The sequence below is a fragment of the Mytilus edulis genome, chromosome 5, assembly GCF_963676685.1.
Source record: "Mytilus edulis chromosome 5, xbMytEdul2.2, whole genome shotgun sequence".
NCBI classification, from domain to species: Eukaryota; Metazoa; Mollusca; class Bivalvia; order Mytilida; family Mytilidae; genus Mytilus; species Mytilus edulis.
Genome location: NC_092348.1, coordinates 51,079,578 through 51,351,589, shown reverse-complemented (window position 1 = coordinate 51,351,589; position 272,012 = coordinate 51,079,578). Strand labels below are relative to the sequence as shown.

The 272,012-nt window shown below is 33.1% G+C and overlaps 1 protein-coding gene across 2 annotated transcripts; it reads right to left on the bottom strand.

Moving 5' to 3' along the window:
* Positions 1 to 41,711: 41,711 nt before the first annotated feature.
* On the bottom strand, positions 41,712 to 267,217 carry LOC139525461 (fibroblast growth factor receptor 4-like). 2 transcript variants are annotated; one of them, XM_071320811.1, is made up of 20 exons: positions 266,972 to 267,217; positions 249,741 to 249,922; positions 234,944 to 235,184; positions 222,955 to 223,105; positions 208,135 to 208,295; positions 203,420 to 203,571; positions 200,225 to 200,456; positions 195,756 to 195,900; positions 191,553 to 191,698; positions 188,428 to 188,550; positions 183,546 to 183,671; positions 172,354 to 172,520; positions 151,671 to 151,751; positions 150,291 to 150,465; positions 142,061 to 142,171; positions 141,273 to 141,451; positions 119,200 to 119,322; positions 101,067 to 101,178; positions 83,405 to 83,501; positions 41,712 to 42,813 (listed from the first exon to the last, which is right to left on the bottom strand). In XM_071320811.1, the coding sequence occupies exons 1-20, from the start codon at positions 266,982 to 266,984 to the stop codon at positions 42,639 to 42,641; spliced, it is 2,892 nt and encodes a 963-aa protein (XP_071176912.1). In that variant the 5' UTR covers positions 266,985 to 267,217; the 3' UTR covers positions 41,712 to 42,638. The 2 variants fall into 2 exon arrangements, 1 of the variants encoding a protein (XP_071176912.1); XR_011664899.1 differs by lacking the exons at positions 41,712 to 42,813; positions 83,405 to 83,501 and adding an exon at positions 99,123 to 99,664 and having other exon boundaries at positions 100,003 to 101,178; positions 266,972 to 267,196.
* Between the last annotated feature and the right edge of the window lie 4,795 nt (positions 267,218 to 272,012).

The window sequence follows — 272,012 nt, the reverse complement described above, 5'->3', positions numbered from 1 at the left end:
TTTATACGACCGCAGAGGTCGAACCCTGAACAGTTGGGGCAAGTATGGACACAACATTTAAGCTTGATAAAGCTCTGAATTTGGATTGTGATTAAATAGTTGACACAACATAGGTTGCTGTCACAGATCTAAATACATGGTTAGATTCAGCATATCATAGAACCCCAAGAATTCAATTTTTGATGAAATCAAATATTGTTCAATTTTAGACCCTTTAGACCTCAATGTGGACCAATTTGATAACCAGGCCCAAATATTAAAAATCTAAATACATGGTTAGATTGAGCATATTGAAGAACCCCATATATTCGATTTTTGTTGAAATCAAACAAAGTTTAATTTTTGACCCATTGGGGGGGTCTTAATGTAGACCAAATTGAAAACGAGACAAATTCACAATACTGCGCAATTGAATATTTCCTGCTATTGGGCAAAACTGTGCAATTGAAAATTTCTTGCTATTGCACAATTTTGTGCAATTAGATATTTCTTGCTATTGCGCAATACTGTGCATTGAAGATTTCTTGCTATTGCTGAATACTGTCATGACTGTGCAATTGAAAATTTCTTGCAATTGCACAATACTTAATATAATAATATGGACCCCGATTTGGACCAACTCTAAAACTGGGCCCATAATCAAAAATCAAAGTACATGTTTAGATTCAGCAGATCAAAGAACCCCAAGAATTCAATTTTTGTTAAAATCAAGCTAAGTTTAATTTTGGACCCTTTAGACCTTAATGTAGACCAATTTGAAAACAGGACAAAAAATTAAGAATCTGAATACACGGTTAGATTTGGCATATCAAAGAACCCCAATAAACAAAGTTTAATTTTGGACCCTTTTGGCCCCCAATTGGTTGGGACCAAAACTCCCAAAATCAATCCAAACCTTCCTTTTGTGGTCATAAACCTTGTGTTAAAATTTCATAGATTTCTATTAACTTATACTAAAGTTATTGTGCAACCAGGTGCTCCACAGGGCACAGAATTATACGACCCCAGTGGTCGAACCATGAACAGTTGGGGCAAATTTGGTCACAATATTCAAGCTTGATACCGTCTGAATTTTGATTGTGATCAAATTTTTGACATAATATAGGTTTTTGCCACAAAATTAATGTGGTTCAAGATCTAACACATCTATTGCACAATACTGTGCAATTGAATATTTCTTATTGAAACTTTTCAAAATTTGAAATTTGAATAATGTTGGAAAAAAAAAACCTTACAAAAAATGGTAAACTGAGATCCCCCCCTCAATTTATTGAACCCTCCCCCCCCTTTGGAGCAATAACCCTTAAACTCAATCCCATGCTTTCCTTTGTAATATTGAACCTTGTAGTATGATTTCAGAGAGATCCATACACTTATAAACACAAGTTATTGTCATGATTGTTTGGAAACTAGAAACATGCTTCTTTTTGGCCCTTAATTCCTACATATTTTGGGCAATTAACCCAAAACTTAATCCCAGCCTCCCCTTTGTTATATGGTACATTGTGGTACAATTTCAGAGCGATCCATGCAATTACACACAAGGTATTGTCTGGAAACTAGAAAAATGCTTGTTTTGGCCCCTTTTTGGCCCTTAATTCCTAAACTTTGGCCCCATAACCCCTTAAATGAATCCAAACCTTCTACTTGTGATTTTAAACATTGCAGTATACTTTCAGAGCAATGGAAATATTGGTAAACAAGTTAATATCCTGAAACTAGAAAAATGCTTGTTTTGGCCTTTTTTGGGCCCCTAGTTCCTAAACGGTTCAGCCCATCATCCCCAAAATTAATCCAAACCTTCCTTTTGTGGTATTGAACTTTCTGAAAAAATTTCATTAAGATCTATTCACTTAAACTAAAGTTATTATCCGGAAACCAAAGTGTCTTCGGACGACGACGACGCAGACGACGCAGACAACGACATCATACCATTATACGAACCCAAAATGTTTTTGGGGTCGTATAAAAATGTTTTGCATTGACTTTGTAATTTTCATTGGTTCATTTTTACAATTGATATTGCATCATTTTTGGCACTTTCCTAAGTGGGGTCATTTGGTATATCAAAAAAAATATGAATTCTTCCCAAAGATAAAAATTTTAAACTCTTTTTATTTCCCAGTGGAAAATGAAATCATTTAGTGCAAAAAGTTATCCCAGATAGTTAGGTTGTTGCATATCAAATGAAATCCCATAAAGCCTACATTTCACATATCATATTGATGTCCTCAAAAAATTATTTGAATGGGATTATCAAGTGTAAAAATTAAACTTTCAAGAAGATAGTGTTGTCACATGTATCAAATGAAAGGTCTGACATCAAGTTTAAATTACCAATTTCATACTTCAAATCTTGAAAATTTAGATGGACAGGGTCAAATTGAAGGGGGAAAAGTTAAATATTCACAAGGTATGCTTGTCCCATATCAAATGACATACTAGTGTCTAAATGGGTGACATCCCGTTTGTTTCGACAGCCCACTATTCTGACAGCCCATTATTCCAATAGCCCATTACTCCAATAGCCCATTATTTCACCAGCTCATTATTCCAACAATTCATCTGTCTTAAGTGTATGGGTAAATTTTCTCTAAAAAGAATTCTCTGTTCTCTACAATATTTGTGGTTGTCCGTTTTGATTCCGATTATTCTTCTCATGTGGGATATTTGTCTCTGTACATAGGAGTTGATACACATATATACTAATTGCAACTGCTTAGTCACAACCCTTGTTTTACAGGTCTGGGTATTTTATTTGTCTTTATATTTCGGTGTGTCTATTGTATGTCAGTCTGTGCTGTTGTAGTTTGCTGTTTTTTTGTCTTTATCTACATGTATCTTCTTTTCAATAAATCTTCAGTTTTCCGCTTTCGCATATCAGGGGAGTGAAGTTTCACCACTATTTACAATGATTAACTACATAAATAAATATATCAGAGTTGGATAACACTACTCTCCCTCTTTGGTCGCAACACTTTCTACGCCTTGTATCACTCATCTGATTTATATTTGAATTAATTTTGTCGAGGAAATTAACAACTAATATCATGAATGTAGAATCGATTAAAATGAGAAAAAAAAAGAGACAAATTATACAAACCCAGGTGTTTATGCAAAACCGTTGCTAAAACATTTTTGAACCATTTAAAGTCATGTATGTTGAAAATTATATTTTAAGACAATTTTCCTGTAAGCACTTGCATCCCCAAGAATCCATCACTTGTTAGATTTTTGTTTTATTTAACAATACCCACCATAAATAAGGTTGTTAGTTTTCCTTGTTTAAATTGTTTTACATTGTCATATCGGGCCTTTTATAGCTGTCTGTGTGGTATGGGGTTTGCTCATTGTTGAAGGCTGTACAATTACCTATACATGTAGTTGTTCATTTCTGTGTCAAATGGTCTCTTGTGGAGTGTTGTCTCATCATGCTCATTGGCAATCATACCATATCTTCTTTTTTTATATTCGGAATATAGAAAATGAAGTGACCCCGCCTATCCAAGTATTTGAGTCTCCCCATATAGGGTTTTTGATTTTTGATTACTTGGCATTACAGATTACACGTTGCAGGGGACATGGAAATATCAGGCTTCAGTCTGTTCGGTCTTGTTAGCACTCTCATGTGTTCCAATTCTTACCAGACTTTTATGAAACTATGAGTTATATCATCAGCAATGTCTTTGACAATTTTAAAATAAATCCTAATCAAATATTTTAACCAGTTATGACCCTTTGTAATATAAAATATAATGGAAATCCAATTGCATTTGCTCTGAAGTTGTTATAAATTCTCTTAAGATATCAAAAATAAAATTGTAAAGAGAGGGAAAAAGTGATTTTTTAGTTATTTCCCTTGTTCATGTTGTTCCTTGAATCATGTTGCATAGATAAAATATTTGCAATGTAGGGGACAATGGAACTTTGCTTTTATATTGAAAAAAAAATCAACATATTTGTACCTAGGTAGAAATGGGAATGATCACACTCTATTACAATTTTTTTTTTTTATCACGTTGTCTATCATGTCACAAGAAATGATATCAGGATAGTCAGAGGATATGGTGGTTTAGTTGTAACATTGCTAGTCAAATGTAGAAAACAGGTTCAATTTCAGATGAAACATGTTGGGGGTCTGCATGTCATCATCAACTGTGCTTAACGTTGTCGACGTAGACTTTTTACAAAAAAAGGCAAGAAAACTTTTCTGTGATTTATCCATCTTGTTAACATGTACATAAAATAAATTGACTGTGCATACTGCTTGGATAATGATTGGATATTATCCTCATAACGTTATTAAATTTTGATACCTCTGAGTTAAACTTCTACGAACATGATGAAACACATATATCTATTATTTTGGTCAAAATGATACAAGGATGCTTGACAACTGTGCATACATGAAAGATATGCCATGCCTATATTTTACCCCTCATTAAAGGAATAGTCATCACATAGAGATGTTACCCCTCATTTGAGGTGTTGTTCCCTACCTGATAAGTTAATTGTGGTATAGTCCATCAATAACCAAATATTTGGATATTTCCTTACATTTCAGACAGTTCAATGATGTCATTTATGCCTTTAGTTTTCTCAAAATCGGTGCAACTCATTATATATAACATTGTATAAGGGACATATATATCTATACGTTAAACAAGTCTAAATTGAAAACTACTTTCAAACCTATGAATATGATTGCGTTGGATAAAAACCACAATTTTTATATGTGTGCGTGTAAAACAAATTTCTTGTAGAAGGGTCTAAATACAGCACAAACATTTTCCAAAAGACCAAACAAGTGAAAAAGTATATATATTTAAAATAAAAAGCATTTGACTAACAACTGACATGACTGATGTTCTTTAACCCTGCTGACTGCCATTGGCGATTGCCAAATAAAATTGATCACAAGATGTAACAAAAAGGATCTTAATGTGAATTTAATACTAAACAGAAAACAATAAACTTGTGGCCAAGATGTTATGCCACAAACATAAGGTGTATTTTCTACCACTTTATTGAGTGTGATACGATATTTATCCATTCAGTTAAATTTTCAAATTTAAAAGGCAAGGCTTGCCTAGTGATTTAACTCTCTTACTGCCATTTGTTTTTCAAGGTTGTATTTTGTGTGCAAGAAAATACAACTGCTCGACGTCTGTGACATCAGATACATGTACAAAAATGATGTCATGCCATGATCATGATGACCGTTACATTTGGGACCCAATGAAGAAAAATATGACCCTGATTTATCTTGGTCTTTTATTTTAAAAAGATACAGCAATAAGGAAAAGCTTGCACAAATTAAAACAGGGACATATTTATTATGAGTACAGAATAAAATGAAAACTCGAACAGTGTTGAAATAATTGGGTTGGTACTTATGCAAGATGAAAATATAATTACTATGTAAAACTTGAACTTAATAAAAAAAAAAGTTGTTGTTTAATGACTCTTTTATGTGTATTGGGACATTTGCTGTTTGTCAACATAAAAATAAAATGCGTATGTTAGTCAACTTTTTAAATTCAAAATACGGTCATAAATCTAACAAGTTTGTGCTTGTGTTTCAATATCTTTAATCCAGTCATGTTTTCTGTATCAATGGTTTCCACGAATCTTGCGCTTTGGATATCATTCACGGTTTAAATTTCCTGACACAAAGCCATTGCATAAATAAAAAAATCCGCAGTTTTCTAATCACAGAAATTTGTGCGTGCATTGCGGTCTTGGAAACAGAGTGTTTCTCGTAACATGAATATTTCATGTCATTCTCGTAATCAATCTTTACTCTCGGAAGATGATGTTGTCATCATAGAGCAGCAGAATATGTCGACTTAATCATTTTGGTTAGATTTACTCGAGGTACAAAACCGAAATTTAAAACAGGTAGCTTTGAATGAAACGAAATTTTACCGGTAACGGAAATGTACAAACTCCGGAAATCGTAAATTTTATGAAACAAAAAAATTCGGGGCAGGCCGATTTCATTGAGGCGGGCGGGGATGAAAATCTATCAATTAATTTTAATTGGCCTTACTTGAAAAATTGTAATCAATTACAGCTGATAAACGATTACAATTACAATTACCCCGTCTGGTTTGGGACCCATTCACCAACCTAAATAACATACAGAAATTAGAAAGTGTGCAAAGAAGATCAGCTCGGTTTGTATTGAACAGCTACCAACAAACCAGCAGTGTAACATCAATGCTAAAAACTCTACAGTGGCAACCACTAGCCGAGAGGAGGGCCAACTGCAAAGCAGTAATAATGTACAGTCAGGATAGTATATGGCCTCGTAGCAATACCAAAGCTAGAGCTACACACTACATCATCAGTAGCAAGAGGACACACAACACGATTTCTCGTACTGTATGCCAGAACTTCAACTTACAGGCCAACACGATTTCTCGTACCGTATGCCAGAACTTCAACTTACAGGCATTCCTTCTTCCCAGACAGCATAAGGATATGGAACAGCCTCCCACAACCTTTGGTGGACAGTACCTCACTAGATGCTTTCATGCATGGGGTACTGAGCTGCAGTATCCCCTAATCGTACCATCAGACCGGTCTCACTAACATAGATGCCAACCCCCTTTAGACACAATCAGTAACAAACTATCAAATTTTCCGTATTTTTGGAAAGTTTTCAGTAATCATTCATAAACGTGCATTTACCAATAAAAATTAAGGACGAGTGGTTGCAAAGTGATGTACACTAAAATTTGTCATTTAACATGTTGTCTGTAGTATGTATTCCATTCATTAATTGTTCAGATGTTCTCGACTCAAACATTTTTGTTTTGTCAAGGAGAAGTAGAGAAAGCGGGAAAGCTACTTAATAAAATGCAAGTTTGCCTCTTCGGAAGTCAGTTAGTTACCCAACAATAGGTTGATAACTCACGAGAAACCGGAAGCATTACATTGGCGTTTCCTAAATACTGGACCAGGACGGAAAAGTAATGATAAAAATCCGCGTTTTACAAAATTGAACGTCGATGATTGGGAATCCGTAACTATTCGACTTTGACCGTAATAGCGTAGTTTTTATCGCAAAATCGGAAAAACTACGGAAAAATCGTAATGGTTGGCATCTATGCACTAATTAGCGACAACAAGAATTTTAGCGACAACAAGCGTCAACAAGCGACAAGAAGCGACAACAAGAATTATTTTAGCGACAACAAGCGACAAGAAACTATTTAGCGACAAGAAAACATATTTTTTTAATTAAAATTAATTATTGCAATAAATATTAAAAGAATATGCAAAAGAAAATAATTTTAGCGACAAGAAAGTTATAATTGATAGAAAAAAATGAAACATTATTTACATAATATTTTTAATTTTATCATCTATTATGTATAACAGCCAGTATTACGTTTAATTATTATGTTATGAGATTACTTTTCCTTGTGTTTTAGAACATATTATTTATCTTATAATTTGTTTTTTTAAACTCTTTTCGTGCAATATATATATTAAGCTCGCAAAATGAATTATTTGTGCATCATTGTCCTGAAAATATTGACACAAATTGTGAAATACAAAGAACTGAAATCAAACAAGAGGAAAAGAAAATTGAAATGTGAATGTTTTCATCTTTTTATATTTGCTTATTGTCTCATTTAAACGATATTTACCATGTTTATGCATATTGATTGAAGATGAAAGGAAATTAATGACAATCTTGAGTTTTCAACAGGTGTTCACTATTTCTTCCTCACAAATGTTTCCTTTCTTCGTCTATCTATGTAATAACACATTTTAATTAGACATATCTGCTCGTATATTTAAAAAAAAAAAACCATTTAATACAAATTTCTTTATATCTAATAAAAAAAAATGTTTTCTTGTCGCTAAATAGTCTTCTTGTCGCTTGTTGTCGCTAAAATAATTCTTGTTGTCGCTTGTTGTCGCTTGTTGACGCTTGTTGTCGCTTCTTGACGCTTGTTGTCGCTAATTAGTGAGACCCCATCAGACTGTTAAACTTGCACCTGTAAATATTTTCTAGTACCTTTATTTTCACACCCAGCATAGGCAATAGTGCGATAATACTCAATTAGAGAACTTCACTGTTTTCGAAGAAGAAGAGTGACGACATGGGTCATAGCTAGCTTCGCTATGTCGTAAATGTAGATGAAAGATGTGTCATTATGTGTGAATTGGATGGTGTGAAGTCATCAGGCTGTTATTTAGACGAATTATATATATATATATATATGAGTCTGAAAGATTGTGTAACAATACCGATAAATAGATGGAAAACAAAACACTAAAAAGTGTTGAATATCATTGCACAAAGATGTGCAATGATATTCAACACTTTTTAGTGTTTTGTTTTCCATCTATTTATCGGTATTGTTACACAATCTTTCAGACTCATATAATTTTTCCTGTTTGTGTAGTATTGTCAATTTTGATGATCCAATACCTATTAAGTTTACTGGTTGGTAGATTCGTATAGACTCTATATATATATATATATATATATATATACAATATATGTTTTTTTAGGTTACCTTTTACAAACTTTTTATCAGGATGATCAGATGATGGTCAATCTCTGTGAGCTGTAAAGGGAGTATATGTAATGGGGAAAGAAAGTGATTGTTTAATGCTGTAAAGTTCTCAATCGAGTTTCTCAGAGTCTTTCAATATTTGAGGACAACATTCTAGAGAGTCTCGAACAAGGGTTACACTAAAGACCTGAAAGGGGACCTGGAAAGACCTGAAAATATACGACTAAAATGATTCAAATTGCAATAACTTTTTTATTATTAGATGGAATTTCTTCAAGTTGGAATTTTATTAATTTTAAATATCCATTTTCATCAAAATATAAATGTTTTAAATTAAAAACAAATGTTTGATGCCAATTAAAAGTTCGACCTGAAGGGAGAAATAAAAAGACCTGAAGGGACCTGAAAATCTGTGGTCGGACTAATTCAAACTTCAATAACTATTTTAATATTCAGTGGATATCTTTCAACTTTTAATTTTTTTGAAACAAAAGTCAATGTAATGATAATATAAAAAAAAAGGTACGTACTGAAACCCGGACCGGACCGGACTGCGGACCCGGACTTTGGTATGAAACCCGGACCCGGACTGGGTAAAAATTATGAATTTTCTTAGAATCACCTTTTCTTTTTTTAATCAGGAGAAGGAAGATAATTTTTTGAGAACTGTAACACAGTACATTATAATAATGATAAGATAATCAAATTTTGCTCTTACTCTTGTATAGTCTAGAAGAGAAGACAAGCATGCAAGTTAGCCTTGTAATGATTCTGTATCTTCAATTTACAGTTGTGCAATTACTTTTAAAAAAAAATCATACATACAGTATGAATGTTTACAAATAACTTTAAAAAACATGGAAATATTTTTTTATAAATTATAGGGAGAAAGTGGATTTTCTTAGAATTATTTTTTCCGTTTTTTATTAAAATTATTCGGAAGGAAGTTAATTTTGACAGAAATAAACAAGATGCATTACTTATAGATTATTACATGGCATTTTCCATATGGCCCAGGTATCAGCCCTAGACTCCCATATCAAGCCAGAGGGCTTTAGCCCGAGGGCTTGATATGGGTCGTGGGCTGATACCATGGATCATATGAAAAATGACATGTAATAATCTATTTATCACATATTTTTAAGCAAGAGAAAACAAATAGCTTACACCAAATTATGTTTGATATTTCTTCAAAAATCAAAAAGATATTTAACGAAAAAAAATGTATAACTGTGAGTTAAAAAAAAGTTCGTATCACAGTAGGTTAACAACGTTTTGTGAAAAGTTTCAGAAATAATTAACAATAAATATATTAATTCTAAGAATTGCAAATATTAAACAACTTTAAAGTGTTACATTACAAATGTTAAAAAGTGCTTATTAATAAGAAGAATCCTATATCGCTACTCATTCCAGTGTGGCTTCATATATTTTCTAAATTCTTTATGAAGTCAAAATTTTACGAACACTTTTGTGATTTTCACTGTTGATTTCTACTTTTTTCTTCTACAGCAGATTCGTAACATTCTCAATTTCTTTTCATTGTGTTCAACTTGTTTACAAATAGTCTTCGATTGACAGGTTACCGGAAGTTAAACTCGGGGGCTTGATATGGATTTCGAGGGCTGATATCGATATCGGCCCCGAGGGCTGATAACCAACCTTGACTTCAGGCTATTATTGGCCATGCAAAAACGTACACATCAGTACAAAATATGTGATAAATATGTATAATAATTATGAAAATTAATCAGACCTGTATAACCGGCCCCATATACTGATATACACCGTGACAGTAGTTTATATGAGCAGCAGTGACGCGATGCATGAACACGCATTACGTAATTGTGTACTATATGTGTTTTAAAGTCCGACAGGAAATCACTAGAATACCTGGTCATGTCACCTCACAATAACTCTGGCAATAATTCCGTTAGTCATACTGATAATCAAATTAGGGAAGGACCGAATCATAAACAAATGTATTACATAAAAGTGTTATGAACAAAATGATATTTTGAAAACTGTTGAACTATGAAATGATTTAAAAAAATAATCTTATTTATAATCCCATACATGTATTTGCATCATAAACTTAGAGAAAAAAAAACAGTTTAAAAACGACTGACTATAGTTGGCAGTAGTCCTTTTGTGACAGTTAATGTTTTTCAAGGGTATCATTTGCGCCATTTTTTCTTTCAAATATATCAATTGCGCCAATATTCGGAAATTATTTGCACCAGTTTACTTGTGACACATTTGTATCATACATAATAACGATAGACAAATATTTGATGATAGTGCGTTGATTTCACCATCCGTAAGTGCTAAAATCCCATCTACCGAAAGACGTACAACTAATGGAGCAGAGGCATTCTACAATAATTACAATGAACTGTTTATGGATCCCATCCGTCAATATTTGTGTTTTTTTGACAAAATAGGCAAGCGACAAGCTACTACATATATTGCGAAATACGTCAAAACTATCTCCCCATTACGCCAGGTTATTTTCACAATCGTAGAAATTTAAGTCATTGTAGGGATGACGCGCTACCAATTTTGCTCTTGGAAACCGATAAATTTATCCACATTGCACCATTACGATCCTTATATATGTCAGTTGTATTTTAAAAGACAAATGTATCAACTAGGCAGCTAATGAGCATTAGTTAATGATCTAGTCTGCATTGGTTCAACTTAAAACTATTGTCTGATCGGTTGTCAGGTGGAATTTTCGAAAATTCATAAACATTTAAAAAAAATTCTAATTTAATATTTCGTGAAAGGGCAGACTAGATTTTTTTAGTGGTTGAAGACTATAAACCCTAGTTATCACACACAAACAATTCGAATTTTTCGAAGATATGCATTTTCATCATCCAACTTGAAAGACTGTCGTCAAGTACTTTCAGTAAAAAATAGCTATTCGAACACACCTACTCTGTTTTTGTGATTATCACTTGACCCATATATTTCATCTTTTAGTACTGTGATTTTTTTTATGTTATAAAGTCAACCTGTAGCTTTGATATATAAAAATGATAGAATCTGAAGCGAGACGATGTATGAAATATTCTTGCTATGTACGATATCAAGACAAAATATTTAACTCAAACACGCCCTAACATAAAAGGGTGCACTCGATTTTCTCTTTTCGATACACTTGTTACCCATTTTTTTTTTTTTTTTCTTGAATCACACAATGGAAGGGCAGACACGAAAATTACTGAACTAATAGATTGATATGTTTTCCGTCCGTGTTAATTTTATTTTAAAAATCGAAGATTATGCATTTTCTACATCCAACTTGAAAGATACCCATGTCGTCGACTTGATATCTAATTGTTTTGCTCAACTATGTACTAAATAAATTGAAAACTTATGCAAATGGTGTTTTTAAAATAAAACACTTCGTAATTGAGAAGAAAATTGTAATTTTGTTTGTTTCTATTAACTTTTAAAAAAATTGTCACTATAGTAAACATTACAGTAAACATTTCTCGCCTTCTCTAACAAAGAGCTTCGATTCGTTTGTTCTATTTCAACCGGGTTTCCGACTGAGTAAGAAGTAAACATGTTTCAGAGTAAATGGGGAATGTGTCCATGGGACACAGACGATGCACCCGCTTGCATATCATATATCATTTTCATTATTCATTTGTAACGGAGTATAACAACTCCGGGATCCAGAACGGTTTCAGTGACGCTACCAAAATTCGAACTTATCTCTGTGTTGTGGTACTAAGCATAGTGTATAAGTTTCCTAACATTTGGTAAAGTCAAACCTTCATGTACGTAAGAGAACTGAAACGAAAATTTCAGCATTTTCCCCATTTGTAAAAGAACATAACTCTAGAATGGTTTAAATGACACCTACAAAATTTAAACTTGATCTGTGTTTTGTGGTCACAAGCATTGTGTATACACAGTGTGGGAACGAAACTGCACGGTTTTCTCATTAGTTTAAACATATTTTATTGTCTAGATATACAATAGTATTGGATTCCAGTTATAACAAAAGATAATCCTCTCCAAATAAGTACAATCTACAAAGTTTCAAGATGACAGCAATTATATATTTCAGTCTAGTTTGAAAAATATATACAATAAATATATTATGTTTACACAATAACAGCTGGATACGAGTACACTTTACAATACAGTAATATTAATCAAAGCATCTTTTTGTATGGCGAATATAACTATGTACATTTCTGAAAAGGATTGTGTTTTGTTCAACAGTAATTTCGTCTGTTCAAAATAAAATATGATTTATGGATATAACATCTAAGTGCTGACAGTTTTCTAATTTTTTTGTCATTTGGGAGACTGTCAAGCATAGCTCCGACATTTGAAAAATAAGTTGCTTGATGGAAACTTTGATGAACTCTAATATTACTTAATGACGTTTCTGCTTCAAATTTTGGTATCTAAATCATTTTCTGTGTAAATATGAACCAATTAGATAATACAAAAAAGATATTTTCATCCAAACGTTTTATTTAGAATGGTGGAGCTCCGAGTAAAACGATTGAAACTGTCTCACAACAGCGATCAAAAATGTCAAATAAACATCGAAAAAACAATCGTTTCTACCAGACTTTTCACGTGTACCTTTTCTGATATATAGTCTCATCTGTCTGAAAGTTTCAAAGCCATTGTCCCCGAAGAATTCCAAATATATTCCTTTTCTCTATGTCAGATATGTTTATTGACTGTACAATCGCTTGCACATCTACTGTACAATCACTTGGAGCTTTCATACACAATCGATTGACCCTAGTTTTATTAAAAACATAGAATATGCATGTCATTGGTTGTTCCTTGTCTGTCCTATAATATTCATCTATGGTGTTTGAAATGAAAATTAATTTATTACACACAGGTATAGAAAACTTCAAGCTAGTGTGGGGTCATGTCAGGTCACAGGCCGGACTCACCTGTTCAAGCTTTAAGATTGTGTATTGCATGGTTGATTGCTGCTTTAGTGTCTTTTATTGATCATTCCGATCATAGTCAAATAACTACAGAAATAGAGAAATAAAGGAAAAAAAAAGAAAAAGGAAAAATGGAAATACAATCTTTAAGTTAAACACTTAATACAGTATATGTAAATATAACTCGTATACTCCTAGTCCGGGGTTATTTCAGGTCACGGTCGGGACTCGCCTAGTATTATTTCGTTGCTTCTCGGATAAAAGTCTTTTGTTAATTTTTTCGATGACAATTTTGATAAGGAAAAAGTTGAATGAATAAAAATGAAAAAGTTCGTCTCATCAAATAATGTGTGAAGTTTTATATCTCTATCGATGTCTATAGTTTGCGAATACACCTAGTCCGGGGTTACTTCAGGTCACCATCCGGACTCGCCTATTACATTTCATTTTTTCGTTAAATGTCGGATAAATATCTTATAACTTTCTTATGTATTACATGCTTGATCAAATGTCCCGTCAATATACTTTACGACAATAAACAGTTTACATACAGTTAGTCGTCGTAATGCAATACTCGCAGGTATAGTAAACTTCAAGCTAGTCCGGGGTCATGTCAGGTCACAGTCCGGACTCACCTGTTCAAGAATGTGTATTACATTGTTGAACGCCGCTTAAGTCGTTTATTGATTTTTCCATTGACAATCGAATAACTAAAGAAATAGAGAAATGAATAAAGGAAAAGTAAAAAGCAAAAAGGGAAAACAAATCTTTCAATTAAACAAATAATTTAGTATATTCAAATACAATCCGTATACTCCTGGTCCGGGGTTATATCAGGTCACAGTCCGGACTCGCCTAATATTAATTTGTTGATTCTAAGGTAAACGTCTTTTATTAATGTTTCCGACGACAATACAATAAGGAAAAAGTTGAATGAATAAAAATGAATAAGTTCGTGTCATCAAATAATGTGTGAAGTTTTATATCTCTATCGATGTCTATAGTTTGCGAATACACCTAGTCCGGGGTTACTTCAGGTCACCATCCGGACTCGCCTATTACATTTCATTTTTTCGTTAAATGTCGGATAAATATCTTATAACTTTCTTATGTATTACATGCTTGATCAAATGTCCCGTCAATATACTTTACGACAATAAACAGTTTACATACAGTTAGTCGTCGTAATGCAATACACGCAGGTATAGTAAACTTCAAGCTAGTCCGGGGTCATGTCAGGTCACAGTCCGGACTCACCTGTTCAAGAATGTGTATTACATGCATGATCTATAGCCGCTTAAATTTTATTGGAGCAACTCCTACTTTGTATCATCCAATCAGGAGCCGCAGAAGATTTTATTCAGAGTACCATCTTGGGGTAAAAAATATCCGGCCTTGTAAACTTTTGCCACTCATTATATATAACACAAGATTATTACTGTATATCTTACCAAAGGAATACTACTGATACGGAGATTACGAGTGAATAATTCATAAGCGATGTATCTTAGTTTATTTTGACAATGGCTGCTGAAATAAAATTATTTCACTATATTCATTGAACATTTTTATTTATTATTTCATTATATCACGGCCGACACTCGGCTAACCGAGAGATTGGTCGGTTAATCTATATTGAGTATGCGGCTATATCGGCAGTGGGTCTGTTAATCGGGTTGGCTATACGTCTGTTAAGAGTAAAACGCACAATTTAATGTTAAACTCGATCAAATATACAGATTTTTGGCATATTATAAGGATTTAATCAAAAAAAGAAAAGTGTCTGACAAAATGATATCTATCAAAGAACATTTTTCACCGTTAAAAACATTTCATAGTCTGCGCAGTTTTCAGTAAAAGTAAAAGGCGTCGCGCAAGTATGTAGTATTTATGATTACACGCATAGCAATTTAAAAAAAAAAAGGCGAAACAAACAATTTTAGATATCATTTAAAAGACACAAAATACTACTTTGGTTCTTAAATATAAATTGACATTAGTAAATATTTCATAATTGTAATATAACGTGAGTAATACCACGTTTTAGTGAAAATTATGTGAATAAAGTCTGTTAATGGGTTGGACAATTGAAATTGTGTCAGTTAAGAGTTATTTAGCCACGAAAATAGTTGTGCTACCTTTATATTTTCCCATTGAAAATGTTAAAAATGAGATGTTCTTGAGTAAAAAAAATTATGTAAGGGTTCCGCGGAACCCAGTGTCTCGCCTACTTTTGCTGTAAATCGCAGGCTCAACAAAAATGAGGAAAAAAATCAATAAAAATATTCCTCTTGATACTATCTTATGATTGTAAGAAGCTTCTGTCCAAGTTTAGTAAAAATTTAGGATAGTGAATGAATCTAATAAATGTTTTGAAAACTTTAACTGCAGACTGTATGTAATGTTAACTGGAAGAAAATCTAAGTCCATTTAAAAGTAAAATACAGAATAAATGGAGTTATCTTTTTACAATATTTACTTCTGGATACTATCTTATGATCATAAATAAGCTTCTGTACAAGTTTGGTACAAACCCAGGATAGTTGAAGAAAGTTATTAAATTTTTAAAAACTTTAACCACAGAGTGAATGTAATGTTTCCCCGCAGAAAAACTAAGTCCATTCAAAAGTAAAATACGGAAAAAAATGGATTTACTTAATTACAAAATTTACTTCTCGATACTATCTTATGATCATAAACAAACTTCTGTCCATGTTTGGTACAAACTAAGGATATTTTAAGAAAGTTATTAAAACTTAAAAACTTTAACCACAGAGTGAATGTAATGTTTCCCCGCAGAACAAACTAAGTCCATGATTTATAAGTAAAATACGGAAAAAATGGAATTTTATTTTTACAAAATTTACTTCTGGATACTATCTTAATATGATCATAAACAAGCTTCTGTCCAAGGTTGTTAGAAATCCAGTATAGTTCAAGAAAGTTATTAAAATTTCAAAAACTTTAACCACAGAGTGAATATTTGTGGACGCCGACGACGACGACGAAATGTAGGATCGCTTAGTCTCGCTTTTTCGACTAAAGTCGAAGGCTCGACAAAAAATAATAATACGATGCAACACTATCCTTCCAGTAAAAGCATTTTTATTTTGACTTTCTTTGCATTTTACTCAAGAGTGTGTCACTTCAATATAGCGTGATCTGGGTTGGTCGCTGGAATATGCATGAATTTATTATTAACGATTTCAATCAGCCTTAATTTTTGTGTCTGCTCAAAGTAGCATGTTCTCAAATCCGATTGAACGTGTCTTTCTAATACAACACAGGGTACATATATAACGTGTTGTCGTTTTCATATGCACATGACATTTGTCACTGGACGTTTAGGTGGTACCCAACACTACAGGGAGATAACTCTGTAAAGTCAGTGATACGTTTTAATTACGTTGTGTTGTAAAGGGAATAATAAAATTTTCGAAGATCAAAATTGGTGTTTGTCAAACTGCTATATAACCAGTTAATTTTTCTGACAAAACGGTTGGTTCAAATTTTTTGAAATTTTTATATTTCTGTTAAAGGTTCAAATTAAATACTTTGTCAAAATTTTATCCAAATTAAACGAACCACATGGATTTTAGTGAAAGGGTTCTGTATCATCCAATTGTTTTTTTTCTTGTATTACTTAATCATCTGTTGTTTACAAATCATTCTAAAGAAGTAAATGGAAAGGAGCGAATGCAGCTACATTTGGTTGTATTAAAATTTAATTCATTTTATTCCGTTTAGTTCCTTTTCTACATATGTGCAGAGGAGAACTGCAGGTGTCCACATGTAAACGTCAAGCACTTGTCACCAATATGAGTACATCGCAATCCGTTACTGTTTCAACACCCAGGGGGGTTTCATGTCTTTATTCTTAAACAATTTGTTTTCTTCTCTTTTTTAGCAATGCATCACTCTCTACTGTCCTTATGTTTTATTTTGTATTCTGTATCTCCATCCAGATTATCGTGTATACCATGAGGGTACGGATTGGGGGGTGTTGTTTATTTCTGTATTCTTTAAATGGTTATGTTACTTTTGAACTTAATACTTTATTTTCTTTAAAAGGACGGTAAATAACTATTCTAAAATTAGCAAGTTGTCATACAGTTGAAAACAAGTTGCCATACAGTAAATTTGTCAACACTAGCAAGTTGCCGTACCCTGGACTTTATTTTTTATGGTCTATATTCTTTAAAATACATCTTTTTGACAACAAATTTCAGTAAATATGATGTCACACTATAATAATCTAAAAACGTGTCTGGAAATATAATGAAAAATAGTTAAATGTCTTGAGAATGGGGCGACAGAAGACGATCGACCTCGAAATTCCCGGTACTAAGTGGCAAGTTTTGGAGTATTACACAAAATCTTGTATTAATTTTGTACTTATCGGCCTAATAATTTAAAGAATTATATATCAGAAAATCATTTTTTAAGCGGCACCCTCGTCAAATGAGTGGAAATGCTTTAAATTGAATGAATTCTTAACTTGTTTACTATTTTTTCTATTTCTCTCCGCTTCGTTAGTACCCAATTTCCGGTGGCGATGATACACAGTGGAAAATCGATGCCAAAAATGACTCTATCATGACATAGTATATAAGCTAGCGTTATATGGCACTTAGCTGTTATAGAAAGCTGACTATTTTATTTAAAAGGTAATTAAGCTTTTTAAAACTGAGTACGGACTATAAAGTGGCACTTTGCTAAAGTTCTTCAGTAGGAAATGAACTCGAGGAATATATCATACAAATGATCCTTCGATATTTCATTAAATAAACTTTTTATTATTCAACTTACATTTTGCCATTCGCATTTCTTACGACGAACAGAACTAGTTCTTAGTTCATCTTTTCCTTACTTATTTCAATTAGTTTTAAATATTGTATACTGCATTAATGATTACATGACTTTAATTGTTAGCTGGGCATTACCAATTATGGATACGGTAATTTCCGCTACAAAAAACGAATGATCTCATCATACATCAACTTCATCATACATCAAACATCATCATCATTCACCATCACCGATCATCACCTTCATCAACAAAAAACGTATAATGTTGTGAACACTTTATATAATGTTTTGACCACTTCATATAATGTTGTGACCACTGCATATAATGTTTGTACCACTGCGTATAATGTTGTGAGCACTTAATATAATGTTGTGAGCACTTGATATAATGTTGTGAGCACTGCATATAATGATGTGAGCATTGCATATAATGGTGTAAGCACTTGATATAATGTTGTGAGCACTGCATATAATGCTGATCATTAACATAAAGCAGTCATGGCGTTCCATATGAATGGATGACAAATGCGACTATGCACTGTACCTATAGGACACAGAGGCGTGTTGATTAATTTATTGTGGAAAGAAGAGAAGCGACACACAAAATGAGGTCATCTCGTTTAATACTATAGATATCTTCATGTGCTAATGTTAAGGTCATAAAATACAAAGGAATTCTACCTAGTTCAAAATACACCATGTAATTTGTAGTACTCTCCTTAACTTTCAAAATCCTCTTTAAAAAATATAAGTGAAGACTTTCGATGTCACTACCAAAATTCACTATGCTTGAAACATATGTATCAGTGTATATAAAGTGCGAATCCAGTCAGTTCATTTTCACTGTTGTATGCGAGTATGTTAATTGTAGAATAAAGGATCATGGGAAAACTTTATTTGTTTACGTTTTGAAAATACCAAAATAATGGAGTTGAAACTAAATTTTAACATATTTTCAATATCATGATTATGATGTGTCTTTTTAATGTAAAATAACAATATCAAACTTAAAATATGTGTTATAAAAGCAACATAACATAGAATATCAGTTATTAAAAGCGATCTATTTTCACTATAGATGCGATGAATTATCACTGTATGGCGTTCATTTCTGATGTAGAATTTTCGAAAATGCGATGAATTTTTATTGTAAATTAATGTAATAATTAGACTTGCAACAAATGAAAAACTTATTTAATTACTTTAATATTTATATCGATTATAACTTGTTAATGTCTATAGAAACTGGCTGGCCATTTATACGTTTTCCCACAGTATTGACATATGTGAACTGTAAACTGAAATGTTTCCCCGCAATGTTTTTTTGCCGGTTCGTATATTGCTATGATGTCGTTATCGTCTGCTTCGTCCGAAGACCCATTTGGTTTCCGGACAACTTTAATTTAAGTGAATGGATCTATATAAATTTTAAAGAAGGTTCAATACCACAAAAGGAAGGTTGGGATAATGTTGGGGATGATGGTTCCAACCGTTTACGAAAAAGGGGCATCAAAGAAGCATGTTTTTAGTTTGAGGATAATTACTTGTGTATAAGAATTTTGATTGTTCTGAAATTGTACCACAGTGTTCAATACCACAAGTAGAATGTTTTAGGTTTCATTTTGGGGTTATGGTACTAACAGTTTTGGAATGAAGGAACAAAAAGGGACAAAAAACAATCATGTTTGTAGTTTCCGGATAATTACTTGTATGTACTTTTTTGGATCTTTTTCGCATTATCACAAAGGGAAGACTGGGATTTTGTTTGAAAATAATTGCCCAAAACATGCAGAAATAAGGGGCAAAAGAAATGGCAAAACAAACATTTTTCTAGTTTCCAGACAATATCTTCAAGTGTATGGACCTCTCTAAAATTGTACTACAAAGTTCATTACCAGAAAGGAAAGACTGGGATTTGGTTTGATGGTTATTTATCCTAGAAGGAAAACAAAATGTTTATGGCGGGAAGAAACCGGCTCAGTTGCACAGTATTGCGCATACGAGTTAAGATCTTCGACCACATTTACCTTGTGTCAGAAACCTGTATAACGTCATAAATTTGATCACAATCCAAATTCAGATAGTATCAAGCTTTAATATTATGTCCAAACTTGCCCCAACTGTTCAGGGTTCGATCTCTGCGGTCAGCGAAGCATTTTTAATGTTTTACTATAAAACGAGCAGATGTGATTAAAAGTTCCTATTGCTTTCTTCATATGATAAACTATGCCAGCATAGGCGTATCCAGGGGGGGGGCCTTGGAAAAAATTGGTTGATTATATAGGGAATCACTGAAGCATGAATTGAGCCCCCCTTTTAGGTCAGCCATTGGGCCCGCCTTATAAAAAGTTCTGGAATCGCCACTGCTCAGTTCTGCTTTTGAAGTGTTTGGAACAATGAGTACAAATCGGGCTTTCTCCATGCTATCAGCTGTTATGCTTATTGAGAAGTCTTAAAATTTTAGTTCACACTGGTCACATTTGTTTAAACCCATTAGTGTGGATCTTCTTATGCCTGGGAAAACTATAGCTACCCATTTTGTCTTGAAAGGACAATGCATTGGTATGAATACACCTCCTTAACTGTAGTTCTTTTTCTGTGATTCATCTTCACTTGCCTCCCCTATTGTTGAGCCCCCAAATGCTTCAACATCCATATTCTGAAGGAAAGATAGTTTTTAGCACGATTGTTGCTTGCATGTTCTTTACTGTATAAAATGAAACGACAATGTGACATATAATTATCCAAAGTCATTAAAGCTTGACGGAGCACCCTTGATACTACCGCAGAGGTCGAACCCTGAACAGTTTGGGGTAAGTATGTACACAACATTCAAACTATACTTCATTTTTGATAAAATAAAAATAATGTTGAATTTCGGACCCTTTGGGCCTCAATGTGGACCATTTCGATAACTTGGCCCAACATACCAAAATACCAAATTTAAAAACACGGTAAGATTTAGCATTCCAAAGTACCCCAAATATTCAACTGTTGTTGAAATCCAAAAGAATTTATTTCTTTACAGTTTGGACCCCACAAACTTGTAAAATGGGCCAAAAATTAAAAAAAAAAAAATAAACACAATCATGTATGGATTCAGCCTACCAAAGAACCTCAAATTTTATTTTGGACCCTGTGGGCCAAGTTAAAACCGGACCCAAAATCAAAAATCTTACTTCAAAACCTCATTGAAATTGATCAAGAAGTGATTTATAAAAAAATATTAGAAAGTATTGTTGTTTGTATCCCCTTTTGTCCCATTCTATTTCGATAGACATGCGAGATGTACGTATTCAGTGATGAAGTTTCGATGTATTGGATAAATATAACTACACTTTAAATAAAGATTCTAATGAATTATAAAAAAATTCTATGACATGCTTCTTCTGATTGGTAAATAGACCCATACTCGAAATCCAATGATAAAATTTGTTTGCACATGCGTATAATGACTACTGCAGAAACATGAGTTTTATCAAACTGGCATGCATTTGAAAATATTTTGCATTAATCTAAAAACACTTTAAACTCTGAAATGATCCACATATTGTTATATTATGATAACGATGTGTTTTATTTGAAATAAATATTAATTCTATTAAATTTATTGGAGTGTTCAATCAAACTTTTCATCTCAAAGTCAGCACTATCAAATCCTTTTCTCACTTTAATTATTGTTTGTGCAAGTCGGCTGAATTTGGAATTTAATGCATAAAAATTAATATAATTCATGCACCGCATATAATGATGTGAGCATTGCATATAATGGTGTAAGCACTTGATATAATGTTGTGAGCACTGCATATAATGCTGATCATTAACATAAAGCAGTCATGGCGTTCCATATGAATGGATGACAAATGCGACTATGCACTGTACCTATAGGACACAGAGGCGTGTTGATTAATTTATTGTGGAAAGAAGAGAAGCGACACACAAAATGAGGTCATCTCGTTTAATACTATAGATATCTTCATGTGCTAATGTTAAGGTCATAAAATACAAAGGAATTCTACCTAGTTCAAAATACACCATGTAATTTGTAGTACTCTCCTTAACTTTCAAAATCCTCTTTAAAAAATATAAGTGAAGACTTTCGATGTCACTACCAAAATTCACTATGCTTGAAACATATGTATCAGTGTATATAAAGTGCGAATCCAGTCAGTTCATTTTCACTGTTGTATGCGAGTATGTTAATTGTAGAATAAAGGATCATGGGAAAACTTTATTTGTTTACGTTTTGAAAATACCAAAATAATGGAGTTGAAACTAAATTTTAACATATTTTCAATATCATGATTATGATGTGTCTTTTTAATGTAAAATAACAATATCAAACTTAAAATATGTGTTATAAAAGCAACATAACATAGAATATCAGTTATTAAAAGCGATCTATTTTCACTATAGATGCGATGAATTATCACTGTATGGCGTTCATTTCTGATGTAGAATTTTCGAAAATGCGATGAATTTTTATTGTAAATTAATGTAATAATTAGACTTGCAACAAATGAAAAACTTATTTAATTACTTTAATATTTATATCGATTATAACTTGTTAATGTCTATAGAAACTGGCTGGCCATTTATACGTTTTCCCACAGTATTGACATGTGTGAACTGTAAACTGAAATGTTTCCCCGCAATGTTTTTTTGCCGGTTCGTATATTGCTATGATGTCGTTATCGTCTGCTTCGTCCGAAGACCCATTTGGTTTCCGGACAACTTTAATTTAAGTGAATGGATCTATATAAATTTTAAAGAAGGTTCAATACCACAAAAGGAAGGTTGGGATAATGTTGGGGATGATGGTTCCAACCGTTTACGAAAAAGGGGCATCAAAGAAGCATGTTTTTAGTTTGAGGATAATTACTTGTGTATAAGAATTTTGATTGTTCTGAAATTGTACCACAGTGTTCAATACCACAAGTAGAATGTTTTAGGTTTCATTTTGGGGTTATGGTACTAACAGTTTTGGAATGAAGGAACAAAAAGGGACAAAAAACAATCATGTTTGTAGTTTCCGGATAATTACTTGTATGTACTTTTTTGGATCTTTTTCGCATTATCACAAAGGGAAGACTGGGATTTTGTTTGAAAATAATTGCCCAAAACATGCAGAAATAAGGGGCAAAAGAAATGGCAAAACAAACATTTTTCTAGTTTCCAGACAATATCTTCAAGTGTATGGACCTCTCTAAAATTGTACTACAAAGTTCATTACCAGAAAGGAAAGACTGGGATTTGGTTTGATGGTTATTTATCCTAGAAGGAAAACAAAATGTTTATGGCGGGAAGAAACCGGCTCAGTTGCACAGTATTGCGCATACGAGTTAAGATCTTCGACCACATTTACCTTGTGTCAGAAACCTGTATAACGTCATAAATTTGATCACAATCCAAATTCAGATAGTATCAAGCTTTAATATTATGTCCAAACTTGCCCCAACTGTTCAGGGTTCGATCTCTGCGGTCAGCGAAGCATTTTTAATGTTTTACTATAAAACGAGCAGATGTGATTAAAAGTTCCTATTGCTTTCTTCATATGATAAACTATGCCAGCATAGGCGTATCCAGGGGGGGGCCTTGGAAAAAATTGGTTGATTATATAGGGAATCACTGAAGCATGAATTGAGCCCCCCTTTTAGGTCAGCCATTGGGCCCGCCTTATAAAAAGTTCTGGAATCGCCACTGCTCAGTTCTGCTTTTGAAGTGTTTGGAACAATGAGTACAAATCGGGCTTTCTCCATGCTATCAGCTGTTATGCTTATTGAGAAGTCTTAAAATTTTAGTTCACACTGGTCACATTTGTTTAAACCCATTAGTGTGGATCTTCTTATGCCTGGGAAAACTATAGCTACCCATTTTGTCTTGAAAGGACAATGCATTGGTATGAATACACCTCCTTAACTGTAGTTCTTTTTCTGTGATTCATCTTCACTTGCCTCCCCTATTGTTGAGCCCCCAAATGCTTCAACATCCATATTCTGAAGGAAAGATAGTTTTTAGCACGATTGTTGCTTGCATGTTCTTTACTGTATAAAATGAAACGACAATGTGACATATAATTATCCAAAGTCATTAAAGCTTGACGGAGCACCCTTGATACTACCGCAGAGGTCGAACCCTGAACAGTTTGGGGTAAGTATGTACACAACATTCAAACTATACTTCATTTTTGATAAAATAAAAATAATGTTGAATTTCGGACCCTTTGGGCCTCAATGTGGACCATTTCGATAACTTGGCCCAACATACCAAAATACCAAATTTAAAAACACGGTAAGATTTAGCATTCCAAAGTACCCCAAATATTCAACTGTTGTTGAAATCCAAAAGAATTTATTTCTTTACAGTTTGGACCCCACAAACTTGTAAAATGGGCCAAAAATTAAAAAAAAAAAAATAAACACAATCATGTATGGATTCAGCCTACCAAAGAACCTCAAATTTTATTTTGGACCCTGTGGGCCAAGTTAAAACCGGACCCAAAATCAAAAATCTTACTTCAAAACCTCATTGAAATTGATCAAGAAGTGATTTATAAAAAAATATTAGAAAGTATTGTTGTTTGTATCCCCTTTTGTCCCATTCTATTTCGATAGACATGCGAGATGTACGTATTCAGTGATGAAGTTTCGATGTATTGGATAAATATAACTACACTTTAAATAAAGATTCTAATGAATTATAAAAAAATTCTATGACATGCTTCTTCTGATTGGTAAATAGACCCATACTCGAAATCCAATGATAAAATTTGTTTGCACATGCGTATAATGACTACTGCAGAAACATGAGTTTTATCAAACTGGCATGCATTTGAAAATATTTTGCATTAATCTAAAAACACTTTAAACTCTGAAATGATCCACATATTGTTATATTATGATAACGATGTGTTTTATTTGAAATAAATATTAATTCTATTAAATTTATTGGAGTGTTCAATCAAACTTTTCATCTCAAAGTCAGCACTATCAAATCCTTTTCTCACTTTAATTATTGTTTGTGCAAGTCGGCTGAATTTGGAATTTAATGCATAAAAATTAATATAATTCATGCACCGCATATAATGATGTGAGCATTGCATATAATGGTGTAAGCACTTGATATAATGTTGTGAGCACTGCATATAATGCTGATCATTAACATAAAGCAGTCATGGCGTTCCATATGAATGGATGACAAATGCGACTATGCACTGTACCTATAGGACACAGAGGCGTGTTGATTAATTTATTGTGGAAAGAAGAGAAGCGACACACAAAATGAGGTCATCTCGTTTAATACTATAGATATCTTCATGTGCTAATGTTAAGGTCATAAAATACAAAGGAATTCTACCTAGTTCAAAATACACCATGTAATTTGTAGTACTCTCCTTAACTTTCAAAATCCTCTTTAAAAAATATAAGTGAAGACTTTCGATGTCACTACCAAAATTCACTATGCTTGAAACATATGTATCAGTGTATATAAAGTGCGAATCCAGTCAGTTCATTTTCACTGTTGTATGCGAGTATGTTAATTGTAGAATAAAGGATCATGGGAAAACTTTATTTGTTTACGTTTTGAAAATACCAAAATAATGGAGTTGAAACTAAATTTTAACATATTTTCAATATCATGATTATGATGTGTCTTTTTAATGTAAAATAACAATATCAAACTTAAAATATGTGTTATAAAAGCAACATAACATAGAATATCAGTTATTAAAAGCGATCTATTTTCACTATAGATGCGATGAATTATCACTGTATGGCGTTCATTTCTGATGTAGAATTTTCGAAAATGCGATGAATTTTTATTGTAAATTAATGTAATAATTAGACTTGCAACAAATGAAAAACTTATTTAATTACTTTAATATTTATATCGATTATAACTTGTTAATGTCTATAGATACTGGCTGGCCATTTATACGTTTTCCCACAGTATTGACATGTGTGAACTGTAAACTGAAATGTTTCCCCGCAATGTTTTTTTGCCGGTTCGTATATTGCTATGATGTCGTTATCGTCTGCTTCGTCCGAAGACCCATTTGGTTTCCGGACAACTTTAATTTAAGTGAATGGATCTATATAAATTTTAAAGAAGGTTCAATACCACAAAAGGAAGGTTGGGATAATGTTGGGGATGATGGTTCCAACCGTTTACGAAAAAGGGGCATCAAAGAAGCATGTTTTTAGTTTGAGGATAATTACTTGTGTATAAGAATTTTGATTGTTCTGAAATTGTACCACAGTGTTCAATACCACAAGTAGAATGTTTTAGGTTTCATTTTGGGGTTATGGTACTAACAGTTTTGGAATGAAGGAACAAAAAGGGACAAAAAACAATCATGTTTGTAGTTTCCGGATAATTACTTGTATGTACTTTTTTGGATCTTTTTCGCATTATCACAAAGGGAAGACTGGGATTTTGTTTGAAAATAATTGCCCAAAACATGCAGAAATAAGGGGCAAAAGAAATGGCAAAACAAACATTTTTCTAGTTTCCAGACAATATCTTCAAGTGTATGGACCTCTCTAAAATTGTACTACAAAGTTCATTACCAGAAAGGAAAGACTGGGATTTGGTTTGATGGTTATTTATCCTAGAAGGAAAACAAAATGTTTATGGCGGGAAGAAACCGGCTCAGTTGCACAGTATTGCGCATACGAGTTAAGATCTTCGACCACATTTACCTTGTGTCAGAAACCTGTATAACGTCATAAATTTGATCACAATCCAAATTCAGATAGTATCAAGCTTTAATATTATGTCCAAACTTGCCCCAACTGTTCAGGGTTCGATCTCTGCGGTCAGCGAAGCATTTTTAATGTTTTACTATAAAACGAGCAGATGTGATTAAAAGTTCCTATTGCTTTCTTCATATGATAAACTATGCCAGCATAGGCGTATCCAGGGGGGCCTTGGAAAAAATTGGTTGATTATATAGGGAATCACTGAAGCATGAATTGAGCCCCCCTTTTAGGTCAGCCATTGGGCCCGCCTTATAAAAAGTTCTGGAATCGCCACTGCTCAGTTCTGCTTTTGAAGTGTTTGGAACAATGAGTACAAATCGGGCTTTCTCCATGCTATCAGCTGTTATGCTTATTGAGAAGTCTTAAAATTTTAGTTCACACTGGTCACATTTGTTTAACCCATTAGTGTGGATCTTCTTATGCCTGGGAAAACTATAGCTACCCATTTTGTCTTGAAAGGACAATGCATTGGTATGAATACACCTCCTTAACTGTAGTTCTTTTTCTGTGATTCATCTTCACTTGCCTCCCCTATTGTTGAGCCCCCAAATGCTTCAACATCCATATTCTGAAGGAAAGATAGTTTTTAGCACGATTGTTGCTTGCATGTTCTTTACTGTATAAAATGAAACGACAATGTGACATATAATTATCCAAAGTCATTAAAGCTTGACGGAGCACCCTTGATACTACCGCAGAGGTCGAACCCTGAACAGTTTGGGGTAAGTATGTACACAACATTCAAACTATACTTCATTTTTGATAAAATAAAAATAATGTTGAATTTCGGACCCTTTGGGCCTCAATGTGGACCATTTCGATAACTTGGCCCAACATACCAAAATACCAAATTTAAAAACACGGTAAGATTTAGCATTCCAAAGTACCCCAAATATTCAACTGTTGTTGAAATCCAAAAGAATTTATTTCTTTACAGTTTGGACCCCACAAACTTGTAAAATGGGCCAAAAATTAAAAAAAAAAAAATAAACACAATCATGTATGGATTCAGCCTACCAAAGAACCTCAAATTTTATTTTGGACCCTGTGGGCCAAGTTAAAACCGGACCCAAAATCAAAAATCTTACTTCAAAACCTCATTGAAATTGATCAAGAAGTGATTTATAAAAAAATATTAGAAAGTATTGTTGTTTGTATCCCCTTTTGTCCCATTCTATTTCGATAGACATGCGAGATGTACGTATTCAGTGATGAAGTTTCGATGTATTGGATAAATATAACTACACTTTAAATAAAGATTCTAATGAATTATAAAAAAATTCTATGACATGCTTCTTCTGATTGGTAAATAGACCCATACTCGAAATCCAATGATAAAATTTGTTTGCACATGCGTATAATGACTACTGCAGAAACATGAGTTTTATCAAACTGGCATGCATTTGAAAATATTTTGCATTAATCTAAAAACACTTTAAACTCTGAAATGATCCACATATTGTTATATTATGATAACGATGTGTTTTATTTGAAATAAATATTAATTCTATTAAATTTATTGGAGTGTTCAATCAAACTTTTCATCTCAAAGTCAGCACTATCAAATCCTTTTCTCACTTTAATTATTGTTTGTGCAACTCGGCTGAATTTGGAATTTAATGCATAAAAATTAATATAATTCATGCACCGCATATTTAGACAATATACGTATAGTGTCTTGAAATATGAAATTTATTTGTATGAGACTTATAAACGGGAAAATGCGAGGTTTTACCGAGCATTTTCCCGTTTCGTGCCGAATACGTATACGTATAGTTTTATCTGTATAGTAAAATAGCTGATTGCAGTATAAACAATGCAAATGAATCGCTCTACAGTGAAAATGAAAGTAAAGTATCATTATTCAACAGTTAACATGACTCGCATAAAGATAGCATCATAGTGGATTTCAATACAATATGGGCAAACTGAATAACAAAAGCTATTCTACATTATAAAACATTAATAATTGTGTTGTAATGAATATTTTTTTGCAACTACATCTTCCCTGCTAGTTTATAATCACCTGCACGATTTGTTCGTAAAACGTCCTAAATATTCACCTATTTCGGTATATATTTCACGTATGGATGGCTCTCGGCGCGATAAAAACTCGTTCCCATCTCTTACTTTGTATAACTTGTATTATTTATTACTAAATATAATACATGTGAACAATTTTCTTCATTTTCTTCAAAAATCATAATTTTTTCGTCTGTTTATTTACCATTCTACATCAGAAATGCATGGCATATACAGTGAAATGGTATTTTTGGATCCGCACTTTACATACACTGTGTATCAAATAAAGACAGTAGTGTTTCTGTATTAAAAAAGTCTTCTTGAATTTTACTGAATAAACTAAAAACAGCTTGTTTACCTTGATTTGACAACATGATAATAACATATTAAAGGGAAAATTTGCGATTTTTTACTTATGGTTTAAATATGTTCATTATGACATAATATATATATTCCCAAAGTTTTGTTGCTATATGTGCAGTACTAAAGGAGAAAATCAATAATTAATGAAAAAATATTGACTACTTCCTGTAGGTCGTGACGTTTTCTCCTGGTTTTTGCATGCCGGGATTTAAAATACAATCATTTAAAGTCTTGGTTTTTAATCATATTTTAACGTAATCGTAAGCGCGCCGACGACTAATAGTACTGCAACCAGAGTTCATTTTTTTAAACTTTAATGGTCCGGAAGAACACACACCTAAATTATATATCGACGGAAAGAGGAAAACGTGTACAATAAGAAAAGTTGGGTCGTAAAAATCCAGAGTGGTCACAATTTTGTGAAATTGAGGTCAAAGGTCAGACCTAAAAATATCAATATTTCAACCACAAGGCCAAAAAGGAGAAATATTCTGATATTTATTCAATAGAATTCTACAAAAACGATTCAATCATAAGCATATGCTATAAACGATGTTAAAACGACAAATTTGACTTCTTATATGAAGAGCTGCCATTACAAAATGGCGTTGATTTGGAACCTTCTGATTTTTTTCCATTTAAGACATAGCAAAAGAAGAAGTGGCCTTGACCTTTTCACATCCATAAACTTTCATATTGTGTATAGTATTTCACTATAGTATAATACAGAATTATTTTCTAAAGTATAAAACACCAGTTTATCAAATTATTTCAACATTTTTTCTATCTTTGAAAAAAACAAAATTCAAGCGCTGAAACAGTGTTTTTAATTTTGCATCTTAAAGGTTGTGTATTTTGTGAAAATTAGTATCTAGTTATGGATAAATACATATTGTGTTTTTGCAAAGTCTGGACAGAACAGTTATAACACAAAATATATTATAATCACCCGAGGCGAATGCGAGGTTTAAAAAAAATTGAGTGTAAAACAAAGTCAGTTTGGTGCATGAACATTTTTTTAGTGGGATAATCCTAGGAAAAAAGTTAACTCATTATTTTTTTAAGGGAGGGATGAAAAATTATACAATGCAATGCCAATTTTCTAATGTTGTAATTCAGAATCAGTCATGATCCTTATATAACTTTTAAAAGCGACACACAATAGCTCAAGTATTCACAAAATAGGGACATGAATCAATCACTTAGTCATCATATGCGGATTCAGTACGAGTATTAGCATTACAAGACACTTCCCTTTTTTTATAAGAACAAGTTCGGCGCAGGACAGAGTTTGTTCAAAGCAGTTTTTGAGTACAAATGCTATCTGGAGCGTAAATACCGTCATTATTCGGTAAAAACTCGTCAGATATAGTCTTACCTTTGCATAGGAAACACAAAAGAAATGTGAGTACAAAGTTTCGATCAATGTTCGTGACCCATATTCCCATATGCATATGCATGATGTATCTACATTGCCGATCCCAAATGTAATGGGGCGAATGTTGCTACAGAAACGATTGATTGTGTAATAGCCATACATTTACGAATGTTTGTTATCTTTAGGGACAATATACGGTTCAGAAGCGCCTTTGTGTCATTTTTCATCAATTAACTAACAAATGAATTTTTGAGCCTCGGCTCCGTGTTGAAGACCGGACCGTGACTTTTAATGGTTTACTTTTATAAATTGTGACTTGGATGGTGTGTTGTATCATTGGCACTCATATTACATCTTCCTATATCTATTAACAAGCTATGCGGGGATCATTTCCATAGAAATACCAAAACGAGGACATAGCTCATAAGAGCACCGGTGGCAGGGTGAAGTGATTGTTCTTCTTTTAATGTATCCTTTATATTTTCAGACACACCTTGGTGTAATCCTGAAAGTCTTAACATAGACTTCAATTTTCCTGCAGCAGATATGACATCCCCTAAATTGAGTTCAGAGCTAAACTCTATATGTCATATCCCTTGGCCCCACTGTGTCTGAATAGTAAGGTGTCACAATATCTAGTTAGTTCTGGAGTTTGGCAGTTTGGTAAGCATCAGAGACAATCTTGGGTAAAATTGATCGGTATATATAGAAGATGTGCTACATGAGAAAGGCTTTTTCTTATGGAAGAACAAATCACATCACTAACAATCGTTATTAATGAACTGACAGCAAGTTCAAATTCTAATTTTTCAGTAACTGTTTTACTTAATTGCACAGGTGTTGACTACAATACGTACTTGGTTATGCATGGATAAATGATTACTCACATTAATAAGCACAACTTAAAAGACTGTCAACACGTTTAGAGGACTCAGTTGTGCGTAGTTTTCTGGTTTTTTTAAAGGTTTTTCTTTTACACAAAAACCCTGTTTTCATATCCAAACTACAAGGAAAAAACTGAGCGCGAGATCGTATAAAAGTGTCAGGTTGTGAGGATACATGTCGATCAGTTTGATCACATAAATGGATTTCTGTTGTTTCTAATTCAAAGTTCCCCAAGGGTGACTGGGGAAACGAAATATGGTCACTTGGTCTTCCCCCGACTGGCAGTAAAACGAAGTGGGGCGTCCGTTTGGCTGTACGGGATGTATCGCAGTCACGTCCGGTCAGAATGGGGACGTTAAATCCGATGTCTCGTGTAAAGGGAATGTCACGTTCTTTGCACGTTAAAAACCCTTGCATCAACTCTTTGAGGGGTCCGTAGGTGGCATGTTGCAATGGACAATTTCTGTCCCAATCCAATATACCATCATTTTCCATTGGCAGTCTAAATTTTCCCGATCATCATCCCGAATGGCCTCTATTATGACAAAACCTACCTATTGTTTTTATATGTAACTTGTTCTCGTCCTGAACATGCATTAAATATTTGCCACTGGACGTCAAGCAACCAACAATCAATCAATCAATCTAATTTAAAGATGCACCAAATTTGCCTTCTGGTGCAAGTCTCATAACACCACTGATGATTCGCCCACGGAAAACAGAATATCAAGACAAGTTGGTTTTAGCATCACCTTGTCACACACCAAATATCTGCGAAACTTCAATAGTACTTTTCCCCCGACCACTTTCATGCATATTAAAATTGCTCTGAGGTTAAACATTGACATACAATGTATTTTTACACAATGTCAACTATAGTCATTATCCGGAAAAACCTCTTATCCGAAGGATTTGGTTAACTTTTATATAAAGTAAAAATTTTATTAACAAAAATATAACTTGTTTACAGAAAATACACGAAAGAACTACTATATATATTCAAATCACTCAAAATTAAATTAACTTCTCCTACAAAATCTACATAATCACATCGAAACTATCAAATTGGTTGTGAAGGAAAAAATAAATGGTGGAGCTGATTGACGGATAGGAAATTTCCGTAATTAAAAAAGGTACAAATGATGTTTTTATTTTTGAGTTTCTGACAAAATTGTTTGGAATTTGCCCAACAAAATTTGCCTGCAGTATCGCAATAATATGTTTTGTCCTCTCAAATGTCAAATACTGTTTTTGAATCATATGTTTTCTCGTTTTCCAAGAAAAACGCGTTAAATTCCTATCAAAAAAATCAGCCAACTTTAAGTTTGAAAGTTTTACTTGGAGATGGTATTATATTTATGTCTTCATCATTCCGATGATCCTTGATGATGTGTGCATAGAAAATATTTACGAAAATAGCGGGAAATTTAACCAAAAAATATATTTTTGGATTTTAAGGTAACTACTCAAAACCGTAAATTGAGGGGTACCCCCATTAAAGGGATAAAATACAAGAATGTGACCATAGAAACTTTTTACGACCCGACGGAAATTAAAATATAGATATTATTCTATCATTTAAAACAATTTGCAGCCGTGTGTTATTCCGGACCATTAAACTCGTTAACTAAGCGTCTTTTTCGATGTCAGTTGCAGTACTATAATGCTATATCTTATTACCATCCGATAATAAGAAAATAAAACGCACAGACGTGTAGTTGTACACATTCATGAGATAAATTTTCTTTATTATATACTTAGTAGTAAATACAGATAAATTGTATGTGTAATACATCAATGGCAAGCATGCTGTATCAGCCACCCGTGATGATATATCAGCACGGTTGCAAAAGCTTAAGCACACCTTTAATCTGTATGACGTCACTTCATCGATTGCAGTCACCAAAGGCTGACGACAAGGCTTTCAGTAGGACAACCGGATGTGCCTTTTTGGCCAAAATGTGATTCGGCGGCGCTCAGTAGTCCTACGCCGAAAATTGGACTTTTTTTGCGTCGTACTACGTCAACTGAAAAATGGCGCGCTTTTGTAAAAAAAAATCATTTGTTTACGGCAAAGTACCGGCGGTAAATGCGGTTGATTATAAGCACATTTATAAGAGAAAAATATATGAATGTACTTATTATTTTCTTGTTTGAACAAAAAAATAAAAGAAAATCTTATTTTTTCACATCTGAACATCGAATTTCGGATTTTGATTTTCTGCACTGTAGAATTAAATAGCGATATTAAAAAGGGGTACAAAAAAAGCATATCCTTCAATTATCCTAAAAATTTTACATCGTAATTTCGCTAGTTTTTCACATCGAAATCCGTAAAGAAAATGGGTGTCCAAAGTAGGGCAAAAAATTGTACCCATTTTAAAGCAGGAGTCTCAATTTTTTATAGGTTTTTCCTTGCATGGCCGGTCGAATTAGAAATTGGAAAAGATTCTGTTTTTAAAGTAAATATTCATTTAAATATCAAGATTAGCTGAATCCTTATATATGTAACCCCTATAAAAGTATCAATATGTGTCAATAAATTTGAAACATATAATACATGTATATTTGTATTTTTTCTCTAAAAGGTTTGATTTTTACAGGTAAATGCATATTACAGGTGGCTAGATTATCATATGTTTACATGTTATATTGCTAAAAGGTGTCAAAAGTTAAATTTCTATAACAGCTGGCCCCAATAAACGTTGACATAACAGGGAAAAAGAAATAAAATATAAGTTTTTTTTAAGAATGTTATAATCAATAAATTATTTCGTGACTGTTCAACGGTAAGAAACAAATTTTCAACATTCATAAACAAGAAATCTTTAAAGATTTATGCTTTATGGTTCTTTTTTTGTGTGTAATTATTTGGGTTTTTCTTATGTACAGAAATCTATATATCATTGCATATAATATTTTATGAAGGTAGTGTGTCTAACACTGATTAGGACTCCTAAGTGCACTAAGGACTTATAATATGACACTCTTGACAAGAAGGAGTACTATTACATGTAAAAAAAAATCATGTTTTGTTAGAAATTGATATTTAATGCATAAACTCAAAATAATAAAATAAACAGAATAAAAAATAAATGAAGTATTTAACAATGTTAAACTTGCCGGTTTTTCTTTGATTTTACCGAAAATCGATGAACCGCAAGACATGGGTCAAATTACATATCTGATTACTCTATTATCTTAAAAAAGAAAATATCTCAGACATTATATATGTTTAACATAGAAAATACTTTCAGATTCCGTATAGATAAAAGCTTAAGTATACCCTGGTGAATTCAATGTTGTGATGTCACAGTAGATCTTAGAATACAGAAACTTGTTACTTATAACGATATTTTTATGAATTGACAAAAAAAAAGTTTGTCCCGAGTAACTTCCCCCCTCTATGATTTGGTATTGCCGAAGTAGGAGGCTAAAGTTTAAAAAAAAACGCGACCTAACAGACTACGGAACAGCAGACAGTGGATACAACATTTGATATGTTTTAAAGACACCGTAGGACACAAAATGATTGCACTGGATAATTTCAACTACCACATAATACCCTATGAATTAATTGACATACTTGAACTCGTCTTAGGAATATATTCTCAGTGAACAAAAACGAATTCAGTAAATGTTTACTATAAAACAGTCAACAGACTTGCTGTCTTGTGGCTTGTATTGTTTAATTCATTTTTAAAGCAACATTTGATCGATTGTTGGTGGCTTAACGTCCAGCGGCAAACATTTCATGCATATTCTAGACGAGAAGTAGTTTTAGAAATTATTAGGTTTAGCAAATGTGAAAATGCTCTCATCATTTTGCAAAAGGATATTTTCTAAGCTATTAAAATTGGTACGTCATATATTTTTCTGACAGAATTACATATTTTGCTCCAAATCAACACATACGGTTCTGATCACATTAAGAACATTGCCATTTTAATATTTTAGCCGGGAACTTATTGTTAGGGTTCACCTGAGAAGGAAGGAATATATACATTGTATTTATGTGTGTAGTTCATGATGTTCAAACTATATGTATACTAGACTATACTATTATTGTTATTGTCTTATTTATGTCATACATTGTGTACTATGCTCTTTGTCAGCTGTTTTGATGGAAATTACAATCTTGGTTTTTTCTTGCAACTTAAGTCTCGGTAATTATTGATATATTAGGGCTTTTGAACCCGCATAAACCCACTGCATTTGTTTGCACCTGCCATCTGTTGTTCAGTTGTTGTCTTTGTTGGTGTATTAGTTCATTGGTAATTTCATAAGTGCTTCTCGTTTCTCGTTTTTCGTATAGATTTGACCGTTGAGTTTTCAGTTTGAAGGGTTATACACTAGCCTATAAGTACTTAAAATTCGGGTGTTTCCTCCATCTTTTTTACTGTAGCAGATAACAATTGATCTGGATCTTTAATGTAAAGTGCAAATTTTGAGAGAAGTATGATGTAATTCAAATGTATAAGACTTTTAATGTTAATACAGAAAATTATGTGTTTTCTCATATTTACGGCTGTAAATTTTTTTCAGCTTTGCCAAATAAGTGGAGATAACTCAGATAAAGTATTTTTACAATTATAGAAAGTGATGTGAATTTACCTATTTTAATATGTAGCAAAAAAAAGTTCGGTGACCATATTTTCTTTTTCATATCTGAGAGCATGTTATAAGGCAGCAACCATTGGATTTTTTTTTGGGGGGGGGGGGGGGGGGGGGGGGGGGGGGGGCTATGGATTTTTTTGGAAAACAAAGTTTGTTTCCAGGTTTTGAAGAAAAAAATAATTTGTTTTTGACCCTGAGAAAAAAAAGGTGTTTGTTTCACCCTCAGCTGCCACTATATGTAATTCTAAAATTGAAAGAAAAAAATTGTTTTCGTCTTTTCGCCAAAAAAAGTTTGTCCAGCAAAAAAATCCTTGCCCCCTCCCCCGAAATTCAAATGGTTGCTGCCTAAGAACTATATACCGTAATTTTGATTATTTTTTTCTCAGTAAATTTTTTAATAGATATAGAAATAATGAGTGCAATTTAGAAAAAAGGAAAATTCATTTACATTCTTCACTCAAAACAAACTTGTTGATGGCGAGATGTTTCCACTAGTCTTTAAAATTTTACTAGGGAAGTCAGAGGACTTTAATTATTATAGATTGTCGACTGTTAATGCATTTATGATCGATAATGATAGATTGTCGACGATAATTTCGTAAATGCATTTACAACCGTAAAGTATACTTTACGCCGTACATCTATAATGGTCGACCGATAATCTATCATTATCCCCGATAAATTGTGATTATCTCATTTATGTAGTTCCCGCGTGCCATATACACACTATGTGATACATACATTGTACTATACGATGGTGTCGAAAGAAAATAACCGTTCAAGATGGAAACATGATTAACATTATTGAAAGGAAAAGTAATTATAGTATAACTAATCGCCGTATTTGAATATCAAAAATAAGACAACGCGTGACCGAACGACGCATGGATTAAACGAGTGCGGAGCACGAGTTTAATCCATAGCGGCGTTCGGTCACAAGTTGTGTTATTTTTGATATTCAAATACGGCGATTAGTTATTCTTTTTATTACATTGGCAAATGGCCTTTTTTTATGAAATTAATGTAGAAAATGTAAGGAACTATATCTTTTTCCTACGCATTGACAATTTGTTTTGATTTGACGTTATCGACGTCTTGACAACGCCTATTGTTGTATGACGTCAGAGAGTGAAATAACCACGTTTATTTCACATGTGAAATTATCGGTTTTTATCTAACTGGGAAATCAATGTAATTCATTGCAACCAATGTAATAACTAGTTTTACAGTGTGTTGCTTTAGAATTTAATGGTCATTGGTTTAAGAGAAAATTTCTAAACCAGTTAATTCAAAATATGTTTAATTAATATCAGAAATAGCGAAATCAACATCTGATGGTTGAAACTATTCCACGTGACGTCGAACAAAACTTCATATTCCCTTCTGAGTATCATATTCCCCTCTGAACGTCGGGATAACCTTGAGCGACGTTACCCACAGTTAATATTTTAAACTTTTTGATCACATTTATTTTAAAGATAGTAAAGTAATTTCGTTTTTAAAAACTATTTCAGACCTAAAAACAGAAATAAAAAAATAATAATAAAAATACATATTTATTGTTTTATCAATTTAAATTCATTAAACAAATTCATGATATTACATGTGTTTCATATATATATTTTTATTACTATAATCATAGTCCGCAGAAAATAATATTTGCAAAACTTGAAAAAGTTGAAAAAAGTAAAATCACAAAAATACTGAACTCTACGGAAATTCAAAACGGAAAGTCACTAATCGAATGGCATAATCAAAAGCTCATACAAATCAAACGAGTGGATACCAACTATCATATTCCTGACTTGTTACAGGCATTTTCTTACGTAGAAAATGGTAGATTGAAACTGATTTTATAGCTAGCTAAATCTCTCACTTTTATGACAGTCTCATCAAAATCCATTATATTGACAATGATTCGTGAACAAAACAAACAAACATAATAGTTAAAAATGTCAAATATACAGCAGTCAATATTGTGTTATAATCTTAATGACTAAAAAAACCAAACAAACATGTAACAAAGAAGCACAAAATAGCATAAATTTGCCAAAGCACAGTCAATGGCACAATTACTGGATATATAAGCACAGAACCACGCGACATACATACATGTACGAGAATATCACAAACTAAAATGACAGGACGTACAAGTACCACACGCATCTTTATCACAACAAAAACATCAAATATTTAATAAAGAAGCACAACAGGCATCTATCAAACCTAACAACCTCACCTATCGCTTTCCCATTTTTGAACTTTTGCATTTTATCTATGTATGCCAAATCCACTCATAAACCATGTACACAGTCCTGTCAAACGTATATCATATGATAAGGCAGTTACAGGCGGCATTTCGAGGAAATATTGTACGACTGACGTTTGGATAACTGGGTTGCTCAAATCTATGGCTAAAATAAGTAATATTTTCTTGGTGGTAAAACGACTAATATTATCCCGGGTTGTATTACAGCCAATTTCATTGAGCGTGTAGATAAAGGTAATACCTTTGATTAAATTGAAGTCATTATAAGGTTAGGTAAACTACCCTCCTTTAAGAATTGACTAGTCCGACAGACAACCAATCTATCTGTCTGTAGGACTAGGCCACTTCGAAAGGAGGGTAGTATACCTTACCTAACAATGACTTCATGGTTCAGCTTTCAAGCAAGTTTATCAAAGATATGACCTTTAGCTACACACTCATTGAAAACGGCTGTAATTCAATGAAATAGTTTTGGTCGCTGTTTGCGATTAGTCTTTCATTAACCTTCGTTTCAGTTTATATTAACGAAAAGGCCCAACTTTCGCTAGTACAGGAATAAGTTCCATTATGACAGCTATAACATGAGTAGCAGGACAAGTCGCAAACTAAACTGACATTTCGAGGACTTGTACTTTTAATTTAGTGAATGCACCTTACTGAAGGGACGGAAGCCTTTAAAGAATCTACTTTTTATGAACTCACGAACAATGAGGCAAATATTTGAACTTTGGATAGTTGTTATTATTACCTTACTGTTTTCATACACTTTCTGCTATATCTACTTATAAAATTCATTTTCGGTCTTTGAATCAACGAAAAAGTCGGACATTTTTCTTATTCTAGCTTAATATTAGCCGCCGAGTCCAAAAAAGTTTTTTTGTTTGCGGAGGAGATTTCTAATATTCTCTTTTAAATCTTATGGGTTAAAGTTAACTGATTTTGTTCATAAAAAAAAAATGACTCAAAAGATTTTCTAGAATGATAAATCTTAATTAATTTTTTTTATTTACAGTCAGTTGCCATTTGTAGCAATATTTTTCCAGTTTATTGAAAGCAGATTGTAAACCGTTTAGTGATTTTGATAATATTAAATTTAAAGATCATAATATGCAAAACTAAGACTACATATTGATATTAAGGAAACTACATATTGATATTAAGGACACAGAATCACATGTTCCATCAAAAATTTAATGGAGATCATTAATAAAATAAGATTGTTTATTATCTATTTTTACTAAAGATTCACAACACTTATATATATCTTTAATAGCTACGTGGTCGGCTGTAAAAGTCTGACATGAAAAATATAAAACAATTTAATTGAGAAAACTAACTACCTAATTTGTAACAAAACCTAGAAAATTTGAACCATTATCACCCAAATCAATCCCAAAATTACACAAAATTCATTGTCTTAAAACAATAATAATGCTTGTTTTAGCCCCTTATTCCTACAAATTAGGACAACACCCAAATTAATCCATGATTCCATCCATCTTTTTTGTATGTAACCTTGAGCATGTTGTGGTTAAATTTCATAGATATCCATACACTTGTACACACGTTTTTTTAAATAGTTTAAGTCATAACCACCAAATCAATCCAAACCCGTTCCTTTGTGGTATGGAACCTTGTGTTAAAATCAATTTCACAGAGATCCATTCACTAGCACACAAGTTATATTGTCTGGAAAATGAATTTCTTCCATCAACGACATCGCCTTACCATTATACGGACGCCAAAGAAATGGTGTATGTGCTGTGCTGGATGTATAGATACGCAGCCACGTAATCCTGAATCCAATGCCTCATTCAGGCATATGTAACTTAATCTGCACGTATAAAGATCATTGAAATATCTCCTTAATTGGTCTGTGTTATCGGTAGCCTGTTGCAAGGCTAGATTTCTGCCCTATTTAACACAACCTCCTTCAAAAGAGGCAATCTGTATTTGTGCAGATCTGGCATATCTTGTTTTTGTATGTCCTGAATATGCATGATATATTGCAATTACATGTGTATCCAAGGATTTGTATAGTAAGATCTTACTATACAAATCCTTGGTGTATCCAACAAGAAAAAATTCTTAAAAACGTTTTTATATGCATTGATATACATGTGTTGTGAAGAAGTTGTAATTTCGTACAAATTATAATTTGTACAGGGTTTTTTGTACACAGGCGATACACATTTATTTGGAATAATTATTTTATTCAATTTTTTACTCGCAAATCTATATATTACTTCAACCTAACTTTCAGCACTGTTATCTGTCTTAATACTACAAATAAGGATTTAGATTATATAATTTTTATATATATATATTTTTTTACAAAAACCAAATTCTATGTCCACAAAATACATTTTAGTTTTTTAATATGATTTTTTTGTCAGTACTTTATGGATCTTTATGCAAGACTGTAGCATGGAGTTTTGGAAACAAAACAGCGTCAAGATTAACCAAATACACTGTGCTTATTTTGGTATTTTCGGCTTAAAAGAAATTTAAAGTCACCTGAAGGAAATTTAGAAATTAAATCAAATAAATATTTAAAAGGATTTGAACATTTTTGTACCTGTTACATATTTGGTATCCAAACACTTACTTAATTGATAATAAATATTTCCATAGTTTTTGAGAACGTAGAATTATAGAATTGTTTTAATTCTAAATAATTAAACAAAACAGGTATTGGGTACAGGGTTGAAGCATTTATTTTATACCTCACAGTAACGCGAACCTGATAGAACGCATGGCAACGTGTAATTACAATGTAACTAAGGCCTCATAATATGTACAAATCTATATACCACTGGTATCTGTAAATCAAATGCATGCAAATGTAATGAACCACTACCACTATATGTTGATTAAGTAAATATTTCCTTAATTTTTTAACTGGAAATCGCAATATGTATATTAAAAGTAAATCAAATTAAAAAACAGCGTCCGTGGTGGTGTATTTTTCTTTATACGTATAGCTTTCATTGACAATGAGGTGGACACAACTTTAAAAAATTGAAAAGTATAAATGTTATAAGTTTTTGACTTCACAATCACTACGTAAAATGCCACAAGTGAGTGTTTACTGTGTATGCCAAATGATCGAAGTCAAGTGGAGTATTTTTCTTTTTTTAGGGAGAAGGAGTGAAAATTTACACCTATATCAAATTTTCATGAGCTTCAAAATACCATATGTGACGAATATAAAGGTTAACAAGTAATAAACAATGATAAACAATGCAATTATCTGAAATTTCAACATATTAATTTAATAATACCCATTATTAATCAATCGCAATGCCGTTTTTAACCAATGGCTAAAACTTAACCAGTCAAAAAGTACCGGATAAATTTATCCGGCGGATAGCACGTTTTATCCACTGGATAAACTTTGAGCAATAGAAATAATCCATTTGTTTAAAGTTAACTAATGGATAAGCAGTTTAACCACTGGCTAACACTATCCAACGTTTTGAGCAAACCAGTCCAGAGACCAACGTTTATTTAATGATGCAGATGTAAGCAAACATGTGTCACCATAGGGCCTTTAACAATGGAGAAAAAACATACCGTATGATACAAAAAGCCCAAGCGAATAATCTTAATGTAAAACAATCAATAGAAAAAAAAACCCAATAGCCTGTTTAATGTGGAAATCAAATAAACGAAAAACAAAAGAGGTTAGACAACGACCAACGAAAATCCTTTAATTCCAGGTTTTTGAAGTTGATGTCTTTTAGAATTTGTGATTAAATGCAATCTCTTTTGCACTCAAGGTATAATTCATTTTCCATGAATAAATGTCATGAAAAGATCAAGGGAATATTTTTTTCGACCCTTTTGTGTGTGCAACGGGATGTGACGTACTATGATTTGGTGGTATTACACCTTCATTTACAAAATGACATGGAGACAAAGTCCACTCGTCAACCGTCTGAAATTTTTAAACGTATATGACTGAATAATAGAAAGGATAATGACACCAATTTATAAAAAATAATACTCATGATACTAATTATATAAAATTCTGTCAATTTGGTTATAAAATCACACCCGTTCATCAGATGTGTTTTCCAACATATTATATTTGTCCTCTTGGTATGTATTCAGTTCTATATATTCTGCCTCCTGGGAAAGCAAAGATTCCACATCACAGACAATCTCTTTAAATGTTGGACGACTTTCAGGTTCTGCGCCCCAGCATCTTGTCATCAATAGGTACCTGTGAAACATCAATTAAGTATATATGTTGAACTTTCGACACTAAAATTAGCTTTGTTAATAGTTGTTAATATTAGTAAATGAGACATGTGATATACACAAATGAGACAGCAACCTTAATTATGACAAAACAACAAAACAAATACTAGTCGGGCTAGAGTCTCTAATGAGCCGGTGTCGTTCACCTAAGTCTATCTCGTATTTCACAAAGGATACTCTCCAACATCGCAGACGAGAAATTCTTGAGAAAAACTCTCTGTTCAGCTGATCTTGTATTGCTGATCATAAAGTCTGTTTAGTTTCTCTCTATATCCTTTAGTTTTTGATGAAAACACAAAAATGCGCAAAAAAAATATAGATATAGGAAGATGTGGTGTGAGTGCCAATGAGACCCATCCAAAGTAAATCATTACAGGTCAATGTACGGCCTTCAACACGGAGCCTTGACTCACACCGAACAACAAGCTATAAAGGGCCCCCAAAATTACTAGTGTAAAACCATTCAAACGGGAAAACCAACGGTTTAATCTATATAGAATAAAAAAACAAGAAACGAGAAACACGTATATATTACATAAACAAACAACAACTACTGTACATCAGATTCCTGACTTAGGACAGGTGCAAACATTTGCAGCGGGATTAAACGTTTTAATGGATCCAAACCTTCTCCCTTTTTCTGAAACAATAGCATAACATCACAACATAGAAAAACACACGATAAAATATCAATTGGCAGGCTTAACTCAATCAAAAAACGTACATTAATACACTATAAACGAATAAATTTGATCTGCGATATCTGAATGCAAATGCACAGTTAATAAAATATTAGGGACAAACAATCAAGGCCAAAAAGCCAACAAACAAGTCCAAACAAAGCCATGTCAAGACACCACTGCGAAATATTTAACCCTTCGAAAATATTCACTTTAGAAAAAACCCGGTTTTAAAAAAATACAGGTAAATTTTAAAGTTTATACAAATGTTGTAAGAAGAAGTGATATTCCAAATAATCAAAGCTGGAATATAGACAAGATCCATATAAATATAAAACAACAAAAAAGAATTATAAACATTATCAACAGGTCGAATTAACAAGAAAATACAATTTGAGAGTACTCGCAGTTACTGACAGCTAGTTAAAAGCCAAAAACAATTAATGATAAAAAAATCATGCATCAGAGACTAAAATCAACTAAACCACATCCCAGGGATTTATTATTTTAACGTCATGAACAGTCAGAGAAGACATGACTAGTACAATGCCAAAAATGAATGTATCGACAGGAAGTAGGATAGTGAGGAGCGACTTCTATAGAGATAAAATTTAACGTGTCTGTGTCTCTATACATCCCGCCTCATAAGGAGATACAATTTATGTAATGTTTTAATTTGCTAATGACAAAATCGATATTAGTGCCAATGTAAACTATATTCAGAGATCTAATTACAATATGGGTACGATAACCCTTACTTAAAAGTTTGTTTGAAGGTTCGATGAGTTTACACGGATCACATAGTGATTTTCTCGCTTTAAGTACAATATTACCATACAATTTAGGATGTGAAATACCATTTTTAATAAGTGCTCATTTATGGGAAATCACTCTCATAAAGAGTGATAGTCTACTAACTCTATCGACAAAATTTGACTTGTTAGCAGACTTTGCCTTGCTAACCATTTTTGTGATCTAACATGTCTTTTTATTTATTATAGTAATTGTTATCATAGAACATGATAGAAGGCGAAACCAAATTTGTTTTTAGTGAAAATCGGCATTAAAGGGCAATTACTACAATAAGGAGTCGTTTGACGATTTCCTCCATATTGTCCTATTGTAGATCTTGTATTTTTGAAAATTTTTGCTTATTGGTCTATATGTTATAATTTTTAAGATACAAGTTGCTTTCTTTAAAATAAAAGAAATGCAATCGTGAAACCAAATAGATATAGTAAGATGTGGTGTGGGTGCCAATGAGACAACTCTCCATCCAAATAACAATTTTAAAAAAAGTTAAACAATTATAGGTCAATGTACGGCCTTCAACACGGAGCCTCGGCTCACACCAAACAACAAGCTATAAAGGGCCCCAAAATTACTCGTGTAAAACCATTCAAACGGGAAAACCAACGGTCTAATCTATATAAAAAATACGAGAAACGAGAAACACGTATAAATTACATAAACCAACGACAACTACTGTACATCAGATTCCTGACTTAGGACAGGTGCAAACATTTGCAGCGGGATTGCCAAATGCCTGTTTGATGCGAAAGATCATATAATTGTTAAATAGAGATCAATGGTTGTACCTTACTTTTGTTGTATAAATAAACGCAACAGAACATGTAGTATATCACTGTTCAATAAATATTACTCGATGAAGCAAAAACAAATACGGGTAACAAACTAATTTTAACAGAGGGGAACACTCTATAAGATATTGAAACTGACATGGATTGTCAAAGTAACTCAGTGCTGTTCAATGTGGGACAAAATATTCTTGTTAAAGAAGCATGCCTCCCGTAATGGGATTTTCACGCTGTGTTAAAAACCCATTGGTGGCCTTCGGTTGTTTTCTGTTCTTTGGTCGGGATTTTTAAACATTTAACTGAAAATAAATTAAAAATTTTCAGATGGAAACTGCTACAATTTATTGTACTAACAAGAAGCTTCTATCACAATGGAAAATAACTAACAATAATATGTGTAATTTTTGTAACCTAGAAGAAGACTATAATCATTTTTTTTTTAAGTATTCTTATTTGACACGATTTTGGCAACACATAGATGACCTCCTTACAAGATGTAATATAGATTTTGTGATAAAACTACAACACCTAATATTTGGGTACAAAATCACAGACAACAAGTATTTCTCAATAATTTTGTTGATTACATTAGATTTTCTATATATAAGACATACTATGTATCTGAACAGAAAACAAAAAATATAGATGTCTACAGAATTTTGGTGAAAAATATAATAAGAGAGTAGACACAAATAGAGATAAGACAATAAGTCCAATGTTATCAAAAATTAAAAATAATATAACAAATGAATAATTTTATAGTACTGTTATTCTGCATTAACTGTTTAACTTAATAAAATCGGCGTTTTGCATTTGCGCCGATCTGCATTTCATTTGCGCCGATTTTTTCTTTCATTTGCGCCTATTATTTTTTTCATTTGCGCCGATTTTTTACAGGTAAATTACAGGTGAATAGATATAAGAAGATGTGGTATGAGTGCAAATGAGAGAACTCTCCATCCAAGTCATTTAATTTTTATTTTATCATTTTAGACCTCTTCCACTAGCCATTTGTATAAATGTAATGATTTGTCAATCATAACATAGATATAGGAAGATGTGGTGTGAGTGCCAATGAGACAACTCTCCATCTAAATAACAATTTATAAAAGTAAACCATTATAGGTCAATGCACGGCCTTCAACATGGAGCCTTGGCTCACAACGAACAACAAGCTATAAAGGGCCCCAAATTACTAGTGTAAAACCATTTAAACGGGAAAACTGTTCACTACGGGGAGATGGAAGAAGGCCTAGAAGATACACCTCCAGACTTTTTCCTTGACAGTACCCGTAGTTCTTTAACCTCTGTCTTTCGGACATGTGCCACATGTTTATGCTCGATCAGTGTTTTGACACTAGAATCCGTGGTGACTGGCTTTACACGATTTATGGTAAATTTGTAAGATATGTTGTTATGTTTCAGGACACTAACCTTCCGATATGTATGGCCCTCGATTACTAAAGAATTGACTCCTCGGCTCGTTTCAGTGTGTACTTTGTCCATCATGTTACAACGAAGTTCAAGAACAATATGAATCAAAAGTAATTTAAACACAAATGAACAATTATAACCAGATTTTATCAATGGTATAAGTACAGTATATGTACAAGTATTAACTTACCTGTAAATCTAATTAGGAGCAAATATAAAATCGGCGCAAATGAAAAAATGAAATCTGCGCAAATGAAAGAATGAAAATATTCAAAATCGGCGCAAATGTCATACGCCCAATAAAATGTATATCTGTCAATTAATCTAATCAGCTGATTATTCCCTGTGTAGTCAGTGGAGTGTAACAGGGTACATCAAGAGAAGCTTGGAATCTTGATAATTTTTGTAACAAGCAATATTTGATGAATAAAATTATTATGTTGTAAAAAAAATAAAAAAATAAAAATAAAAAAAATTAGTCGAAATGCAAATGTGAAGAAATTTAATAAAATTCATCATAATTATTTGTTCGTGAAGCCAGTTCGTAAAACGTTCCAAATTCTTCTGAGATGTATTCTTTTTTTGGTTATCCCGAACTTTTTTGGTTGTTAAATCAATCAAATTAGTCTATATGCTTTGGTCATTAGCTATTATATTCAAGATATGTTTGACCTCAATCTATTTATACCACAGACAACAAACTCAAACCAAACTATTGGAGTGAAAGAGTTTGAAACCATAACTTTATACTTGTTTAAACAAATCTTACTTGTCATTTCTAGCTCCGGTCCTTTTGTGAATAAGCAAAAATTAAATTAATTTGTTGTTTTGTTGTTTTTATACGGTTGTGATTAAGATTAACAATAAAAATAAGATTTTTTTAGTCTGAAATCCAAACAACATAGGATTGTTACGAAATAAAAAAAAACCACATTTAAACAACAACGATAGACAAAATAAACATTTAGCATTGAAATAAAATATTAATATTTATTACAATACCATTTTTGACAACATGCCTCCTCTTTAAAGTTATCATTTCAAATATCTTAATTATATAGAACACTATGGTATTAGTCATGAATCATTCACAGTTCTTACATCCCAGCTCCTTTGTTCTAACAGGGGTGATCCAGATCACCCCAGTTTGAGTTTCTTTGTTCTGTAACATTTTTGCGGGAATGTCAAATCCACTATAAAACTTATAATTAATTATACGGAAAAGACTATCTATCAAAATTCACGTAGAAAAAATTCATTGCCTATGCTGGGATTCGAACTCAAGAGCTTTAGCATATCAAGCCACGACACATACCACTTCACCAGGACGACTGGATACGATTAAAAAGTGATTTAACATACTAAAAGGAAGCAAGATATTTTTATAAGTGGAGCGAGTTGGCAGACCTTTATTCAGTGGGGTTTAAACCCTTTTCGTTAATAAGTGAGTTGTCAGACTGATTGTTCAATTTGATTTTACCCTTTTTCAGAATTTGGGCGAGTCGGTAAACAAGATTGGGACCATTTTTTTTTATAAAGTGGCGATATAGTGTGGGCCGATTGGCAAGTGGGGCGAGATGACATTGTTCGATATCTACTCATCGTGTTCGGGGTCATAAAGGGTATCGTATGCATCATATAGTAATATATAAAGTATGTTATAATGGTTGTGTGGCGTTCTAAACTAGATTTTATGAATTGTAAATGGTTTTTCGTCTAATGTAAAACAGCTGGGATGTTAAATAGTTTATATCCCACTCGGACGTGATGTGTCAGTGGTAGATCACCCTCTCAGGCCTCCGGGGTGATCTCACACTGACACACCGCGTCCGCGTGGGATAACTATTAAATATATTGACATTATAGTTGTTTCTCACATTATACATTTTACGAATACTGTTAACGATGGTTATTATAAAAAATTTGGCATTACGCATTGAATTAAAACAGGGGACAATATTAGAAAGTTCATTTAACATTTTGGTCCTAGGTTTATTAAGTTCTGTACATATTATGATAACATGAAATTCTTCTTCCACCTCTTGGAGTGAGAGACAGCTGGAAACTGGAATATAAGGAACACAGCAGTATAGTTCATGCCCAGTACGAAATTAAAAGTTGCTGTTTTTTAAATCTTCATAAAACATGACCAAGTATTGTCTAACCTATAAATAAAACATGACCAAGTATTGTCTAACCTATAAGACATGTATGAGTCAAGGTTTTCTGAAACACAAGCTGAGTGTGTTCACATTGGAGATAGTTTATGCGAGTCACATATACTAAGTGATAAAAAGAAACTCACATATACTCAGTGATAAAAAGGGTAACAATTGTATCAAAAAGAGAAAACCGAGTGCACCTTTTCATGTTAGGGCGTGTTTGAGTTGAATATTTTGTCTTGATATCGTACAAAGCAAGAAAATTTCATACATCGTCTCGCTTCAGATTCTATCATTTTTATATATCAAAGCTACAGGTTGACTTTATAACATAAACATACGCTTGGGGACAGGAATTTTTTTTTCTCCCTCCTGTATTTCCCAAATTCCCATTTTTTTGTTTTCTATTAATTTCAATATGAACATACATTTAGTATATTAAGAACATTCAAGTCAGGAGCCTGTGATTCAGTGGTTGTCGTTTGTTCATGTCTTACATTTTTGTTCGTTGTTTATTGTACATAAATAAAGCCGTTATATATAGTTTTCTCGTTTGAATTGTTTTACATTGCATTTCGGGGCTTTTTATAACTGACTTTGTGGTATGGGCTTTGCTCATTGTTGAAGGCCGTACGGTGACCTATAGTTGTAAGTTTCTGTGTCATTTTGGTCTCTTGTGGAGAGTTGTCTCATTGGCAATCATACCACACCTTCTTTTTTTTTGTTATAATGAATTTTTGTAAAAAATTTAATTGATGGAGAATTTCAGAAAAGGTATCAAAAGTCAGGTGCTTTTGGGACAGGACAATACACCTCATTGCTATTTGTCCGCCATTACTGGGTATCACACAGGTTCCCGCAAAACTTCGTCACAATACAAAATATCTGACGCCACAATGGAAAAGTGATTGTTGTATGCGTCAAAATTTCAAGCGGCCCGGTCAGCCGGGATTAGCTTTAAGGTGTCACTGTTTTCCTAGCCCTGCTCCTCCTTTATTTTTAAAAAATGCCCATTTTTTTTTATTTCTATTAACATTAAAGGGAAAATTCGCGATTTTTTTCTTATGGTTTAAATAAGTTCATAATGATATAATATATATATTCACAAAGTTTTATCGCTAAATGTGCAATAATAAAGGAGAAATTCAATAATTAATGAAAAAATATTAACTACTTCCTGTAGGTCGTGACGTTTTCTCCTGGTTTTTGCATGCCGGGATTTAAAATATAATCATTAAAAGTCTTGGTTTTTAATCATATTTTAACGTAATCGTAAGCGCGCCGATGACTTATGCTTTATCTAATAACCAGCCGATAATAAGAAGATAAAACGCACAGACGTGCAATTGTACACATTCATGAGATAAATTTTCTATGTTAAACGTATATATTCGAATTATTTTTTTAGACAACAGAAAAAGTTATAAAATTATTTTTAATTAAAGGGAAACTTCGCAAAAAAATCAAAAATTGATATTATGTCCATTCTGTATAAAAATGCTCAAATTTATAGATATTAAAGTTTTATTCCGCTAAATAAGAGATCACCATCGATTTTAAATTTTGAGTATCAGTTCTCTACTCTCCGCCATCTTGTCACCTTCTCCGATGAAAAATCCCGATATGTCAATAAACCACAAAGGAACAAAACTACAGTAAACGATGTAGTCGTAATTGCGTGTCGATATCTTGTCAATCGTACGGTTGTTTTATCTGACTGAATAACTTGATACGGAAAATGGTCTTATATTTTTAAATAACCATATAGTCTGTTATTTTTAAACTGATAATATTGTAATTAGTTAAAAAGTCAAAGTTCAAATCATAAAATGATAAATAAGTGTTCCGTGGAAATTGTTTTCGAAAATCTAATTCGTTCATAATTCTTTCAAGTAATAAACTTTATTTAAATAAATTCGGATCTTCCCTTATCTGATCACCAGCATGGCTAAAGGTATTACTCCCAAAGGTATTGGAAGGGGTGTAAGGTGACACGTCCAGGTATTCAATCGATTTCCTGTCCGGCGGGCTTGCAAGTTCATGCATCGTTTCACTTCAGTCTGTAGGTATTGATCAGTACACGACCGTTACTTATAACTTTTGATTTTGAACTATCAGGTGCATGTATAATATACATTTTTGTCTTGCGTGTCCGAAAGTGATATAATATACTATTCATTACTGAACTCATACGCTTGTTTATAAATAACATTTCTGGTGTAAAGAATATTATTTATAAAAAAAAAATAATACAAAAAAAAATAATTGAAGAAATACAAATCTATTTACATATTTTTCCAAGGGTTAATTTGGGAAAATGTAATATATACTCGTTGTCAATAGTTTAGGACAGATTGGAAAATACCAGAATTATTGATCTAAAAAAATGTGCGCACTTGTCGACGATTCGTGTATACATACGCCTGGTAGAAAGTTACGGAACTATAGTCAGTAGCGCAATTTAAAATATGTATACATGTATACATTGAAGAGGGAGGGTAGGAGGGGTCCTGATCCCGAAATCCCGAGCTTAAAAACACGAAATCCCGAAATCCCGGGATTAAAAAACACGAAATCCCGAGGTCCCGAAATTCGATAAAAGAATTCCCGGATCCCGAAAGGGTCAATCCCGAAATCCCGAGCTTAAAAACACCCGATCCCGGAGTCCCGGTAAAGGTCCTATCCCCCCTCATTGAACATAAGAAAGAAACATACATTTTGTGTAAATTGTGGTAAAAGTTTTGTAAATAGACTAGTCCATGTATGCCAACAGTATGTAATCAACAAATTCGATAGACTATTGTATACCAAAAGAAGAAGAAGAAAAAAAAGAAACAATTTGATTTAAATACAGGTCAATTTATAACTTGCTTTGTTCATCGAAGTTAAGAACATAGTAAACTCACAGATTTATATATCAATTAAATTGTTCTCGAATAAAGGACAAAATTCGTCATCATCACAATTGTTCCAACATTCATGTAAAATATATGCAACTGGACGTACACTAATAATCCTCAAGGAATGTGAATATTTTCTAGGAAAACTATTGAGTATCAATTTCGGGATTTATTTTCTTTCTTGATATTCAATGACAGCAATTTAAAGAATAAACTGCTTGTCGGATATTTGTCCGCTTTAGGGGTATTCTTGCAAGTTGAACAGACTTATAATAACATTCAAAAATAGGGAAAGATAACATTAAATTCGTTGTCTTTTAATTTTAAACATCGTTGATCAAATAGTTATTTAAGTATATATATACGTTGGGAGACGACGATTATTAGGTAAACGGACAGAAAGTCACAGGACAAAAAGTCACAGGACATAAAGTCACAAATTTGGTAGGACAAAAAGTCACAGGACAAAAAGTCACAAATAATTTGTTGACAATTGTTTGAATATAAAAGAGAAATATCTTGAAAAATTTACTTTTTAATACATATATTCATATTTAAGTTTAGGAAATGTTTCATTATACTTGAAAAATCAAGATTTATTTAATTTTAATCATGCAAAAGATATATTTCTTGGCACCATGAAGCCATTTAAGTGCCAATCCACTTTGACATTTTGTTTTTTTTTAACAAATATTGAACATCTATGACTTTTTTTTTATAAATTTTGTTTACAAAGTTGGTTTATATACAATAGTTCAAGAAAAATACAAAAATACTTTTGTAAAAATTAGTGGCTGTTATTCAAAGAAAATTATCAGAAAAAATGAATTGTGACTTTTTGTCCTGTGACTTTTTGTCCGTGACTTTTTGTCTGTGACTTTTTGTCCTGTGACTTTCTGTCCTACATTCGTATTAATTAATATATGAAACTATCTGAAGATACCTCTACCGAAGCGGAATATAATATGTACGAATAAAGAAAAAAATATTTTTGTAATGGAATCGAAAAATTACGCATAGATATTCTTTTCAAGTCTGATAAACGTCAACCAAATTTATTCATAATGGGGAACGTCCTTATTAAAATCTGAGACAACTATAATAATAGAATGTAGGACAGAAAGTCACAGGACAAAAAATATTTTTTTCTTTATTCGTACATATTATATTCCGCTTCGGTAGAGTTATCTTCAGATAGTTTCATATATTAATTAATACATGGCTTTCAAAAGTCTAAATGTAAGTGTTCTCGTACATTTTTTCGCCTAATAAAGACAAATAAAAATGATTTAGTAAAGCTATTTCTAATTTCTAAGTCCCCCTTTTTTATGAGACATAAATCAAGGACAAGACTTGTATATCATTTCATTCTGACATATGAATTAAGTTTCCCGTCTTTAACCGAAAATTGTGTATTTCTTAGTAAATTAACTTATTTGAATTCAAATAAATAATAGCACCAAATATAATTAAATTATTCCACGGCGACCAATTTTTATTTGTCACCAACTTGAATATGTATTTTTAATGTGTGTATTAAATGCTACCACTGATCCGAATAGACAGTCACACCTGGCAAGGTGTGCCCTAGAGGCGTGGTTAAAAACCGAAGTGCAAATAACAATTTACCTTTCAACAAGCCATCTACGAGTATTGCCACAGAACCGTGAATACACACATCGTATAAACCTAGCCATAGCAGAGATAGTAAAAGGTCAATAATAGTACACCAACATATTGTCTTTACAGATTATTGTACTTTAATTTGTTCACCTTATCAGTCCGAAAATGCATTTATTAAAAATAAATTTATAACTTTTTGTGTTGTCTACAAAAATAATTCGAATATATACGTTTAACATAGATAATTTATCTCACGAATGAGTACAATTGAACGTCTGTGCGTTTTATCTTCTTATTATCGGATGGTTATTAGATAAAGCATAAGTCATCGGCGCGCTTACGATTACGTTAAAATATGATTAAAAACCAAGACTTTTAATGATTGTATTTAAAATCCCGGCATGCAAAAATCAGGAGAAAACGTCACGACCTACAGGAAGTAGTTGATATTTTTTCATTAATTATTGAATTTCTCCTTTATTACTGCACATATAGCGATAAAACTTTGTGAATATATATATTATGTCATAATGAACATATTTAAACCATAAGTAAAAAATCGTGAATTTTCCCTTTAATGCATTTTCGGACTGAAAAGGTGAACAAATTAAAGTACAATAATCTGTAAAGACAATATGTTGGTGTACTCTTATTGACCTTTTACTATCTCTGCTATGACTAGGTTTATACGATGTGTGTATTCACGGTTCTGTGGCAATACTCGTAGATGGCTTGTTTAAAGGTAAATTGTTATTTGCACTTCGGTATTTAACCACGTCTCTAGGGCACACCTTGCCAGGTGTGACTGTCTATTCGGATCAGTGGATTATAAAACAAGGGAGCATTTAATACACTCATTAAAAATACAAGTGACAAATAAAAATAGATCGCCGTGGAATTATTTAATTATATTTGGTGCTATTATTTATTTGAATTCAAATAAATTAATTTACTAAGAAATAAACAGTTTTCGGTTAAAGACGGGAAAATTCATGTGTCAGAATAAAATGATTTACACCTCTCGTCCTTGATTTAAGTCTCATAAAAAAGGGGAACTTAGAAATTAGAAATAGCTTTACCAAATCATTTTGATTGTCTTTATTAGGCAAAAAAATGTACGAGAACACTTACATTTAGACTTTTGAAACCAATGTATTAATTAATATCTGAAACTATCTGAAGATAACTCTACCGAAGCGGAATAATATAATTGTGCGAATAAAGAAAACAAATGTTTTTAAATCTTTGCACATTTATGATTAATTATTGTTATCTATTGTTCATTTAATTACTTAATTAGTACCTAAAATATGTCTACCGCTCGGCATCAAATCTTGGTGTGGTAGGAAGGGATTAATACATATAGATTATATTATTTGGATGAGGATTTGAGCTAGCACATAAAAACACATTAATTAGTTAACATACATTCGAGACCAAAGGATATTAACTTTGCTAATTCAATTAACTTTTACTCACATATATTTCTCTCATGATTTGTGCGTGCTTGTTTCTATAGGACAGTGTATATATGGTCCCAAAATTAATCATAAAATCTTAACTAAAAATGTCTTGTTCAGAGGTTGATAGTAAAAAAAAAAAAGAGGTTGATAGTACTAACAGTGGTTCCAGTCCGGTCAAGAGAGGCAGATTTTGACGAGTATGGTCAATTTGGGTACGTACGCACTAGAGCCAGAGTATACCGAAGAAGAGCTCCATAAAATGGAAGCTGCAGAAAGTTCCCGAAATCAAGATATCCTTAGCAACCCTCGCCAGTTTAACACAGATTGGTGTTCTTGTACTAAAGGCATAGTTATTACGTTATTGACGGAATGTCTTTGTTGCCACGAATTTACTCTCTTTGATGGTAATATTGAATTAGGTGAATGCATTAGTGACAATATCGATTTCAGAACAGTTTGTCTGAACCCGGTTGTTCTTGAAACAAGCTGTATAAGTTTTCCGAGGTACAAGCGCCATAGAGGGAGAGCTCCAGACGTACTAACTCACAGCCATGTTCACATTTAGTTGAATTATACAATATACTTTTACTTTTGTTCACTGTTGAAGGCCATACCGTGACTTATATAGCTGCTTAAGTCCACTTCATTTTGGGTAAGTGTCTCCCAAGTAAACAAACCACAACTTCTTATTTAATCAAATGACTTATCTTTTTGCGAAAGTTTGGTATGCAAAAGTGCAAAGTTATAAATGGGTGTCTTGCAATATCGAAGTGATAAATCTATTTGTCAGATCTCTTATATCTTTTGACGAAATCAAACCATCATGGTATATTCTGCATTTGTATAGACCGAAGTGTACTAAATGATATTCATATTATACATGTTAAATGAATGAACAAATATTAAACCTATCTTTTTATTGTTTTCCGCCCATGTCTGCTCATCGCCAGAAATAAAGTTTGTCGCACGAAAAAATGGTATTTATTCCAGAGTCAAAATTTAAAGAACTTATTTTCCATGTTTTCTGGTATTGTACGATAGAGAATTGACCTAACAAAAGAATTACTATCTTAGGCTGGTAGTAACATATGTAGAGCAGTGGGTCGTTGTTGGACATATAAATCTTAGAAAGTGTATCATCTGTTAAATTTGCAGGTCACTGAAAGGGGAAGTCCCATACGGAAGTAGGTGTTGAGGATGATTTTTTTTATATCCAGTGACACATATTACATGCGTATTCTTGAACGTTTGATACATCATTTACTCTCAAATTGCAAAAACGAAAACTTCCAATTGTATTTATAGTATTTGTATTTTTATCCATCTGATGAGTTAAGCCTTTTCAACTGATTTGTATAGTTCGTTCATATGTTGTACTGTGACACCACTGTCCAATGTTATGGGAGGGCTGGGATCCCACTAACATGTTTAACACGCCACATTATCTATGTATGTGCCTTTTCTAAGTCAGTGGTCTGTAATTCAGTGGTTGTCGTTTGTTAATGTGTTACCTTTTTCGTCCATTTTCTCTTAAATAAATTAGGCTGGTTTTTTTTAATTTTTCGTTTGAATTGTTTAACATTGTCAATTAGTTGACTTTGCGGTAGGGGCTTTTGCTTGTATTGGATGGTCGTAAGGTGCAATTATATAATTTAGTCCATCCAAAGCGATCTTTATTTAACTATTTAGGAATTAATGTTCTCCTCAAAATAGTTTAAATCTCACAACGCATGAATACTTCAGCTATTTGAAAAAAAAGATATTTTAAAAATTTGACAGGATCTTCTTGGAATGGAATCGAAAAATTACGAATAGATATTCTTTTCAAGTGTGAAAAACGTCAATCAAATTTATTCATAATCGGGAACGTCCTTATTAAAATAGTCTTCGTCTCACAAGGTATAATACTTTAGCTATTTGACCAACAATGTTTAAAAACAAAAGACAACGAATTTAATGTCATCTTTCCCTATTTTTTAATGTAATGATATAAGTCTGTTCAACTGAAAATAAATCCCGAAATTGATTTGAAACTTTAAAGGGAAATTCCGCGATTTTTTACTTATCATCTAATTATGTTCATCTTAACATAAAAAACACATTTGCAAAGTTTTAAATTTATATTCCTTCTAATAACGGAGAAAATCAAGTATTTGTAACTTTTTTGGCTGAATTCTCGAGTGGGTCGTGACGTATTAGCCCGATTTATTGAATTCTGGGAAAAATAAAATCTGTTTAACTCTTATAGCTTATCGACAATATACGTAATTAAAAGCGCACAGCTGACGAATGGTCGAAGTTATAAACCACAATATAAGAATGAACGAAAGTGAATATGCATATATATACCGTTTTGTATTGATTGAATTAAACTCCTATAAAATTATCTCTAGTAAATGTTTTTGAATAAATTTAATTAATTATTGTTGAGATTTTTTTCATAAAATATTTATTGAACATTTTTACTGATATTGAACTAATGTGTGAGCAGAGTGTGTATATCATTTTGTAAAGGTCACTGTATATTTCTCGGCTTGAGGTCAATTCGTTTACCTTGTAGCTATTTAGCCGCAGGTGTGAGTTCAAGCGTACACAGGTATAAATGTTGTTATTTGGAAAGGATAAATAGAAAGGATTAGAGTATATGCTGTCATGATGTTAATACACTAAGATTAAATACACGATGAGAATAAAGATACAATAATTAAATTGTGTAAATTAATTGAAAATAAAATTCAGATTCGTAATTCCGAAAGTGTATAAAAATAAAAGGAAACAATTTTTGATTACTTTCTTAGCGGCAATTGGCGTAAAGATTCAAATATGAAGCAAAAAATAGTAGTTTTAATCTTTAATAAAAACTAAATGCAATATTACCCAATTTGATATACCATTGTACATCTGTTTGATATCATTGACTTTACCGGAATTTCTTAACTTGTATTCAAATCTGGCTGTGTTTAAATGCTAATAAAACTATTGCAATTTTAAAGTTTTTAATTGACAAAAAAATACAACATACAACATGCATAATTTTTTTTTAGTTTCTTTTTAACATTTTATTCTTACATAATTAAATTCATTTGACAATCATTTACACGAACTTTTTGTGAAAAGAATACTAATTATCTAAGCTAAGGCATTATATCTTTTGAGGATTTTTGAGGATTTTTTTTTAAAATTCTATGATAATAGTTGTGCAATGTTGAACATGATAGCCGTCATTAATCCAAATAAGTAATACAGTAGTTGTAATAAAAGTTATACTTTAGTCATGCATTACAGATATTGACGAATTTATATTAGTTCGTTCATACATCGTTGTTCATGAAACAATCATTATTAGTATACATGTAAGTTTCCTGACGTATAAGAGCCATTGAGGATGAGCTCCAGAGAAATCAGACTAGTGGCGTTTCGTTCGTTTGTTTGTTGGGAAAGGAGAGGAAATGCAACCGCTTGTACAGATAAACGACAGAATTACCATACAAGCATTTATAGTCAACACAATCAGAAAGAGTTCCTATCGTTAGACGGGGAATATGAAGGCTTCCAAGAATGAACAAGTGACATGTCTAACTCTGAACAGTTAGAGAACAGACTATCGACATCGAACGCTTGTTCTTGATATTTGAAACTGTATGCATATATATACGTATACGTTTATGATATAGTGATGAGTTCTGACAAAAACTAAATTCCTTCATGGTTATATCTTGCCATACGTTTATATTGGTTTGTAAGGTGATTACTCAAAATCGTTATTTGAAAATCCTGTTTGTGAGATGTAGATTCATTTCAATACAGAAATTTCGTCTATATATTTCACAAGTGTATAACACGGAGAAGCTCTGAAGGTTCATTACTCCCATTTTGTTTGGGTGTGAACCATCGATGTTTACAGCAATATCAAGGAATAAGGTGATGATGGTAGAAAGAACTATGGGCGTCATGTGGCAAATATTACATGCATATCGGACAATGAGTTGTCAATCTGTATGAAAAGTTTTCCAATACAACCATATTATTGAGAAGGAATGTTTACATGCTATACTCTCGTACTAGTATTACAGGGTTCTTGTGGCGTTCACCTTAGACACACATCGTTTTAACGATGTTTAAAAAAAAGACAGAACCAATTTAATGTCATATTTCCCTATTTTTTAAATATAACTAAAATTCTTTTATCTGACAAGAATATCCCTATTTAGCGAACAAGTAATTTATTCTTTTTTCGGTTATTGAATACCAAGAAAGAAAATAAATCCCGAAATTAATTTGAAACTTTGATACTCAAAAGTTTCCCAGCAAAATATTCACATCCCCTGGGGATAATTAGTGTTCGTTCAGTGGCATATATAACAATTGTGATGACGAATTCCTTCCTTTGTTTGAGAACAATCTTATTGAAATATAAATCTGTGATTTTCCTAGGTCCACAGCTTCAATGAACCAAAGAAAAAGTTATACATCGACCTGTATTTAAATCAAATTGGTTCTCTTCTTCTTTTGGTATACAACTGTAGTCTATCGACATTCGATGATTACATACTGTTGGCATACGTTGGCTAGTCTATTTACAACACTTTTACCCCTATTTATTCAAAATATATGTTTTTTTCTTATGTTCAATGTATACACGTATATATTTTAAATTGCGCTATAGTTCCGTAACTTTATATCCAGTCGTATAAACGAATCGTCGGCAAGTGCGTACATTTTTTTAAATCAATATTTCTGGTCTGTTCCAATCTGTCCTTCACTATTGACAATGACTATATATTACATTTTCCCAAATTCACCCTTGGAAAAAATATTTAAATAGATTTTAATTTCATCAAATCTTATTTTTTGGGTATTATTTATATATTATGAATTATATTCTTTACACCAGAAATGTTATTTATAAACAAGCGTATGAGTTTAGTAATGACAAGTAAGACAGAGTTGTATATTATACATCTGATAGTTCAAAATGGAAAGTTATAAGTTATAAGTTATCAGCCGTGTACACTGATCAATACCTGCAGAAGTGAAACGATGCATGAACTTGCAAGCCCGACAGGAAATCGCTTGAATACCTGGACGTGTCACCTCACACCCCTCACAATACCTTTGGAAGTAATACCTTTAGCCATGCTGGTGATCAGATAAGGGAAGATCAAAATATATTTGAAAAAAGTTTATTACTTTAAAGAATTATGAACAAATTAGATTTTCGAAAACAATTTTCACGGAACACTTATTTATGATTTCAACTTTGACTTTTCACCTAATTCCAATATCAACAGTTTAAAAACAACAGACCATGGTAATTTAAAAAAAGTAAGAATATTTTCCGTATCAAGTTAGTTAGTCGTATTAAACAACCGTACGATTGACAAGATATCGACACGCAATTACGACTACATCGGTTACTGTAGTTTTGTTTCTTTGTGGTTTATAGACATATCGTTTTTATTCATCGGGAAAGAAGACAAGATGGCGGATCTCGGAGAATTGATACTCTAAATTTAAAATCGATGGTGATCGCTTATCTAGCGGAATAAAACTTTAATATCTATGAATTTGAACATTTTTATACAGAATGAACATAATATAAATTTTTGATTTTTTTGCGAAGTTTCCCTTTAATAACACATGCATACTTTTAGCGCTGAACATTCATTACTATAAATAAAGTGTATTTGCTTTTTACTTTCAATTCTCAGGTTATTTATCGATCCACGGCGGTCAATTCTATATTATACAGACTCTCTCTCTTTTTAGTTAACTCTGTGACCGCCGTGGATAGTAAACTTAAAAAAAGATAGCAGATAGAAAATACACTTTATTCGTAGTATATGTATGTTCAAAGAATACAGAAAAACGCAAACCGGAAATCTAATATGACTTAAAATTTCGCCCAATGACGGAATCAATATCCGGATGCGTTTTTCCTTGTTTTTCTCCCAAAATAACTCAATCTGAATAAAAATGGATGACAAATGCGACTATGCACTGTACCTAAAGAACACAGAGGCATGATGATTACTTTATTGTGGAAAGAAGAGAAGCGACACACAAAATGAGGTCTTCTCGTTTAATAGTATAGATATGTGACTCGCATAAACTATCTCCAATGTGATACAATTGTTACCCATTTTTTTTTCTCGAGTCAAATAATGGAAGGGCAGACACGAAAATTACTGAACTAATAGATTGATATGTTCTCCGTCCGCGGTAAAAAATAATAAAAATCGGAGGTTATGCATTTTCTACATCCAACTTGATAGATACCCATGTCGTCGACTTGATATCTAATTGTTCTGCATTACTGTATAATAGATAAATTGAAAACTTATGCAAATGGTGTTTTTAAAATAAAACACTTCGTAATTGAGAAGAAAATTGTCGTTTTAATGTTTCTATTAATTTTTTTAATTTTTTTTACTATAGTAAACATTACAGTAAGCATTTATCGCCTTCTCTAACATAAACTGGACCCCTGTTGTGTTCACTTATCGCTACACTGACGGTGCGAAGCTATCTATAGATAGAACGGCGGACCACTTTATCTCGTAATGGGGAGATAGTTTTGACGAAGTAGAATCCTGACTGTTACAGGTTTAATAATTATGCTGATCACGTAGACCTGATTTCAAAGTCACAAGAGTCGTTGAAGATTCTCTACTATTGATAATATTTTAGTATTGTATTCTTTAATTACTATACATTTTTCATTTTGTAAGAAGCTATTTTGCACTTTTGCTTTTGACACTGTATGGAAATCGGGATTATGGCAAAAAATGCGAAAATCAAACATTAAAGTTAAACTATTTAAAGAGATCTATGATATGCATCAAAATAGCATATGAATTTTCCGCAGCAAAAACATTGAAATAGTTGATTCCTAGTGCTTCCTTGGTGTACTTTTCAATTTCAGCTTTTGTATAGTACGAAATAAACTTCTTGATCAGACACAGAAGTCTTTGTACGCTTTATACCAAAAAGTTAAGAAATATATGTATTTCCGTCGATTTACAACTAAAACTTTTTGACTCATTAGTTAGTCCTGTATTTTTATATGCTTCAGAGATATGGGGATTTGAAAGTAAAGATAGCCTTGAGAAAATACACCTACAATTTTGGAAAAAAACCGTTTTGAAATTAAGAAACAGTACACCAAATTATATGGTGTATAAAGAACTCGGAAGATTCCCCTTGGAAACTATTGTTAAACATAAATTGGTGTTGTTTAGAATAATTGGTGAATAACAAGTTATCTTCCATAATGATAATGTATAATAAATCAAGCTCAAGTTACATTTGCGGTACCCCACAAAATTTAAATGAACTACGTACGTTATATCATGTTTGACAAAAATGGAATAAGTTTTATTTGGCAAGATCAACATCCATTGCATAAACACTGGGTTTAAAGAACATAATTTCACGACAACTGAATGTTCAATTTATCCAACATTGGTTTTCTCAACTGAATAACTCTTCAAGAGGTTCATTTTATTCAGATTACAAACAGGAATTTCGTTTGGAAACCGATTTAATAAACGGGAAGATGATCTGGATCCAAAATATGAGCGAATTTGTCATCTCTATGGAAAAGGAGTAGGTCTGGAGATGAATTTCGTTATCTATTTAAATGTAAAAATCAGAAAATACAACTGCTTAGAAATAAAAAAAAATATATATCACAATATTATACTGCAAATCCAACGATGTACAATTTTAACAGCTTTTAACAATCTGTCATGTAGAATATTAAAAAAAAACAAAAAAAAAACTTACACGATAGTTGTGATTTATGTTTGTCTTTTTTAGTTGAATGTTATGGTAATTTGAAAATCGATATTTTGCTGTATTTTACCATGCATGCGTAATTATGTTCAGTGTAAGTGTATTGAGTATATTAAAACATGTGTTTACATGTATATATGATGTCCTCTTGTACGCCTATGTGTCTGAGGTTTAATAATAAAGTATTGTTTATTGTCTACTACTAGTAGGGTGCCCAGTATCGAAAAAGACGTCTAGTTAACGGATAACACACGGCTATATGTATATGCAAACTATTGGAAAATCATTATATTTTCCAATCACGAATGTCGTCGTATGCTCCCGTGGTCACGTTTTTCAAAATTTTGTGGTTTCTTAGGGTACCCACAGATACATCATCATAGAGACCATCTTCAACACGAAAAATAAAATTATTGCTTTCTGTGTTATTTGTTCAAATGATACTTATCATTTAGCTTAAAAATCAAATTTATTATATAACGAAAGCTGAAAAGATTTATATAATTTAAGCTTAAGTATTTCATGATTTTAGTAAGACTATTTTTTTAAGCTGAAATTTACCACATTTTGAACGAAAGAAAATGTAATTAGGTGTTACTTTCACGGGATTTTTACTCTGATTACACCAATAAGACATGGTTCATATGTGTGCCGAATATCTTTCGTGTAATGTTAATCGCCGACAAGAAAAAAACAATTTAAAACACAAATTTAGTGATAATTCTGCCTTGATTCAGGTGTTATACCACCAATTACTCCCTCAAATTTAGAACGTAGGTGAAAGTAGGCCTACTCGGACAAAAAATAGTGCATTTGATGTCATTGTTCACCTAAACTAACCAACAAATTTGCAGAAATGAAAGTTTTGTTGAACTTGAAGAGAAATATATTAAGACCATTTTGAGCCAAAATTTACCTGTCTATGAGTTTGCATTAAAAATTGAGGATTAATGGGCTCCATAGTATACTAATTTAAGATTTCCAGAAAACCAGGGGTTATTTTTAGTGGTACCTCCTTTCGGAGGCTCTCTGCTTTCTTATATGATTTTGAATGTATGTTGAAAATTGGCATGCAGAAAGGTGACACCTGTACGATTCAGGATATACCTAGTTTCTATGAAGTTAAACTTAAGGTAAAATATTTAGAAAGCTGTGAAAATTGCAAAATTTGGTTGAACAGATAGGGACTTTTTAGTGGAAGAAGACGTCAAGTCTTCTGAAGACTTAAGGGGCTGACCATTGGCATTGAGTCTCCGTATGCCGCATTCATTTCGTGTATTACAATTTCAAAACAACTTAGATTCCTGACACCGATTTTTACACATGATTAGGCATCTGAATCATTTAATTTGTAAATTATGATTGTAAAACAATCACTATCGTAAATATGACCCTTTTATTTATGTAAATTATTAGATTTCATCTCATCCACATGAACGTTATTTGTTTACTTGTAACAGGATGTTTTAACTGTAGATATTTGTATTACGCATGCGTGAATTTGGTATCGGGACAACTCGCCCTGTTTACAAGTTCGCCCTTGAAGTTACGAATTTGCAATCCTGCAGACAAGAAGATTTTGTTTTTATATAAATAAAAAGGATATATAAAGTGTTGTCTTTATTCATGGTTTTCCTTTGTCATGTGAATTAGATGCCCTTCGTAACATACATGTGAACTCCCGTTTAGGAGAAAAAACTCCCGTGTATGAAATTTTTCAGACGCCATATTTGATCATTTCTTACTACTGTACGGGTTTAATTGACACGGTTCATTCTGGCTATTCCTACATTTTGAATTTTATAGGTAAAATTGTAAAATTTTATGTAGGAGTTCCCAGAATTTTTGTGTTAACAATGGGATTATGTAGGACTATGTTGTAACAACACTAAACTAATGAGATCTAATGAATCAAGGTAAATCCAGGTAATTCTTGTAGAAAGTAAAGAAAAAGAATTATTCGGCGTTGTTTAAGAATAAAATTACAGGTTTTGGCACATAATCTTACAATATCTTGATTCGAAAATAAAAATACCATTTTCTGACAATCTGTAAAACTATTAAAATGTTCATCAATTTTAAGAGACTCAGTAAAAAGAACTTGTCTAAGATCATTATAAACAGGACAATGTAAAATAACATGATATTCATCTTCGACAGTATTAAAACAATTAAAACAACATCTCTCTTCCAGCGGCAAATTTTCATACCTCCCCGTTTCAAGTCTAATAGGAGCCACCCCACATCTAAATTTTGCAAAGGCGCTTCTTTCACAAAAAGGCATTAACAGTTTGCAGTAGTTTTCTACAACATACCCCTGCTTAAAAATATTATAGGTTCTCAATTTATTACGCCCATTTCCCCGTCTGGAAGAGGATGAACTAACAATACTTTTCTATTCTGCAATATAAATATTAAACATTCTTGACATGACTGTATCAATAAACATATTTTTATTAATATTAGTGTTTGTATTACAAAAGTCAACCAATTCAAGTTCCGTGAAATGTTTTTTAACAATGAAATTCCAATTTTTCACAATTCTATGTTTTAGACTGACCTCATCTGCCCATATGCATATTTTCTTATTAATACGATCTGGCTCCATATTTACTAATCTGTGCCAGTGTCTTGCAATTACTTTCCATTGAGTATGGTAAATTGGAATCCACACCATGTCCCCCTCCCAAAATATCTGGATTAGGTGTATATTTATATTTATATCATAATCTTTTATTTCATTTAATAATTTCATAGCACTGTTTAGGTAAATAATATTCAAATGCACAATATGAATTTATAGCTATAATGGCATGCACAAGTAATTCCAATTATTTACAATAATATATACTCACATAATAATACATTGAACACGATTGAACATATAAGAGAATTCAAAGTTGTAGTTTAAACATATTTATTTATAGTGGATTGGGAAACAAGTTTTACAACTTATATTAATCCATTTCCACTTTGCGGGTGCGAGTGCTGCCTTGTAGAGGCATTAGTCTGCTCTTTTTTCGAAATCTACAAGGGTGTCTTTAACGTGCAAGAGATATGGCTCTCTCTTAACACGGGTCAGCCATTTATAGCCGCATAGTAAAACTTATGGTCTCTTGTGGACAGTTGTCTTATTGGCAATCATACCCCATCTCCTTTGTATATTTGAGGCTGAAGTTATAAAGTGTAGGTAACTATTAATTTTCTTTTAAAATACTTTTTTTTAGACTTTCTAGACATTTAAATGCTTTTACTCCTTTATCTTTCAGTTTATTTTTATTTTTCCAATGCTTTTACTTCCTTTTCTTTCAATTAGTTTTATTTTTTAGAAATTCCATGGTACTAAAATACTTTAAAATTATTACTTTATGCATGTTTTCAAACAAAAAAGTCTCATTTCTACATATGAATACTGATTTTTATTTAATTTCCACAGGTAAATTTACCTTTGACCTAATTAGACACTAATGACTAAAACAACATATTTTGCAATAAAAACATGTATTGTTCTTCCACTAATCCCCCATGTAGGAATAGCCAGAATAGTAAAATACAAAATGTAGGAATAGCCAGAAGACACCAATTGACACCTGTGTTAAATTTTACCTGAACATCAAAGAAGATGTATAATTATATGGCTTCACTTGACAGCTTGGGTGTCAAACATACTGGTAATCAACGATGTTTACCTCCGGCTAACTGCCGTTGTGTTATCAAAACGATGTGTATTGGGAATATTGAAATACTTTTTTGTTACTTCCCTTTGTTTTATCCTGTTTTCAGTTATTTTGCTTTAAAAAATGTAAATTGTAAAAAGACTATAAATGATTAATATTTTAATCAAATAATCATAAAAGGATGTTGATTAAATGAATTTAAATGATTTTGGACAAATAAAAAAATTAAAATTTATAAATTATTTTAGCAATCTAGACCTCCTTTCAAGGATTAAATTGAAGTTTATATTATAATTTTGTTTACAAGCGAATGTCTTGTTAATTAATTTACGATGTTGCAAATATACACGTGGAGCTTATTTCTTTCTTATTTGTCTATACATTTACAAATGATAAGGAGATGAAGACATGAACAAAAATATATACAGATAAGATATATAAATATAATGATTCATTTGCTAGCAGTGAACAATCATTTGTCAAAAACAAAACAAGAAACAGATTCTTCTTATTATTTTATTTTATTCAAATAGAGAGGCAATAATGGAACTATAAACATTACAATTTGATGGAAATTTGAAGAAAAAACACAATTTCTACATCATTTGGTTACATTTATGACAAAATTTATGTCGATAAAAAAACATGATGTTTTGACCATTCAGTACTTAACCCTTTCCTCCATAATGACTCTTTTTGACGCCACCCCCTTTACTCCATAATGACGCCTTTTGACGCCTGTGTAGTACCTCAGTTGAAACACTTTGACTACAAAGTGTCTGCAGTAGACTCAATAAAATTTGTATCCAATATGAAAAGGAATATCATAGGAATATTCTACTTAAATTTATTTAATGAAATATTTGTTTTTTGCAATGCATTTTAATACTTTAAAGCCTATTTTCAGCATTTTATTGAAAAATTCTATTTTGTGTTCATTTTTTACAGTGGGTTGTGATGATCTTCCAGTTAGGTTACCCTCATTTGGAGTGTTGTTCCCAACCTGTTAAAGGTCCATCTTTGTGCATAATTCAAAATTGGAAATTTCAACAAGCATCTAATATTCTTAATCTGGAAAATAAACCCTGGTCTGCTAGCTTCATGTATATTTTTTCTACCGATTTAATATATAACTAGAATCATGCAAACAGACTTTAGGAAAAGGCATGTAAGTTCATCATACAAATATGACACTTTTTCTAGACAATCCAGATCTTGCAAAATACGTCGCTAAAAATTGTAACCTTTAAAATTGTTGTGCAGTAAAAACCTATATGGGAACTTTCAAAAGTTGGCAGGTATGTAACAAGTCTTACTATTTTTATGCTCCATTTATGGGCAATATGTTTTTTAGTCTGTCCGTCCGTCCTGCTTCTGGTTATAAAGTTTATGGTCGAGGTAGTTTTTGATGAAGTTGAAATCCAATCAACTTGAAACTTAGTACACATGTGTTCCTCTTGATATGATCTTCTTAATTACTGCCAAATTAAAGATTTTACCTAATTTTCATAGTCAACTGAACATAGAAAATGATTGTACGGATGGAAAATCCATGTACTTATGACCTTTTCTTGTTTGAAGAAAAAAAAATACATTTTAACGATAATGGAACAAAGCAGCCTGGGTAAGTGGGGCTGCTTTTATGGTAATTCAAGTTACCTTTTATTCACCTTCTTCCACTTCAGAGCTATCAGCTCTTTGATAATTGGTGGTATGACACCTTCAAACACGTCTTTTCTCGTGCCGATTATCGTTTTGTAGCTTACACTATCAGGTCATTAACTAGGACAATTGTCACTGACTTCATTTCTCTTTTAAGCTTGTTGTGTGGTCGATTTGTATATTTGGAATAGTCCAGTTAGTTTGAAGATCGATGTTTTGCAATTTTATAACTTAATTGCTTTTTTTTTAATTGATAGTTTTGTTATAGTTGTAATATACAAATCAAATCCTTCGGTCACGTTTAAGACCCGGAATGTGGCACACATTAAAAGAGAGCCGTGGTGTAGTGGTTAGTGCATCGGACTACAAACACAAAGGTTCCTGGTTCGATTCCCGTCTGGGATGAAAATTTCAGGAACTGAATTTTCGGCTCTCCCTTGACACCATTTGCGAGTATGGTCTCGAGGAAACGATGATAGTCCGTCGGAAGGGGACGATAAATGGCTGACCCGTGTTAAGAGAGAGCCATATCTCTTGCACGTTAAAGACACCCTTGTAGATTTCGAAAAAGAGTAGGCTAATGCCGCTACAAGGCAGCACTTGCACCCGCAAAGTGGAAAGGGATTAATATAAGTTGCAAAACTTGTTTTGTGTTATATGTCCGGGTTCTTCTACTGAATTGCTTATTAGTATGCAAGGAATAAGCACAAAAAAAAGCTTTATCGAGGCTATGGGAGCACGGAAAGAGTTTAGTTTATTGCATGCATGATGCGTCAGATATAGACCATCTTCGTACTGATGATTGCAAACTGTTGTACCACCATTCTTGCTATAAATTTTACACCAGCAGACACAACTGCAGTTATCTTAAAGCTAAATCAAGTTCTTGTTCGTCTGTTAAAGTGTTCAAGATCATATATAGAAGTCGTCAAATTCCTGACTGGAAAAAGTTTCTTTGAGTCAGTGAGATTCAGCAGGCCTTAATCAGGTTTCTTGGCGAATCGATTGTTCAGCATCATGGTAGATCAACAGTTACTATGATACATAAGGAAGTCATAGTCTAGCTAGCACTTCCAAGAACCCTTAATCAGGTTTTAAGAATTATTTTGTACGCCCGATGAAGTAGATACTCACATGACTTTACATGCTGTTCATGTAGACAAAGAGTTCGGTGTGAAAGGAATCAAGAGAAGGATAATAACAAAGTCACAAGATGCAAATTTTCTAAAATTATGCGTTCCCTACATCCACTCCATGCAGCATATGCATGAGCTATGGTTTCAAACAGGCACTATAACTTGTTTATTTTATATCGGTTAAGAATAAGCTTATCTTATTGGATAAAAACAGGCCACATGACATTCTTTATTCTTCAGTTATAAATTCCATCGGTCATTAACAGAACAAAGACTTTTACATGGTAATGACCGGTGGGGCTGTAACGAAATATAAGTTCCTTCATAATATAAGTTCCAAAAGGAAAAAATATTCTGGAATATTATTTCCATAGGAATAAATATTACAGTACATGTTCCTAACGGAATAAATAGTATAGAATATTTGTTCCAACAGGAATAGGTAGACTAGTATGACATTGTTTATAACAAAGTTTCCAGTGGAACTTCTGTTACGGGGAACAAATATACGTTGACACGGCGTGGTTTGTCTGTTTGAGTGACGTTCCGTGATAAAACGCAGTTCGCAATTCAGACGTGTTTGCAGTTTAAAGTTAGGGAAATGGAAGACACGTCTGCTAGTGCAGATAACTCTAATTAATGACCGTTTTGCTACTGATGAAATTGTAGTAAACTTTATTTTGTATTTCAATTATTGAAGTGACTTATATAGATATCTAAACCTATGAACGGTCTTCACTCTTTCCTAAAGAAATCGTACATTATCTCGAGGTTACTTTCAACAATTTGATTTTTTTTTTAATTGAACATTTACCTATTATGGTCCAATATCCAAAATCTAAATACATGGTTAGATTCAGCATATCATAGAACCCCAAGAATTCAATTTTTGATGAAATCAAATAATTTTCAATTTTAGACCCTTTAGACCACAATGTGGACCAACTTGATAACCGGGCCCAAATATTAAAAATCTGCATGGTAAGATTCAGCATATTTGAAGCCCCATATATTCAATTTTTGTTGAAATCAAACAATGTTTAATTTTGGACCCTTTGAACCTTAATGTAGAGAAACGTCGCACGATACTGGTGTTACCTAACGTTACAAATTTGAAATCCAAATCCAAATACAAGGTTAGATTTGGCATATCAAAGAATCCAAATAATTCATTTTTTGATGAAATCAAACAAAGTTTAACTTGGGACCCTTTTTGCCCCTAATTCCTAAACTGTCCAAAATCAATCCAAACCTTCCTTTTGTGGTCATTCACCTTGTGTTTAAATTTCATAGATTTCTATTTACTTTTACTTAAGTTATAGTGCGAAAACCAAATGTTTCGGACGACGACAACGACGACGACGACGCCAACGTCATATCAATATACGACCAATTTTTTTTTCAATTTTTGCGGTCGTTTAAAAATTCAAATTTACAAATTGAAATAGGTCAAGGTCACTGTTATTTAACAGCTGTTTGAAAATTCTAATTGGCACCCTATATACAAAAAAGTCAATTTAAAGTCATTTTTGGCGTTAAAAATATAAAATAAGTTCTAAATGTAGATACAACAGATATTTTTCTATAAATGAGTTCTTGTTATTCTGCTCCAAACGCATATATTTAGGAGAAACGAGCTATCTAAATGTGACTGTGCATTTTTCCTGAAATTTTTGCTTTGACCTTTGACCCTAATTAAAAAAATCAAAGCGCTGTAAGCACTGTAGGCAGTTAAGCAAAAACCAAGGCACACATAATTATGAAAACTGGCAATGTTGCTTCAATTTTTTTTTTTAAAGATTTAAAAGAACAAGCATTAAACATTCATATATAATTGTACATTTATGTTCATTTAATGAATTAATCATTAAGGTAAGTAATTCATATTTTATCAAAGTTTTCAATAGCAAGGTATATATCAAGTATATTTTTTTTTCATGGTCATGAGTCTCGAGTCAGCAGTGGTACAAATTCGCAATGATTGCAGGTCTTCTAGTTGATCGTAATTGTTCGTATTAGTTGACTGTTAGTTTTTCAAGTTGACTTTAGTACGAGCTTGTAAAAGTATGAATGGACTTGCTTCCCTGGAAAGAAAACTGAGTTTGTGTTCTACAGTACAAAAGTTATGAGACACAAATCAGACAAATGTTTACTACTACTACAGGGATCAATAGTGAGGTCTGACTGTCCATAGTAAATGTAAATGACTCCCACCTTCAACCCAAGTCCATGATGTATAAGTTTGGAATAAAATGACAGGTGTTAGGTCTTGAAAAGTGATATGAATATGTGACGCCTATGAGATTGACCTTGTATGTCATTCAATCTTTTTGAAATGACAAACAGGAATGAATATGGTTTAGGAGTTGGTATCTCAATCTTTTACAAGTTCTCAAAACGCACACAAGAGGGACTACCCCTATTTTCATTTGATTTTTTTTATATTGTCCCATACATGAATATATATGGTTTAGGGGTGGGGGACCCCAGTGACTTCCCCTATATTTCATTTGATTTGTTATATTGTCCAATACATGAATATATATGGTTGAGGGGTGGGGATCTCATCTGTTTCCAAGTTATCAAACCGGATTGGGTAGGGTGACCCTTAGGACTCTCCCTATATTTCATTTGATTTGTCCCATACATGAAAATATATGGTTTAATTTAAGGTTAGGATCTCGACTGTTATTTTATTTGATTTGTTATTTAGTCCCATACATGAGTATATATAGTTACGTGGTGAGGATCTCGACTGTTTCCAAGTTCTCAAACATGAGGGTGCAGTGACCCTAGGTACTCCCCCTATAATTCATTTGATTTGTTATATTGTCCAATACATGAATATATATATGGTTTATGGAGGGGATCTCAACCGTTTTCAAATTCTCAAACAGGAAGGGGTAGAGTGGCCCCACGAACTCCACCTATATTTCATACGATTTGTTATATTGTCCCATACATGAATATATATGGTTTAGGGGTGGGGATCTCGACTGTTTCAAAGTTCCCAAACAGGAGTGGTAGGGTGACCCCAGAGACTCCACTCCCCCTGTATTTCATTTGATTGATTATATTGTCCCATACATGAATAAATATGGTTGAGGGGTGAGGATCTCGACCGTTTCCAAGTTCTCAAACAAAAGGGGTGGGATGACCCACAGGGACTGCCCCTATATTTCATTTGATTTATTATATTGTCCCATACATGAATATATATGGTTTAGGGGTGGGGATCTCGACTGTTTCAAAGTTCCCAAACAGGAGTGGTAGGGTGACCCCAGGGACTCCCCCTGTATTTCATTTGATTGATTATATTGTCCCATACATGAATATATATGGTTTAGGGGTGGGGATCTCGACTGTTTCAAAGTTCCCAAACAGGAGTGATTGGGATTGGGGATCTCATCCGTTTCAAAGTTATCAAATAGGAGGGGGTATAGTGCTCCAAAGGACTTAACATACATATAATTTGCTTACATTCAGGTATCATATAATCTAGTTGCACTATATGTGTAAAATAAGAAACTTCCAGCTATTTTAACTGACCCATCAAAATTGAGGAACAAAAATACACTTTAAAAGCATCTAACTTGCTGTACCAACATTTATTACTGAAAAAGAAAATTTATACTGTCACCAGGACCATATATATTGTTAGATATACTGTTCCCAGCTGGCACAAAGACTCACATTGTATTGGATTTTGACATTAAAATTTATCAAAAAGTAATTTTGAGTTTCCTATGGATACCTATGGATCTTCAGAACGCTGGCACTGTTGCACCATTATATTCTGCTCTACTTCATCATCATTGTATTTAATTGTACGTTTCTCACATTTTCAGTACAATATATTTTCTGTTTTTTCATTCTTTTACATATTTCTTTTGGTTTTCAATTCTAGTGTTTATATTTATTTACCATGCAAAGATGTATTTTGTCACCTGTCTGATTTTTTTAAAAGTTCAAAGATCGCCAAAACCCGGAATTACCCATGTCCGCTTCCGGAATCGGATCCGATATTAGAATTTTCTTCTCATCTCAGGTAGCAATACACAGTTAGGAGTTTAGTTTCGCATTTTGGCCCCTGTGGATTTTTCAAATAGGAAAGTTATTGTGTAATAAAATTCATTTTAGACAGCTGAGTGCTAATTTAGCCTTCAAAGATGGTTTATAAGAGCATCAAGATTATTTTTTACATGTTTTATGGGCTGTTTTCTGTTTGACAATCCGTATTTTCATAGCTAGACCGGCCATCGGTCCAGAAATTAATGTAATGTTTACAAACACTTTTTTTCTACACAAAGTTTTTGACGTAATTTTACAAAAAAATGAGATTAAGGACATATGATTTTCATTGGATTTGCTGAATGATATATGTACACAGTTTCAGAAAAGGTATTACTTCAAGCGATTGAAATTCTACTTTTAGCCAAATTTTGGGGAAATATGCGACATCTTTTCCCCCCTTTTTGCAATATTTTATAACAAATAAATGCAGATTGTTGCCATGGATACACCCAAAAGAAATTATATTTTACCATTTTATATACTGGATATAAAATCTATGGAAGATTCTGATTACATACATATGCCCATATATGACACAAACAGTAAGCTTGATATTGCAAGAAAGCAATGAAAAGGGGATGGTAAAATTTATAAGGGCAAATTTTAATATTTTTTCCTAACTGTTTATTGCTACCTCAGCCATTTTGTTTTCAATGTTGTTTTTGTCAGAAACGATTTTACTCGAATTCGCACATTATTTCTCGGCGATTTTCTGTATAAAGCTAGCGGTTGAACAAAATGAACATCGCTGTCATGAATAATAATGCTAAAAACAAGTTTTTAGATCGTTTATTAGAAGACTTTTGTAAAAAGGTTTGCAAAGTTATTTTTTTATTTCCTCTCAAGTCGTGAATGTCGAGCGTAGCTAGTAACCAAGTCGAAATTCCGACTGCAAAAGTGGAAGTTCGCAGACCTCGGACAACCGCTAATTGAACCCCTGCCTCCAAATTGAAAAGATATAAAAATTTCGTCTTATAATTTAAAATTGCCGCCAACAGCATGAACAGTGGAACTTATTTTAAGACTACTGACGTAGTTGACTACGTTTTGACGACAAACAATATTCCTTCGACTTTTGCTATTTGTCTTAAGAAAATTTTGGCGATTAAACCATACATTTGTTCTTTGACAGCTTAATTAGCCAAAATCTCAGGGGATAATAAACTACATAAAGATTCCTAATGTGCCCTACTTCCTATGTGCAACTTCAAAACTTTTAGATAAATCGACGATCATTTAAGGTTTTTCTGATCATATTTTTTGTAATCAAGAATTAAAAGTATGAAAAACTGTCCAATTAGTTATGAATAACAAAACATCCAGCTAGATAATAACAATGGCACATATTTCAGCATTTATTGGGTAGAACATAAATATAGGGTGCTCACATAAGGCAGCTTAACTGCCTAAAAACGTGACCACGACAGACAACGACGACAACGCTATTTCGATGAGGCTTTTTCTCCTCTTTCCAACGATATAAAATATAGCCGTCTGTTATTCCGTTAACCTACTATACTGTAATCACTAGCCAGTCAACACTGAGGTTGTGACTATGAACACACTCGGCTCCACTCTGACTTAATTGACTAGAGTTGTCAATTTTCCTATCTAATATAGGTGGATTTCTCCGGGCAATCCGACTTCCTCCACCAATACAAACTGGCCGTCACGAAATAGCTCAAAAGTGGTGTTAAAACACCAACAATAAATCAATCATTTAGGATCGAAATGTTTAAAGGGAAATTCCGCGATATTTTACTTATCATCTTAATATGTTCGTCTTATCATAAAAAACACAATCACAAAGTTTTATATTTATATTCCTTCTAATAACGGAGAAAATCAAGTATTTGTAACTTTTTTTGCTTGACCTACGAGAGTGGGTTGTGACGTTTTAGTCCGATTTGTTGAATCATGGGAAAAAATAAAATATGTTAAAGTCTTAATTTCTTCTCACAATACTACGAAATTAAAAGCGCACAGATGATCGTTGGTCGTAGTTAATAACCACAATATCAAAATAAACGTGCGTGTACCGTTTTGTATTATTGAATAAAACTTCCTATATAATTATAATTATATAAATATTTTCGAATTAATTTGAAAAATTATTGTTGGGATTTTTTCATAAAATATCTGTTTTTTTTACTAATCTTGAACTGAAAATATTTTCGTTTTATTTACCGTTATAACTTCGATAACCTTTTCAATGAAAAATATGTGTGAACAGAGTGTGTATATTATTTTGTTAAGTCATTGTATATTTCTCGATTTGCGTAGAATTGGTTTGAACTTTACCTTGCAGCAATTTAGCCTCAGGTGTACACAGGTGTGAATTCAAGTTTACACAGCTGTGAATGTTGCCATTTCGAATGAATTAACAGAACGGGTATAGCGAGTTTAATACACCGATGACAATAGAGAAACAATAATTTAATTATATAAATTTATTGAAAATAAATTTTTAATTTCGGAAGTGTATGCAACATAAAAATGGAACAATTACCGATAACGTTCTATGCCATTAGCATACAATTCAAATATTAAGTTGAAAGAATCTTTAAAATTAAATGTTGCGTTTCCCAAATAAAAATTATTGCACATCTGATTTACTTTACCGAAATTTTTTAACTTGTATTTAAATCTGGCGATTTTTAAATGCTAAGTATCGCAAATGATTTTTTTTCTTTTTACATTTCGTTCTTACTTATTTAAATTAATCAGGATAGCGGTCAATTATCCAAATTAGTAATACAGTAGCAGTGGCGGATCCAGGGGAGGGGGGGGGGGAGGTCCGGGGGTTGGAACCCCTCTTTTTTTGGCCGATCAATGCATTTGAATGGGAGCATATAGTTGGACCCCCCCCCCTTTTACTCTGGGTTGGGAACCCCCCCCCCCTTTTTTAAAATGGCTGGATCCGCCACTGAGTAGTTGTAATAAAAGGCATATCTTAGTAATGTATAACTGCTATTGGCGATTTTATATAGATTAATTCGTCCAAACCTCGTTGTTTTTGAAACATTCTTTACTTGTATACTTGTAAGTTTTCTGACGTATAAGTGCCATTGAGGATGAGTTCCAGATGTCCTCTTTACCAGAAAAAGCAGACTAGTAGCGTTTTGTTAATATGATTGTTGGGACAGACGAGGCCAACCACTTGTATACAGATAACCAGAATTACCATATAAGCTTATGTTGTCAACACCATCAGAGAAGAGTTCCCATCGTCGAATGTGGTACATGAAGGCTTCCAAGAATGTACAAGTGGCATGTCTGACTCTAAACAGTTTGTAAACGGAGGTTAGCTTTTTGGTCATGAATGTTTGTCTCTAATATTTAATTAACTGTGCATTTGTATTCAGATATCGCAGATCAAATTTATTCGTTCATTGTTTAATCATACGTTTTTTGATTGAGTCAAGTCTGCCAATTGATATTTTATCGTATGTTTTTCTTTGTTGTGATGTTATGCTATTGTTTCAGAAAAAGGGAGAAGGTTTGGATCCATTAAAACGTTTAATCCCGCTGCAAATGTTTGCACCTGTCCTAAGTCAGGAATCTGATGTACAGTAGTTGTCGTTTGTTTATGTAATATATACGTGTTTCTCGTTTCTCGTTTTGTTTATATAGATTAGACCGTTGGTTTTCCCGTTTGAATGGTTTTACACTAGTAATTTTGGGGCCCTTTATAGCTTGTTGTTCGGTGTGAGCCAAGGCTCCGTGTTGAAGGCCGTACTTTAACCTATAATGGTTTACTTTTTAAATTGTTATTTGGATGGAGAGTTATCTCATTGGCACTCACACCACATCTTCCTATATCTATTAACAGTGACCTATAGACATCGACCGCTAAATGTTTTTGATATTTGAAACTGCATGCATATATACATTTTTGAGAGTGATTATTTATCTTGTGTCTGACGAAAACTAAATGCCTGCATGGTTATATCGTTCGTTTTGGTTTGGTGAGTGTTCTCTCAAAAAAGTATTTATATATATTTCACAAATATATACCACGAAGAAGCTCTGAGGGTATAAATACTAATCCCATTTTGTTTGGGTGTTACTGAACATCGATGTTTACAGCAATATTTAATGAATAAAATTATGATGGTAGAAAGAAATATGAGCGTCATATGGCAAATATTGCATGATCTCGGACCATGCCTAGTTGTCAATCTGTATTCCAATACAACCATATTGAGTAGCTAGTACTACAGGGTTCTTATGTCGTTTTACTTTAAGGTTTAATAAAGGTTCTCTCTCTCTGTCTCTCTCTCTCTATATATATTTATCGTATGTAACAATAATCAAACGTCTATAGACAATAACTAAACGGGTATGAATTCAAGATTTTTTATACAGTTTACACAATCATTAATAAAGAAACACAGTAACACTACGATTTAACAAATGGAAAACTTAATTAATTTTAAGTTATAACGATGCCGCTGTGCAGACAACAAGTAAGTGCACGTGAATATCAATTAGGAACACGATGTGTGATTTTGTATAACTAAAAATATCAAAGCGAGCAATAACTTTGTCATGCAAACATTTGTTTCCCAATGTGCCTCTCTTTTTATTACCGCTTCTTTGCAATAACTAGTTACCATTTTCGTCGATCATTCTCTTTATTTTTTCTCTATTCGGTTATATATTGTTTTCAATATGCCACTCTATCTACACTTCTTAATTTTAATACAATGACAAATTCCTGTGTCATCCTAATCCTTATGAAGATATAGGGGACATAAGACAAAAAAAAAACCCGGACAGACATAGAAGGGATTCTCAGCTTATCTTTAAGTGACTATAAGTGTTGCATTACTGTATATCTGCATCTTTGTCAATCGACAAAAGCTTGTATTTGCATGAAGATACAAGCCGGCCATCGGGGTGATCTTAGTACACTGACACACCGCGTCCTTGTGGGATAACTATTAAAGCTACGTATATTATGCGTTCATTACTTCCCCTCCATGCAGCATACGTATGCACTATGATTTCAAACAGACACTATAACTTGGGGACACGATTTGCGCCGTTATATACCTGTCCACGAAATATGTAAAATAGATCATTATGACCTAAACAATTGAGCGTAAAATTGGCGAAGATGACGCTGTATAAGATTTTATTTTTCTATTTGTACAAATGTTGGTTGGCAAGAGAGGTCATCTGGCACATTTTCAAAACTAGATTCCTCAATAATGATTGTGGTCAATGATGAAATATGCCCAAGTTGCAGAGGAGAAGATTTTTGTCAAAGCTAACCACGATGACTGACGACGTACGCAAAGTAATAAGAAACACTCACCTAGCCTGTTCGGAACATATCGGCTATCATATGAGAAACTGATATTCTAATACAACCGTATCGTGAAAACGGCCGTAAAATTTACAAAGGGATGATTTCACCACTCGGAACTGTTGATAAACAGATTCTCTGTGAGTAGCAAACGTCAAACAAGGGAATCATGATAGGAAATAAAGTAAAATCCCTAACAGCAGAATCAAAAACGGAAACGTTACGGTATTTCCGTTTCTTTTTCTTTTTTTTTAAATATTTAAGTTACAAAAAAATCATTCATATAGACTTCGTCCTCATTCACAGGTAATGCCTGCCTCATATTAATATGAAAGACAAAGACTTATTAAAGATGAAATTTGTATTGTGTTCCTAAAGCCACTATATTTTACTTGACTACTCAAAGTCACATGACAACGACACCGGATGAAGGAAGTAGATTTCTGTGACAAAAAAAAAACGATTTTGAGTTCATTAGTACAATGAAATTTTCCCGATTTTTTTTTTATAATTGATTTTTCTACTGTAAAAGGGGACTTTGTCTCGATGGTTGTTCGGGTTACGGAAATGAATGAAATCTTTCCTTTATCAGTTGATATATATAGTTAACCAATTAATTTGCACCGATAATAAACTGTTCATGTCAAATTTTACCGTTGTGGGAGATATTTCTTCTTGTTTAAAAATCCGCTTTTTGTGCTATTTTGCACTGAGCCAAAATATTCTTTTTCTCTTAAATATTCACTCGTTCTTAACTTAATCAGGATCAATAATTAAGCAGAATATGTAAGAACAAATCCCTTACCTCAAAACGCAAGAGAGATTTTTAATTGGCAATGACTAAATCATAGAAAGAAAACGTAAACGGACAGGACGGAGAGTTAGTAAGTGTGCTTAGAATAAGACCGTCTTAAGGGTATTCTTAAACGATGTCAAGAGAAAGAAAATGGCGAGTAAAGAATGCTTCTAGTTACACTCCTAAAAGACTCTTAGTGCACTCTTTGTGCTATCGTAAACTATAATGACTTACGAGAACTTTAAGAGATGTTTCTTGTTACTGGCCCCTGGTACCTTTGTTAACTATGTAAGTCAAGATAAGAGGCAGACTTAAGTGTATCTTTTGTTAACTTATTCTCAAGTTCAGTGTCATCATTTATACAATATGTTGATCTCTAAGTCGTCCCAAGTATGATACCTTGAGAATAGATTAGAAAGAAACTATCAAGCGATCTGCAATAAACATCATATTCTCCCTTTGTAATGTTGTTCACAAATGTGCAGGAGATAACTACATGGATTATTGGATTTTATTTTGATAAACTAACTGAAATTCTTTACACAGAGTAAACTTTGACATTGAGTAAAACAGCATTTTTTATTTTTTGTTCAGTTATTTTAAGCGTAAAATGATATAATTCCTTTGCCAGCAGATTACGAATTTTGAGATTTCACGAGTGTACACGATATAATGTCTCACCTGCCTTATTGACCACGATTGGTTTTTTGTTGAAAGTAATACAGATAAAGGTTCCAAAAATATAACACTATCAATGATCCATAACAATGAGGTCAAGGTCATATGCACTATGACCGACAAACATGTAAACCTTACCTTATAAGCATTCCATGCACTTATAAATCCTACTTTGTAAAGGATCACACTGATTCAAACAAAAAATTCTCTGAAACTTACATTATCAAGATGCTTAATTTCTTGATTGACAACATATTTGTTACGTTTGCCTCATATCTTGACTTACATCTAGAAATTGACAATGAGGGTCGGTTGAAAACAAAACTTTACGACAAACGAGATACAGCTTCCTAATTGTGAACTTCCCATTTCTATGCAGCAACATTCCAACAGCGCCTGCATACAGAGTATATATCTACAATTGATACGATATTCCATCGCTTGTATTTCCTATCATGAATTTCTTGATAGAGGGTTGCTCACAAGGAAGCTATTCAACCAAGAGTTCCAAATGGTGAAGTTGAAATCATCCCTTCGTAAATTTTACGGACGCCATCACGAGTTGGTTGGCCGTTATGGAACAACCGTTACACAGATGATATCGGATATGTTGCTTACTTTCGCTTCCCCTTCCCTTTTCATGAATGTGACCGACCGAATTAGACTATTTACCGGGTTTGTAATTACATGAGCAACACAACGGGTGTCACATGTGGAGCAGGATTGCTAATGCTTAGTCCGTTTCTGTATGTGTTGATCCATTGATTTTAGCATCTGAGAAGAGGACCAAACTTTGGAAATTTAATATTGACCAATGAACCATGAAAATGAGGTCAATGACAAATAATACCTACCAGACAGACATGTGCACTTTAGAACTAATCCATTTACCTATATAATAATTGATATAATCCTTAAGGTGCAGGAGAAAACTTTTTTTCAAATATTATCTCTTCACCATAAAAAGATTCTGTCAATGTTTCATAAAATTCCATGAAACAATAACAAAAAAATTGATGCGTAACAAACTTTAATCTCAGACAGTATCTACATGTACTTGTTGATTGTAAAAAAATAAGTCCATTTATCAGTAAAATACGAAAAAAGGTAAATACATATTGATGCAATTTTGCTCTGGATAATGTATTTTTATCATAAAGAAGCGTCTGTTCAAATTTTATATTATTCCATGAGGCTTTACTTTTCTTATTAAGAATTCTTCACATTTGTATTGTATTTTTATCGTTCATTTTTTTAACGTTGTCTCTAATATGGATACTCTAATCGTGCCTTGAAAAGGTGCCCTTAGTAGTATCTTGATCGGAAAAATGACTGAAATTTAGTTCACTTTTATTTCAAAAACCATAGACTTATATATGTCGTGTACAAGTTGCAATTTTGTACAGGTTATAACATGTACAAAAATATTGTACATGTTATAACTTGTATAATGCAAAAATACAAGTTATAACATGTACAAAAGTACCTCATACATGTTACAACCTGTACAAAATATTGCTTAAAAATGGTTTTAACTTGTACAAAATCGAAAAAATAAGAATATTTTTCTATTATCGCAACAGATGATATTGACCTCAACAACATTTTCATAACTTATTTATTATTCCTTCATGTTAGTGTGTTTTTTCCTTTTTTGAGACAGTTAATGTCCAGGAGTCGGTATTACAAAGCATTCCTGAGACCTGTCCTAAGATATATCTTATCTTAGGACATGTCTTATGATCCTCTTATGACTATCTATGGACATATCTTTATTTGATGAATTATAATTGTGAGTGTCCACTTTGAAGGCAATAGTAAAATACTTTCATTCTAGTTGACACTAAAAGACATAAGAGGATAGCCAGAATAGATGTGTCTACAAATAAAATTGGGAATTGAAACGGGGTATGTGTCTAAAAGACAACAACCCGCCCATGGAGCAGACAACATCCAAAGGCCACAAATAAATGCTTTCAAAGTAGAGGATATATATTTAAAACATCAAAATGACATTTGCCTCATACCATGATCTTATAGTTTATAAACAAAAATTGAGTTATAAATTTACATAAGTCATGCTGAAGGCCAAAAATGTTGAAGAGTAGATCCAAAGATATTGATAATGAAGCGTGGTCCGATGAAAACTATTTCCTCTCTCTCTTGCTTTTACATGGTAAGCATATAAGACATTGTTTTAGTCTTTGCATGCTATAAAATTGAGACGGAGGAGTATTTCCCAAAATTATTAGGAATCGTTCTTAAACTTTTTTGGAAGAATTAATTACTAGTATCTAATGTAATTGTCATTGAGGAATGCAAGCTTTTAGTAAATAGTTTCACACTTATTTAAGCCATAATGGGTATAAAACATACAATTACACGAAAACACATTTTGCCAACATAAGTCATGAAACATATATTTCTGAAACTTTTTGATCATTGTCCTCTAAAGAAAAAGACATGTTCTGGCCTATTTATTGTTGTTCTTTATGCATGTTATGCATTGGTGAATTTAAATGTATATTTTACTTCATTAAGATTTATTTTAAATTTTGTACAAGTTAAAACCATTTTTAAGCAATATTTTGTACAGGTTATAACATGTATGAGGTACTTTTGTACATGTTATAACATGTATGAGGTACTTTTGTACATGTTATAACTTGTATTTTTGAATTATACAAGTTATAACATGTACAATATTCTTGTACATGTTATAACCTGTACAAAATCGCAACTTGTACACGACATATATATTAGGACAGACAATTTCAAACAATGAAATATACATGCAATTCCTTTTATGAAATTGACCACGCAAATGCATAGGACAGTCCCAAGTGGTCGAACAGTAAATGCGCCAGCGACTGTAGACATTGTAAAGTCAATACAATATCCGACATTGAGACAATTGATGTATTTGAATTTCTATGGGGACATAAGCATTAAAACTTTCAGACAAGTAAGACATAATATCAGAAAAATTGCATTCTGATAGCAGTGATTAGGTTTCTAGTTTTTTTTTTACTTCTTTTATCATTTTTTGTGACAGTGTTTATGAGTTACTTGTAGCTTCGCTATTCTAATAAAAACGTTTGGATGCGTTTATCTTTTCTTCATTATTTGATTGGTTCATATTTACATGTAGAATGTTTTTTGTTACCAAATTTTAAAGCAGAAACTTCAAACAGTAACATTTCAGTACATTAAACTTTTTATCTAGTAACTTGTTACATTTACGAGTGTCTTGACCGTTTCCAAAATGACAAAAAAAAAATGACAAAAATAAAGAAATGTACAGTTTAGTTTTCACACTTTGAATATTATAATGCATCATATATTTTTATCATTATTTAAATTGACATTAAATTTGTTTGTGATACAATGAAACATGAAATTAATGTGTGTTTTTTTTAAATAACGGATTTTTGGAAACAAAAAAATTGTCCTATCCCCTATGATATTTTATTCTTAATGAAACAGATTTCTTAGAACCAATTGAGTGTCATCATTGGTACTTTTGTAAATAATATATACATGTACGATTATTACTCACAGTTCTTGTTTGCAATGAAAGGGTTTCTGTAACCATTTACCAATGGTTACATCTTGAATTACCTCCCTTACTGTCATTCCTGGATATGGTGTGGCTCCTGTGAATAAAAATGTCAATTATTCTGCTGGTTTAAAAAAATGTAACTTTCGTGCATTGTCTACGGCATCAAAATATTATCAGAACTAGTATAATTTTAGGCCTGCAAAGACATCTAATTAAATATTCCTGTGCTATTAAGGCATTTTATGTATAGACGTGTGACTGTGTAAAATATAAAGAGATTATTGATAACTACAAAAAGAATAAAAATGTCAAATATACAGCACTCAACATTAAAATCATATAATCTTAATCACTTAAAAAACAAACAAATATGTAACAAAGAAGCACAAAATGGCATACAGATAAAGCATATTACATGTAACAAAAATTAAAGACAAGAATACACAAATTTTCCATAGCCAATAACACAATGACGGGATGTACAGTGGAGATCACTTCTAACCTCTCATTAGAACTGTCAGAATAATGTGTCATACATGTAGAACTATTCTAGTCGTAGAACTGTTCCAGTTGTAGAAATTTCTAGCCGTAGAACCAAATCATTTCTAGGTTATAACTGTTTTAGCTAGAACTATCTAAAATGTGTCAGGATGACAGTTCTACACACTGTCCAAGAACAGTTCTCTTTAAGAAGAATTTGACAGATTTGATGAAAGGTTAGAAGTGATCTTCACTGTATAAGAAACACGTCATATATATTTTAAACGAAGAAACTAAAAATGCATATAAACAAAGCACAAAGCAAAAAGTTGATATTGCCAAACATTAGACTAAACATTTAATGTAATAACGTACAAAGACAAAGTACTGAAATCATAGAAAGTATAACATTATAAGGTTTTAGTCTTTCCTAACAGTACTGATATGTACGAGGGTAGAAATGTACTATAAACACGTGTGTTAATTATTGGTAGTGTATAACACGGACACGTCATTAAGATGACAAACAACGCCAGTACCATAATCTCTACTTCAAGACCATTGTTTGTTATTTGTGAAGTTGATAAGAAAACTTTATTAACAATGTCTTGGTATCTTCCAATTAACTTTTTAGAATACGGAAATTGATAACTGCAAAGGAGTAGGTCCAGTAAGACCAATTTTTGGCCCCAAAATTTAGCAGTTTTACAAGATTGTTAAAATGTAAACTTTTAGTTATCTATTAGAAAGAAGAATGATTCTGCTACATAGATATGGGCTGTTTTTGACAATACAATGCACATTTATCGGGTACTACTACATTAAGTCATGTATATAGCACTCTGCCTGGTTCTTATAAAGAGCTGTACTTAAAAATCTTCATAATTTTAGTATTTTAGTTAAATTCTAGACGGTTTCTGTCTTAAATGAAAGTGGCCGCATTTGTGTTCATTCTTAATATTGAATTGTAAGTTGTATTTGATGGTAATACATAACATATATAAAGGATGAGGATGAACACGGATGCGGCCACTTTCATTTTTTACTAAAACCATCTGAAAAGTTACATTTTTTGTCATATTTGATAGATTTTTCATATTTAAGCTTGAATTGGAGCGTTTTTAATGAGTAAATTAGTTCAAATCTTCACATAAACTAATTGAATCAACTGAAATAGACACTTAAGTGTTCAAAAAGTGTCCGAAATCTTTCGTCAGATGAACCTGAAATTTGAGGCCAACATCGGCCCTTACCGGACCTATTCCTTTAAAATCTTCTCTTTGTCATACTTGTACTGATATGACTGCTCATGTCAAATGCGAGTTATTAGTCTAAACAGGAGGCAGAGAAAGCCGTCTCTGTTGTTTCTTTAATTTCTAGTTCTGGGGGATATATTAATGTAACCCAATCAGAAAAGCTTTGATTGTTTATTGAAAGAACATCATCAAACTATCTGTATGTGAAATTAGATGATCTGGCTTCTTTTATGTGCTAATTCCGACTCATATGAAAGTAAGAAGAGGTCTGCTAGGAGAGGCGCACAGTTGGTTCCCATATGAATGTCGACAATTTGTTGAAAAGGTCTACCTCCAAATATAACAAATATGTTGTCAATAAAAAAACTCTAGCATACTGGTCACTAGTTCCTCTGTGTAGCATGTTTTACTTTTTTGTTCACTATTTATAAAATATGCCATATGGTTTCTCAAATTAATAAATTTGTAGCGTATGCTACCATTTTTATGTTAAATAGCATTGTGGACTATTTCTTTTAGACGATTTTTAAATTTCACATTTGGGATGGTGGTACATGTCTAAAGGGATGAAAAATCTAATTCTTTTTATAAAACTATTTTCAGAGAAAGATCGAGATCTTAATTTTTCTGAAGTTCTTTAGAGTAGTTTAAAATTCACATATGATACCACTACGTGAGTAAATAGTTTTATAGTATTTATGTACACCCTCTTTCACTGCACAAAGATTATTCTTTCTATCTTTTTATTGTAAGAAGCTTCTGTCAACGTTTTATTTAAATCTAGGATAGTGTACGAATCTAATAAATGTTTTAAATCTGTAACTGCAGACTTAATGTAGTGTTAACTGGAAGAAAAACTAAGTCCACTTTTAAGTAAAATACGAATAAACAGGTTCAAAACAAATTTCCCTCTAGATACTAGCTTTTGATCATAAATAAGCTTCTGTCAAAGTTAGGTAGAAATCCTTTGTACGATAGACGCGCGTTTCGTGTACACAAGACTCATCAGTGACGCACAAGAACAACTTTGAGGATACAAAATTCCTAACAGTTGTACAAAATACGGCTAAGATATTCTATACCTGGCATTAGATAATCCTCAGGTTTTCGAAAAATTCAAAGTTTTGTAAACAAGAAATTTATAAAAATGACCACATGATTAATATTCATGTCAACACCGAAGTGCTGACTACTGGACTGGGGATACCATCGGGGACGAAACGTCATCAGCAGCGACATCAACCGGGGTTACCCAGTGGTGTACATAGTTAACAAAGGTGCCAGGATTATAATTTCGTACGCCAGATGTGCGTTTCGTCTACATAAGACTCATCAGTGACGCTCATATCAAAATAGCTATAAATCCAAACAAGTTCCTTTTTTTATATATATATATATTTGTTGTACAGCCACAGATGTCACCCAGTGGTACTTGTTTCTATTCATGAGAAGGTCGACTGCCGACTAAAAATTGGATGCTGGAATGTAAGAACAATTTACAAACTCCTGCTAATATGTTTTTGTGAATGTAGATGGCGTGGAAGGGGTAAAATATTTTTCAAGTACAGGTGAAACCATTGTATACTATGAAATCAGGTAAAAACGACGAAGAACGCGATGGCCGGAGAGAAACAACTATAATTAGCAGAAAGATGACTTTCCAGCTTACGTAAAACATGTCTGAGGAGGGTAATATTCTGGCCTAACAAAATCTCCGACAAAGACCTACAAGAGATAACCAACACCAAGGACAAGAGACTGTACTGATACAAAAGAGATGGAAGAGGCTTGGTCATGTTCTACGCAAACCATCTGAAGGAATGACCAAGGTAGCCCTTAGATGGACACCATAAGGAAAAAGAAAAAGAGGAAGACCTAAAACAACATGGAGACAGCTGTAGAAAATGAATAAAAGGAAAGATAATACACTTGGGGCACAGTGAAAAAAAAAAGCAAACATGCAAAAGGAGCTGAGAAAACTTGTCCTTGCTCATTGTGTCATAAGGATTAGCAAAGACTAAGTAAGAAAGTAAGTGAGTATCATCGCGAAAATGTTAATTCTGCAAATTTGCGGACGCACATTTTTTTTCTACCCTCGTTGGGAGGTAACTCATGCGATTGGGATATCGAGACAACACCGCCTGTACAATGTCTATCATTCTTGACCACTCAGTCACCTTAACTTAACTAAAACAACTTTCGATGGCCTACTTTTATCTCTCCTCGTCAGTAGGATCATGGAAGTATCTATACTATTAAACGGGAAGACCTCATTTTGTGTGTCGCTTCTCTTCTTTCCACAATAAAGTAATCATCTATACTATTAAACGAGAAGACCTCATTTTGTGTGTCGCTTCTCTTCTTTCCACAATAAAGTAATCATCATGCCTCTGTGTTCTTTAGGTACAGTGCATAGTCGCATTTGTCATTCATTTTTATGATTATTCAGAATGAGTTATTTTGGGAGAAAAACAAGAAAAAACGCATCCGGATATTGATTCCGTCATTGGGCGAAATTTTAAGTCATATTAGATTTCCGGTTTGCGTTTTTCTGTATTCTTTGAACATACATATACTACGAATAAAGTGTATTTTCTATCTGCTATCTTTTTTTAAGTTTACTATCCACGGAGGTCACAGAGTTAACTAAAAAGAGAGAGAGTCTGTATAATATAGAAATGACCGCCGTAGATCGATAAATAACATGAGAATTGAAAGTACCAGTAATGGCGGACAAATAGCAATAATGTGTATTGTACTGTCCCAAAAGCACCTGAATTTTGATACCTTTTCTGAAATTCTCCATCAATTAAATTTTTTACAAAAATTCATTATAACAAAAAAAAAGAAGGTGTGGTATGATTGCCAATGAGACAACTCTCCACAAGAGACCAAAATGACACAGAAACTTACAACTATAGGTCACCGTACGGCCTTCAACAATGAGCAAAGCCCATACCACAAAGTCAGTTATAAAAGGCTCCGAAATGCAATGTAAAACAATTCAAACGAAAACACTATATATAACGGCTTTATTTATGTACAATAAACAACGAAAAAAAATGTAAGACATGAACAAACGACAACCACTGAATCACAGGCTCCTGACTTGAATGTTCTTAATATACTAAATGTATGTTCATATTGAAATTAATAGAAAACAAAAAAATGGGAATTTGGGAGAAAAAAAAATTTCCTGTCCCCAAGTACTTATGACTTTTGATACTTTTCCTGAAATTCTCCAGTCATTAAATCTTTTTGCAAAATTCTTCCTACAACACTTTACATACTTTCAACACGCTCTGATTGCCCGCGATTTCGCGGGTGTGTTCTAGTTATATTAACAGTAACTCAAACTAACCGACTTCAAGTATTTGTTAATAACCTTGACATGTCCTATGGATCCAATCATATTATTGGAACCTCGTGATAGTTCGTAATTACGGAACATACAGAAATAACCAGACGTGTCAGCTTTTAAGAGTTTTTCTGCGTTAAAAGAAATAAATAAAAAGAAATATCAATGAACCCCCTCCCCCTGACTGTTTGCACAAAAAAAATGAAGAACATTGCAGTTTAGTTACATCAATTTCATAAGCAACATTTTTATTCACAAGGCGGCCGTTGCCTAAACATGCATAGTTGTAACAATATATATATATCATAGGCTCAAAAATCAAAAAGAGAGGGCTTTTTTCAATTTTTGGGGGGCATAATGATATAGCGCATGGGCATTTATATAATATCTCCTTATTACAATATTAGCTTGAATAACAATAAATTCCTTCTGTAAAGAAAAACAAACGGGGGTAATGTTGTAAACCAGCCACTGAGGTTTATTGCTAAATTTCATGAATATTTTCATTAATTGTTTTCATGAGTACAATGGCAAATATTTCATGCAATTCAACATGAAATGATTCATTCCCAAAAGAAAATCAGTAAGATACAATCTTGGACAAAGTAATAAAGTTGTTTTTAACTTATTAACTTATGTGTAACAATTCATCTGTCTCGTAACCTTGTACACCCTATGTAGAGGCCATCACGTGCATGTAATTAAAGCCTCTTTAATCTTCAATACATATTTGATAATAAAAATACGTTAATAACATTTCACCGTATTGAGGCGATTAAGAAAACCGTAAATAGTCTTGTATACATTCGATAAAAATCTACAACCTTTAAATTAAAATCCATCAATCATTCGCCATCCTGCACACGTCACGCTAATTATGTCCCGCAAACACCAAACTCAAGGAACATAAGTCAAGGGGGGAATCTACATCATCACGCAGGGTGTCGGCGATTGAAATTGGACCACCATCTTGTCGCTTCAAGGTAAGAATTTCACTTATTATGTCAGTTATATGAGGGTTATGATTATACAAAATAGTCCACCAAAGACTATATAAAGTAGGAAAATAAATGAGCCATCGCTCAATATTATTGGTTATCTCAATTTTGCAAACACTTCGATACCAGTTTTAGGAATTAGGTCAAACATGCAGGATATCGGCAAAAATTTTCATAACAACATCTTGATTATCAAGAACGCCTACTTTATCAACAAATGAACACGTCCGAATTCTTTATTGTATTCGGGAAAATACTTGTTACTTACAAATATCCGTCATTATGGCCGAAAAACGTCTTATTTTTAAAAAATGGAAAAGGATGTCGGCAACACATCGAATATCGAAGGATGTCGGGGACACATCATATACTATTTTTAACACATATGTTATTCAACAAATGACTAGATCTAACTTCTTATTTTTTCAGATAAAACTAATGGTCATGACAAGACGCAAATCAAACTTAAACTTGTGCAGGCGGAAACGATCGCGAATACAACCTTATGTTGACCAGCCGACCAGATCGCCCACTTAACCGCAATCCGTAAAAAAATCAAAACCATGCAAATCCTCATTTGTCATCAAAATAAAAACGCACAGCCAAAAATATTAAGTTCCAACCATTGTCCATTACTGAAGAAATTTCAACAAAACCGCCAGTAGACTTGCAAAAGTCACGATAAAGGACCAACATGGCCATGAATACGATTGTTCAATCCACCATTTTTGTTCTTAAAATGTCATGTACCAAGTCAGGAATATTGCCATTGTTATATAATAGTTCGTTTCTGTGTTTGTTACATTTTAATGTTGTATTTCTGTTGTGTGGTAGTTGACCTCTTATATTTGATGCGTTTCCCTCAGTCTTAGTTTGTAACCCGGATTTGTTTTTATTTCTCGATTTATGAATTTCGAACAGCGGTATACTACTGTTGCCTTTATTAAACACCCGGTTGATGTAGGGCCAGATGAAATGTCATATATATGACTGTATATTACATTAATTTGTAGGATCCTTTACTATAGATAATTTAGCTGATCTGTCACAATAACATCTTCATGCCTTATATATCATGTACTGTAGTACGCCGCTAGATTAAAACTGACGAGGAAAGGTAACACACGGCCAGCGAAAGCTCTTTTTTGAGAGCCCAGGTGGTCGTGTGGTCTAGCGGGACGGCTGCAGTGCAGGCGATTTGGTGTCACGATATGACAGTAGCATGGGTTCGAATCCCGGCGAGGGAAGAACCAAAAATTTGCGAAAGCAAATTTACAGATCTAACATTGTTGGGTTGATGTTTAGACGAGTTGTATATACATTATGTACACAGCCATGTATCACCATCATTGATGGCGATCCGATGGATACATCTGTTGTAGAGTTGTCACTGACTCAGACGTACTTATAAATATAATTATTTTCTGTGACTGTATATTACATTAATTTGTAGGATCCTTTACTATAGATAATTTAGCTGATCTGTCACAATAACATCTTCATGCCTTATATATCATGTACTGTAGTACGCCGCTAGATTTAAACTGACGAAGAAAGGTAACACACGGCCAGCGAAAGCTCTTTTTTTGAGAGCCCAGATGGTCGGGTGGTCTAGCGGGACGGCTGCAGTGCAGGCGATTTGGTGTCACGATATGACAGTAGCATGGGTTCGAATCCCGGCGAGGGAAGAACCAAAAATTTGCGAAAGCAAATTTACAGATTTAACATTGTTGGGTTGATATTTAGACGAGTTGTATATACATTATGTTCACAGCCATGCATCACCATCATTAATGGCGATCCGATGGATACATCTGTTGTAGAGTTGTCACTGACTCAGACGTACTTATAAATATAATTATTTTCTGTGACTGTATATTACATTAATTTGTAAGATCCTTTACTATAGATAATTTAGCTGATCTGTAACAATAACATCTTCATGCCTTATATATCATGTACTGTAGTACGCCGTTAGATTAAAACTGACGAGGAAAGGTAACACACGGCCAGCGAAAGCTCTTTTTTAGAGAGCACAGGTGGTCGTGTGGTCTAGCGGGACGGCTGCAGTGCAGGCGATTTGGTGTCACGATATCACAGTAGCATGGGTTCGAATCCCGGCGAGGGAAGAACCAAAATAAAATTGCGAAAGCAAATTTACAGATCTAACATTGTTGGGTTGATGTTTAGACGAGTTGTATATATATATATATATATATATATATATATATATATATATATATATAGTATCAAAAAGACTTGGTCCAATAAATGACCCCTGTGGAACCCCTGTTTTAACTGAAACGAAATTAGATTTTCACCTTCTAAAACTATTTTTTTTTCTCGAATATTTACAAAAATTGATCCTGGAATTGAGTGCATGACATGGAAGCAAGCAAGGAACACCAATCCTCTTTTTTTTTTATTGTATCTTCATAATGGTTGATAAAATCAAAGGACAATTACATTAATAATTTATTAGCGTGTTCCCGACATCCTTCGATATTCGATGTGTTGCCGACATCCTTTTTCCATTTTTTAAAAATAAGACGTTTATCGGCCATAATGACGGATATTTGTGAGTAACAAGTATTTTCCCGAGTACAATAAAGAATCCGGACGTGTTCATTTGTTGATAAAGTAGGCGTTCTTGATAATCAAGATGTTGTTATGAAAATTTTAGCCGATATCCTGCATGTTTGACCTAATTCCTAAAACTGGTATCGAAGTGTTTGCAAAATTGAGATAACCAATAATATTTTCTACTTTATATAGTCTTTGGTGGACTATTTTGTATAATCATAACCCTCATATAACTGGCATAATAAGTGAAATTCTTACCTTGAAGCGACAAAATGGTGGTCCAATTTCAATCGCCGACACCCTGCGTGATGACGTAGATTCCCCCCTTGTAAGTCCGGATATTTCCCGAATTCCAAGGTCGAATGACCTCAAAGTCAAAAGAAACCTCAAATTAAAAAAAATAATGCATTGTTGTTTTTTTTATAACGCAATGGATAGTTTTCATTATAAAATGTATGTACATATACTTTTTTCTAAAGAAAATTCTTTAAATTGTTTATATATAGAAGAAGATTACTTTATTTTAATTGCTTCCTCCATAAAGCAATTCCCCGACATATTTTCCGTATTCAAAGTCACCTCAGTGTGAACCATCTCGTAAAAATCACAATACGCATGGTGTCCTTAAAATATACTATTATCTAAATTTACATGTTAAACACGTGCTCAATTTCCATGTTTTTTTGTTGGTTTTTTTGCCGATTGTTGACAAACAGGTAACAATCGTTAAACTTCGGCTTCAAAACACGAACTTTAATTACCTGCCATATTTTCACAACAAGACTGACCGATTGAAAAAAAAAATTGACAATACTCTAGTTCAGGAAAACATGTTCGCGACCTAGAATTCTGAGTGGGTCAAGCGTTTAATTAAAATTCATGCGAGAATATGCGAGATTTGGATAAACTGGGGGCAAAGTCATATATGGTACACAACAATATTCAGTGTTTAATAGGCGTTTATTAGGACGCCTGCCGCTTTCCCGTTTACCTGTGAAGTCGTTGAGTGTCATCTGTTTTTTGTTTGTTTATGTTTATGTGTAATAAAGTAAAATAAATAATATTTTGAAAAATTTCGGGACAGTGTTTAAAAATTACGGGAGAAAATTGGAAAAGAAATTTGAAATTACTGCTTGCAAATAGCCAAAACGAAATGTTTATAAAGAAGGAACGAGGTCCTTCAAGTCCCTGGAAGCTGTGAAGAACTTTGAAGAAGTGTATGTGCCGAAATATATTTTTTTGTCGATTGAGAATAATTTCCAGAAACATGCTGGCGTAATGGCATTAATTGCCAAAACAGTATATCATACAATGGTGACACTACATAATTTATTCTCTTTAGCTTTTTTTCGGGAGAATATAGATAAACAACCTAAACCATATGATTGTCATGAAAGACGGAGCTTTTTGAAAAGTTGTTGCTGGTCATAACACATAGTCGTAATGAATGATATTATGCGATGTATTCAATAAAAAATAAACATCATGGCTTCATAAATGTTATGTTTTCAATATTGTATAAATAATCTGACCGTTAAACCTTGGTACAGTTTATATACGTTCCTTGTTCAAACCATAATAAAATAAGTTCATGGCCTTCTTCAAGTGTCAGAAGTTTTAACAATACTAAAAGTGTGATACTTCTTTTACGGCCGCGTTGGTGATATATAAAGAGTCGCTTTTAGACGGAAAGTATTATTATTCAGTATTGTTAAAACTTCTGACACTTGAAGAAGGCCATTTGTTGAGCCGAAATATTTGTCAACACGATTTAATAACAACATTTTCGTAATAAAATTAGCACTTCGGAAGCTGTCAAAAGATTTCAAGACGCCCTACACATAAAATTGTCCATATTTTGAGTTAGAGCCGATGAAGTTTTCTATAATTTTGATATAATTTGTCCCAAAAGTAGTACAACACACTGTAAAAGTTTCATTGAGAAAGCGCATGTGTTTTTTATTTAATTTTCATATGTTCTTAAAGAAATGCACAACGAATTAATTGTGGTATCGCACCACCAGTAGACTATTTGATTACACTATAAGACTATGCCATAATACCATTTCACCATGTGATAAGACCATTTTACTATATCATAAGACCATTTCATCATATCATAATACCATTTCACCATGCATATCATAAGGCCATTTTATCATATCATAATACCATTTCACTATATCACAAGACCATTTCAACATACCATAAGACAAATCTATAAATAGCGGCGGAAATTTAATGCGAAATTCATCCGCAACATCGATTGTAATGAGAAAAAAGGCCGTGAAGGAAATCTTGTGGCGGGCCTTATGGAATCGCTTTCAAGATGAATGAATTTATCGACAGAAGGGGCGCTATCCTGTTCGTATATAAATAAATGAATATTTCAATATTAAAGTGCAACCTGAATTAAAACAAACAATGACGTTCATGCACATATAAAAGTAATTTTCAGCCAACTAAATAGGCTTGTGATGCACTGCATTGTGTATCATTATTGAAAATAAAATTATATATAAATATATACTAAATAAATAAATGATTTGGAAAATACGTTGAAGGTATAAAAAGTCATGAGAATTTTGAATGCAGTAAGGTTCTATCCAGGCACTCTGGTTCTAAACCTTGGTTCCATCTGGGTTAATTGTTTGGTTCTGAACCTTGGATCTATCCGGGTTCTATGGTTCGAAACCATGGTAACTGGTTCAACATCCGGGTTGTTTGTTTATAGCAAAACAACCTATTGACAATTTGCTGTCGGTTTTCATTGGATTCAATACTGCTGCATTATTGCGTTTTATGAAGGTAATAATAGATTTGAACAGGAAATAGGGCTAACATCATATTTTTGAAACATTGTCTAAAACAATCGTGAGCAGAAAAAAAATTTAATTTAAATGTCCAAAAAACGGTTATACTATTTAACATTCTCTGTATGCATCAACCAACAGCTGGCCACATAAAAAAAAATATTGTGATAGAAAAAGTACCTCTAACATCAAAGTTAGTTGCATTTTTCATAAAAATCACATTAAAATCTTAATCATCCCAGTCCTTATCGTCGGTTGCTAAGGAACATAATTTTCCTTAGCAACCAAGGAAAAATTTACCTCAAAATGACCAAATTTCAAATATGAACATCTCATTTATTATGTCAGATAGCTTTTAATAGTTTACCATTAAATGAACAACATAATATGCTTTATAAAGATATATTTATTAAAGTACATCATATACGGTGAAAAACAGTATAGAATGTCAGAGGTAATAGCTATTTTAGGTACTATGGATCTTAAGCAAAAAGAGTCAAAATCGACCAAATTTGGTCCCTTAAATATTTTCTTTGCAGAAATATAGCCAAAACATGACTCACTACACTTAAAGATTATGTATTTAGCTAATCATTAATGAAAAAATATCTCTGGGTAAACATATTTTAAATCAATGGCGGATAATTCAAATTGGGTCATATTAGGGGTGTAAACTATTCATGTAGGTCAATTTTTTATATGTTTGCTATCATACCAGACAATTTCCACCATATAAACCAACTAACATGTTATATTTATGTTGGTGTTTGTTGAATATGTTTGTTCAAATGACTGACCTATGGTTGACAATAAAAAACCTTAATGCAAACCTTTAAAAAAGAGGGGGCGGGTAGTGATATAAATTTTTTTTTTTTTTTTGTTTTTTTTGCACAAAAAATTTAGAAATAGAGAGGCACTAAAATCAAAGAATTTTGGGATGGATACTACGAATGATTTTCTTTTAATACAGAGATAAACAAAATTGGTTCATCACTAGGTTCATTATATTTATTGAAAATTTGGGTTTTATGTTAAAATTGGGGATTTTGAGAATCAATTTATTTTACAGGGTTTACTTTAAGTAATTAAGTAAAAACTGAACATATAACTTGGTAATTTTTTTTTTCAATTCAATTTAAAGTAAAGGTTAGAGGACAAAATACTACATCTTTGTTGAAAAACCGTAATTTTGGAATGAAGTGTACTTTAGGCAGATGCTAATTTTAATAAGTATCACTTTTTATATGTTGTGATGTTAGGATATTGTTTCAGAACTAGAGTTTCTAAAGAGCCTGTGTCGCTCACTTGGTCTATGTAAATATTAAACAAAGGAAGCAGATTGATTCATGACAAAATTGTGTTTTGGTGATGGCAAGACAAGACAAAATGTTTTATTTCCTCAGACACAAACGTGTATAAGAGGTCAAAACATAATAAAGTATACATATAAATCGATGGTGATGTGTTCGGACATCTGACTTTACTAAACATTCTTTCTGCTTACAATTATCTCTATCTATAATGAACTTGGCCTAGTAGTTTCAGTGAAAAATGTTAGAAAAAATTGACAAATTTTATGAAAATTGTTAAAAATTGACTATAAAGGAATTAGGGGGCCAATTGACCATTTTGGTCAAATTGACCTGTTTTAGGTCTTACTTTGTTGTACATTATTGCTGTTTACAGTTTATCTCTATCTATAATAATATTTAAGATAATAACCAAAAACAGCAAAATTACCTTAAAATTACAAATTCAGGGGCAGCAACCCAACAACGAGTTGTCCGATTCATCTGAAAATTTCAAGGCAGATAGATTTTGAACTGATAAACAAAATTATCCTGCCAGATTTGCTCTAAATGCTTTGGTTTTTTAGTTATAAGCCAAAATCTGCATTTTATGTTCAATTTTTAGCCGTGGCGGTCATCTTAGTTAGATGGCCGTGTCACCGGACACATTTTTAAACTAAATACCCCAAAGATGATTGTGGCCAAGTTTAGATTAATTTTTGCTAGTAGTTTCAGAGGAGGAGATTTTTGTAAAAGATTACTAAGATTTACGAAAATATGTTAAAAATTGACTATAAAGGGCAACAACTCCTAAAGGGGTCAACTGACTATTTCGGTCATGTTGACTTATTTGTAAATCTTACTTTGCTGAACATTATTGCTGTTTACAGTTTATCTCTATCTATAATAAGATTCAAGATAATAACCAAAAACAGCAAATTTCCTTAAAATTACCAATTCAGGTGCATCAACCCAACAACGGGTTGTCTGATTCATCTGAAAATTTCAGAGCAGATAGATCTTGACCTGATAAACAATTTAATCCTGTCAGATTTGCTCTAAATGCTTTGGTTTTTGTGTTATGAGCCAAAAACTGCATTTTACCCCTATGTTCTATTTTGGCGGCCATCATGGTTGGTTGGCCGGGTTACCGGACACATTTTTTAAAGTAGATACCCCAATAATGATTGTTGCCAAGTTTGGTTTAGTTTGGCCAAGTAGTTTCAGAGGAGAAGATTTTTGTAAAAGTTAACGACGACGGACGAAGATTTTCAAAAAGGGGAAATCACTCATTTTTTTTTTAAAATTACATCCAATTAGTTTGAGCATGAAATTTTCAATTGCTGGAATATGTTATTTGATATATTTACCCTCAATACATCTAAAAATAGTTTTTTTCATAAGAAAGGAATATTTTATCATGAAAATATTCATATGAAAAATATTTATTTACAAATAGAACGTAAAAAAAGGGGAATTTCAGGGTAAATTACAATGATTAGTATTCCTCGTTTGGCAACTTTCTGCTACATTTACCCAAGAATTTTTTTGCAGCATTTTGTTGACAAAACATCCATAATTTTATATTTTATAGTCCTTTATGTGAGGATTTCTGCGTTTTCAGTAAAACCAGATGTAAAAAATGACAAAAATCGGGGATAATCATGCCGATTTTTGTGTTAGGGGGACCCCCTTTTGAACCAAAAAACTGTTTTTATTCGAAAAATTTGTCAGTTAGCAGTTTAAATGATTGAATTCTTCTATTATACCCATGAAAATAACAAAAAATGTTATGCTTTATCTCATTTTTACCATAAAATACGATGTTAGCCATTTTTCCTTGCTATACTAATATTTACATATGATGTCATGTTGTTTCCATGGCAACCAGACTATACAGATTTTTTTTATTGATTTTTCTTTAATTTGACTGTTAGTTTGGACCATTTGAACTTAAAAAAAGAAATCGAAAAAAAACAATCTGGCCAAAATTTTTCGTATTTGGTCTATTATTACAGAGAATTGATGTTAAGTAGCATGCTTATATTGTGATACGGTAGTGTGTGTATATTTTCAAATTTTATTTATGGAAAAAAGGTCATAAGTTAATAATCGCATATCTCGTATATAAAACCAATCTCTTTCATTTAAAAAAAAAACCTGTTAGATTGTAAACGTTATAGAAAATACGTCGCTTTTTGTGAAGTTAATAATAGATTTAAACAAATTCGTGTGACGCGGAGTTGATTTTTCGTTTGTCGTCTTCTGGTGTGCTGTCGTAAATTGTAATTTTTATTTACCTATGTATGTGTCTGTGCAGAGTGTCCTTGCATTTGTTTGTATTGTATTCCTGTCATATACTGTTGTCATTCAAGCGTTTTTTCATTATCTAATTTTGCATTACCTTTTGTTATAGTTCAGTTTTTCTGTTGTCCCATTTGCCTATTTTTGTATAATCGATCGTGGCTATTGAACATCTATTACTACTATTGCCTTTATTCATAAAAGCCCGGCTAGACTAAATACACACAGAATCATCATTTCAATACACCAAATAAATTTTACAAATTTAAAAATGATATAAATGTTTACCGTTGACAATTGGTACACGAAAGCCGAGTTTTGAGACATTCGAATATGATCATTTATTTATTTTGCCCAAATAGCTTTTCTAGCATTGCTACAAATAAATAAATAAACAAGAACGTGTCCAAAGTACACGGATGCCCCACTCGCACTATCCTTTTCTATGTTCAGTGGACCGTGAAATTGGGGTCAAAAGTCTAATTTGGCTTTAAAATTAGAAAGATCAGATCATAAGCAACAAGTGTAGTAAGATTCAAGTTGATTGGACTTCAGCCTCATCAAAAACTACCTTGACCAAAAACTTTAACATGAAACACCCCCTTTCATTTTCTATGTTTAGTGAACCGTGAAATTGGGGTCAAAAGTCTAATTTGGCTTTAAAATTAGAAAGATCATATCATAAGTAACACATGTACTAAGTTTCAAGTTGGGAAATGTTTACCGTTGACAATTGGTACACGAAAGCCGAGTTTTGAGACATTCGAATATGATCATTTATTTATTTTGCCCAAATAGCTTTTCTAGCATTGCTACAAATAAATAAATAAACAAGAACGTGTCCAAAGTACACGGATGCCCCACTCGCACTATCCTTTTCTATGTTCAGTGGACCGTGAAATTGGGGTCAAAAGTCTAATTTGGCTTTAAAATTAGACAGATCAGATCATAAGCAACAAGTGTAGTAAGATTCAAGTTGATTGGACTTCAGCTTCATCAAAAACTACCTTGACCAAAAACATTAACCTGAAACACCCCCTTTCATTTTCTATGTTTAGTGAACCGTGAAATTGGGGTCAAAAGTCTAATTTGGCTTTAAAATTAGAAAGATCATATCATAAGTAACAAATGTACTAAGTTTCAAGTTGATTGCACTTCAGCTTCATCAAAAACTACCTTGACCAAAAACTTTAACCTGAAACTCCCCCTTTCATTTTATTATGTTCAGTGGACCATGAAATTGGGGTCAAAAGTCTAATTTGGCTTTAAAAATAGAAAGATCATATCATAAGCAACAAGTGTAGTAAGTTTCAAGTTAATTGGACTTCAGCTTCATCAAAAACTACCTTGACCAAAAACTTTAACCTGAAACTCCCCTTTCTTTTTCTATGTTCAGTGGACCGTGAAATTGGGTTCAAAAGTCTAATTTGACATTAAAATTAGAAAGATCATATCATAAGCAACAAGTGTAGTAAGTTTCAAGTTGATTGGACTTCAGCTTCATCAAAAACTACCTTGACCAAAAACTTAACCTGAAACTCCCCCTTTCATTTCCTATGTTCAGTGGACCGTGAAATTAGGGTCAAAAGTCTAATTTGGCTTTAAAATTAGAAAGATCATATCATAAGCAACAAGTGTACTAAGTTTCAAGTTGATTGGACTTCAGCTTTATCGAAAACTACCTTGACCAAAAACTTTAACCTGAACGGACGCACAGACGAACGAACGGTACGACGAACGGACAGACGGACGAACGAACGGACGGACGGACGGACAAACGAACGAACACACTTACGGAAGCACAGACCAGAAAACATAATGCCCCTATACTATCGTAGGTGGGGCATAAAAAAAAGTGCCTTTCCACTTTTTCTAAGATAATTTTTCAGTTTTAGGTATCATAAAATGTTTCTCACAGGTACTTTATATTGATTTTTCGGTTAGTTTGAAGGTTCAATTGTAGGTAGCTAGTTGATAGGTTTAATTCAATTCTTTTATTACTTTGAGCAAATAATGCTCATCAGTACAGACATGTAATATATATGCAAATATAATATATCATACATAAATACTTAATGCATAAATAACTGATAAATGAATACGTCCGAGAAAAATAATGATCTATAATAAGTATTGGTTACTTATAACATGTCTTAGTTTAAATACACGGAAAAGAAATTTACAAAGGTTACAGATGTCTTTTACATTTTCTGTGCTCAACAACTTTATAAGCTTAGATGAAGATTGACCTGTTTCATTTGTTAATTTTGACGTATTTTATTTAATTCATTAACTGATTGGCACTGTTGGTAAGCCTTGTTGATTGATTGACAGTTTGCTGAATATAGAGGCGCATAATTTATATTGATTGATAGCATTGTACTTTAGTGATAAACAAAGGCAACAGTAGTATACCGCTGTTCAAAACTCGTAAATCTATGGAACAAAAAACAAATCGGGGTAACAAACTAAAACTGAAGGAAACGTATTAAATATAAGAGGAGAACAACGACAAAACATTAAAATGTAACACACACAGAAACGGACTAAGCATTAGAAAAAAATAGATAATACTTACCAAGTGTAACGATCTCCCACAATAGTACACCATATGACCAGACATCAGTTTTCTTTGTAAACATTTGGTCATTTAATGATTCAGGCGCCATCCATCTAATTGGTAGGGGTCCCTGTAACACAAACATTACTTTTATAGACTAAATATGCTGTTTAAGAATAGTAAGATTTTTTCATCTTGATTTTATATCTTCTTACATTGATTTTGTGTTTGATAGGGTTATATATGCTACAGTAAATAGTTGAAATTAGGAATTACATGTAAATACTAAAATTTAGGAATTACATGTAATCTCCGATGAACTTAGTAAATACAACTAATTCCTGAAACGGCCTAGTTATTACCAGTAGTTACTTATTTTAAAATGAATTTTTACACCAATTTACTAACTGTGTAATATGGTCAGCTAATCAAAAGTTATGGTTATTCTAGCCATAGAAGATCAGTGATCGAGTACTCTTAAAAAGTGATCAGCCTAAAATGTACCTTTTCGTTATAGGAGCATTAGCTACTAAATTAAATTAAATATGATTTTTTATAATTCACTTTAAGCAGTCAATTGGTTCTATTTTTTACTAAAATGGTTGATGAGTTGTGCACTTGCAAGTGCATAATTGGACCTCATTGAAAACGTGTTCAATTCAACCCCTAGCTGGAGATAGGTTACCGATGTATTCAGATTTAAAATTGTAAGGGTTTCGCGGAACCCAGTATCTCGCCTACTTTAGCTGTTAGTCGCAGGCTCAACAAAAATAGGAAAAACAATATTAAAATTTTCCTCAAGTTACTATCTTTTGACTAGTGCTGTAAGAAGCTTCTGTCCAAATTTGGTTAAAATCCAGGATGACTAGGATGGTTTATGAAATCTAATAAAAAACTTTAACCGCAAAGTGTATGTTATGTTAACTGGAAAAAAACGAAGTCTATTTATAAGGAATATACAAAAAGGGATTTATTTTTACCAAATTTACTTCCTGAAAATTATCTTATGATCATAAAAAAGCTTCTGTTCACGTTTGGTAGAAATCTAGGATACTTTAAGAAAGTTATCAAAATTTACAGAACTTTAATCACATAGTGAATATTTGTGGACGATGCTGACGACATAATGGTTTGCTATGTCTCGCTTTTGCGACAAAAGTCGCAGGCTCGACAAAAAGAAATAGAATGATAACATTGAAAGTAAAACAAAATTGATGACATATTCAAGCCACAAAATTTAAAGTTCACTTTTATACAGGTAAAATTGATAATAAAATTTTGTTGCAGTTATATAAGCTTGAGTTTGGAGGTCTTAGAAAACTAATAAAAAAGAGAAACACAATAATATGAAATGTGACTCTTAACACCATCAAATTGTATAAATTTGTTTGTGAAGAATGTCAACTTCATCGCAACAGTCTGGAAAAAAAGTCGTAAATACACCTATTTTGTAAAATGAATTTGACTTATGTCATTAGGCAAGTTTATATGTAAAGTAGGCCTGATGGAGATTTTAATATAAAGAAATTATGAGATTTTAAGAATTATAAAGATTATTAAACGGTTTCGGTACTTATCCATCTTCGGATATCAAATGTTTGGCTTTGAGCGTTCGAATTCCTAATGAAGGTAAATCTAGAAAAGCGCTAAGGGCGCAAGAAATTTTTAACCGTGTTGTTTTCATTTTTTTAAACCAAATTTGGCATTATCGAATGTTTAACATAAAAAAAAAGAGCTGGCACAGGTGCCTATAAACTTCTCACAAATGTATATCTAAAGTTTCGATTGATGTCATTGTCTTGCATGCTGCAAATGATTTTTAGGGAGTTTCACAACTTTTAAAACAACCATTTTCCAGTTTTAAATCACAAACACTTTTAAGATGTGCCTAATATTAATTTATCCTTAATTAAGGCCACACCAATTTAATTTCTTGTTCTATGGATTTTTGGACTCTACAAATTGGGGTGAGCGAGCGATTTGAAAAAATATTTAATTTGCAAAATTTTTGAGGCGAAGATTGAAAAGTAAAGACGAGCGATTATAATTTTTTTTGTTAAGATAAAATAGCAGGTTTTGACAATATTTTAACTTGATTAATCACTTGTACTTTGACATTTCTTTAATTCATGAAGTACCTTTTCTCTGTTCACCAAGAAATAATTAAATAATTAAATGTGGTATATGTGTGTGTGCCAATGAGACAATTCTCCATCCAAGTCATAATCAGGTTGGGAACAACCCCTCGATGTTATAAATATCCCTTAAATTAGGGGTCAATATAAGTTATAACATATCTTTTTGTAAATAACATTTTTTAGTACAAAAAGGCTCAAAATATTGATTTTGTTATCAGTAAATTAAAAGCTAACTAAATATTACTAGTATGTTATATGAATATACATATTCATGGATCTACAATCTGTCGATACCTGTAACTTGGCATTGCACAAGGTCATGTTTTTCTCTGGCTGTTTATGACGTCTTTACACTAAATCCATTGGAGGTTGGATGTGTACGGATTGATAGTTTAGTCTTAGATGCATGATTTTTTTATTAGTTGTTAGTGGCTTTGAACTAGCTTTCAGATAACTGCGAGTACTCTCAGATCTGTTCATTTTGTCTTTTTGTGTCGGGATGTATAAGTACCGGGCCACGTCCAATTTTATGTTTGTCCATCTGATGAGTTAAGCCTTGTTCAACTGATTTTTATAGTTCGTTCTTATGTTGTACTGTTATACCACTGTCCCAGGTTAGGGGGAGGGTTGGGATCCCGCTAACATGTTTAACCCCGCCACATTATTTATGTATGTGCCTGTCCCAAGTCAGATGCCTGTAATTCAGTGGTTGTCGTTTGTTTATGTGTTACATATTTGTTTTTCATTCATTTTATAATTTTTTTTTTACATAAATGAGGCCGTTAGTTTTCTCGTTTGAATTGTTTTACAGTGTCTTATCGGGGCCTTTTGTAGCTGACTATGCGGTATGGGCTTTGCTCATTGTTGAAGGCCGTACGGTGACCTATAGTTGTTAATGTCTGTGTCATTTTTGTCTTTTGTGGATAGTTGTCTCATTGGCAACCATTCCACATCTTCTTTTTTATATCATATTTTCCAAAAGTACTAAATATCTACCTGGTATTAAATGGTCAAAACATTTCCAAGAATTTTGTAATATTCCTGGACTGTAACCATGTTAACACATTTACTTTAATATTATTCAAAATAAGTGGACCCCTCTTTTAGAAAAATTGTTTAAACAATTATGTATTTCTCCCCTTTTTAAGTAAAAAAAAGTTTTTCAAAAGATTTGTATAGTAGCACTATATTAATCCTTGGTATTTCTTTTTTCTTTTCTACAACAGTTTTTCAAAAGATTTGTATAGTAGCACTATAATAATTCTTGGTATTTCTATTTTTCTTTTCTACAACAGTAAAATGACCCCATGTCTGAGGGAGGGATGTTCCCAACCTGATAATAACAAATACAGGTCATAGTACAGCCTTTAACACAGGGCTTGGACCCAGATCAAACAGCGAGCTACAAGGGACCCCAAAATTATAAGGGTACATAATTTGAACAGGAAAACTAACGGTCTAATTTATATATACAACGAACAACATCAACAAACTATAACTGTTGAATGACAGGCTCCTGAATCAATCAGGAAAGGTGCATAAACATGCAACCGGTATGGATAGTTTTGTATCGCCAGCATACAATATAATTGCAGTTGAAGGCAACTCTTTCAGAAGATCTTAGTACTCTTTTTTAACAGCGAACATTTTTTGATAGGGAATATAAGTAAGGGGGAAAGAAACCGTGGCAATGTTTTTGGTATGCACATGTATTTTCCTCTGTTATATATATTTATTCGGAGCACTCCCACTTGGGATAAATGGGTTTCATGTTGAATCAAATATTATCACAGTTATTTACAGTATGGTGGGGTGCTTATAGGTTTAAAATCGTTATATACAGGTAAGACTGTGATTTTAAACGCGAGTGTTTATATCTTTTTATAATATTTACATAAAACCGTGCGGGAAATGGACATATATTACATTTACGGATGCGGGGAGCGGGAATAATAAAAAATAAAAAATATCTGTTTTGAAAAAATTAGTGCGAGCGGGTCCGTCGACAAGGAATTAAATTGGTGTTGCCTAAGTAAGCCCTAACATTCCTACCCTTTGACTTTCTTATTTGGTATCTTTAATTATATCTTTAATTTTAAAACAAAAGTATCAAGGTAGGAAATAGCTGTAAAAATGACAAAAAAAATCAGTGAATACCAGTTATCACCGAAACAATTGGTAAATATATGTAATTACTGAATTGGCTATTAATTACAGGTATTTACTGAAATGTTAAGTAATTACATGTAATTCCTAATTTCACCTATTTACTGTAAAAGAGGGACGAAAGATACCAAATATGTAATATATACATAACTTACTATTTATTTCGTTACACTTATAAAAACTTATTGTCCTACATCATGGTCGATAATAAATAAACTTATCATAGATACCCGGATTAAAATTCCATATTTACGCCAGACGCGCGTTTCGTCTACAAAAGACTCATTAGTGATCATCAGTGACGCTCGGATAAAAAAAATGTTTAAAAGGCCAAATAAAGCACGAAGTTGAAAAGCATTGCGAACCAAAAATTGCCAAAAATTTTGCCAAATACAACTAAGGTAATCTATTCCTGAGGAAGAAAAGCCTTAGTTTTTCCAAAAATTTACAGTTAATTTATAATTTTTAACTCAAGTCAACACAGAAGTGCTGACTACTGGGATGGTGATACTCTCGGGGAAATAAATCTCCACCAGCAGTAGCATCGACCCAGTGGTTGCAAATAAACTCATCATAGATACCCGGATTAAAATTCAATATAAACTTTATTTATGTATTTGCACAAGACTATTTATGTAACCTTATTTATGTATTTACACTAGACTAGTTATTTAATGTATTCACCAAAATGGTTAAATGTGTAATGATTGATCCTATAGTAAGAGATTAAATTATCTATCTGTAAGTTGTTATTGTCGATACAAACTAGCTTTCAGTAGCTCATTTACTCTTAGATAGATACTTTGTGTTTTTGTCTTTATAATGGTTAATTGTCTATCTAATGAGTCAAGGCATTTTGAACTGATTTTCACAGTTGGTTCTTATGTTGTGCTGTTACAACACATTCCCACCTTATTAATGGGTTTTGCGCTCACAAAGATGTGACTATTCAAAATCAGGAACCTTCTATTCTTTGATTGTCGTTGTTTGATGTCTGTCATATTTGGGTTTTTTTTTCGTTTATTTTCGTTGTTTTTTTTCGTTGTTTACATCAGGCAATTGTCTTTATTCTTTTGAATAGTATAACATTTTCTCGTTTTACAGGCTTTCAAATGTGGTATGAAATTTGTTCATAGATGGAGTGATTATTGATCTATAATAGTAATTTAATAATCCACGTTATTAGTACTCAAATTGTCTTTGAGTTTAGAATTAGTAATACAAGTGTACATAGTTCAGATTTTTTTTTATATTTTATATTTTATGTTATAATCTCTGTATTACTAAAATCTTTTTACATCAGGGGTTTCGATATCACAAACTAGTCGAAAAATTAACTTTTTTTTATCATCGGTAAAAGGACAGCATTCGTAAATATAAATCAACATGCAGATATCTTGTACGTTCAGGTATTTCACAAATACTATATAACGTTGATAGAAAACTAGTGGCTCTTTAGAGCCTGAGTCGCTCAACTGCGATATTTATCAAAGGACATTATCCAACATTGAAGACAAGAATACAATTGAAGACAACGTTGTTTTGCTGATCTTGTATTGCTGATCATTTTTTCAGTTTAATGTCTCTCCATCTTCTTTAGTTTTTGCTCGAAACACAAAAAAGGGCGAACAAAATCCTCATTTAAGGGCAATCCCTTCAATGAAGATATACAGTCTTCTAATGTTATCGACAACATTTTATTTGTTTTTACATCTTGCCTGGATAATTATTTTTTTTTATCTTAAGTATAGATTTAAGTAAAACAAATGATAAAATTCGTCATTGAAGGGCAATAACTCCAATGAGGAGTCGGGAAATTATTTCCTAAATATAGTCTAAATTGTAGATCTTATCTTACTGATAATTAGTGCTAATTAAAGTATCTATCTATATATTATAATTTGTAAGATATAAGGCAAAAACAACATATAAGTACAAAGTAAAATAACAAACAAACCTAACTTCGAGGAAAATTCTACAGAAAAACCCTGGCAAATGGCATTGTAAGGTTATCATCAAAGGGCATTAACTCTAAAGTCGTCTGATGATTTCGATATTTTCGATAATGCATAATGATCTGTTGATATTGATTTGGTGATCATTTTGCATCTTAAAAAATATCTATATGTATTATAATCTTAAAATAAAAGGCAGACTAAACAATTGCTAGAATCCAACATTTTGAACATTTTGCCCTGCCATTTTTTGTTTTTAACGATAACGGTTTTCAAAATAATAGACAAACTTGCAATTTATCCCTATGTTTTATTTTCAGTCATGTCTGCCATCTTGGTTTAAAACAAGAAACCCAATGATGATTGTTTGATTAAATTTGATCAAGTTGATTTATGGGAGAACGCCAAGTGGTTGGAAAAGCTAACTTGTCCCTTAAGGACATACGAGTTTAAATTTAGATGTGTACACACTTGAAAATGTCGTTTTTTGAAAACCTTACTTTGCTGATGTGCCATGGTGATTTGGTCCTTGAGATAGGGTAGGCACTTTCAAAGATTGCTTGACCAGTATTGATTATTCTTGGCAGGACAAACCCAAGCACGAATTGAATGGTCAACCCATGGTGGTGTCATTTTGTTTTCATCAAACCCGGAGGTCGTATTTGGACATATGTGTATTATTTCGAGATAAATAATCAATTATTTAATCGGGTAAATACCGGCAAATACTGGAAAATATTGGAAAATACCGGTCGATTGAAATTTTTAGTGGTCATTAATATAAAAATCTCTCTCTGCCTAGCAATTACTGTTAGTAATGACATACAGTAATGACATAATGTAAGTGTTAAAGTCATTTTTAATGCTTCCATTTCTATTTTTGTTGTAAATTATCAAAAAAGAGAAAGTAGACTATTTGTGTGTAAATATTATGATTATGAATAGGTAAAATTTATGACATTTTATATTTTCTTTGGTTTGAAACAAACATTAAAGAAACCATGAACTTCCCATTTCCTACATAATGAAGGTTTTTGATTCACAGTTGAATAGACCGGAAACATTTTATTGTTCAAGCGAGTCGCTAATATCACTTTTATTACTCTTGATCCATGTTTTGTCAACATTTATTGGAGGCTGTTGTTTTAGTAATTAAATGTTCAGATGAGAGGTAATAAGACCCTTGTATCTTCACTTACCTAAAATTTTATTTATCAGTAAAATCACTCATTTCGAATAAAAACAAATTGATTTTAAAAATGTTGAAAGAATATGTCAATTTGTTATATATTTAAATTATGCGATAGCATAATTCATAAGGATTAAATTAGTAAGAGTAAGTGTTAAAATGAATAAAACATCAAGTTCATTCATTCAAATGAGTTGGCACATGGTTTAAATATATTTGAGTTTTTATGAATTTTTATTACATTGATAATAAAAACAACCATGAAAAGTTCAAACGACCAGTATTTTCCAGTATCGACCACTACAGGAGTTCAGGGCAAAAACTATCGGTAAATATCACCGGTAAATTGCGGGGCGGTTTTTACCGCAAAATATTTCTTGGGTCATTTCGACTTATTTGTAGATCGTGTAAAACTGATCGTAAAATTATTAACTGTGTTAAAATCTCTATATATCTATTGTAGTTTTGAAACAATAAATAACAACGAGTGCACACGATGAAATGTCTCGCCTATTTTTTACTAATCATTGATATTATGTTGATAGTTCTAAATATAAAGCTGTATTATAACTGTCACATAAACTAAACCTAGAAAACTAAATATTGACCACTGAACCATGAAATGAGGTCAAGGTCAGATGACACCTGTCAGTTGAACATGTACACCTTACAGTCCAATCATACACCGAATATACTAGACCTATTGCGTATAGTATCTGAGATATGGACTTGACCACCAAAACTTAACCCTGTTGACTGATCCATGAAATGAGGTCTAGGTCAAGTGAAAAACCTTGCACATACTAAATATAGTTATCCTATTACTTATAATAAGAGAGAATTTAACATTACAAAAAATCTTAACTTTTTTTCAAGTAGTCACTGAACCATGAAAAGGAGGTCAATGACATTGGACATGTGACTGACGGAAACTTTCATAACATGAGGCATCCATATACAAAGTATGAAGCATCCAGGTCTTCCACCTTCTTAAATATGAAGCTTTTAAGAAGTTAGCTAACCCCGCCGCCGCCGGACCACTATCCTTACGTCGAGCTTTCTGCAACAAAAGTTGCAGGCTCGACAAAAACTGACATTCAAGGGAACTTACTTCTATATAGAATAACACAGGAGATCGAATGCATGTTGAATTGTTTCTTTATTATTATGAGGCTGACTTCATGCAGGAACTTCTTAGGAAGAAAGATAAGAAGTTAGCAATATCCTTTAACTCTACTTTCCGCTATATAGATGATGTTCTTTCACTAAACAATTCAAAATTTGGTGACTATGTGGAACGCATCTATCCAATCGAACTAGAGATAAAGGATACTACAGATACAGTTAAGTCGGCTTCATATCTTGACTTACATCTAGAAATTGACAATGAGGGTCGGTTGAAAACAAAACTTTACGACAAAAGAGATGATTTCAGCTTTCCAATTGTGAACTTTCCATTTCTAAGTAGCAACATTCCAGCAGCACCTGCATACGGGGTATATATCTCCCAATTGATACGATATTCCCGTGCTTGCATTTCCTATCATGATTTTCTTGATAGAGGTTTGCTGCTCACAAGGAAGCTATTAAACCAAGAGTTCCAAATGGTGAAGTTGAAATCATCCCTTCGTAAATTTTACGGACGCCATCACGAGTTGGTTGACCGTTATGGAATAACCGTTTCACAAATGATATCGGATATGTTCCTTACGTCGTAACTACAATCCCCTTCCCTTTCATGAATATGACCTACCGAATTAGACTATTTACCGGATTTGTAATCACTTAAGCAACACGACGGGTGCCACATGTGGAGCAGGATCTGCTTACCCTTCCGGAGCACCTGAGATCACCTCTAGTTTTTGGTGGGGTTCGTGTTGTTTATTCTTTAGTTTTCTATGTTGTGTCGTGTGTACTATTGTTTTTCTGTTTGTCTTTTTTTATTTTTAGCCATGGCGTTGTCAGTTTGTTTTAGATTTATGAGTTTGACTGTCCCTTTGGTATCTTTCGTCCCTCTTGAATTAGTTGCGCCTGTATACGGAGTATATATCTTCGAATTGATACGATATCCCCAGGCTTGTATTTCCTATCATCATTTCCTCTACAGGCGGTTGCTGCTAACAAGGAATCAATCAAACCAAGAGTTCCAAATGGTGAAGTTGAAATCATCCCTTCGTAAATTTTACACACGCTATCACTAATGTAACCTTCCGAATTAGACTATTTATCAGGTTTGTGAGAACACAAGCAACACGACGGGTGCCACTTGTAGAGAAGGATCTGCTTACCCTGAGCACCTGAGATCAACCCGTTTTTGGTGGGGTTCGTGTTTCAAAGTCTTTAGTTTTCTATGTTGTTTCATTTGTGCTATTGTTTGTCTGTTTGTCTGTTTGTATTTACTTTTTGTAGCCATAGCGTTGTCAGTTTGTTTTTGATCTATAAGTTTTATTGTCCCTCTGGTATATTTCGCTCCTCTGTTACAACCATTGGGTCGATGTGTCTGCTGGTTGAAATTTTGTCCTCGGCGACATCATCCGCCCAGTAGAAATATTGGACGAATTTACGAAGATCTAACAGGATACTTGCTCGGACACTGCCCAGTATAAAAAGGTCCGAAACAGACGTCACTATAGACACGGCGTCGTCTGATACGGCAGGTGTCCTCTCATTAACAGACAGACATGAAAAATATCACAAACTCATTCAGATAACCATACTAGTGACAATAGCAATAGTACACATACACATCCATGTTCACTTCTCCTTAAAGACATTTTGATTTTGATGACTCTGAACAAAATAGTCTCATTTCGAAATGTGAAACGAATGGCTGCAACACTTGTGGAATTTCAATAACAGATGCTAGCAATTTAACCAGAAAGCCTTGTTTTACCAGAAGTTACGAGGATCTGAATTGTCATTTTAGTGTTGTGTTTCTGTTGTGTCGTAGTTCTCCTCTTATATTTGATGTGTTTTCCTTAGGTTTAGTTTGTAACCTGGATCTGTGTTTTTCTCAATCTGTTTATTAATTTCGAATAGCGGTATACTACTGTTGCCTTTATTTGTCAATCTATAAATGTCGTCTACATATTAGAGTGTAACCTTTGCGGATTAGTAAACGTCGTTGAAACCCAAGGAAAGCTAAACAATCGTATGTGCGTCTATAGATCAGACACCAACCACAATGCAAACCAGCATTTTAATCAATCTGGTCATTCCATTTTTTTTTATGACAGTTCGCATTTTCGAAAAAAAAAATGTATCACAGGAGTAACAATCCTCATCTTGCAACGACTCTCCGTAGACAAAAACAGGACTACTGGATTCGAAAATTAGGAACTGCGACACTATATGGTTGCAATGACAAAATTGATGGTATAGTTACTCTATCTAGTCCTTCCTGTAGCTCGGTGAATGTGATTAATATTTTCAACTCTACTCCTCAACGTAAACGCAGTCATGGTCATCGTCATTATACATCACCTACTCTGTATAATGTTGTTTCTATGACATTTCGCATTTTCGAAAAAAATATACCACAGGAGTAATAATCCTCAACTTGCAACGCATTTCCGTAGACAAAAAGTGGACTACTGGAATCGACAATTGGGAACTACGGCACTATATGGTTGCAATGACAAAATTGATGGTATAGGTATTTTATTTAGTCCTTCGTGTAGCTCGGTGAATGTGATGAATATTTTCAACTCTACTCCTCGACGTAAACGCAGTCATGGCCATCGTCATTATACACCACCTACTCTTAATGATGTCTCTTTAAATGACTTGCTGCTATCTATACAAATCCCGTTAGGTATTCATCACATTCGCACGAAAGTTTATTCATTACCCTTTTCAAAACTTCATTCGCTGTACAATTTATGTTTGGAAACCATTGTTACAAATCTTCATTCATACCAATACAAACTTACAGCTATCATTTCGGATATTGCAACCAGTTCGGATTGGAAAAGATAAAAAAAATCTTTTCTTAAACTTTCATTTGCCGACAAAGGTCTCGATGGCGTCAACTTGAACAATATTCTTCATTATAAATTAGTTCAATCAAAAATACCTCCTTATTTTAAAGATCAGTTTGTAACAATCATTTCTTATACCTAAACCAAACCAATTGCAACTAAAATTTCAGTTACAAACACGTTTTGCAGGATCTCAATATTGAAGACTTCAAATTCAAACCCCCTGAAATCACATGTGCTATTTCCTAATTCACATATAATCCATTTGACCACGTTACTGGTGACCTCAACATTGTCAATAATTCTTCCCTAGAAAATGTTTTATCTAAAGGTCCGAAATATCGCGAGCCTGAATCCATTAATTGGAAATACAACATCAAAATGATTGATTCAGTCCAGGATTATGCCAGGCAATGGGCTTATTGCGAGGTCGTTGATACAAATCAGAATAAGAATTAAGAATCTGAAAAGGTCTATTGATACCCATGCTAAAGACTTAAATGTTGCAAAACACTTGTCCTACCTCCAAGACAAATATGTTGTTGTCCCTGCAGATGAAGCCCCAAACAACATCGTTTTTGTGTGTAAATCTCATTACATGAACTGCTTGATAAATGAATCCACAAAGGACAATTCCCTTTGAAACTCAACATTTACACTAACGACACATACCAAAAAAAATCCTGGATAATCATAGGTTTATTCTATGTTCCTTTGTAATTTCAACTTAAGATGAAGAACGGGAAATTCCATCGCGGTATTGGTCAAAGGACACAGTTATCGTCCGTTGGCCTTCGGTGTCTACGAATATAGTCCCTAATGTGAAAAGTGTATAACTTGCATTTTTTAAATACATTTTTCCTATTTATTTTCATGATATTTAATGCATGAAATATTAAGTAAGGGGATGAAATTACATGTTAAAAAATTTGGGTACTGACATTATCGAGATGCTTGATTTCTTGATTGGAGGACGTATTTTTCAACAGACTGTTAGCATTCCAATGGATAAAAGATAAAACGTTAAAATATCCTTTTACTTTACTTTCCACGATATATAGATGATGTTCTCTCATTAAATTATTTTAAAAATGGTGACTTTGTTAAACGAATCCATCCCATCGAATTAGAGATAAAGGATACATCTGATACACTTAAGTCTGCCTCATATCTTGACTACATCTAGAAATTGAGAGTGGTTTCTATGTTGTGATGTTACGCGTTTTTTTACAGGGTTGGTTAAGGTTGGCGCAATTTAAAACGTTCATAATTTCTGTCTTAAGAATATATTATAGGAACGATCTTAGGACAGTTTCGATAAACAGGCCCAAGTTCTCATACTGCATTTATATTTTAGGCATTAAGCTAAATGCCTGCATCTATTTTTCAGGTTTTAAGCTGAAATCCTAGGATTTAAGACTAATGCCTAACATCATTTAGACAATAGGCGTACCTAAAATGTCTTCTTTCACTTAATGCCGCTAACAAATACCTTACAACAAAATTACTTTAATTTGCGTTATTCTATTTGCGGCTGTTTGCCTTAGGTTCTTGTTTTCTTTCTGAATTATTTTTTTATTATATCTATTATTAATTTTGTATTGACATAGTGTCATAGATCAAATTAATGCGTTCAGCGTATGTTCACTTGTTTTTTGTTAATTTGTCTTTTGATTTAGTTCAGCCATTTAAATTGATATTTTATAGTGTGGTTTCTATGTTGTGATGTTACACGTTTTTACAGGGTTCGGATAAGGTTGGCACATTAAAACGTTTAAACCCGCTACTTTGTTTGTACTTGTCCCAAGTCTGGAACCTGATGTTCAGTGGTTGTCATTGGTGGTGGGGTTCTCATTTCTCGTTTTGGGGTGAAAATTGCATGAAATGCTTTCAAAAACCTATGTTGACTTTATTTCTAAATCTTCCTAGGCTTATCACTACCTTTTTTGGTACACAAGATATAGTGCATTAATCATAACATACTATACATCCTATTCATGAACATTTCCATAAAAATTATCAGTGTAATATATGCTCAGATATTCAAGTAACAAAATAATGTTACACCTGTCAAGAAAATTACATAACGTTTGCAAGGTGAAGGAATCTGATATCTGTTTCTAAAAAAAATAATGATGTCATTGTTAAAGTCCTCTTTAAAAATTGGAGTTATCTCCCATTGTCCAGAATTGACAACCAATGGTTTATTTAGCATTTTTATCTATTGTCATAAAAATTCATTATATCTAATAAAATTAGTAGATTTAGCTGAGAAAGTCCTTAGTTTTGAATAAAAAAACATTAATTTTTGTGGAAATTTGTTTTAACGTTAATTAAAGCTTAAATTAAAAATTGTTTGCTAGCCCTCTCTATTATAAATGTAAGATAACTCTGGTCAACTTTACCAACATTCTATCATTATACGGAGATAATATTGTTCTGTTCTTATTTATAGTCATTTTAAAAAAAGTTTAAAATGAGTGTGTGGGTTCCAATTATAATTTTTCACTAAAGCGTTCGGCAAAAGTCTGAAGTTTCGGAAAAAATAAAAGTGGTGGCTATGGTTTTCTGTTTTTATGTTTGTGCGTATGTGTGTTTGTGTTAGGGGTATAACATGTATACTTCTGTCATGTATTTGTCATAATGGATCGAGTAATGCAGATAAATTAAGACAGCGTGTCTGCATCATTTGAGTTCTGACATAATTGTATACACAATATATAAAGCAACACATGCCTTTTCAAGAATCAGGTTGATTATATGATGCATACCACAACTTAAAACAGTGTATTCTTTGCAGCTGAACAAGCATGTGTTATTCATCGGCATATTGTACCTCAAATTAAAAGTAAAGAGCGAACTTTTAATCATTACCAGAATACGGCTTTAAAATAGAGCAATTTCATGATGTTCTATCTATGGTTTTATAGTAATTTGTCTTATCAAAAAATGAAACTTAATGATGATGAGGGTAGATTTGTCATTGCGCATCTATGACGGTCTAATTTAAAAGTAACATAAAAATCTTTATAAGATAACAAAATAATTCTTTATGTTGGTATACATTAATTTTAAACATTTCAAAAGGAATAAATAAAATTATAGATATATATAAATGTCTCTAAAAAAAACCAATCAAAAATACTAAAATAGTACTTCATTGATTTTGTAACGATTTAACATTCAATAGAATAACTATATGTTAAGATGAAATTATAACCCTGTTCAATGCAGACAATCAACACATTGATGTTTTAGGATTAAACATAGTGCAAAAGGAATGTTATTCTTACATACAAATGACACATCAAAAGAATTAATTCACTGCGCATTCGTGCTCCACCTTCAATGACGGTTCTGAATTATCAATAAAACCAACAGTTGTAAATCTATAGGATAGTGACAGCTAATGAATTCGAATCCACATGGTTGTTATAACATTATAAACCTCTAACAGTATAAGACACAATACAACTCATGTGAGTGCATTAACTTACCCAAATAGATATGTTTTTAAAGCCTAAACATTTTGAAATGTTGTTTACGTTTTATACATGTTGGAATTATAATAATATCACAAATTCCAGTTAAGATTTGACTAAATATCAATATCCCGATATCGTCAGGTAAATATGCTACTTTGTTGACAATGCAATATTTAATTTTAATTTCCCACTGATAAATTGACGCAATCTTTATCTTTCTGTGCTTACAAGCACTTTGATTTTAATATTATTTAGAAACGTTGGTTTTCCTGTTGGATTGTTTTTCACAAGTCATTTTGGGTGCCCTTTATAGCTTGCTGTTCAGTGTGAGCCAAGGCTTCGTGTTGACGGCCGTACTTTGACCTTTAATTGTACACTTTTACATATTGTGACTTGGATGGAGAGTTGTCTCTTTGGCACTTATACCACATCTTCTTATATCTTTATATCACAGATTGTGGTAAAATTGAAAAAAAAATGCAATGATCTCTTTCATTTTATGAAAAATTGATGATCAAGTATTTTCAAAATAGATGACCATAAAATTTTGTTGAAAAAAACGTATAAAATGGACAAAAATGGTTCTCTAATTTGTCTTAAAATGATCAAATCTCCAATTTCTAGTACATAGATTTTACCTAGTTGGTAGTAGAAAACGTCAAATATCGACGTGTTATGGTTTATAACGCGATGACGTCACACTTATTTCGATGTCAATTGTACTTTTGCATCTGGAACACAACTTTGAATATATATAGCGTGGACACGAAATAGGTGATCCTTTTAGTATTATTTTACATCAATAAAACCGAAATTTATGTCTCAACAACATATGGTTTATGTACCAAAACATGTGATTTAGTTTCGTTTATTGTAACTGGACATTATTGGTCCAATCTGTCGTCCAATATTTCTGGAAAATTACACATCAGATTGGTATTGACCTGTTAATTATGTTTACCCAGTGTCAGTTTGCTTCAGTTTTTTGTTTATAATGTAAAACCTACATTTCACTTTAATATATCAGCGACTATGTTTGTTGATGAACCAAAGCCCTGTATATATGTTGTGTACAAGATGTAAGTTTGTACAAATTGTAATTTGTACAGGATTTTTGTACAAGTAATAAGTTTTTTGATACACACCTTCTTGCACCAGGTGATACAAATTTATCTTCTAAAATGTATCGGTTTAATGTCTTTAATTCAAATTTAAATACTTCAACATAACATTTAGTGCTATTCTGATTGTCTTAAAAACAAGAAATGAGGACACCTGAATGGTTTAAAATCTTATTTAAGTTTTCTCCTTATACAAAAGTGAAATACATAAAGAGTCTTTTTGTGTTCTTATAATGTGTTTGTATCAATACTCAGTAATAAGAATGTATGAAGTAGTTGTGGAAATATGACTGAAATATGCAAAACAAAAAGACTGTGTGCTTGCATCAACCATTTTTGTTAAGATGTTCATAAAACACTGACAACTTGTACAAAATAGCTGTACAAATTATAATTTGTACAACATTACATCTTGTACACAACATATACATTGTAAACTATATTACTAAATGAACTTTTAATTTGTATTTAATCATTTTAACTTAGTAATAGAATATCGAACCTCCATCAATAAAAAACAAAACCACACTATAGACCTCAAATTATCAAATTATCATAGATGTTCCAGCTAAGTTACATAGTGATAATGTTTCATTAAATACTTGCGTTAAACACATTTCTTAAATATTTGTGAACATTTTTACCCAAAACATTTTGTACATGGTAGGTATCAAACATCTTGAAAATTTGTTTTTAAACATTATTAATTAGCCATAAGTCGCAGATTTTCAAATCATCATAACTACTATTATTTCACTAATTTATTGTAATAGGTGTTTGGTAGGGAAAATTGAACCCCAGCTTTTAGAAATTTTTATAGCTATTCAAACAACTTTTCATATGTATGCAGTAATAATGCATTAATAAGTCCTTGTTAGGAATTAAACATATTGGAATACATATCTAAACATTTATACACTTGTTATCAGCCATCGACAATTGAACTCCCAATAAACCTAGAATTTAAAATTGTCAAAAACGTATTCAGATACCTTATATGGTAATAAGGCTTTAAAAAAGTATTTCGTATGTGGGAAGAAATGTTTATCAATTTTTATCAGCCACGAACAACTATTAACTTCCCCTATTGACCTCAGATTTAAATTGTCATAGCTACTCAAACTACTTTATATACTTATCCTGCCATAATAAGTACTTGATTGGACTAAAACATGTAGATAAAGTAACTCAGGCATGCATTTAATCCCATTTCTTTAAAGACATAAAAATGAGGATCATAATGCAAAATACCCTATACATCTGGGCTAGAAAAATAAAAATAAAAATATTGAATACCCTAGATTCACGGTAGTACGTCGACGAGCGTGCGCGAAAGCGTATAAGACAAGGATCGATAAAGGTTTTTGAATTTAGATATTTTCTTAAAAATTTGCGTTTTATGTGCAATAAATATTGTTACAATTATTAATTCAGGAAGTTAGGAAGTAGAAAGCACTACATTTATACGTCATATCACAAATATTTCCGACTTTGTGCGGTTTCAGAGAAGTTGGGTCTTAATAAAAATCGGTCTCCTCCTTTAGTAGTGAAATAGAAATAATGCATTAAAAAGTACTTGGAAAGAATACATCATGTATGAAAATATTATTCTACATTTTGTTTAGCCAAGAAAAATTGAACCCCGACCCCTATTTTCCTCAGTATTTTTTTCTTATTAGCATAGCTATTCAAACTGCTTTATAAAGTAATAATTCATTAATAAGTACTTGGTTGAAATAAAACAATATTTTCACTCGTCCCTGAAAAACTAAATTTCCCTCCAGTTCACAGATTTTCAAACTATTCCAATTATGTTATGAAATAATAATGCATAAGTAAGAACTTGAAAGGATAAAACATGCTAGAATTTTAAACATTTTTACCACGAAACTGATCCCACTTAAATGGACCTCAAATTGTTAAGTTGTCATAGCTTTTCAAACTATTTTATACATAAATCTGCATTCATAACAACTTTGTAGGAATAAAAGATATTAAAAAATAATGACAGGCAATATTTTAAGATGAATATGTTGTTTTTCGATGTAGTGTGGTAGGAAACCAGTAAGGGCTTGTGTCATTAAATTTAAAGATGTCATAGAATGTTATTTACATACCTTCGATGTCCTTTCATAAACATCACAACCCTCAACATCTCTACTTAGGCCAAAATCACAGATTTTACAAGTAAAATCTGGAGTAATCAAGATATTCCTCGCTGACAAGTCACGATGGATAATCTATAACAAAGATTTTACATAATCATTAGAGTGTCCTCGGTCACGCAATTAATGGAACTAATTAAATAAATATTTACTTAGTCTAACACTGTTCTCATATTTAAGTGTAAGAGTAGATAATCGAGCAATGTTGCATTGTAAAAGTATAACAAAGGAAAACAAGACAGAAGATACAAGCTGGACAATTAAAAACTACAAACAGACAACTCAATAGCTAAATAAATGGGGAATATGTCCAATAGGGACACAGATGAGGCCCCCGCTAGCATATAACATTATAAAGGGACATAACTCAAGAACTGTAAAAGTGACGCTTCCAATTTTGAACATAAACTGAATTAAGTGGTTATAAGCATTACATTTCATAAAATTTTGTTTTGGCAAACTTAAGTTAGAGAACGGAAACAAAATATCATATAAGGTTATAAAGGGACATTAAGCAAAGTGCTTGAATTGTAAGCACCGAAGGGTACTGATTGTTTTAATTTTTCAGTGAACATTGTATTGTATAAAACATTGGTTGTAGTAGATTTAATTGTAAAATTAATTTTTAAAATAGGAGTAATCTTCCTTTGTCCATAATTGTAGTTGATTCAATTGAAGAAACTTCATTTTTAAAAATAAATTTTAACAATTTCATCTTTGATTTTTTAACAGATATAAGATCCCTAAATTTTTTTATTTGTAAAGGAGCAAAACTCTAGAACAATTGAAGTGACACCACCAAAATTAAAACAATAGTTTACATGACACAACAAAGAAAACTAAAGAATAAACAACACAAACCCCACCAAAAACTAGGGGTGATCTCAGGTGCTCCGGAAGGGTAAGCAGATCCTGCTCCACATGTGGCACCCGTCGTGTTGCTTATGTGATAACAAATCCGGTAAATAGTCTAGTTCGGTAAGTCACATTCATGAAAGGGAGGGGGATTGTAGTTACGACGTAAAGAACATATCCGATATCATTTGTGAAATGGTTGTTCCATAACGGTCAACCAACTCGTGATGGCGTCCGTAAAATTTACGAAGTGGTGATTTCAACTTCACCATTTAGAACTCTTGGTATAAGTTCCATAACATTTGGTTGTAGTAAACTTAAGTTAGAGAACGGAAACCAACTTTTGGATGTACGGACGTACGTTCTTACAGACGGACAAGGGTAAAACGTAATGCTCCCGCCGGACATAAAAAAAGAAAACAGCAAAACTACAAGCCATAATTCAATACACATGAAAATAAAAAGCTCCCCAAACATAGAAAAATGCTGGACGTTGTAGTACCGTTAAAATACAATGGTATGTTGTAATTATACAAAATATAACAAAATATTGATGTATCTATTATCGAATACTTAAACAATCCCAGATTCATAAACCATCAGCACAAGTAAATTCACTTATTCCACTGTTGACCGAGTGTAAAAGTTTAAAAGGTTTTCAAGACAAAGGATAGACATTACATTTTGAGACAGAAACGTCAAAAACATTAAAGAACAAAACAGGACAAACTACAAAACATATAACTAAAACAAAAGAAACACGAATCACTTTAAATCAAAATAAGAGTTTCTAGGTAATTTATTGAAAGTAAAAGTAAGGTGATTAGTCGCATACGGTGATGTATACGTAACTATCGTAAAAATGTGGACGGGATTGCGGATTTCGATGATTAGAACATATCAGTGACACAGATATTCTAAATCGATTTTACAAAATCATAACGGCGTGTGTAAAACCTTTCGAAGGAATGACTAAATCACTTCAATTTAACTAGGAAAACTAGTTCATTTCATTTTAAATAATTTAGGCGTTTATTGTTTCTCAACAAAAACGGAGATCATAATCAAATAAAATTGGTTTAAAATTTACTACAAAATAATATATATATATGGAATTGCGTCACATTTTAGAATAAAACGTAACGAACTCAAATTTGTTAAATCAAAGTAGATTTGCGTTTTATATAGTCAGGGAAGTTGTCAAAAATAACATTAAATCATCCACATTTCAAAGAAAGAACATGGGCTATATAAACAATTACGTTAGGTTCAAAAGGGAATTACGTCTTTGAAAGAAACTTTGAAGCTTAAAAGGGAATTAAAAACTATGTTCTTAATGGTTAATTGTATCATATCCTAATCACACGAATCGCAAATTCAATTTGGGTTTTATGAAATCATGATTATAGCCTTTCTATGAGATCGATCCGCAGTTTTATCGACACAAGTGAAGCATATCGATTGAGGACGAACGAGGTTATATCGTACAAAGAGAAACATATAGATTGAGGACGAAGTTTTAGGTCAATATGCTTCTCTTGTGTCGATATAACCTACGTATCGACATCATACAAACACAGTCATCTTGAAAACCATTCTTACTGTAAAAGTTTTAAATGTACATTTACAAAATGTAACAACAGAATCACAACAATCAATATACATTTGTTTCCTTATTTAATTATAACAATATATAACAACAGATAAGTGACAAGAAATTTACAACAAGAACATTTTGTATATGACTTCGAAGCTACACCTTTTAAGGGTTGTTCACATATAGGTGAACATTGAAATTTATATAAACAGTTACGTTGCTGCAGTTATCTAAATATGGCATCTTCATATCTGGATGTGGTACTTTTAAGAAATTTTGATTTGGCATCAATGTCTCTGGTTCATTGTATTTGTATTTTTCTTTGAGGCTCCATTACCAATTTCTGTCAAGATTTCATCAAATTGATCATTATGTCGTTCATCCACGCCAATTAATGAATGTGTTTGTAGATATATGTTTTTGTGTTCTGTTAAATTGTTCCTTTTAAAATTGTTACACGATGATGACGGCTGTACTCATATTTTGACTATTTTATTTATTATGTCTGTTTAGTTCACGCATCATTGTAAATATAACGGAATTTGATGAGACTGTGAGAAAGTGAGAGGTTTAGCGCTATAAAACCAGGTTTAATCAACCATTTTCTACATCTGAAAATGCCTGTACTAAGTCTGGAATATGAAAGTTCTTGTCCATTCGTTTTTGATGTGTTTTGTCTTTTGATTTTGCCATGTGATTATGGACTTTCCGATAAGAATTTCCTTTGAGTTCAGTATATTTGTGATTTTACTTTTCATAACAGTTTCACTCTTTGAGTTAGATAAAAGTTCTAACTCAAAATTTGCATCATTCAAGTCAACGGGAACATTTTCCTCTTCTTTAACTGAAAAGGTACTTTGTGAGATGCATAGAAAATCCATATAAGATATACTTTATTACTTGAATTATAATTTCTTTGCACGCGTTTTTTCACTTAATATTTCTAAAATATGCCGTTTTTTCCTTGCAATGGGATCCTTGGGATCCATTGCGATGTGTTTTCTGGTCTTCTTTGGCAACGGTCATACCTGAAGGTATATCATCTGAATGGTCATGTTTCCATGGCTACTTTGCCGTGGACTTTCCTTTCTCGTTGTCAATAGCTGTGTTCTTGTGTGAAATGTCGTTTACAAGAACTGTTGATGGCTGGTTGATGTTTCTATTGTTTGGTTCAGATAATAAATATCTTATCTTTGACTGAACTGCGATCGGTCCTTGGCCTCTAATAATTTGGTCCTCAATAATTTCCCAATAGTAGTCCGCTCCTATGAGTAAGTCGATTTCAAAACGATCTTCACTATGCACAGGGTGTGCAAGTTTAAGTCCACTCAAATGTGGCAAGCTCCTTGTAGTCTGTGAAATATTGTTATGAATCGGGATGACAATTTTCGGAACAATGAATGTGTCGATAATGACTTCTTCTCCTGTGTCGGTCTGTAACTGTATTGTTGCAGTGTCTAAGTTGCAAACCTTCTGAAAGAAATCTCCGAACGCAGACAGATGAATGCTTACTTTTTCTGAAGGTTTTATTTCTAATTTATCAGCTAATTTCTGAGTTATAAAAAAACGCTGTGCTTCCTCGTCAAATAAGATGTTACATTTTATTTTCTTGGTCGTTATATACAACTTGGACGGTTGCTGTTTTCAGGAGAATGTCGTGACTTTGTTGTGATGAATACATTACTCTAGTCTCGTTTGGTGTTTCAACTACGTTTATCGCTGACTGTTATATTGTGAGCTCCGGTGTCGAACCTGGGATTACCTCTTTTCCTTTACATATGCTAGTATGATGCATTCTGTTACACTCTTTGCATCGTTCAGTAGAATTACAGGCGGCCACTAAGTGAGACCCTACACAGTTAAAGCATAACTGTTTATGTTTTACAATTTGATTTCTATTGTTTGCGTCTGTTACACTTCAGAGTACACTTCCAGTGAGCACTATCCGTCGGATAGTGCTCACCTGAACAAACCAGGTGCTCCGCAGGGCGCACCTTATACGACCGCAGAGGTCGAACCCTGAACAGTTGGGGTAAGTATGGACAAAACATTCAAGCTTGATACAGCTCTGAATTTGGATTTGCATATGATCAAATTTTTGACATTATATGGGTTTCTTACACTAAACAAATGTCAAGATCTTACAAATCAATTAAAGATTTCTTCTTCAAACTTTTCCAAAATTTGAAATTAGAGAAATTTGAAAAAACCCATTGAAAACTACTACCACCCCCTTTTTTCAATTAGTCCATAACCTGCCATTTCTTTATACATAGTTAACAAGTAGTATAAAGGATGTTAATTTGAAATTACCCAACATTGTATGTTAAATGTTTATGGTTACCTCCCTTACACTGCTTTTAAATTGTCTTAATTGTCCAGTGACCATAAAAACTTAGTTTTTCCCCTTTTTTGCCCCTAATTCTAAAATAATTGAGCCATAACCCCCAAAGTCAATACTAACTATTCCTTCATGGTATGGAAACCCGTGGTATAATTTCAGAGAGATTCACACACTTAAACACAAGTTATTGTTTGAAAACTACAAAAATGCTTATTTTGGGCACCCTTTTCGGTCCCTAGTTCCAAACGTTTTGAGACCATAACCCGCAAAATCAATACTAACTATCCCTCTATGGTATGGAAACTTGTGGTCTAATTTTCAGAGAGATTCCTACACCTACACTTAGTTATTGTTTGAAAACTAAAAAAATGCTTATTTTGGGCCCCCTTTATGGCCCCTAATTCCAAAACTATTGGGACAATAACCCCAAAAATCAATCCCAACCTTCTTTTAGTGGTATTGAACCTTCTGGTAAAAATTTGTAAAGATCCATTCACTAAAACTCTAAAGTTATTGTCGGGAAACTAAATCCGTCTTCGGTCGACCACGACGCAGACGACAACGCAGACGACATGATAGCATTATACGACACAAACATTTTTTTTGCGGTCGTATAAAAATACATGTACGCATATTACCTTCTTACGTGTGTCTGTGAGTTTGCTCTTGTATAAATGTGATTGCGTACCTATAAAAAATGCAGAGGCGTACAATATGTCTGAATCCATGACTCCTTTTCCAGCTTCAAGTATGTCAATCTCTTTAGTTATTGATTTTTGTAGATTTTTCAATTTTCCAATATCAAATTATCCCTCCCGTGTTCTCTTGCAATATATTTTCTTATGTCAATCGACATCTTGTCCAAAACTACTGGTACCAACAGCTAATTATACATCTCTGGTGTTTGACCAAGTGATTTTAATCATCCTCGCACATACGTTCTAATCTTTCTCCGTAAGACCTCAAGCTGAATGCATCATTTGTCGGTGCGTGTTAGTTCATGAGTGCTTTCATGTAACCATGTATCAGTTTGCTAGGTTGTCCGAATCGATCTCTGAGAAGGTTAACTGCAGTTTCGTAGTTTTCATTAGTCAAAGCGAATCACTCAATAGTTTGCGCGGCTCTTCCCTCAAGATGGGCTTTAAGATAGTTAACTTTTTGATTGGCGTAAGTAGTTATCAAAGGTACCAGGATTATAATTTAGTACGCCAGACGCGCGTTTCGTCTACATAAGACTCATCAGTGACGCTCAAATCAAAATATTTATAAAGCCAAACAAGTAAAAAGTTGAAGAGCATTGAGGATTCAAAATTCCCAAAAGTTGTGCCAAATACGGCTAAGGTAATCTATGCCTGGGATAAGAAAATCCTACTATCAAAATGTATGGTAGATTCGTAAGAGTCCCAAAATGTGCTCCACTCCAAAACATTTTCGTCAAAATGTGGCAAATCTATTTTAGGTTATCTATGGTTGTTACTAAATACATTTGGTAGTTGGGCTGGTGGTTGTATATACGAACATTCTTCTTGAGTATTGTATGATTATGAATTTCGGACAGCAAAGTTGCGTGATTGATTTCCGGTAGGATTTCCCTCTGATTGAATTCTTTCTCTAGTGCTCAGCGTGTAAACAGCTGATGTGTTTGTATTACTAGTGTTTGATCTAGGTATATAGCATTCAGCGTAAGCGTTCATTGTTGACGTTTCTTTTAAATCAGAAGTATTGTTTGAAGATTTCCTTGTTTGAGTAATTTTTCGTATTTGCCTACGTTTATTGTCTAAATTAAACATATACTCATCCGCGTCTGTAATTTCTTGTTCTATGTGATCCTCGTGTAAGACTTCTATCATCTTCCCGTTTAAATCATGCACAATCTTCTTTTTCTGGGTTTATGCATCCTCTATGACTTTGAATTCCTCTATTTCGACGTTGTCAGGATTCTCCTTTAGCTCCTCGAATTTGGTTCATAGCTTCGTCACTGCTGCTCTGTTGCCGGCACGTATTGTCTTTATCTTCATTTCCATTGTTGAACCAATTTCCCGTCAGTCACGGCACCTTAAATATTGAAGAATCTCAATAAATGCGTTGTGTTTTCTATATACGTTTAATCGTCGTGATAGCCAATGCCTCTACAATAACGTCACTCACTATAGCGTTATGGGTACAATCTTGCTTGTTGAAATAGTTTAACACTTTTCTGATTCAACCTTCTGATATATTTCACATAATACTTTACTGGACATCTTTCGCAATCTGAAAAAGCATGTAAAACATTTAAAACAAATATACCAGATAAGAGTGTTCTGCAGAAAAATCATTTTTTTTAAATTTGATATAGAGTCTTTACAATAATTTCTTTAATGTTTTTGGTAGGGTATCCCATGTATATATTCGACATATCTAATTTACATTGTGTTTACCAACTACAAATATCACATTTGCCTATTAATGTTTGATTATAATATGTACAAATGGCAAACTTATATAAAAATGTGTGCCACTGTGGTTCCAATCACAGGATAAAAAAGGGGATATGTAGGTAGGTTGATATATTTTTAACACACTAACGATTATTAATTATGAAATTGAATCATGTATATGTGTCCTTGTTTTAATCAGGTCAAGACAAATAGTGTGTGGTTCTGATTACTTAATGAAAAGAGTTAGGTAGATCCATTTGTTTTCTTTTTATTTAAAAATGCAATGGTTTAATATAGAATTATTAGATTGCATCGTATGTATATATAAGAATACGAGTTATGTTCAAGCTAAGAAAAATAATGTGTGGTTACATTTAATTAATGCAAAAAACATTAGGGTAGTTTCATTGTAGGTCACTACATTTAGATACAAGTTACCTGTAATGTCATACATTCGTCCATCTGAGAATAATGCACTCTCTGACTGGTGTTCTCTTTTGTTTGCTCATCAATTACCTGGCACACATACTACTTGTCATCAGCACCACGCTTAATTGCAAAATGCTTTCTTTTAAGATTGGTCAGGTTTTCCCTCCCTCTTGTACCATGTGTACCAAAGTGCAGCATGAAGTGAACAAATACCTTAAATATAGAAGAAATTTCATAATTCTTTGTCATTTAAAATATAGTGGACAGTATGCACACAGAAGTATATTAAAGACACACACAATTTTCAATATTGTATGCAAATTATAAGTCCTTTTCTCCATGATCACAAGGTAAATATTTTATTGACTTTGTATACATGTGTTTATTGTTATAAGTGTCACACTGTTTGGATGAAAATGAAAATTTTCAGCTATAATATACATGATACATATGCATGTACATCTATACACAAGGTACACCTAGTATATGATTTTTCGTATACGATGTTATATGATGTTATTCTTCTCCTGCGTAGCGAAGTCATCCTGTCTTTGAAATTCACAGTAGGTTTATTCTTACACCGATAAAGCATTTTATTTGGAATTAAAATTGTTGTCATATGTGTTATACAATAAAATCATCATAGATACCAAGATTAAATTTTGTATTTACGCCAGACGCGCGTTTCGTTTACAAAAGACTCATCAGTGACGCTCGATTCCAACAAAATTCCTAAAATACAAATTACCTTATATAACAAAAAGCTGTGCATCCTTCAGATTTAAAAAAAAAATACAAGTAAATCTTCTTCTTATCACTCTCTTCTATGGAAGAGTGGTGTTCAATTGCAGCTAACCCTAGATTATATCTTCATTGCAAATGTCTATGTCCCTACATTTCTATTTAAACGTTGTCTATAGGATTGCAAAGTTGTCTTTTTATTATGTTTCCCTTTCTTACATCTCATTTCCAAATAAAACAATGCCAATGTATCGTCCAGTCGCTCCAAATTGTACTGTTCAAATTCTATCGGCTTGCTTTTCTCTGTCAAATATTCCCTGAATAGTTTAACTACAGTGTTTTGCTGCCTTTTTGTGTTTTTTGTTTCCATATTTTCCATTATAACGTCCCTTTCATCTTGTTCCAGGAACGCGATTCTAACTTCCGTCATGATTGCTGCAAACCGTTTACACAGGAAGTCGTTTTGATTGGCATGTGTCGACAATTTTCTATTTGCCAACTACCGATTTGATTCTGTTATTTCACACTTTTTAAACAAATTACTTCCCTTTGTCAATCGTAGACTTGTTCTATACCGGACAAAATTGGCTAAGCAAAGCATGATGAAATGAAAGTGATGTATCGGCGGTTTAAGTAATTTTTCATGAAGAATAATTTCAGATGTCAAAAGTATTTTGCTTAACAACAAATTTATGTAATTATAAGATTTGAAAACCTTTAAGATAACACACATTACGCACAGATAAATTTGGTCTTTCTGCTAACTCTTCATTGTAAATGAAAATCAATGTCCGTCATAAGGGAGTCAACTAAAAAAAGAGATCTGTAGTTACAGGGTCAATAACGGGAATTGGCAAATGGACTATTTGGGATTTTTTTAAATGTATTTTCAGTAACTTGCTGTACTCTCTGTGCAATATGCTTTTTTGACATATGAAACGCTAACTATAGCAGATTTGTGTGCAGCCTGAGTAAATACAAATGAACATGTGATCAAGTTTTAACGAAATATGAATCGCTAAAATAATAGTTTACGATTAATAATATAAGAATTCATCAAATCGAAATTGGACCCCGTTTGCGTTCAAATGCGGTTTAGTAATGCGTAATTGTTGTTCTTGATTAATATATATGTTGCAGACCATATGAGTATTTCAACTTATACTTATACGGTCTAGCACGAGCTGGACCATATATGTATTCGAATCATTTTGGGTTGATTCTAGACAAATATTTATCAAAATCTTTTTTTATTAGTTTTATTAATCAATATTTTTGCAAGTAATAGAGTGAATAGAGTAATGCCCGCGTCACACTGTCCCGATTTTCACGTCGATGGCAACACGATTATGGAAATTTTCAAAATCGGAACTGATCGTATCCAAATCGGGCTATTCGCAGTGTCATCTTTAACCATCGTAGAACCATTGGCCACTTTTTCTAGATTTCGGGGAGAACTTCGGGAAGGGTTCTAAATTTTTTAACATATTAAAAAATCCCCGAAGGTGCTTCCGATGTTGAGGGTTCGTATAGAGTTCGTATCACCATCCTCATCATCGTAATGTCACCGGGAATGCATCTTTGAACATCGTATTGCATTCGTGTTTCCATCGTTTCAATCGGGCAGTTTTGACATTTTGAACATATTTTATTTCAAAAAATCATGTACATGACATACACATATAAATACAGTGATACAATATTACAAAGGAATTCGGAAACAAGGTTTCCCTTATATTAATCCGTCTCCCTGTAGAAAAAAGATAAAGGGAAATAACTGCAAATAAAAAAGTTATTTTTTTTTCGTCAGATCTTTCCTATATATATGTACCGGCGGCGGAGTGTGTTTACAGGACTTTGTCAAGACTGTCTCACCCAATAACGATCCTAATCATTCAGTTTTGACATTACGATGTCTCCACGAATGAATCACAAAGCTATCCGAAGGTCTTACGATGGCAACACGACTTCGTGAAGACCTCGTAATCCCGTCGTGTTGCCATCGAATAAAAGTACGAAGGCGACAAGATGGAACTACGACGGCAATAAATCCAGCTAAATGTAAGTTAATTTTCGCGCTAAAATACATTTAAAGTGCCATGAGCGATATGCACTGGGCAGTCTAATACGACAGTTAAGAAAGACGTTCACAAAACATGGAGCTCATATCATATGATTCTAAGAGAACAAGAAAGGCGACAGCGTTGTTTCTATTAATTTAAATGGAACAAGAAGAGCAGCTATTACAGGCTCAGGATTTACTTTTACAAGTAAAATAATTTTTTTTGTCAACTTTTAATATCAAGTAACATAATGAAAATCATAAACGCGCCGCGTACACCACACTGAAGGTACACGTATATAGGGAAAGCAACTTTTTCTTCATTATTCTGACTTTTTTGTGTATCGTTTGAGTTGTTATCACACGAATGTTTACTCCATAACCATTTTGTTTTCTATATGTCATATTTTGCCTCATTTGTTGCTTTCCCCACATCCTTCCTTTTGTCTATATTATTATGATATTCTCCTGGAAAGAGCTCTTTTTGAATAAAAGGGATCAACGAACCCATTACCTTACCTTTAAGATAGATCAGTAAACATGGGCATAATTATGGGGGATTATTCAGACTAGTGCACACATTTTACAGTTCACTTTTATATCTATTTTTCTTTTGGTCTTATACTTTCCTGCTAGACTCATACCCCTCCCTTTTCCTCTTCCTCTCCCTCTCCCTGATTTTAGTGGCATTAGGGTGTAATCAACAGTTTTGCCGACGTAGTCGGTATAGTTTCGGTTTGTGCCCTTTGAACTTAAGGACGCTTAACTATGGCAACAGAATACGCATGCTCGAAAATCCTTTCTGTGATTGGACATAATGCTGTCATGATGGGTGATTTGGTTGTGTTTGAAAAAAACGTCTCGTTAATTATATCGTGATGGAAAGCAAGTGAAAAACTATAAATATTTGACTAGATCTTACAAAGATTTATATTTTTATTAAAATAATTGTTTCTCCAATAGCTTTTTGCATCCGTGACAGCTGTTTATTCGGGACAACAAGGATTTGTATAGTAAGAAGGATTGGAATCTCGCAGTTTGTCGTAATCTCTTCCGCGGCGAGACTTCGGTACTCGCCACTATTACTACTACTACTACTCGTCACTTACGATATTGGAACGTGATTTTTTGTACACATGCATCGAGTTGTGTTCTAATTTTTGTCACGTATAGACAATGTTGTAATGGTTAAGGACTTTATTCATTCTTAAACCTAATTATTATTGATTTTCACTCAAGTTTCTATTGACGGAAAAGCATAATTTAACTGTTTTATTTGATGGACATTGTAATGCAAGGTGTATAACGACAGTTGACAATGTGTTTGTATGTTAACTTCTGTATTTTTTTATTTTCAGTCTTATTCTTGTAAATTATGTCATTATAGCTATATGGCTTAAACAATTCCAATATCAAATATGTCCTTAACAATAGCAATACTACCTCAGGATCTCTGCTCGAACAATTATATTTGCAAAATTTATGTTAGATTTCTATGGGTTTATGCAAATTCAGGAATAATTTATATTTGTAGCAATGTTTCTATTGTTTTAAAATAAAATATTTTGCAATATTGTAGGATCAAAAGATGTCGCAAACAGACAAAAAAATCAAAAGTAACAATAAAAGGAATAAATGTTAGATATTTTGGATAACAGAACATCCTTTATATATTATATATGTCAAACTCTAACTGGAGTTTTCTATGGAACATGGCTAGTTAAAATTGATGTAAAACTATTTCAAAACACATGGTTTAACGATTTCATTTCGGTATACATGTAAACAGGAAAGAAATATCAGATTATTATGACAACTGGATCCCCTCCCAATTTAGGCCTGGTAAATTGCGATTCATCTGAGAACCATATTCATTTTTAAAGACAGAAAAGTATCACAATTCCCTTATTTAGCGGTTTGAGCTTTCTTCAATACACTTTATCACCAATGTTTTACGTTTTTAAACATGTTTGAACATTAATCTAGGCCAATTGAAGAACTTTATTCATTTTTACCAAGCCACCCCCATGTTCGCTCCAGAACGACATTTTTGTTGTAATCCACTCAAAGAAACGTAAAAAATTGGAAAACTAATGCATCAATCACTACGAAATTTACTCAATACACGAAGAAATCATATATCTATCAGAAAATATAAATTTTATCAATCATATCCGTGTTTTGAGGAAGGAGTATAAAAATAGAAAATGATGATAGGACCGCCCAATAGGCGGGATAGGTTGGGGTCACTTCGGTCAATATGCAAATTAATTCTATGGAACCGTGAATTCTTACTGCGATTGTAAAAGTTATTAATTACACAAGAACCATTTTAAACTTCTTATTTCAAGCATAAAATTTGATAGATATGGATTGTAATACTTACATATCGGGTGTCAATTTGTTTAAGTGATGCAAATGTCCGCCATTAATCAGAGCACGTTTAGCATTTTCCAGATGCATCACGGGTAATCTCACAATATCTCGCGCTGCATTAGACATTATACTACAGTCTATGCAAAAGTTCACGAGATTCCAATCCTTCTTACTATACAAATCCTTGGGGACAATTATATAATTTTTAATGTAAACTTTGTTGTACGAACGTACATGACTTTTAGAAGGCACCTACGCATGTGAGATTTCCGCGGGGTTTTGGTGAATGTAAACAGAAAGATACGATGACAGAGAATAATGAACACAGACAGAGAAAACGTTATTTAAATGGTATCTTTGTGCTTCTGAGGGTTATCGAAATGATAGTTTTAAACATATACTCAAATTTAAATACGTCGGATATCTTTTTTAAAGATAGTTCTTGTTTTCTATGACGTCATATTTTGAAGGACCATGTACAAGTGACCCTTAGTGGTGGACTGATTAATAAAGATACTTGTATAAAACTAAATATCACTGGAATCAGAATGTTCTCTAGTTTATAATGTACTTTTAATAGTATAAAAAAGTTTTATCCAGAGAAACTGGGAAAAAAATGCCTAATTTAAGCTAAAAAAAACCCTGAAATCAGGTCATGTGCATACCCCTGAAGACATGAGACCTGCACATTTTTCATTATCAAAATTGTATGAATTTCATAGATTTTATCTGGTCTTTCAAAAAATTGTACGTTCGCCTGCTCCGAAAAGAGCTACAGTTGCTGCAAATAAGTTTTCAATTTTCACTGCCAAAAAAAACCAGACTGTTTACAGTGTTGTCTCCCCTCAAAACATGTAAATTTAATCTAATTTTTAAAATTATTTTAATCTTCAACCTGCTTTGATTGAAGTTAATTAACATATTTTTACAACCAAATACAAAAAAAACATGATACTTTTTCACCAATTATGTTGATAAAAAGGGACTTCCCTCCATGTCTATTTTTAGTTGGGGAATAACCCCTAGTTTTTTTTTATGCCCGCGTCACACTGTCCCGATTTTTACGCCGATGACAACACGATAATGGAAATTTTCAAAATCGGGACTGATCGTATCCAGATCGGGCTATTCGTAGTGCCATCTTTAACCATCTTTAACCATCGGCCACTTTTTCTAGCCTTCGGGGAAAACTTCGGGAAGGGTTCTAAATTTTTTAACATGTTAAAAAATCCCCGAAGGTGCGTCCGATGTTGAGGGTTCGTATTGAGTTCGGTTCACCATCCTCACCATCGTAATGTCACCGGGAATGCATCTTTGCACATCGTATTGCATTCGTGTTTCCATCGTTTCCATCGGGCAGTTTTGACAGTACGATGTCTACACGAATGAATCACGAAGATACCCGAAGGTCTTACGATGGCAACACGACTTCGTGAAGACCTCGTAATCCAGTCGTGTTGCCATCGAATACAAGTACGAAGGCGACAAGATGGAACTACGACGGCAATAAATCCAGCTAAATGTAAGTTAATTTTCGCGCTAAAATACATTTAAAGTGCCATGCGCGATATGTACTGGTCAGTCTAATACGACAGTTAAGAAAGACGTTCACAAAACATGGAGCTCATATCACATGATTCTATGAGAACAAGAAAGGCGACAGCGTTGTTTCTATTAATTCAAATGGAACAAGAAGAGCAGCTATTACAGGCTCAGGATTTACTTTTACAAGAAAAATATTATTTTTTGTCAATTTTTCATATTAAGTAACATAATGAAAATCATAAACGCGCCTCATACACCAGGAAACCAACTTTTTCTTCATTATTCTAATTTTTTAGGTATCGTCTGAGTTGTTGTCACACGAATGTACTCCATAACCATTTTGTTTTCTATATGTCATATTTTGTCGCATTTGTTGCTTTCCCCACATCCTTCCTTTGGTCTATATTATTATGATATTCTCCTGGTAAGAGCTCTTTTTGAATAAAAGGGATCAACGAACCCATTATTACCTTTATTAAGATAGATCAGTAAACATGGGCATAATTATGGGTGATTATTCAGACTAGTGCACACATTTTACAGTTCAAACAAGGCAATGCCGAGCGTGGCATCCCCTCGTATGTAACATATTGGGGACAAATATGGACCGTGCACTATATTTGTATATGACACATGCAGAAAATGGTAAATTGAATATGCATATATTTATAAACTATTTTTTTAGAAATCAACCAAAACATTCAGTAACTGGAAATACCTTTAATATTGTCTTTAGAACCAGCAGGTAAAAAAATGAGCAACCAATTTCCTGTGTATTATGCTATTTCAAGGAGAAAAAACAAGTCCATCTGCATGACCTTGACCTTTGGCCTTGAACGTAAAAAATGTCAGATCATTACAAGGAGGAACTTTTGAAGCATATTGGTTTTAGAGTGTCCACAAGGGTGATATTGCCTTGTATTACAACTGCCACTGTGACCTTGACCTTTGAACTTTAAAGTCAATAGCGCTTAAGATATTCTTAACGAGTAACACCATACAAAGTTTTGATCATTTTGGTTCTAGAGTGTCCATAACAATTTCATCTACACGCGACTTACACGTAGAAGCCGAGGGGATAATAAACTAAGTTTTATAAGAATTAGACAAAAAGATCGATTTCCCGCCATGCATGGCAGACTTGTACAGAAGCGATATGTTGTCGAAATTCTGTTCGTATCTTTTAGACATCGTATGGCCATTGCACCATCATCGTAATCCATCGTTTAGCCTTCGTAATCCATCGTTTAGCCTTCGTGATCCATCGTGTAGGCTTCGGCTGAGATATGAAGCTTAAATACCCGTCTTCGGTTTACCTTCGTGTGTCCATCTTTTGCTATCGTATATAATTTCGGCACCATCGTATAGACTTCGTTATTCATCGTACTTGCTTCGGTCACTTTTTGGTATTTTAACGAGATCGGGACCAACTTCGTACGAACTTACAATTTTCGCATTCGGGTGTCCATCGTATATAAAAATCGGGACAGTGTGACGCGGGCATTAATTCGAAACTGTTTATAGCACACTTATATGCAGAGACTCAGAGTCAAGTTTTACCCTTCAAGCCCACGGACTTCCGTCTTAATGATTAAACCAGAAATGAAATGTACAATATACTAGTAATATATATTCAATATTGATCAAATAATTTAAAACGCGTGATGCCTTCGGCATATAATTTAAATGCATCGTAAGCTGTACACGACGTCTTTGAGACATCGTATGGCCAGCGCGCCGTCATCGTAATCCATCGTGTAGCCTTCGTAATCCATCGTGTAGACTTCGGCTGAGATATGAAGTTTAAATACCCGTCTTGGGTTAACCTTTGTATGTTCAACTTTTGCTATCGTATATAATTTCGGCACCATCGTATAGACTTAGTTATTAATCGTACTTGCCTCGGTCACTTTTCCTGTTATGCCAGCGTCACACTGTCCCGATTTTAATATACGATGGACACCCGAATGCGAAAATTGTAAGTTCGTACGAAGTTGGTCCCGATCTCGTTAAAATACCAAAAACTGACCGAAGCAAGTACGATGAATAACGTAGTCTATACGATGGTGCCGAAATTATATACGATAGCAAAAGATGGACATCCGAAGGTTAACCGAAGACGGGTATTTAAGCTTCATATCTCAGCCGAAGCCTACACGATGGATCACGAAGGCTACAAGATGGATTACGAAGACTACACGATGGATTACGATGATGGCGCGATGGCCATACGATGTCTTATCGATGCATTTAAATTATATGTCGAAGGCATCACGCGTTTTAAATTGTTTGATCAATATTGAATATATATTATATTGTACATTTAATTTCTGGTTTAGTCATAAGATCATAAGTTGCGTGTAGATAAAATTATTATGAACACTTTAGAACCAAAATGCTCAAAATTTGGTATGGTGTTACTCGTTAAGAATATCTTAAGCGCTATTGACTTTAAAGTTCAAAGGTCAAGGTCACATTGGTAATTGTAACACAAGGCAATATCACCCTTGTGGACACTCTAAAACCAATATGCTTCAAAAGATTTTAACCACCTTTGGTGTATTGTTCCTCCTTGTAATGATCTGACATTTTTTACGTTTAAGGCCAAAGGTTAAGGTCATGCAGATGGACTTGTTTTTTCTCCTTGAAATAGCATAATACACAGGAATTTGGTTGCTCATTTTTTTACCTGCTGGTTCTAAAGACAATATTAAAGGTATTTCCAGTTACTGAATGTTTTGGTTGATTTCTAAAAAAATAGTTTATGTATCAAATATGCATATTCAATTTACCATTTTCTGCATGTGTCATATACAAATATAGTGTCCATATTTGTCCCCAATATGTTACATACGAGGTGATGCCACGCTCGGCATTGCCTTGTTTGAACTGTAAAATGTGTGCACTAGTCTGAATAATCACCCATAATTATGCCCATGTTTACTGATCTATCTTGAAGGTAAGGTAATGGGTTCGTTGATCCCTTTTATTCAAAAAGAGCTCTTTCCACGAGAATATCATAATAATATAGACAAAAGGAAGGATGTGGGGAAAGCATGAGCCTGTAATAGCTGCTCTTCTTGATCCATTTGAATTAAAAGAAACAACGCTGTCGCCTTTCTTCTTCTCATAGAATCTTATATGAGCTCCATATTTTGTGAACGTCTTTCTTAACTGTCGTATTAGACTGCCCAGTGCATATCGTGCATGGCACTTTAAATGTATTTTAGCGCGCAAATTAACTTACATTTAGCGGGATTTATTGCCGTCGTAGTTTCATCTTGTCACCTTCGTACTTTTATTCGATGGCAACACGACGGGATTACGAGGTCTTCACGAAGTCGTGTTGCCATCGTCGTAAGACCTTCGGGTATCTTCGTAATTCATTCGTGTAGACATCGTAATGTCAAAACTGCCCGATGGTAACGATGGAAACACGAATGCAATACGATGTTCAAAGATACATTCCCGGTGACATTACGATGGCGAGGATGGTGATACGAACTCAATACGAACTCTCAACATCGGACGCACCTTCGGGGATTTTTTAACATGTTAAAAAATTTAGAACCCTTCCCGAAGTTGTCCCCGAAGGCTAGAAAAAGTGGCCGATGGTTCTTCGATGGTTAAAGATGGCACTACGAATAGCCCGATCTGGATACGATCAGTCCCGATTTTGAAAATTTCCATAATCGTGTAGCCATCGGCGTAAAAATCGGTACATTGTGACGCGGGCATTAACAAAACTTTGAATTTTTCGAAAAACTAAGGATTTCTTATCCCAGCCATAGATTACCTTAGCCGTATTTGGCACAACTTTTTGGAATTTTGGGTCCTCAATGCTCTTCAGCTTTGTACTTGTTTGATTTTATAAATATTTTGATATAAGCGTCACTGATGAGTCTTATGTAGACGAAACGCGCGTCGGGCGTACTAAATTATAATCCTGGTACTTTTGATAACTATTTGGTATTTTAACGACATCGGGACCAACTTCGTACGAACTTACAATTTTTGCATTCGGGTGTCCATCGTATATAAAAATCGGGACAGTGTGACGCGGGCATAAGTGGTAATTCAATCAGTCGAAAAAAATATATTTATTTGATCAAAACTGAGAATAGAAATGGGGAATATGGCAAAGAGATAACAAGCCGACAAACGAGTAGACAACAGCCTAAGGCCTCCAATTGATATTCAACGCAGCGAGAAAATCCCACACCCGAAAGTGGTCTTCAGCTGTCCCCTAAATAAAGTTGTGTACTAGTTCAGTGAAAATGAAGGTCACACTAAACTCAAAAACATATAAATGAACTAGAATTAAAAAACATATAATTCAACTGTCTTTCTGAATCTTATTTTTTGAACTCTTAGCCAGGGTGACTCTTGCTGCTATCAGAAACGTCAAATCTTTTACATAAACATGTTTCGTTTATGCATGTTCCTTTGTATTGTCATCTCTTGCTAGCAAGAAACAAGCTTTCTTTTCTTGCGGCAACCGATGCTATGAAGATCCTTCTGTTTTACGATTTGCAGTGACAATTAAGCGTGGCGAAATTTTTATATAACACATATCGTAAGAATTTTATTATGCTAAATGCACATGAAGGAATTTTTGAATAAAGTTCCTAAATCTTCTAAAAACTTTTCTTCCAACAATATGATTATTTTCGATAACTTCAATTTTAAAGTACAGTGTTTAATTTCCTGTATTACTGACATTTTAAATATAGAAGATTAAGCGATTAAATTAACGTGTTTTTTTCGAGTGGTTCAAATATTTAGTTTTTAGTTTTTATGTTAATTAGAGATTTCAATCATGTTGAGCTGTATTTTAAATTTGTATCTAATAAAATTGACCAAATTCTTAAAACTAGGCATACCGTTTGCGTAGAGTACCGTATGGGTATTTCGAAAAAGTACGGTACAAATATGCATATGGTCTGGAAGATAGCAGACAAACCGAGCTCAGGATGGCTTTGGTTTCTGTATGAGATACAGTATTCACTGAACACACAGTGTCATTCTAGTATTAAAATAACGCCTTTTGAAGCTGAATTTGATCAAAAGGCTAATGGTGTTATTTATGTATGTTTGCAATAGATTGAGGAGTTCATTGACGAAGAAAAAGTAGAGTACCTGTTTGAAACAGACGGGGACTTAATGACTGGCGCACAGACCAAAAAAGAGACCGATTTACAGACTAATAACGACACTGACTCACCACAAGCGGAAACGAGACCAACTCACAGACAGAAAACGAGACCGACTCACAGGCAGAAAACTCGATAGACTTACTGTTGGATAACGAGACTGACCCACAGACAGACAGACAGAAACTTTCACCGACTCACAGACATATGATGAGGCCTAAAGACAGGAACTGTTCAATATACCCGAAAACAACAACGAAAAGTCAGAAATATTTACAGAGACATATGATGTTACAGACTACAGACCTGCACACGAGGACGAGGCAGTTGATGATTTAATGACATTATAACTGACCTTTCTGAGGACAGCAAATGTACCATGACAACGGACGACGGACAAATGACGATTCAAGACAAAATACGAAGGATACTTGACAGAAATTATAAAAAAAACTGTTGAAAATACAATGAGAAACAGTATCGAAAACTAATGCAACGATTGAAAGAAGTATCTCTGTTACTGTGAGAATAAAAGTTGTTGATAGGGCATCGGGAGATTTTTCCCGATTGTTATGTAGAATTGATGATGTTATTGGCAAAAAGGCAAGTTTGAACAAACTTTCAAGAGAATTTGGCATATTGAACTCCTGTTATGATATGACTGATATAGAACTTTTGAAACAGAAAATTGAAACTGCACATTGGAGAACACATATAATTTCATTGCATGCTGCTGCAAAACAAAGGAAGCTTTCCTCTTGCAAGCAAGATATACAAAAACGAAGGAACAACAATGAACAACACATACAAATAGAAGAAATCTGACGTTTTTTTTGTGGCAGCAAGTGTCACTCGGGCAAGTGCCAAAATAGGATTTAGATAGAAAATTAAATTGAGAATCATTTAATTTCAATTGATTTGATGTTCACTTATTCATTTAATTGTAATAATGTTAATTTGTAAAACTCAATAAAAGCTTTTTGATAAATGTTTGTCTAAAAATAACCCAATTTGGTCCAAATACATTACTAGATAGTACGAGTATACGCATACGGTCCTGTCCGTACGCGTACGGTCCAAATACTCAAATGGTCTGGAACATATATATATGTATATATATATATATATATAAATTCACGTGATTATCTCGCGCAAAAATATAAAACGGAGATTTTGAATTAATTTGTGCAGTGACTTTTTTGGATTAGAAAATACATTTGCGTTTGTTGAAATTAAATGTCAAACTACATAAATTCAATTGGTTTGACTTCAGATTCACAAATAATCAATTTATGTGTTCCTAACTTAGAAGAATTATACATCTTAACCTACGACACATTTGATAAACGAATTTGTTGTTACCTTTTCCTTTCTGCAAACGTATATCTTACTACATTGCGGGCATAGCGAACGAGTTGTGATATATAAACACCGTAAGGAAAATCATCACCCAAAAAAGGAAAATTAACAACAGGTAACGAAAATCATTCCTTTTGTCGTAAATTTTTATGTAGAGTTTCCCGTGTATATTTGAAATATCTAAAGTTAAAAATCAGGTTTATGACCAGGTATTCTAATAACCTATTAATCAATTCAAATAGTTCTTTTAATTATTTTTAATTTATGTTCCTTACCTAGAAGAAATGGGCATCATAGAGATGGAAGTCATCTCTGCGAACCTCGCTGTAAATAAAGTGTGGTAAAAAATCTTTCATATAGGACATGGGGTTGTCAACTGAAATCAAAGTTTCCGATCTTGACCTTTGACCTTTGAAAGTTTAATACTCATTATGACACACCCTCAAGCTGGTTAGTATACATGTCTTGTATCAAGTATGAAATTAACACTTCTCTATATATAGAGCATACACAATAGGTTACGGACTGATCACTAAAGGGCGACCCGCTTTTCGACAGGGTTCTAACAATACATATTAACCCAGGTAAAACATTTGATAATCGAACATATTGTTACATTTTCTTTTCTTACATGTATCTTTTACTCCATGTAAGTGCATGTAACAAAATTGGTACCGTTAATTTTATTATCATAACAGAATCCGGGTGATCTTTTCCTAACAAAAGTTATCTTGGACACTATTTCCGGCTTTTCATAGCCGACTATTGATGGTATTCGCTTTCTAATTATTGAAGGACATATGATTGCCTATAATTGCTTACAAATACTCCATTTGACCTTCAAATGGCAGAAATGGACCATGCCACATCTCATTATTTGTATTTACATGCATAAAAAGGTTGGTAAGAGATTTCTGAAGCGATATACGTTTTTTAATTTAAAATTTACAGGGAATGCAACTGAAGATTACAATTTGTAAATTCATAATAAACTGAGTTTGGTAAAATGACAAAATAAATATAGAACCAAATAAATACAGATACAAAATAATTGACTTCTGTATATTTGCATGTGACTGCACTCTGACCCTTTCATAGAGAAGTTAAAAGTCAATGATTGTATTTTTCACAATAATTTACTCACTCCACTTGTATGTAAATTACTCATCCCTCTAGCTACTCCTAATGAAATCATTTTCAAGTCTTTCGCACTAGGTGGCAAAATCTCCTCACTGGTTGCAGTCTGTTGACTTGGTCGACATTTTCGTAAATATGATTGCAGATTGCCTCCCTTTACATATTCCATCAAAATATACACAGGATCTTTAATACGGAAACAAGTCAATATTAAAAGAAAATAGATGACAGGGCCATCTAGTTTTTACAGCAGAACCTCCTGGTTATAACATCCAAGATAATAGGAAGAAATAAATTTATTTCTTACATTGGTGTAGAAATAGCGACATTTTGGAGAAAACTCTTGTGATGAGCATAATTTCTTGGCAAAATTGACCTTCATATGGCTATTTCGAAAATTTCGGACACAGAGTAACAAGTGCAATTTCTTTGTCAAAAAAGATGCGACACCATCCGTGTTACGCAGTTTTATTCACATCTAAAGTTCTTGAAAATTAAGAATTAATTTTGATTGTTTTTTTCAACGTTTTTTGTTTACTGTTGTTTGTCATTTTGGTCTTTTATGATCCTTTGGTCAATGCGTTGTCAGTTTATGTTTGACTAATCAGTTATAGTGTTCCTATGTTTTTTGTCTGTCTCTTGTAGTAATTTACATTTAAACTTTTATAACTATGTAAGTGGGTTATTTTTTGTAGAGTTCAAAATCCTTAACCTAACAACCGTAACGTTTAACGTTATTTGGTGACCTTTTCTATAAGAAATTGTATAAGTGTTCTTTTTTTCAACAATACATACCTTGTTTTGTACAGCATCCTAAGTATGAAACAATATTTTTATGTTTAGGAATCTTTCTCATAACGTCCAATTCCTGAATAAGATCTTCTTTCTCGCAATCAGAAGATGAACCTTTCAATGTAAAAAGTTTAATTTCATCAATATAAATATTTCTATTTGAATAGGATACTAGTTAAAATGGGCATTTGCAACGAGATATAAAAATAGAATCATTTTAATCAGTTATAGCAAATCTTTGTAAACCTTTCGAAGTTGCAGTATTCATAATCTGAGATTTTCTTAATTTTTTTTAGTTGATAGCTATCGATAAACGTACAAGAAATATGATGACAAATATATTGTTTGTGTCCCTGTTGCCATGGTAACAGGTCATCTCGGATTTGAAACAGTTATCATGCACACATTTTTTTATGATTATAATAAGATATGTTCAATAAATTATAACTTCTTATATGTGACGTATAAAATTTTCTGACGTCAGACACTCAAATTAACTATTTTTGGATTCTTATAAATTCTATATATAACTTTTGGACTAGTTTAAATCTCGGTCTATTTCTTAAATTTATTCTTACATACTTTTGATTTTTTAACCCTGTATGCTAACATTCCAATGCAAATTTTAAAATTGTTTGTACGCACATTGAACGACAAATTTATGTGACGTATAAAATTTTCTGACGTCAGACACTCAAATCAATAAATGTGTTCGTAGATAGTAGATGTTTTTTGTGTTCTGTTAAATTGTTCCTTTTAAAATTGTTAAACGATGATGACTGATGTACCCATATTTTGACTATTTTATTTATTGTGTCTGTTTATTTAACGCATCAATGTAAAAATATCGGAAATTGATGAGACTGTCATTAAAGTGAGAGGGTTAGCGCTATAGAACCAGGTTTAATCCACCATTTTCTACATTTGAAAATGCCTGTACCAAATCAGGAATATGACAGTTCTTGTCCATTCGTTTTTGATGCGTTTTGTTATTTGATTTTGCCATGTGATTATGGACTTTCCCAATTGATCTTCCTCTAAGTTCAGTATTTTTGTGATTTTACTTTTTTCTTATGAGTGGGATAAAAGATAAACATTAAAAGAGGAGAAGGTGGCAATACTGATTAACATAAGGGAGTTGTCCTTGTGTTCAAGAAGGCAAATTAGAGACATTTTGCATGAACTTATTACACACTTTTGCAGTGTATATAAATGCGAATCAAGTTACTAGCTATATAGTAGTTAATTTTTATTGTCGTATTTTATGGCAAGCCGTTCTCGTCAAAACTATGTTTAAACTATTTTTCGAAAAATTTACACACTGAGAATTACAACAAAGGACACTGAGATTTAAAAACTTCAAAACGCACACTGAGAATTGAAAATTACACACTGAGAATTGAAAATTACACACTGAGAATTAAAAATTACACACTGATATTTCATAAAGACGCACTGAGATTACAAAAATGAAAAACGCACACTGAGAATTGAAAATTACACACTGAGAATTGAAAATTACACACTGAGAATTGAAAATTACACACTGAGATTTCAAAAAGACACACTGAGAATAAATAAACTGAAAACACACACTGAGAATTTGAAATTACACATTGAGAATTTAAAATTACACACTGAGAATTTAAAATTACACACTGAGATTTGTGCGCACTTTTTATGCGCACATATCTAATTAGCATACTTAATCTGAATCTATTACAAGCTTAAAACAACAAGGGGACAGAACTCGTTAGTCTTTCGATTTAGTTCCAAATTATTAATAAAAAAAACTTTAGAAATACAAGAACAAGAAAAATACCCACTTACTCTTATTACAAAATATAACCAAATGGTTAAAAACTTTATTAAAATTATAAGAAAACATTGGAACAATCTGCAAAAAAATGCAGTGAAATTTTTACTCAAGTGTCTATTATAGCATATAAACGTAACAAAAATATAAAAGATTAACTAGCGAAATCAGGGAAACAGTTGGAAGACTTTTGAAAATGATCTGAATTATAGGCAACAAACTTATGAATATGACAATGTTAAGTCTTGAAATTTATTACGAATGTTGGTTGAAGGAATCGCATTTCATTATAATGACAAGAGTTCTTGAGATCAAGATATTAATCTGTTGAATTATTCATCTCATGAATATTCATTAGTAATTTACATATTAATCTCAGTGTGTATATTTGAAATTTCAGTGTGTAATTAACAATTCTCAATGTGTGTTTTTCAATTTATTTCATCTCAGTGTGTTTTATTAAATCTCAGTGTGTAATTTTGAATTCTCAGTGTGTGTTTTTTTATTTTTTTAAATCTCAGTGTGTAATTTCGATTTCTCAGTGTGTTATTTTAGGTTTTTAAATCTCAGTGTGTATTTTTTTCGAAAAAAGGGTTTAAACATAGTTTTGACGAGAACGGCTTGCCATAGTATTTGAGTATTTCTACTAAAGTCTGTAGAATAAAGGATGAAGGAAAAGACTGAATAATGTTTACTTTCTGAAAATACAAAATACTAGTAACTGAGTTGAATGTATTTTTTATCACAAATTCAATAGAATATAACTTTTAAATGTATAATAACAGGATAAAAGTCCAAAACAAGTGTAATTAAAACATCTGCATCCGTAATATCGTTCATTGAATGCGGTTCATTTTAACTATAAATGCGATGCATTATCCAGAGACATGTCTCTGCGTTATCACTGAAAGTGCAAAAAAGTGAGTTTTCATGATTGTTGCTTTATATTATAATTCTACAAGCAACATCTGAAAATAGTCTTTAAATGACTTTATTGTTTATGACATTTGAAAATTAAAATGCAAGCTATTTGTAGATGCTGACATGAATATACACGGGTATAACCAACGTTTGGTTGATTCCGGACGTTGAGCTTTGTGTACCGTTCATCTTTTTTTTTTTGTACCTTTGGTGCACGTCTTCAACGTAGTATTTAAATTATAGTTATGTACTGTTGGTAAGTAAAACATCGAGAACAAAATTAGCTGTTTCTATTGAAATGTCTATTTTTTATTTACTTTCTAGCAAGCATTTTCAACCTCTAAAACTATTTGACATTTCTAACGTTTCATATTGAAGATTAAAATCATACACGTTTGATGACGCATATTGAAATATTTTTGGTGAGTGAGCGTGTAATGGATCCGAAATTTTACTGGAGCAGACATCCATGAAAAACGTATTTTTTTTAGAACAATTTTACTTGAAGTTTTAGTACTTGCTTTAAAAAGCTTTGGAAATATATCACGAGGTTTTATACACACTTCGACCATGATATTAATAGGCTTTTTCACAGGACTGTACAACGAACAGTACTTAAGAAAGAAAAAAAAACAAGAATGTGTCCATAGTACACGGATGCCCCACTTGCACTATCATTTTCTATGTTTAGTGGACCGTGTAATTGGGGTAAAAACTCTGATTTGACATTAAAATAATAACTTAAGATCATATCATAGGGAACATGTTTACTAATTTATTCGTTCATAGTGTATTAATTTACGTTTTTTGATTGTGTATGTCTGCCAATTGATATTTTATCGTGTGTTTTTCTATGTTGTGATGTTATGCTATTGTTTCAGAAAAAGGGAGAAGGTTTGGATCCATTAAAACGTTTATTTCTGTTACACTAAATGGTAGCAATATCTGACGTTGCGTCTGTGTAGTATATCGAACATCCTTTTATTTAATTCAGTCGTTCTGTTTTCATTTATTTTTCTTTACTCATCCCTTATTTTCGTTAATATTTCTAGAAGTTCTAAAACGACATGTCGTTCAATTTGCCGACGATATGTGCATCAAGCCACTTGACCAGTTAACGACTTGCATATATATTTGAATGATTGCATATTTATTTTCGAGTTCGACTGAATATTATTCAATTGGCTTTGTAATAATGCCAGATTTGTTCTCTATAACTATGTAATTGTAGTTTTATGAGAAATAAAGTATTCGTATTCGTATTCGATAGAAATACATGTGAAGAATATGTAACAAATTGTTTTGTTCAAAACAAAATGTTAAAAGACATATAAAAAGAAAGAGATGATCAATTTAAGTTTGCCGTAAGCTTTAATTAGTTGAAAAATAATCTATAAAATATTACAAAAATGTATATGTACAATAAATTTGTCAAGGGGATGCATATAATCATTCGGCCCAAAAAAAAAAAGAAATCAAAATTAAGATTAAATATTTTATAATAAAACTGTGTGTGTTATTGACAGTGCCAGTGGGATGAGTATTACCAGCACAATAGTCAGAACTTCTGTGTTGGTGCCTTAGTGGAGAGACATAAGGTGTTACCCTAGTCCGTCCTTCCCGAACATCCCAAAAAATGAGTCCCGTTCTCCTAACTTTAGTTTGCCTCAACCAATATTGGGAAATACTACAAAACTTATACATTATATAAAAAAGAAAATGTGGCATGAGTGTCAATGAGAACTCTCCACAAGAGACCAAATGACTCAGATATTAACAACTATAGGTCACCATACGGCCTTCAACAATGAGCAAAGTCCATACACAATAGTCAGATACGAAATGAAAATGTAAAACAATTCAAACGAGAAAACTAACGGCCTAATTTATGTACAAAAAACAAATATGTAACACATAAACAAACGACAATCACTGAATTACAGGCTCCTGACTTGGGACAGGCACATACATACAGAATAAGGCGGGGTTAAATTTGTCAACGGGATCCCCAACCTTTACCTAATATGGCCCGAGTGCCAATGAGAACTCTCCACAAGAGATCAGATGACACAGGAATTAACAACTATAGGTCACAATACGGTCTTCAACAATGAGCAAAGGTCATGATACCTCATAGTCACCCATAAAAGGCTCCGAAATGACAATGTAAAACAATTCAAACGAGCATAGAAACGGACAAATTTATGAACAAAAAATTAACGAAAAACAAATATGCAACACATAAACAAACGACAAACACTGAATTACATGTTCCTGACATGCGACCGGCACATACATACCGAATAAGGCGGGATCCCCACCATCCCCCTAACCTGGGACAATGCTTATTACCACACAACACAAAATAAAATATGAAATTTGGTTGCGTCACTTTTACCGTTAATGAGAATTCGTGCCCCTATAAAAACATAGAAAATGCTGAATTTTTCGTTTCCGTTCTCTTAATTAAGTTTTACTCAATCAAACGTTATAAACCTTATACGCAATGCTTATTACCCCATAACACAGATCTATGAAGTTCGATATTGGGTGGCGTTACTTTTACTGTTCATGAGTCATTAGATGGAAGAAGATTTGGTACGAGTACTAATGATACAAATGTCAACACGGAGCCTTAAGATAGGAAAAATGTTGAATCAGTTGTTACCGTTCTTCAACTTCAGTTTGTCTTAACCAAATATTTTGAAACTTATGCATGATGCTTATTGTCACAAAACGGTCAAAATAACGTGAATTCTGCATCTATATTTGGATGTTTACTGATGTTTTTTTCACAAGTAGGGGCAATTGTGGCCAATTGACATATTTTACCTTTATTTTTAATTAAGTAAACAGCTTATTTACTTCCATTGAATTCTACTTCTAGACTTAACCTGCATATTTTTTCAGGATCTCGGTGCAGTTTGGTAACAGACAACGATATTTCAAGTTACATGTGACCAGCATAAGAAAGTGTTTCACTAGATTGAGCTCTCTGTCTAAGTGTACTTTAAAGGTTCTTTGCATTGAGTTCAGTTTATTGATATGCGTATACCTTCTGTGTGGATTTTTAAGATGTAAAAACAGACTATCCATATCTGCATGTCCATGAAATGAAATGAAATCTAAGGTAAAATGATTACAAGATGTTGCATTATATATCACAACTGGCAGCACATGGTGCTACTAAATGTAAATGTAAATGTTCTCTCTAATGGGGATCTCGTTTGGGGTTCTGAACCCAGATCCCGCTTACTGTTTTGTCAGATTAACGTTTCCCGCTTACACTATGTACGTAAGCAATTCTCATTTTTTTGTAAATTCCCGTGTCCCGCTAGACTTCAATTCCCGTTTTCACGGCACAATAATTTGACTTTCACGTGTAGCGCTTACAAAAAGTCAGCAATCCCGTGTCACGCTTAGACCCCAACGAGACCCACTCAAGTTTTTCACGGAAATTAAAGGATTTAGTTTTCATTTGAACCTAACATTCTTAAAAATTGAGAATGAAAATGTGGAATGTGAAAAAGAGACAGTAACATGACAAAAGAGCAGAAAGCAGTCGAAGGCCACCAATGGGTCTTCAACAAAGCGTGAAAATCCCTCGACCGGAGGTGGGCTTCAGATGGCCCCTAAACAAAGTGTGTACAGTTCAAACTCCAAAACATAAAACTGAACTTACAATTAAAAACGTACAATTAAACAAAAAACAGAGACTCCTGACTTGTCGTCAAGGTAATCATACCAAGAGACACACCCACTATGCAGAGGTCAAGAGTCAAAAAGTCATAGTCTGGTCAAGAGTTCCTTATAAAAAAAAACACAAAGCAGATTTTGAGGAAAGGGTAATCGTGCTACACAAAACTAACAAATATATCTTTATATCTAAAATAGATATAGTAAGATGTGGTATGAGTGCCAATCAGACAATTCCTCATTTAATTCAAACAAAATATACAAGTTGTACATTGAGGCCAAAGTTCAAGCTCACATGAAGATTCTATTGCTACTAGACTCACCATCTTATGACAATGCATGTGCATGCCACATATTCAGAAGCAAGGTCAATTGCAAATTATATTTTGAGGTCAAGGTAATACACACACTGTATCCCGATGACATACCTAACGTGCATAGGTCAAGAGTCAAAAAGTCATATTCTGGTCAATAGTTCCATGTCAAAAATATACACAGCAGTCATGCACGAAAGTTCATCATGGTACACGTAACAATGTCTTATGTCATGATGCACTACACATGCCAAATACAGAAAACCAAGGTCAGAGACAGAAACACAAGACATATAACTAAACTCAAATGGAACGGTACTTGTATTGCAGGTCACTACAGTTGCCTTCAAAATAGAACATAAACTCTCCCAACACTGCAAAATTAAAACCGTCTTTCACAAAAGATTAACAGGATTCTTTGCAACGATTATCTTACAACTATCAATAGAGAATCGAGTCGTGCAGTTATGTCAATAAATTAAAATGGTAAGCACTAAAGACTAGGGTTTACCATTAATTTTTAACCCAACCATATGATAGTACTATGGTAAAATTATGGAAACACATGATACAGTCATGAAATTGAATATTTGAAATATTAGTACAACCAGAACAATACAAGACAGAGTTGTAAACAAAAGAAAGTAATGATACATATCGAATTTTTAATCCCAATGCACATATTAGGAACCGTAGTTTTCATTCAATTTATTTATCTAAAATGTACGCTTGGGTTAAACAATGGAAATGAACACTGTATATTTATATAAACGATCAATTTTGTAAAATAAAAATTAAAAAAAAACATGTAAAAGTCACCAAACAATTAACCAGCATCTGTATAAAAGTAAAAATTATCCGACGTAAAAATAACATAAACAAAACAAACCCGTTCCTGTCTCGAGACAAGCATAAAAAATGTTGCAGTAAAAAGTAATCAAGTCAATACACCTTATCGCTAATCCCGGCTGACCCGGCCGCTTGAACTTTTGACGCGTACAATAATCACTTTTCAATTGTGGTGTCAGATATTTTGTTTTATGACGTCAAAATTTTACAGGAACCTGTGTGATATCCAGTAATGGCCGTCGAATAGCGATAAGGTGTATACACAGTCCTTCGGTTTTTTTTCGGTCATACGTATATCGAAACTCGAAGCTTATTGAAAAAAACCCGCGTTTTTTTTCTACGCGGGAAGAATAAACGACTATGACTGACCCTTCATCCTGCTTGACAGAAATTAGGTATAAAACCACTTTGACGGTAGGTAATCGTCACCTAAAATTGCAGCATATTTATAACAAATTTCACACAAAACAGGTTGAATTTCAATCCACTTGGTACCCGTTTTTTTGTGTGTTGTTTGTTATAATCACCTGTGGTTTTAATACTGGTAACCTTTTATCAATAATGTGACAAATCATAGCCTATATCATCTTTGTATATATAATTCGAAACACATGTTAATGATCCTTTCTATACAAACCTCTACAAGTTTTGACAGCTACCATTTCCCAGTTTCCATGGCCAGAAATATTCAATGCGCGAGCCATCATTACTTTACCAAATCGTCCCTGACCAAGGTCTATTCCAAGCTGCAAACTTTGTCGTGGAAATTCATCTTTTAATATGGAATTATTGATGTTCGAGAGATAACAATTCTTAAATGAAAAAGAAAATTACAGTCTGTTTTCTTTTGTTGGAAAGGTGTTGTCTATCCATTGTAAAGTTGGAGCTTAACAATAATAGTAATAAATGCCATACTGGTTCCAATAAAAACTTGAATGAGCATGTTATAAACTGTGACATCTCGAGAAAAGATGCAATTTTCGACTGATTTTAATCATTCAAACTGATCAATATCAAATCAATATCTTCAAGAATGAAGAAGAAAAGTCTGGAAAACTGATTGCCGAACAGACAGACAGACAGACAGACAGACATTAAATATTTGATTAAATCAGATAAAAACTATGGCCTATATGAAAATTTTCATCAAAATGTCATAATGACATCACAACTGTATCGTATGCCCTTAAATGGACGCGTTCCAACATCATCAAAAAAATGAGGAGGATGAGGAGAAATTAGGTCTGCCGAAATTTGAGTCTTGTGTACAAAGAAGCACAAGAAACAATAAAGTTTCAACCGTCGGGCTTGGGACAATTCTTCAACTAGGACAGCTACCATAAGCTCAACTTCACGTTATCCACCTTCAATTTACCTGTACACAATCCACCGTGTAGAACGCCACATGTGATAGTTTTTCTTCGCTTCGAAATTTCCACCCCGTGTCAAACATAGCCGACACCCCGCATATAGCGTTCTACACGGTGCAATCGGTTCAAATGAAAAACAAAATCGGCTCAAGTGAAAGAAACAAAAAACGCGGAAATCTCGTTATATCGTCTCATGATGATGGAAAACCTGGTCCGGTAAACGCAGTTATTTGTATTACACTACCATGACTACGTGTAAATTTCTCTTTATGCAAGACATAGATAACATGCCACAAACGTAAGAGCATAGCTGTTTTGATATGCGTATAGTCATTTTGAGTCCCATAAAGTGGTCTGATTTAAAAGATATGCATCACACTTGTTATAAATGTCATGTAATATCATAATTGCTTTGTATCCAGTTTGCATAATAATTGAGAACCTATAACCGCCAGGACAACAATCGAAAGACAACGGAAATATTCACATTTTGAACATATATACGTTTTTAGTACATTAGTATTGTAAACATCATATGAATTTGACATGTATATGTATTAAAGTTAATAAACATTGTAAAAAGACAACACTTACCTTGAAAGTAATATACGTCAAATTAAAAATATGTACATGTAACTAAAGCTTACCAAATTAACATCATCTTTTTCAGCATTTTTCTCATACGCTACATTAGAATTGAAGACAGATTTCAAGCCATCACATTCATCCTGAAATAATTTTTTTCATCAATGAACACATCTAAATAATTCATACAAATGAATTTCTTGTAAATTTTTACATTTTTGTAATTGAAAAATATTCCTCCCCTTTCCTCCTGTCCACAGTCCACTCATACATGTATGATAGAAAGACAGATATTTCTGTGTCAAATACATAGTATCGTGTTAATGAACACTTCAATATTAACAGAAATTACCTGTACCTTTCTTATAATTCCCATTAATAGTTAAAGTGTTGACACAGAGCTAGGTCTTGCTCATAGGATGATGAACGAAAATTGAATGATGAATTATGAACCGACGATACACGCACGGTGAATGATAATGCTGAACGCATGATTCACACATATTGAATGATTCATAGAAGAATACAAATGAGAAAATGCAAGATGAATGCACGATGAGCGATAAGCGTTACACGGGGGCTTAACGAAAAATGAATGATGAATTATGAACCCACGACACAAGTACTGATAATGCTGAACGCATGATACACACATGTTGAATGATTCATAGACGAATTCACAATGAGAAAATACACGATTCGAAAAGCTAGTTTATCTAGAACGGCATTTAAAATTGACAGATGATAATTAAAATGTATAAGGGTATACACATTTTAGATAAACTTTCCATGCCGTACATACATTAATTGTCGTATATTTTTTATTCCATTTTCAATATCAACTCATCTATTTTCATAATATAACTCAATATCAAACAAGAAAAAATATTTATGAATAAATTGTTACATTTTAAACAGGAGCAGATCCAACCATTTTTAAAAAGGGAGTTCCCAACTCAGGATTGAAGGGGGTGGTTCCAACCACACTGTAAATCTAAGTGTTAATAAATAGAACACTGCTTGAACGCTTTTTTTTTTACACTTTTTGAACGTAAAATGGTGTTCCAAATGTTTACACTAGTGTTCATCAATTTTTTAATGCCTTTGTGTTTCATTTTTGAACACTTGATGCTAGAGACTTTAACACTAGTGTTCAACGATTTAACGTGTTCGAATGTTCAAAATCTTAATACGTCGACGCGTTCAACAGCCATGTAATACTTTTTGAACACATAGAACATGTTTAAAATCAAAGTGTTAAGATTCAGAACACCATACGTTAACTTTCAGAACAGTTGACATAAGTGTTCAAAGTAATGGTGTTTAAATGTGGAACATGTTCTATTTTCAAGCGTACATAATTTTCCATAAGTACTTAACTTAATTAAACTGATATAAACACTATACTCAATCAGGAAAAATATAACAATAAAGCATATTTTAACAAGTAATTCTTTATGTAATCAAATGAGCATTTATGAAAGAAAAGAACACAAAATTACCTTATGATATCACCAGTAACAGTCAATGAAATGACATACTAAGTACATAATGTTTTTAAACGGACTTAGATATATCACAAATAACGATTTTCCCTACATGACTAGTAGATAGTTGCTACATCATTTGTCATTTAACCGGGAAAGCAAGTAAATGTGATAAGTAGATAGTATTTCATATAGGTATATGTCACAATGAAAGTTTAAAAGTTTCCGAATTCCAACAGTTCTTGTGCGATCACATACAATGTACGCTCCACTTTTCAGTGCATATGCACTTAAAGCTACCAACTGGGTGGCATTTTAAGTGTTGTTATCAACTTCCAAAGTCAAAATCCTCCACAATAAGGAATGTCTATGAGCCTATATATCCTGCAATGCAAAATACAATTTAAAATTGATAGAAGAGAGTTTTTCATAAAGCATCAAATTATGCAATTGTTGTTATGCTTTAATTTCGATATACACTAGAGTACAAATTGATATTCTATGGCAGTGAAATGCAATTTTTACATTCTAAATTGCAAAAGTCGATTTCTTGACCTAAGGTGAACAGATAGAAATGATACAACCACATAAGCTATTAATATACATATATTGTCATCCTTTTTGACGTCTTTCTTTTTTCCACCACTTCATAGCATGCAGAAATGACCTTTTTGGAATTATTGGCTACCGGTTCCTAATTCAAACATTTTAATCTAACGATCCCTGCAAATGAAAAAAACGAATGCATTTTCTAAGTCAAAAATGGTGTTCCAAATGTTTACACTAGTGTTCATCAATTGAATATGTGGTGATCAGTTTTTAATGCCTTTGTGTTTCATTTTTGAACACTTGATGCTAGAGTTCTTAACGCTAAGTGTTCATCAATTGAATGTGTGGTGTTCAGTTTTTAATGCCTTTGTGTTTTGTTTTTGAACACTTGATGTTAGAGTTCTTAACACTTAGTGTTCAGCTTATATATATGGATGTCGAAAATCATCATTTATTCTGTATAACAGACAGACTGTTATTCATCAGTTTAGAAACTCATCAGAACAAACCTGACAGTTATTTGCGTTTATATCTAAAGCCCGTTCTTTAATTCGTCTTTTATGTTGAATATTGAAATTTGGATATAAAAGTTATGACTATTTGACAAATATATAAATGGCATGAGAAAATAACAAGGAAGCAATCGAACTACAAATGGAGATTATTCTAACTTGTTACTCACTTCTTTCGTGTTCATGTGGGATAGAAGTCCCTTCTCCAGTTTTCTTTCTAATGTGTATCCATTCTTCGTTTAACCGCTTAAATCGCTAGCCGATATCTGTTTTCGGTACTTGGTATCCTGGTATATTATTTTGAACATAAGGTGTTCAAAATTTCAAGCGATTTGAACACTGATTGAACATGTAATGTTAATAAAATGAACGGATAATGAAATAAGATAAACATCGACATGTTTTTTGATTACGATATTATCATTACAGGCCTCATTGCTATGCATAATTATGTCACTTATATAAGTAGTAAAACTAGGTTCTCTAGAAGAAGACTTTTGTATGTATTTCCCATATGTTAAACTAAGCTCCTCCCTGGCGGCCATCTTGGATGATGGATCGGCAACAAATTAATAACACTTGGTCAGCATTTCATAAGGAACATTCATGCTATGTTTGATTTTATTCCATTCAGTGGTTCTCTAAAAGAAGACATTTATATGTATTTCCCATTGGGTCTTATGTTAAACTAAGTCCCCCGCTGGTGGCCATCTTGGATGAATCCGGGTCCGTCCGCCCTGATTTCGGTTCGCCCTAGTTCCGTTTCGCCCTGAGACCGTTCGCCCTGATACCTGTTCGCCCCGATTTTTATTTTTTATTATAGTGTTGTGTTGTGTGTATTTAGTTGAATATGTTGAAGTCAGTCTACAATTTCGCCGAATATTTACGACCTATCATGTTATCTACAGCTAGCTGCTACTAGGTTATAAGTTCCTGTAAATTTCAGGACAACAAGATATTGTGACTTCAAGGTATTGAGAACTAAGTTAGTATCTGTATGTAATTACGTTACTAGGAAATTATTTTTAGTGAATTTCAGCACTAGTCTACATTGTATTTTTAAATGTAAAACAACTGAAGACTAAATTATTTGTATGTAATGGCATATGTTGAAGTCTGTTTACATTCACCGAATATTTATTTGTGATGTATTACGTGTTGCTGCTTTTGGGAAATAAGTGTCTCGGAATTTCAGCACTACATTGTATTTTTAAATGTACTAAGTTATTATGTTGTCTTGCTGCTACGAGGATAATTTTCTGTGAATTCAAAGACTACAAAGTATGATGGATCAGCTACAAAGTAACAACACTTGGTCAGCACCTTATACGGAACATTCATGTTATGTTTGGTTTCATTCCATTCAGTGGTTCTCTAAAAGAAGTCATTTGTATGCGTTTCCCATAGGGTTCTATCTTAAACTAGGTCCCCCGCTGACGGCCATCTTGGATGATGTATCGTCTAAAAAGTAATAACACTTGGTCAGCACCTCATAAGAAACATCCATACTATGTTTGGTTTCATTCCATTCAGTGGTTCTCTAAAAGAAGTCATTTTTATGCATTTCATATAGGATCCTATGTTAAACTAAGTGCCCCGCTTACAGCCATCTTGGACAATGGATCGGCTACAAAGTAACAACACTTGGTCAAAACCTCATAAGGAAGATGTATGCCATGTTTGGTTTCATTCCATTTAGTGGTTCTCTAGAAGAAGTTCAAAATGTAAAAAGTTTACGCCTACGACGGACGACGACGGACGACGACGGACGACGGAAGCCAAGTGATGAGAAAAGCTCACTTTGCCCTTCGGGCCAGGTGAGCTTAAAATTATCCAAAAGAGTTTGAACATATATAATAGCATTCCGACTACTAAATGCCCATTTTTTCTTGTGAGGCAAAGCTGTATTGACAAATTGACAAATCAAAACTTTTAATATATTCGAAATCACCAATATCAGCATGCAGATTGCTTTAAATACTTCCAACGAATTTTTGACACTTCAAAAGTAATCAATTCCACTTTTTTACGTATTTGAACAATATATAACCAGTATTTTGATTGGATCAAATGTACTAGTAAGAAGAATAGATAGATTTGTAGTGGAACAACGAAATAAATCTATATTTGTAAGGAGTTTTGTGCAGCTTCGGAAGCCAGTACATAGTTGGAACTTTTATTGTATTTGGTTCTGATGGTAAAACATTAGATAAAAGTTTATGTGTCGAAAATTGAGTCAGTTTGAATGTTGATGAACTCGTGATTTTCATTTGTAGAACCTCAATGTCAAATGTACGTCCAACAATAAGGATAAGTAATGTTAGCAGCCTTATCAGCCGGAACAAAAACAAATTCCTTGGCGAGTTCTTTTAGCTTATGTTTGATACGTGAAATTGAGCTATTATGGTTGTATTTAGGAGTAAAATTATCCTTAAAATGTTGAATACGTATATCAACTATGTTTATTACCGAATTAGACAAAAAGTTTCTTAAGATTTTTCTCCGTGAGTTATATTTACCAAACAGTTAATCAAAAATTCAAGAGAGGAGAAAACTCAAATTAAATGTCAACGTACCCATTTAACAAATATGTATTAAGCGAGCGCCGATTTGAGAAAAAGCCTCTCGTTAAGGTTTTTAATGCAACTATCTAACACACAGCTAATTTTGGTATCAATTGAAAGAAAAACTTCTAGAGTATACGATTTGGGTGGTCGTCAAAGTTCCCTATGGTCAAGTTTCTTGCAAATCTCACGAGAACACAGACATGTCGAAATACTTTGGAGTATACGGTGACATTTAACATTGAATATATCGGCATTGTTGTAAATATATTATTCATTTTTATCTAAGATAGCTTTCACTACATTCTAAAAGCACATCGAATTAAAAAAAAAAAGAAGATTTTATGAAAAATTAGTTAATTCAGAGGCATCTGTCAGACCAACCCTAAAATGTAAAAAAAATATACCATATATTTTAAGATTGTCAGAATCAATGACATATTATAACTCTCATATGTTTTGTTCTTATAAATTCCATATACATTGAAAAGATTGCGACACACATCGAAGCTCGATGATGGATGATAAATGTTTGACGACTTCTCTAAATTCTGCATTATTAAACGGTATTCCGGATCTGTATCGTGTTTATCCCAGACACTCAAAAATTATATCAATCGAGTATCTAATATGCACATGTAACATTTGAGTTGCCAACACACAAGTCGTGTTTTAACATATTACTAAATAAATATTCGTATATGTGTTACCGAAAGACCATTTTAAGCATTACTAACGATATTGGCATGTGATATGTAAGCAGCAGACTGTATTTTATAGAATAGTATATTCTTAAATATTATCATAATTACTCATCATGGATGAGTGTCCAAGTCCTGTCAAATGTGCACCACCTCCAGTGAAGCGCGGTCGCATGTCCATAAATTGGCAACGCTGTATAATATGTCAAAATATTACACAAGAGACTCTCAGTATGACAACTGATAGAGGTTTTACAACCTTAATGAATGCTTTAAGGCAAAGACAAGATGATGTGTTTAGGTTGTTTTTGAGTGAGGTTGATACATTAGAGGCATTGTTGGTTTAACAAGGAAGAAGCTTCATTGATAAGATGGAATCTTACAAGGCATGAGCTTAGTCAGATAACATCGGCGATGAAAGCACGTGCGTGTCCTATCCAGGTTGATGACCAATGTCACGATGAAGCAAAACCAGCTGCAATGAAAAGGGATGAAAAGCGTGTACAAGATCTAATTGTTTATATAACAGAAAGAATGACAAATCCATTTGACGATGATAGTCACTCTCCTCAGCTTATTAACATTTCAACTCGTCCCCGTGCTAGTCACGAGATTGAAGATTCACTGTTAAAATCAGTTGAAACTGGAAAAACTAAAATGAAGAAATTTGTTGAGTCATCTCTATCAACAGACCAGGCAGGTAGCTTTTACCATCCCATCCAAAGATCAGGACTGAAGACCTTTGAAGATATGAACCCCAAAGTACAACTAAAATGCAAATCTGATCAAGTTGTAAAAGGTCATTTGAATCCCGAACTTGTATTTAGACGTGCACTATCTCTAACTAAATGTAGAGTTTACGTATCTGTGGAAATTTGTCCCATTCCCACTGCATTATTTCATGACGATGAGGAAGAGAAATAAGTCTGATCTTGCCCATGAATTGGAAAATTTAGTAGGATCAGTCCCTAACCTTCCTTCATTCGACCACAGTGCTACCGTACTAATAAGAGATGACATGAGCTTAGTTCAGTCATTTGATGTTAAAAGGATGTCCACATTTTGAGACTTGGCCAAATCTTACATATGCAGGTACAATCAGGCATAAATGTTTAGTTCTTGTCGGTGGATTTTCCAATCCATAAATAGTGCGACAACTCTCTAATGAGCATGTTATCGATCTCATAGACTTTTTCTGTTCGCATGAAGAAGCAGACACAAGAATCTTGCTTCATGTTATACACTCTGATAAAATATTTCAGCAGTTGAATATAAGGGGATGAATCATAGTCAAGTTTTCCGATACAGATGTTCTTGTGCTCTGTGTTCATTATTTGAAGGTTCTTGTGTCGACTGAACAAATGTGGTTTCTGACGGGGTCAACTAATTCTCTTAGGGACTGTAGAAGGTACATACCAATCGATGAGTTAAGTAAATCTCTTTCACTTTTACTAGGTAACATTCTCACTGCAGTTCATGCTTCAACTGGTTGTGATACCACCTCCGCTATATTTGGGTTTTGCAAAAAAACTGTATTCAAGTTGATAAGAAAATCTACGAGTAAGTTTACAAATCTCTAAAACTTTGACTAGATTGATTTTTCCACATCGTTGTCAGCAGCAAGAGATCTTATTTCAAGCTTGTTGGATTCAAAAGACAAATTCCCTTCATCACATGTTGACTGAAACAAGCTACGTGTTAATCTTGCAACATGCAAAGACACAAGTTTGTTGCGATTACCACCAAGCGAACCTGAGTTCATGAGAACATGCTTTGCGGTCTTGTCTTCATACGAAAATTTAGATGTCCTCACATGTCGATCATCCTTTGGCTCCTTGTGAATACTGGTGGAAAAAGAGTTCACATGACCCGGATCCAGTTTACTTTATAGGCATGATGACGTCCGATTTCCTGCAAGATTTAATATGTTCTTGCAAGGGGAAATATATATGTAGCAAGTCATGTATTTGCCGAGAGCAGCAGATGTCTTGCACTGAGCTTTGTCCATGTCAGGGTAGTGATGCCTTCCAAAATATATATTCTGAAAAGGACATCGACCTCGAAGATCAAATGAATGACGATGATGAAGATAAAAACGATACCATTTACTGATAGCGAAATCTTGAGCATTTGAGCAAAGGGGCAACATAAAGTTTAATTTGCCTCACTGTTATTCGATGTAAATATGTATATTATTATTAATTTTGTGTTTTTGTAATAACTCTACCAGCTGAAATAAATGGTTGTGTACTTAAGTTCTGTATGCGATGATAGTGATAGTTAAAAAAATAATAATAAAAAAAAAATTAATAAAACCTTGCTAGTGATCTTCGACCTTGACGTGGTTGGCAATCTTAAGACAATTAAATCATAATGTATTTATAACTGTCGAACTTACAGGAGACCAAAATAACATATATGTCTTACTTTGTTGCAAACATGGTAAATATGCGCTTTAAAGCAGTTTTACGATATGTTTTAATATAATTTTATCAATATTTTGTCGGTATAAATAAAGGCAACAGTAGTATACCGCTGTTCAAAACTCATAAATCCATGGACAAAAAACAAAATCGGGGTAACAAATTAAAACCGAGGGAAACGCATTAAATATAAGAGAACAACGACATAACACTAAAATGTAACACACATAGACAAAATCCCACGAGAATAACAAATGTAACATATATATATAACATAAAAACATGCTAGAAGAGACATTAGAACTTAAACAAGAGGCTCTCAAGAGCCTGAATCGCTCACATTATTTTTTTTGGTTAAATCTCTCATCAATGATTATTTTGGCTTTTCAATTTATTTAAATGTTCTTTGAATCGTCCTATTTTCTTCAAAAGCAAAAAAAAAATCATGTTCTCCTATGTTCTATTTTAGCCATAGGAGCTATGTTTCTGACATACAAGGAAATGAAATATAAAATTTATACTAGATACTCTGAAACTCATTTAGCCTAAGTTTGGCTGAAATTGATACAGCAGTTTCAAAGGAGCAGATTTTTTAAAGTAAGTCAACATATGATGAACAAATTGTGAAAAAAGTCTTTAAAGGGCAATAACTCCTTAAGGGGTCAATTGACAATTTTGGTCAAATTGACTTATTTGTAGATCTTACTTTGCTTAACATTTTTGCTATTAACAGTTTATCTGTATCTATAATAATATTCAAGATAATAACCAAAAACTGCAAAATTTCTTTAAAATCATCAATTCAGGGGCATTATACCTGAAAAACCAGTTACCCAATTCGGCTGAAAATTTCAGGACAGGTAGACCTTGACCTAATAAATACTTTAACTTCTTGTCTTATTTGCTCTAAATGCTGGAGTTTTTGAGATATAAGCCAAAAACTGCATTTTACCCTGTGTTCTATTTTTAGCCATGACGGCCATGTTTTTTGACGAAATAAAAAATAAAGCACAAACTTTATTTTATACACCCTACTGATCATTCAGTTGAAGTTTGGTTGAATTTGGTTTAGTAGTTTTAGAGGAGAAGATTTTTTAAAGTTAGCAAATATGATGAACAAATTGTGAAAAATTGTCATTAAAGGACAATAACCCCTTAAGGGGTCAATTGACAATTTTGGTCATATTAACTTATTTGTAGATCTTACTTTGCTGATCATTTTTGCTGTTTACAGTTTATCTTTATCTATAATAATATTCAAGATAATGACCAAAAACTGCAAAATTTCCTTAAAATTACCAATTAAGTGGCAGCAACCCAACAATGGTTTGTTTGATTCATCTGAAAATTTCAGGGCTGATAGATCTTCACCTAATGAACATTTTAACCCCATGTCAGATTTGCTCTAAATGCTTTCGTTTTTGAGATATAAGCCAAAAACTGCATTTGACCCCTATGTTCTATTTTAAGTAACGGCGGCCATGTTTTTTGACGGATCAAAAATCGAAGCACACACTTTGTGCAAGATAATCTAAGGAACAATCATGCTAAGTTTCATTCAAATCCATTCAGTAGTTTCAGAGGAGAAGATGTTTGAAAAATTGTTAACGACGACAGACGACGACGACGACGACGAATGCCAAGTAATGAGAAAAGCTCACATGGCCTTTTAGGCCAGGTGAGCTAAAAAAACTAGTTACATATGTTATTTATATAAAACCAAACGAATTTGTGTGTTTTCGACGCAAAATTGAATATTACCGAGCGTTTTGCGTCAACTTCCGTAAAAAATATGATTTTCACAAAAAGATTTTTTCATTTTAAACACTTTTTAAAAAAAAAATTATTTCCGAAACAAAAATTAAATAGACTATAGTTGATCAAATGATATATTTCATATTATATATTGCAGATGAATTTGTTTTTAAACTGTTTTTTTTTTAACAATATCGTCAAATTATGTCTTATATTTTTCCCCTTTATTTTGCGTTTTAAGAAAAATGTGACCATTTCCCAATTTGACGACCAGATTACCCCTGACTTAATGTTATTTTCCAGTGCAGGTATTTGTTCACAACACATATTGAAAAACCCAACCTGATATGTTCGGCATACGTGAAGGATTTTTTAATTTGCTGTGAACAGAATTTTATCGTGTATGTAATAATTTATAATAACACTTTTAACATTAAATTTAAGTATTAAAAGTGTAAATTGCGTGATTTTTTATCAAAAATGTATTATTGACTGAAGCACGTCATTATTTTCCCTCTGTGAGCCTCTGACAGTCTGATAGCTTTTGACTACGTCACATAGTAACCGGTGTTATGATGACGTTTTTGAGGTTCCAATTGGGGATAAAAACGTCGTATATACCCCGGCAGTTTCCTGAATATATACTGACATCTCTGTGTTGTTATCCAATCACAAACCTCGACACATTTGTAATCCGTAATATATCATATAGCCGTGTGTTATATTAGATTGGTGCATTAAAAACTTCCGAATCCTTGTTTTGGCGCTCACCTATATGTGTAATGACATGTCTTAACTAACAATTTAATAAGAATATACTGTCGATATATCATACAGTATCTCAAGAAAAGCTATTGAAGCCAGCATCAAAATTCAAAACAATAACCTTGACCTTTCTTATTGACCTCAATTTCTTAGAAATGGAACAAGGACATCGAATCAAAGAATCATAGGTCTCTATCGCTTATGGGCTACCAGTTACGAACGATAATCGCTTTTATTAAATACATATGGGGGAATAATTCTTAAATCTCCCAATAGCGTCGACCAGTATTTCCCCGTAATCTAAAGGATGTAACGAGCACTTTGGAAAAAATAAAAGCAATAACTTGTAAAGAAAAAAATGTTTGGTTTAACGGCGTCAGTTTCAAGAGTATGAAATGTTGGATATATCATACACAAAATATCTAAGCGACATCTGGCGAAACATAATCTTTTCACAAGAAATAAAAGTGGTGAAAAGAAAAATATAACTAGAATTGCCATTGCAAGCAATAGCGGATGTCACCCTTCCCCTATTGCCACTAACCGGCAGCCATTTCAAAATGGTTTAACAGCTAGTGAATGCACATATATTCATGGCAATACATCTTTCTGTAAATTTTCAGTACATTCAGAGCATTTTAAAAAAAATCACATTTCTGCTGTTTCCATGGCAACGGCAGCCATTTTAAAAATTCAAAGTCAAAAGTCTAATCTGTACTTGCCAGTTAACAATAATATCAAGTTTCATTAAGTTCAAAGCATTTTGAGAAATTTTGACTTTTTTGCAGTTTCCATGGCAACGGTGGCCATTTTGGAAATTCCAAAGTCAAAAGTCTTATCCAGACTTGCCAGTCAACTATCATATTAAGTTTCATCAATTTTGGAGCATTTTGAAATTTTTGAGATATTTGATCCTGTATCCATGGTAACAGAGTAGTTCCAATGATTGTCAAAATCAATCAAAACATGTATATAGTGGATAACTATATTGTGTAAAAATTTGTTGATTTCAAGTTCAAGCATATCAAAATTATTCACCAAACCCTGAAGTTTTTAGAGCATTTTGACACTTATGCTCTGTTTCCATGGTAACGGCAGACATTTTGGAAATTCCAACGCCAAATTCCACATGTACCAATGTTGCTCATCGCTACCATGAAGTTTCAAAAAATTTGGAGCATTTTGATATTTTTGAAATTTTTGGTGCAGTTTCCATGGCAACATAGTAGTTCCAATGATTGCCAAAATCATCCAAAACCAGTATATGGCTGGCACCTACATTGTATCAAAATATGATGAATCTGGAATAAGCATCTCCAAATTATTCACCAAAACCAAAAACTGCAATTTTTCACAATTATTCTGTTTCCATGGAAACGGCAGCCATTTTTTATGGTCTTAGACCCACCTGCACCCCGAAATTTTTTGTTCCACCTTGTAGTGAACTATCATTAAGATTGGTTCCATTTCACTCCAAAAAACATGCCGGACAAAATAGGTGGAAGTATAATAATAACTAGAATTGCCATTGCAAGCAATAGCGGATGTCACCCTTCCCAAATTGCCACTAAGCGGCAGCCATTTCAAAATTGTTGAACAGTGAATGCACATATATGCATGGCAATACATCTTTCTGTAAATTTTCAGTATGTTCAGAGCATTTAAAAAAAAATCACATTTCTGCTGTTTCCATGGCAACGGCAGCCATTTTGAAAATTTCAAAGTCAAAAGTCTCATCCAGACTTGCCAGTCAACAATCCTATTAAGTTTGATAAATTTTTGAGCATTTTGAAATTTTTGAAATATTTGGTCCTGTATCCATGGTAACAGAGTGGTTCCAGTGACCAATATATGGCTGGCACCTACATTGTGTGATAAAATATGATGATTCTGAGTTTAAGCATCTCTAAATTATTCACAAAACCAAAAACTGGAATTTTTCACAATTGTTCCGTTTCCATGGAAACGGCAGCCATTTTTTATGGTCTTAGACCCTACTGCAACCCGAAATTTTGTGTTCCTCCTTATAGTGAATTATCATTAAGATTGGTTCCATTTTACTCCAAAAAACCTGTCGGACAAAAAAAGGTGGAAGAATAATAATAATAACAAAGAAACATAAGAAAAGCAATATGTCACCCGACATTGTCGATCGGGTGACATAACTAGATTTGCCATTGCAAGCAATAGCGGATGGCACCCTTCCCACATTGCCAGGCGAGTGGCAGCCATTTTGAAAAATTCAAAGTCAAAGAGCGCTTTTACACATGTTTATTAATGTTGTTGTGAAATTTCATCTCGTTTGGAGCATTTTGAAATTTTTGACATTTTTGCTGTTTCCATGGTTACGGCGCCCATTTTGAAAATTCCAACTTCAAAAGTCAACTCTGCTAATGCCAGTGACCATTTCTGTTAAGTTTCATCCAGTTTGCAGGATTTTTATTTATTTTTTAATTTTTTGACCTTTTTGCATTGTTTCCATGGTAACTACAGACATTTTGGAAATTCCAACTCCAAATGGCACATCTTCCGATGTTGCTCATCATTACTGTGAAGTTTCATAAAGTTTAAAGCATTTTGAGATTTTTGAAATTTTTGGTGTAGTTTCCATGGCAACAAAGTAGTTCCAATGAATGCCAAAATCATCCAACACCTGTATATAGTGGGCACCTGAATTGTATTAGAATATAATGATTCTGAGTTAAAGCATATCCAAACAGTTCACCAAAACAAAAAATTAGATTTTTTCACATTTGTTCCGTTTCCATGGTAACGGCAGCCATCTTGAACCATTCCATGGTGACTGCTACTCTTCACCTAACGGTCCTCTATATAATAGAGTTCCATCAACTTTGGTCCATTGGATTTCCAGAAATCTCCTGGACAAAATTAGGTGGAAGAAAAATAATAAAAACTAGAATTGCCATTGCAAGCAATAGCGGATGTCACCCTTCCCCCTATTGCCACTAAGCGGCAGCCATTTCAATTTTGTTTAACAGTAAATGCACAAATATGCATGGCTATTCATCTTTTTGTAAATTTTCAGTATATTCAGAGCATTTTAAAGTATATCACATTAATACCGTTTCCATGGCAACGGCAGCCATTTTGAAAATTTCAAAGTCAAAAGTCTCATCTTTACTTGTCAGTTACCAATAATATCAAATTTCATTAAGTTAAAACCTTTTTCAGAATTTTGACATTTTTGCAGTTTCCATGGCAACCATGGCCATTTTGGAAATTCCAACTTCAAAAGTCATATGTAGACTTGACAGTCAACAATGATATCAAGTTTCATCAATTTTGAAGAATTCTGAAATTTTTGCTCCTGTATCCATGGTAACATAGTAGTTCCAATGATTGTCAAAATCATTCAAAACCTGTATACAGTGGACAACTATATTTCATAAAAATTTGATGATTTTAAGTTCAAGCATACCAAAGTTATTCACCAAACCCGGAAGTTTTTGGAGCATTTTGACCTTTTTGCATTGTTTCCATGGAAACGGCAGACATTTTGGAAATTCCAAAGCTAAATTCCACATCTACCAAAGTTGCTCATCGTTATGCTTACGTTTCAAAAAAATTGGAGCATTTTCATATTTTTGAAATTTTTGGTGTAGTTTCCATGGCAACATAGTAGTTCCAATGATTGCCAAAATCATCCAAAAGCAGTATATGGGTGGCACCTTTATTGTATTTAAATATAATGATTCTCAGTTTAAGCATCTCCAAATTATTCACAAAAACCAAAAACTGGAATTTTTCACAATTGTTCTGTTTCCATGGTAACGGCAGCCATTTTTTATGGTCTTAAGACCTACTGCAACCCGAAATTTTGTGTTCCTCATTGTAGTCAACTATCATTAAGATTGGTTCCATTGTCTCCAAGAAAACTGCCGGACAAAAATCATTGGAAGAATAATAATAATAGTAAAGAAACAGAGGAAAAGCAATATGTCACCCGACATTGTCGATCGGGTGACATAACTAGATTTGCGATTGCAAGCAATAGCGGATGGCACCCTTCCCCTATTGCCAGGTGAGCGGTAGCCATGGTAACGGCGGCCATTTTGGAAATTCCAAACTCAAAAGTCAAGTCTACATTAGCTGAGCAACATTTGTTATAAGTTTCAATAAATTTGAAGCATTTTGAAGTTTTTGTATTTTTGCTGTTTCCATGGTAACGGCGGCCATTTTGGAAATTCCAAACTCAAAAGTCAAGTCTACATTAGCTGAGCAACATTTGTTGTAAGTTTCAGTAAATTTGAAGCATTTTGAGTTTTTTGTATTTTTGCTGTTTCCATGGTAACGGCGGCCATTTTGAATATTCCAAAGTCAAACCCCCTCTGCAATTTTTGCCCTCCATAATCATATACCATTTAATGTCTCTAGAATAAATTTAACATTGATGTTCTGGAATGTTCTGTGAAAATTCAAAGTTTTGACCTTTTTGCATTATTTCCATGGTAACTACAGATATTTTGGAAATTCCAACGCCAAATGCCACATCTTCCAAAGTTGCTCATCGTTACTGTGAAGTTTCATGAAGTTCCTCATTATAGTCAACTATCATTAAGATTGGTTCCATTGTCTCCAAGAAAACTGCCGGACAAAATCATTGGAAGAATAATAATAACTAGATTTGCCATTGCAAGCAATAGCGGATGTCACCCTTCCCCCTATTGCCACTAAACGGCAGCCATTTCTATTGCAACGGCAGCCATTTTCAAATTTTCAAAGTCATAAGTCTCATCTTTACTTGTCAGTTAACAATAATATCAAGTTTCATTAAGAATTTTGACATTTTTGCAGTTTCCATGGCAACGGTGGCCATTTTAGAAATTCCAACTTCAAGAGTTTCATGCAGACTTGACAGTCAACAACCCTATTAAGTTTCATCAATTTTAGAGCATTTTGAAATTTTTGAAATTTTTGACATTTTGATTGGTTCCTATGGCAACAGAGACCATTCCCAAAATTTAATGGCATACATTCAGGGCATTTTTAAAAATTTACATTTCTGCTGTTTCCATGGCAACAGCAGCCATTTTGAAAATTTCAAAGTCAAAAGTCTCATCTTTACTTGTCAGGTAACAATAATATCAAGTTTCATTAAGTACAAAGCATTTTGAGAATTTTGACATTTTTCCAGTTTCCATGGCAACGGTAGCCATTTTGGATATTCCAACTTCAAAAGTCTCATGCAGACTTGACAGTCTACAATCAAATGAAGTTTCATCAATTTTGAAGCATTTTGAAATTTTTGAAATTTTTGACATTTGTGAAGGTTCCTATGGCAACAGAGACCATTCCCAAAATTTAATGGCATATACCACATTGGGACATGGGAGGGACCATACCATCAAAGTTTCGATCCATTTGACCTACCATATTAAGAAAGTTATTGCCACTTTAAGGTTTTTCGACTGTTTTGCATTGTTTCCATGGTAACGGCAGACATTTTCAAAATTCCAACGCCCAATTCCACATCTTACAATGTTGCTCATCGTTACTGTGAAGTTTTATAAAATTTGGAGCATTTCCATATTTTGGAAATTTTTGGTGTAGTATCCATGGCAACATAGCAGTTCCAATGATTGCCAAAATCATCCCAAAGCAGTATATAGTGGGCACCTACATTGCATTAAAATCTAAAGATTTTAAGGTTAAGCATTCTCAAACAATTCAACTAACTCCAAAATTATATTTTTTCACCATTTTTCCGTTTCCATGGTGATGGCAGCCATTTTTTAGCTCCAAAGTTGCACTGCAACTGGTAAGTCAGGGTTCCTTGTTATAGTGCACTATCATTCAGATTGGTTCCTTTGGCTCTGAGAAAACTGCCGGACAAAATTAGGTGGAAGAAAATTATAATAATAGAGGAAAAGCAATATGTCACCCGACATTGTCGATCGGGTGACATAACTAGAATTGCTATTGCAAGCAATAGCGGATGTCACCCTTCCCCCGATTGCCACTAAGCGGCAGCCATTTCAAAAACTTTTAACAGTTAATGCACATATTTGCATGGCTATACATTTTTCTGTAAATTTTCAGTACATTTAAATCATTTTTAAAAACATGACATTTTTGCTGTTTCCATGGCAACGGTAGCCATTTTGAAATTTTCAAAGTCAAAAGTCTCATCTATACATGCCAGTTTACAATAATATTAAGTTTCATTAAGTTTGGAGCATTTCGAAAATATTTGACATTTTTCCAGTTTCCATGGCAATGGTAGCCATTTTGGAAATTCCAACTTCAAAAATCTCATGCAGACTTGACAGTCAACAATCCTATAAAGTTTCATTTCTTTTTGAGCATTTTGAAACTTTTGAAATTTTGACATTTTGATTTGTTCCTATAGCAACAGAGACCATTCCCAAAAGTTAATGGCATATACCACATTGGTACATGGGAGGGACCATACCATCAAAGTTTCGATCAATTTGACCTCCATTTTAAGAAAGTAAATGCCACTTTAAGGTTTTTGAACCATTTTGACCTGTTTTGCATTGTTTCCATGGTAACGGCAGACATTTTTGAAATTCTAATGTCAAATTCCACATCTATCAATGTTGCTCATCGTTACTGTAAAGTTTCGTTAAATTTGGAGCATTCTGATATTTTTGAAATTTTTGGTGTAGTTTCCATGGCAACATAGTAGTTCCAATGATTGCCAAAATCCTCCAAAACCAGTATATAGTGGGCACCTACATTGTATCAAAATATAATGATTCTGAGTTCAAGCATATCCAAACAGTTCACCAAAACAAAAAACTAGATTTTTTCACAATTGTTCTGTTTCCATGGTAACGGCAGCCATTTTTTAGTTCCAAAGTTGCACTGCAACTCGAAAGTCAGGGTTCCTTGTTATAGTGAAGTATCATTTAGATTGGTTCCTTTGGTTCCGAGAAAGCGGTCGGACAAATTAGGTGGAAGAAAAATAATAATACTGAAAAAGAAACAGAGGAAAAGCAATATGTCACCCGACATTGTCGATCGGGTGACATAATAATAGTAAAGAAACAGAGGAAAAGCAATATGTCACCCGACATTGTCGATCGGGTGACATAATAACAAAGAAACATAAGAAAAGCAATATGTCACCCGACATTGTCGATCGGGTGACATAATAATAATACAGAAAAAGAAACAGAGGAAAAGCAATATGTCACCCGACATTGTCGATCGGGTGACATAATCATATAAACATAATCAGAACAAAATCAATTTGTCTTTCCACGGAAAATAGAAGGACTTAATATTACAATAAATCCATTATTTGAAATATAATTGTAAACGGTCTATATCCGACGAAACGTGTTTGATTGGTTTGTTTGTTGATTGATCGATGGATTGATTGATTGATTTGTTGGTTGTTTGGTTAGTTGATCCATGAATGACTGATGAAACAACTGGACAAAGAACTCTAAAAAACAAGCTTGTAATGAATTGAGAACCTACATCCCCATTTATACACTTGGGACTTGGCCGATAGCTATAGAAACAATCTGAAAAGGAATTGAGATCAACTATCTCCTGTTTAACACATGAGACCGGGACTTAAGAAACAAAACATGCCGGAATTGAGAGCCTAGATCGCTTGTTAAAACTCGGAACTGGGTCTCCAGGAACTATAACGAACTTACGAATAAATGTCCCTGACCATATAAATATTGGACAATACGCATATGGTCATGACCATATGACTCATATAGTCAGGGTGATTAATACGTTTACTAGTACTTTTGATACTGATCTCTTCATAAGGTATGGTCATTTTAGTTTTCACTTTTAAAAGACGCTATCAAAAGTCATTTTTATTAATATTTTATAATATTAAGACAAGATTAAATAATAATTACAAATAAGCAGTCAAAACTAAGAAAAAACTTGTTATACCCATGGTCAATAACGATTTGTTATTACGAGTGAATGGCAATTTGTCGACTTAAGAAGATAACATCCCAAAATATATGATTGAACTGTTAAACAAGAAGTCAAATGTTTTAGAGGACAGAACACAGATACACCCTATGTAGACAATATGTGAACGACAGCGGGTTTCTACTTGTAACTTGTGCCGTTTTGGGGTAGCCATTGATTTACAATGATAAATACATTTCTTGTTATCATCCTTGATTTTTAAAGATAAAGTATATTGAAACGTTCCTAATTCATATTTGAAGAAAAATCTATATGGTCCAAATACTCATATGGTCCGGCCCGTTGATAATCAGACAAATACTCATAAGGTCTGGAACATAATCATTGTGCTAACGGATAGGATTTTCTTTCATTAATAGCTAAATGGTGTATGGTCGTTAAACCCTGAGTGTTCGTGCAATACATGCCTTTTGTGAAGATTTGCAATGTATAATTTAACATATTTTTGCAGAATAAGATTCATATTGCAGATACTCAGATCGAATTTTTACAGTAAAATTAACGAGACAGAGGGAGATTTTCATCTAAATAGAATTCTGCAACAAACAAAACTAGAGGCTCTAAAGAGCCTGTGTTGCTCATCTTGGTCTATGTGCATATTAAACAAAGGAAATACATTATAGACAAGAATTCATGATTAAAATTCTGTTTTTGTGATTGTGATGTATTTGTAGATCTTACTTTACTTCTCTATGTATAATGCCCAGTAGTTTCAGAGGAAAAGATATGTAAAACATTACATTGGGTCAATTGGCAATTTTGATTACATGACTTATTTGTAGAGCCTGTAGTTTCTGAGGAAAAGATTTGTAAAGAATTTTATTGTGTCAATTGGCAATTTTGATCACTTGACTTATTTGTAGTTCTTATTTACCTTGTTTACTGAACAATATTGATATTTGCAGTAAATCTCTATCTATTTCAATAATCAAGATTATCACCAAAAACTGCAAAATTCCGTTAATATTACCAATTCAGGGGCAGCAACCCTAGAACGGGTGGTCTGATGGGTCTGAAAATTTCAGGGAAGATAATTCTTGATCTGAAGAATTTTTTTTTCCTATCAGATATGCTCTTTAGGATTTAGTTTCAGATGTATAAGCCAAAAACTGCATTTTACCCCCTTGATCTATTTTTAGCCATGACCGCCATCTTGGTCGAAGACCGGGATCATCGAATATGTTTTTTAAAACTAAATACCCTAAGGATTGTTTAGGCCACAATAGGTTTAATTTATTTCAGTAGTTTTAGAGGAGTATATTTTTGTAAAAGTTAACGGGCGACGATGACGAAGACGAACAACGACGAAGACGGACGCCATGCGATGAGAAAAGTTCACTTGGCTTAAGATGTTGGAAGGTGGAATATGGGGTGTGCTTATATTACTTTTTTGTACATGATAGACCTTAGTTGGTTCATTGAAAAAGTGATATGTAGGTAATTCTAAAATTATAACATGACCTTGACCTTTGACTTTGAACTTAAATTCCTGTTTGTAAATCAAGGACCTTAAATCGGAAAACTTACCTTTCATGCGATTCATCAAAACATCACTTACATCGGATATTCAAAGTTGGTTACTTATTTCAGAGGCACTAACTCCGATAAGATGTTATTGGATTGATTTAAACCAAATGTAACATATCTTCTCCACAAACATTTTGCGCTAGTTATGTAATTTATATTTTTAAAAAATGTCAGAGGATATCATAAAACAAGGCAAAATCTAATTTTAGAATATGATCTTGATCTTTGACCTTGACATTTGTGCTATACATTAATATATCACTTATGTCAATTAAAAACGGGAAAATAACTCTTATATGGAGTCCTTGTGTCGCTTCGATCAAAATTTTGTTGTTGTTGAGGGGTCAGCTGAAGCCCGCCTCCAGGTGACACTCGGCTGTTTTCTGCTTTTTAGTTGGGTTGTTTTCTCTTTCACACATTCCCCATTTCCATTATCAATCTTATTCAAAATGAAAATATACTTGAAAATATAACACTTTATAAATTATCATTCAAATAAAAGTACACACCACTTGCAATGTTAGTCTTCTACAGTAAATGGCTGTCAATATCAATAGAACAATTGCCAAAAGTCCACCTGCACACACTCCAATGACTGTATACAATGTTTCTGGAGTAATTTCCATTGATAATTGATCTGTATCATTCTCTTCTCCAGAACCAAGGTCCATATTATCTTCAAAAAAACAGTCGTCAATTATTTCAAATGATTATCATGATTTATACAGTCAATATAAATGATATTCTTAGCGACAAGACAAGGGCTGATGGCAAAACAAAAAAATAATTTCACTATATCATACTACAACATTGAAGTGAATAACTACACCTGAACATTACATTTGTTAAGACTTCTACCGAAATTTCATTTCCTAGTATTCGATGTGTGCTTGTAGCATTTTTATTTCTATACAGTCCTACTCATTTCGTCTCTCTTGTAACGCGTCTTCGTAATAAATATGTAATAAAATATCATCCAAACAATTAATAACAAACAGTTGTATATTAAATGCGTCCAACCCGCTTTTATAGATATACCTTTATCAGGAACTCTCAAACCAAATATCTGAAAGTCAAGGATATATAAGCACGTCGATTATGTCCATTGATAAACACGATATTACTCTATAGCTGACAGAAGGAAGGAAACAATAAATATATGTAGTAGTACACTGAATATGTCATAACTTTTGTTAGAATTGTAGTACAAAAACATACTTATTTTTTTTAACAAAACACATCGCTAAATATGAAGCAAAACAACTTTATAAATTGTGTTCTAGTACATTCAGACTTGTGAATATTTGCATTGACGTAATTCTCAAAATTTGCGATTTTTAGGAGACATTTATTTTTCAAACATTACTTTGCCAATTCTCCTTAAAGATATTAATACTATACATGTAACAATTGCATAAAATTATAAATAAGACATAGTGAAAACAAAGGGCATCTGAAATATTAATGCGGAATCATTACGATATCAGTTGGTCGATCCCTTTTCTCTTGAAATCCGTATATGCAGAATGGAGTACATGTACGTACCTTATCGTAGACGAACGTGTGTATAGTGACAAGGTATTTTAACTGATCCGTTAAGTTATCACAAGTTTTATGAGTAACCTAGTCTGAATTTGGAAATACATTTCAGTTTAAGATGTTGACGTTTTCAGTTTGCTTGCAAAATCAATCAATATTATTAAATGAGAACTTTATCATTCCTGTAGCTCGATGAATGTTATGAATATTCCTAACTATACTCCTCGACATAGACGCAGTCATGGTCATCGTCATTATACATCACCAAATCCCCACGATGTTTCTGTTAATAACTTGCTGCCATTTATACAAGTTTCGTTAGGTATTAATTTCATTCGCACGAAGCTTTATTTATTACCCCTTTCAAAACTTTATTCTCTGTACAACTTATATTTGGAAACCTTTGTTATAAACACTATTCAAACAAATACAAACTACAGCTATAATTTCGGATATTGCAAGTCAAGACTTCGCATTGGGAAGATGAAAAAGATCCTTTAAACATTCCTTTGCCAAAAACGGTCTCGATGTCGTCAACTTGGGCAATATCCATCATTACAAATTACTTCACTCGAAAATACCTCCCTATTTTAAAGATCGGCTTGTACTAATAACTTCTAAAACTTTTACCAAAACCAATTGCAACAAATATTTTCAATTACAAACACGTATTGCAACATGGATCTCAATAATGACGACTTCCAGTCTAAACCTCCTGTGGTAGTTCCCCATTCAGATATAATCCAGATGGACACGTTATTACCGGTGACTTAAACAGGGTCAATAATGCTCCCCTGCGAAATGTGTTATCCAAATGTCAGAAACATCGTGAGCTTAATCCATCAATTGGAATCACAACTTCAGAATACTTATGGGTTCAGTCGAGGATTGTGCCATGCAATGTGTTAAACGCGAGAAAGAAGACGTAGATACTCTTTCCGAATGGATTAAGGCTGTGAAGTCGTTGAAATCAATCAAAAGTAAGATACTGGATGGATTTATCAATTGTCCTTGCAATGTTGCAAAACACCTGTCCTACCTCACAGTATTGAATACCTAAACTACATAAAAGTGTCCTTACAAACAACGGTATATTGCTCGGCTTCCCAAGTGCTCCACGAAACCTCTCTAAATTATAAAAACATCCATTTTATCAGTAACCAAAGCCGGGCTTTAAAGTTATTGTGAACTTGCCCATTCTAGAGGTAGCGTGAATCAGATGTCAATACTAAAAAAATCAAAAGATCTTTTAGAGTTCATACAATCTTCCATCTTGCAATATTATTAAAACATCTGACTTTTCTACTCTTTACACAAGTATTTCCGACTTGCCGACTTGTTGCTGTGTTATTCAAAGGCTTGCTTCATACAAGAACTTCTAAGAAAGAAAGGAAATAAGTATCCTTCGAATTTATTTTCTTAACGCTATTCCATCGAACTTGGGATAAAGAAGACTACATAAAAGGTTGAGTCTGCCTCATATCTTAACCTACATCTAGAAAATGACAATGAGGGTCGATTAAAAACAAGACTTTACGACAAAAGTGATGATTTCAGCTACCCGATTATGAACTTTCCATTGCAACATACAAGCAGGGGCTGCTGAATGAGTATATATCTTCCAACTAAAACGGTATTCCCGGGCTTTTATTTTCTATCCTGATTTTCTGCTCACAAGGTAGCTATGTACACCAAAAGTTCCAAATGGTGAAGTTGAAATCATCCCTTCGTTCATTTTATGGTCACCATCACGAGTTGGTTGATGAAATTTACCTCCTGTTTTTAACATTTCAGTTTAATCTATCAAAAAACTTTCTAAATTGTAGTGGCATGGTCAGTCAATTGGTAATTTGCATGGCTGATTACCGATAAAGCAGTAGTTTCCCATATGACAGTCGCGTGTACCCTGGGGTATTTATAGCTTATTTGGAATACCTTAACTTTATGGGGAACATCCTGTCTACGTGTATATTGCAACAGATGACATAACACAAATTGTCTTCTGTTGGAATACAATAATACTTTGCTATTTATAAAAACTACATTTTGGTACAATAATTGATCATAAGTGTGTAATTACCATTTCAACATTGAATATCATAAAGAGAAATAAAAATAAACTTATATCATGTATATTGGTCATGATTTGTAAAATTAAGGTTGTACCCAACACCTTGACTAAAATTAATTTGGCTCGTTTAATTTTCATAAAATGTTGACAAAATATTCACTATGACCCATTGAAAAATATATAAAAATTTCAAAAAAATTAAACCAATCACTTTCCCGGAAAAAATTGGTGAGATATATAGCAGTTTGACAAACACTTATACTCATCGATAATAATGTCAATAATTTGTCAAGAAATTTTAAGACCATATTCAGAAGTGAGGATTGGTCAAGTGAATTTCATACAAATTTAATATAAATCCGAATTTGCCAAGAAAAATTAAGACACAAGTCATACATTTGGAGAATGGCGAGTAATTGTTTATGCAAATTAAGACGAAAATTAGTCTTTTCAGACTTTTAGACTTTTGTTGTGCATGTAGGCATGATACAGGCACATTTCAAATACTCAAAACGGTATGATTTCACAGATTTTAACATGGTCTTTCAAAAATTCTTGCTGTACGTTTGCCTGCTTTTGAAAAGAGCTATAGTGGCTACCAAAAAAGTTTTCAATTTCCACTACCAAAAACACTGGATGTTTACAGTGTTGTCTCCCCTTTAAACATGCCTATTTAATCTTATTTCCATTTTTTTTTATCATTCAACCTATTTTAAATTGAAGCTAAGTAACTAATTTTTAAAATCAAATACACAAAACATGATACTTGTTTACCAATTATGTAGTTAAAAAGGGATTTACCTCCATGGTTATTTTAAGTCCGGGAAAAACCCCTAGTCTTTTTGTTATACAAAACTGTTGATAGCACCATTAAGCAAAACATTGTATGCGATTTATAACAAAATCTCAGCTTTAATGTATCTGTATATTTTACCTATTTTAAAATAGTTAACAAAGGTACCAGGCTTATAATTTAACACGCTAGACGCGCGTTTCATCTTCATAAGGCTAAGCAGTGACGCTCATATAAAAATAATGAGAAAGCCAAAAACAAGTTCAAAGTTGTAGAGCATTAGGAACCCAAAATTCAAACAATAAAAATGTGTCAAATACGGCTAAGGTAATATCTTTAACTGGGATAAGAATAATTCATAATTTTGCAAACAGGAAATTAAAACAAAATTTCATATAACTCCGAAGTGCTGAATTCTAGGCTGGTGATACCCTCGGGGACGAAACGTCCACAATCAGGGATATCGACTAAAATGATGTCTTACTTTTAGGACTGTGAGAATAAATAGTGAAACTACAGCTCTTTTTTATGACTCATAGTGGTGGCGTATTGACCAGTGGCAAATAGTTTAACTGGCATATTCCAAACATTTCCTGTATCACATTTCTTCAGTTTAATAAAGAAAAAAATCATAAAAATTGCTTTACTGATCAGTAGTATAGGTCAATTTAGAAAAATCCTCCCCTATCATGTGCAACTTTTGGTTCCAAATTTGAATCTGGTTTTCTTATATCTGGTTGCTATGTACAAATCTGTAATATCTGGATTAAATATAACAAACGGATGATTTTAATCTAATGTACACATGCCATATAATATTTTTCACAATTCTTTTACTCCATTCACTAACACATTTCTTTGCTACATCCTCACTATATTATGTATAAAAAAAAAGGAGATGTGGTATGATTGCCAATGAGACAACTCTCCACAAGAGACCAAATGAAACAGAAATTAACAACTATAGGTCACCGTACAAAATTCAACAATGAGCTTATCCAATACCGCATAATCAGCTATAAATGGTCCCGAAATGACCAATGTCAAATAATTCAAACGATAAATACTAATGGCCTTATTTATGTACAAACTAGATGTGTCAAAGCGACACTAATGGCCCCGTCTCAAAAAATTGAAAAATCTGCAATTTCAATAACACATGTGGACACAAACATGCTTGTAGTCTCAACTCAATAATCAGCTCAAATTTGGAGGCGTTTATAAAAAAAAGTCCTTATAACTGTAATTTTCAACAATTTTCAAAATGACGGAATTACGGACAAAGATAAAACTATATGGCACCAACAACTTCGTTGCGGGGCCATAAAAATGAACGAAAAACAAACATGTAACACATCAACAAACGACAACCCCTAAATTACAGGCTGCTGACTTGGGACAAACACATTATCATTAAGGGAAAGCTTAATACTAAAATTTATGATAAAACAGATGATTTCTCATTTCCTATCATTAATTATCCATCTTTAGATGGTGACGTTCCCTTGTCAACATCTTACGGTGTTTATATATTCCAACTTGTACTATTCGCTCGTATATATAACAATGTTTTAGATTTTAACGAGAAATGTATTACTGAAAAATTATTACACCAGGGTTTTCGATATCACAAACTGGTCAAAGCATTTACTAAATTTTATCATCGGTATAAGGACATCATTCGTAAATATAGCTCAACATGCAGACTGCTAATACGTTCAGGTATTTCAAATCCAACATTTTATGGAAATATTCTTTATAAGGCACACAAATGTCAGTATTCACCTCAGAAGCTAACAAAACTTTTTAAATAGACTTATTAAGAAGGAATAAAGTTACGATACTGTTGTCAGGTCATTAAAGATTGCATATTTTCATTATTTTGGCGTTTATATTAATTCACTTATTGGGTCTTTGCATCGGAACTAAACACATTTTTTTAAAACCCAGTTGTTGGCATGACACGGGTAATGTTCTTCTCATCTATGTTATGCTGGTATGATACTACACCCCTAATGGGAAGGATTGTGCCTGATATTCATATGATGAAGACATAATCTTTCAATCAGTGTACTTCATGTCTGGAGATGGCATGTCAGTTAACTGCTAGCAGTTTGTTGTTATTTATGTATTATTGTCATTTTGTTTATTTTCTTTGGTTACATCTTCTGACATCAGACTCGGACTTCTCTTGAACTGAATTATAATTTGCGTATTGATATTGATATACGCTTACTTTTCTGCATTGGCTAGAGGTACCGGGGGAGGGTTGAGATCTCATAAACATGTTTAACCGCGCATTTTTGCGCCTGTCCCAAGTCAGGAGCCTTTGGCCTTAGTTAGTCTTCTATTATTTTTAATTTTAGTTTCTTGTGAACAATTTGGAGTTTAGTATGGATTTCATTATCACTGAACTATACACATTTGTTAAGGGGCCAGGTGAAGGACGCCTCCAGGTGCGGGAATTTCTCGCTGCATTGAAGAGCTGTTGTCTGCTCTATGGTCGGGTTGTTGTCTCTTCAACACATTCCCTATTTCCATTCTAAATTTTACATACATACAGAATGTGGAGGGGTTAAACATGTAAGCTTGATCCCAAACCCTCCTAACCTGAAACAGTGGTGTAACAATACAACATGAGAACGAACTATAAATTCTGATGAAAAAAGCTGAACTCATAAGATGGATGCAAAATAGAAATACTACACAGAGTGGACGAGGCCGGGTACTTGTATATCTCAACAACAAAAAAGACACTTAGTAGAGATCTGAGAGTACTCGCCGTTACTGACTGCTACTTCAAAGCCACTAACAACTAATAAAAAAATCATGCATCTAAGACTATTCATCAATCAGTACACATCCAACATCTAATGGGTATTTGTTGCATTAAGGGTGCAATCAACTGGTTTTTTAGGACGCCGTTCTTTGATGGACCATGTATAAGGGACCCTTAGTGGTGGTATTGTTTATAAAAATACTTGTATAAAACTAAATATTACTGGAATCATAATTTTTCTAGTTCATAATGAAAAAAAATAAAGTTTACTTTTAATTTAATATAAAAGTTTTATCAAGAGAAAATGTGAAAAATAATGCCTAATCTAAACATGAAAAATCTTAAGTTGGGTCATGTGTATACCCATGTAGTCATGATTCAGGCACATTTCACATAATCAAAACTATGAATTTCATAGATTTTAACCTGGTCTTTCAAAAAATGTTCGCCTGCTTCAAAAAGCTACAGTGGCTACAAAAAAGGGTTTTCAATTTTCACTGCCAAAAAAACCCAGAATGTTTAAAGTGCTGTCTCCCCTCAAAACACGTATATTTAATCTAGCTTTAAAAATGATTTTAATCATTCAACCAATTTAATTGAAGCAAATTAACTATTGTTACAATCAAATACAAAACATATGATACTTTTTCACTAATTATGTAAATAAAAAGGGATTAACTTCCATGGTTATTTTTATTCGGGGAATAACCCCTATTTTGTTTATACGAATCTGTTTAGCACCCTTGGAAAAACTTTTCGGAGATTTGGGTCTTCAGTGCTCTTTCACCTCGTTCTTTATTTGGCCTTTGAACTCTTTTAAATCGATCGCTACTGATGAGTAATTTGTAGACGAAACAAGCATTTGGCGTTTACAACTGGCATCTATGATGAGTTTATTTTTTACTGTCTAATTCTAAGAATTTTCTCTTTTATTTTTGTTTATCTTTTTAAGTTACACACGGCCAGCGAAAGCTCTTTTTTTGAGAGCCCAGGTGGTCGTGTGGTCTAGCGGGACGGCTGCAGTACAGGCGATTTGGTGTCACGATATCACAGTAGCATGGGTTCGAATCCCGGCGAGGGAAGAACCAAAAATTTGCGAAAGCAAATTTACAGATCTAACATTGTTGGGTTGATGTTTAGACGAGTTGTATATACATTATGTACACAGCCATGTATCACCATCAATGATGGCGATCCGATGGATACATCTGTTGTAGAGTTGTCACTGACTCAGATGTACTTATAAATATAATTATTTTCTGTGACTGTATATTACATTAATTTGTAGGATCCTTTACTATAGATAATTTAGCTGATCTGTAACAATAACATCTTCGTGCCTTATATATCATGTACTGTAGTACGCCGCTAGATTAAAACTGACGAGGAAAGGTAACACACGACCAGCGAAAGCTCTTTTTTTGAGAGCCCAGGTGGTCGTGTGGTCTAGCGGGACGGTTGCAGTGCAGGCGATTTGGTGTCACGATATCACAGTAGCATGGGTTCGAATCCCGGCGAGGGAAGAACCAAACATTTGCGAAAGCACAGATCTAACATTGTTGGGTTGATGTTTAGACGAGTTGTATATACATTATGTGCACAGCCATGTATCACCATCATTGATGGCGATCCGATGGATACATCTGTTGTAGAGTTGTCACTGACTCAGACGTACTTATAAATATAATTATTTTCTGTGACTGTATATAACATTATTTTATAGGATCCTTTACTATAGATAATTTAGCTGATCTGTAACAATAACATCTTCATGCCTTATATATTATGTACTGTAGTACGCCGCTAGATTAAAACTGACGAGGAAAGGTAACACACGGCCAGCGAAAGCTCTTTTTTTTGAGAGCCCAGGTGGTCGTGTGGTCTAGCGGGACGACTGCAGTGCAGGCGATTTGGTGTCACGATATCACAGTAGCATGGGTTCGAATCCCGGCGAGGGAAGAACCAAAAATTTGCGAAAGCAAATTTACAGATCTAACATTTTTGGGTTGATGTTTAGACGAGTTGTATATACATTATGTACACAGCCATGTATCACCATCATTGATGGCGATCCGATGGATACATCTGTTGTAGAGTTGTCACTGACTCAGACGTACTTATAAATATAATTATTTTCTGTGACTGTATATTACATTAATTTGTAGGATCCTTTACTATAGATAATTTAGCTGATCTGTAACAATAACATCTTCGTGCCTTATATATCATGTACTGTAGTACGCCGCTAGATTAAAACTGACGAGGAAAAGGTAACACACGACCAGCGAAAGCTCTTTTTTTGAGAGCCCAGGTGGTCGTGTGGTCTAGCGGGACGGTTGCAGTGCAGGCGATTTGGTGTCACGATATCACAGTAGCATGGGTTCGAATCCCGGCGAGGGAAGAACCAAACATTTGCGAAAGCACAGATCTAACATTGTTGGGTTGATGTTTAGACGAGTTGTATATACATTATGTGCACAGCCATGTATCACCATCATTGATGGCGATCCGATGGATACATCTGTTGTAGAGTTGTCACTGACTCAGACGTACTTATAAATATAATTATTTTCTGTGACTGTATATAACATTATTTTATAGGATCCTTTACTATAGATAATTTAGCTGATCTGTAACAATAACATCTTCATGCCTTATATATCATGTACTGTAGTACGCCGCTAGATTAAAACTGACGAGGAAAGGTAACACACGGCCAGCGAAAGCTCTTTTTTTTAAAGCCCAGGTGGTCGTGTGGTCTAGCGGGACGGCTGCAGTGCAGGCGATTTGGTGTCACGATATCACAGTAGCATGGGTTCGAATCCCGGCGAGGGAAGAACCAAAAATTTGCGAAAGCAAATTTACAGATCTAACATTGTTGGGTTGATGTTTAGACGAGTTGTATATACATTATGTACACAGCCATGTATCACCATCATTGATGGCGATCCGATGGATACATCTGTTGTAGAGTTGTCACTGACTCAGATGTACTTATAAATATAATTATTTTCTGTGACTGTATATTACATTAATTTGTAGGATCCTTTACTATAGATAATTTAGCTGATCTGTAACAATAACATCTTCGTGCCTTATATATCATGTACTGTAGTACGCCGCTAGATTAAAACTGACGAGGAAAGGTAACACACGACCAGCGAAAGCTCTTTTTTTGAGAGCCCAGGTGGTCGTGTGGTCTAGCGGGACGGTTGCAGTGCAGGCGATTTGGTGTCACGATATCACAGTAGCATGGGTTCGAATCCCGGCGAGGGAAGAACCAAACATTTGCGAAAGCACAGATCTAACATTGTTGGGTTGATGTTTAGACGAGTTGTATATACATTATGTGCACAGCCATGTATCACCATCATTGATGGCGATCCGATGGATACATCTGTTGTAGAGTTGTCACTGACTCAGACGTACTTATAAATATAATTATTTTCTGTGACTGTATATAACATTATTTTATAGGATCCTTTACTATAGATAATTTAGCTGATCTGTAACAATAACATCTTCATGCCTTATATATCATGTACTGTAGTACGCCGCTAGATTAAAACTGACGAGGAAAGGTAACACACGGCCAGCGAAAGCTCTTTTTTGAGAGCCCAGGTGGTCGTGTGGTCTAGCGGGACGGCTGCAGTGCAGGCGATTTGGTGTCACGATATCACAGTAGCATGGGTTCGAATCCCGGCGAGGGAAGAACCAAAATTTTGCGAAAGCAAATTTACAGATCTAACATTGTTGGGTTGATGTTTAGACGAGTTATATATATATATATGTAGCTTTATAAAAAAGAATCAAGGAATACTTGAATTATAATGCACTATTGTACAATGCATATATTCTTCCACCTTTGGATTACTGTTGTTCAGTATGGGTAAACTGTAACAAGTTTTAGTTGACAGTTTACTAATGTTGCAAAAAAGTGCATCATAATTATTTTTAACGAACAAGATATTGGTAAACCATCTATGTAAGAATTCTGGAATTATTCCCGTTACTAAGTGAATACTTTACTACAAGTCATTATAAATATATAAATCAAAACATGAACTGGCATACATGAAACTCTGCGATCACTGTGCTCTAAAGAAAAAAAACACATTACCATTTATCTTTATTATTCAATAAATTTCAAATGTATATTCGGCTATATTTGAACTTTGTTTTAAAATTTTGTGCAAGTTAAACCCAAATTTAAAGCATTATCTAAGGTTCTTTTTTACATGTTATATCTTATATTTTGGCATTCTACAAGTTATAACATGAACAAAATTTCTGTACAGGTGATAACATGTATAAAATCGCACATCATGATTATGCATTTAACATAAAAATTGATATACCCATGGGGAAGTTAACTGAAAAAAAAGGTTTTTAAGAAAACGGCAAACCACCTGTGATTATTTAAAAGAATGTTTTTGTCTAAATAACACTTATTTGCATTATAAAAAGGTTAATAATTTATAGCGTAAGGTTATGTTTCATTCCTAAATAAGCTACTTACTTTTGCAGTCATAATTGTTACTTTCAATTGTATATCCATCCTTGCAGGAACATAAAAATGACCCATTTAAATTCGTACATATTTGAGAGCAGGTCTGTGTTTCTGGTTTGATACATTCATTTATATCTGTAATAAAAAACATGTAATAAAATGAATATTTCTAAATGGTTCACGAAGATGAAGACTGCAAACAATGATTTTTCTACAATTTTTTTATTAGCTTTGACCTCTTAATCAGCTTGTGGTACTGATAAAAATCTTCATTTCGCCCCAAAAAACTTAGTTCAACGCATTAAATATGAGAAGCCTATTTTGTTTTTTTTAGCAAAAATATGTATTCACAAATCAACCTCCCCCCCCCCCCCCCCCCCCCCCCCCAGTTGATCTTAGAGGAATTCGCCTACACTTCAGGTCCCTATTAAGTTAGTAAGCTTCTCTCATATTCATGTATTTTAACTTTCAAATGTATGTGTTTGAGTTTTCTTGTTGAACCAAATTGATAAAGAGTGATCTTCGCCGCTTAAAAAAATATTGTTTTCATACAATCTGAATTGAGTATATGGTACAAAAAGGTATTTTATTAACAAATCAAAAAGCATTTTTAAAGTATTCCTTTATATAATTTGATATATTTTATTTGATTGATTCGTGTTGATCATCACTTTCAGTTTTTATTGGTTGATGATGCTGCCAGGAGAGAATATATGAGTGTAAAAAATAGAGAAAAATGCATATCCCCTTGGTCATATATCAAATAATTTAACCTGTAAACGCTAGGATTTTTATTATTTTTAAATGTACATAAAAAATAACTGTGCGTGGAAAGTATGCAAAACACAGATTTTAGCAGTCAATAATAAAACTTTTAGTGAATACATGCATCAGACTAGTAACTTTAAACACACAACGTTTGCAGTATGGCTTTGTTAAAACACTTTCAGTTAATATATTAGATAAATTATGTTGGAGATGAACTTTAATTTGTTGATAAATAAGCACAAAGTAGGATGTTGACTGGAGACAGAGGCAGGATTTGATACTTTATATAATCCCGAATATTGGAGTGATTAACTACTAACATTTATATTTACAGTATATTTATAGTATTTTGCAATACTCGAAACTTGTTATCAGAATAAGTTCACACAGGTTCTATACATCTATAATACTAAAATAGGTCCAATTTGTCAGCCGTCATCGGGTAAAAACGACAAATAAAAGAATTCAACTTTATATATAGCTTATATAGGACACTGGTGTAGATTAAAAATAACACCACTCCAGACCCTTTTGTTTTTGCACATAATTAATATTGCCAATAATTAACAAGTTCCAGGTCAAATCCGATACCGATACCAATAGTATATTCACCTGTTACCTATTATCTTATCTGTACGTTCCGCATCTGACAGGCGCAACACCAAACGGTGTATTTAGGATTTTGCTATATACACGGATCATAGTCACAGGGTTGACACTACTAAATTCAATCATTGTCAAAGTGTTCCCTATTGTAGTAATTTAATCAGTAAGATAACAATACGAATACTAAAAATCTGGACTTATAATAAGGCGTTTAGGTACAGTTTTCAATTTGTTAGCGGACATGACGTAAAACAGCGAATCAAAGAATTCAACTTTATTTATAACTAATATAGGACAATGCTGTTGATTAAAAAATACTCCATTCCAGGACCTTTTGTTTTCCAAAAAATTAATATTACCAAAAATTGATAAGTTCCAGGTCGACGGGTTCAAACAGAAAGCAGAGGAAACTGTGTATCTTATAATCAGCATGACTTTATCATATGACAATACTAATACCAAAATAAGGCTAACGCATAGTTATATACTTCAATTCAGTCAAGGACCCGAGATATCACGGGTATGTTCTAGTTTTATGTACGAAAACATTCTCTATAATTAAGGTCTTGTTTTCAAATGCTTTAAAAATGGAAACAGGAGTGGGGGGCATAAAATGTACTGTAAAAGAAAAGTGAGAGAATACACAGTGTTGTGGGAAAAAAGTGTTTTTTCATGATGTTTCTATTTGAATAAATACTGGTATAGGTTGCTTTTGTAAATACAGCTATTTCACAAACCATTCCACGCCACTTTTGGTGAATATTTTGTGTACAGGATATTTATCAACAAGGTATTGTTACCTTCCGATGAACTTTTCTTTAGATAAAGTACGAGACGTTCCTTGACATACACATGGTTTATTAACTTTCGTCACTGGTAACGTTTATAAAGTCTGCGGATCAGCTGCAAGCTCTTGGATACTGTATTCCATATGCAGGTGAAGTTAGTATAATTTTACTAAGGTGGTTGGAAACACGTAAGAGTGCCTGGATGATTGGTCATTAGTATCTGTGATCTTAAAACTGTTATCTCTTTTTTAAACAATTTTTTTGTTTTATTCTTTGTTGTATTTGTGACTACCTTACTATCGTTTGGTATCGTCCATCTTTCTTTTTTACCCCAGAGAAATATCAAGCTAGATTGGTTTTGGGGTGAAGTGAGATGGGGTCAATTTCACCCTTCTGGAGTAATATTCCTTTATAATTGATCAAATCAACGATTTTGCGGTTTCCGTTGTATTTCTTTACTTTGTCGCAAAAAAATGTTATGAAGCATGTACTCAATGGTTATTTCCATCAAATACATATCACATTTGAATTAGGATGACATGATTTTCAAAATAAGTATCACGTTCATTACAAATTATGTAAATTTAAGCATCAAATCTTTCAAATCTTTTTTAGGTATATTTTTGTTACCTAGAATTACTCCCCTCCCTTTTTCTCATAAATCATAGATCCGACGAAAAGATTGATAGAATTATACGTTACTGATTCATAATCGAAAATGTAGATTGACGTTAGAATAAATAAGGCTGTAAGTTTTCTAAATTGAACGTTTCATACTGTTCATGTCGGGGTCTTTTAAAGCCAATCATACGGTGTGGATTTTTTCTGATTGTTGAAGGCCGTACGGTTGCCTTTAATGGCTTACATCCACTTAATTATAACGTTGGTGGATAGTTGTTTCATTTGAAATCATACCATATCACCTGATTTTTATAAGAATATATAAATAAATCTTTGATGGAAGAACAGATCTCATTTATCAGTGTACTATTGCAATGCTTGGTTAGGAAAAAATATAAAATAAACTATCGCACAAACCTTGCACCAAAAATATTTTTAGCGGAAGTTTGATATGTAACTATGCACTTGTTAAAATGTTAATGTCATATCAAAGATATAAAAATGATGCATACGTTTTTTTTTTTATAACTGAATGGCTAGTTGTTATTATACAACTTACGTCCATACACTTTTTTTCTGAAGAAAATTCTTTAATTTATCAAAAATAAGAAGAAGTTTAAAATTTTTTTATTGTTGGCTTCTAAACAACAATTCGCCGACACATTTTCCATATACCTCATTTTGACATTCTATAAAAAGTGCGAAGAGGAAAACCAAATTGGCAGAGAGAGTCAACAAACGGAAACATCGCTCCGTCGTTGAAATAAACTGCATCTAATTGTACAAGTTATGCACGTGCTTACCTGAATATCCATGCTTTTTAATTGATTACTTACAAAGATGAAAATCGGTAAACTTCTGTTAATAAAATCATAAATGCATGCATTGGTTCAAGAAATGATTGACATTATTTTTTCACCAGTCACTTGTTTCATATGACTTTCAAATTTCAAATTGGTGCGTGAGTTAAAATGTACAGAAAAAACAACCTTATTTCTGTATTTTTGCCTATATTTCCGATTATGACGTCTTTTGCACCTACAAGTGTGACGTAACTAAACCTATTTTTGGTGGATAAAATTCATTGACTTATATTCTTATAATTTATGGAGAAAAATCTGTTCCGTTTACACTTTTATTGTTTTGTAAATCTTGGGCCCTTTTATGCCATTAGGTCCGTGAACACAGTTGTTTATCGTCTCTTGATTTTCTTTGTCTACGAATGTAGGCCATAGTGGGGACAGTGTGTTACTAGCCATTTTTTTTTATCATTGCCTATTTTATATCTTCATGTATTATGCCTCAAAAAGCATGTAGGGGATTTGATCTACATTTTTTAAAAAATGGTTCAAGAATTGGAAAGTATAGTAGTTATTTGGTCCAGCTGAAAAGGTTAAAAATAAGCATTTCGGAAGCTGTCAAAAGAATTCCAAGACCCCTTACCATAAAATGTTCATATTTTGAGTTAGAGGTGATGACTATTTCTACAATTTCAATATAATGTGTCCCAAAAGTAGTAAACCTTACTGTAAAAATGCTTTAAGAAAGCGCCGATTTTTTTTTAATTTCTTTACTTGTATTGTCTTAAAGAAATGCACTACGAAATAACTGTGTTCTCGGACCATTATAGCCCCTACTCCTTAGATTATAGACTGCAGTATTCTTATTGAAGACTCCGTGAATGATGTCACAGGTTAATTTGTAAGGACTAATAACAATTATAACTGATGAATAGTAAGTAAAGCAGTACATCGGATAGATTTATTGATTGTTGTTGGCTAAATTTCCCGTGGAAAATTATTCATTGCTTTCAGGAAAACAGAAAAATTAAGGTTACAAGGTGATAATAATAATTCGAGTATATGAGTCATGTACTCAAAATCGACCGGGTTTTTTTTTTAGGTTACAGTTTTCAAAACATATTAATAAACACATAAGTTTTCAGTATAATGGATCAAAACTTATTCTACTACTTAAACTAACTGAAGCAAAGAAATTCGTGGTGTTTAGTACAAAAATCAAATGATCTTCAAACAATTGATATTTCTAATTTCTAATAATTCATCACCATAAAACTATAAGTATAAGTACATCGTCTTCAAACCTACCTTCACAGTAAGTCAAACTGTCATTTGTAAAGGCATATCCATCATTGCACACACAAATGTAGGAACCAATATTATTTTTGCAGCCCTGGTTGCATGGAGGATTATAGCTGCATTCATTAACATCTAAAAGTATCATTAATGATTCAAATAAGTAACACGATTTTACCTCTCACTTTTGACAATTATTATACCATTATTCTAATAAATGAAGATTTTTTTTTCAAATAAAATGCATTTTACATTTGTCATTTCTGTGCCTTTCATAACTGACTATGCGGCCAAAGTTTTGTTCATTGTTGAAGGCCGTTAACCTTTGGTCTGCCAGGCGGAATTATATTCATTTTATTTTATCCATCATGTTGTATTAGTTTAAACGTCTCAGTTTCAAGACGGTGAATATTGGGATAATATAAATTCTCCCTAAACGTGCATCTTTTATATTTTGACCATTTGTTAAAATTTAAATGATATTTTGTCGATTATGGCTTGGTTGTGAATTGATTTGACATACTCAATGACCTGGGTTATCAATTCTGCCAAGTATGTATGTATGTATGTATGTACGAAGATCCATCCGTGAGCGGAGCACCCCTCGATTGCTGCGAGGGTACAGTGGAATCCGTGTACACTTCCTATCAGGATTAATGGAGATGTGTCACTAACTTATATACAACCCACAACCAGGACAATCCCCAACCCGACACAGAGGGAGTGTAAGGAAATACAGGGAAGTCTGTTATTATGTTGGAGGAAAACGATGAACTCGGGGAAAACCACCAGGCTTCTCGGCGGGATCAGACAAACCGAAGAGATATCTACAAATTGATCTCCAGGTCAAAGTCGGGGACCACTTTGACCAACCGAGGCAATCAAAGTACCCATTCTAGTGTAATCTCCGGTCTAGGTCCCAGAGATGTGTGTGGGAGGGTGAAAATCACCCTACTAATGGTACTGAGTTTCCAGCGCCCCGAGTCAGGATCGAACCTGGGACCTTCAGCCCTGTAGCCATCGGTCTTAACCACTAGGCCACGAACCCACACAAAACATGTTAAATGAATCTAATTGGCAGTAATGTTGAGTATTTAGTTGTCTTGTTACATCTGTTATGTAGTCTAGCCTGTCTTAAATAACACAATTTGAATTTTTATCTGCCTTTTTTTATTACTATCGTTTCATCATTTCTAAAATTGAGTAGTGCTATTCTTTCGCCCTTAGTAAGATTGTTTTTTACATTTTATTCTTTTGGTAGAAAAGACAATTCAAGCTTTGTTAAATTGATATAATTTTCCAACGTATGGCACGTAGAGGGAGCGTTATATCCTGTATTGTTACGAAATGGATGAAGGTCAGTTTTTTTCATGACTGAACATATACCAAAATCGTAGTTTTCTAGCAAATTCCGTGTAGTCTTTTAGTATAGCATTTTTGAATTTTTGCCTGATGGCGTTGGTTTAAATTTCAAGTCTTTCGCCAACAGGATTTGTTCCTGATTTGATAATATGCGTTGCTGCAAATTATATTCATTCCGTTCATTTTTATTGTAGAATCGGAATTTTTGCTTTTTAGCATTTCTACTAAAACGACGTGCCATTTTTGAGTTCACATTAAGTGATTCTCTTAGCTACGTGCATTTGTTGGGCACACATCGGGTGGCTGAGTAATTTTTAGGTTTACACATGTTATAAACATTAAGAAAAAATCCTCTCATATTCACGTGGGTTGATAGGCGGGGATAAGATAGCAGTAAGAAATTGCCCGTGTAGATGATGTTTAAATAAGTCACATTGTTTTGTGGAATTCTTCAAAGTAAATCTGGCCATCAAGTATTTTTACCTCAAGGCTAAAAGCTCTAACCGGAACAATAACTTAGCACTGTATTCCATCAAACAGGAAATGCAGATCGTTTTAAATGCAAAAAACTATTCTCGGTAAGTGCAGTAGGACCCGACACTATTTTAGTGTTTCTGCAGTGAAGCTTGGGATGGTCATTTTAAGATACATTATTTTAATATAATCAAATATGAAAATTATTCATTTGTGCCCGTGTAATATAAGCCAACTATTTCTTAAAATCCGTTTGGATGTGCTCCTCATTAGCAGGAGGAAGATACAGAAAAGAAGAAGAAGAAGAAGAAGTATATTGATATATATATATTTGAATTCTTCTTCAGTAGATCTAGTTATTATGACAGATCTGCCATCATCAGGGGTTCAACTGTCAATTTTATGTTTACGTCTTCAACATTGATCTACACAGTATATCTCCAACACTCTTGTGTTTGCTATACGCAACTATTGGTGTATTGAATATTTGTACACAATCTTCGTCAAACTGTAATAAATGCCAGTGTTTCATTATACGTTTCTTCATTTTACGTATATTTGGATTGTATTTAGTTATTAAAACTAATGGAAAATTTAGTTTTTCTTTTGATTTGTTTTGTTGTAATTTAGTACGGTCAATTGATAAAGCATCAGTAATACTATCATATATTTCCACTTTATCATAACCCCTATCTAATAATTTTACTTTGTTTATTAATTTGTTATGGTCACTTTTGTTTATAATTTGCCGTATTGCTTCACCTTTAATAAATCCTCTGAAAACATGCTGTGGTGACAGCTATTTCTGTGTAGAAAGAAATAAGAATTGGTTTGTTTAAAATGTATTTCAAGGTCAAGAATGCTATGTGTTGTAAATCTTCGACCTTTAATTACATTAACATCTAAGAACGACATTTTATCGTTTGAGATTTTATAGGTGAACTTTAATAAGGGGTTATAATCATTTGCTAGTTGAAATAAATCTATAATTTCATCTGATGTTCCATCATATGTTATGAATCCATCGTCTCTATATCGGGTCCACGTGATCGGGTCCTATCATGCAATATTGGATGCGTGGTTGCATGGGTGTTTTATTATAACAAAATGTTATTTGGTGTCTGATAAGAAGTTGCTTCATTGGCAATCCTACCACATCTTCCTTTTTTCATAGTTGGGAAAATTATAAAAGATTAGCGCCTTTCCCTTGTCAATACACTATAGAATGCAAAGGTTGGTGATCAATATGCTAGTAAACAACAAATCAAATTACAACTTAACAAAAGGTAAAGTATCATTACCTTGTATAATATGAATAGCCATAGCAGATCCAAGAGTATTATACACTCTACATGCATACACACCAAAGTCATCAGTGGTAATAGACGAAATAGTCAGCAAAGAATTCTGTTCTATAGGGTTTAAACCCGTTATTTCAGTCTTGTATCTGCAATTCGAATTAAAAACGTTGTTTTTGAAATAAATCAAATAAAATTAATGTCAAGATTATCACCTACCAGATACAAATCTAAGTTTAAGTCTTGCAACGCTTATATCAGGAATATAAGCCTCGGTCTCTGTTTTATTTTGTTAATTATCTTCATGTTGCGTTTCTGCTTTTCGTATTCAAAGGAATGAGTTTTAACCGTCTTTATTACATACGTATACAATCTCAAGATCATATATATGTGTTTCGGACCATATGAGTATTTGGACCATACGCGTATGGTCATGACCATATGCGTATACTCATATGGTCCGACCATACGCGTATGGTCCGACCGTACGCGTATGGGCGGACCATATGAGTATATGGACCATATAGGTATATTTTCAAATATTAATAAACTTTATCCAAAAAAAAGCAATGATGTTTACATGAAAATGTATTAATTTTATAATGCAAAGGCTATATAAAAATCAAATATTGATGCCACAGTTAGTCTTCATCGCGAATTGTATTCCTTAAATTACGCTTAGGATGGCATTTACTTCCACACGGTACCGTAACTTATTCTGCCTTTGCACGTCTTGTTTGTGCACGATCCTTTGCAGTTATAATTTGCATTCGAGCGAAAAGCTAGCCTTCTTATCAGCTGCCTGCAGTGATACCGAGGTCTCGGGAAATTTCATAACAGTCATTAAGAAATTATGGAAATATCTACCTAAGTCGACATATTGCCATGCACTCGTAACAAAAAGTCGTTAATGACTATATGTATAAAATGTGTTTACTATAGTGACTATAGTGAGTAAAATTAAATGCACGAAACTGCTTATTTTTTATTATAATTTAATGAAATGACCTTTGGTATCGTCTTTTTTATGACGTGACAACTACAAGGGTTATACCTTATAAAAAGTTAGGTGTTACCTGTAAACTTGTTAATTACCCTGACCATATGCGTACGGTCGGACCATATGAGTATATACCCATATGGTCATGACCATACGCGTATGGTCCAAATACTCGTATGGTCCGGAACATAAATTTAAATCGAAAAACATCTTAAACTATCCAAGATCTTTCCCGAGCCACCTGTACTGGCTTTCCGTAGTCCCAAAAGCCTTAAAAACTTGCTGGCGAGAGCTGATTTATCCTCTCAAGCAAGATCTTCGTCTGTGCGCTCTTGCAAAGGGTTGCGGCAACAAACGATGTCTGACTTGCAAACAAATACTGGTTACCCAGACTTTTAACAGTCACTCCACTGGTACAGAATACACCATATTTTGCAATGTAAATTTCAAGACTACTAATGTTGTGTACTCCTACAGAGAAATGTGGTAAACAGTATGTTGGCGTATCTGAACAGCCGTTTCACAAACGAATGAACGGTCATCGTAGCGACTACCAATGCCAGCCAGACCTCCCTCTCAGTCGACATTTGAGATACCCTGGCAACACTGAGGCAGATCTCAATCGACTGACCATTACAATCATTGACCACAACTCTTCTTGGTCTAGGGAGGATAGACTCTCTCGGGAAAGATTTTGGATAAGAAAATTAACAATTTTGGCACCAAATGGGATAAATGAAAAGGTGTAGTTCGACGCCATGCAGTGCTTCACATTTGGGTTATATTACTTATTATTAAATCTGTTAAATGTAACAATTTTAATTGCTTAATTTTTTGAGGGATGTAAAAGTACCAAGCCATGTTCAACTAGTTAACTTTAGTCAAAATTTATTATTACATTTTAACGGCTGTTTGTTTGCGTTGTTTAAATACGCAGACTCTGTTGTAACTACTCTACCGTTGTCAAATTTAAAATATTTACAAATTTAGATCGTTCAGTGCTGTTTATTTTGGAATTCTTATTGACGCAATCGTTCTTGTATTAAACATCGTTAGATTTAGACGAGAGAAATTTATGTATTACTGAATAATTATTACACAATGGGTTTTCGATATGACAAACTATTCAAAACACTTACTAAATTTTATCATCGGTATAAGGACATCATTTGTAAATATAGCTCAACATGCAGACTTTATGGAAATATTCTTTATCAAGCACAAAAATGTCAGTATTCACCTCAGAAGCTAACAAAACCTTCAAATAGACTTATTAAGAAAGGATATGGTTACGATACTGTTGTCGGGTCATTAAAGATTGCATATTTTGGCGTTTATATTGATTCACTTGTAGGGTCTTTGCATCGGAACTAAACACATTTATTTTGAAACCAGTTATTAGCATGACACGGGTTATGTTCTTCTCATATATGTTATGATGGTATGATACTAAACCCCTAATGGGAAGGATTATGCCTGATATTCATATGATGAAGACATAATCTTTCAATCAGTTAAATTGAAGTTTGGAGCTGGCATGTCAGTTAACTGCTATTAGTCTGTTGACTTGTTATTTATGTATTATTGTCATTTTGTTTATTTTCTTTGGTTATATCTCCTGACATCAGACTCGGAATGTTAATGTGAGTATTGTTATGCGTTTACTTTTCTACATTGGCTAGAGGTATAGGGGGAGGGTTGAGATCTCATAAACATGTTTAACCCCGCCGCATTTTTGCGCCTGTCCCAAGTCAGGAGCGTCTGGTCTTTGTTAGTTCTGTATTATTTTTAATTTTTAGTTTCTTGTGTTCAATTTGGAGTTTAGTATGGCGTTCATTATCACTGAACTAGTATATATATTTATTTAGGGGCAGAAATTCAAGTGTTTACGGATTCAAACAGGTTATCAATTATCCTCTGAAATAAATTGGTTCTTCACAATCCCCTATACTCCTATTGAACGCCAGATTTTAATTTTCGTCGTGCGATTATGCGTTATTTCCTATACCTAAACGGGTCAGCTTTGTGTTAAATATATAGACATAACCGTACACATTGACAAAACCGTTTGACATGACTCTTTTTTCTTGATTTTTCACGGATGGACAAATTATCCTTATAAATGTCGGTTAGACAGAGCGATCATATATGTCTAATAGCTATATCCTCTACGCCCCCTCCGATTTCAGAATAAAGCAGTCTATATGCGCCTCTTACTGAACCGTTGATAACTAATTATTAATAAACTGAAGACAAAGTCCTATTTTATTTTTTTTTAGTTCACAATTCTTCTATAATTTGCATATAAAGGAAAACGCTTTCTAGCAGTTATGTGTTTTATGTTGTTCCGTTGTTTTCTCCTTTTTTTATATGATAGTTGATGTGTTTTCCTCAGTTTTGGTTTGTGAACCAGATTTGGGTTTGCTAAGTGAATTAATGACTATTGAACAGCGGTATACTACTGTTTCCTTTATTCATATGATTGGTTTAGAGGGCTTCCGATAGTGGCTCTTGGAGTTAAAATTTTACGATAGACGATGTCGACAGAGAACTGTTTGTTAGCAATGTAAACAAGATGGCGGATATGATAACACAAACCAGCTCGACATTAAAAACATTTACTATCATTTCGTATTTATCGTTAAATGTTCCTAGAAATGTATAGGAGGTAAAATAAAATTAATGTTGTTTATCAAATAAGGGAAAACACAATCGATATGTTCAACAATTCTTAAAACTCTTAAACAATTAATGATTATGTTTTAATATATACTCCCTTAGTATCGTCTCCCATGTGTTGTAATCTAATAATGCATCATTGACGTTATGCTAATATTTTATGACTGACGTTGCTAATGAAAGAAAATTCCTTATCAATAGTTAATAATTTGTTCCTGAAGATTTTAAACCATTTTTGAACCCTACAGCCCGTTTTACACTGAATACATCTTTTCGTTGTTTGAATTATTATTTGATTTGACTGACTGAATTATTAGTTGATTGATTGGTTGATTGTTCTTTTTATTTCTTTACTATAATTGGTATCCCATTGGAGGTATAGGGACCAAAATCCAATTAATGACAACACATCTGAACTATTATATTTAAGACGATATGCCACATTGAATATTTTTAAATGGAATTGTTATTATTCCACTTATAATCTACAAAACTTGGAGTGACGCGAAATAAAGAACAGTCCTTACCTAGAACTTGATGATAACAAACTATCCTCTAGTTTCCACACTGTATAAGATGGATGTGGGAACGACCATATATGGCATTTCATTGAAATTGATTGTCCTAACGTAGCATTCAATACAAAATCACTGGATTCCACTATCGGCATACCTTTGAGAGAGAGAGAGAAAGTGAAAGAAACACACATTATTTTTATAAGATGTAAGCATATACACTGTTACACACTGTTTTACAATTCATGCGGAGCACCTGAGATCACCCCTAGTTTTTGGTGGGGTTCGTGTTGTTTATTCTTTAGTTTTATATGTTGTGTCATGTGTACTATTGTTTTTCTGTTTGTCTTTTTCATTTTTAGCCATGGCGTTGTCAGTTTGTTTTAGATTTATGAGTTTGACTGTCCCTTTGGTATCTTTCGTCCCTCTTTTGTTCAGGAAGATTTATGAAAGCAGTTAACGAGATAGGTAATGGGATGAAAAATGTGACGCAATTCAAACAAAAAACTAACGGCCTGATAAATGTAAAATACATTTACGAAAAACAAATATTAAATCCAGCAAAAAAAACACCGAAAACTACTGATAAACAGGCTCGTGTGAAGGAAAGGCAGACACAATATGCGTTGTTAGTGAACATAGTTGCATATGCTCAAACCTAACCTTTACCGTGGACAGTGATGAATGTCTTTCCAAAGCGAAAAATTCTTTCTAATTTGAAACAAGACATTACAATAAACTTTTGAAATACGGATGAAAGTGTAGAACATTACTATAACTGTGCATACTACATAATCTACATGTAAAATTATAAAGTTACACTTGATTTATATACATTACCTTTATCAATTTCGAAGTATTTTAACAGCTATATTACCTTTGTGTGTGTGCATTATTCTGACTTATATATGTAATAGTGAGTTTGAATCATTAAGGATTCCGTAGAATCCTCGATTTGCCAAGGATTATGCATAATCACGAAATGTGTTAGTGATTATAAAACATCCCAGAAAATGACCAGCGATTTAACATAATCTTTAAAAATTTTAAAAATTATTTCATAGATTCCTTGATATTATTTCAGGGATTTTAATAACCCAAAGATCATTTGTTTACTATAGATAAATCAAAAAAAGGCAAACAAATCTATTTCTTACCGTTTTGATCTTAACGTGGACAATTTTTCACACCCTGTCCATTTATCAAATATAAAAGGAACAATTTTTGCAGTGTTACAATATTTAACTAAATAAAATCTAATAAATATACAAGTTTTCAAAATTTAAATTAATAATACCAACATTTCCAATAAATTGATAACTGCAAAGATATGCCAGGTATTTATAACATGCCCAAAACAGACTCCAGGAATTGTAACTGACGTAAACGTCTTAGACAGACTGAACACACTTTTGGAGAAAAATATTTGCTGTAAGGTTTTGCTACGAGATGCGCATATTTATCGTAGAGAGTGCGATTCAAAAACTATAATGTCCATTGTCCATGACATGACTGAATAGGGTATTGCCTGGCTACGAAAAAAAAGAATTTTTTCCGGATCAAGTTGAGATGGCTGAACCTCTTTTGTGACATCTTTAGATGTATTTAGTGAAAGCTTTTGGTCTCTTCAATATGCATTAAAACAAGATGCAATATGTGAAACAAAAGTTGCTTTTTAAAATGCATGGATGTTTATGCCGAAAAAAAGAGAAAATCAGTGATTGGCATATCTGCAATAGTTGACGTTATCCAAATTAACCGAGTGCAGTTTGTAGAAATCAACGATTTATAGCAGTGTTTTATGTTTAACATTTTTTAAAATATTCATGCTTCTTAAGATGGCTATATATGTTCTTTTTGTATATTTATTCCAGTTAAAAGTATATATGACTTTTTGGTAGTGTTTATCCATAATTCCTGATTTTTTTTTTTATAAAAGTGGTTATATATATATCTAAACTATTAAACAAGAAGACCTCATTTTGTGTGTCGTTACCTTCCTTCCACAATAAATTAATCTTCATGCCTCTGTGTCCTATATTAAACATGCATAGTCGCATTTGTCATCCATTCTGATGATTATTTAAATTGATTTATTTTGGGAGAAAAACGAAAAAAATGCGTCCGGATATTGTTTCCGTCATCAAACCGACTTTAAAGTCATAGATAAGACTTCTGGTTTTAAACTTGCACATGCTTTTCATAAGTACTCGGAGAGAGTACAATTATTTTCGCGTTAATCTACATGTATACTATGATTATACTACTATAATATATAGAGACTCTCTATATAATTATAGCAGTGATCGCCGTGGAGAAGAAACTTGGAATTGAAAGTTAAAAGCAAATACACTTTAATATAGTTCCAAATTATTATATGGGGTAAAGCTTCCTAAATATTCTGTCTAAAGTTTTCTTTGAAATGTTTACTATTTAAAGGGGTCGTATCAGTTGCATTTATATTGATATAAGTAAAACTTGTTGGGAAAAAATATTGTTGAAAGTGAAAGTAGTGATTGATTTTACAAAAATGAAGGTATGGTAGAAATTAGCCTGAGTCATTTATTCAAGATTCTAATCTTACCTTTGGCACGTTCATAGGGCTCTCGACAGAAAAGAAAAATAACTGATTGATTGTTTTATTTTATAAGAATAATAATAATCTTTAAGCGGTTACATTTATTTTATGTTTGAAGCAGTGCAAACTTTTTAATTTAATTTGATTTTTACCAAAAAATGCATTGTAGCAAAGGGAAGAATAATTGTGGTTTGAGGTCAGAACCACGAAAATGATGGAATTTAACAGAAAGGAGACAAATAACGGACTTTGGAAAAAGGGAGAGGCCTTTTGATACCTTTTCTAAAATTCTCCAGACATAAAATCTTATGAACTCTATGTATTACTGGTAAATTATTAACCCATGGATATCGTTACCATAAATTACTTAAAACCTTTACCAATTTTTTACATAGATATAAAGATTTGGTTTTGAATATAAAAAAGAAGATGTGATATGATTGACAATGAGACAACTGTCCACAAGAGACCAAAATGACACAGAAATTAACAACTATAAGTCACCGTACGACCTTCAACAATGATCAAAGCACATACCGCATAGTCAGCTATAAAAGGCCTTCAGGTCTGTTTGATTTCAAATTATAGGTTATGATCATAAATAAGCTTCTGTCATAGTTTGGCAGAAACACAGAATAGTTTAAAGGGGCACTTGCTATGAGATGTATAAAAAATCTAATATCCTTTTTTGTTTGCTCAATCAATATATAATGAAATGCAATTGGTGAAATAATAATTAGCTATTAGCAGCCGGTATAGTTCAATATTGTTAAAATAATCTAAAAACATTGATTATTAATTATTCACTTGACTTGAATAATTCGACCTCATTGAATCATGTGAACTTCAATTTAACCCCTTAGCTGAAAATGGATAACACGTGAATTGTATGTGTAAAGTTATTTAAAGGAAAAGAACGTCAACATTGAAAGTGAAACAAAGATAAATCATTTGATTGACTGATTCGATCCACAAAAAATCATTCTTATACAGGTAAAAACGATGTTTTACATTTATTTTTCATCTATTATATGAAATTAAATAGACCTAGAATAACCCAACAGCACCAGTCTGCTTTAATAATCTATTCATATCTATATTTATGTTATCCTCGCTTATATGGTCATCGTATGACTTTTCAATAACTAATTAGATGGCGTCTGGACTAAAATACACACAAAACAAAGCTACGTATTTTCATGCTCGTGCCCTGTTTATTATTTATTTTAGACTTTTAATAGTTGAAGAAAATGTTATACATTGTTATAAATAAAATATGAGAATTTTATTAAAATCGGTGGACATGAATTTGACAGCTAGTGCCCATTTAAGAAAGTTATTAGAATTTTAAAGACGGAGTGAAAAATATGTTAACTGGCAGAAAAACTAATCCATTTATAAGTAAAATACGGATGAACAAGATTTTTTGTTTACAAAATTTACTTCGGGAAACTATCTTATGATCATCAACAAATGTCTGTCCAAGTTTGGTAGAAATATAGAAAAGTTTAAGAATATTATTAAACTTTCAAAAACTTTAACCAATGAGTGAATAATTGTAGACGCTGCGGCCACCCACGACGACGACTGAATGTATAGGATCGCTATGCTCGACAAAAATGACAACGTTTGTATTTTATGGAAAACTCAAGAATTAATACGTTTAAAAGGTGTTTAAATGTTAACATATCATAATATGCACATTTAAAAGATAGTCTAACATCTTATTTGAAATCTCGTTACTTGTTTTAAGTAAAATTCTAAATGGTGAAGATGTTGAACGAAAAAAATACACTAGCGGATATAATAAGTTATATTACAATTCGTAGTCAAGAACAGAATGTTATGATGGACTGGTGGTAAAACCTTCTACTACAAATCAATCATTTTGAAGAAAGCTTACCTGATACCGTCATGTTAAGGTAGTCCATTGCTAAACCAGTATCACCACTAGAAACTTCACACACATATTTTCCACTGTTACTAAAATGTAGTCTATCAACATACAAAGTGTAAAAACATCCTGTCCTGTTTTGTGTTGAAAATGTCTTTACAGTAGTATCACTGATCATTACTTCTTCATCCGCTGACAACTGTAAGTAGTTTCCAGCAACCCCATAAAAAGCCCATGTCATCTATTTAAAAATAAAACATATTAATGTGTACTGAACGTTGGAATTTGCAATCCGTATGATTTACATTTTGTCGCTGCCAAGAAAACAATGCTAACAAAACGTTCCTATCGGTAGTGACTTATCTGCAGATGAAAACATACATCCCATCATTAGGGCAGCGGATTTTCAATAGTTAAAATGGTGAAATATGATCTCGTTTTGGCGTTTAGGTGAGTCTATGGTAACAGTTTATACTATTTGATACAAAGAATGCAAACAGATGTTAGTCCAAAGTAGATATCTATCTTATAAAGAGTTCAGACCCTCGCAAGTAGGATAGATTACGCTTGGTCAAAATTGTTCGGGTTACCTTATACCAAAATTTTTATAGATATACAAGATACAGTTACGGTAGCACAATACAAAGATTTTTTCACCCCCAATCAGACAGCTATAAACGGATGTAATGTCTTTCATCCAACTCTTAATTTTATAAATGAGGTATCAAGAGAAAAAAGACAGATCAGTCTTGCAAATGGTGACAATTTTATTATGACATAGCTATTACATAATTAATTATTCAGTAATTAGTTGCTAAATTGTGAACCCACACTTGAATGAAATTAGCTTCTTTGCTATTCATACCATCCCAATATATTTTATAGATTCTTGTACAACACATTTTGACCTCCAAAACTGTGTCTCAGATTTTTTCTATTGTATTCCATTCTCCCATAAACCTTCATAAGAGATCATTTAGTTAAACTGGGTATTAAAAAGTGTTCTATTGATTTTTTTTAGGAAATCTGAGACATAGTTATGAGGATAAGGAACAACACGTGTTAAAACAGGCATATAGGGGCACCCATCAAGGAGCTAATTGTATTTAATCTACATTTTCATGACAAAAATGAATGCGTCACAATTAAATAAATAATGATTTTCCTACTTATATCCCATTAACTTCAATATAATTCACAAATGAATCATGGGGATACTTCAGGATTGGCCTTTAATCATAAATTAATAAGGTGTTGACTAGTAAGAAAGCATTCAATTTGAGCAATTTTAAATACATAAAGAAAATGCACACCCTATGAATCAAAAATCAGATCTGGCGGGAGAAATTATAACATTATTGAGCAGTTGCTACTGATATGAGCATCACGACAGTGCAACGTGTGGAGCAGTATTTGTTTGTCTTTCTAGAACACATGAGATCACTCTCAGTGTGCGGTGGGTTCGTCCTGATTAGTCTTTTGTTTATCCATACATGTGTTGGATATGTACTTATTGTTAATTTAGTCTAAGATGCATGATTTTTGTATTAATCGTAAGTGGCTTTGATCTAGAAGTCAGTTAAAGAGGGACAAAAGATACCAGAGGGGCAGTCAAACTCATAAATCGAAAAATAAACTGACAACGTCATGGCTAAAAATGAAAAAGACGAACAGAAAAACAATAGTACACATGACACAACATAGAAAACTAGAGAATAAACAACACGAACCCCACCAAAAACTAGGGGTGATCTCAGGCACTCCGAAAGGGTAAGCAGATCCTGCTCCACATGAAGCACCCCCGTCGTGTTGCTAATGTGATAACAAATCTGGTAAATAGTCTAATTTGGTAGGTCACATTCATGAAAGGGATGGGGATTGTAGTTACGACGTAAGGAACATATTCGATATCATTTGTGAAAAGGTTATTCCATAACGGTCAACCAACTCGTAATAACTCTCAGAATTGTACTTTGTTTATTTTTGTTCATGGGATATACAAATACCCGGCCACGTTCAATCTGTGTTTTGTTAAATATATTTCTCAAAAGTGACGAATGCTTTATTCTTTTGAAATAAAAATGATTTGTCTTTTATTTTGAATGTCATAGTTTGTTTAATTTAGCAAGAAAAACGAACGACCGATGAACATAGTAAAAAACCGCCTAAATTCCTTATTATGAAGAAATTCAACAACACTTACCGTCATCTTGATGATATTTACTCAATCAAGGTACGAGATATAAAAGCAAAATAAAATATGGTTTTAAAGAAGCACTAGCTGTCAAATTAATTTTCTCCGGTTTTACGCAAATTCTCATATATTTAGTTCTGTATAAAGTTAGATTTCTCTTCATTAGTAATTTACATCGACATATTAAAGGGTCATAAGCGGTGAAATTCATCTTCACCGATTTAGGTCCGTGTTTATCGTTTTTTATTTTTGATATATCAAAACCAAAAACGAATGGACACAAATATACACAGCTCGATCTAACTCGAATTGTCATATTTGATTTATAACAATGTCAAACATTTATCCAAAAAATTAAAAGTCTTAAACGAATAATTAACAAAGCATGGGTTCGATAATATGTAGCATCGTTTCTTGTGTATTTTAGCCTAGACCCAATCTTATGTACTATCGAGTTGACCTTCGAAGACCTCCGATGGTCATATAAGCGATATAAACATCAGTATAGATATAATTAATTAAGGAACTTCTCGTGCAAGTGGATATTTCTAGGTCTGTTTAATTATATATTATAGATTAAAGATCAATGTTAATCATCGTTTTTACCTGTATCAGAATGATTTTTTGTTGATCGGATCAGACATCCAAATTTTTTAACTTTGTTTTCACTTTCCATGTTGACATTTTTTTCCTTTAAGTAACCGAACACGTAAACTGCATGCGTTATCAATCTCTACCTTAGGGGTTAAATTGAAGTTTACATGAATACTGATTCAAAGAGGTCGAATTATTTACTTGCAAGTGAATAAGTCATCATCATTTCTTCTTATCTTATTTCAACAAAATTAAATCATACTGGCTATTTAAAGGGAATTATAGTTTTACTATTTTACTTTTAATGATTGAATACAAAAATCATATCTTAGATCTTTTTTATACTTCGTAGCAAGTGCCCTTTACATGCCATATAGATTTCCCCCTTTAAATGCAATGTATATTATTATACATACGTTTTGAGGGTATGCAAATCCCTTAACTGCACAAATAACCTTGAATTCTGAATATAGATCACTATTCAATGTGCGAGAGTCTGGATAAATCTTTGATATAGTCAATGGTTCAACACCTGAGTCACGTACAGAATCATTCCATGCTTTGGAGACTACAAACAGAAAAAAAAGATAAATGTATGATTATTGAATTTCTAACAAAAAGATAATGAGTAACATATGAATCGCTTTGGCACAAATGTATACAATAATCAAAAATTAAAACCTTACAAATGTAAGTCTCATGTTTCGGGGATGAAAACTCAATTGTTTCCTAAAACTAAATAAATCCAAAACCTATAGATTTGCTAAAACATAGAGGAAACGTTGCCTCGGATTTTCAGGAAGGGCCTAATACTTTTGTTTATCTTGTTACATTATTTCTGTTGTCGATCTTAACGTTTATAGTATGTAAATATGTGACTAAGCGTTTCAAAATTAAATCCATTGTTTTTATAAGGTCTTTCCACTATTCTGTTGATAGATCTATGGTATATGTTCTGATTATTTTTTTTCTTCTTCCGCCAAAATTGTTTCATGCCCTATAGCATAAATGGTAAGTTATAGCTACCTGAAGTAAATTGATTTGATGCCAAAGTGAAAGGTCAAGGTTATATTCGTATGTTTTCCTTGTTATTTGATCTCCTCTGTCAATTTCAAAGATATATATAAAGAACGTGTTCAAAATGTTTGCCTAATTGTGATTAGGTTGTTGTTGTTATTGGTTTTGGTAGACGGCTTACTTATGTAGTAATGCGCCTTAAATTCATATAACATAAATATTATGTTTATATACTTTCATTCCTTTATTTATTTTTAGGATAACGTTTTGGCGAGTATGTATATGACACTTTGACGAACATGGTTGACTGAGTAACTAAGAAATATATATATATCTTCATGCCTTACATATCATGTACTGTAGTACGCCGCTCGATTAAAACTGACGAGGAACGGTAACACACGGCCAGCGAAAGCTCTTTTTTTGAGAGCCCAGGGGGTCGTGTGGTCTAGCGGGACGGCTGCAGTGCAGGCGATTTGGTGTCACGATATCACAGAAGCATGGGTTCGAATCCCGGCGAGGGAAGAACCAAAAATTTGCGAAAGCAAATTTACAGATCTAACATTGTTGGGTTGATGTTTAGACGAGTTGTATATACATAATGTACACAGCCATGTATCACCATCATTGATGGCGATCCGATGGATACATCTGTTGTAGAGTTGTCACTGACTCAGACGTACTTATAAATATAATTATTTTCTGTGACTGTATGTTACATTAATTTGTAGGATCCTTTACTATAGATAATTTAGCTAATCTGTAACAATAACATCTTCATACCTTTTATATCATGTACTGTAGTACGCCGCTAGATTAAAACTGACGAGAAAAGGTAAGACACGGCCAGCGAAAGCTCTTTTTTTGAGAGCCCAGGTGGTCGTGTGGTCTAGCGGGACGGCTGCAGTGCAGGCGATTTGGTGTCACGATATCACAGAAGCATGGGTTCGAATCCCGGCGAGGGAAGAACCAAAAATTTGCGAAAGCAAATTTACAGATCTAACATTGTTGGGTTGATGTTTAGACGAGTTGTGTATATATATATATATATATGTAGAGAGGGAAAAAAAACAGAACGTAAATGTAATAGGAAAATGAAAAAAAAAGCAAATGATAGTCCCTAATGAAATGTACATTATCAATTGATAGGTTTCATAAAATTGTTTAGAAATTTTATCTGGTTGTTAAATTTGTGTCGTCTGTAATATACTTATAAAAAAGTATATTTAGAAACATATAACAAGACATGTGCTGGTTAAATGCTATCAATGTAAGGACGTCTCCCTCGATTGATGTAGCAAATAAAGAATCCTTAAGTAAGGATTGGTTGTAGTTTTTCATTAATATAAGTACCTATACACTAGATTATTATTCTAAATATGCATGTATTATACTAAACCCCTAACGGGAAGGATTGTGCCTGATGTTCATATGACGAAATCATAATCTTTCAGTCAGTTTAATTGAAGTCTGGAGCTAGCATGTCAGTTAACTGCTAGTAGTCTGTTGTTATTTATGTATTATTGTCATTTTGTTTATTTTCTTTGGTTACATCTTCTGACATCAGACTCGGACTTCTCTTGAACTGAATTTTAATGTTCGTATTGTTATGCGTTTACTTTTCTACATTGGCTAGAGGTATAGGGGGAGGGTTGAGATCTCACAAACATGTTTAACCCCGCCGCAGTTTTGCGCCTGTCCCAAGTCAGGAGCCTCTGGCCTTCGTTAGTCTTGTATTATTTTAATTTTAGTTTCTTGTGTACAATTTGGAAATTAGTATGGCGTTCATTATCACTCAATTGGTATATGTTTGTTTAGGGGCCACCTGAAGGACGCCTCCGGGTGCGGGAATTTCTCGCTACATTGAAGACCTGTTGGTGACCTTCTGCTGTTGTTTTTTTCTATGGTCGGGTTGTTGTCTCTTTGGCACATTCCCCATTTCCATTCTCAATTTTATACATAACCTACCATTTGAGACCGGGAGTGACCTTCTCTAAACCGGAAGAATTTATTATCTTCCTTATTACAGGTAAAAATATGTAGAAACCATACATGTTTTGAATCAGTATCAATAAAGTTATTATGTGAGACCGGAAGTGACTCGTTATCAACCGGAAGTTGACAATCATCTCCCTTACTTCATAAACCAGAAGAAGCTTTCCATCAATAATTTAGAAAATGTATGTGGAAAGACATTCAACTGTTCTCTGAACAATTTGTTTTTAATTGTTCTTAATATTGTAATACATGTGACTCAGTCTGTCTACTATATCTAAATTACTTAAATTTAAGATTTATTTATTTTGAGTAGCCACAAATCCTCTGAAACTTGTAATTGCATCAAACGGTACGTTTTAATTAATGAAAAATACGCCACCACACCTTTTCAGTATATTGAGAAGACGATGATACATTGAATCTTGGTGATAATGATGTTAAAGATATTTATTAAAACAGACAAATACAAAACAAACGAAAACTAAAAAAACTAATATAAACAAGAGATTCCCAATCGCTTCACCTGTAATTTTTTGCTTAAATCTTTCATTAATGATTGTTTTGGTTTTTCAATATATATATATAGAAGAGTTGAATATACATAATGTACACAGATGTATCGCCATCACTGCTGGTGATCCGATGGATAAATCTGTTGTATAGTTGTCACTGGTTCAGACGTACTTATAAATATAATTATTTCCCTCGCCGGGATTCGAACCCATGCTACTGAGATATCGTGATACCAAATCGCCTGCACTGTAGCCGTCCCGCTAGACCACACAACCACCTAGCCTTCATAAAAATGAAGCCGGGTGTTACCTTTCCACGTCAGTTTTAATCTAGCGTCGTACTACAGTACATGATATATAAGCCATGGAGATGTTATTTTAACAGATCAGCTAAATTATCTATAGTAAAGGATCCTACAAATTAATGTAAGATACAGTCACAGAAAAATATATATAAGTCTGAAAATTACACCAAACAGTGTAAGAGTTTATAGATTGATGTACATATAAATATATATCAATGAGTGGCTTAAAAATTCCATTGACATGTTAATTGTATCTGTCATATTTTTTTTAAAAGAAAAGAAATGCATTATACCTATATGTTCCATTTTAGGCATAGAGGGTGTGTTTTTTTGACGTACAAGAACATGAAATACAAATTTGTTGATAACAGTAATATTCAGTTTTGTTTTAATTGATTGATAAAAAAAATACTTATACCAATAAAAACAATATGTAACATTTTTTTGTAAGTTTATGAAAAGAAATGATAAGTTTCCTCGGATCGTATCTAATTGCATGGCCTAGGCTAACAACATCATCTTTAAAATAAGGATGTACTCAACACCATATACTTGAACCAAAGAAACCACCGTCAAAGAAAGAGACATGAACAAGTAGAAATTGAAAGCTGTCCCTTTTATCACGAATTTCTGTACAAAGTTTCCGAATTGGAAACTGAAAAAATATTTCTAAGAAAGAGCAATTGTTACTTTTAATATTCAATTTATTCAAAAAGAAACCTTGAGTAAATTTCCGTCGTAAATTTATTTTGATAATCACTGAACTGGTATATATTTGTTTAGGGGCCAGCTGAAGGACGCCTCCGGGTGTGGTAATTTCTCGTTGCATTGAAGACCTGTTGGTGACCTTCTGCTGTTGTCTGCTCTATGGTCGGGTTGTTGTCTCTTTGGCAAATTCCCTATTTCCATTCTCAATTTCATTTGAGAATTCTCTGAATTATTTATCAAAAAGATATTATCAATTACGATCACTGTTATCGAACCTTCTGTACGACATCTGAAGTCAATCAATCCAGTCCATAGGCAGTTATTTTTTACTTTTCAAAAGCGTTTAAAAAATTGTATTAATTGTTATGTTCTCGATAGTAAGATACATATATTTACAAATTCGAAATATATCATTTTAACACTCTCGTTTTGTTATTACAAGATACATAATGATCACTGTGGTAGCCGAAAAAAAAACTAAATAAATTTAACATTATTTACAGTATTTTTTGGGGTATTTGTTTTCATATAGATATCGAGTAACACTATTCCAGAAGGGGTTTTCACTATTTGAGTAAGATTCATAAATACCTTGAAGATCGATAGTTTCTACTGCACGCCCGAAATAATTTACTATCAAACATGTGTAATTTCCAGAATCTGTTGTCTTTGCATCTTTTATTTGCAGGTTAAATTCTCCATAACCAAGCATAATACCAGGAATGCTGCGAATGGAAGCGGAATACTTGGCACTGCAATATATATAACCTGTCTACTTATAATGATTGAAAGTCATACCGTACACCGTATATAGTTATAATTTATGAGAAACAGACGACCTGATAATGAAAATTAAACATAGAATATAGTTTAATAAACTTTAACGAGATGCCACGCAGGGCGCAGCTTTATACGACCGCAGACGTCGAACCCTGAACAGTATGGGCAAGTCCATTTGCCATTTGCCAATTACCGATTTGATTCTGTTATTACACACTTTTTAAACAAATTACTTCCCTTTGACAATCGTAAACTGGTTCCATACCGGACAAAATTGACTTTAGCCAATGCAAAGCATGATGAATTGAAAGTGATGACCATGTATCGGCGGTTTAACTAATTTTTCACGAAAAATAATTTCTGATGTCAAACGTATTTAGTTAAACAACAAATAATGGTTATTAAAAGATTTGAAAACCATATAAATTACTCACATTACGCACAGGTAGATTTGCTCTTTCTGCTAGCTCTCCATTGTAAATAAAAATTAATGTCCCTCATAAGGGAGACAACTGTTTGAGGAATCTCTAATTACAGGGTCAATTACGGGAATTGGCAAATAGCCTATTATGGAAACAACATTCAAGCTTGATACAGTTCTGAATTTGGATTGATTAAATAGTTGACACAGCATAGGTTTCTGACACAGAATGAAGATGGTCAAATGAACCTAATTTTTTTTTGCTTTTTGAGCAATACACTATGCTGTTGAATATTTATCCCCTCAAAAAGAGTTTGCAACAATAACTACTCATTTAAATACATCATAAAATATTAAAATATAAAACGACATACAGTCATGGTTAAAATCAGTATTAATTAATATTAACTACTAACATGTCTAAATATAAATTTACAGCTAATCATCTCAAGACAATCATCATTTCATAATACGTAATTTTCAAGCAGTGAAAGGGAGGTAACAAAATATATATTTATATATATACAAGTCTAAATTGAAAACTCCGTTCAAACTTAAGATTGCGTTTGATAAAAACCGCAATTTTTATACGTGTGCATGTAAAACAAATTTCATTGTAAAAGGGTCTAAATACAGCACAAACAACATTTTCCAAAAGACCACAAAAGTGGAAAAGTATATTTAAACAAAACGCATTTGACTAACAGGCCGAACAACTGATGTTCTTTAACCCTGCTGACTGCGATTGGCTATTGCCAAATGAAATTGATCACAAGATGTAACAAAATGGATCTTAATTTAAATTTAGTACTAAACAGAAATCAATAAACTTGTGGCCAAGATGTTATGCCACAAACATGAGGTGTCAATATTTATTTGTATACCAGATCCGGATTTCGACAATAAATGTCTCTTCAGTGATATTACTTGTTAGGGATCGTAACGGTATTTGGAAGGCCATTTAATTTACCCTTAATTTTAGACAGACTCTTGAATTTTAAGAGTCAATATAGGATGAACGGATCATATAAACCGGAAGGAAAATATTATACAAGCCCAAACGAAAAAATATAAACAAGTCTAAATGGAAAACAACGTTCAAACCTTTGATTGCATTAGATAAAAACCGCAATTTTTATACGTGTGCATGTAAATCAAATTTCGTTGTAGAAGGGTCTAAATACAGCACAAACAACATTTTCCAAAAGACCAAAAGAGTGAAAAAGTATATTTAAACAAAACGCATTTTACTAACAGGTCGAACAACTGATGTTCTTTAACCCTGCCGACTGCCATTGGCGATTGCCGAATAAAATTGATCACAAGATGTAACAAAATGGATCTTAATATAAATTAAATACTAAACAGAAAACAAAAAACTTGTGGCCCAGATGTTATGCCACAAACATGAGGTGTCAATATTTATTTGTATACCAGATCCGGATTTCGACAATAAATGTCTCTTCAGTGATATTACTTGTTAGGGATCGCAACGGTATTTGGAAGGCCATTTAATTTACCCTTAATTTTAGACAGACTCTTGAATTTTAAGAGTCAATATAGGATGAACGGATCATATAAACCGGAAGGAAAATATTATACAAGCCCAAACGAAAAAATATAAACAAGTCTAAATGGAAAACAACGTTCAAACCTTTGATTGCATTAGATAAAAACCGCAATTTTTATACGTGTGCATGTAAATCAAATTTCGTTGTAGAAGGGTCTAAATACAGCACAAACAACATTTTCCAAAAGACCAAAAGAGTGAAAAAGTATATTTAAACAAAACGCATTTGACTAACAGGTCGAACAACTGATGTTCTTTAACCCTGCCGACTGCCATTGGCGATTGCCAAATAAAATTGATCACAAGATGTAACAAAATGGATCTTAATATAAATTAAATACTAAACAGAAAACAAAAAACTTGTGGCCAAGATGTTATGCCACACATATGAGGTGTCAATATTTATTTGTACACCAGATCTTGATTTCGATAGCAAATGTCTCTTCAGTGATGTTAGGAATCGAAACGGTATTTGGAAGGCCATATAATTTACCCTCAATTTTAGACAGACTCTTGAATTTTAAGAGTCAATATAGGATAAACGGATCATATAAACCGGAAGGATAATATGATACAAGCCCAAACGAAAAAATATAAAACAAGTCTAAATTGAAAACTACGTTCAAACCTATGATTGCGTTGGATAAAAACCAATTTTTATACGAGTGCATGTAAAACAAATTTCGTTGTAGAAGGGTCTAAATTCAGCACAAACAACATTTTCCAAAAGACCAAAAAAGTGAAAAAGTATATTTAAACAAAACGCATATGACTAACAGGTTTATACCACATCTTCTTTTTTATATTAACAACTGATGTTCTTTAACCCTGTTGACTGTCATTGGCGATTGCCAAATAAAATTGATCACAAGATGTAACAAAATGGTTCTTAATATAAATTGAATACTGAACAGAAAACAATAAACTTGTGGCCAAGATGTTATGCCACAAACATGAGGTGTTAATATTTATTTGTACACCAGATATACAACTCTTCTAAACATCAACCCAATAATGTAAGATCTGTAAATTTGCTTCCGCAAATGTTTGGTTCTTCCCTCGCCGGGATTCGAACCCATGCTACTGAGATATCGTGACACCAAATCGCCTGCACTGTAACCGGTGCTAGACCACACGACCACCTGGGCTTCATACAAATGAAGCTTTCGGTGGCCGGGTGTTACCTTTCCACGTCAGTTTTAATCTAGCGTCGTAATATATATGTTGTGTACAAGTTATCATTTTGTACAAATTATAATTTGTACAAAAATATTGTACAAATTATAATTTGTATTTTGACTTTGTACAAATTGTAATTTGTACAAACAGTGCTTGTACAAATTACAATTTGTACAAAAATGGACAAAAAATCACTTATAACTTGTACAATAGTTTATCATATGGATTTTGGTGCAAAAAGCAATGATACACATTATTGAATTTCTATTAAATGACCTGTAACACAGTACACCTAGGTTACACAATTCAATCCTAGTTCTTTATCATTAGTTAGGGCAGGTGATCTAGTGATTTATGGAATCAAGTATTGCAAATCATCTTTTGACTCTCAAATCAATGACGACCTGTTTTACAAGCATTTTAACTGCTTCACATAGCGAACGTTGAAGCTCAGGAACTGTTGCTGTGAATAAACATGTGTATTTCACTGCTTCAGTAAGACTTTGAGTCAAATAAATATCACAGAAAGAAAGCGAGATTTAACACCCCATTTGGTTAGGAATATGACTATGCTAAAGTCAGGAATGTGTCAGATGTTTTTCTGCCGTTTTATTATCACTGTTTTTTTCAACAAGGATCTTTGTTTAATAAATATCTATGACTGTGCATAAAACCTAACAGAAATCAGTTGAGACAATCTAAACTTTAAAAACAACATAAAACTTATGCAGAAAAGACAGACGGACTTTTATTTTATAAGAAAACTATTTGGTGTAGTATTATAAAAACATCAGACCCAACAGCATTGAACCATCAATCTTTTCACAAACAAAAGTGACGCAGATTTATTCATCTAAATCCAATCTTTTGATGTACCAATTACAAATTTAAATTATCACTTGTTTAAAGAAAGATTTGATTGTTTTCATGACTTTATGAAATAACGAATAAGTGGCAACAAATCTTTTGAGATTATTTTCACAATCATCAAAATGCTGTACACGATCTTTCACAATACAAAATATCAAATTTAACAAATATAATCGTTTTTGCAAAGTGTATGAATAAAAGAAATTCCTCAAAATAACTTATTAAGCAGTACTATTGATGGTATTTTTTTTAAGAAAAAGTAGTTTATGTATTAACAATTTGAAAAAAATCCTGTTTGTTTACTTTTTTTTCTTTCAAATATTTCGAAGATCAATCTGCCTTTAGTAGTTGTGTAAAAACGGTGTATTTTGTTAATAAGGTTTAGTGTGTGGTCAGTTTATTACAATTCTATCGTGTGAATCAATGCATTTTTCACCAAAAATTCATATCTAAAACTGTTGTACAAGTTATAAGTGAATTTTGGTCAAATTGTGTACAAATTGTAATTTGTACAGGCACGTTTTGTACAAATTATAATGTGTACAAAGTCAAAATACAAATCATAATTTGTACAATATTTTTGTACAAATTATAATTTGTACAAAATGATAACTTGTACACAACATATATATATATCAGTATTCTTTAAATGGAATTGGCTTACCTCCCATACACTGCTTTTAAATTGTCTAAATTATCCTTTAACCCGAAAAACCCTTGTTTTCACCCTTTTTTGCCCCTGATTGCTAAATGATTTGAGCCAAAAACCTCAAAACCATCCCTTTGTATTATAGAAACTTGTGGTATAATTTCAGAGAGATTTATGCACTTAAACACAAGTTATTGACTGGAAACTACAAACATTTCTTATTTGGGCCCCTTTTTGGCCCCTAATTCCTTAACCTTTTGGACCATAATTTAAACCCCCAAAATCGATCCAAATCGTCTACCTGTGGTATTAAACATTGTGGTACAATTTCAGAGCAATTGATATACTTATACACAAGTTAATATGCTGAAAGTAGAAAAAGAGCCTGTGTCGCTCACCTTGGTCTATGTGCATATCAAACAAAGGACACAAATGGATTCATGACAAAATTGTATTTTGGTGATGGTGATGTGTTTGAAGTTCTTACTTTACTGAACGATTTTGCTTCTTACAATTATATCTATAATGAACTTTGCCCATTAGTAACAGAGAACTATATTTGGTAAAAATTTACATAAATTTACCAAATTAATGAAAATTGTTAAAAATTGACTATAAAGGGCAATAACTCCTTAAGGGGTATTGACCATTTAGGTCATGTTGACTTATTTGTAGATCTTACTTTGCTGAACATTATTGCTGTTTACAGTTTATCGCTATCTATAATAGTATTCAAGATAACCAAAAACGGCAAAATTTCTTTAAAAATTACCAATTGGAGGGCAGCAACCCAACAACCAGTTGTCCAATTTATCTGAAAAATTCAGGGCAGATAAATATTGACTTGATTAACAATTTAACTTCATGTCAGATTTGCTCTAAATGCTTTGGTTTCATAGTTATGAGCCAAAAACTGCATTTTACCCCTATGTTCTATTTTTAGCCGTGGCGGCCATCTTGGTTGAATGGCCAGGTCATCGGACACATTTTTCAAACTAGATACCCCAAAGATGATTGTGGCCTAGTAGTTTCAGTGGAGATTTTGTAAAAGATTACTTAGATTTATGAAAAATGGTTAAAAATTGACTATGAAGGGCAATAACTCCTAAAGGGGTCAACTGACCATTTCGGTCATCTGACTTATTTGTAAATCTAACTTTGCTGAACATTATTGATGTTTACAGTTTATCTCTATCTATAATAATATTCAAGATAATAACCAAAAACACCAAAATTTCCTCAAAATTACCAATTCAGGGGCAGCAACCCAACAACGGGTTGACTGATTCAACTGAAAATTTCAGGGCAGATAGATCTTGACCTGATAAACATTTTTATCCCATGTCAGATTTCCTCAAAATGCTTTGGTTTTTGAGTTATAAGCCAAAAACTGCATTTTACCCCTATGTTATATTTTTAGCTGTGGCGTCCATCTTAGTTGGTTGACCAGGTCACGCCACACATTTTTTAAACTAGATACCCCAAAGATGATTGTGGCCAAGTGTGGATTAATTTGGCCCAGTAGTTTCAGAGGAGAAGATTTTTGTAAAAGATTACTTTAATTTACGAAAAATGGTTAAAAATTGACTATAAAGGGCAATAACTCCTAAACGGGTCAACTGACCATTTTGGTCATTTGACTTATTTGTAGATCTTACTTTGCTGAACATTATTGCTGTTTACAGTTTATCTCTATCTATAATAATATTCAAGATAATAACCAAAAACAGCAAAATTTCCTCACAATTACCAATTCAGGGACAGCAACCCAACAACCATTTGACCGATTCATCTGAAAATTTCAGGGCAGATAGATCTTGACCTGATAAACATTTTTATTGCGGTCAGATTTCCTCAAAATGCTTTGGTTTTCGAGTTATAAGCCAAAAACTGCATTTTACCCCAATGTTCTATTTTTAGCCGTGGCGGCCATCTTGGTTGGTTGACCGGGTCACGCCACACATTTTTTAAACTAGATACCCAAATGATGATTGTGGCCAAGTTTGGTTTGATTTGGCCCAGTAGTTTCAGAGGAGAAGATTTTTGTAAAAGCTAACGCCGGACGACGACGGGCGACGGACGACGGGCGACGGACGACGGACGTTGGACGCAAAGTGATGAGAAAAGCTCACTTGGCCCTTTGGGCCAGGTGAGCTAATAAAAATGGAGTCATGGTCGAATGAACTATACATATTCACCTAACAATATATCAATAAACCAATTATAGTTAAATAATTTCTTATCATTTTGATAACATAAACTATGCAAACTCAAATATACCAATGAGCCATGACAATGAAGTATATATAAAACAAACCAGACAGATATGCACACCTTAAATTCATTCCAGACACCAAATATTGTGGCCATATTGCTTATATATCTCATGAATAAACCAAACTGATTACCCTTAACATTACCAATCAACCATGGAAATGAGATTAAGGTCATATGAGACCTACAAGTCCTACATACACACCTGACTTATACTATCTGAGATATGGAATTGATCACAAATCTTATCCTCAATCAAATATCCATGTAATGAGTTTCGGGTAAGTTAATCCCCGTAAGCCTCTGCTAGGATCCCATTCACCAAATATAGTTATTCTAATACTCAAAATAAGTAAACATTTTACCTAACAAAACATCGTTAATCAAATAATATTAAGCAGTCACTAAAGCATTAAAACGAGGCCAAGGACAAAGGACATATGACAGACATAAACTTCCAAATTAATTCGTTTAAGGAAATACAGATATTTTTGCATTGGTGTCCGCTGTTCTGGATTACTTTCAACATGAACATCAGAAGTTTGGAGCGTGCCATGTGAACAACAGAATATTAAAAAAAGAAAAAGCGAGAATTGTCTTAGGTCAACTGAACGCACTAAAGTAATTGTAATCTTTTTACTTGAAGAAGAAAAAATACTTTCATTATTTACAAAAACAACAACAAAACATTTATGACCACGGAAAGATCGGTACGATCAAAATATTGACTGCTGACCAAAACAAAACATTAGATTTATTATCAAAGAGTATAAATGTTCACCTTACAAATGTCTAGAACGCAAAGAATAAAAAATCGAAGGATGTAAACTGGTTTAGAATCAGGTGATGTACTTAATGTTATATTTGTCTCATCATATATATCATTGCAACGTTTGACATAACTGTTGCATACTACTTTAATGGAAACTAGAGGCTCTAAAGAGCCTGTGTCGCTCACCTTGGTCTATGTGAATATTAAAGGAAGCAGATGGATTCATGACAAAACTGTGTTTTGGTGATGGTGATGTGTTTGTACATCTTACTTTACTGAACATTCTTGCTGCTTAAAATTATCTCTATCTATAATGAACTTGGCCCATTAGTTTCAGTGGAAAATGTTAGTAAAAATTTACAAATTTTATTAAAATTGTTAAAAATTGACTATAAAGAACAATAATTCCTAAGGGGGTCAATTGACCATTTCGGTCATGTTGACTTATTTGTAAATCTTACTTTGCTGAACATTATTGTTGTTTACAGTTTATCTCTATCAATAATAATATTCAAGATAATGACCAAAAACAGCAAAATTTCCTTAAAACTAACAATTCAGGGTCAGCAACCCAACAACGGGTTGTCCGATTCATCTAAAAATTTCAGAGCAGATAAATGTTGACCTGATAAACAATTTTACCCCATGTCAGATTTGCTCTAAATGCTTTTGGTTTTGAGTTATAAAGCCAAAAACTGCATTTTACCCCATGTTCTATTTTTAGCCATGGCGGCCATCTTGGTTGAATGGCCAGGTCATCGGACACATTTTTCAAACTAGATACCCCAAAGATGATTGTGGCCTAGTAGTTTCAGTGGAGATTTTGTAAAAGATTACTTAGATTTATGAAAAATGGTTAAAAATTGACTATGAAGGGCAATAACTCCTAAAGGGGTCAACTGACCATTTCAGTCATGTTGACTTATTTGTAAATCTTACTTTGCTGAACATTATTGCTGTTTATAGTTTATCTCTATCTATAATAATATTCAAGATAATAACCAAAAACAGCAAAATTTCCTTAAAATTACTAATTCAGGGGCAGCAACCCAACAACGGGTTATCCGATTCATCTGAAAATTTCAGGGCAGATAGATCTTCCTCTGTTTAACAATTCTACCCCATGTCAGATTTGCTCTAAATGCTTTGGTTTTTGAGTGATAAGCCAAAAACTGCATTTACCCCTATGTTCTATTTTTAGCCATGGTGGCCATCTTGGATGGTTGGCCGGGTCACCGGACACATTTTTAAAACTAGATACTCCAATGATGATTGTGGCCAAGTTTGGTTTAATTTGGCCCAGTAGTTTCAGAGGAGAAGATTTTTGTAAAAGTTAACGACGACGACGGACGACGGACGACGGACGACGACGGACGCCAAGTGATGAGAAAAGCTCACTTGGCCTTTTAGGCCAGGTGAGCTAATAAAAAGCGACAACAAAATTAGAGGCTCTGAAGAGACTATTTTGCTTAGGTTTTAGAAATCATGTAAAAATACTTTTAAACCATAACGGATATCCTTCATCTTCGCTAGCCAAGGGTTACGATCCACTCCCGCTCTCTTCACCCTTGGCAGATTGAGCCAACATTTGTGATATCAATGTTGCGCCATCTATCGGAAGATTAAAGTCACGCCCATTCCAAATACATTATTCTTGACCAATGGTAGCACTTGCATTCTTCAATTTTGAGGTAAAACACGGTAGCGTCTAGATTCTACACACTTGGTAAAGCCGGAAACGAAAATATACGTCAACATTCACGCATTTGTGCATGAAACATACACAGGAACTTCTATTAGTTGATTAAAAACATTCAAGTTGTCACTAAATATAGTCGTATGTTTAGTGATGTAAAGACGTGTTGCACAATAAACACGTGGCAATTGTTTACAAACACTTTCTACATTTACACGTGATCATGTTATAGGCGCTTTTTGGTTGGATGCAGCGAGTTTCTACTGCAACCAATAAAAATCCTTACCTTATGTCTCAGAAATATTATCTCAATCCGCCAAGGGTGAAGAGAGCGGGATTGGATCGTAACCCTTGGCTTAGCGAAGATGGATATCCTTATGATTATTATGATATTCTTATGATTGAGGCCAAATTTGTTTTTGAAGATGTAATACCACCAAATCATGGTACGTTACTTCCGGTTGTAAACGAAAAAAGGTCGAAAAAAAATATTCCCTTGAATTTGACAGTTGTATGTAATTAATCCTACATTTTATTGCAGTAAAAGATTTCTGTTTCATAAAAACATGTTTTGGGTATTTCAAAGTACCATTATTTTTTTTTATTTGGGGTTTCCATAGAATATTTTGTAAACTTGAGGTACATGTACATGTAACATGGTTGACCTGTATATATGTTTATTTCAATTTTGATCTGTTATTCTACCACTTCTGTCAAGCTGTATATTATGTATATCTGCCTCTTGTAACAGTGTAAACTGTCAGAGTGTACAATACAATCTTGAAATCGTGAATCTTGTTACTAAATCTTGTACACCACAGAATACATAAGGGGAGAAATTTGATTGGTTAACTTCCAGTGATGGTAATTTTCTTATATGCAATGAAATGTTACGCGAATTAACTTCTATAGTATTGGACAGGATATAACTTTACTCATGCCAAGTATTTCTTTATTGAAAACAAAGATAAATTCTGCACAATTTTTGAAAAGTGCAAATTGAACAAAGACTAATGGGAGAAAATCAAACACCTTAATATTGGCCACGAAATTCAATGAAAAAAAATCTTGTGGACATCTTCAACAGTAAATCAAGAACGAGGTAGCAACACTTCCTCAGCACTTTATAAGGAATATTTCATATAGTCATGCCATGTTCGAATTCATTCCATTGAATGATTCTTCAAAAGAAAAGGTTCTAGAGGAGAAAATATTTGTATGTATTTTCATAGGGTGCTATGTTAAACTTACTTCCTCTGCTGGCAGCCATCCGGTATGACTAATAAGCTTCAACGTTACAACACTTGGTCAGCACCCAAAAAGAAACATTCATACGATATTTGATTTCAATTCATTTTAGAAGAAGACATTTGTATATATTTCCCAAATGGTCATTTGTGAAACTTATTCCCCCGTTGGCAGGCATCTTCGTTGATGTATCTGCTACAAAGTAACAACACTTGGTTAGCACCTCATAAGGAACATTCCTGTCGTGTTCGAATTCATTCCATTCAGTGGTTCTTCGAAAGAAGAGGTTCTATAGTAGAAAACATTTGTATGTAGTTTTCATAGGATACTACAAAGGATAAACTTACTCCCCCTGCTGGCAGCCATCCTGTATGACAAATCAGCTACAACGTAACAACATTTGGTCAGCACCTCAAAAGAAACATTTATACTATGTTTGGTTTCAATCCTTTAAAAGAGGGGCGAAAATACCAGAAGACAGTCAAAATCATAAATCGAAAACAAACTGACAAATAATAGTACACAAGAAACAACATAGAAAACTAAAGACTGAGCAACACGAATCCCACCAAAAACTGGGAGAATCTCAGATTATCCGAAAGGGCAAGCAGATCCAGCTTCACCTGTGGCACCCGCCGTGTTGCTCATGTTATTACAACCCGGTAAATAGACTAAATCGGTCACATTCATGAAAAGGGAAGGGAATTGTAATTACGAAGTAAGAAACATATCCGATATCATCTATGAAACGGTTATTATTCGATAACGGTCAACCAACTCGCGATGGCGTCCGTAAAATTTACGAAGGGATGATTTCAACTTCACCATTTGGAACTCTTGGTTTTAAAGCTTCATTGTGATCAGCAACTCTCTATCAAGGAAATCATGATAGGAAATACAAGCTCGGGAATATCGATTTAATTGGGAGATATAATTATACTCCGTATGTAGGGCCTGCTGGAAAGAAGCTCCATAAAAAAGGAAGGTTCATAATTGGGAAGCTGAAATCAGCTCGTTTGTCGTGAAGTTTTTTTTTCAACCGGCCCTAATTGTCAATTTCTAGATGTAAATATAAAAAAGAAGATGTGGTATGATTGCAAATGAGACAACTTTCCACAATAGATTAAAAATAAATCAAGATATGAGGCAGATTTGTTGTATCCTTTATCTCTAGTTCGATGTGATAGATGCATTCAACATAGTCACCAAATATTGAATTATTTAGTGAGGGAACACAATCTATATAGCGGAAAGTAAAGTTAAAGGATATTGCTTACTTCTTATTTTTCATGGTAAGAAGTTCCTGTATGAAATAAGCCTCATAATAATAAAGAAACAAGTCGGCAGGAAGAGGGGTACAATTTGTTCCCATTGGAATGCCGACAGTCTGTTGAAAACACGGCCTCTAAACTTAACAAATATGTTGACAATCAAAAAATCAAGTATCGTGATATTGTCAGTTTCAAAGTGGTTAAAATCACTTAATACTGGTTTAATTGCTTCCTTGTGATCAGCAATCCTCTATCAAGGAAATCATGATAGGAAATGCAAACATTAAGTGGTTTTCTAGAAGATGATAATTGTATATATTTCCCATATGGTCTTTTGTTAAACTAAGTCCCTCGTTTGGCGCGCGGTCATCTTGGTTGATTGATTTGTTACAAAGTAACAACTCTTGGCCAGCACCTCACAAAGAACATTCATTGTCTTGTTCAAATTTATTCCATTTAGTGGTTCTCAAAAAGAAGAAGTTTGTATGTATTTCACTTAGGGTCCTTTGATGAACTAAGTTAACCGCTGTCAGCTATTTTGGAGGATTGATGGGCTACAAAGTAACAACACTTGGTCAACATCTCATAAGGAAGATTCATGCCGTGTAAGGTATTATTTTATTCAGTGGTTTTCTAAAAAAGACCAGGTGTCATGTTTGGTTTCATTCCATTCTGTGGCTCTCTAAAAGAAGACATTGGTATATATGGCCTAAAGGGTCCTATGTTAAACTAAGTCCCCCTGTCAACGTATATTTGTTCCGCCTAACAGAAGTTCCAATGGAAAATTTGTTATAAACATTGTCATAATATCTATTCCTGTTGGAACAAATATTGTATACCATATATTCCGTTAGAAACATATACTGTAATATTTATTCCTGTGGAAATAATATTCCAGAATATATTTTCCTTTTGGAACTTATATTATGAAGGAACTTCTATTCCGTGACACCCCCGCTGGCGGCCATCTAGGATGATGGATCGGCTTCAAAGTAAAACACTTAGACAGCACCTCATAATGAACATTAATACCATTTCTGGTTCAATCCATTTAGAAGAAGTTCATAATGTAAAAAAAAATGAACGACGACGACGGACAACGGACGTCAAATGATTAGAAAAGCTCAATTGGCACCTCAGCGAAGGTGAGATAAAAACGAAATCTCTGGGTTTTTTAATTTTGTATTGCTAATCATTAAGTGTGTTCGTCGTCCCTTTTTCTTGGTTTTAATTTTTGCTCAGATTTTCCAATTTAAGAGTGACGTCTACTAACTGTATCGACAAAATTTTACTTGTTAGTAGAACTTACCTTGTTAATAATTTTTGTAATTTAAGTGTCTATTTATCTATTATAATTTTGAGCAAATTGTACAAATATTTTCCATTTATACAATAACTCCTGGATGTATAAGAAGTCCCCTGATAGTTTTTGACATCAACGGACAATTGATAAGGCTCATCATTCATACATTAAAGAGAAAGGTCTTTCATTTCAATGTCGGATATTTGAATTGCATTCATTACAACCTTAAATTTGATATGCAACTATCAATAACATTAACGGTACCAATTTGCCTGCACCAGATGCGCAGTACATGTCTCTTCAGTGATGCTCTTGGCCAATATCAAAACTACATAACCTTTCCTTTTTTGCACTTAATAACCCTATCCACCACAATTAGCGAGATCGGAAGTATACTATTTGCAATGTAGTTTGATGACCATTCATTTGATATGCGACCATCTAGTAAGTTTTAAATGTTGCACCTAATAACCCCATTCATCTCATTCTCGGGGACAGAGATGCATTTCATATTTGAAATATGCATCTGATCCTTATTAACTATCAAGTAATTACAATTACTGATTCATTTCGGTAGATTTGTGATTATATACGCGAGACCCGTCCATTTACTATCTTAGATATTAAGTATCTGTGTTATAAATTCGATAGCCAAATAGTTTTCACCAAAAAGCACGACCATCTAACCACAATCATGTTCTGTTTTTAATTAGTTTTAACACTAAAAAAGGAAGAAAGTTTTCATATTTTGCTGATTAACAGAAGAACGCTTTCAAATACTGTCAATCACTAATGGATAAAAATCGGTGTGGGTTCAAACTTATACAAAATCATTAAGATAGATTTGAGAAAGGAAATAAGGAATATGTCAAAAAGACATAAACCGACCATAGAACAGATAACAGCCGAAATTTGTATGTACATGTATGTCCAGAGTAAATCTTGTGTTTGCTTAGGAAATACAGTAAAAGACCATTTTAGAACTAAAATAAGTGCAACTGGTGCAGTAAAATTGGTTACCGTTAATATTATCAAAACCTAAGTTTTATTAAAAAAAAAATAATAATATTTTAAATCCTTTCTGAAATCCCGAAATAGTGTATGATCTTGTACTTGTGAATTCACCATCAGTTTATTGTATATTATATGTTGATAATATTTTCATTTTCTCAACCTCAGGAAAAGAATTCAGAAAAGACTGAATTGGTTAAGTACATATTGAAAATAAAAATCAATAAAACAAATATAGTATGTTCATATGCTTGTATTGTTATAAATCCGGCCAGCATATATATCAAGCATAACTTTATTTTAATCAAATATGTATGGTGTTTGTTTGTGATGTACATACTCTGTTTTTATTCGTATACTATTTTACCTGTGGTTGACTGTTTGTAGTTCTATCCCATTTAGGCTCCAGTAGGAAGTATTATAAGGTTTTGGCTTCGCTCGAAAATGGCAACTTAAATTGACAGTGAATCCCTCTTGAACACTGATAAACTGTTCAAACAATTTAATATTAGGTGGACCTGTAAAGATATTTTTAAATAATGGCGTTGAAAGATTTAAGTCAATATTAACCTCACCAGTGAATATTTTCCTTTGTTTAAAACCACATTGTAATCTTTGAATGTGAAAAGTTTAACCCCCCCCCCCCCCCTTTTTCATTCTTCCACTGACCAATCATTCAACATTTCTTGTTAACACCTTCGATCGAACCCGTATCATTACAGCTTGACAGACAAAATAATCATTGCTCCCTTAACGGAGTTCACGTAGTTTATGTATCTATCAAATCAAAAGCAACAATGTCTTGAAAAACAATATTTTAATGTTTTTTTATGTAACCCTTACTTGATTTGTAGATTGAGATTGATAAAACATGCTTAAAGCGTGTTCAGTTATCAATATTGAAAAGTGTCAGATCGAATGTATGGAACGCCACGACTGCCTTATGTTGATGATCAGCATTATATGCAGTGTTCACACTATTATATGCAGTGCACACACCATTATATGCAGTGCTCACACCGTAATATGTAGTGCTCACAGCATTATATGCAGTGGTCAAAACATTATATGCAGTGCTCACAACATTATATGAAGTCCTCACAACATTATAAGCACTGGTCCCAACATTATATGCAGTTGTCGGGACATTATATAATGCAGTGGTCACAACATTATACGTTTTTTGTTGATTAAGGTGATGATGGTGATAGTGATGATGATGTTTGATGTATGATGAGATTGGTGTATGATGAGATGATTCGGTAAACTTTTTTTTAGCAGAAATTACCGAATCCATAATTGGTAATGCCCAGCAAACAAATTTGAACAGTTATTAAAGTCATGTTATCATTAAGGCAGTAAACAATATTTAAAACTGATTGAAATAAGTAAATTAAGAAGTATGATCAATTTACCACAAATTTATTCCACACCAGGACATTTTAAACTTATTTTGATGATCAGTTTCACCATATTTACAACTTAATATGTATATACTTTAAGTGTTTTATAAATTGCTTCGCCGAACGCAGCTGGATACGACCGCAGAGGTCCAACCCTGAACCGTTCTGACAAAAATTGGCACACTATTCACGCTTGATACAGGTCTGAATTTTGAATGTAATTAAATATTTGACACATAATAGGTTTTTGACACAGAATTACTGTAGTCAAAGAACTTAAAATTGGTTATATAATTTGAATTTATACTTAATTTTTTGCTTTTGCACTACGCTGTTGCGAATTACCCCACTCCTCCAAAAATTAAAAAAATACCCCCTTTTTTTGTTGATTTTGTGCAATACACTATGCTGTTGCAAATTAACCCCAACCCGATTAAGAAAAGAAAAATGGATCCCCAACTTTTTTTTCTTTTTAATTTCTGAAATCTGATATGAGAAAAAAAATTCTTTACACATAATTTTAAAGCAGTGTAAGGGAGGTAATCAAACATATTTGGATTACCTCAACATATTTGGATTACCTTCTTTACACTGGCTTCAACTTGTCTTAATTGGCCATTAACCAAGAAACCCTTGTTTTCCCCTCTTTTTTGCCTCTAATTCCTAAACGGTTTGAGCCATAACAACCCACCCTCCACCCTACTTTGTGGTATGGAAACTTGTGGTATAATTTCAGAGAGATTCATACACTTAATGACTGGAAACTACAATTATTTTTATTTGGACCCCCTTTTTGACCCCTAATTCCTATACAGTTGAGACCATAACCCCCAAAAGCGAATCCAACCATTCTTTAGTGGTTATAAACCTTGTGTTAAAATTTAATTGATTTCTATTTACTTTTACAAAAGTTATTATCCGGAAACTATCTGTCTTCGGCGACGCTGACGACGACGACGACGTGATAGCAATATACGACCTTTTGACCTTTTTTTTTTTTTTTTTTTTTTTTTTGCAGTCGTTTTAAAACATATAGATTTATAAACATGACCCAGTATTTTTCAAGGAGAACCAAATATCTGTCAGAAGTATACTGTTCATTACATTTTTTTTTAATTTGTTTATCAATGTTGGTCAGCGTTGTTATTCGAAATAGAATTTTACTTGCAAAATTTACGATTTTCAATCATATTTTTAAAAGGCATGGCACAGCAATGTTTGGTGCAAAATAACTAGTTTGTGAATTTAAATCCTTTTACGTATACTAGTCAACAAAAGAAACGATACACTAACGAAAATCAAAACCTGTCGGAAAGTAATTAAATTCCGTGTAAACGATCATAGGGTGCAAATTATTTTTGCGGAAAGTTGGATAAAAAATCAACACAAAATTTTCTAAGTACTAAATAAATTTTCAAATTTGTTAAAAAAATATTCAATATGCTAATAAAGTTATGTTCATTTTGTAAATAATGGGTTGAAATATTGTTTTTTCTTTAATTTTTGGTAAAATCTCAAAAAAAGCAAAAAAAAAATAAAATGTTTACGTCTCAAATCAACGTTTTAGATATGAAAACAACGCACTGTAAATTTGGAACCTTTCGGATTAGTTTTAAGATTGTTACTGTTTTTTGAATTTCTCATACACATACTGTCTATAGTAAATCAATTGATAATTGATAACGATTGTCCATGAAAAAAGAGTAATATTGACCTAAAATAATTAATTCTGTATACGTTTAAACGATTTCTTGTGGGCCGAACTTTGCTTTACAAATAAACGAAGAAAATGTATGATTTTTAAAAAAGAATTGATGGCAAACATTGTCTTTACCATTTAATGAGAGGTTGGCATCATTAGTTGGAACTTACATTTTTGAAATTGTCGTTTTATGTAAATTAAAAAAAAATCGCCAAATGACGTCATGAAAGCAAAAAAAAGTTTTTTTTTAAACGGATTTATACTTCAATGGTCATTAAGTATTACTACCTTCAATATTAGTCGTATAAACGGAAAAATTCATCTTTAATTCGAAAAAAGTCGTGTATCGTTTCTTTTGTTGTCTAGTATATATACATTTGTAATGCGGACTATGCTATACATAAAAGTCAAATAGTCCATTTGCCAATTACTGATTTGATTCTGTTATTACACATTTTTTTAACAAATTACTTCCCTTTGACAATCGTAGACTGGTTCCATACCGGACACAAATGGCGTTTGCCAATGCAAAGCATGGTGAATTGAAAGTGATGTATCGGCGGTTTAACTAATTTTTAATGAATAACAATTTCTTATGTTAAAAGTATTTAGCTTAACAACACATTTATGTAATTAAAAGATTTGAAAACCTTAACGATTGCTCACATTACGCACAGATAAATTTGCTCTTTCTGCTAGCTCTCCATTGTAAATTAAAAATTAATGTCCCTCATAAGGGAGACAATTCAAAAGGGATATCTAATTTCAGGGTCAATTGACGGGAATTGGCAAAAAGCCTATTAGTTTCGACAATTTTCCAATTTTTACCCCGTGAGTAATCCATATACATGAAAAAGAAGCCCCACAGAAACAATCAAGATCCATCGTCAAAAGTAACTTTCCAGATAACGAAAAAAATATTCAGAAATGAAATTTTCAACCTCTTACATTGATCCTTACGATGAAATACATGTAACATGAAATTTGGAGTTACTAAGGGAGCTTATATTTAAATTAATAACACTGTCTGCCACACAACATTTCGGGGACTCTCCCTCTGGTATTTTTCGTCCCTCTTTTATAGCTGACTATGCGGGGGCTTTTCTAATTAATGGGGGCATTATGATGACCTATAGTTGTTAATTTCTGTGCCATTTAGTCTCTTGGCAATCAAAAAAACTGTGTAATAACAGAATCAAATCATTAATTGGCAAATGGACTATTTGACTAGTCCGCATTGCAAATATATATATACTAGTCAACAAAAGGAACGATACACGACTTTTTTCGAATTAAAGATGAAGTTTTCCGTATATACGACTAATATTGAAGGTAGTAATACTTAATTACCATGGAAGTATAAATCCGTTTAAAAAAAAACTTTTTTTTGCTTTCATGACGTCATTTGGCGATTTTTTTTTATTATTTTTTTAATTTACATAAAACGACAATTTCAAAAACGTAAGTTCCAACTAATGATGCCAGCCTCTCATTAAATGGTAGAGACAATGTTTGCCATCAATTCTTTTTTAAAAATCATACAGTTTCTTCGTTTATTTGTAAAGCAAAGTTCGTATACAGAATTAATTATTTTAGGTCAATGTTACTCTTTTGTCATGGACAATCGTTACTATTCAATAATAGTAAATTATTTTTTACTCACAGTTTGTTTCAATCTTTACCTAAATGCAAAACTTGGATGCATGTTTTTTTCTTATTAGTTGTTAGTGGCTTTGAACTAGCTGTCAGTAACTGCGAGTACTCTCAGGTCAGTACTTAGTGTCTTTTTGTTGTTGGGATATACAAGTACCAGCCCACGTCCACTCTATTTTTTTGTTAGATGTATTTATATTTGTATCCATCTGATGAGTTGCCTTTTACAACTGATTTTCATAGTTCGTTCGTAGGTTGTTCTGTTACACCCCTGTCCCAGGTTAGAGGGAGGGTTGGGATCCCGCTAACATGTTTACACCCGCCACATTATGTATATATGTGTCCGTCCCAAGTCAGGAGGAGCCTTTATTTCTTGGTGTCGTTTGTTAATGTGTTACATGTTCGTTTTTCGTTCGTTTGTTTGTACATAAATTAGGCCGTTAGTTTTCACGTTTGGAATGTTTTACGTTTATCATTTCGGGGCCTTTTATAGCTGATTGTTGAAGGCCGCACAGTGGCCTATAGTTGTTAATTTCTGTGTCATTTGGTCTCTTGTGAAAAGTTGTTTCATTGGCAAGCATACCACTTTTTTTTCATATATTAACCGTGCAGACTGACGAACAAACGTGTTCGTAGTAAACGTTTTATTCACTCCCACAAACTCAGTTTTTCATATCAAAGTTTATATATGACTGCTGTAAAAAATTTGGAACAATTGATGTAAAGTTATGTTAAACACCTACAATGAAATGCTTTAAACTGCATTTTCCATATCTGTTAGATACATATTCATGTAAAAATGTCAAGTTCTGAAAATCGATGCCAAAAATAACTCTATCATGACAAATATAAGCTAGCGTAATATGGCACTTAGGTGTTATAGAAAGCTGACTATTTTATTTAAAAGGTAATTAGGCTTTTTAAAACTGAGTACTGACTATAAAGTGGCACCTTGCTAAAGTTCTTCAGTAGGACATGAACTCGAGGAATATATCATAAAAATTTTCCTTCGATATTTCATTAACTAAAACTTTCATTATTTAACTTACATTATGCCATGCGTATTTCTTACGACGAACAGAACTAGTTCATTCGTTTATCTCTTAGTTTCATCTTTTCCTCAGAATGAACTTCCATTAAACTAATAAAATTATATCTGTCCAATTGCAGACGATAGCAGGCGTTATTTTTTTTTTCTGATATAGTTTTCAATCGAATTGCCTTGATAACATGACTTCGACATCTGTTTCCATTTGTTTGCGGGCCACTATCAATTATGACTGTATTCGGTAATTTCCGATAAAAAATTCCGAAGTTTACACTACTTTTTAATTAACTTATTTCAATCAGTTTAAAATATTGTATACTGCCTTAACGATATCATGACTTTAATAACTGTTTAAATTTGTTTGCTGGGCATTACCAAATATAGATTCGGTAATTTCCGCTAAAAAAACGAAGTTTGACGAATCATCTCATCATACATCATCACCATCACTGATTATCACCTTCATCAACAAAAAACCTATAATGTTTGACCACTTCATATAATGTTGTGACCACTTCATATAATGTTTTGACCACTTCATATAATGTTGTGACCACTGCATATAATGTGTGGACCAATGCGTATAATGTTGTGAGCACTTCATATAATGTTGTGAGCACTGCATATAATGTTGTGAGCACTGCATATAATGTTGTGAGCACTGCATATAATGTTGTGAGCACTGTATATAATGTTGTGAGCACTGCATATAATGCGGATCATTAACATAAGGCAGTAATGGCGTTCCATACGAATGACTATTGGCAGTCTGTTGAGTAAATTTTGTTATATGTCTAGTCTAGAATTCGCACAAAAGTCTGCTACATTATAAAGATCCATTCAGTGTCAACTATTTCTTTTAAACTTTTTCTAAAATTTGGATTCACGTTTAATAAATATAATTAAGACTCAAATATAAGAATTTAAGTTAAATTGGCAATAAGAATTTGAATTTGTGCATTTAAAAAACCAGAAAACCGGATTGGCTATTCATGGGTTATGCTTTCGATAGACGTTGGACGATTCACACAAAACAAATTGATATTCAATGGCTCAGAGTGAATACCAGTTTATATGTATGTGAAACAATGGAATGGTACATAGATTTCCAGGTGTACACAAAAACATGCGACACAATACACTTAACTTAAATTTGAACGGTGGGTAAGGTTGTCCTGCGAGAAAACGTTCTGTGCTGGTGATTTGGTTCTGACCGGTGCTGATGATCATCGAAAATATGTAAACAAAGACGAAAATTATGATTTTTGACTTTTTTTCTCATAAAGAATAGAAGGGAACAGTTGAGATTTTTTCTTTTTTTTTTCTTTTGGGTTCATAGGCAAACCATTAAAAATGCTCATTTTCAGAAAATCTATTATAACTGAAAAAATTAAACAAAAATGCTCATGGATTCCTTTTTCTATACCCAAATCCACACGACAAACCCGCGCAAATTATCAAAATTTTACATTTTCTTAGGTTATTCATGTGGTGGGTCCTGTCATTGTGCTGGTGGGTCCTGATACGGTGCTGGTGATGTTGGATAAAACGTTGTTCATATTTGAAACAAATGTTACAAAATCGATAAGATTAGACAGATAATTGTATTCAATCGGATCTGTGACTCATATTTTTACTTTTGTGCATCCATTTGGCGGTTAAAAAAGCATTTTCAAATAATCGTAACTTATATTACATAAAGGCCAACATCTTCCGTCCAATATCAGATGAAAATATATCTAATTAGAATAAGTTTTTTTTAGATATTAAATGCCCTTGAATTGATGATTCTCTACATCACATGTTAACTAAACAATTTTAAAAGGTGCTTAAAGTAAAGCGACATTTATAACGACAATAAAGGTTTGATTGGTTTATTTCAGTTAAATATTCGAGGTTAGACAATTTAACTACTGGTACCTCTAATTTCTTCCTGTATAAATACACTGTCTCCAATAAATTTCGAATAGATAAAAAAACGACCTTGACTTGCTTTTCAAATATGACTGATAAAAAAAAAATAGAATGAAACAAGATGTGAACAATTGTACTTCAAAGTATGAACCTCAACAACGAGCAAAACCCATAGCGAATACTAGCTATAAAAATGTACACGATTAAAAAATGAATACCTTCGGCCCAATTTTAATACAACTTTGAACAAAATACAAATATGACAGAAAGCAACCATCGACAACCACTTGTTTTGGTCATTCTTGACAGGGGTTAACATATAAAAAAAAAGAAGATGTGGAATGATTGCCAATGAGACAACTCTCAACAAAAGACCAAATGACACAGAAATTAACTACTTTAGGCGCACTACGGCATTCACTAATGAACAAAGTCCATACCGCATACTCATTGACATGTATGTTGTCGCTCCACGCACCCCTCCCCACCACCACCCAACCAACCCCTCCCCCTTTCCTCCTTTATTGGTATTATGGTGTAACAACACAACAATTAAGCACATAAAATATTAACTTAAAGACACAAATTATTGAACAAAAAATACTGGAAGCTACTGAGAGCTAGTTCTGTAGTAGTTCAAATCCTGATTTTCAACTAATAGATAAACCATGTTCGCTTAGATAAAAATCTCAATCGTACCGATCAAAAATTTCGCAAAACTTCAGTTCACATTTTAATGTTTGATAAAGCAGAACTTTAAAAGTGTGCAGTGAATCTGGTGCTCACAACAGTTATTGCCATAATAATATATACATCAGACATTATAAAGGCATTTGGAAGATACCAAAAAGTATTTTACAGTTCAATTTATAGTGATCATGAAAGGATGGAGATTTCATGGAAGTTAACATAGGATAAAAAGAAATTGATATATTTTGGCGAAAGACTTTTTTGCGCCTGTCCCAAGTTAGGAGCCTCTGGATTTTGTTAGTCTTGTATTATTTTTAATTTTAATTTTGATTTCTTGTGTATAATTTGGAGTTTAGTATGACGTTCATTATCACTGAACTAGTATATTTGTTTAGGGGCCAGCTGAAGGACGCCTTGGGTGCGGGAATTTCTCGCTGCATTGAAGACCTATTGGTGACCTGCTGTTGTCTGTTCTATGGTCGGGTTGTTGTCTCTTTGACACATTTCCCATTTCCATTCTCAGTATTTGTCGTTTGATCATGTATTTCATACAACGTGTTTCTCGTTTCACATTTTTCTATAGATAAGACCGTTGGTTTTCCTGTTTGAATGGTTTTACACTAGTAATTTTTTAGGCCCCTTATTGCTTGCTGTTCGGTTTGAACCATGGCTCCGTGTTGAGGGCCGGACCTTGATCTATATTGGTTTACTTAAATGAATTATTACTTGGATGGAGAGAGTTGTCTTATACCACATCTTCCTATATCTATTTAAACCTTCTTTGCATTAAATTCTAAAACTTCGTAAATGGTTAAATCCTCAACAAAATTTCAAAAACTTTGTTGGCACGAATAAACGTTTAAATCAAATTTTCGTGGCCTTTGATCCACTTTTTAGCTTCCACACTGACGAGCCATGTAAGCTGTCGGTATCCTGTTGAACCTATCGCACGTAAACTTTCACATTCCCATCTTCTTTTCTAAAATTGTTTATATTCTACCCGATTCATACGTCACAGGATTATTATCCTAGGTACCGGTGTTACCAGTGTATTGAACATTATCTAAAAACTCCACAATACTATATTCATTGTGTGTGTCAATTTGTTTAGGCAAAAGAAAACTGAAAAAAAAATATACATGAAAAGAAAAATATTGATCTTAATTTTAATCTCAAAACCCCCGCCACCCTGGTCAATTTTTTTGGTTTTTTTTTTTTGGGGGGGGGGGGGTGTCTAAAGTGCAATTATTTTATCGCCGAGACAGTTGAGTACGCATTTTACTTTCAAAGCGTGTTTGTGTTGCTTATTTTGTCCTGAAAATGCATCAATAAAAACAAATGTTTGATATATATGGCTTTAGAATCGAGTTGTTTTATAATAAGTATGTATAAAGGCTACCTACATGTTACATTGTAATATAATAATACTAAGCAAATCACAGTTATGTATAAAAAAATACGTAAATGTGATTAAAAAAATGGTTCAAGTGCAATACCTTAGTAATGAGTCATTACTACAGAGACGGTGTGTTTGAGACAAAAACTTAAAAGGGTCCTAATATTACCAATATCTAAATAAAGTGTATTTCTAAGTCTGGTATCCCCCCCTTCACTCATTTTTCACTCATTTTCAATTAAAATTAAGGCATATTTTATTTTTATTCATGAAATATATTTATATTTAGAAAAGAAGGAGACATCGTTCACTCCCTCTCCCTTAATTCTTTATCAAATATCCTTGACGACAGACTTTATTTTGGAGTTATAAATTGCAAAACTCAAAAAATCTTATTTCTGTTAGTCTTATCTATGTTATATCGTCTTCATTCTCTGAAAAATACTAGTCTGCCCTTCCATAAAATAGTAAGAAAAAAATTCAAGAGTTCTATCGAACTTTGGATGGGAAAAAAACAGGCAACCGTTCAGACAAAAATTATATGTTGAAAAAATATTAAAGATACAGCAAGTGGTGTTTAATAGCTAAAAGATACATTTATATTTTAAAGTAAAACTTTTAAATCTTCGGGACACTCCCTTCCACTCTTTTGTTTTTATGGTAAAATTATCATCTACAGTAAGAAAATCGTTCTTGAACATCTGCATCTTATAATTTTTTTATCAACAATTTAGAGTTTCAAAACTTTTCCATTTCCAAGCTTAGAAACTTTCACTGTAACCTCCCTCTCCCCCATCCCCCCCCCCCCCCCCCCCCCAAAAAAAACAGTTCAGACTCACCTGATTGTTTGTTCCGGATTCTTACAAAACATGTTTAATCCCTACGCATTTTAGCGCCAAGCCCACGTCAGGAGCCACTGACCTTTGTTAGTCTTGTAAGTTTTTTTGGTTTTTTTAGTTCATTTATATGTTCATTGAAGTAGATAACATTTTGTTTTAGGGCCGGCTGTAGCCCGCCCATTGGTGGCTGTCAGCTGTTATCTGCTCTTTAGTCAGGTTGTTGTCTCTGACACATTCCCCGTTTCCATTATCAATTTTATTGACAAATATTCCACATCATCTTTTTTTATATAGGTATTGCATATTTTACACCGTATTTTGGTGATAATGCAAAAGGATCGTTATCCCGAAAATCGTAAACATATTTTCTTATCTTAAAAGGAGACAAGAGGGGTTCCATTAAAAGCTAGACCAATAAAGAAGATTACAGTTAATTTAAAATATTGATAGTTGACAACAGCATTTTAAATAATCTTAAATGAGAGAAACAAAAAACAGTTAAATAAAAAATTATGGGTATTATTTTTGGTAATAACAATGAACAGACTCACAACAATGTCATTTTTAAGAAAACAGATCACAGCCAATAAGTCAATTACAGTTAAGCATCAATGATCTTGAGTATTTGCCATTTTTAACTAAAATATAAAGGCACAGAACCAGGACCCACCATCACAGTATCAGGACCGTTTTTCTAATCACCAGTACATGGTCAGGAATTTCGTTTTGCGAACTTGCACGACTTTTGCAATAAAAAATTGTTGTAATATTCTTTGCATGGTACTTATGACGTATCAGTGAAAAATAAGCGTTCTGATACAATGTAAACAAACCCACCAGCACAGAATCAGGACCCACCAGCACCTGTCAGGACCGAATCACCAGCACAGAACGTTCTCTCGCAGGACAACCTTACCCACCGTGCAAATTTGTAAGTAGTCAGAACTTTGTACACAGGTAGATGTTATAGATTTTGTCAGCAGACATTATGGTCCTGTAAAGCGCCGAAAATGTGGATAAAATAAAGAAAAAGGAGTTTTACTCTGTAGGTTGTTTTTACCTACCTGAAGCTATTTACTTGTATGGTTGAAGAGAAATATTGATTTTGAATAATTAAGGGGAGAAAACTTATATAAAGGGTGACCGAAACGACTTAAACGGGTTGAAGTTGTACCATGCCAGGAATACATTTTTTGCAGAAATATTTGATCTTTAACTATTGATACAGTTTCTTTGGAATAAAGATAACAAGTTAACTTTTTTAAGTTCAAAATCAAAAATATGACCATAAAAGCGTCATGGACGTACCAAATTCAAACAGTGTATTTTGTGAATGTATCCTTTGATCATTTACAAAAAGTTTACCTTTTAATAGGTGATTTTGGCTAGCCTATTCTTATTACGTTCTTTTTGAGTAATATAACTTTTCGTGCATGCGATCATACTTACACATTATTTGCTTAAAAGATTAAATTTCATCGTTCCTAATAAAACTGGAAAAGCGCAGTATGTGCATCAAATTTTGCAAGTATCATTTTGTGTGATGTGAGAATTTTGAGGCATATCATTGGAAGATCGAAAAACGGAAACATTTTTGTAGAGATTGAGTAAGCTCATTCTGATGTGGAAGTTGGTTGTTCTAACTAAAAAAAAAATTCGGAAGTAATTAACTGATGTTTTCCATTTAGGTCGGCTGAGTCGGTTCACTTACCGTCTACTTTCAGAAGAAGTGTACTTTCTATTTTCTTTCCGCCATAGAATGTATAACAGTTATATCCAGCCTCGTCTTCATACGATATATGTTTGATAGTCAAGTAAAATACATCAACTGTGTCGTCCCCCGACGACGAGCCTTGCCTGGCCTCATATTTATTAGAATCTTCCGGTGTAGGGTTATACATACTAGTGATATGTTTAATATTTCCTGGTCCTTTCATCCTTTCCCAATAGGTCTACAATATTAAGAATTTTGTGTTATACATTTGTATGTAGCGCACCGTCCTCTCTAAACACCTAGAACACTACATAAATTTATACATATAACTCACATCATAATACTCAGGTGTCGTGTAAAAAACTTTAGTCAAGTTAAACCCTTATTAAAAGATATGCATGTTACAAACCTTATCCATTTTCCCATACTTCTTTCAGTGTTCTGATAAAAAATGATGAAATTTGAAATTTCGTCAGTTTAAGGGTAACCATTTTAAGAAGAAATAGGCCTGACAATTATCTGCGTCAATAGTTTATTCGTTTTCGGATTCTATTTTTTTTCTCTATAATTTTTGTATCCGTTTAATACGTTGCTCATTTATGTCAAATGATGAACATATATTGATTATGGCGCAAACAGTCCTGTTGACTTCGGCTGTATGTAAAAGGCATTCATCATTATAAAAGATAAGTTTGATTGATTATCCTGCAACCTGGATAAAACTTAAGTTCATTTTTCTTTATTTTTATATGTATATTGACATATTAAACATAAGTTGCTTCATTCTCCGTATTTGGTCCGAGACCACAATTGTCGTCCCTTGAATTTTCGTTGTATACGAATATAGTCCCTAGTGTTGACAGTGGGTTACTTGCCACTAATTTTTATACCCCTTCCAAATTTATTTCTCCATGTTTGATGCCTCAAATTGCAAGTAGGGGGTTGAAATTACACTGTAAAAATATTTTGGTCCAGAATTTTAAAGGAAAGTAGTGATTTGGTCCAGGTGAAAAAGGTTGAAAATTAGCACTTCGGAAGCTTTCAAGACGCCCTAAACATAAAATTGTCCATATTTTGAGTTAGAGTCGATGAAGTTTTCTATAATTTTGGTACAATTTGTCCCAAAAGTACGGAAGCCCATAGGGGACCCAGTATTCATTATATTTGAAGTTTGTTTGAAATTGACAAATAAGTTATCCAGTATTTTACGCATAACGCGTGTTGGTTGGTATTTATTTCTGATTGATGCACCAGATTAAATGTGACATTTTCTGGAGGGTTCTATAGGAAACTGGTTGGTTCTACAGAAAACTATAAATGCAAGTTATGTGAACAATTTTGATCAACTATTATATCAATTCGAAAAACGTTGTGCGAAACCCGGTATAAGGCTGTGTTCACAATATGTTATCAAAGGTAATAGATTCATCTCACCATGACACCATCATCGTGTGGATGGCCATATACGGGATGTCGGCTATGGTTGACACGAGATTGCGGTTTTGAAGCGAAGAAAAACGATAATGAAGGTTCAGGCATCAAAATTTCGATTTTGAGAATTGTCAGTACCAAGTAATGTAATACACGGAAGGAACCGAACCATAGTCTATTTCCAGCTTGCAGAAGCAGAAGTTTTAGTTTGTATGTTTTCTCAAAAACCTCTTCCTACTTATCCATGTTGCAGAATTTGAGGCTTCATATGCGAGTTTCAGGATAAAAAAAACTACTTTTGACGATTTTCTTCATATTATTTATAATTCGAATTATATGCAAATCTATTCATTTTTTTTGAATAAATGCCTATACCCTTGAGATGCAAAATCTTACACCCCGATCGAAACATTGTATTTTGATGAAAATTGAGTTTTAAGACCAATAAATTTGAACTAAGAAGCAGGTATTTGGTCATTTCTATGCAATTCAAACTGGGAAAACGCCAAATCGTGTTACAGTATAAAGATGATCCATACAAGAAATCTATGAAAGCTTGTTTTATATTTTAAGCGTCCTCAAATCCTATTGTCATAACTTTAAGGCACCTTTATGACCATATTAAACCTAACTTAATCGATGACAGTGAAATATAGGGGATGTTTTCAACCACTAGACTTATCAAACTTAAAAGTGTTGGCCGATTATGTACTAAAAGCTAAAAAAAATTGTAAAAGTTTTCTGAATCATTAGAAAGAATTAAGAAAAAAATACTGTTGAATAAGGTAAAGGTGAACTCATGACTTATTTGAAACATTTTTGTTGGTACAGACAAATATCTGTAATAAAAATAATTTAAAGATAGGAAAGCACTGTGCAAGATAAGAATACGTGCATACCCCTAAAAATAGAGACGGGTCGATATGCAAAAAATTATATACATTTTAGATAAATCAAAGATTATGTAAGAAAAAGAACGATAATATTTAAAAAAAAATGCACCTTTATTAAGTTGAAGATGAAGCACATTTTATATGTGATTGTCTCCAGACCTTTATACGAGATTGCGGTTTTGAAGCGAAGAAAAACGATAATGAAGGTTCAGGCATCAAAATTTCGATTTTGAGAATTGTCAGTACCAAGTAATGTAATACACGGAAGGAACCGAACCATAGTCTATTTCCAGCTTGCAGAAGCAGAAGTTTTAGTTTGTATGTTTTCTCAAAAACCTCTTCCTACTTGTCCATGTTGCAGAATTTGAGGCTTCATATGCGAGTTTCAGGATAAAAAAAACTACTTTTGACGATTTTCTTCATATTATTTATAATTCGAATTATATGCAAATCTATTCATTTTTTTTGAATAAATGCCTATACCCTTGAGATGCAAAATCTTACACCCCGATCGAAACATTGTATTTTGATGAAAATTGAGTTTTAAGACCAATAAATTTGAACTAAGAAGCAGGTATTTGGTCATTTCTATGCAATTCAAACTGGGAAAACGCCAAATCGTGTTACAGTATAAAGATGATCCATACAAGAAATCTATGAAAGCTTGTTTTATATTTTAAGCGTCCTCAAATCCTATTGTCATAACTTTAAGGCACCTTTATGACCATATTAAACCTAACTTAATCGATGACAGTGAAATATAGGGGATGTTTTCAACCACTAGACTTATCAAACTTAAAAGTGTTGGCCGATTATGTACTAAAAGCTAAAAAAATTGTAAAAGTTTTCTGAATCATTAGAAAGAATTAAGAAAAAAATACTGTTGAATAAGGTAAAGGTGAACTCATGACTTATTTGAAACATTTTTTTTGGTACAGACAAATATCTGTAATAAAAATAATTTAAAGATAGGAAAGCACTGTGCAAGATAAGAATACGTGCATACCCCTAAAAATAGAGACGGGTCGATATGCAAAAAATTATATACATTTTAGATAAATCAAAGATTATGTAAGAAAAAGAACGATAATATTTAAAAAAAAATGCACCTTTATTAAGTTGAAGATGAAGCACATTTTATATGTGATTGTCTCCAGACCTTTATACGAGATTGCGGTTTTGAAGCGAAGAAAAACGATAATGAAGGTTCAGGCATCAAAATTTCGATTTTGAGAATTGTCAGTACCAAGTAATGTAATACACGGAAGGAACCGAACCATAGTCTATTTCCAGCTTGCAGAAGCAGAAGTTTTAGTTTGTATGTTTTCTCAAAAACCTCTTCCTACTTATCCATGTTGCAGAATTTGAGGCTTCATATGCGAGTTTCAGGATAAAAAAAACTACTTTTGACGATTTTCTTCATATTATTTATAATTCGAATTATATGCAAATCTATTCATTTTTTTTGAATAAATGCCTATACCCTTGAGATGCAAAATCTTACACCCCGATCGAAACATTGTATTTTGATGAAAATTGAGTTTTAAGACCAATAAATTTGAACTAAGAAGCAGGTATTTGGTCATTTCTATGCAATTCAAACTGGGAAAACGCCAAATCGTGTTACAGTATAAAGATGATCCATACAAGAAATCTATGAAAGCTTGTTTTATATTTTAAGCGTCCTCAAATCCTATTGTCATAACTTTAAGGCACCTTTATGACCATATTAAACCTAACTTAATCGATGACAGTGAAATATAGGGGATGTTTTCCACCACTAGACTTATCAAACTTAAAAGTGTTGGCCGATTATGTACTAAAAGCTAAAAAAATTGTAAAAGTTTGCTGAATCATTAGAAAGAATTAAGAAAAAAATACTGTTGAATAAGGTAAAGGTGAACTCATGACTTATTTGAAACATTTTTTTTGGTACAGACAAATATCTGTAATAAAAATAATTTAAAGATAGGAAAGCACTGTGCAAGATAAGAATACGTGCATACCCCTAAAAATAGAGACGGGTCGATATGCAAAAAATTATATACATTTTAGATAAATCAAAGATTATGTAAGAAAAAGAACGATAATATTTAAAAAAAAATGCACCTTTATTAAGTTGAAGATGAAGCACATTTTATATGTGATTGTCTCCAGACCTTTATAATCTCTTGAGAAAAGAATTTTATGATAACATTTTGATAAGTTGTAAAAAAAAATGAATAGTTAAGCACAAGTGCCAAATCTTATTGGCTTTTTATTCAAGAAAACCTAGAGGTATAAAAAAGTATTGCAAATTATATTAATAAATGTTCTACTTCTACTTCTATTTTGTATTGACCACCTTCAACACGGTGAAGTTTATGTCACTTGTACTACGCATTGCTTTGTTGAGACATATATACAGTGAAAAATGAACAGTTTTATAAATATAAACAAACAAAAATTCATAAAAACATTTTTACATAGTGGAAGTGCATATTCTATTTTATTTATCTTTAATATTAAGATAAAACTATTTAAACCTGATGAATTTACTGACTGTAGGTGTAGTGGTTGAGACGGCTGGTTTAAAAGACTCTATATAGTCGCTCATTACAATACTCAGAGGAAGGCTGTTCTAGTTTTTAATTGTTCGCGGAAAATATGATTGTTGACGTATTTGTGTTCTTCAGGATGGAATTTGATATGAAGAGTGTGTGCATGTTCCGGGTCCGTCTGAGTGATTGTATTAGTTTGTCTGCTTTTGTGATTGCGATAAGATGGTATGTGATTTTGTAAAACATGATACGGCGTAAATCTGTTATTCTGTGGGCGAGGCCTCTCAATTTTAAGTGATCTATCATGTCACTAACACTTGAGGTGTTTCTGTGTTGGTTAGTGACAAACCTAGCAGCCCTTCTTAGCACCTTTTTTTAGATTGTTATGTAAGGTAATGTAAGGGTCCCATACTGAACATGCATATCCTAGTGATGTTCTGACTAAAGATTTATATGTCTGTTTCTTAAGTGAGGTGGAACTGATGTTAAGATTCCTTCTAACAAAACCTAATGTGTTGTTAGCCTTATTACAGATGTATTGTAGATGTGACTGTGCCATTTTAAGTCTGATTGAATTGTCACGCCTAGGTATTTTGACTTATCAACATGTTCAAGACCGTGTAGAGTGTAATTGTATGCGAATGGATTGTTATTTCGACTGATGGACATGACATAACACTTATCAGGATGAAATAAAATTGAGAAAGGAAATGGGGAATGTGTCAAAGCGACAACAACCCGACCATAGAGCAGACAACAGCCGAAGACCACCAATGGGTCTTCAATGTAGCGAGAATTCCCGCACCCGTAGGTGTCCTTCAGCTGGCCCCTAAACATATGTATACTAGTACAGTGATAATGGACGTCATACTAAACTCCGAATTATACACAAGAAACTAAAATTAAAAATCATACAAGACGAACAAAGTCCAGAGGCTCTTGACTTGGGACAGGCGCAAAATTGCGGCGGGGTTAAACATGTTTATCAGATCTCAACCCTCACCCTATACCTCTAGCCAATGTAGAAAAGTAAACGCATGACAATACGCACATTAAAATTCAGTTCAAGAGAAGTCCGAGTCCGATGTCAAAAGATGTAACAAAAGAAAATAAATAAAATGACAATAATACATAAATAACAACAGACTACTAGCAGTTAACTGACATGCCAGCTCCAGACCTCAATTAAACTGATTGAAAGATTATGTCTTCATCATATGAATATCAGGCACAATCCCTCCCGTTAGGGGTTTAGTATCATACTATCATAAAATATATAAGAAGAATATAACCCGTTTCATGCCAATAACTGTTTTTTTTTTTAAATAAATGTGTTTAGTTGCGATGCAAAGACCCTATAAGTGAATCAATATTAAACACAAAATATGCAGTTTTTAATGACCTGACAACAGTATCGTAACTATATCCCTTCTTAAGAAGTCTGTTTAAAGGTTTTGTAAGCTTTTGGGGTGAATACTGACATTTTTGTGCTTTGTAATGAATATTACCATAAAAGATTGGGTGTGAAATACCTGAACGTATAAGATGTCTGCATGTTGAGTTATATTTACGAATTATTTCCTTATACCGGTGATAAAATTTAGTAAATGTTTTGACTAGTTTGTGATATCGAAAACCCTGGTGTAACAATTTTTCAGTAATACATAAATTTCTCTCGCTAAAATCTAATACGTTGTTACATACACGAGCGAATCGTACAAGTTGAGATATATAACCACCATAAGATGGTGACAAGTGAACGTCACCATCTAAAAATGGATAATTAACGATAGGAAATGAGAAAAATCATCTCTTTTATCATAAATTTTTGTATTAAGCTTCCCGTTAATGATATAGATATCAAGATCGAGTAAAGGGCAGTTGTCATTGTTAGTATTAGCTTTATTTAAAGTAAGTTCAACAGGATAAATTTCTTTAGTATACATACTGAAGTCGTCATTATTGAGAGCCAACATATCATCCAAAAATCTAAAAGTATGGTTAAATTTTTGAATCAAATGTTGTTTCGACGGGTCTTTGTTAATTTTGTCATAAATTGTAACTTATAACAATACAAAAACAGGTCCGCAATAAGTGGTGCACAGTTAGTCCCCACTTGAATTCCAATAACTTGACGATATACGGAATCTTCAAAGCGAACAAAAATGTTATCAAGTAAAAATTCAAGCGCATATATAGTATCAAAGCATGTCCAATTAACATAGTTCTTTTGTTTATTGCTACTAAAAAATGACCTAAAAGAGAAATAAAAGTTAACGTGTCTGTGTCTCTATATATCTCGCCTCAAAAGATAATGAAATTTAGTTAAGTTTTAATTTGCTAATGACAATATCAATATTAGTGCCAATGTGAACTATATTCAGAGATCTTATTACAATATCGGTACGATAACCCTTACTTATAAGTTTAAAGGTTCGATGAGTTTACAAGGATCATATAGTGATTTCCTCGCTTTAAGTACAATATTATAAACTTCAAGATTATAAAAAAAAAACGGTTTTTTTTCTAAAGTGAACATTGATTGGTTAAATATTTCTCAGTCATGTCCTGTGTTTGAATTTGTTTGTTAGCTTTTTGGTCATGAATGAAATCTCTAATATTTAATTAACTGTGCATTTGTATTCAGATATCGCAGATCTAATTTATTCGATCATTGTTTAATCATACGTTTTTTGATTGAGTTAAGTCTGCCAATTGATATTTTATCGTATGTTTTTCTTTGTTGTGATGTTATGCTATTGTTTCAGAAAAAGGGAGAAGGTTTGGATCCATTAAAACGTTTAATCCCGCTGCAAATGTTTGCACCTGTCCTAAGTCAGGAATCTGATGTACAGTAGTTGTCGTTTGTTTATGTAATATATACGTGTTTCTCGTTTCTCGTTTTGTTTATATAGATTAGACCGTTGGTTTTCCCGTTTGAATGGTTTTACACTAGTAATTTTGGGGCCCTTTATAGCTTGTTGTTCGGTGTGAGCCAAGGCTCCGTGTTGAAGGCCGTACTTTAACCTATAATGGTTTACTTTTTAAATTGTTATTTGTATGGAGAGTTGTCTCATTGGCACTCACACCACATCTTCCTATATCTATTTAAAATGTTGTATTCGAATATCAACTATCTTCATTAATGAATTAAAAAAAGAGTCCAAAATTGAAAGATTTTTTGTCAGCTTTTTCCCGTTTTACCTATTTCAAACAGTAGGTATGGAGTGAGTCGTGGATGATATTACGACACTCATTCCAATTAATAATTGACGGGGGATGATATTTAGGTCCTTTACTGAGGAATGATTTTAACTCTCGGTCGCGAACGATGTTAAGGTCTCCTGTTATGACATGGGAAATGGGGCCATACATGTAGGTGTATTCGGAATTACTGCAATTACACGACATAGGTGTATTTTCAATGATGTTTATATCTTTACACAATTGGCTATAATTAAACACATATTTCCGGGTAGATTTCTTGTAAATATAACAAATAAGAGGGAGTTCAGTATTATCAAAATATCCAGGAATTTGGTCTTTAACAGAATGGTCGTTAAAAATACCGGCAGTATTTACAAAATCAAAACCTTTATTGACATACTTTGTTTTAATAAAATGTTTTTTTATGATCTTCAGGGCGGTCAATTTTTGGAAACAATTTAGAATAACAATATGCCATTATAATTTAAACAATTTCATATTTAGGACTGTAATATGAAATTGTGTTGCAATCCTTTAAAATTTTATTTAATTTATTTATAGGTTTATTAAGAACAAAGCTTGGTTAACAGATAATGTCTGCCGTGGTTTTTTTGAAATAGAAATTAGTTCCGAAATATTTGTATGGTTGGTCCGAAATTTTCTCTGATTGCGATTTTTTCTGCGTCCATGAGAACGAGTTTTACGAACAGTTTTAGAAACTATATCCAAAATGTTAACAGAATCGGTTCTTGATATATTGCCAATTCCCATGATATTATCATTAAGACCGAGAGGGTAGACTGTCTGTAATTTTTTAATCCAATTTAATTCAATTATTTTCCGTGATCGTACAAACTGTGAATGAGATTCACCAGGCTGCTTATTTACTACTTTTAAAGGTTGAACTGTTAAATATTTATTAGGATGACCGTGCTTCTTAAGATGTTGATAAATGATACTTTTGAATTTATTTGGTCTTTTAAAACGATACAGGTGTTCATGCGTGCGTTTAGATAAATATCGCCCAGTTTCACCTACGTACTGAATACCGCATTCCGGTTTGTTTCATGTGAGTAAATAAATAATACTGTTTGTTTTTCAAGTAATATCAGTTTCAAAATTTAAAGAAAATGTGCGACCATTAAACGTGGACCTTACCGTATTGTTGGTGGAAAGACGGGGACATCTAAGTCATTTTTGGCATGACACTTATCGATAGAAGGGTAACCACGATTTGTATTGTTAAAAATGTTAGCGATGGTAGTATTTTTAGATAAGTGATTTTGAAGATTGGGACGTGTAGATACCCTTTTTCCATGTATGTTCCCAAATGCCTAGTGTCTTTAGATCTTTTATTCAACCGCTGTTAGGTTGTATTACCAGATAAGCAATGGTGTTGTCTGCAAATAGTCGTATGGTGGAATTTAACCCAACTGGTATAGCATTAATATAAAAAGAAACAGATTTGGGCCGCCCAGAACAGATACTTGAGGCACTCAATACTTCAAATTGACATAGCCTGGAGTCTCCTCCTCTGAGATAACTGCTTTTGTACGACATGATAAAAATCCCTGTATCCATGCATTTGTTTTCCCCTGTATCCAATAGTATTTTAGTTTGTTGGTCAATATTGTCAACATCGGGATGTATACGATGTGAACGATGTAAACAGAAAGGTACAGACTTTATATATATAAATATAATATTAACACGATGTTGACACGATATTGTCAACATCGCAATGTATACGAGGTGAACGATGTAAATAGAACACGATATTGTCAACATCGCGATGTATACGATGTGAACGATGTAAACAGAAAAGTATAAACTCTATATATACAATATAAACACGATGTTGACACAATATTGTCAACATCGCGATGTATACGATGTGAACGATGTAAACAGAAAGGTATAGACTTTACATATATATATATACAATATAAACACGATGTTGACACAATATTGTCAACATCGCGATGTATACGATGTGAACGATGTAAACAGAAAAGTATAGACTTTACATATATATATATACAATATAAACACGATGTTGACACGATATTGTCAACATCGCGATGTATACGATGTGAACGATGTAAACAGAAAGGTATAGACTTTATATATATATATGTATATATACAATATAAACACGATGTTGACACGATATTGTCAACATCGCGATGTATACGATGTGAACGATGTAAACAGAAAGGTATAGACTCTATATATACACAATGTTGATACAATATTGTCAACATCGCGATGTATACGATGTGAACGATGTAAACAGAAAGGTATAGACTATATATATACAATATAAATACGATGTTGACACAATATGACACAATATTGTCAACATCGCGATGCATACGATGTGAACGATGTAAACAGAAAAGTATAGACTTTATATCTATATATACAATATAAACACGATGTTGACACGTTATTGTCAACATCGCGATGCATACGATGTGAACGATGTAAACAGAAAGCTATAGACTCTATATATATACAATATAAACACGATATTGTCAACATCTCAATGTATACGATGTGAACGATGTAAACAGAAAGGTATAGAACATATTGATAGGATACAATGTAAACACAATAACGACACTATAAAGTTGACATTGCGATGTTGACAATATCGACAAAACATCGTGCACTGGACCAAAATGACACAGACATTAACAACTATAGGTCACCGTACGGCCTTCAACAATGAGTAAAGTCAGTTATAAAGGGCCCGGATATGACAATGTAAAGCAATTCAAACGAGAAAACTAGCGGCCTTATTTATATATAAAAAAAACCGAACGAAAAACAAATATGTAACATATAAACAAACGACAACCACTGAATTACAGGCTCCTGACTTGGGACAGGCACATACATAAATATTGTGGCGGGGTTAAACATGTTAGCGGGATCAAACCCCCCCCCCCCCCCCTTAACCTGGTTTTGTTTTGAATTCTAGCCAGAATTCATCAACAATAAGTGCATTAACCTTTTCCTGTATAGTATGATGTGGATTATTTATTTATTTTGTAACAGTTTACTTGCATTGATATCCAAAACGTCATTACATACATGTACACAACAAACGATTTGTGGTATATGAACAACGTTAAAGAGTGCCAGAGAAAAATGAAAACATAACAAAAGGAAAATTTACAATAGTAATTTGACTATTAAATGTTAGATTAAAAATCAACACAATGAGTACATTAAAGATAAGAAATAAATAAATACTTGTTCTAAGTATGTTGCAATTCAAGAGTTTTTCAAAGATGAAATCTCTTTCTTGATAAAGACCGAGCCCTATGGAACCCGCGTAGACTAGCACAGTCACGGACATTTTGGGAAATGTTGCAGCCACTAGATCCCTATCCAAGGTTCGGGCTTATACTAAAAAATTGCCTACCTACACCACTGAACATGATACATTTTAATCATTTATCTGGGTCTTAGTGAGATTGACAGAATAATATAGTTAATAGTGAGTCAATACTGCAGAAAATGAAAAAGAATAGAGAAAACTTCAAAAGTATGACAAAAAAATAAATACAGAATAACAAGGTGCTTAATTTAAGAAATAATTACTTCATGTCATGCTCTATGCTCATTTTAACATGGGTAGGCATTATATTTGTCGATATTTTACACTGAGCGTTAGCGAGGTGTAAAATGTTGTCAAATATAATGCCTATCCATGTTAAAATTAGCATAGAGCATGACATGAAGGAATTATTTCGATTCTAATAGGACAAATACAGTATTCTTATAGGTCGAAGCGTAAGAAAATACCGTAAAAATGTTCAGCTGTTCCCGTTTCCTCCCCGAGGAGTCTGTACATTACATTTCATATTTGATAAGATTAAAAAAATACGAGTAGGGTAAATATATGTTGTTCGATATAACATATATTATAAAAGTTTATGTAAGCTACTTGAATGTGTATATTGTATATAGGATAACGATGGAAACCACTTTAATATAAACAGTAAATTTGTGTGCATGTGTCAAACATATTTTGTGCTCATTAGAACACGGCTTTGTTTACAAAGCGTAATAAGGACGTCATATTAGAATATAAAAAAATAAAGACTTACGGGCTATCAATTATAGAACAGACAAAAATGACCTAAATATAAAGGAAAACAGAAATGAAGGATCCCCCTTCTAGCATGTCTAAATTCTTATTTATCTTTAAAACAAGAATGTGTGCCAAGTACACGGATGACCCACTCGCACTATCATTTTCCATGTTCAGTGGACCGTGAAATTGGGATCAAAACTCTTATTTGGCATTAAATAAGAAAGATCTCATCAAACATTGTAAGGAACATGTGTACTAAGTTTCAAGTTGATTGGACTTCAAGTTCATCAAAAATTACCTTGACCAAAAACTTTAACCTGAAGCAGGATGAACGGACGGACGGACGGACGGGCAGACGGACGGACAGACGAACGGATGTACAGACCAGAAAACATAATGCCCCTCTACTATCGTAGGTGGGGCATAAAAAATAAACATCATGCTGTACAGTGACCTTCATGTATAATTAAGTCTTTCCACTTTTCTGTGGAAAGACTTGTTGGTTTTTTTCTTCAGATTATTATTATTATTATTTTCTTCTTCCGCCACAAGAAAAATGTAATTGTAACTTGTAAACCATAAGTGATAGAGACCTTTATAATTGAGGTCCTTGGTCCAAAAAGAAGAAAATAAGGTCAAGGTCAAAAGTCAAGGTCATGTTCTAAAGTCTGATTTTGGCTTATTTTCATAATGTTAACTTAAATGTTAGTTGCGACATGTTCTAACACATACATTTTGGTTGAATGGGTGCGTAGACATTAAATGGGAGTTTTAGCCCCTCTTTTATTTAAAAGTATGCGTATACATTTTTTAGTAACATTATAACTCATTAACCATGTATAATAAAGATCTAGGCTCTTTTGATTTGATGTCCTAGGTTTATGACCTTGAAAGTGAGATCAAGTTCATAGGTAAATTTGACGCTCTAGATTTTGACCTATGCTTTCACTAACTATTATTATGCTTGATAAGGCTATGGGACCTGTGCATTAAGTTGCAAGCCGTATGACCTTGAAAACCGGAAGTAGTTTTTTTCATACTTTGTACAGGTGGCAGGTACCAATTTTGGTGTACCAGAACATGTGTCCCAATTTTGTTATAGTTAAGCATTGAGGTATATAATATTTTTTCATTGTTGAAGACCCTCCAGCGACTATCAAGATTAAGAACTGACATAAAAGCCCTGTCAATTGATAATTTGTTTTTTTTTTCTATTTATTGACTTTGTGTGCGATTAAGTCCCGTGCACGTTTACTCCATATTCCTTTATTTTATAATAAAAGATATAAACACGACTTAATGCAAGTTTAACCCATCAATGTGAAAGGTCATATGGCAATATATTGTTTTTTTTCAAATGATTTGATACTGAGAGATTGGTGGTCTCACTTTAATTTAACCCATGTCATCTTCTTAAAATATTTTCTCGCAGAATGTGTGGACATCAGGATATCGGTAGACATGCAACATTGCCACAACACAACCGTTCACACGGTCATCGTAGATCTAATTTCAAATATTCTTACAATTTAATGTACTTTTTTTAATTAGACAAAATGTGCTCGAGAATAAGAAAACTCGAGTTTAAAACAAAATTACTAAATTTACAAACGAAAATCAACACTTAGACTATAGTCATAAAGTAGGACAATAAATAAAACAAGAACTATCTTTAAAAAAAGATTTCCGACGTATTTAAATTTGGAGTATATCATTTCGATGCACAAAGATTCCATTTAAATAACGTTTTTTTCTGTTTGTGTTCAGTATTCTCGGTCCTCGTATCTTTCTGTTTACATTCACCAAAAAACCCGCGGAAATCTCACATGCGTAGACGCGTTCTAAAAGTCATGTACGTTCGTACAACAAAGTTTACATTAATAATTATATAATTGTCCCGAATAAACAGCTGTCACGGATGCAAAGAGCTATTGGAGAAACAATTATTTTAATAAAAATATAAATCTTTGTAAGATCTAGTTCAAATATTTATAGTTTTTCACTTGCTTTCCATCATGATATAATTAACGAGACGTTTTTTTTTCAAACACAACCAAATCACCCACCATGACAGCATTTTGTCCAATCACAGAAAGGATTTTCGAGCATGCGTATTCTGTTGCTATATTTAAGCGTCCTTAAGTTCAAAGGGCACAAACCGAAACTAATACCGACTACGTCGGAAAAAGACAAACCCGGGTACAGATAAGACGCATAACTACAAACAGTAGACCACCAACACTGAAAACTAAAAGTAAATTAGAGAACATTGATCACAAAAACACGAAGGGGCGACGTCAGAGAGTGAAAAGAACTTGTTTCCTGCCAGACACACGCTGTGAAAACAATTCAATATATTATGAAGTGGACAAATTTTGTTTCAACTTTTTTTTTGAAAATTTCCAACATGAGGCATTTGCATCATTTGTCTCGTTGTAGTTACGGCCCTGTAAAGTGACTCTTTTGAGGAGCAAACATAGTTATTTCAGCAAAAGGTCTACATGAACCTTATATAAAAAATAAAAAGCTTTCTAGATTGGAAATTTTGAAAGATGTTGTTAAGTGTTGGTATATCTATTGCAGTTGAAGGGAGCAAGAAATACTTAAAAGCTTACCTTAACCTCTTCTACAAAGCCAGAAGCAACACATTTTATTCGAATTTCCCCATCTATCTCAACAGTATATGGATTTTGATTCAGTGGTTCCATTATCAGAAGTCTCTCCACATCTTCAGACTCCCCTCCCCCATGTTCCAGACAATTAACTAGCATCAATATCCATAGTAATGTTAAATAGTCTGAAAATAAATAAATAAAATAGTCTTCAACGGCTGACACTTTATTCAATATCGAGATTAGTTGACGCGTTTCCTTTATGAAAAGTTTGGATTTAGTATCAAAACTTTAAAAGTTAACTAAAAAATATTTCGCATCCAGATTGTTCACAGAAGTTATGATTATATTCACTTTGTTCCAATATACATAAAATGTGTAAGTGCTAAAATGCCCAAGCTACGTTGAAGCCATGTGAACATAATTGCTGCACGATAAGCGTAGCCATTCAGTTGAGAATGTCAGCATCTAAATAGGAAGCTCGGCTTCTTGAACATTTTAAAACTTAGAAAATAGGACGGATATGACTTAATTGATTAGTGCTGACGCATGTGCATTATGATTGATTGGTGGGTTGTTTTCTTATTGTCTAATAGCAAACGCATTTCATGCATGGTCAGGAAACAAACAAATTAACAATTATTACAATATATAGGTTCCATAATAAGCCTAAAGGTTATTGGGATAAATTTTGGAGGGTTGGGCTGTCATTGGAAAATGTATTTTGATCTTGCAAAATGCAACCCATGAACCCCACAAAGTGTTGTTGCCATGATCTTTACCGTTCAAGTTGAACAACCAGCCTAGATGGAACGGACTAGAATCGCATCAAATGCATTCAACGAATTATTTTAACGAGCTCATCTTGTTGTTTTCGTTAAGTGAACTTGGACCAACATCTTCTCTTGAGAAAGGCTCAAAATCGTGAAAAATAAGAGTTTTCGAAGTTTTTAATGGCTGTCATTTATTTTATTTTAACTTTATTTCATCTGGAAGAACGTGGAAATGCCTGGTTTTCAATTTAAAAAAAATGCTTTCAGATATGCGCTGGATAAATAATTTCAATTATGGCTTTGGTTGACTACAAAGTTACATTGTAATAGATGCAAATTTAACATTTAAACACATCAATAATAAATTAAAAAGACAGGGACTTAAGACGGTTTTGTGAACGAATGCGATGGTATAGTCATTATTTGTATTAGAGCAACAAACTCGTCAAATTTGGTGAAATTTATTTTAAGACAACGTATTTAGTAGGACATCGTCTTTATTTGGAGTTCTTGGAAACATTTGAAGGCTTACTGTTGTTTTACTTGTTCTTATCTATTAGGGAGCTACATGTAGCATTTGATTTTTATCGTGATGAAATTTGAAAAAGGCAGGATGAGCAACTTGGCAAAAAAGGCAGGATGACACTTTATGTAAAAAAAAATCCAGAATAGACTAATTATAAAATTCTTCGATGAGTGCATCCGAATATGACCGCAGAGGTCAAAACCCTGAACAGTTGGGGCATATTTGGACACAACATCATGCTTGATACCGTCTGAATTTGGAGTGTTATCAATATTTTAACATAATATAGGTTTCTGACACAAAATACCTGTGGTCAAAATTCTTTAAAATCTTTTGCGCCATACTGTACATTTGAAGATTTTGTCTTGAACTATTCAATAAATTTAAAATTTGTGAAATATTTTTTGAAAAAAGATAAACATTTACCACTTAAAAAAATTGGCGACCCCCTCCCCCGTGGTGCAATTACCCCAAACTCAATCCCAGCCTTCCTTTTGTAGTATGGAACCTTGTGGTACAATTTCAGGGAGATCCATACACTTAAACACAAGTGATTGTCTGGAAACTAAAAAAATCTTGTTATGGTCCCTTTTTTGCCCCCGATTCCTGCACCTTTTTTGGCAATTTCCCCTAAACTCAATCACAGACTTTCCTTTGTAATAAGGAACGTTGTGGTGCAAGGTCGGAGAGATCCATACACTTACACACAAGTTATTGTCCCGAAACTATAAACATGCTTATTTGTGGCCCCTTTTTTGTCCCTTATTCATAAACTGTTAATACCATAACCCCCAAAATCAACCCCAACCTTCCTTTTGTGGTATTGACCTTCCTGTAAAATTTACTAGAGATCCATTCTCTTAAACTAATAAAAGTTATTGTCCGGAAACCAAATTTTTCGGACGACGACGCAGACGCAGACGACAACGACAACATCATAGCATTATACGAACTCAACAAAATGTATGCGGTCGTATAAAATAAGGCAAAACCGATTAGAGTGCAAAATTAAAAGGCAGGACAGAGATTACAACTATAAATGCAGGACAATATTTTCATCCTAGACCCCCCTCAAGAAAGTAAATGGTAGCTCACTCATTGCGTAAAATATTGCTACGAAAAAAGCGTATAATAATATGTAATTATTATACTAGAACACACCCGTGATATCGCAGGTCCGTGACTGAATTAAAGTATATAACTATGAGTTGAACCCGTCGACCTGGAACTTCTCAATTATTGGTAATATTAATTATTTGAAAAACAAAAGGTCCTGGAAGGGAGTACTTTTTTTATCAACAGCATTGTCCTATATTCACTGTGCGTAAACGGCTGTGGGTAACTTAAGTTACCCACAGCCCAAGATTGCGGACTCTAAACTCGTTGATATTTAATTCATACAAAATGTACTTTTTGCGACGTTTTTCATGCAGAATGTAAATATTTATAGGATTATTGAATAAAGAAATGACTAACAATTACCTTAAATTTGTTAATATAGAGTTCACTAAAGCGCAAGGTCAACTTTAAAAAATGCATAAGATGTCCGTAACTTTTTGATCGAAACTAAGCAGACTGTCCGTAACTTTATTTTTAGATGTGGGTAACTTTTGATTTAAAATTTTAAGAATTATAATTTCAACAATGAGAAGACAATTAACATCATATTTGTAACCTTCGCGTTTATACTACTCATTCACCACCAAATGTGATTTGATTAACGCATCATACTTACACCACAGAAGTTTTATGTGGGGTTTGTGGTACTCCATCCTGGTTATGGTTTGAACTTTTATTTACTGATGTGCGTCTTATCGACGTTTTTCGCTTGTCAGACCAAGGCCTTTTCATACTCTTTAATGTTTTGAGTTTCATGTGCTCTCTCTTTTTATTAATGTCTATTCAACCGTTTTATGCTGAGTGCATAGTAAAATCCAGTCATTTTCACATCAGTAATATTGCATGGACGCATTCGCAGCTTCATAACAACAACTGCTTGCAAGATACTAGTGAACAGTCTAGTAACATCCAGACTTGATTATGGTCGGAATATTCTGCTGAACGGTATCAACAAGACTACATTAAACAGATTACAAAAAGTACAAAATACAGCAGCTCGTCTTTAATATCACCAGGACAAGAAAACATGAACATATTACACCGATACTTGCTGATTTACATTGGTTACCCGTCCAATATTGACCACAATACAAAATACTGACTTATGTGTACTGCGCTTTGAATGACATTGCTTACATTCGGGAACTAGTCAATCTACACGTGTCAAACCGATCTTTGCGTTCAAGCTCCACAAAACTACTCACCGTTCCAAAAGTAAGGACGAAGACGTACGGTGAAAGACAATTTGATTGGGCAGCGGCATCTCTATGGAACAATCTCCCAAACAGTTTAAGACAATACAAGTCCCTAAAGTGTTTTAAATCTCAGCTAAAAACTCATTTTTATCGCATTGCTTTTTAATTAGATTGAATTCTTTTCTCTATTATGGGCTTTTTTACTATTTGTATTCCGTTTTAGAGTTTTTGCTTGTTTGCATGCTTTTAGCCTATATAGTTAATTTTTAATTCTTTGTTTTAACATGTATTTTCGTATTGACCTTTTATTTTATGGTAGGCATTTTTATTTCAGTATTTGAATCTGACACGATGTATTTTTTATGTTTTATGTCTTTGTCATTGATTTGTTTTAATTACTATGTGAATGTACAGCGCCTTAGGGTAATTTTTATTTTTTATATAGTGCGCTTTATAAATTTTCATTATCATTACTATTATCATTATAAGTGTACTCAGATATCTAGGACCGTGTTATCGAAAGTGTCCTACGATTTGTCTTAATGCGGGGTTCACACATTGCCGATTATTACTCCCGTTTGAGATCAGACAGCGATACGACACGAAAAGTGAAAAAGTCGGATTAGTATCCTCAATTATCTGGAATGTTCTATTATTGTCTGAACGCAGTCGTTTTAGTTTGTAACAGATTCCTACTGGTCGGGAAGGGTCCGAATAGTTCGGCAAAGCACCCCGACAGTTAGGTGCGTCCCGTAACATTTGGGGAAACTCAGCCGATTTTGTCTAGTCGTATTACAATCGTGCCTATGTCGTGACAGATTCTGCTGTATCGGATCGAATTCCTAACAATTTTTTGTGTATTCGGGACTGTGTCATGTGGAACGGGAATGATCTAGAGAAATTTGTTCGAACGGATAACTTCCGTCACCGTCGGTTCACTGTCTTGTCACTATCTGATCTCTGTCGGATTACATTCGGTAGAATCGGGACGCAGTCGTGACAGACTCGGTCGAATTTTACCTGGCGAAAGATAAAAATCGTATTAGAAGCGGATTTAGAACGGGATTATCGGGATAAATTCGCTTGGAAACGGTTGAATATCGACGCTTCTTGAACAATATCTGATTGTTGTCGTGATTAAATTTTTAAAGTTTGAATTTACATCCACGATTCATAGGATCTTGATCAGACTTTTGATAAATTTTAATCGGGAATGGTCCTGTCAAGGACGGCAGTAAAAATCGTGAATGTGTGATCCCAGCTTAAGATATATCTTACGACAAATTATAGGACAGTCTTATGACTGTCTTATGACATATCCAAGACTGTACATCGTTAATCTAAACTGGGACATAAGATATTTTTATCATATTTTGTGTACAATGTCGTTAATTTTTTAAAGTTAGAACAGTCAGATAATATTTTTTTTGTAATTTCTGTCAAAAAAGAAATGTATTCTAGAATATTCAAATATATAAAATCTGATTTGGATTAGTTTTAGACTCAATGGAATTTATTACGACTTTTTGAATATTTGACTATTTTGAAATCGACCTTAAGGAGAATCATATTTCAGTTTGTGACAAAACAGGTGGGATTAGCTGCAGATCAATCAGACTTCATTTAGATGAACATGTCTTCAAAAAAAAAGTACAGTAGAAAAAAGAAATTAGGAGAGGCGGTAGTAGATTATTGCAAAGAGTAGCGTTTTTACTGTTTATTAAAACATTTTAAATTTAGGTACTAACATCTTCTTCGGTTCATCTTTCTCTAAGCATATCATTGAGGGAAAGAAAGGCAATTAATTTATACTCAATAACCCTTTCAGTTATGATTTTGCAAACACCGATTTGAAAATAAAAAATATGTCAAAGTCTTAATCGTTACTAATTTAATAAAAATTGTGAATTTTTTTTACAGAAACGATAAAAAAAAATATACCATTACTCGAAATTTTTCTTGAAATAGTGTAATAAATTAGGGAGATCCCTAAATATAAAAAAGTTAATTATTTAAAACTTACCAACCTTATACTACATAAAGACGTATTTCCCCCTTTCTTTACCCTACAGGAAACTTGCCCAGGAGCCGTGAATTGCGAAATATAATCCGCATATTTCTAAAACGGTCACGTAAATTGATGGTGTCATGTGTTAAAACAGTTATTGGTCAATCAAATCGGTATATGTGATTTAATCTGCACGACTCGTGTGACCCTTTAACCCGAACTCCTCCGTCGTTCGGTCTATAACTATAACATATAAACATTAAAAAGCACTACATTTATGTAAAAGAAAAGTTTTGAACAATATACAATCAATATCATGGAAAAGGACTTTCAAAGTATATAGTCATGAATGCATGCAGATGATATATACACGAGTATCATCTGTAGATCAGTCAAGTTATAGTTATTGACCAAGCAAGTCGGTATATGTCATTTAATCTGCACAGCACGAGATGACCCAATAACCCGAACGACGTAATATGCACAGCACGAGATGACCCAATAATATGGAACGCCGTAGCTGCCTTATGTGTACTTGTTTTTAGATACGCTTATACTTTTCAATATATGCACATAGTTTTTCTATATATGCACATACTTTTTCTCTATATGCACATAGTTTACTTTATATGCACATAGTTTACTTTATATGCACATAGTTTTTCTATATATGCACATAGTTTTTCTATATATGCACATAGTTTTACAATATATGCACATACTTTTTCTCTATACGCACATACTTGTTCTCTATATGCACATAGTTTATTTTATATGCACATAGTTTTTCTCTATATGCACATAGTTTACTTTATATGCACATCCAATTTTTTATGGAAATATTCTTTATAAAGCACAAAGGTTTCAGTATTCACCTCAGAAACTTACAAAACCTTTGAATAGACTTATTAAGAAGGGATATAATTACGATACTGTTGTCAAGTCATTAAAGATTGCATATTTTGGCGTTTATATTGAGTCACTGATAAGGTCTTTGCATCGGAACTAAACACATTTATTCTAAAAACAGTTGTTGGCATGACATGGGTTATGTTCTTCTCATATATGTTATGATGGTATGATACTAAACCCCTAACGGGAAGGATTGTGCCTGATGTTCATATGATGAAATCATAATCTTTCAGTCAGTTTAATTGAAGTCTGGAGCTGGCATGTCAGTTAACTGCTAGTAGTCTGTTGTTATTTATGTATTATTGTCATTTTAAAATTGAGAATGGAAATGGGGAATGTGTCAAAGAGACAACAACCCGACCACATAAAAAAACAACAGCAGAAGGTCACCAACAGGTCTTCAATGTAGCGAGAAATTCCCGCACCCGGAGGCGTCCTTCAGCTGGCCCCTAAACAAATATATACTAGTTCAGAGATAATGAACGCCATACTAATTTCCAAATTGTACACAGAAAACTAAAATTAAAATAATACAAGACTAACAAAGGCCAGAGGCTCCTGACTTGGGACAGGCGCAAAAATGCGGCGGGGTTAAACATGTTTGTGAGATCTCAACCCTCCCCCTATACCTCTAACCAATGTAGAAAAGTAAACGCATAACAATACGCACATTAAAATTCAGTTCAAGAGAAGTCCGAGTCTGATGTCAGAAGATGTAACCAAAGAAAATAAACAAAATGACAATAATACATAAATAACAACAGACTACTAGCAGTTAACTGACATGCCAGCTCCAGACTTCAATTAAACTGACTGAAAGATTATGATTTCATCATATGAACATCAGGCACAATCCTTCCCGTTAGGGGTTTAGTATCATACCATCATAACATATATGAGAAGAACATAACCCGTGTCATGCCAACAACTGTTTTTAGAATAAATGTGTTTATTTCCGACGCAAAGACCTTATCAGTGACTCAATATTAACGCCAAAATATGCAATCTTTAATGACTTGACAACAGTATCGTAATTATATCCCTTCTTAATAAGTCTATTCAAAGGTTTTGTAAGTTTCTGAGGTGAATACTGACACCTTTGTGCTTTATACAGAATATTTCCATAAAAAATTGGATGTGAAATACCTAAACGTATAAGAAGTCTGCATGTTGAGCTATATTTACGAATGATGTCTTTATACCGATGATAAAATTTAGTAAATGTTTTGACTAGTTTGTGATATCGAAAACCCTGGTGTAATAATTTTTCAGTAATACATAAATTTCTCTCGTTAAAATCTAAAACATTGTTACATACACGACCGAATCGTACAAGTTTAGATATATAAACACCGTAAGATGGTGACAAGGGAACGTCACCACCTAAAAACGGATAATTAACGATAGGAAATGAAAAATCATCCCTTTTATCATAAATTTTAGTATTCAGCTTTCCGTTAGTGATATAGATATCAAGATCGAGGAAAGGGCAGTGGTCATTGTTAGTATTAGCTTTATTTAAAGTAAGTTCAGCAGGATAAGTTTCATTAATATACATACTGAAGTCGTCATTATTGAGAGCCAAAATATCATCCAAATATCTAAAAGTATTATTAAATTTGTTTATCAGATGTTGTTTTGATGGGTCTTTGCTTATTTTTGTCATAAATTGTAACTCATAACAATACAAAAAGAGGTCCGCAATAAGTGGTGCACAGTTAGTCCCCATTGGAATTCCGATAATCTGACGATATACGGAATCCCCAAAGCGAACAAAAATGTTATCTAGTAAAAATTCAAGGGCATATATAGTATCAAAGCATGTCCAATTAACATAGTTTTTTTGTTTATTGCTACTAAAAAATGACCTAAAAGAGTTTGAACATATATATTCACATTCTGATTTTTTGAATGCCCATTTAATTAGGTGTGTGAATTTTTTCTTAATGAGAATGTCAGGCAATGTGGTATACAGGGTAGAAAAATCAAAACTTTGAACAGATTCAAAATCACCAATATAAGCATGCAATTTATCAAGTACTTCCAACGAGTTCTTGACACTCCAAAAGTAATTTATTCCACTATTTTCGAAGGCCTCATTTGAACAATTTATTATAAGGTTTTTAATTGTACCAAGTGTGCTGGTAAGAAGAATAGACAATTTAGTAGTTGAACATTGGCTTGAAGACGAAATAAATCTATATTTGTAAGGGGTTTTGTGTAGCTTCGGAAGCTTGTTTATTTTCTTTGGTTACATCTTCTGACATCAGATTCGGACTTCTCTTGAACTGAATTTTAATGTGCGTATTGTTATGCGTTTACTTTTCTACATTGGTTAGAGGTATAGGGGGAGGGTTGAGATCTCACAAACATGATTAACCCCGCCGCATTTTTGCGCCTGTCCCAAGTCAGGAGCCTCTGGCCTTTGTTAGTCTTGTGTTATTTTAATTTTAGTTTCTTGTGTACAATTTGGAAATTAGTATGGCGTTCATTATCACTGGACTAGTATATATTTGTTTAGGGGACAGCTGAAGGACGCCTCCGGGTGCGGAAATTTCTCGCTACATTGAAGACCTGTTGGTGACCTTCTGCTGTTGTTTTTTATTTGGTCGGGTTGTTGTCTCTTTGACACATTCCCCATTTCCATTCTCAATTTTATAAGGGAGCATTGCACTTGTGTCTAGTAAATTTCAAATTGTATAGGGGAGCTTTGCACTAATGTCCAGTAAATATCAGATTGTATAGGCAGTGGCGTTGCTAGGCCATTTTAAAGTGTACGCCCAAAACTCGGTGACAGTTCTGAGGGCCCCAGCGGGTCAAGGTCATAGCTGGTTGAGGGTTCGATGTGGTCGAAGCCCCCAGAAGAAGATTGCCCTAGAAGCTGACAAGTTATCGAGAACGAGATACCGTTTTTATGTCATTAAAAATTCATTAATAGCAATATTATTTAGAGTCTAATTTGTTTATCTTTTCTGTTTAATTTATTCGTTGTGTTTATTTGGAATCTATTGTCATTGCTTTTAGAGAAAATGTTTAAAAGGATCCGTGGCGTAAAGCAATTACTCCACTTAAACCCCTTTTATGTGCAAATGTCTTTAATAGACATGAACTAATTAATTGTCATAGATGTTGAAAGATTGTATAGGGGAGCATTGTACTAGTGTCTAGTAAATTTCAAATTGTATAGGGGAGCATTGTACTAGTGTCTAGTAAATTTCAAATTGTATAGGGGAGTATTGCACTAATGTCTAGTAAATTTCAAGTATATCCTTGAAGAACTATCAAGAAAATAAGGGAAAAGTATACACACGGAGAACGATGTGTATACATAGTAAACTATGGGCATATATAGAAAAACTATGTGCATATAGAGAAAAACTATGTGCATATAAAGTAAACTATGTGCATATAGAGCAAAAGTATATGCATATATAGTAAAACTATGTGCATATATAGAAAAACTATGTGCATATAAAGTTACCTATGTGCATATAAAGTAAACTATGTGCATATAGAGAAAAAGTATGTGCATATATAGAAAAACTATGTGCATATATTGAAAAGTATAAGCGTATCTAAAAACAAGTACACATAAGGCAGCTACGGCGTTCCATACAATAACCCGAACGACGTAGGTATGCAGATTAAATTACATATACCGATTTGATTGGCCAATAACTGCAATCAACTTACGTGAACGTTTTAGAAATGTGGACGTTATTCCGCAATCCACGGATCCTAGGAAAGTTTTTTGTAGGGTAAAGAAAGGGGGAAATACGACTTTGGTAAGTTTTAAATTAATATTTTTTTTATATTTAGACTCATTCTAAAATTGCGATTTAATGGTAATGATAAAGGATTGACATATGTTTTTGTTTTGTTTTCCCTACTCAAAATGATATCAAAATGTTATTAGAAATATACATATCATGAACAAATAGCATTATTAGCTAAATACATCTTTTCATTCAGTTCCATACTTCAAAATTTCCCGCTTTTTAAACCTTTTGGAATTATCTCAATATCTAATTATGTAAAGTCCAGAGAGAATCTAAATGATGTCAATAGAATAGAATAGAATAGAATATTTTTATTTCCCAAATTACAGGGCCCATAAAGGGCATAAAATCAGATACAATTGATTTACATAATTGGTAACAACAACAATAATAGAGGCATATACATATATATTTGGAATATAAGCATTAGTAGCTAGATATATATTGTGAATAAAGGAATAATAAAATTACATTATACATGTATATGTATTTATTCTCAAATTATTTACTTGACTTAGTGTCAGAGTTCATACCTGATCTCCTTAATTCAAAACAGTCACAAATATAACAGCCCAGTTTTTCCATAAGAGTAACATTTTCTTGGGTCAAGAGCCATAAAAATTTAGAAGATTTATTTAAATTTATAAAATTATAACAATTGTTAGAAATGTCTTGAAAAAAATCGTCCCTTTGAATATCATAAAGAGGGCATTCTAATAAAAAATGAAGCTCATCTTCAACTTTACCAAGTGAGCAATTAGAACAAAGACGCTCAGATCTTTCTATATGCTTTTTTGAATATCTGTCTGTCTCAATTTTTAAAGAGTGAGCACTTATTCTTAATTTACAAATTGACTGTCTTTTTTTGAAGTCCTGCAATTCTAAATATTTTTCTTTTTTAAAACAATTTTTTATAGAAAAATAAGTACCAAGCTTCCCTTTTTCGGAGATAATTGTTTGATACTTAAGTTTATTCCAAAATGTGAAATAACTTTTACATAGTTTATTTTTACATACTGACATAAAGAACCAATTGATTGGTCAAAATTTGGTAATTCAATCTCTCTCTGAATATAATCTATACTAGAATACTATGTATTTACATTAGAGCTATGTAACTGTTTACAACATATAAATACATCAAATAATAATCTTTCTTGCAAATGCTCCAGTCTATGACAATATTTTAACATTGATAAAATTATAGTAAAATACATAGGAAATCTACCAAGCTCTGACATTACAGCTATATTACTTGACTTTCTGTTTACACCAAGAATATATTTCATAAATTTGGTATGAGCTTTTTCAGAAGAGTCCTGTCCAATACAATGGGAAAATCTGAGTTCTAAAATTAGAAACTCCTGACACATTCGACAGACCTAAAAAACCACTTATTTGGGTTTGTTTCACATAATCTGTAAAGAATTTACAATAAAGATAATAATTTATAGTCAGAGGGAAGCTGACAGTTTTTATTTTAATAATTTTTATAATAATTCAATCACTGCGGGCTGGGTGTTGCCAAAGCTTGAGACGTATGCAAAAAAAATCCCGTTGACCGACTTCTGAGGCCTGCTACTAATGATCCCGATAACAATGATAGTCGTGTCATATACCATTGTGTAGATAAATCAATTTAGATTTACGGCATATTAAGTTTAAGAAGTTTGACAACCGAGAAATCGTAAAATAACGGGAACTTGGGACTGGGTGTCATTTTTCAAAAAATTTAGTTAAGTACCTTGTGTTATATTAAGGTATAAAGAAAAAAAAAATACTGAGACAAGTGCCTGTGTAATTAATATAAAAAAGAAGGTGTGGTATGATTGCCAATGAGACAACTGTCCACGAGAGACCAAAATGACACAGACATTAACAACTATGGGTCACCGTACGGCCTTCAATAATGAGCAAAGAGCATATCCAGCTATAAAAGGCCCCAATGTAAAACAATTCAAACGAGAAAACTAACGGCCTTATTTATATAAAAAAAGTGAACGAAAAACAAATATGTAACACATAGAATGAAATTCAAAACAGTGTGGCTGTGGCCATTGATTGACACATTAAATTCATCCATTGACTGGGACAATTTAGTGAACGTTTGTATGTAACAACTACTGCTCACTATGTACTTTTTAAAGACACCTAAACTATGGGGTCACCAAAGGTTCTCAACACCTTAATAAAGTAATTCGAAAAACTAATCAGAAATAACACGATGTTTTGATTTATATCAATTATATAAATCAAAACATAAAGGTTATTCCTGATTATTTTTTTTAATTATTTTATAATTAAAGGCGTTAAGAAACCTTTGGTGACCCCACAGTTTAAATGTCTATCGTAGGTACGTCGTGAACAGTGGTCGTTACAGACAAACGTTCACGTAAATTGTCCCAGTCAATGGATGAATTTAATGTGTCAATCAATGGCCACAGCCACACTGTTTTGAATTTCATTCTAAACAAACGACAACCACTGAATTACAGGCTCCTGACTTGAGACAGGCACATACTTAAATAATGTGGCGGGTTTAAACATGTTAGCGGGGTCCCAACCCTCCCCTAACCTGGGACAGTGGTATAACAGTACAACATAAGAACGAACTAAAAAATATGTTGGAAAAAGGCTTAACTCATCAGATGGACAAAAATACAAGTGGACGTGACCGGGTACTTGTACATCCCGAAAAAAGACACTAGGAACAGATCTGAGAGTACTCGCAGTTATCTGACTGCTAGTTCAAAGCCACTAACAACTAATAAAACAAATCATGCATCTAAGTTATCTTTTCGATCATTGCAGCAACATTTTTCTTAAACGCAACACACATTATAAAAATATCGATCTATCTTTTGCCCTATATTTTGTCACTGAACTTTTCGGGGTGGATGTAATCATTAGAAAAAAGTTGTTGATTGTATTACTTAAAGATTGAATATAAATTTTATGACACTAACGGAAACCATTTCTTTAGTCGAAGTATTTATCATTACGATGGTATTTCATCTTGTTCGTTTATTATTATATCATTGAATATTGCGAGTAATTTTTTTTACTGCACGAGCTTGCGAGTAGTATATATAATATACATGGGATGATGTTAACCAAATGAATATATCCATCCATTAATCCTTTTATCGTACAGCAATGCTAGAAAACCTCTTACTTCACAACGTATTTTGTTCACTGATTACGGCAATAATTTGACGCTATTTTTGCACTAATGCAATATGAATGTGTCTTTCTAATCCTTGGTACTGTTCTACAGGAAATACTATGTTGCTATACAATGGTTTTTGCACCATTTACAACTGATTTCTGGACTCAAAATTAGGGATCATTTTCATCGGTTGGCAACTTTTTCTAGATAATTTGTTCTGGACTGTATGTATCATGAGTAGGATCTTTCTCACTCACCTTACTGCGAAAAAGATATATGAACTGTTTTATTAAAAGGACATGTTTCTAAAATTTATATAGCATAGTGATTTAAGGAGTATTTTTTAAAGAAAAACTTCAAGGTACAGTTAATTTTTTGTTGATAATTTTTCTTTTTTCAATTTTCAATTTCTCTCTCTATCTTTCATATTTTGCTGTACACTTACAAAAGTAAAAACATTGCCATTTAAGGGCAATAACTTTACGACGGGTGCCACATGTGGAGCAGGATCTGCTTACCCTTCCGGAGCACCTGAGATCACCCCTAGTTTTTGGTGGGGTTCGTGTTGTTTATTCTTTAGTTTTCTATGTTGTGTCGTGTGTACTATTGTTTTTCTGTTTGTCTTTTTTATTTTTAGCCATGGCGTTGTCAGTTTGTTTTAGATTTATGAGTTTGACTGTCCCTTTGGTATCTTTCGTCCCTCTTTTATGCGTGAACAACTGACAATGCCATTTTCACTGACCTATTTGCAGATCCTGTTTTTTTTTTTTTTTTTATCAATTTGCTATTCAAAGTTTCTATCAAGCAAGGGCAATGACTACAACAAGTGGACTGATGATTTACGATTGCTGATAACTTTTGATTTTGAAGTAATTCTCTGTCTATTAAAGATTTTAAGATAATAAGCCGTATTTTAACCTATAACTGTTTACTTTTACAAATTGAGACTTTGATGGAGAGTTGTCTCACTGGCAGTCATACGACATCTTCTTATATCCATATAGAACAGAAGCTGATCTATGTATGTTACAGGGACTATATTCTATCTGTACACGTCATATCACAAGTTCATTATTTTCATAATTATACACTATTCACTCGTTTATTCCTCAAATATACAATTTCTTATTGACATAACTAATATTATAACCATTAATTTATTGTTTTTAATCTGTATACTTTAATATTTATTTTAAAACAGAAAAGCTCATAGCGACTAAATTTGCTTTAAATTTATTTCATCATTATGTTTTTGTTATTGAGGTCAATTTATTTTGTTAAAATAAATTTTATTTGTTCATGTTTTCTAAAAATTTACCATAAAAATACAAAACTTAAACACTTTATAGTGATATATAGTGATATAAAGTTATTACCAACAAAATTTAAATAGTTTTAAAATTTGTTTTGTAGTTTAGCTTCTTGTTGTCTATGCCGTTTTAGGGGTAAATAACTCTTAACTAAATACCTTTCGTACCAACGGTTACTTGCAACGGTTGTTTGAATGCATAATCGATTGCACACAATATTGTTTATTATGAATACAAGAAGTAACCACATGAAATTAGTACCAAATTACAGCTAAAAATTCTCAAAATAGTTATGTATATGATTCATAAAACATACGTTGAAATTAAGTGTTTACATCAATTATTTCCAAAAGTTAAATGACGGCTCCCAGTTCGTACTACGGTTGGTACGGTGTCCTATAGCCATTCTTCCCCCATGCCAAATTTTCCGGGGGGAAAGACTGGATCGATCCAATATTTCCCCCCGGAAAAATTGGCGTGATCCTACTTTTCCCCCTCAGCGTTATGGGGGGAAAACCAGGATCAGGCCAATTTCCCCCCCCCCCCCCCCCCCACAGTTAGCGTGAGAAGCTAAATTTTCCGCCTTGTAATATAACGTCGGCGACGTCACGGTAAGAACTTTTTATGAAAAAAAAAGAATAGTCACTTTTCTTCTATCAGTTTATAGTTACCAAAGCTTCATCGTACGACTATACATTTGATAGGTATTTATAGAGATATATATGTTATATTTATACACAAGAAACACAATCTGATGTGATGATCACATCCATTCTCTTTCGTGAACCCTTGGTATCATTAACTAGATGAATACAATTACTTTAACCACTTCTGGTCAAGTAGTAGATTTTTCCCAGGACAGACGTCTATGATGTCTCCAAAGTAATATGGTGAAATGACTTCACATGTTAAATCATGCAAAGTATAATTACTAAGTAATAGAACTCACCAAAAGCACGGATAGAGATGCATACTCGTCGACTTAAAGCTTTAATTCAGGAGAAGAAGTCCGATACGGATGAAACTTAATCCAACCCAGAGAAGATATGAACACCCTCTCTAGCCAGCCGGGAGACGTAGAAGTACAAGGACTAACCACAGTATAGTTTGAGCTGTACAAGATCTACAAAAAAAATCCAACCTGCCCTACAGATGCATAGGGTCGAACACTTACCAGCACTCATGATACAAATTCGACGTGGTAGTAAGTAATTAAAGGCCGCTGGTACCGTACGACTACGGCATTTCACAATGAGAAACCATCATAAATCATAGTCGGCTAAAATGCCCCGACCATAAAATTGAAAAAAATTGAAACAAAACTAACGGACTTATTTATAAGAAAATAATTTACGAAAAAAACATGACCGACATGAAACGACAACAATCACTGTACTACATGTTCCTGGCTTTGAAATAACACATAAATAATGTGGCGGCCTTAAACTCAACCCTCCTCCAACCGCAAGAAAAACTGTAAAATATCATCGGCAATTGAATTCACTAAAATGTTAGTACGGTGCACCATAATCACTTACATAAAAACAATAGACACAAAGCACCGAAATGAAAGTAAAAAGTACTCGCTTTTTAAACTGAAAGGTATTTCAAAGCCAGTAAAATGTAGTCTAGTCGGACTAGGGGACATAGACAGAATGGTAAACATGTAAACAGACTGATAAATATGTAGACAGACTTGTGGACATAGACAGACAGTTAAAAATGTAAAAAGACTAGGGGACACATAGAAAACTGCTGAACAGAAAGACATTCTAGTTGACACATTGACAGACTGATAAAATCGTAGACAGACTTGTGTAAATTTGAACGAACAACAAATTTGTATACAACTAAATATAATTCTAACACTGTTCGGTTTAATTTCCAGACATGCATATACATATATATTGAAATCTATATCATGGGGGGGAAGATTGGCATGGGGGAAAAGTTACTATATGTATACGTATTGTCAACTTTCCGCAGGGGAAGAATGACAATGATCCAAAATCTCCCCGGGGGAAACATTGGCTCATGCCAGTCTTTCCCCCGGGGGAAAAACTGGCATGGGGGAAGAATGGCTATATAGCAAATCGGGAAACCTCTAATAATACGTAGCAAAACGTAGTTGAAACGTAGTAAAGACTGGGGCTTTAGATATTCTTTCATGATGATTTCTCTCGATAAATCGAATGACACCCGTGGTGTACGTTAATGTCTGTTTTTACAAACAAATAGACTTATTCGTTTGCATGAAAAGGTATTTTTTCATCAAAAGAGAGGTGAGGTAAATGGCTATCAGTATATGGTACAGAAATTACTTAATAACCTCAAAACCAAATATGTCTTTAAATACTAACAAAAATGATTAAACAATGTTTTCATATTCTATCTTCGTAAATGTGTATTAACTCTGCGATCTAACATATATTGTGGACATACCTTTTCCATCCATTGCAATTTGTGGTAGGATGGGACAAGGTAATATCACATTCTTGTTTAATTCCTATTCAATCCAGGTTGTCCTAACAGAAAACTGCAATTATCGATAAACTCTCTATGGATTGCTATCATGAAACTAATGTCAATCATACAAAATGTCCGATCACGAAATATTTGTCCTCCATTACAACAACTGAACCGTAAATGTATTTAAACTTAAGAAAACCATACATAATACACATTATGTATATCAATACATTTTTTAAATAGGTATGAGTTCATGTCTAAATTTAGGAAACTTTAATTAACGGTATGTTGATAATGCTTTGTTGGCGATGTTAGTTGAAAATGTTTGTAAGAGGCTTCGACATTTACTTTATCCCAGTTCAGTCATACATACATGTATAAGACTAGGATATATATGTAGCATGCTTATCGATTAGGTTTTATACGGGTACTTCACTCAATCTGCTGAGTTTCCAAGTGAATGCTATATTAAGAATAGATGAATGATTCGTTCACAAAACAATGTCCTAGCAACACATTTTATTTGGATGAAATTAATATTGAATCGAAAAAAAAATGCAGGGTTAACAAAACAATTGTCAATACAAAAACGTGAATATAGTTTGACCTTCTCAACATGTTGGGCCTGTATCTGCGTGAGTTTTTTTTTCGTATGAGTTCGGGGTGTGTGATTTGTTGAGGCATGTTGAACTGTACAATATATTTTTTTTAATTGATAATGCCTGTTATACTTTATATAGGTTTAATTTAATTTCACAAAAAGTATTTTCTTGCTTTTTATTCTTTCAATTTTAATCATCTATACATTCTAAAGCCCCCATCAGACTAGACCAAAACTATGAAGTTTGCAGTCCCAAAATATTCAATCAGTGATTACTATCCAGGATGTATTTATCATAAAAGAGGGTTAAAAGCAAAATCATATAACATATAATAGATTCAGATTCAGATTCAATATTTTATTAAAGTCTCACTACTTGCAATACATAAATATACAGTACATACAGAGTATATACACACTATAAAACAGACAATACACAAATATAAATTACAAGTACCATTCTATTAAGAATTATGAGAGACTATAAAACAATTTCTATATAAAACTGGTTAAAATACATACGATTATTAAAATAATTTCATTTTAAGAATATAAAAAGGTATTTCTTCTACTTAAAATATCAAAGCAGGTTTTGGCAACCATATCATAACAATTAATGTTTTTAAATAAATAAACAAATTTATCATCATCAGACAAATCATTAAAATCTACATTATATTTCATAGCTTCGCTATATAAACAAAAGCGCAAATCTGCATATAAAGGACATGATAGTATTACATGTTTTTCGTCTTCTATGTTATCATTACACATAAAACACACTCTTTCGTCTACATTTTTATTTTCATACCGCCCTGTTTCAATTCTCAACGGAGCTACTCCGCATCTAAATTTAGCAAAAGCACTTCTATATCTATAAGATAATTTTTTAGATAAATATAATTCACTTCCGTAACTGTCTTTAAACAATTTATAAGTCCGCAATTTTTTACCAACATCTTGTGTTAATATTCTATTTTGCCAGTTTTCTATATACTTATAATATTCTATTTTGCCAGTTTTCTATATACTTATCAAGTAAAAATTCTTCTATCTGCATAATATTTTGTTTACACAGTACATTATTTAAATCAGTATACAAATCTAAATTACACTAGAACACACCCGTGATATCGCGGGTCTATGACTGAATTAAAGTATATAACTATGCGCAAGCCTTATTTTAGTATTATTTTTTATCTGATAAAGTCATGCCGATTATAGGATACACAGTTTTCTCTGCTTTCAAATCTTTCTGTTTGAACCCGTCGTACTGGAACTTATCAATTATTGGTAATATTAATTATTTGGAAAAACAAAAGGTCCTGGAATGGAGTATTTTTTAATCAACAGCTTTATCCTATGTTAGTTATAAATAAAGTTGAATTCTTTGATTCACTGTTTTATGTCATGCCCGCTAGCAAATTGAAAACGGTTCCTATATACACCTTATTTTTAGTCCAGATTTTTAGTATTCGTATTGTTATCTTAAAAAGTCTTACTGATTAAAATACTACAATAGGTAACAATTTGACAATGATTGAATTTAGTAGTGTCAACCCTGTGATTATGATCCGTGTTTATAGCATAATCCTAAATACACCGTTTGGTGGTGCACCTGTTAGATGCCGAACGTACAGATAAGGTAATAGGTAACAGGTGAATATAATATTGATATCGGTATCGGACCTGACCCGGAACTTCTTAATTATTGGCAATATTAATTACGTGGAAAACAAAAGGGCCTGGAGTGGTGTAATTTTTAATCTATACCTTTGTACTATATTAGTTATATATAAAGCTGAATTCTTCGATTCGTCGTTTTTACGTGATGACGGCTGATAAATTGGACCTCGTAATTTTAGTATTATAGATTCTTTAAACTTAGACATAATCCTAAAACACCAATTTCTTCTCTAATTAAGAGCATTTCTATAACACCATTTAAATATTCTATAATTTAATCTATCTGTGCACATTATGTTACACCTAGCCCAGTGTCGAAAAAACACAAGTCCACTGCTTAACACTTGGAGGTCTCCAGCCCATATCCCCTTGAATTGCATCGTTTGGGGTATATTTACCCACACCCATAAAAGACCTGATAGCTCTGTTCTGGACAGCATTTATACATGAAAAATCTCTGGTGCCCAAAATGGCTGCACCATAACTTATTACTGGCCAGACCAGGCTATCAAATAATTTAGTAAATGTACTGTTCTGGAAACCTCCATGGGCCTTACTCTTTACAATAATCAAACTTAATGCCCTGTTTGCTGATTTGGCTACAGCTTTAGCCATTACATCATAATTTAAAAATTCAGTTAATAGTAAATCCAGATATTAATAGCATTGTACAATACATATCTGCTTATCATTAAATAAAAACAATGTTGTTGTCTGCTGTACAGAAGGATTTCTAAAATGTACAATTTTAGTTTTCTCGTGATTAACATTTAATAACTTATTTTTACACCATATATTTTAAAACATCTAAGAGTAATTGCAAATCGCTTTCATTCTCTGCAATCAGTACAATGTCGTCTGCATACAACAAAATGCCAACTTTTTCACCATCAATATCAATACCAATATTTAATGCTTTAATATTTGTAACTAAGTTGTTTATAAAAATATTGAATAAAATTGGCGACAAAACACAGCCTTGTTTTAGGCCTGAATTTACACTAAACCATTCAGTCATATGCCCATTTAATTTAATAGCACATTCAACTTGAGAATAAATAGCTTTAATAACACACAAAAAATGTTTACTTATACCAAGATCATTAAGATCGTTAAACAATAAATTTCTATTAACCGTGTCATATGCCTTTTTAAAATCTACAAACACTGCAAACGTAGATAATTTTCGTAATTTTCTGGTTTCAATAATCGATGTTAGCGTACTCAAATGATCAATAGTACTTCTACCACCACGAAAGCCGTTTTGCTCATCGTGTAAAATATTTTTAGTTTCTAACCAAGATACTAGTCTATTATTTAAAATGCTACAAAATAATTTATAACTACATTGTGCCAATGTAATGCCCCGATATGACAAAGGATCCCTAGTGTCTGCTGTAGAACACTTAGGTATAGGTGTTATTATCCCTTTACTCCACATGGATGGGATTTTACCAAATTTAAAACACTTATTAAATAAATTATGTAAAACATATAAAAGTATATCATTTCTATATAATTCTATAGGTATCAAATCAATACCTGGCGCTTTGCCATTTTTTGCTTTAATCAATACATTTAAAACTTCATCAAAAGTAATTTCACAATCTAAAAAATCATCTGAAATATTATTTGTTATACTTTCTTTCGGCAAGTTTATCTTTACAATTCAATAAATTATCAAAAGAAATTTTCCATTTATTTAGAACTACATCAGTATTAGTACAAATTGAACCGTCATCATGTAACACTTCCATTGGAATGTTCTTCTGTCTTTCATTCCCAACACCAATTCTTCCTATTTTCTTCCAGAACTCCCGGGGGTTACCATTTTGGACGGCACAAAGTTCTTCTTGGCTACGATACCAGTATTGTCTTTTCGCTTGTTGGCAGTTTTTGTCAAAAGTTTTACGTGTCTTTACAAATACATGACGTGCACTTTTCCTTTCGTTACGGTTAGGATTTTTACGCCAAATACGTTCAGCTGCACACACTTCATTCCATAGTACTGTAAGGTTGTCATTCCACCAAGGCTTCTTCATCTTCCTTCTCTTATTACTGATACCATCCGCGCAATACACCTTCCGCTTATCTAGTTTAGAGTTCATTTCATCTTGAATAATATTAACAAGCTCGTCGTATTTATTGTCTATTTCTAATTGATTGTTTTCTGAATGTTCAAGATCAAGTATGAGTTGGTTTAACTTAGATACTACTTCAACATCTGTTAACCAATCATTTGGCACATTTTGTGTATCAAATTTCACATGTTCAGTTGTTTCGTTATCGGTCGACTGGGCATGACGAACCATAATTTGGTCATCATAAACTAAAGTATTAAATGTCCAGCATATCAATGAGTGATCAGGAATATGTTTTGGGTCGTACGCTCCTGTGGTAAAAGTACTATTAACAAGACTTTGAGCTCTAATAACTTCGAAATCTACAAATTTATTCAAATATTCATATGGCACTATACAGTAATCAACGACAGATGTTCCTCTAGTAGATATAAATGTATAATCATTGTTTAAAAAGTTCCTTCCGTTTAAAATACAGCAATTAACATTACTCAAAAACTCACAGAAAATGTCTCCGTAACTGTTGTTTGTAAAATTAACAACATTGCGCTCGGGTAAAATATCTATCCCTTCTATAAAATCCGGCATGTCGGATACTCGACTGTTCCAATCTCCAAACAAATAAAATGGGCTACCATTCGGGATT

What these genes read in the sequence shown, in the direction of transcription:
- LOC139525461 (XM_071320811.1), bottom strand. An exon ending in CCTTAACATGACGGTATCAG is followed by an intron (nt 195,901 to 200,224) that starts GTAAGCTTTCTT and finishes TCTCTCTCAAAG; the next exon opens with GTATGCCGATAGTGGAATCC. An exon ending in CAGTTTGACTTACTGTGAAG is followed by an intron (nt 183,672 to 188,427) that starts GTAGGTTTGAAG and finishes TTTTTATTACAG; the next exon opens with ATATAAATGAATGTATCAAA.